Source organism: Mustela erminea, chromosome 4 (assembly GCF_009829155.1).
Source record: "Mustela erminea isolate mMusErm1 chromosome 4, mMusErm1.Pri, whole genome shotgun sequence".
Classification (NCBI taxonomy): domain Eukaryota; kingdom Metazoa; phylum Chordata; class Mammalia; order Carnivora; family Mustelidae; genus Mustela; species Mustela erminea.
This window is the reverse complement of record NC_045617.1, coordinates 93135172-93423529: the sequence shown is the minus strand read 5'-3', so window position 1 is coordinate 93423529 and position 288358 is coordinate 93135172. Positions and strand designations below refer to the sequence as shown.

The following is a 288358-nucleotide window of genomic DNA, read 5'->3' as shown; positions in this document are numbered from 1 at the left end:
TACTCTGTTGATTTTTAATTTTTTGAATGTAGTCTCAACCTAAAAATACTTTCTTTTTTTTTTTTTTTTAAAGATTTTATTTATTTATTTGACAGAGAGAGATCACAAGTAGTCAGAGAAGCAGGCAGAGAGAGAGAGAGGGAAGCAGGCTCCCTGCTGAGCAGAGAGCCCGATGCGGGACTCGATCCCAGGACCCTGAGATCATGACCTGAGCCGAAGGCAGCGGCTTAACCCACTGAGCCACCCAGGCACCCTAAAAATACTTTCAATAAAAAAGTAGGCTAAAAGGAGAAGATGGAGACTTTTGTATAGACAATCAATATTAACTGACATAGTATGAATTAATTTCTAATCAAACAAAAAAAAACAGTAAAAAGTTAAAGATAACTGTCTCCCAATGACGGGAATTTTATTTCTGACAGACAGTGGGTACAGCAATCTTTTAATTTGCCACAATTCTGATATAGCTGGAAGGTTTACCAATACTTTACCAATGCCACATCCCGTCAGTGCATTATTTTTTTTAACTTTTTCTAAACCTATGCACTTTATATAACATAACATCTATCTCTAAGAATGCATATTTATTATTATTATTAAAAAATAATAGTGCAGGGACGCCTGGGTGGCTCAGTGAGTTAAAGCCTCTGCCTTCCGCTCAGGTCATGATCCCAGGATCCTGGGATTGAGCCCCACATCGGCTCTCTCTCAGCAGGGAGCCTGCTTCCTCCTCTCTCTCTGCCTGCCTCTCTGCCAACTTGTGATCTCTGTCTGTCAAATGAATAAATAAAATCTTTTAAAAATAATAATAATAGTGCATCATAACTCCATCACTCAGAATAGTAGTGGCGTCAGAATTTTTGTGTTGGAGGAGCTTAAAAATGATGGATTGGTTGGAACTTGACAGCTAGGGAGGTGTGTTAAAGTTTTATTTGTGAAACATTTTCTTTAAATTGAGTCAGCATGAGTCTGATTCCATTCAGCTGATTCCATCCTCAGGCAAGTCACCCCCAGTTTTCAAGCTACCTCAGCTGATAGCATGGAGCACAAACTTTCTCAGAAAAACCTTGATCAAATTATAGATTTAAAAGAAATAAATGATTGCTGTTGTTTTCAGTAACTAAGTTTGGGGTGGTTTGTTACACAGGTCTTGGATCCCTTTTACCTAGCCAGTGTATCTATCCTGCAGCTGCTGTGAGTATGGACTGCTAACAGTTTTTCCAGAGAACTGTCCTGTCCTGACTGGGACAATGGCTGTCCAGCACCTTCATCCCAGGGCCAGCCTGTAGCCAATGACTAATAAGTAAAAAAGGTGGTCCCCTTGCCGTAAGGCAGGAATTGACTCTATGGTACAATTCACACTCCAGTGCATCCTATGGGATGAGACTAAAGTTCGATCCCCAGTGAAGCCACATCCTTGTCTAACTCCTTTCCCTGCCCTGTCCTCTTCTCTCTCTTACCCCTGAGAGCTCCTTCAATGTATTGCATGGCTATAATCCTTGTCTCAAGCTCTGCATCAAAGTTCCTGACTTGAAGCAGGCACTAATGAAAGTTTTAAGATGTGTAGGGGAAAAATCTTTCCTTTATTTTTTTTAAAGATTTTATTTATTTATATGACAGAGATCACAAGTAGGCAGAGAGGCAGGCAGAGAGAGAGGAAGGGAAGCAGACTCCCCAAGGAGCAGAGAGCCTGATGTGGGTCTCAATCCCAGGACCCTGGGGTCATGACCCGAGCCAAAGGCAGAGGATTTAACCCACTGAGCCATCCAGGTGCTCCAGGAGAAATCTTTCTAAGTCATCTCTTGGTGCCTCCACTGCGTAGAGATACCTTTGTTAACATTTTGGTGTACATGAAATTATCTAATAACTTGCAGAGTATTGTAGTACCTTCCCTGGCAAATAGTTAAGAACTCAATAAAAGCTAGCCATTATTATCATATTCCTCCAGTGCTTGTTCTGTATTTAATAATCATATCTATTTATTAAGCACATACCATATATCAGGTACCATTCTAACATAGTTCATGCATAACTCAATTAGCCTCACAGCAATCCTATCTAGTGATTACTATCATTTCAAATGAGGCCACTGAGCCTCAAAGAGTTCAAATAACTGATCCAAGGTTGTACAGTAAAAAAATGGCAGAGCTTGATGAGTTACATATGTTTGCATTATACTTTAATCATCATTTCACTGATAACCTCTTTGTGGCCAATTGCTTCAGTGTGGGACTGAATGTTTCTTTGTGTTAAAGAGCTGCAAGTGTGCGTAGTAATTCACTCCAGCTGTGACTATCTCCACCCTGTCCTGGGAACTGGCTTCCTCATGATCTCAAATGGTCTTTCTTCCTGGAACAACCACCAACCTTAAATAGTTACATTGAACTTTATCTTTTTTGTAGTTTGCCTTGGTTTCTGTTGTACTTGCTCATCTCTGCTTTAATGACCTCCTGCAGTTTTGCTGGATGCCCAAGTCATTTTGGTCCCTAACAATTTCCAGCCACCACAGGCCTTGGCACGTTCCTTTTTAATAGAGGTTATGTTTACTAACGGACCTGTTTCCATTCGCTAGGCTACAAGATTTTTGTTTGTTTGTTTGTTTGAAGATTTATTTATTTATTAGAAAGAGAAGTGGGAGACATGCAAAGAGAGAGGAAGAGAAGCTCAAACAGACTGAGCATGGACCCCAACATGGGGCTTGTTCTCATGACCCTGAGATCACGACCTGAACCAAAATCAAGAGTCTGATGCTTAACCAACTGAGGCACCCAGGCATCCCTAGACTATAAGCTTTTTAAGGACAGGATCAAGACTTATTTATTTGTTCTTTTTCTAGTATCTTGTACAGTGCTTGGCACAAAGTAGATTCTTAATAAAAGTCTGTTCATTGAGTAAATAAATCAACAAACTATTTCATGGGTGTGTGTGTTTCTTGTCTTTTTGTCAGGGTTGTAAGACTCCTCAGGCCTAGACCTGTTTTTCAGTTTCTTTTTTGACCTTTTTGTTTAGCAAATGGTAAGTCCAGGGCAGAAATTTCATAAAACTGAATTGGAATTGTCTTCCCTAAAGAATGGGTCCCACTTTGGTCTTGCTCTGGGAAAAGGCAGCTCTCTGTCAAAGGGAACCAGTCCCATGTAACATCCTACATGGAATCAGAGAAATATTTAATCTCTGAATTTGTTGCATGGCCAGCGCTACGTGTCCTCTTATTTCCATAACTCTGCATGTGACCAGATGTCCTTGACTTGACCTTGTGGGAAAATGTAAACCATGAGATTCAGAGAGGGAAGTTTGTGGGAGGAGGGGATCATGTGATGTGGAACAATCTTTATTTGCAATTCCCTGACTCAGGAGTGATTTTTGAGAAGTGGCAAGAGGTGACTCTACAGAGAGTCTTGCCGGCTTCTACAAACACGAGACTTTTTATGGGGATGGCACTCTGCCAGCCTGACAGGAAATAAAAAACAAACGGGCGCTGACTTCAGGTCCCATCCTGACCAGCACCAGCTTTCTCCAGGCTAGATTTTAGCATAAAACTAAACGAAACTCTCCTTCAAGAGTTGGAAGCTGAGCTAAAGGAATACTGGAATGTCCCTTTGTACCAGAAGACCAAATTCACTTATTTCTATAAGTAAAAACTGATTTTTAAAATGCATCAAAGAGCTTACAATTCAAAGTATCTCAATGCACACTTTTTCATCGAAAACTATCTGACCCTCCCCAAGTTTATCTATTCTATAACCATATGTGATCAATATTTGGATTTATTCAAAGATATATATATATATATATTTATTTATTTTTAAAGATTAGGAAAAAGGCAGTGAGGTACAGGGGGGTTAGGAAAGTTCCTTATGCTTTGGAGAATATTTCAAACTTGCTCTTCAAATGAGGTGCCCAGACAGCTTCATGTTCAACCTCAAGGTCATTACGTGTATGCATTGCTTTAAGCCAGAAAAGATGAAGCTTTTTGGGTTGGGGTCAGAGTTGGGATAGGGTAGGGAGAAATTCTGGGTATCCACAGCTGTAGGAAGTGCTTGTTCTCTGTTAATTTTGTTTACTTAAGAGGAGAAAAAGAAGTCCACATGTCTCTTTGAAGCCCTGTGGGACTGTTTTCACTGTGAGCACACAGAGAAAGCCCATGACTGTTCCTGGAATGCTGGTCTCACCATTTATTGTCCTTGGATTAAAGCCTGCTTTGCATTTGGGATAAAGATTCATTCATTCCTGTGCCAAGAAATAAAGAATTCTATTGTCTTCTTGCCCAAATTGTTCCAAGACAATCTTTTTTTCTGAGACCGACAAGCTCAGATAGCATCTTGCTTGGCTCCTTGATCTGGTCTCCAAAGGAGATGTAGTGCCCTTTTTTGTCAGAGCTTTTTCCACCACAATACCGTTACACAGAGCAGACCTGTTTCCTTCGGTACCAGGAGGCTTGCTCCTTTCATAAGGATCCTTGACAACCTCTGGGGATTGCCAAACCAGACTTAACTCTAATGCTCCACTGTAAGAACGGTTGTGTCCCTTGAACAGACAGAGTGATGATGAGCCCTTGGTGGCTGCTTACTTGATCCACAGGGAGAAAAGAGTGTAACTTTTTTGCATGCTGTGACACGTTTCATCCCAGAGTATTACTTGCTTATCCGCAAGAATAAAAGCCGATTTAATTAAAATGAACATAGATGTGTGAAAAATAAAGGGCAAAGAAATTCAAAATAAGTTGGTTATCTCTTCAGAGGAAAACCAACCCCAGGTGGGCCTAAACAAATTCCTTTTTCATGTCTCACAGAATGCTCTTGTTTATTTAGAGGGTTTAATTCCAATCATCATGACAGTGGTCATTTGTCACTTCCACATCTGCCGTCCTAAACCTTCCTCATCCCCCTGAAGCCTTTCTCTGCCAGCAGACTTACTGGTCCCTGACCTGTGAGAAAAGGTTGAGGCTGTCCTCCATTGCACACCTCTCTTGCTTCCTCCAGTTTCAGACAAAGGCAGCCTTTCCCCAGTGTATTGCTGATCCCTCTTCTTGTGCTCGTCATCCAAACGGTCTCCTCCAGGAGCTTGTTCCAAGTTATTTCTGCTCTGTACTGTCCTATCCTTTTCTCTATGAACTGGTCCATTCCTGTGACCCATGAAAATGCTCAGGTCTCTCTTATCTGAACCTGTGTCTTTCTCCCCTTCTTACTCCAATCCTTCCCTTTCTCTTCCCTTCCCTAGATAAGATTCTACAAAGGATCCTATATATTTGACATTTGTACTTCTAACCACATTTAGCTACTATACTTTTCATGACTGTGGTTTCTACTTTAAATCCCCAACCTCCCCTATGACAACTTTCCTTGGCCCAGCCCACAATTCCAATAAAATGGTCTAGTATAGAACACTCGACACTGTCTAATTGCTGGAGGCTAAGGACTCCTTTAACCTCACCTTGTTTGACTTTTATATAACAACTTGTCTCCATTAATCAATCACTCTTTTCCTAAGATTCTGCTCTCGTTATCCATGACACCAGCACCTTCTAATTCTTCTCTCTTCACTCTGACAATTCTCCTCCACCTCCACCCTCAAAAGCTGATGTCCCTTATGCTCCCTGGGTTTTGCCCCTTCTTAATCTTTTCTGGTAATTTCTTCCATGTCCATGGTTCCACCTTCTCCCTGTGTACTGAATACCCTCATATTTATATTCCCTGATATATTTATACCAGACTTTTCCCCTGTGTTCCAACTGCTTCCTTCAAGATCTCTTCCCCTAGATGTCACTCCCCTAGATGACAGCTCAAACTCACCATAGCCAAAATTGCACTTATGTTTCCTATAAAGCCGGTTCTACCTTCTCTACCCCCCACCCAGGAAATGATAGTACCATCCACCTATTTACTCAAGTTAGAATACTGTGTGTGGGAGAGGTCATCCTAGCTTCCTCTCTTTCTTTCATTCTCTTAGGCTAACCAACCAGTTGCCTGTCTTGTAGACTGGATCTCCTCAGCATTTGCTACATATATCTCTTGCTCTCCCTTGTCCCAGCTCCCGACTTCCCTGGATTATCAAAATGCTCTTGATTTCAGTTATTTGCTCTGGAGTTTATCTCCCACAAAGCATCTGAAGGGAACTTCCTTCAATAGATCCCTATTGCTTGGAGGATGAGGTCTGTAATCTTTAGTGGGCCCAATAAAGCCAGATGCCACATCACGCTAGGTTTCTGCTGGTTTGCCTCTCACCTATACCTCTTGTATTCCACTCCCCACACAGACACGTGCTATACCTACACTCTCTTTTCACCTGTCCAATGCTCTTTCTTCTCAAACTTTCCTTACTTATTTCCTTATCTGTCCATCCCGTCTCCCCTCAGTCACTTCAGTGCCACATTATCTACACAGCTGTTTTAAGACCCCATTCCAGGGTAATTCCACCTCTGAAAACTAGGAGGCTTTTCTTGACTGCATACCCATCTCCTACTCCAGGTACAATAGTTCTTCCTCTGAGTCTCATGGCGCTCTGTATATTTTTCATCTATGGAATCTCTAGCCCTTTATTACCAACTTTGCTCTGGCACTTACTACAGTGCCAGAACTGAATAAAGTTTCTTTGAATGAATGAATGAATAAACGACCTCTTACTATTTCTAGTTGGATAAGTGTAACCTACAAATCTCAAGTATTAACAACTGAGGAGTTTCTCCCTGGAGGAAAGATCTAAAATGAGAAAGGAAATAAAGCCCTTTGGTTTACCCAATATCTTTAACAATCGAGAATATGGATTTTCTCTTGGTTAGCATTTCTGAAGTGTTTACTAAGTGTTAGGTAGCAAAACATAACCTGTTACCAGTCAAAATTAAAACAGCTCTGTCAGGGTAAGTGCCTTTACTGTCCTTAAATATTTTAAAAATAAAATGTTTTTGGTTAGAGAACACTTTAGCAATTTGAATTTCAAAGTTTTGCAAATGGGTTTGTATTTGACTTTTCTGTACTAGCAACATAACTAATTTGAATGTGGACAGTGCTATTTTACTTTCTGCAAGCACAAGTTCACTCACTGATCACTGTGAGGAACATCCTTGGGTCTACTATGTAGAATATTTGCTTACAGGCGGCAGAGGAAAGACACATCATACCTACTATGAGTTGCTGAGCATTTACTCTGTAGTCGTCACCTTCTACCTATCATTTCATTTAATCTTTACAACCACTTCTGGGTTCATTTATAAAAGAGGAAACTGAGACTCTACATATACCATTTAGTGGAAGGATTCCTGCCCAGCAGTGGATCTTTATCAAAGGATTTTGGTGATGTCTTTGTACAGACATCTTTGCTAACAGTGGTTAGACATCTTTGTTAACAGACAAGCCCCTATGCTTGTCTGAGAATCCTTGCTAACCACTGGCCTCTAGTACCAGCCAGACATCCTGAGTCTTCCTCTCCCCTGAAACTTTCATCCTTCTCCAACCATCCAGCATAAAGACCCAGTTGTATCATTCTGCCATGATTCTTACATTACTAGTTTTCATTCTCCCTGACTACATAGGTGTCAGTTTGTTTCATTCTCTCAAATGCATCACCTCTGAAATCTTACTGGAGCCAGATGTTGTTTTCAAGATCAGATACCAACTTTTCAATCTTATAATCTGTCTTTCCCATTCATATTGAAAATTCAAAGTAAGTGTGTTCTTGAAACCATGTCATACTGTGCCAGTGTTTTTACGCCAAAGATGGGTCTTAGGTAAATTTCAAGGCATCAGGTGGGAAAGGGTCATGTCACAGCTGGCTTGAAGATATGCAATTTTAGGAAAGTAGGAGGCCTTGAGTTGGGAAAAAGCCTCAAATTAGCTAGAACAGTGCTTCCAGTAGAAATATAATGTTATCCCATAGTTACATATGTAATTTAAAACTTTCTAGGAGTCAAAGAATAAAAAGAAAGAGGTAAACTTAATTTGATTTAAAATACTGTCATTTCAATTCAACACATAATCAATATAAAAAGCATGAGATATTTTACAATTATTTAGTACCAAGGCTTTGAAATCTGGTGTGTATTTTACTTTCTGGACTAGCCACATTTCAAGTGCTCTGTAGCTGAAGGCTGTCCTATTGGATAACACAGCTCTAGAATCCCTGGATACAAAGAAAACCCCAAGTTATCAAATCCTTGAACTCTTTGAGAGCTGAAATCCATGGAGAGCATCGAGGCTAAGTGCTGCTCTGCCTGTAAGTGAGCACATATAGTAACAGACCTGCTTCCTACCATTGGGATGCTCTGACCTCTGGTAATCTTTTGCACTCTGATCTCGTAAGTTTAGAGAGAACAAACCTAATACCCCATTCACAGGAGAACCTTTCAACTACCTTTAGGAAAACCAATGTGACCCCTGAGTTTGTTCTTTTGGGAAGCTTTCCTAATGTTTTCAACTGTTGTCTGTGTGAAATGGAGGATTTCCAGAGTCAGATGGCATAGGACATGCTTATCTCGTAAGTGCTTTTCAGCTCAAATATTCTGTGTCTCTAAATATTTAGCTGCCAATACAGACTCTAAAGAGTCTGTATATAATAGAAGTGAAAAATTTCAAAGAAAGAAATAGGCCCAGTAAATTGATGAGTCATGTGCTCCTGTCCCCATGTTATGACACTTAGAACCAATTAAAGGGAAAATTGTGATGTTTCTGTCTAAGTCGTAGTTGCCCCTTGCAATAGCTCTTAACCCTCTGCGTGATGTACTTTTCTCTTCTGGATCGCAATAGCCCTTCACCTAGTCTACCATTTAATCTCTCCCTATGCCATCTACATATTAGAGCCCAATTCCAAAATGTCTCAGAAAATAATCATGAGCCGTGAGTAGTCATTCATTAGTGTGAATTCAAGCTAGTGAATTTATCTCTTAAGGATAATTGCAATTAAAACTTAATCTTTGGGAGAGGAGTCAAGATGGTGGAGAAGTAGCAGGCTGAGACAACATCAGGTAGCAGGAGATCAGCTAGATAGCTTATCTAACCATTGGGAACACCTACAAATCCAATGGAAAATTGAAAAGAAGAACAACAATTCTAGAAACAAAAAATCGATCACTTTCTGAAAGGTAGGACCTGCGGAGAAGTGAATCCAAAGTGATGGGAAGATAGACCACGGGGGGAGGGGCCGGCTCCTGGCAAGCGGCAGAGCAACAGAACACAAAATCAGGACTTTTAAAAGTCTGCTCCATGGAGGGACATCAGCATAAGCCCACATCCTGCAGGGTCACAGAAGGACTGGGGGTGTCTGAGTGTCACAGAGCTTGCAGGTATTAGAACGGGGAAGCTGGCTACAGCGACAAAGCCGAGGAGTGAGCTCTCAGCTCAGGGTTACCTTGAACTGGTCGCAGGCTGGGTGAACTCAGAGCGTGCCCGAGGCCACGGAGATGGAAGTGACCGGGCGCTTTTCTCCAAGTGCAACCAATTGAGGGCTTTCCTATAAGCAAGAACAGAGGCCAGGGAGACAGCGTTGGTTGGGCGCTTTTCTCTGAGGGCACACTGAGGAGCGGGACCCTGAGCTCTCAGCAACTCCAGGCCGGAAATTAGGAGGCCGCCATCTTCATTCCTGTCCTCCGGAACTCTACTACGGAAAGCACTCAGGTAACAAAAGCTCACAAAAGCAAACCTGAGAGGATTACTAGTAAGGGTGGTGCAATTTTGCCTGGGGCAAAGACACTTGAGAATCACTACAACAGGCCTCTCCCCCAGAAGATCAACAAGAAACCCAGCTAAAACCAACTTCACTCACCAAGGAGAACAGCGGAGTTCCAGAGGAGGAGAAAGCAAATCTTATCTGGACAAAATGACAAGGCAGAAAAACTCACAACAACAACAAAAAAGAACAAGAGGCAGTACTGAAGGCTGGGGGCCTAATCAATACAGACGTTGCTAATATGACAGATCTAGAGTTCAGAATGATGATTCTCAGGGTTCTAGTCGGTCTTGAAAAAGGCATAGAAGATATTAGAGAAACCTTCTCCGGAGAGATAAAAGCCCTTTCTGGAGAAATAAAAGAACTAAATCTAACCAAGTTGAAATCAAAAAAGCTATTAATGAGGTGTAATAAAAAATGGAGGCTCTTACTGCTAGGAAAAATGAGGCAAAAGAAAGAATTAGTGACATAGAAGACCAAATGACAGAGAAGAAGAAGAAGCTGAGCAAAAGAGAGACAAACAAATACTGGACCACGAGGAGAGAATTAGAGAGATAAGTGACACCATAAGACGACACAACATTAGAATAATTGGGATTCCAGAAGAAGAAGAAAGAGAGAGGGGAGCAGAAGGTATATTGGAGAGAATTATTGTGGAGAATCTCCCTGATATGACAAAAGGAACAAACATCAAAATCCAGGAGATGCTAAGAATGCCCCTCAAAATCAATAAAAATAAGTCTACACCTCGTCACCTGATAGTAAAATTTAAAAGTCTTAGTGACAAAGAGGAAATCCTGAAAGCAGCCCAGGAAAAGAAATCTGTCACATACAAAAACATTAGAATGGCAGCAGACCTATCCACAGAGACCTGGCAGGCCAGAAAGAACTGGCATGATATATTCAGAGCACTAAACGAGAAAAACGTGCAGCCAAGAATACTATATCCAGCTAGGCTATCATTGAAAATAGAAAGAGAGATAAAAAGCTTCCAGGACAAACAAAAACTGAAAGAATTTGCAAACACCAAACCAGCTCTACAGGAAATATTGAAAGGGGTCCTCTAAGCAAATAGAGACCCTAAGAGTAGTAGATTAGAAAGAAACAGAGACAATATACAGTAACAGTCACCTTACAGGCAATACAATGGCACTAAATTCATATCTCTCAATAGTTACCCTGAATGTTAATGGGCTAAATGCCCCAATCAAAAGACGCAGGGTATCAGAATGGTTAAAAAAACAAAACCCATCAATATGCTGCCTATAAGAAACTCATTCTAGACCCGAAGATTTAAAGTGAGGGCGTGGAAAACAATGTACCATGCTAATGGACATCAGAAGAAAGCTGGGGTGGCAATCCTTACATCAGATCAATTAGATTTTAAGCCAAAGACTATAATAAAAGATGAGGAAGGACACTATATCATAAAGGGTCTGTCCACAAGAAGACCTAACAAATTAAATATCTATGCCCCTAACATGGGAACAGCTAACTATATAAACCAATTAATAACAAAATCAAAGAAATACATCGACAATAATACAATAATAGTAGGGGACTTTAACACTCCCCTCACTGAAATGGACAGATCATCTAAGCAAAAGATCAACAAGGAAATAAAGGGCCTTAAATGACACACTGGACCAGATGGACATCACAGATATATTCAGAACATTCCATCCCAAAGCAACAGAATACACATTCTTCTCTAGTGCACATGGAACATTCTCCAGAATAGATCACATCCTGGGACACAAATCAGGTCTCAACTGGTATTAAAAGATTGGGATCATTCCCTGCATATTTTCAGACCACAATGCTCTGAAGCTAGAAATCAATCACAAGAGGAAATTTGGAAAGAACCCAAATACATAAGACTAAACAGCATCCTTCTAAAAAATGAATGGGTCAGCCAGGAAATTAAAGAAAAATTGAAAAAATTCATGGAAACAAACGATAATGAAAACACAATGGTTCAAAATCTGTGGGACACAGCAAAGGCAGACCTGAGAGGGAAGTATATAGCGGTACAAGCCTTTATCAAGAAACAAGAAAGGTCTCAAATACACAACCTAACCCTACACTTAAAGGAGCTGGAGAAAGAACAACAAAGAAAGCCTAAACCCAGCAGGAGAAGAGAAATCATAAAGATCAGAGCAGAAATCAATGAAATAAAAACTAAAAAAACAATAGAACAAACCAACAAAACTAGGAGCTGGTTCTTTGAAAGAATTAATAAGATTGACAAACTCTGGCCAGACTTATCAAAAAGAAAAGAGAAAGGACCCAAATAAATAAAATCATGAATGAAAGAGGAGAGATCACAACCAACACCAAAGAAATACAAACCATTATAAGAACATACTATGAGCAACACTATGCCAACAAATTCGACAATCTGGAAGAAATGGATACATTTCTAGAGACATATAAACTATGACAACTGAACCAGGAAGAAATAGAAAACCTGAACAGACCCATAACCAGTAAGGAGATTGAAACAGTCATCAAAAATCTCCAAACAAACAAAAGTCCAGGGCCAAATGGCTTCCCAGGGGAATTCTACCAAACATTTAAAGAAGAATTAATTCCTATTCTCCTGAAACTATTCCAAAAAATAGAAATGGAAGGAAAACTTCCAAACTCATTTTATGAGGCCAGCGTCACCTTGATCCCAAAACCAGACAAGGATCCCATCAAAAAAGAGAATTACAGACCAATATCCTTGATGACACAGATGTGAAAATTATCACCAAAATACTGGCCAGTAGGATCAAGCAGGATTATTCACCATGACCAAGTGGGATTTATTCCAGGGCTGCAAGGTTGGTTCAATATCCGCAAATCAATCAATGTGATACAATACATTAATAAAAGAAAGAATAAGAACTATATGATACTCTCAATAGATGCTGAAAAAGCATTTGACAAAATGCAGCATCCCTTCCTAATTAAAACTCTTCAAAGTGTAGGGATATAGGGCACATACCTCAATATTATCAAAGCCATCTATGAAAAACCCACTGCAAATATCATTCTCAATGGAGAAAAACTGAAAGCTTTTCCACTAAGGTCAGGAACGCGGCCAGGATGTCCATTATCACCACTGCTGTTCAACATAGTATTAGAAGTCCTAGCCTCAGCAATCAGACAACAAAAAGAAATTAGAGGCATCCAAATTGGCAAAGAAGAAGTCAAACTATTACTTTTGCAGATGATATGATACTATATGTGGAAAACCCAAAAGGCTCCACTCCAAAACTGCTAGAACTTGTACAGGAATTCAGTAAAGTGTCAGGATATAAAGTCAATGCACAGAAATCAGTTGCATTTCTTTACACTAACAACAAGACAGAATAAAGAGAAATTAAGGAGTTGATTCCATTTACAATTGCACCCCAAACCCTAAGATACCTAGGAATAAACCTAACCAAAGAGGCAAAGAATCTATACTCAGAAAACTATAAAGTACTCATGAAAGAAATTGAGGAAGACACAAAGAAATGGAAAAAAGTTCCATGCTCATGGGTTGGGAGAAGAAATATTGTGAAAATGTCTATTCTACCTAAAGCAATCTACACATTTAATGCAATCCCTATCAAACTATTATCAATTTTTTTCAAAGAAAAATTCTCTGGACTTCAAGCTCTATTACAAAGCTGTCATCATCAAGACAGTATGGTACCTGCACAAAAACAGACACATAGATCAATGGAACAGAATAGAAAGCCCAGAAATAGACTCTCAACACTATGGTCAACTAATCTTCGACAAAGCAGGAAGAAATGTCCAACGGAAAAAAGACAGCCTCTTCAACAAATGGTGCTGGGAAAATTGGACAGCCACATGCAGAAAAATGAAATTGGACTATTTCCTTACACCACACACAAAAATAGACTCAAAATGGATGAAGGACCTCAATGTCCAAAAGGAATCCATCAAAATCCTTGAGGAGAACACAGGCAGCAACCTCTTTGACCTCAACCACAGCAACTTCTTCCTGGGAACATCGCCAAAGACAACAGAAGCAAGGGCAAAAATGAACTATTGGGATTTCATCAAGATCAAAAGCTTTTGCACAGCAAAGGAAACAGTTAATAAAACCAAAGACAACTGATACAATGAGAGAAGATATTCACAAATGACATATCAGATTAAGGGCTAGTATCCAAAATCTATAAAGAGCATAGCAAACTCAACACCCCAAAGAACAAATAATCCAATCAAGAAATGGGCAGAGGACATGAACAGACATTTCTGCAAAGAAAGCATCCAGATGGCCAACAGACACATGAAAAAATGCTCCACATCACTCAGCATCAGGGACATACAAATCAAAACCACAATGAGATACCACCTCACACCAGTCAGAATGGCTAAAATTAACAAGTCAAGAAATGACAGATGCTGGCGAGGATGCGGAGAGAGGGGAACCCTCCTACACTGTTGGTGGGAATGCAAGCTGGTGCAACCACTCTGCAAAACTGTGTGGAGGTTCCTCAAAAAACTGAAAATAGAGCTACCCTATGACCCAGTGATTGCACTACTGGGTATATATCATAAAGATACAAATGTGATGCTCCAAAGGGGCACGTGCACCCAAATGTTTATAGCAGCAATGTCCACAATAGCCAAACTATGGAAAGAACCTAGATGTCCATCAATAGATGAATGGATAAAGAAGATGTGATACATATACACAATGGAATACTATGCAGCCATCAAAAGAAATGAAATCTTGCCATTTGCGACGACACGGATGGAGCTAGAGGGTATTATGCTTAGCGAAATAAATTAATGGGAGAAAGACAACTATCATATGATCTCCCTGATATGAAGAAGTGGAGATGCAATGTGGGGGGTTTAGGGGGTAGGAAAAGAAAAAATGAAAGAAGGTAGGATTGGGAGGGAGACAAACCATAAAAGACTCAATCTCAAAAAACAGACTAAGGGTTTCTGGGGGGAGGGGGGATGGGAGAGGGTGGTGGGGATATGGACATTGGGGAGGGTATGTGTTATGATGAGTGCTGTGAAATGTGTAAACCTGGAGATTCACAAACCTGTACCCCTGGGGATAAAAATACATTATATGTTTATTTAAAAAAATTTTTAATTATAAAAAACCTAATCTTTAATTCTAGGTATTGGAGAGGCAGGAAACTTTCTCGTTCATGAAATCATTGGTAGAGATTCAGCTATACCTTATTTTAAGCAATAGATCATATTTAGGTCTTTGGTTTATCTTGTAGATTGAACAAATTGCATGACTTAAGCAGAAGATACTTTCTTCCTTCACTTTATTTAGGATCTTATTTATTTATTCAATAGCTGGTAGAATATGAAAGGGTCACCACCACCAGCAACCCCCTCCCCCGCCACCGATTATGGTAAACCCTGCAGAAAAAAACTCAGGGAAGAACTTGGGATGGATTTGCCCAAATTCTTCATTGCCATTGGAAAAAAAATTCATATTATCATGGAGAACACAAAGATGGAGGGACCCTTAGAGTTGGAAACAGGAATCAAATGGTCCCTTAACATAAATGAAGTAGGGGCAAATTTTTGCCAAACACACAAAGGATATACTTTGTTTTTTGTTTTTTGTTTTGTTTTGTTTTGTAAAATTGATTAATTCAGGGCAATTTAACACATAAATCCAGGGAAGATGTATGAAAGCATTTTTTAAAGTTGATTATAAAATCTTTTCAATAATAGTCTCCTAAAGGACTTTAAGAGATAACTTGATTTACAAAACACAGTTTACCTTTTCAGAAAAACACTTTTTGAGCAAACTTAGACCTACCATTTGTACCTATTTGTATATGTTCTTAAATCCCAGAAGTAACATTCAGAAAACTCCAGCCAACCATGTCAGCATCAGGAAGTTTTTGAAAAACAGTCCAAGAAGGCAGAGATGTAAGTAAAGGGAGCTAGAGAACAGTTTTGAAAGAGAAGGGATATAACAAAAATAGGGCAAAAGGATTCACTCATTTATTCTCCAGCCCTTTTCCAGAGAAATGGTGGTAAAGAGCACTCTTGGATTGTGTTTTCCAAAGATGGCCTCCCATTCCACCTGCCTTTCTATAATGTGATCTTGTTATGCCCTCTTCAGTGGGTGGAGTCTAATTTCCCTGCGCCTGAATGTAGAATGGTGTTATGACTCATTTGGAACTCACAGAACTCGGGAGAAGTCAGTTTGCATGACTTTGATTTGTTGTTTGCTTTCTTCACAACTTAGCGGGTTCTCTATTTACTTTGCACTGCTGCATGATGGGTACATTTGATTTTTTTAAATTGACCTTTTTATTTTGATATAATTGTAGAATCACGTATTACAGGAAACAGTAGAGATTTCCAGTATACTGTTACTCTTAATGAAAACTGCAAACAAATTGCAAAACTGCAGTTCAGTATCACAGTTCAATACAGATATTGACATTGATACAGTCAAGGTACAGGATATTTCTATCACCACAAAGATCGCTAATGTTGCCTTTTATAGTCACATCTATTTCCTTCCCATCCACACAGCCTTCTTAAGCCCTGAAAACCACTCATCTGTTCTCCATTTCTATAATTGTGACGTTTCAAGGGTGTTATATAAATAGAATTATATGGTATATAATCTTTTAGGATTGGCTTTTTTTTTTTTTTTTCCTCAACATAATTCTCTGGAAATTCACTCAGAGGATATTGCAGTCTGGTTCATTTCTTTGCTGAGAAGTAGTTCATGGTAACATGCAATACAGTTGGTTTAACTATTCAGCTGTTGAAGGACATCTGAGATGTTTCCAGTCTGGGGCTCTTATGAATAAAGCTGCTGTGAACATTGATGTACAGCTTTTTGTGTGAACACAAGTTTACACAAATGCCCAAGAATGGGATTGCTAGTATATAGAAATACAGTTGATTTTACTTAGGGATTCTGCAAATTTGCAAATTTGTGTGTTTTTGTGTGTATGTGTGTGCTTGTGTGCCTTTTAGTTTCCTTGGGCTTTTCTATGTAGGCAATCATATTATCTACAAATAGGGACAGCTTTATTTCTTAATTTCTGGTCTGTATACCTTTTATTTCCTTTATTGTCTTTTTACATTGGCTAGAACTTCCAGCATCAATGCTAGCAAGAGTGATGAGAGTGGATATCCTTGTCCTGTTTCTGATTTTAGGATGAAAGCACAGTTTTTCCCTATTAAGCCTAATGTTAGCTGTAGGCATTTTGTAGATGTTCTTTACCAAATTGAGGAAATTCCTCTTTATTTCTAGTTTTCTAAGATTTTTTTTATTTATTGAATTTTAATGATTTTCTGCATCCATTGATATGACCATTTGATTTTTCTTTGTTCACTTGTTAATATAGTAGGTTACATTGATTTTTCAATATTGAACTAGTCTTGCATTGTTGGTATAAGCTTCACTTGATCATGGTATATAACTCATTTTATATACTGTTAAATTTTATTTGATAATATTTTGTTAAGGATTTTTGTCTGTATTCATCAGGGATACTGGTCTATACTTTTTTTTTTTTTTAAAGATTTTATTTATTTATCAGAGAGAGAGGGAGAGAGAGCTAGCAAAGGCAGACAGAATGGCAGGCAGAGGCTGAGGGAGAAGCAGGCTCCCTGCTGAGCAAGGAGCCCGATGTGGAACTCGATTCCAGGACACTGGGATCCAGGACACTGAGCCGAAGGCAGCTGCTTAACCAACTGAGCCACCCAGGCGTCCCTATACTTTTTTTTAAAAAAATTCTGTGTTTGTCTGGTTGTGGTATTTGTGTAATGCTATCTCTATTAAACAAATTGAGAAGTGTTCACTCCTCTTCCATTTCTTGGAGGGACTGTGTAGAATTTATCTTAATTCTTCTTTAAATATTTAGCAGAATTCTCCAGTGAAATCATCTAGATCTGGAGACATTTTTCAGTGGTAATGGGGATAGTTTATAGTTTTTTCCAATTTCCTTAATAGTTATTTAAATTGTCTGTTTCGAACTGAGTAATGATGATTTTTGAGAAATGGTCCATTTCTTCTAAGTTGTCAACTTTATGTGTATAGTGTTGTTTGTAGTGTTATATCATTATTCTTTTATTACTTTTATTATTCTTTTAATATCTGCAATGATATCTCCTGCTTCATTCCTAGTAATTTGTGGTGATTTCCTGGTAATTTGTGTCTTCTTTTATTTTTTAAATCAGTCTTCCTGCAGGTGTGTTTGTTTTCTAAATCTTATCAGAGAACCAGATTTTTATTTCATTGACATTATTATTTTTCTGTTTCTAGTTCCATTGACTTATACTCTTATCTTTATTATTTCCCTCCTTACAATTGCTTTGGTTTGTTTTGCTTTTCTTTTCCTAGATTGTTGAGATGGGAGCTTAGAATATCCATTTGTGATTTTTCCACTTTTCTGAGGTATGCATTTACTGCTCTAAAATTCTCCGCACTGCTTTCACTCTGTCCCACAAGTTTTGACATGTTATTCAGTTTAATGTATTCTTTTCATTCAGCTTAATGTATTCTTTTATTCCCTTAATAACTCCCTCTTTGAACCATGGACTGTTTCAAGATATATTGTTAGGTTACCAGGAGTTTGGAGATTTTCTTATAATTTTTCTGTTATTGGTTTCTAGTTTGATTACACTGTGGTTAGAGACCATTTTCTGTATGAGTTCCATTATTCTGAATTTTTTGTGATTTGTCCTGTTGTTCAGGATATGGGTTACTTATGTGTATGCTCTATGGGCATCTAAAATATATTTTTTTAATTTACTGTTGTGGAATGGAGTGCTCTATAAATTTTGATTACATCCTGTTGGTTGATAGTGTTGAGTTCTGTATCCTTGTTGTTTTTATCCAGTTGTCTTATCAGTTGCTAAGTAAAGGATGTTGAAATCTCCAACTAATTGTGGATTTGTCCATTTCTCCCTTCAGTTCTTGCTTCACCTACTTTGCAGTTCTGTTCTTTGGTTCCTGTGCATTTGAGATTGCTGTTTTATGGGCGGGTTAAACTTTTATCATCTTGTAACGCTCTTCTCTGCCCCTGATAATTTATTTTCTCTGAATTTTACTTTATCTAATATTAATGTAGACACTCCTGCTTTTTTTTTTTTGCTTAATATTTCTGTAATATACATTCTTTTACTTTCAACCTGCCTATACGATTATATTTTGAAGTCGGTTTCCTATAGATAGCACATAGTTGGGTCCTGATTGTTACTACATTCTACCAATCTCTGTTTTTTATTTCTGTTTTCAGACCATTTTTGTTTAAGTTAATATATTGATATGTTAGGGTTCAAACCTACCATTTTATTTTTGGTTTTCTGTTTATTCTCTGCCTTATCATTTCTCTGTTTTCTTTTTTTCTGTCTTCCTTTGTGTTACTTGAATATTTTTATAATTCTATTTTTAATTTTTTATGGTGTTTCTTTGTAGAGCTTTTTTTAGTAATTTTGTTAGGTGTATATATACACAACATATCTACTGTGCAATTATTTCACCAGTTAAAGTGTGGATCTACTGCTTTTTATGTCTTTTTACCCACTGCCATTTATAATTGTCTCAAATATTTCCTCTATATATATTTAGAAATGCATTAAGTAACAGTATAATTTTTGTTTCAACATTAAAATGCAGTTTAGAAAACTCAAAAGAAGAAAAGTCTATTGTATTTATGCATATTTTTGCTTACCATACTCTTTCTTCCCCTTTAATGCTTCAAAGTTCCTTCTTCAATTGTTTTCTTTCTATTTAGAGAATTTCTTTTAGCCATTCTTTTAGGGTAGACTGCTATTGATAAATTTTCTTAGTTTTTTTCCATCTGAGAATGTCTCGATTTACTTCATTCTTGAAGGATAATTTTCTTGGATATAGAATTCTTTTCTTTCAATACTTAAAAATGTTTCCTTCTAGTCTCAGTCTCTGATGAGAAGTCAATTGTCATTTGTTTTTCACTACAGGTAAAATATTTTTCTCTAATTGCTTTTAAGATTTTTCCTATGTCTTTAGTTTTCAGATATTTGAAATTGATTTGCCTTGGTGTGGGCTTCTCTGGACTTATGCTGTTTAAGATTTGCTCAACTTCTTTTTTTTTTTTTAATATTTTATTTATTTGACAGAGAGAGACACAGTGACAGAGGGAACACAAGCAGGGGGAGTGGGTGAGGAAGAAGCAGGCTTCCCACCTAGCAGGGAGCCCGATGAGGGGCTCGATCCCTGGACCCTGGGATCATGACTGAGCTGAAGGCAGACATTTAACTGACTGAGTCACCCAGGTGCCCCTCAACTTCTTTAAATTATAAATTTATATGATTTGTCAAATTTGGAAAGTTTTCTGTCATTAATTATTTTAAGTACTTTTTCAGTCCTGCCTGCTTTCTCCTTTCCTTCTGGGACTTCGACAACTTCAGTGAATGTTAAATCTTTTGTTATAATACTACAGGTCCCTGAGGCTCTGTTCATTGTCTTTCCAGTCAATTTTCTCTCTGCTGTTCAGATCAGATAATTTCTATTGTTCTATTTTCAAATTCATTGATTCTTTCCTCTGTGCCTTCTATTTTACTGTCGAACTCATACTTGGAGTTTTTCCCCCCAGTCTTATTAAAAATAATGGACATATATGACTGTATAAGTTTAAGGCATACAGCATGATAGTTTGATTTACATGTATTGTGAAATAATTACCTCAAAAAATTCACCTAGCATCCATTTTTTTATATAGGTGCAATAAAAAGAAAAAATAAAAAAAGGGAAAAAATTATTCAAGATGAGAACTCTTAGGGTTTATTCTCTTAACAACTTTTCTGTATTTCATACAGTAGTGTTAGCTGTAGTCCTCATGTAGTCCCTGCCTAGTAATTATTTATCTTATACATTGGGTTTTTATTTTGGTTATTTGACTTTTCCATTCTAAGATTTCCATTTGCTTCTTCTTTATATCTTCCAGTATTTTGCTCAGACTTTTAACTTTTTCATTTATTTTAAGCATGTTTATTGCTCATGGAAACATTATTATAGCTGCTCTAAAATATTTGTCAGATAATTCTAACATCTCTGTCATCTCAATGTTGGCATCTTTTGACTAGTTTCTTAAATTTACTTTGTGATCTCCCCAGTTCCTGGTATGACAAATAATTTACTACTGAAACCTGGACATTTTGAGCATTATATTAAGAGACAACAGAACTTATTTAAACCTTCTGTTTTAACTTCCCTTCTCTGACACTGTTCTAGCAGAAAAGAAGAGTTTGTCATTATTGCCCTGGAGTAGAAGTCCAGGTTCCCCACTTGGTTCTTGCTGACACTCAAGTAGGGGGTTCCTGTTATTCTGGCTCCACATTAAGCTACCACTGAAACCTCCATTGCTGACAAGAGTAGGATTGCCTTGTTCCTGCTTCCAATGTGGCCTCTACCAACACCATGGAGGGGGGTGGTCTCATTACAGTGGGGCACTGGTGAAAGTCCTGACTCTACATTATACTTCCTCTGACATCCCCCTACAAGAGAAGGTAAGCAATGCCTCATTACTGCCACACTACCTATGTGTCGCTACTGACACTAGTGGGAGAGGGAACAGGACTTACACTACCTAGCAGGAATGTCCCAGTTCCCTACTGTCAGCTTTCTCTGACACTTCCTTGACAGCAGGTCTTCGGTGCCTCATTACAGCCTGGTGACAGTGGAAGACTAGGCTCCCCATTCTGCCTTTGCTGACGTGGATTTGAGGTAAGACCAGATTTTCTGTTGTATTTGCCTGCAACAGAATGATTATTGTTTAAAGGTTTTCTGTCTTGCTAGTTTGCCCTTTTCCTGGGGCTTTCTTTCCTTGGGGCTTTTTGTGATTGCATCTGTTAGCATTCCTGGATTGTCAGCTTCTTTAACTCCATGTCTGGGATATATGAAACAAAAAGAAAGCAGAAGATAACTCACCAACATGTCACGTTTTGGGTCCAGAGGTCCCTAGTGTGTCTGCCTCCTTTTCTTCACCTGTCAGGGCCTACTAATGTTTGTGTTATGTATATCATCCAGAATTTTTAGCTGTGTAATGCTATAGACTGAATGTTGTATCCCTCCCTATCCATATGTTAAAACTCTAAGCCCCAGTGAGATGGTATTTGAAGATGGAGCCTTTAGAGGTAATTAGGTCATGAAGGTGAAGCTCTCATGAGTTCCACTCGAAGAGACACTGGAGATGCTTGCTTCTTCTCTCTTTCTACCAGGTGAGGATACAGTGGGGAAAAAAAGTGTCCATCTGCAAACCAGGAAGTGTGTTCTCACCAAGAACCAGATTGGGCAACACCTTGATCCGTGGACTTCCCAGATTAGAGACCTCTAAGAAATAAACGTCTGTGTTTAAGCCATCAAGTCTATGGTACTTTTTTAATAGATGCCCAAGCTGACCAAGACACATGACTTTTGAGGCAAAGTCTGAAAAGGTTGTGAATCTTCTGCCTGTCTATCTTAGGATGCTTGCTCCATCTACTCTGAGTCCACCATACTGGGAAGCCACATGTAGACACTCCAGTCAACCATCATAGCCAGGTTCCCAGCCAATAGACAGTATTAAATGTGAGCCAAAAAGTCAGCATTTTTGGCTATCCAGTCCAGACAAGCCTTCTGATAGAACTTTCAGCCATAGATAATAATATCTAATTGCAAGTGAATGAGAAATTACTCAGAATTACTCAGCTGCATTATTTCTGAAATACTTGCTCACAAATGCATGAGTAAAATAATTGCTTGTTTTTTTTTTTTAATGCCTCGAAGTTTTGGGGTAATTGAATGAGCAGCAATAATAACCAGAATACTATTTTCTAGAAGGAAAAATTGAAGTAATGGAGATTATTTGACTTTCTCAAAGGACTTTGGCAGTTTTTTCTATTACTGCTAAAACAAATTACTACAGATCTAATAATTTAACACTCATTTATTATCTCACAATTCTATAGGTTAAGGTCTGATATGGGTCTTACTGGGTTAAATACAAGGTGTTGACAGGGCCATATTCCTTAATGGAGGCTTTGGGTAAGAATTTACTTCCAAACTCATTTAGATTGTTGCCAGAATTGAGTTCCTTGTGGTTGTACGACTGAGGTTTACATTTCCTTGCTGGCTGTCAGCCAGGGGCTGGTCTTTGTTCCTAATGGCTGCCTAATCCCTTCTCATGCTTTCCACCATGAGGCCCCCTATAGTCCTTGCATTTGAGTCCCCACATCTCAGATTTAGCAGTGTTGTTTCAGCTCTTCTTGCCCTTCAAATCTCTCCCTCTCGCCCTTCTGCTGCATCTGTCTTGCTTTCTCTTCTGTTACATATCTCTTCTGCTTCTAGCTGGAGAAAATTCTCTGCTTTTAAGGGTTTATGTGATTTGATTGGACCCACCTTCATAATCCAGGATGCTTTCCCTATTTTAAGGTCAACTGCAAAGTTATGTTTGCAGAGTTTCTTTGGTCACTTAAGGTAGTATATTCACAGGTTCTGGGGATTAGGGCATGGATATGTCCAGAGTGAAAGGGGGACATTATTCTGCTTACCATAGCACAACTAGAAAGGAAAATAGAACTCAGGTATACTAGCTCTCACCATTTGTGTCTGTCCATTTCTGTAGGGCAGAGCTAAATAACCTCCCTAAGTCCCTTCTGGTCAACTTTCTTAAATCTACCCTCCTGATATTTTTTGCCATCTCCCAGAATGATCTGTGATTAAGCCCAAGGCCATAAATTAAAAAGAAACAAGGTTGTGTTCTGAATACAAAGACTTTAATTCCTGTGGCTCTGTTTCAGTCATACCTGTCCCCACCTTCCAGAGTGTTTAGAAAGGATCTGGTCATTCAGCATGTGACAATAGATTGGTAACAAGGAGAAGGAGAACTGGAGAGAGTAAAAAGGAGGGGATGGGGAAGACTAAAAGGAAAATGACTAGAGAAGAGGGAGGGAATAGAGGAAGAAGAAGGAGAAGAAGGGGGAGGAGAAGAAAGAGGAGAAGGAGAAGAGAAGGAGGAAGAGGAGGAGGAGGAGAAGAAGAAGAAGGAGGAGGAGGAGGAGGAGGAGTAAGGGGAAGAGGAGGAGGAGGGGTGGGAGGAGGAGGAGGAGGAGGAGGAAGAAGAAGAAGAAGAAGAAGAAGAAGAAGGAGGAGGAGGAGGAGGAGGAGGAGGAGGAGGAGGAGGAGGAGGAGGAGGAGGAGGAGGAGGAAGAAGAGGGGGAGGAGGAGGAGGAGGAAGAGGAGGAGGAGGAGGAGGAGGAGGAGGAGGAGGAGGAGGAGGAGGAAGAAGAGGGGGAGGAGGAGGAGGAGGAAGAGGGGGAGGAGAAGAAGGAGAAGACAAGGAAGAAGCAGGAGGAGGAGAAAGTGGGCCAGGGAGGAGGAGAAGGAGAGGGGGAAGAAAGTCATAGTATAGGGAGGTAGGGAGACGAGAGAACAGCCAGCTGATAAGATGCTATGGATCTTCTATCCACACATCTGCCCAACCTGGCTGATAAGAGGCACAGACACACTGAGTGGACATAAGACCAATGCTAGCCTTTACAGAGTCTGTGTGACAATCAGAAAAGGCAGCCTGTCTGGGCAGATGCAGCACATGATTTGGCAAGTGAAGACCAGGCTGAGTTTCAGCCCTGACTGTGCCAGGTGCCCTTGGGAAGACACAATCTACATAGCTGTATGTAGTGCTCTGATAATGGCCTCCACAGACAGCTGCCTGCCCACTGTGTGTGTGTGAGGTACAGCATTGGCATTAGGCTCCTGGCCACTCTCACCAGGAACCTTCTCCTGCAATGTCTAAGGAAGATCTAAAGGCAGACAGGTCTTGCCTGGTTACAGACTGGATCAGAACTCTTTGATCATAAATCACCTCCTCTCCAGCCAAAAGAAGTCCCCAGTCCCCTCTTGTGTTTGTCATTCTTCCTTGAGATTAGTCACCAGATCAGTATTAAAGAAAGTAGAGAATTAGAGAAGCTGGCTGTCTCTCCAGAATCCTCCACATTTACAAGAGGTTAAATGGCAGGGACAGTCCGGTCCTTGCTGGTTATTTCCTTTGAGACAGCAGCCAGAAGGAGGGGTGGCCGTCGAGGCAGGAAGGAAGAATAATGTTGTTGTTTAATACTGCCCAGCTCAGCAGATGAAAGCCTGCAGGCCTTTGGCTGAAGATAGCACAGAAAGGGACAAGCAGAGCCAAACTTCAATCATTTCTCATCAGTGTTTACATCAGTGAGCCCTGGGCACTGCCCTGCTGGCAGCCTGGGTTCTAGTAGCTGTTGGCTCATGGCCTGACTGAAGAGAGATTCCAGATTTTGGAGGGAGTGGAGGGAAGTAAGAACAACATGTCCTGTTCACCCAGAGGGTATGGAGGCCTCTAGAGAGGCCAGAGGTACAGGTCACCTGGCTTTGGGTTGATGTACCCTCCCAGATCCAGTGCACATGTGCCAGGACAATCTCAGATCAGAGATGAAAGAGGCCTTACAATTAGGATATGGTTCAGTTTTCTGATTTCAGCTAGGGAAAATGGGATCCTGTCCATTTTATAGGTAAGCAACCAAACCTGGCCTTACCTTGGGATATATGGCTAACAAATAGATTGAAGGGAAAGGAGGGTAAGGTAGAAATGCAGTCTTTTGTCCCCACTGGTCCCCTCTTGGTAACGCTCTGGCAACCTGTCCAACCTGAACCAGCATGAGCAGCACTCTGGAAATAATGCTTGTCTGTTTGCCCCTTATGTGTCCCAACTCCTTTGTGGGAACTGCCAGAATCTAGTAAGCCTATTATCCAAGGCTCAAGTGTGTGGTGTTGATTATTTAAGGGAAGTCATTCCTATTAAGAGCCAGAATAGCCAGGGAGAAAGTAGCCATGGAAAAGAGATTTAATTCTCTGTAGGACTTGATGAGATGGAGAAGAAGGAAATGGACATTCATTTGAGGAAGCCTCATTTTTTAAAAGCATTTATTCCATTTATTAAAGCATTTATTCCATCTATTCCAGTATAAATGCATACAGTGCATACAATGTATGTACTTACTATACGTACATTGTCCCATTTAATCTGCACAGCAACCCTCAGAGAGGCATGAATTGAGGTAGCTTTATGGATGAGTTTAGGGCATAAGCCTTATTTAGCATTGTTAGCCAATGAAGTGGAATTGGCTTCAAAACCAGCAGTTGTCCCCCTGAGTCCCTATTCTTAACCCCTACACTATCTGCTTCTCATGGCAGAATAGGAGAGATGAGAGTTCTGGGAAGAAATGGGAAGAGGATTTGATTGGCAGAATGGGTGAAATCTACATATATTTTCTGTGCTCAGACATGGGTTAGGTGCTCAGTACTTCTCTGGGCACCTACTGATCTAAAACTTAGATATTATACTAATTTTATAGAAAACCCAGCTGTAACAACATAAATGAGATCCCCCAAATTCAGTTTTGTATGATCTAGGGTGAGCTCATTGTGAGGTTTATGAAATGACCTGGATGAGTCTGCTCATCACCCATCAGCCCTATTACACTCAAATTCCTATTATGATGGGTGTGGTGGTTACACTATTATTGTTTATTTGTCCGTGTCCTTTATTAATTTGTATGTCTCCTGAGGGTAGGAATTGCTAGTATGTAGCTCCATAAAGTTCCTCAGTAATTAAACTGAGTAAACTCTCTCCAGTTCCCCAGTCCTCTCAAAAAGTTCTCAAGTTGAGTTAGTTAAATCAAATTATTTTGTGGTGATCATTTCACAATATAATATATATCAAGTCATCACACTGTACACTTTAATCTGACACAATATTTGTCAACAAAGCTGGAGAAGAGGGAAAAGAAAAAAACTTCATCCCAAAGCGTTTTTTTTAAATTACTTTTATTAACATATAATGTATTATTGGCCCCCGGGGTACAGGTCTGTGAATCATCAGACTTATACACTTCACAGCACTCACCATATCACATACCCTCCTCAATGTCCATAACCCAACCACACCACCCCTTTCCTCAGAAATCCTGTTTGTTTTGTGAGATTATGAGTCTCTTATGGTTTGTCTCCCTCCCAGTCCCATCTTGTTTCATTTTTTCCTTCCCTACTTCCCAAACCCCCTGCTCTGCCTCTCCAATTCCTCATATCAGGGAGATCATATGACAATTGTCTTTCTCTGATTGACTTATTTTGCTCAACATATGTTCCATCATTGTTGCAGTGTTAAGATTTCATTTCTTTTGATGGCTGCTTTATATATATATATATAAAACACCTTCTTTATCCACTTATCAGTTCATGGACATCTAGGTTCTTTCCATAGTTTGGCTATTATGGACATTTGGGTGCATGTGCCCCTTCAGATCACTACATTTGTATCTTTAGGGTAAATACCCAGTAGTGCGACTGCTGGGTTGTACGGTAGCTCTATCTTCAACTTTCTGAGGAAACTCCATGATGTTTTCCAGAGTGGCTGCACCCAGCTTGTATTCCCACCAGCAGTGTAAGAGGGTTCCCCTTTCTCTGCATCCTCTCTAACATCTGTCTTTCCTGACTTGTTAATTTTAGGTATTCTGACTGGTGTGTGGTGGTATCTCATTGTGTTTTGATTTGTATTTCCCTGACACTGAGTGATGTTGATTACTTTTTCATGTCTGTTGGCCATCTGGATGTCTTCTTTGTAGAAACGTCTGTTCATGTCCTCTGCCCATTTCTTGATTGGATTATTTGTTCTTTGGGTATTGAGTTTGATAAGTTCTTGATAGATTTTGGATACTGGCCCTTTATCTGATATGTCATTTGTGAATATCTTCTCCCATTCTGTCAGTTGTCTTTTGGTTTTGTTGATTGTTTCCTTTGCTGTGCAAAAGCTTTTGATCTTGATGAAGTCCCAAGAGTTCATTTTTGCCCTTGCTTCCCTTGCCTTTGGTGATGTTTCTAGGAAGAAATTGCTGCAGCTGAGGTTGAAGAAGTTGCTCCCTGTATTCTCCTCAAGGATTTTGATGGATTCCTGTCTTACATTGAAGTTTTCATCCATACATTGAGTCTATTTTTGTGTGTGGTGTAAGGAAATGGTCCAGTTGCATTCTTCTGCATGTGGCTGTCCAATTTTCCCAACACTGTGTGTTGAAGAGACTGTTCCCCCCCCCCCACTGGACATTCTTTCCTGCTTTGTTGAAGATTAGTTGACCATAGAGTTGGGGGTCTATTCCTGGGCTCTCTATTCTGTTCCATCGATCTATGTGTCTGTTTCTGTGCCAGTACCATACTGTCTTGATGATGACAGCTTTGTAATAGAGCTTGAAGTCTGGAATTGTGATGCCACCAACTTTGGCTTTCTTTTTCAACATTCCTCTGGCTACTTGGGGTATTTTCTGGTTCCATATAAATTTTAGGATTATTTGTTCCATTTCTTTGAAAAAAATGGTTGGGATTTTGATAGGGATCACATTAAATGTGTAGATTGCTTTAGATAGCATAGATATTTTCACAATATTTGTTCTTCCAATCCATGAGCTTGGAACATTTTTCCATTTCTTTGTGTCTTCCTCAATTTCTTTCATGAGTACCTTATAGTTTTTTGAGTATAGATTCTTTGCCCCTTTGGTTAGGTTTATTCCTAGGTATCTTATGGTTTTGGGTGCAATTGTAAATGGGACTGACTCTTTAATTTCTCTTTCTTCTGTCTTGTTGTTAGTGTAAAGAAATGCAACTGATTTCTGTGCATTGATTTTATATCCTGACACTTTACTGAATTCCTATGTGAGTTCTAGCAGTTTTGGCATAGAGTTTTTTGGGTTTTCCACATTAAGTATCATATCTTCTGCAAAGAGGGAGAATTTGAGTTCTTCTTTGCTGATTTGGATGCCTTTTATTTCTTTTTGTTGTCTGATTGTTGAGGCTAGGACTTCTAGTAGTATGTTGAATAGCAGTGGTGAATGGACATCCCTGCAGTGTTCCTGATCATAGCAGAAAAGCTCTCAGTTTTTCCCCCATCAAGAATGATATTCACTGTGGGCTTTTCATAGATGGCTTTAATGATATTGAGGTATGTACCCTCTATCCCTATGCTTTGAAGAGTTTTGACCAAGAAAGGATGCTTTTTCAGCATCTATTGAGAATATCATATGGTTCTTATTCTTTCTTTTATTATTGTATTGTATCACATTGATTGATTTGTGGATGTTGAACAAACCTTGCAGCCCAGGAATAAACCCCACTTTGTCGTGGTGAATAATCCTTTTAATGTACTCTTGGATCCTATTGGCTATTATTTTGGTGAGAATTTTCGCATCTGTGTTCATCAAGGATATTAGTCTGCAATTCTCCTTTTTGGTGGGGTCTTTGTCTGGTTTTGGCATCAAGGTAATGCTGGCCTCATCAGCCAAAAGAGTTTGAGTAAAGTTACAAAACATCTAGGCTCAAGGCTCCTATTGTCCCCTCAAATGGTTAAACTCCTTTTAAGAGTTTAAAGCAGTAATTTGAATTCATATTCTGGGACCCAGAGAAAATCTCTAAAGTGGCATTTCTTTCAACCAGTAGGTCCAGGAACATTTATGCATTGCAAAGATGGTAAAACTTCATCCTTTGAAATATCCCAAGACTGGTAAAGTTTGCTTTAAACCATATACTTAAAGTCTCATGATTTCTAAATTTGGCCAGAGAAGCATTAAGGCATGATTTAAAGATAAATAAGGAAAATCTCAGAAACCCAAGGTGGACAGACCTACTTTCCAGGGTCAGCTTTTCCACCGATTCTGTGACTTTGAATGAGCTGACTAACCTTTCAAAGTCTTAGTTTCATCATTATAAAATGGAAGAAAAATTAGAACACATCACAGGTGGTGGCTGTGAAATTTAATTGAGAAAATACATGCAAAGTATTTCCTGGAACAAGTGTGTCCCATAAACGTGAAATTAGGAGGTAAAATAAGCAGGATTGCTTTGGGTTTTTTCCATTCAAAGGCTATTTGTGTGTCCTAGGAAGAAGTAGGTGGCACAGTGGGTGGGTGGTTGGAGGAAGCACTGTGGTCTGTTTGCTGTGGGACAACCATAGGGAGAAGCTGTTTCAACAGGTTGCATGAGTCAGTGGGGGGAATTGCATAGGTATTGCTGTGCCTGAATGAAATTCACTGCTCCCCGTCCCACACCATTAAGGTGGAGCCTCACATTTTCTCTGATTAGCAGTTTTCCTTGTTTCTTAATATAGAAACCTGTTCTGTGAATCATTACACCACTTTATGAAAGACCTGAAATAGTCTACTCTCAGAAAAAAGCTTCTTTTCTTCCCCTTCAATTTTCTTTCTTGTATCTAGTAGGCAAGCCAATACTTTAAAGTGCTTTAATGTAGGGAAGGACTGACATTAATAATTCTCAGTGTATTCCACCTTCCCAAGTATTCACTCTGAAAAGATGTTGCCCTTGGAGACCTCTTGAAGTATTGGGTCATGGTAAACATAGGTTTGATGCTTGTTGAATGAACCTGAAGACTCCAGATGTTGTTCTAGCTAGTCAGTTGTTGGGGACATTTGGATTTAATATAAGGCTCTTCATATAAGTGTATCCAATTACCTGACATCTATCAAGGTCAAAGGAGTTATCTGTGGGATCAGGGTGGCTAAGGTGATCTTGATGAAGTGCCAGAAAATTTCCATATCCTTGACAAAGGATGGCAGCTCTTGATGTACTGATGGCTTTTGTGTAATGCCCAATATCTCATTGATTTTTATCTATTTGTGGTTGGTTAAGTAGATGAGTCTCAACAAAAATTTACAATATTTTAACTTTCAAAGAATGTGGTAGAAATCATGTAGAGGCCAATAAAAGTAGCATGAAAAATCCAGAACAACATGGGTTGGACCACCTATGTCTATGGGTAGTTAGCTTGTAGTGAGGATGAGGGTGTTTTTGGATGAGATTAACATTTGAACTGATAGACTGAATAGAGCAAATCACCTTCCATCATGAGAGTAGCCCTTATGCAATCAGTTGAAGGCCTGACTTGAACAAAAGTACTGGCTTCCCTGTGAAGAGAGAGAACGTTGCCACTTGATTGATTTAGTAGGGATATTGGTTTTTCCCAGCCCACAGACTTAGATTCTTCCTGGATCTTGGATATTGAATATGTTAGCTTTCACACTTGAACCCACGCAATTGGCTCTCCTGGTTCTTAAGGCTTTGGTTTTGGGACTGAAACTGCGCATCAGCTTGCTTGAGTCTCCAGCCTGCCCATGGCAGAACTTGGACTTCTCAGCCTCCGTAATCATGTGAGCCAATCCCTTATAGTAAATCTCTTTATAGATAAATCTATGTAGGTATATACATAGATTTATTTATACATATTTATACATATTTAGATTGTATATCTACAATCCCTTATAGTAAATCTATGTAGGTATATACTGATAGCCTATTGGTCCTATTTCTGTGGAGAGCCCTGACTAATAATACACTAGGTAAATTAAACATGATTAAACATGATTAAACATGTTTTTATTTATTCTGTTCAGGCATTTGATGAGCCATTTAAATTTGCTTTCCCACTTTAAGTAACTGCATCCCAAACTCTGGCCTGCTGCCTAACTGTGAGCTGCTATTACAAGAGGGAACTAGGAAAAAGAATATAGGTTTATAAAGATAAATTTATACTACCCCTTAAAATCCTCTACTTGAGGATTTATATGGATTTTTCTTTAAAAGTTTCTGTTAAAAAGTTTTGTATATGACAAATTATAAATTAGGTCTCCAGCCTGCAAAGTGTGAGTGTGAGAATGTGTTTGATCAAGTTTATGAATAAAGGCTTAGAGAGTACGTGAAAGAAGCATTAAATTTGAGAATTCGCCACATAAGAGTTGCTTTGAGGTCTGAAAATTAGAGTTAAGTCAAGTTAAAAGAAGTCTTTTAAGAGAGGTTGTCATTAATCAGTACCAATGCTTGCCTGGGCACCAAACACATATCTCAAAAGAAACGTTTTGGATTTCTTCTTCATCATTTGTAGTACCCTCCCCCACCATGCCTTGAGAGGCAGAGGGACTGCCAACATGAGGAAGAGATGGAAGGGAGAGGAGGAAAACAGGGGGGTAACAAAGAGAGACTGGTAATTAAGCATGCTTTGACCATGCTTACATTTCATCTGTGTACAGAAAAATAGAAGCTGTCTGCAAATGCACATCACATCCCAAGGGCATAAAGAAGGAGCAGCAACAACCATAAATAACCAGAGCAGCAGAAGTGAGTGTATTTTTTTTTTTTTTTTTTTTTGGCCACCCTGTCTTCTTTCCTCTCCCCAGCCACCCTTTCTTTATGAAAGAAATTTCTTTCTAAAGGTGTATCTTTTTTTTTTTCCACCTGTTTCTCCCAATAGCTCCTCTTTGCACTTTCATAGTAAACTGGCAATGGAACATTATTCTGAGTGAAACTATTTCTCAACATCACGTTAATTTTGTTTTGTATTTAAATGATACATGTGAGCATATGCACGTACCTCACAAGCCTTGGATGTAGTTCTCTTGTGTTCTTTAGTAAATTTGGAAAATTTCTTCATATTGATCTTGTATATTTGTTGGAATCATTCCTTACTATTTTATTTGAACAAATAGAAAATCAAGCAATATTCTTAATTATGGGAGCTTGACATTCAAAAGACATTAATTATGGGGCGCCTGGGTGGTTCAGTGGGTTAAGCCGCTGCCTTCCGCTCAGGTCATGATGTCAGGGTCCTGGGATGGAGTCCCACATCAGACTCTCTGCTCAGCAGGGAGCCTGCTTCCCTCCCTCCCTCTCTCTCTCTCTGCCTGCTTCTCTGCCTACTTGTAATCTCTCTCTGTCAAATAAATAAATAAAATCTTAAAAAAAGATATTAATTATGCTCAAGTTTACCTATACATTTAACATGATCTCAATAAATATATTAATAGATTTTGGGGGCACCTGGGTATCTCAGTCAGTTAAGTGTCTGCCTTTGGCTCAGGTCAGGATCTCAGGGTCCTGGAATAGAGCACTGCATCAGGCTCCCTGCTGAGAGGGGAGTCTGCATCTCCCTCTCCCTCTGTCCCTCCCCCTGCTCATGATCAATCTCTCTCAAATAAATAAATATGTAAAATCTTTAAAATAAATAGATTTTGAAGGAGGTAGTATCTGTTGAAGGGAGGGACTCACAAGCTGATTTTAAAGCCTAAATGGAAAATTATTCCAAAATTTCTATAAAAATTATTAAAAAATACAAAGAAAAAAAATTGAAAAGGAAGAATGATAAGGGAGAACTATTATATTGGATACAAAAATGTATCATGAAGCTACAGGAAAGTTGAGCTTGCTCTTGAGTAAACACAGATGAATGAAAAGAACAACAAAGTCCATAAATAGACCCAAGACACATAAGAATTTCATATTTAATGAAACTGACATCTCAAGACAATGAGGAAAAGATGGATTTTTCAAACCAGCGGTATTGGAACAAGTAGCTAGATAACTGGGGAAAAAAAACAAAACAGTTATTAGCATGATTTAGCCGCTACTGGCTCTCTTAGACTACATAGCCCAAGAAAACAATGATGAGTTCTCAAGCAGGAGTAAAATGGAGAAAAAATAAGAACAAAAATTCCAGACAGAAGGTGCAACTAATACCCACCTCTAACTAGTAAAATATACAACTGAGATAGACTTTTAGTGATTAGGACCAATTACAGCTAAACCTCCTGACAAGGAGCAAGTCAGCATATGGCCATCAAACCTGGTTGCTTAAACAACTAATTAAGGTTTTAAGTAAATCCTTTCAGTTATAAAAATTGCTCAGGGAAAAGAGGAGACCAAAGGTGTGGCTGTCTCCATGGAGCCTGAGTCCCTCAAGGTATCTTTTGGAGAAGAATGGGGGGCATAGCTATTGACACTAAGAGTTCTGTATCCAGTTCCAATGCATGTTGGGGGGGGGGGATGGGTTCCCCCACATGTCCAAGCAGTTTTTGGACACTGGCTGGGTGACCTACAATTTAACTCAATTCTGACATTGTCTATCTGGAGACAGCATCAGATTCCATAGGTTAAGAGCTAGTCCCACAAGACTGCCCCCACACCCCTCACTTCAGATGCCAGTTGTATAACTCCAGGTTGTTATCTGTACTTATAAAAGACTGGCTATAAATCAGAGGTTCCCATCATGACCTTCTTGGGGTTGTGCAATTTGCTAGAGTGGCTCATAGAACTCAGAGAAACATTTTATTTACTAGATTACCAATTTATTATAAAAGGATATTACTCAGGAACTGCCAGCTGGAACTGATGCATAAAGCGAGGTTTGGGAGAGAGCTGGAGCCCTCTCCTGGTGTGCCACTGTCCCCAATTCGCCACATGTTTGCCAACCTGGGAGCTCTCTGAAACCTGTCTTTTTGGATTTTTATGTAGGTTTCATTACACAGGCATGATTGATAAAATCATTGCCATTGGCCACTGATTCAACCTCCTGCACCTTATCCCTTCCAAGGAGGGGTGAGGTAAAACCTTCTAATCTTTCAATCACTCAGTTAGTTCTCCTGGCACCCAGTGCTCCCATCCTTGGGTGCTAAACAAAAATTATCTCCTTAACATAAGACAGTTTTACTGCATTCATTACTTAAAAAATTCAAAGGGTTTTAGGAGCTCTGTGCCAGAAACAGGGACAATGTTTCTTATTAGTCATAGTATCAGAGGCACATAGAGCTAATTGGAATAAAACAGATTAAAAGCCAACTATGTTTTTAAGAGAGCTGTACTGTCAGGAGAGCCTCTGTTATACTAGAAGGGATTCTAGCTTCATTGCCTAAAGACACAAGCTTGGTTAGCACCTCATCTGCCATCCAACTTCACACAAATGTTTCACTGTATCCCATCAACCACCTCTGTTCTTTTCCAATAAGTTTCCTTGCTTCCCATTTGCCAGACCAGAAGTAAATGCTACAGACTTTCAGATTTCTCTTAAGAAAGACTCTGTCCCACTCTTGGTACCTTTTTCTGTATTAACTTAAGCTAATTTACACTGTAGTAACAATTTCAGGATTTCAATTACTTAAAACAAAGAAAAAAGTTTATATTTTGGACACATAGCATATTTTAAGCAAATATTATCCACCACATCTATCGATGGACTTTTTTTTAAAAAAAGATTTTATTTATTTATTTATTTATTTATTTGAGAGAGAGAGAGAGATCACAAGGAGGCAGAGAGGCAGGCAGAGAGAGGAGGATGCAGGCTCCCCACCGAGGAGAGAGCCAGCAAAGGGCTTTATGCCAGGATTCTGAGACCAGGACCGGAGCAGAAGAGAGATGCTTAACCCACAAGCCATCCAGGCACCTCTATTGGTGGACTTTTATACAATTTTCACAAATTGCAAATAATTCTTCCCTGGATATATTTGTATAGATATTGTACTTGAAAAATATATTTGTATCACTTGGCACACCAGCAAGCATATTTGTAGGTTATATTTCTAGAAAGACAGGCATACGTTGGAGACACTGACAGTTTAGTTCCTTCCCACCACAATAAAGTGAATAGAGCAATAAAGCAAGTCAAATGAAATGAAATGAAAATTTTGGTTTCCCAGTGCATGTAAATTTATGTTTACACTACAGTCTACTAAGCATGCAATAACATTATGTCTAAAAATACAAGGTACATACGTTAATTAAAAGTACTTTATTGCTAAAAATTGCTAACCATCATCTGAGTTTCCAGCCAGTTGTAATTACTGATCACATATCACCATAACAAATACAATGGAAAAGTCTGAAATACTGTGAGAATTACCAAAATGTGACACAGAGACAAGAAACGAGCAAATGTTGCTGGAAAAATTGGCACTGGTAGATTTCCTTGATTCCTTGATTCAGAGTTGCCCCAAACCTTCAACTTGTAAAACATGCATTATCTGTGGAGCACAACAAAGGGAAGTGCAATAGAAGGATGGATACCTGTAGAATGGCTTGGCCAAAGGTTACATGCATTTTAAAATTTGATACAGAATTACTAGATTATAGGGGCGCCTGGGTGGCTCAGTGGGTTAAAGCCTCTGCCTTCGGCTCAGGTCATGATCCCTGGGTCCTGGGATGGAGCCCCACGTGGGGTTCTTTGCTCAGCGGGAAGCCTGCTTCCCTTCCTCTCTCTCTCTGTCTGCCTCTCTGCCTACTTGTGATCTCTGCCTGTCAAATAAATAAATAAAATCTTAAAAAAAATACTAGATTATACACCCATCAGCTGTATAGGAGACTCTCTGTTTCCCCCTAACTACAAAAATATTATCAATTCTTTTGATTTTTTTCTCATCTGAGGGGTAAAAACTAACTTTTCCCCATTTTTATATATCTTAGAACTATTCATATCCTTTTTTGGTTTATTCCTGTTTGCCCATTTGATTCTCTGGTTGCGTTCTCTTTCTTACTGATTTATAAGAACTAATTACATACTCAAGAGTCATTTATGATATAAATCAAGGATATTTTTCCTATTACTTACTTATATTTGGATGCTGTTCACTGTATGTTTTGCCATGAAGAATTTTCCCCCCTTTTTAGGTAGTCAAATACCAACCTGTGTGTGATGTCCAAGTGATGGTCTTTCTTTACAAAAGGTCTTTTTCATAAATGAACATATTATTTAAAGTATACAGTGGAAATAACTTTTTTTCTTCTAGTATTTGTAGTTTCATATGTTGTTTTAAAATTTGTAATACAGATAAAATTAATTTTGGGGTAAGGGAGGGATACATTCAATCTCTAACTGGTAATAATATTGAGGGTCTTTGTAGGTGATGATTTGGTGGTGGTGCAGCAAGGCATAGTGGAACCCAATTTTCCAATGAATATATTCTTGTAATTCTGACTTTTGCATCCCGTTTATATGAAATTTACTAAAATTTCACTGAAATAAGTAAATTCTTTGTTGTTAGGAAAAAAGGAACAGGGAAGTAAAGAGCCCCTACTCCAGCTTCAAGAACTCCAGTCAAATATCACCCTAGAGGGATATGGAAACAATGTTGTCAGATCTTCTGATTTTTCAAAAGAAGCTGAAATCTGGATTTCCATGTGAAATCCCTGATGTTTAAATGTTAGCAACTAATTCAGAGTTTTAAAAACACTGCATGGGCCAAGCAAAACACATCTGCAGGCCAGATGGGATGCACAGGGTGCCAGTTTGAGACCTGTGGTTTAGAGATTCTCACCCTTGGGGATACATTTAATTGCCTTTTCTATGGGCCACTACAATATAGAGTGGTCAGCTCTTATCACATGTATTTTAGCTGATTTTTGCTAGCCTAGTCTTTCTAGTAAGCTACAAGATCCTTGAAGGCACTATATACAGATTTTTGAGGTCCCCATGGCCTAGGAGCATCTTGTACCTAGTTGATATTTAACATAGGTTGTTTGTTGAATGAATAAATGGAGAAATGTTTGAACGCCACTGCACGCGGACTCCCTGCCAAGCATCTAAACAAAGTGACTCAGGGTCTCAGAGGTTACCTGATTCAGACCATTCCTTCTTTTTCCTCCCTTCTCACCTAATTCACCCTCATGGCAACTAAACCTCTGTACCCTACAGGGATTTTGTAAACAGGTGGCCTTGTCCACGGATGCGAGTCTTGGCCACTAGGTGTCTCCCTTTGCCTAAAGCACGTTCTGAAGCCCTGGGGTCAATTGTCGGTTTGCTAAACAGAAACACTTACGCAAAAAAAGAATGTCTTAATCTTAGGCCACGTCTTCAGATGTTTGTCCTCAGGAGGAAGTTGAGCACAGCCACAATGTCAAAGCAAAAATGCCCAGGCGTAGGATCAGATTTATTTTGTTCTGGGAGAGCTTCTCACGCACAGGAATTCTCCCCTGGAGGACTGAGTGACAATCTGTTGGGTTTCAGCCTCTAATTCTGCAGACCCTACGCTGGTCTTCTGGAGCCCCCTTTGGATTCCTTTTTTCTGCTGTTATCGGCCAACGGAGAAGTGCGTCTTACTGTTAAGGGTCTGGGGTTCTACAACTTGCATTGTAAAAGCAGGATTCTTCTAAACTGTGTCAGATCAAGCTTCACTGAGGCTTCCCTGATGCGCATGCGCATTTTCCCACATCTCCTGGCTGCAGGGGCACGTGTTCCCTTGCCTGCAGCAGTGCCTTCCTTGCAGCCCCAGGAAGGTACCCCCAGCTTAGACAGGAGGATGCTTGATACTGTGTAATTCTCATCTTAAAGACAGGTAGACGGAAGAAAAAAAAAAAAAAAAAAGCAAAATTAATTGCTTTTATTGTCCATGGCTTTCTCGGTGTTAGCTCTGGCATTCAGATACCCTACGCTCTGAACTGATGAAAGGCAATATTGGAATTTTGGCTGGTGCTGCTAAATTTGCCAGGCCTTGGATTTTAGTGACACTGGAAGCTTCCTTGTTGGACGAAATGGAGAGGTGGAATCTCTAGGGCTTTGGTGGCTCTGCAGTTTACTATGCAAGGTTCAGATAAGAATGGTTGTCTCATTAGCACCTAAAACATAATGTCACTTTTGCCTTTTCTTTGGTTATTTTGCATGGGTTGCATACTCCTGTTTGCATTTCTCATCTGTATTTGAGAAGTAGCAGAGTACAGACTTTAATATATCACAGACTTTGAAGGTGGGCTGGCTTGGTACCCTGGCCCATCATTTGCTTAGCCTCTCTTATACCTCCATTTCCTCACCTGTGAAATGCAATGATCGCTGTAGTGCCTCACAGGTTGCTGGGAGTATAAAAGCGCATGGACACTGCTCAGAACAGTTCTTGGAACATAGTAAGTGCTTAGTAAATGAGAGCTGTTACTAGGGGCTTGATCATTGATCCCTTCTCTGGTTTTCTGTCCAGGCCAGAGTTCATGTCTATAGATTGTTACACTCGTCTCTGATACCAATGGGAAAAGTTTTCCTACAGTTTTGTGAATTTTCCCTCTGTTTATTTGAATGTACTTTATTTTAAGGCTAAGTAGCATTACAATTATTATTAAATACCACCTCCCCCAAACAGTTTCTCATAAGTCCCTTCGACTAAGCTTTATCCTCAAATAGCTCAATAATTCCCCGTCCACCTCTTTTTATTTTAGTCCTAGTTCTGAGTGTTAAAAGACTATATCTTGCGGTGCCTGGGTGGCTCAGTCATTAACGTCTGCCTTCAGCTCAGCTCATGATCCCAGAGTTCTGGGATTGAGCCCCGTACTGGACTCCCTTCTCCACAGGGGACCTACTTCTTCCTCTCCCACTCCTTCTGGTGTCTTCCTTCTCTGGCTGTGTCTCTCTCTGTCAAATAAATAAATAAAATCTTAAAAAAAAAACCCTAAATCTATTATGATAAAATCTTATCATATTAGTTAAGAAAACTTTCTTGCTATAATTTATATTTTATATTCAATTCTTCTTCTTTCTACGGTTCCTTTTAGGGTTTAAAAAAATATATACCTGAAATATTTTCCTTTCCTTTCCTCTTTCTTTCTCTCTCTCTTTCTTTTTTTCTTTCTTTCTCTCTCTCTCTCGCTCTTTTTAGAGAAAGAGAGAGTAAGAATGAGTGGGGGAAGGGGCAGAGGGAGAGGGAGAGAGACTCTTAAGCAGGCTCCACACTGGGTGGAGGGCTTGACTTCACAACACTGAGATCATGACATGAACCAAAATCAGGAGCTGGATGTTTAACAGACTGAGCTACCCGGGCGCCCCATACCTGAAATATATTTTTTAAGATTTTATTTATTGATTTGAGAGGGAGCACCAGAGAGAGAGCAAGCGCAGGAGGAGGGAGGAGCAGAGGGAGATGGAGAAGCAGGCCCTCTGAGGAACAGGGAGCCCAATGCAGGGCTTAATTTCAGGGACCCTTGAGCTAAAGACAGACACTTAACCGACTGAGCCAATCAGGGGTCCCTAAATTTTTTTTTTTAAAGATTTTTATCTATTTAATTACATATTTGAGACAGAGAGAGTGAATGTGAGCCGGAGCAGGAGGGGGGAAGAGCAGAAGGAGAGGGACAAGCAGACTTGGCACTGAGCACAGAGCCTGATGTGGGGCTCGATCTCCTGATCCTGGGATCCTGACCTGAGCCGAAATCAAGAATCGGATGCTCAACCAACTGAACCACCCAGGCACCCCTCAGATACTTCTTACTGCACTGAATCATTTCATAATATGGAATGAAACACCTGAAACAGCTCAGGGCCCATCTCACTCTTGAGTCACCATATCATTCAAGGTGACCAACTGTGTCTGCAGCCCCGGATTAGACTGAGGCAGATAGAGGGATAGAGACTGCTGCTGGCTCCAGCCCCTTTGCATCCCTGGCTCCCCTTTGCTCCTGCTAAGGCCAAGAAAAGACCCAATAGCCGTCCCCTTTGGTTAGGATAAGATAACAAGTCTGAGCTCCTGCTGAGACAAGAGAAAAAGACCAGAAGCCTATCTGTTTGAATAAGAAAAGAAAAAGAAACGGTCCCCTGGGGTGGTTTAGCACTCTCCTGAGACCCCTCCGCAGAGATTATACTGCCACAGGAAGGGGCCTTTTGGCCTTGGGAGACCCTGAAAACTTTCCATTACCATCCCCCATCACCCATAACGATAAAAACTCACTCCTAACCCTGTCGGGTGCTCAGCTTTTGGGAGGGGATCCCACTGAGCCTGCTGGTGATAATAAAGCTTAAGTTTTCCCTGCTTTCCTGGGTGCCGCTTGAGTTTCCTCGGTCACTTCAGATTTTCCGCAACAAGATCTCTGAGACCAAGGGCACAGAATGCCTAGCATCTCCGATGGATATACACTGTTGTCCAGAATCCTCTTCGGGTTCACCTGCTGACCTCATTCAGATAGCACCTCCACCCAGTGATAAGATGAGATGAAATTTAGGAAATGAGTTCTAATACTATGATTCTGTTTGCCAGTTCCTTTCTTCAGGGTCTCAGGTTTGTTGCTGTTTATTCCTGTAACTCTTCTCTTTTGCTGGGAAACCAAGCGGTCGGACTGTTCGGGAAACCAACAGAAACAAACAGATGACATGGCAGGTCTTAACATGCTCCTGCAGCCTCTGGTTTTCCTCCTTGTTCTCTTGGGCATCTACAGGATGCCAGGCCCTGCCTAATCAAGGAAGCTCTGTGGTCAGGATTACCAGGGAAGAGATGTAAAGTAGACCAGATGGACCAAAACACATTTATTTACCTCCTTTTGTATGCTCAGGTTAATACCTTTTTCCAACTTCACAGGTGAGTGTGTGTGAGATTTCTTAGCAGAATTATACCAGAGGAGCAAGCCTTCCTCAACTCTGCCGTCACGGAAGGTCAGCTCTTCTTGGGCACAGAACAATGATATGTCGCAATAATGCCACAGTGCTCAAAATCCATGTTGCTTTCTTTTGGTCTCTGTCTTCTGCAGGGACGGGAGAGCCCCATAACCTGACCAGGAAGTATAGAGGAATTCAGCATCTCATATGTTAGTAGGTTATTAGGAGGAAACTAGAAGGGGTTACGTGGCTTACTGGTGAGTCATCAGTAATTCAAAAGCACACCTTAAACATTGAGCATACACTATCATCTTCTTCCATTAAATATGGAATCAACAAGCAATTAAATATATTCATTTCTTTGGATTCAGGTTTTCCCCCCAAATCGATGTGCTCAAGAAATTATTAACGTCTATTGGTTGCCTAATTTTCTACTACCTGCTAAAACGTTTTTGGTCTAATAAGACACTGTAGGGATCCCTTTGTTTCTTGGGCCATAGACCAGCCCTTAGGAAGTTACTGGGCTTTAGAATACAATGAACTGGAGGTCAGTAACAGACCTTCTACTTGAGGTTCAAGGTTTCCCCACTTGAAACTCCACAGTGACTGGCCATTTTGTCCGCCTTACCCCTTCCCTTTATCCTTGTCCAGTTCCACAGTCACTTTCCTCCCTAAGTCATTGGTAGATTATTAGTCCCATTTTATAAACACATTCCCACTAAGGTATCAGTCAGTGACTTCTGTGCTCCTACAGGCACTTAACGATTTAATATAGTTAATAGAAAAAGGCCAGCACTGAACTGAAAAGACAGCATCTAATCCTAGGACTTCAGACACTGGATCAACTGAGCGAAGTTCTTCCGGAAGCTCTCCATTCTCTGTGTTTGGTCTCCACATATAAAAAATGAAATCTGGTGGATCAGGAGAGAGGCAAAATCCTACAGAAAGAGCACAGAGGAGAAAGGAATTAATTTGATTAACTTATGAGATCAGCTTTATTCTACCCAGGTTGGTGGGAGACAAAGGCTGGTTGATGCCTTTGAACAGTTAGGGATGGTCATGTAGGCCTTGTTCTCTTGATAGCTTTTTCCTGGATTCCGACATGAGCATGAAAAACTGTGCTAAAAACCAAGTGGCTCAGCTGGAAACAAGAGGGTCACGTTGTGTTTGGGCCCTCTTAGCACAAAAGGTCTTCAACATGAAATTATGGGCTCCAATCTTATTTGGAGTATTGTTCACTCTATAAAAGATTTCTATTCCAGTTTAGTGCTCCGAGATCATTTTCTCCTTCCTAAGAAGATGAATGTTTCCTCTTTTGTGATAAGAACAATATACCTGATTAGCTTCCCCTTCTCTTTGAATGCTAGGAAGCTCTGCCCCTGAAGGGAAGTTTCACATTTATAAAATAGTGTAGATACCTCATAGGTTTTTATTCGCATTATTTTTCTTAATTGATGCTCTACTTTTATAGACTTTTTAAAATAGTTTGTGTAGTTTATATAGAAATTTTGTAGTTTGTGTTTCCTTATTTCTATTCTTTTTTTTAAGGATTTTATTTATTTATTTGACAGAGAGAGAGAAGAAGAGAGAGAGAGAGAGAAAAGCAGGAGGAGGGACAGAGACAAAGGGAGAAGCAGGCTCCAGAATGAGCAGGGGGTGGGTGGGGGACTAGATCCCAGTACTCTGGGATCTTGACCTGAGCCTAAGGCAGACTCTTAAAGGACTGAGCCCCCCAAGTGCCCTCCCTATTTCTATTCTAATATAATTTTTTTTTAGTGCACTGGCATTGTGAGCCATCCTAAGTCATTTGCAAAACAGGGAGTGGCTTAAGGCCACTTCAAGTCATTTGTAATACACACAATGTTAGTTTTCATACCAGATGGGTACTTAGGTAGGAAAGAAACATTTATTGAAAAGTTGAATATACAAAAAGCATTCACCTTCAGCATCTACACTGCTACTCTGTTTCGACAGTCCCGGTTCCATGTTATCCCACCAGCGGGTCTGAGCTTCCTTTGTCTGGGAAAGAACCAAGTTGGGGTTCTTCAGCTTTGAGAGCAAAAGCCAGAAAAGGAATAATAATATGGACCTCTCCTTTCACTCCACTAGTATTGCCCACCTCCCCCAACTGGAATGATACATGAAGGTCACATTCCTTCCGCTTTATGCAGGTGACGGGGTGGGGGGGTTGGAGGGGTGGGGGGTGGTGTCCTGACGCTGGACTCAAAAGCTTGACAGAGCAGCATTTTGCAGCAGACAGATTTAGGACAGAAGTGTTCCGCATTCCCCTAGAGCATTTTTCTCCCATTTTCCTTTTGTGGTTTCTGAAATCTGTTTGTGTCAGCGGCAAGAATCATTAGGTCTTGGGCTCAGAGCTCCTTCCTCTTACCGGCCTGGTATTGACTCCACGTGGGAGGGAGAGTCAGCAGAAAGGTATTTCTCTTTTCCTTCTGGAAGGGGGTGTGTCCTAGGCTTGTCTGCCTTCAAGGGCAGCCACAGGAACCAAGAGTGGCTTAGGTGTCAGTGGATCTGCAGGAGAGCCCAGGAGCAGCTGTTCAGATGTTAATTAGCGATGTCTTCCGAACATCATTAAGAAGTGATTGAACCCCAAGTACAGTGGAGGAAGGGCTTCCAGAGGCTGTGAGGAGAGGAGTCACCAGGTAAGCCCGACAGCGGTGATTTGATGCCTTAGAATGTGTATGACTATCACCAATATTATCTGTTACTTTGAGATACCCCCCCCCGCCCCCGCCCCAGGTAAAACTCTGATTTCAAGATCCCATTTCCGGAGGAAGGTTGAATAAAGGAATAGGGAAGGAGAAAGCAATGAGAAGGGAGACAAAAGAGTTAATCCTCGTGGTGACTGTATTAACTGAGGTGATTTGCTGGTTCTGACTACAGGTTTTCTGACTCAAAGCACACAGTTCTCTCTATGCCTTAGAACCGAGGACCTCCTGTTCCTCAGGTGTGTGAGGTAGATCTACTGGAATAAAGAAGGAGCCACCAAGGATACTTGTTAAAAACATCAATTTCACGACTGCTGCTGGTCAGTAATACATTAGCTTTAGCGAACTCTTAAAATAAAAATATGCTGGAGCAGATTCAGTTTATTTTTACTTTAGATGAATTCATAAAGCTTTGCTGAACCAGTATAAATTTGAGAAGTACTTTCCAACTTAGCTCCTACCTTGGACTCAGAAAAATCCCCAAATCGGCCCTTATAATCATTTCTCCTGTTCCTTCTCAGTAATAAATACAAAGTGATACCCTGTATTTTCTGACAGGCCTTGAAAATTGGCAACTTTTCCTTTTCCTTTTCTTTCCTTTTTTTAAAGAAAAATCCATTTGTGTAAACCCAATATCCTAGATGTTGGGAAATTACTGAAGAAAGTACACAAAGAAGATCAAAGTGGAAGAGATGCGGAGAAATAATGCCTGTGGCTTTTCCACAATGATATCCACTAAATGAATTCTGATAATAACACACATAGGTGGGAAATTACAGATAGAAAAGAAATAATAAAAATAGATAAACATATATTTTATAATTTATTCAAATATTAGCACAGCCTTTTATGTTCTTTCCCTGTAATAGAACCACTGCTAATTATCCAATCATAACCAAAATTCAAAACAGTATTACAAAATGGCTACAGAAATAACACTTTATTCAACTATTAGCAAGTAGAATGGTAGAATGTAGAATGTAGAATGTAGAATGGTGGCAATAAGCATCGAGATTTAAAGTAAGATCTAAATTAAGATTTGAAATGTGTGTATGCATACTGATGCTTCTCTGGCTGTCTTGCAGACCCTTCTATTTTGTGCACAGCCACACATTGATGGGAATTACTCTCTAAAAAGGTAGTAAATTTAATTTCTTTCTCAAGTAGGGATAGGGTTCCCATTATAGGATTTATCTCTTATTGTGCTGAAGGTAAGGGGGAACACCAGACTTGCACCCATACGCCCTCTGATGTCATTCATTCCACAATTAAATGAATGCAACTGTTCTCCTAGAAAAAAATAAATGAGCGCATTCATTTAAACTAGGGTATAAGCGACTAATTTTAGTACTTTGGTTCGGAGTGAGGGCAAGCTGGAAGCAGCAAGAGGGTCCAGGTTATTGAAGGTGAAATGCCCAAATTCCGAGACCCCCCCAAAGACGACCACCAGAGTCCAGAGTCAAAGCCAAACAGCAAGGGTCGTTTATTACAAGTTCGAACCCGGACCTCCACGCACTCGTTACCGGTGACACTAAGAGGTCCCTAGATCGGGATCACAACACCTTTTATACTTTATTTTTGGGGAGGCAGGGACTTAGCATACATCATAGTATCTTGTAACAAATCGCCACATACCGCGGGAAAATCATAAAGCAACTCTATAATATGACTGGCGTGCTACACAGCGGGAAAAGGCTGGGAACAGATTATTGGTTAGGTCAAAGGGCTGTCATTCTTCGAACTGCTTGGTTGGCGCTGCTAGGGTATGTGTCACCTCAGGATTGGTCGGGGTCTCCCTGTCAAGCCATGGGGCGCCAGATGGTTATTATCTCTTGCACCCAGAGCTGGTTGGGGGGTCCGGGAGCAGTTATGCTGTCACGTCCAATTCTGGGTGGGGGTTTCTCTGGCACCAGATGGCTTGTTATCTCCCGGCCCAGAGCCGGGTGGGGGTCCGGGAGCGGCCATTCTGTCAGGTTCAATTCTGGGAGGGGGATGTGTGGTTACAGAGTGTCTATAGAAAGTCTGCTGGTCTTTTTCCATCTCCTCATGGGTTAGCAAGCGAAGGTACAAAAGCAGAAATAGCGGTAATGGTCATGATTTTATTCCCTAAGCTTCTCAAAGGGTGTCACCAGTGGTAGGGGTGTGTCACGAGGGTGAAGAGCTCAGAAGATGGACAAGTGGCATCCTTGGGACAGTTTCGCTGAATTCTCAGTTTTGCTGAATGCCACTCCTTATGAAACCATGTTCCACCCAATCCAAACATGTATTTGCAGCTTTAACAATATTCTACCTTGTTCTCTTTCTAAAGTTCTTTGTCAGGAACTACCCATAGCTCCAGAAAAGGGGAAACCCTGTTCCCAAACATCGCGGAGTTTGAGTTGTGTGCGAGCAGGGAAGTGCTCACGGGATGTCCAGGTCTCCATGTCCAGTCTGAGACAAGCTAGAAACCTGATCTTAATAGTTGTGAAAATAATCTAGAAACTTGGGGGGATGGTGCAAAAGGTCTACAGCATCATGGACTGACACATCATCTCTCACATGCCCCACTGGTTCCAGCGTTGCTGAAATCTACAACCACAGTGTCCAAACCCATGGAAAAGGGAAGTTTTCCTCCCACACCCCTCCCCAGCAAGCCACAGAGAGTCTCAGAGGCTCCTGTCTGATGGCAGGTGGAAACCTGGAATTCTGCAATGTTGAGAATGAAAATCCATGAGAATTAATAAGTGGGAAAGTGCCCTGGCATTTCCTGGAGTTGGAGTAAATTCCCCGTGCACAGTTGGTTGGGTAAATGGTATGTAAAGAGGAAAACAATGGTGAGGTATGCAGCCCTCAGACTGTGCACACTGGAATTAAATCTTGTTGATGGGGCTTCTCAGGCCCCCGTGAGGTCTCCAGATCCTCAGTTCTAATGTCCAGTTTTGATCTCTGTGGCCTACAAACCTTGGAAACTCTAGTTTTTTCATTTTGTTTTAAATAAAGCCCTTTAAAATGAAGACTTTAAAGTCCAAGATAATTTCCTTGTTTGCTTTTTTTATCGTAAGATAACATTTAAAAAAGCTGATTGTAGAAGTTCCTTGATTGTTTAGGGATAAGCAGGCATTTACTATAAATTAGCGGTGTTAGGTAACTTGTCACAATGGAACAGATCCACACCTGCAAAATTTTGGGTAAAGAGACTTTGTATTAAGCGGATTATATTTTCCATGAAAACCCTGCATACTTGTGTTTGTAGTTTTGCTCAATTTTGCTTAAAGACTTCCCTGTGCTTAATGTCTTAGAAAATCAGGCTAATTGTTTCTCATAAGAAACTTAACGATATAGTTCTTAATCATATAACACTGTATGATGTTGTTGACCAAGGTACCAATTAAGTAAATAGGAGACAAAAAGATACAGCAGTAGAATTTATACATATTGAAGTCAGAACTTTATTATACAATGAAGGTGGCCTTTAAAACTGATAAAGAATTATCAAGTTATCTTGTTAAAGAATGGTTTAGTCAAGAAACGTAGTTGGGATAATTGGCTGTTCATTTGGAGGAAAATCAAAGTAAACACTTATTTCATACCAAAACCTAAAGTAACTCCAGGAGGATTAAAAGTTTAAATGCATTTTAAAGTTAAAGAAGGTTTAGAAGAAAATATATGTATATTTTTACAGTCCTTTTATAAAAAATTGTTTTGAGCATGATCCCTAGTTTAAAATACATAATGGAAAGGAGTGACAGATGTGATTTCATGAGCTCTTGTGCAGAACACATGAAGTTAAAAAATTTTTAACAGAATTTATAATGGAAGTGACAAAGAGCTAATATCCATGTTATATAAAAGTTCCAAAGAAGCAGTTCTTAAGAAAAAGGAAACATGCCAATAGAAAAACTTAGAATAGTGACTTAAAAAGTCAAGCCAGAAAAAAACAAAAACAAAAACAACAAATGACTGATAAACATCTGAAAAAAAAAAATGGCATACTCTTTGAGATAATCAGAGACATGGAAATTAAAACAATTAGACAAAAAGTTTGTCTTTTTGTCGGCAAACATTAAAAAAGGTACTGGGGACAGTGTGAAGACATTGGCATTTCTACGCCTCCCTGGAGTGTGTAGATGGGTACAAATGGGGAGGGCATTTGGCCATGCTGATCAAAATTTAAAAATGTGTGGACCTTTTGAAGCAGCACTTTACTCAAACCTGGAAAAAAATCCCAGGTTGCCCAGAATTAAGAACCCACAAGAAGAAGCTTAACAGGAGGAACATTTGAGGGCAGATTATAGGAGTCCAAATAACGAACCTGCCACCATAATGCGTGTGCTCTTTATCTGAACATAGTGTGGAGCCTGGAAGGCTTTGGAGTATGGACTGACATAATATTTGCAGGATAGGTGGAATGCCAGGAAACTGGTTCTCTGTCTAGTAGAATAATTTAGGGAATATGATTGGGAAACTTGCTTTTATTCATTAGGAAGCTATGATGAAAATACTGTTAATAGGCATAGGGAAACAAAGAATGAGTGTCTTTTAGTATACTTGAAATAGTTGAGATTTATCGGTCTAAGCCTTGAATGAAAGTTGGATATCAGTTTTACTCTTCTTTAGAAAGGTACCCAAGAGGAGCCTGTAGCATCTTCAATCTGACAATTAACATAGAAGATGCCACAAACGCTGTTCTCTGTTCTTTCCAATAGGCCTGATAAAGTGTGTTTTCATCCTTAGACACTGACGACACACATTTGCTAGGAGGATAGATTTGAAATGTATATTCTTCTTTTTCCTGAACAAAGAAGTTTTGTAAGGAACTCGGATGGACATTAGATAAACAATCAGGACCTTATTAAAAATCATATCCCAAGCAACAAAAGGCACTGGCTCAGAGTCCAAGAGAAATATTAGATTCTTCGGGGAGAGAAATTTAAAGAAATAGTTAATAAATTCTTTTTATTTAGAATTTAAAGTCTACCCTTCTCATTTTCGGCAAGCGTGAAATGGAAATAATCACTTTATTTACAAGATTGCCAAAATAACCAAATGGATACATATACGAACATTTAGTGAATTACAAAGAATTTTTCTTGTTTCTTATTATGTAACCTAACCATCACCTCCCTCAAGAGCGATTCAAGTACTTTTTCAAGGGAACAATCTAAGAGGAAGTTGAAATTCCATGGGTTTTTACCTGTTCTAAGTAAGCAGAGTCATGTGGGGAAGATGGGAAAGAAACCTGACCTGGGGATTCCCGGAAGGCTGGGTCCCCACTGCTAAGCGGAAGGATTGGCTGGAAGAAACAACTGGCACCTTCTCTGGAATGCCATTAATCGTCCTTTAAGAGCTTGGTACTAATGTTGGCTCTACTGAACCATGAATGACAGGAGAATATCTTCAGTTATAAGGGGTTGGAAAAGAGCCAGCCCCTGAGGCTGGCAGTCAGGCTCTTACAAAGGGATTGAACTGAACTTGTCTGTGGGAAATGAACTCTACCAGCGCATGGGAAGAAGTGTTGGGTGATGAGCTAAGAACAATAGATCATCCTGTATCTTTGCTGAGATATAAAGTACAGAACCTTTGTTAGTGGGGAGCACACAGCCATGCCAGGCTGACAGCACCAGCAATACGAGAAAGTTCTGTAGCCAAAGTTCCCACGAGTGAGAAAGGACACACAGACTTGTAAAAAATATTTCTCAATTTGGGGATCGAAGGGGATCCGGTGAAGATGTAGGGTCACACAATGACTCTGAAGGGAGATCCATTCAAGGAAATACGGCAGGGTTTAAAATAGGGAACAGGGGTGCCTGGGTGGCTTAGTGGGTTAAGCCTCTGCCTTCAGCTCAGGTCGTGATCTCGGAGTCTTGGGATCGAACCCCACATCGGGCACTCTGCTCCGCGGGGAGTCGCTTCCTCCTCTCTCTCTGCCTGCCTACTTGTGATCTTTCTCTCTCTCTTTATGAAATAAAATCTTTTAAAAATAAAATAAAATAGGGAACAAAGAGACCCCAGCCACCCAGCGGATGTCTTCAGAAGTGGGTCTGGAGAACAGCTTTTGGAGTTTCCCTTACTGGGCGGAGCTAGCGTGTGTGAACTGCCCTTGCTGTGAACTCCCCCATGTCTGGCACAGTGCCTGGGAAATTGGAGGCTCTCAATATCCAGTGATTGAACAAATTAGAGTTTAGCAGATTGGTAAGATTAGAATTTAGCATCCTGGGGAAGGAATGACAAGCTAGGTCCTTCCTTTTGTCTCATCCAGCCTTATGATTCTAAGATTTTTAAAAACCACACCTCTCCTCTCAACTCAAGGACTTTATTCTTAGTAGGTGCTCAGCGCATCTCAACAGATATTGCAGAATTATAATAACCAGTTTGAGGAGGAAACAGGTATAAACCCCAGGAAAACATATTACCCTTTCCCAGCTTAGATGTAATGGCTGACAGACACTAAAGAAAAGAATAATTAAATAACTAATACCCAAAGAGAAACTGGGAAATGGGCATAGAATCTGAATGTGAGTAGATCTGAGCTCAGCTTATACTATTGCTTATTTTATAGAAGAGAAAACTGAGTTCCAACATTTTTTTTTTCCCTTTAACTTTCATAAGTTCTGACCCATGGGAGACAAAACTGGGGCTAGGTTCTAATTCATCTAGCTCTTTTCTGTTACGTTGCTACAACAGAAGAAGAACACTAAAAACATGCTAAAATATAAAACATGTGCTTTAAATTGTACTACACACTCATATTTATATAGATACTCACAGATTTTCAGTAACTAAATTGTAGTTCTTCCAAAAGAAGGGTGTCTAGCTGAAGATTCACCAAACCTCCCAATATTTTTCCAGATGTGAATTGGTTGTCTTTTCTGTCCCCACCTACCTTTTCACCTGACTTCTACTAGATCTGTCCACTTAAAGGAGCATAAAGAAACTCTTCTCAAAGACAAAAGGCCCAAGGATTCCTCCACAAAGACAGAACCCAATGGAAGTGTTACCAAAACGTTATAAAATAAAACGTGAAATAAAACCAAGCTTTTATAGGTCATCTGTTGGTAAAAATGATCGGTTCTATTTGAGTCATGATGTCCTTCAGATCCTAATTGGAGATCTGCTGTTTCCATGACTGTGTACATGCATACGCTCGCATGTGTGTGTGTTATGCCCCTGTAAGTCCAAGACAGAGAGGAGGGAGACAACTATATTGGGAATTCTATTTATAGAGGAAGAAACAGTCCCATAAATATTAGTGCCAGGAAAGCGGCCCAAGTGTGCAACAGGGTCTAAGATTAGAATGTTGCTGCAAATGCTGGGAAGTGTAGGTGTGAGCAGTTCCAACTCAGCACCACTGTTGATAAGGTGACAACTGTTGACATGAATAAATAATATTTGGAGCCCATAAATACGTAACTGGAAGAATGGAGAGACAATGGACAGCCTTCTCTAGAGGCGTAGTAGCAAATCCTAATGATTGTTCTCTGCAAACTGAAGGACAGGGATTATCAAGAATGAATTCACTTGAATGAATTCAAGGAAGTGAGGGGGGGGTTCTACTGTGGCCAAGCCTTCCCACTGCAGCTGGTGCCAACACAGCTGTGGGTCAGGCATCATCGGCCCCCAGCTGCCACAGGGCGAGTGATATAAACACAGGTACTCTGATGTCAACAACAACTCCTCGTCTGCGGCAGGGGCACACAGATTCTGAGAAGGTTTTTAATAATCAGGACACTTTCCGCTTGGAAGGGAAGTGCTGAAAATACCCTGAGGATTGCCTCTAGTAAAGTCAAAGTTAGGTAGGATTTAAGATTACCCTAGGCACACACACACACAGACACACACACACACACACAGACACATTTCTTGATATCCACACTGTCCAGGACTCTCTTTTGAGTCAGATAATTCAGTTCCTGTAACAATGTATTTTTATTACCTTGTAACTGGGGTCCATCTTTCCATTTATATCGTGTTGGCCATTGACCTGGAAGCACCTTTTATTTGCTGAGCTAATCTGATTCACAACTGAAGTCAAATTCTGCACTATTCAATAAGTAATTATAAATAATAGTGATGAATTTAAAATTCAGTAATGCTAGTATGAATCGCTAACCATAATTGAGGCTTACCACCTACCAGACATTGTTTTAGGTATTGTACATGCAATAATGCATTCAAATCTCGGAATTAATACCATTTCCTCCATAAGACAGATTAGTAAACTGAGGTATGGAAAGCCTGAGAAAATGTCAGGGGACGCCCACTTGATCAATGTCAAAGCTGGTACCTGAGCCCTGGGCAATCCAGTCACAGTGCTTGGGTCCCATTCGTCTTGAAACACTATTTTCCCACCTTTGACTAGTTGTCAAATAGAGGATGCCCGTTTACAAGTTAAATTTGAATTTCAGAAATACGACAAATAATTCTGAGCAATGCATATGGTCTCAAATATTGTGTGGCACATACTGAACACTAAAAATAATTAGTCATTTACCTGAAATTGAGTCTTCCCACCTTACCCCAGAAGGAGGTGCATGTAACCAAGGAAGCAAAGAAAACATTTTGATTAGTTTGAGCTTTGGTTCCAAACGCCACAGTAGAATCCAAATCACAGGCTTGGCCTTGGAGCTGAACTCCTGTTTTCTATCCCAGAACCAGTCTAGAGTAACGATTCTTAAACTTGCCTAGAGGTCAGCATCCCTCGGTTGCTTTAATTATGCACATGGCTGGGCCTGGCCCGTAAGGCTTAGGGTGGAATGGGGGCACCTGTATTTTCTAATGAGCTTCCAAATATTTTCTTTTCTCTCCCTCCTCTTTCTTCCCCACACTCTCCCCACGCCCCCTTCCTCCTCCTCCTTTTTTACAGTCCAGCGATTCATGATTGGCCTAGAGAGCAGAGACCGGGAATCACTGGTCTGAAACCCTGACCGTAAGTAACAATTTGTCATTTCTAGCAAGTCCAAGGAGACCGCCCAGAATACACCCTCCACATGGGAGGCAGAGGGGATAAACAAACCAAGAGTATGAGGGAGCGTTTCCTCACAGTGCCCAGGCTGCCATCCAGGCCTCCTTGAGTTGGGTTTACTGTCTCAAGCCTAGACAACATGGGGGAGAAAGAAGATTTTTCAGAGAGAGAGGGACTGAGAGAAATGATTGAGAGAAAGAACCGTAAAAGGGCCAGGCCTCTCATTTGGAAGCCTCCCTTCTCCTCCCTGGCATGAGGAGAAGATAGGTCACACCCACATGCATGGGTGGGCTCCAGCACTAAAGACCATGGTCTAAACAGTGCTCAGTGTCAGGAACTTACATTAAAACGTTTTCCCTGAAGTAGAGAAAAGGTGAGAATGATATTTTTTTAACTAATTAATTAATTAATCATTCAAAGATTTTATTTATTTATTTATTTATTTATTTATTTATTTATTTATTTGACAAAGAAAGATCACAAGTAGGCAGAGCAGCAGGCAGAGAGAGGAAGGGAAGCAGGCTTCCCAGTGAGCAGAGAACCTGATGCGGGACTGGATCCCAGGACCCTGAGATCATGACCTGAGTTGAAGGCAGAGCCTTAAACCGCTGAGCCACCCAGGCACCCCTAAATTTATTTATTTTTATTATCTATGTTAGTCACTGTATAGTACATCATTAATTTTTGATGTAGCGTTCCGTGATTCTTTGTTTGCATTTAACACCCAGTGCTCCTTACAATCTGTGCCCTCCTTAATACACATCACCAGGCTAATACATCCCCCCACTCCTCTTCCTCTAAAACCCTCAGATTGTTTCTCAGAGTCTGTAATCTCTCATGGTTCCTCTCCCCCTCTGATTACCTCCCCTTCATTTTTCCCTTCCTTCTCCTAATGTCTTCCGTGCTATTCCTTACATAAATAAGTGAAACCATATGATAATTGATTTTCTCTGCTTGACTTATTCCACTCAGGATAATCTCTCCAGTCCTATCAATGTTGATGTAAAAGCTGGGTATTCATCCTTTCTGATGGCTGAGTAATATTCCATTGTATATATGGACCATATGTTATCCATTCTTCTTATGGATAAGATGAATGGATAAGAAGGGAACACTCTTCAATTTCATAAAATCCATTCTCAAATTTCATAAAATTCATTTGCTGAAGGGCATCTTGGCTCCTACCACAGTTTGGCTATTATGGACATTGGTGCTATGAACACTGGGGTACATATGACCCTTTTCCTCACTACATCTGTACCTTTGTAGTAAATATCTAGTAGTACAACTGCTGGGTCATAGGGAAGTTCTATTTTTAATTTTTTGAGACACCTTCACACTGTTTTCTAAAGTGGCTGCACCAAGTTGCATTCCCACCAACAGTGCAAGAGGTTTCCCCTTTCTCCACATCCTCTCCAACATTTGTTGTTTCTTGCCTTGTCAATTTTTGCCATTCTAACTGGTGTAAGGTAGTATCTCAATGTGGTTTTGATTTGAATTTCCCTGATGGCTAATGATGATGAACATTTTCTCATGTGTCTGTCAGCCATTTGTATGTCTTCTTTGGAGAAGTGTCTGCTCATGTCTTTTGCCCATTTTTTGACTTGATTATTTATTTTTGGGGTGTTGAGTTTGAGAAGTTCTTTATAGATCTTGAATATCAGCCCTTTGTCTATAGTGTCATTTGTAAATATCTTCTCCCATTCTGTGGGTTGCCTCTTTGTTTTGTTGACTGTTTCCTTTGCTGTGCAGAAGCTTTTTAACTTTAACTTCATTTAAGTTCATTTTAAATGAACTTTAAGTTCATTTTTGCTTTTGTTTCCCTTGCCTTTGGAGACATGTCTTGAAAGAAGTTGCTGTGGCCGATGTTGAAGCGGTTATTGACTATGTTCTCCTCTAGGTTTTTTATGGATTTGAGGTCTTTCATCCATTTTGAGTTTATATTTGTGTATGATCCAGTTTCATTCTTCTGAATATAGCTGTCCAATTTTCCCAGCACCATCTATTAAAGAGGTTGTCTTTTTTCCACTGGATATTTTTTCCTTCTTTGTCGAAGATTATCTGACCATAGAGTTGAGTGTCCATATCTGGGTTCACTATTCTGTTCCATTGGTCTATGTGTCTGTTTTTGTGCCTGTACCATGCTGTCTTGGTGATCGCAGCTTTGTAATATAGCTTGAAATCAGGTAACATGATACCCCCAGCTTTGTTTTCTTTTTCAACATTTCCTTGGTGATTTGGGATCTTTTCTGGTTCCATACAAAATTTAGGATTGTTGGTTCCAAAACTTTGAAAAATGCTGATCGTATTTTGATTGGGATGGCATTGAAAGTATAGATTGCTCTGGGCAGCATAGGCATTTTAACAATGTTTATTCTTCCAGTCCAAGAGCATTGAAGGTTTTTCCATCTTTTTGTGTCTTCTTTGATTTCTTTCATGAGTGTTCTGTAGTTTCTAGATTTTAGATCCTTTACCTCTTTGGTTAGGTTTATTTCAAGATCTTATGGCTTTTGGTGTTATTGTAAGTGAAATCGATTCTCTGATTTTTCTTTCTATAGTTACATTGTTAGTATATAAGAAAGCAACTGATTTCTGTGTATTGATTTTGTATCCTGCCACATTACTGAATTGCTGTATGAGTTCTAGTACTTTGGGGGTGGAGGCGTTTGGGTTTTCCACATTAAGGATCATGTCGTCTGTGAAGAGAGAGAGTTTGACTTCTTTGCCAATTTGAATATATTTTATTTCTTTTTGTTGACTGATTGCTGTTGCTGGGACTTCTAGTACTATGTTGAACAATAGTGGTGAGGGTGGGCATCCTTGTCATGTTCCTGATCTTAAGGGAAAGGCTCTCAGCTTTTCCCCATTGAGAATGATATTTGCTGTGGGTTTTTCATGTATGGATTTTATGAAATTGGAGAATGTTCCCTCTATCACTATACTCTGAAGAGTTTTAATCAGTAAAAGAGGCTGTATTTTGTCAATTGCTTTTTCTGCATCAATTGAGAGAACCATGCGGTTCTTGTCTCTTCTCTTACTTATGTGTTCTATCACATTGACTGATTTGCAAATGTTGAACCACCGTTACATCCCCCAGGGATAAATCCTTACCTGGTTGTGGTGGATAATCCTTTTAGTGTACTATTGGATCCTATTAGCTAGGATCTTGTTGGGAATTTTGGCATCCATGATCATCAGGGATATTGGTCTGAAATTCTCATTTTTGATGGGGTCTTTGCCTAGTTTGGGGATCAAGGTAATGCTAGCCTAATAATCTGGAAGTTTCCTTCTGCTTTGATTTTTTGAAACAGCTTGAGGAGAATAGGTATTATTTCTCTTTTGAATGTTTGGTAGAATTACCCAGGAAATCTATTAGGTCCTGGATTCTGTTTTTGAGAGGTTTTTGATCACTGTTTCTATCTCATTACTGGTTATTGGCCTATTCAGGTTGTCAATGTCTTCCTGTTTCAGTCTTGGTAGTTTATAGGTTTTCAGGAATGCATCCATTTCTTCTAGGTTGCTTAACTTACTGGCAATAGCTGTTGATAATAATTTCTGGTAATTTGTGTTAGTCATGATCTCTCCCTTTTCATTCATAATTTTATTAATTTGGGTCCTTTCTCTTTTCTTTTGGGTAAGTCTTACAATGGTTTATTGATCTTATTAATTCTTTCAAAGAAGCAGCTTCTAGTTTCATTGATGTGTTCTACTGTATGTCTGGTTTCTAATTCATTGATCGCTGCTCTAATTTTAATTATTTCCCTTCTTGTGCATGAGTTAGGCTTAATTTGTTGTTGATTCTCTAGTTCTTGAAGTTGTAAAAAATAGTTTGTGTATTTGGGATTTTTCTATTTTTTTGAATGAGGCTTGGATGACCATGTATTTCTCCCTTAGGACCGCCTTTGCCATATCCAATAGGTTTCGGACTGATGTGTTTTCATTCTCATTGATTTCCATGAATTGTTTAAGTTCTTCTTTGATTTCCTGGTTAACCCAAACATTCTTGAGCAGGATGGTCTTTAGCTTCCATGTGTTTGAATTTCTTCAAAACTTTTTCTTGTTTCAAAAAACAAAACAAAATAAAACAAAAACAAACTCTTCTTGAATTCCAGTTTCAAAACATTGTGGTCTGAGGATATGTAGGGAATAATCTCATTATTTGGTATGGGTTGAGACCGATTTGTGAACCAGATATGGTCTATTGAGGAGAAAGTTCCATGTGTGTTCAAGAAAAATGAGTATTCTGTTGTTTTAGGGTGGAATGCTCTCTCTCTCTCTCTCTCTCTCTCTATATATATATATATATATGAGGTCCATCTGGTCCAATGTGTCATTCAAAGTTCTGTTTCTTTGTTGATTTTGGGCTTAGATGATCTATTGCTGAGAATAGAGTGTTAAGGTCTCCTACAATTAATGTATTATTATCAATGTGTTTCTTTATTTTGGTTAACGGTTGGCATCTGTGGTTGGCTGCTCCCATGCTGGGGGCATAGATATTTACAATTGTTAGATCTAGTTCTTGGATATACCTTTAAGAATGATATAGTGTCCTTTGTATCTCTAACTACAGTCTTTAGCTTAAAATCTAATTTATCTGATATGCAAATTGCTACCACAGCTTTCTTTTGAGGTCCGTTGACATGAAAGATAGTTCTCCATCCCTTCAATTTCAATCTGGGTGTAACTTTAGGTTCAAAATGAGTCTCTTGTAGACAGCATATGGATGGGTCCTGTCTTTTTATCTGATCTGCAACCCTGTGACGTTTTATGGTAGCACTTAGGCTATTCATGTTGAGAGTGATTATTGAAACATATGATTTTATGGTCATCGTGTTGCCTGTGAGGTCATTGTTTCTATAGATTGTCTCTGTAAATTTCTGTTCTATATCACTCTTGGGGTCTTTCTCCTTTTATAGAATCTCCCTTAATATTTCTTGTGGGGCTGACTTAGTGGTCATATATTCTTTAAGTTTTTGCTAGTCTTGGAAGCTCTTTATCTCTTCATCCATTCTAAATGACAGCCTTGTCAGACAAAGTATTCTTGGCTGCATGTTCTTTTCATTTAATACCCTGAATGTCTTGTGAGTCCTTTCTGGCTTGCCAGGTCTCTATGGACAGGTTTGACATTATCTGATGTTCCTCCCTCTGTACATAGGAATCTCTTCCCCCAACTGCCCTTAAGATGGTTTCCTTGGTTTTAAGATTTGTGAGTTTTACTATTACATGTTGGGGCTTTGGTTTATTCTCCATGATCTTGGGAGGGGTTTCTCTCTGCCTCTAGGACACGAATGCTTGTTTCATTCCCCAGATTAGGGAAGTTTTCAGCTCGGATTTACTCAAATATATCCTCTACTTCTCTCTCTCTCTCTCTCTCTCTCTCCACCCCTTCAGGAATCCCAATAATTCTGACACTGAAACATTTCATAGCGTCATTTATTTCTCTAATTCTGTTTTCATGAATTCTAAGCTGTTTGTTGCAGGCTTCCTCTGGTTCTTTTCTTTCCTTTCCTTTCTGTTTGTTTTGTTCCTTCTTTTCTATCAGTTTGTCTTCTATATCACTAATACATTCTTCTGTTTCATTTACCCTAGCTTTTAGAGTACGTAGATTAGATTGGATCTCATTGATAGCATTTTTTTAAAAGATTTTCTATTTATTTACTTGACAGAAATCACAAGTAGGCAGAGAGGCAGGCAGAGAGAGAGGGAGAAGCAGGCTCCCCGCTAAGCAGAGAGCCCAATGTGGGGCTCGATCCCAGGACCCTGGATCATGACCTGAGCTGAAGGCAGAGGCTTTAACCCACTGAGCCACCCAGGTGCCCCTCGTTGATAGCATTTTTAAGTTCTGCCAGATAAGCTCTCATTTCTGCCCTTAGAAAATCTATTTTGCCATTAGTGGTTTTCTCCAACCTAGCCATTATCTGCATAACTGTTACCCTGAAGTCTATTTCCACCATCTTGCTTATATCCATATCCATTAGTTCTGTGACAGAAATCAGAGTCTCTGAATTTTTCCTGTGTTGAGGGTTCCTCTTCTTAGTCATTCTATTGAGGGGTGGTTGAGGGAATGTATAGAGTCCAAGTTATTGACCACAAACCAAGCAAGATGTGCCTGTTTTAAAGGGACCTTAGGGTTGTTCTTCTTGTTCTTCTAGCTTGTCTTCTGGGGGAGGGGCCTGCCGCACTATTACTCAGGCAATGCTATTTGGGCAGAGTTGACCTGCCCCCTTTTGGGGTGGGCAGTGAAAACTGGTTTGGGCTCAGTGAAAACTGGTTTGCGGGGGCTTTTGTTCTCGGTGACTTTCTTTGGTAGCTTTCTGACTCTCTTCCAAGAGTCAGAGCAGAAGTAACTGAGAGACCTCAGCCTGTTCTTCAGTAAGCACCGTAGGCCACACTGACATCATTTTTGTCTATACTGCTAAAAACCCCAGTGTACTAGCTTGTGTACCGTACAGCCACACTCCCAGCCTTCATTTCCAGGCTCAGGCACGTCTCTGCCCTTTGTGCTTCTAAAACTGCCAGCCACCCCCAGTTCACATGTGTGCCCCCACAGCTCTAGGTTTCATTCTGGGGGGCTGCCCCAAAGTCTGTAAGCAGTTCCCAGTGTGAGAGGATTTTGCCCTCTGGTGCAAGATCCCAGAGGATCCCTCCCCCTTCCATTTATCTTCTGATATCTGCCTGCAGAATCATCCCTCAATAGAATGGTTTCAGAGTAACAGTTATGCAGACAATGGCTATGTTGGAGAAAACCACTAGTGGAAAAATAGATTCTCTAAGGGCAGAAAAGAGAACTTATCTGGCAGAACTTAAAAATGCTATCAGTGAGATCCAATCTAATCTAGATACTCTCTAACAGCTAGGGTAAACGAAGCAGAAGAATGAATTAGTGATCTAGAAGTTACTGTACCCAAACCTCTGTCTCAGAACAGAGAGCGGTGTTCACCTAAGGGGAGATGGGAAACATAAAAGTTGTATGTGTTTCATTGCTTGCTTTTCATGCTTCCCTAGAAAGCCCTGGAAAGGCTCTCTGCTGACATGTATGCCATTTCTGTGGTACTCTTTATCCTGTCTCTATCATCTTTTTTATTTTCTTGTAGATCAGAGAGCAAAGTGTGGGGCAGTGCTTTCAGGCATGGCAGGGTTTTATGAGGGTTAAGGTATACCTGAGAAACAAGGGAAAGGCTGGAATGGAGGGTCCACCTTTGCATTTTCTGTGCTGCTAATCAAGGACACTTATTCTAGTGGTGGGTTAGTGAGTTTGGGAATTAGAGATTTTCATTTTTTCCCATGGAGATGTAAAAGAACGTGGAGAGGCCATAAGGATGCATTCCTTCATTTCTGTCAGTGCTGTCCAGTACAACTTTTCAAAATGGTATTAAAATGCCACACAACACAAATGTACCATCTTAACCATTTTTAAGTGTGCAGTGTCAGTAGTGTGAAGTATATTCATGTTGGGCATGATATCTCTGGAACTTTTTCACCTGATAACATTAAATAACAAGTCCCTGTTTTCCTCTCCTCCAAGCCCTTGGCAACAGCCATTCTACTTTCTATTTCTATGAGCTTGACTTCTTTAGATACTTCATAGAAGTGGAATCATACAGGATTTGTCTTTTTCCGATTGGTTTCTTTTTTAAATCTAATGCCCTTGAGGTTTATCCATGTTGTATCATGTGACAGGATTTCCTTCTATTTTAAGGCTAAATACTATTCCGTGACTAATACAACTTTTGGCAATAATGGAAGTGTTTTGGAGTGCCTGGGTGGTTCAGTCAGTTGACGTCTTGATTTCAGCTCAAGTCATGATCTCAGGGTCGTGGGATCAATCTCTGTGTCCCGATCTCCACTCAGTGTGGAGTCTGCTTGAAATTCTCTCCTCTCCCTCTGCCCCTCCCTTTGCCCTCCCCCTGTGCATGTCTTTCTCTCTCTCTAAATAGTCTATAAATAATCAATCTTTAAAAAAATAAAAATAATAAAAATATAAAATATTTAAAAATTTAAAAATAAAAAAAATCTTAAAAAATAGTGGAAGTGTTATGTGTCTACACTGCCTGACATTGGTGGCCACTAGCTACATGGCCACTAGCTATTGAGCCCTTGAAATGTGGACAGTGTGACTGAGAAATTTCATTTCATTTTGTTGTAATTAAAATTAAAATTTAGATTGTCATATGTAACTGTAGGCTAGCATATTGGACAGAACAGTTCCAACTTACCATGATTTTAAATTTTTGTTGACACCAAATAACCTGGGTATATGCAGTTAATTTTGTGACCATAACTATGTGTTGAATTTTGTCCAAATTATTCTGATAGAAGCATAAACAAGGATAATTTGTTTATAATTACATCAACTATAAAGAAAGAAATTTGCTGGATTTGTTCATTATTATTTTTATGCTTAAGCACTCTGATTCTATCCTTATATTCATGGTTCTAAGGATCTTTGGTTATTTTGATGCTTGTTTTTCCTGAGATGAAAAGAAAACCTTGAAATATATAAAGGCTGGATGTCAAATGCATTTGGTTGCAAAGTTAAGCAAGTCATGATTTTAAAATAGCCTGTGTTTAGTCAAATGTGATCTTCGAGAAGAGAGCTCTTGAGCAATTTTCTAGGCAGTTTGTAAAGATGGAAATTTACTACTTCTGCTACTGGAGTGGAAGTAATGGTCTCTCAGGCTACATACTTGAAGTAGAAAAATCATCAATCACTCAGGGCTTCTGATACACTCAGTTAGGCCCTACCACTGTACATTTTTAAGTTTTGGCTTGAATTACTTGTTTTTGTGCCTCAGCCTTGCATGGTACATCCGTTTTCTAGCCACAGACTGTGGCCCCAGTTGTTTATGCTGAGTCCAGGAGAAGGAGGGAGGCCAAATGAAGATGCAAGTCCACGTGCTCTGGTTCATCTCTTTCTTCACCCTCATTGAAGGCCAAGATGGCTTCCTGGGGGTGAGTTGGCATATGCCCTGTTTTCCCTCTCTACCACCTCTTCTTCTCCTCCTCTGTACTTTGAAAACCCATCAGGCTCTAGGCCACTGGAACTACATAATTTAATAGACTTGGCATCAGAAGCCTGGGTTCTTGTCTCAATGTGATCCACATTAGCTGCGTGTAACCTTAGATAAGCAGTTTCATCTCTCAGAATTTAGAGGACCTAACTACAAAATAAGGCACTCAGACTGAGCCATCTAGAGAGCTCCACTAGCTCATCACATTTCTTCCTATCGTTTATTTGACCAAGGAAAGACATAGAGATTGACATGGCCAATCCTTGGACTCTCTTTCCTAACTACACTCACATTCTTGACACTTTTATCTAGGATCATGGTTTTAATGTTCTTTATACCCTGATGGCTCCCAAATTTACATCTGCATCTCAACCTTCTCCCCTGAACTCTACATCCATGTATCTACTATCTCTGTGGTATCTCTAATTGGGTGTCCAATAGGCCCCTTAACTGAAGATGTCCAAAATTAAATTCTTAATTTATTTTTCTCCACCAAACCTGCTTCTCCTTTCCCATCTCAGCAAGTGGTATCATTGTCCTTCTGGATGGTTGGGCAAAAAAAATGATTTTCATGTTTGACTCTTTCCATAATCCATATCTAAACCATTGGCTCTTGTTTCGTTTTGCTTTGCTTTATCTTTAAAATACACCAATAATTCAAACATTTCTCACTCCCTCTATGGCTACCACCTTGATCCACACTTTCAGTATCTCTCACATGTGTTTTTCAATAACTCCTGAGATGCTCTCTCATTGCTTCTGTGCTTGTCTATTCTTAACATGGCTACAGGACTGAGCCTTCCAAAAAGTAAAGTAGAGCACTCTCACCTGTGTTCAGAACTTTCTGGTGGGTTCCTATCTCATTCAAATAAAAGCTAAACCATTGACCTATAAAAATCTACACAGCCTACCTCCTTGGAGATACTCTCTGACCTCACTTCCTGCCCCTCTCCTCTTACCCACTTCACAGAGCTACTCGGACCTTCTCACTCAGTCTTCAAATGCCAGGCATATTCTTAGCCCAGGGCCATTGCTGTTGCCTCTTCCAGGAAAGTTCTTTTTCTAGGGCTCCTCAATTCCCCACCTCCTTGAGAATTGTGCTCAAAAATTGTCTCAGGGAGGCCTTTCCTAGCCACCTCCCCATCATCTCTACCTTGGATTTAGATCCATAATTTCCATTCATCCAGGAGATCCAACAAGGCCTTAGAAAGCCCTGCCGTAATTACTCTTTTCTTTTAAACAGAGAAATGAAGGCATCAACACAAGAAGAGGACTCATTGTTGATAAGAAAAAGCATCCAGGTGAGCCTCCCTTAGAGAGTGTGGTACAGTAGACCCTAATGCCAAGGGACCAGGGTTTCAACCTTAGTGGTGTTTCTGACTGGTTGTATGATTTTTTTTAAATTTTATTTATTTGACAGAGAGAGAGAGAGATCACAAGTAGGCAGAGAGGCAGACAGAGAGAGAAGGGGAAGCAGGCTCCATGCTGAGCAGAGAGCCTGATGCGGGGCTCGAGCCCAGGATTCTAAGATCACAACCTGAGCTGAAAGCAGAGGCTTAACCCACTAAGCCACCCAGATCCCCTGGTCGTATGATCTTTAACACACTATGAAACACCTCAAATCTGGGAAATGAGACAATCCCTACTAGCAAAATATTTGTGAAGATTAAATAATACATAAAGGCATGGTATCCTGCTCCATACCTGGCAAGTAGCTATTCCATACCTTTACTTTCCTTCCTTATCTCAATCCTAACCATGTAATTAGTGGATACAACCCTCAGTGTACTAATAGGTTGTGTTCCTAATTTAATTTGTTTTTCTGATGTTTCAATCACTGAATGTATTTCTTCATGGAAAGTATGATGCGGACAGATGGTTGTTAGATTCCTGGGTCAGTCCAAAAAGCCTTTCTCCAGGGCAGGGATCTGTCATACGACAGTGTGCAAATAGTGTCATTGAACTTACCACCACACAAGGCTGCAGTTCTCCAGAAAATGAAATTAAAAATTCAATTTGGAATGCCATGAAAACATTTTCCCTGACAGTAAAAATATAGTTGGCATTTAGTGAGCTCTTCCTAGGTGCCAGGCACTATTTTAAGTGCATTACGTGGATTAAGTCATTACAATGACCCTCTGATTTAGGCACAATGGTCATCTTTATTTTAAAGATGGTGAAATTAAGACACAGAGCTAAGGAATTGGAGGAATAATTCAATTCTAGACAGTCTGGCTCCAGGACCAGGGCCATGCACCTCTGACACTGACCATTTCCCCACTTCTTACCTGCTTGGGCAGTGGGAGCAAGAGTCCCGTTAGCTTTCTCTACTTGGTGTGGCTCCCAAGACCTGGGACAGGTTCCAGCCTGCAAGGAGAGGGGAGAGGAAGAGAGGGGCTGAGATTCCATGAAGTGAGATGGTAGAAGTTATGGCAGACAGAAAGCTCTTGTCCATGTTATGAGACATGTCAGACTCAACAAACTTCCTGCGGCCCTCTTGACTGCCTTCTAAAAAGTCTAGGAACTGATCCATTAATTTCCTTCTCTATAAATTTCCCTTCTGCCTGGCTCCCTGGATCCCTAAGAACAGGGATGGTCTCAGAGAAGCTCCCCATCTCATTTGTCCCTGCAGAAAGCTTGGATGTCTTGAGAAGTCCGAGACTTCTAAGAGATTTCACCAGTGGAGACCCATGATAAAAGGATGTTCACCTTTTCCCCCTTTTTCTCTGAAGTCCTTACATTCCTAATCTGGAGTGCATAGATATGTTTGGGATGATCTGGAAATGCCATGAAATCTCACATTGTGTTTCATGCAAATGTGCCTAAATGAGTTCTGGGAGGGAGAATACTACTAGAATTCATGGTCTCCTGAGCCTAGAACACATAACAACAAAAAGTGCTGTTAGGGGGGCTCCTGGGTGGCTCAGTGGGTTGAGCTCCTGCCTTTGGCTCAGGTCATGATCTCAGGGTCCTGGGATCAAGTCCCGCATCGGGCTCTCTGCTCGGCAGGGAGCCTGCTTCCCTCTCTCTCTCTCTCTCTGCCTGCCTCTCCGTCTACTTGTGATCTCTCTCTGTCAAATAAATAAATAAAATCTTTAAAAAAAAAAAAAGTGCTGTTAGGGAAACAAAAGGTGCTGTTCAGGAGTGATAAGACTGAGATGGGGGTGCATAAAGTCTCAAGTAAGGTTTGGTTTGGTTTTGCTTTTGCATTTCATGAAAGGTACTCAAAGTTGGCTAATTACTGAAACCTCTTTACAGTAGAAAAAAGTGGCTCTTTGGAGAGGAAATTGTGAGACTGGAGGTTTTTTTGTTTTTGTTTTTGTTTTTTTGGTTTGTGTTTTTGTTTTGTTTTGTTTTTTAACATCCTTCAAGGAGGCTGGGAGAGCAAGAGGCAAGAGTGACTAGGATTTTCTCACCTCTTCTCCCTTGGGTCTTGATGCCTGAATCTTGACCTTGGATACATCCTGAGGAGCTGTGTAAGGTCAGGAGGGTGATTGATGCCAGGATGGGTCAGGGAGAGTGGGAGCCCCTGGCCTGTCAAATTGGGAGAATAAACATAGATCAGACACATATGAGGCTATCTGCAAGTTTTCCTCCAGATGCTCATTTTTACTTAATGATTGGAGGAGCAGAAGTCAGTAACAAGCACCATGGCAAAGCCCATGACCCCCAGATGACATGTGATGAACACTTCCTGGTGGCTTCCTTGGCAATATTTCTCTTCCAGACTGAAAAAAGAGGCTCTTGACTATCTTCCTCTCTTTAGGCCCAGTCCAGGAGTATGAGCTGCTGCTTCAGGTGGCCTATAGAGATTCCAAGGAGAAGAGAGACATGAAGAATTTTCTGAAGCTTCTGAAGCCTCCATCATTATGGTTACAGAAACAAGTGAAGATTATTAGAGCGAAGGCCACTACATGTAAATCTGCCCTCTGGGGACTGGGAGTGGAAGGGGGAAGGTGGGTAGTAAGGATAGGTTAGGTTATGCTATGGAGACAGTCATCCCCAGAATATCTGTGACTTGAAAGAACACACGTTTTATTTCTTCTTCACGCTCTATCTTTATTAAACCTTGGCAGTGGGGTTTTGTTGGTGTGGTCACTTGGGAATCCAGGCTAATGAATCACACGCTATCTCAAATATACCCAGTTGGAGTCAAGAAAGAATAGAACACTCACGGGTTTCACACTAGCAGTTGAATTCTCTAACTCAGAATTGACACACATTAATTCTGCTCACAACTTATTGACCCATGTTGGTTTCATGGCCCCACTCAACATCAGGGGGCCAGGATATGTAATTCTACTATGTGCCCAGAAAAGAGCAAGAAGTAATTGACAAACAGCACTAATAATTAGAACGCTCGGTTTCAGAGACGGTGAAAGATTGTCTAAAGCAGTAGTTCTCAATGTGTGGTGCCCTGATTAACAGCAGTAGTATCAGGGACCTTAATGGAAATGCAAATCCTTAGCCCCATCCCAGACTTACTGAATTAGACATTTTGGGGTGAAACCCTCCAGGTGATTCCCACACATGACAAAGCTTGAGAATCATTCACTATATATCATAATGCATATTTTTGCAAAGATGTCTGATGGCTTTGTCCCAATTTTTTTTTTTTTTTGTCCATTATAAAGGAAAGCCTTTGGATGGGTGTTTTAGGTCATTCAGTGGGAATGAGCATACAGATTTGACTGATGGAATTTTTCATCATCTCCTCAGTTTTGCCATCTTGCTTATGGGATCTACCTGAGAATGGTGGTAGGTGGGTAGGAGGAGCCTCCAATAAAATAGTGGAAAAATAATTTCTAGATCTCTCTTAAATAACTTTCAGGTTAGCACACCCTCTTCTGCTTCTCTTTCCCATTCCAAGGACTATCTACTGGTCATCCATCCTTCTTTTGGACTCTAGACCCAGCCACTTGATTTTACGTTTGGTATCAGGCTCAGAATCTATTAGGTTGGACATATCCTTACCTTAAACATACTGCCACCATAGTTTTATCCTTCTAGCTCTTGGTGAGACACACTTGGTTCAGATTCTAAGTCAAAGCCAAGGATGAGAACTCAGCGTGGGTCAGTTTATAAACAAGATCCTGTGAGACCAAGTTCTGTTTTTTTTGGTGCAGACTGTGGCAACCAGAATGGGGTTTTGCAGTGTGCCTGTGAGGATGGCTACACCTGGTTTCCACCCTCATGCCTTGATCCCCAGAAATGCTACCTTCACACAGCTGGAGGGCTCCAGAGCTGTCACTGTCATCTCAACAACCTCACCCACAGCATCAATTTCTGCGAAAGAACAAGTAAGGTTGGAAGGGTGCCAGGAGGAGAGCTCTGGTGTGGGGGAAGGAGGGAGGTGGTTCTCAGGCCCAACATGCCACAGGGAGGGAACTCTAGCTTCTCACCCACGTGTTAACTCTTTGTCTCCCTGAGCAGAGCTGGTGTTTGCAGGGTCACCACAGGGCAATAACAATATACCTCACTAGGCTTAGCAGGACACAGCAAGAAGTTCACAAGTATAGAAAATTCAGAAATGCGAATTGACGTTTGGGCATCAGTTCAACCTTCATCCAGCTCAGCTCTGTAATTCTATGATTTTATTGAGATGGAGGGGGATTCACAGAAATCTCAAGTAGGAGAAATGCTTGAATAAATACAATTTTTTCCCTGCCTTCTTTGCATTGCTTTTGCCAATATCGATTTCTAGAAAAGGAAAGTCTAGAGGTGTGAGAGCAGAGAGGAGCACATAATTATTATACTGAAATATATGTTCTAGATGGACAACAAGTATGTGTACTGAATGCATTACCAAAACAAAACAGAAGGTAAAGGTCTAGCTTAGGAAACCAGTGGAAGCTGAGGGAGCTAAGTCTCCTTCAGTTTATGTTCAGAGGATGAAAAAGTGAGCCAAATGACATGGGCTCCAGGGCTTGAAGAACTTTAGGAAGTTTCCTCGAGGACTACATCAGTTCTCTTGAAACTCTGAATTTTGGTAGAGCTGTGCAAAGAGAGGGAGAATGTGAAATAACTCAGCTTTCCTGGGCATTCCTGGTTCCCCTTCCCAGGACCATGCCAGTTCATGAAGGCCACACATATTTATTAGATGCCATCTTTACACCCAGATCTGAGGCAAATTATGGGAGGACACAATGAAGCATTTTTCTCTCTCTCTCTGAATTAGCAGCCCAGTTGGGGAGGATAGGCTATAATACAAAAAAGAAGACAGTGCAATTTCTTCAATAAATTTGAATGAAAGCCTACCTTTGAAAGAAGGTCTGTGTCTGATGCACCTTGAAGAGATAAAAAGATGGATCAGACAAGGATTACACTCACACTGTCTCCCCAAAGTGGAGTGGGTTCTTATAAACATGAGAAATGCTCATAAACAGGTATGTTGGTACAAGGGGTTGTAAAGAGGATATGAAAAGAGTACTGTAGGAATTTAGAGGTGGGAAGGGATCTTTGCATTTGGGGAACAGGAGAAGTCTTGCAGAGGAGGTCCATTTGCCTAGATCCTGAATGCAGGATAAACAGGGTTTGTCTATATGAAAATGAGCTACAATAGGTCCCAGCACAGAAAAACACCAGCAATGGGAAAGCAAGGGGTATACTGGAGTTAGCAAGTAGTGTTTACTGCTTTTTTCTTTTATTTTCAGATTTTTGATAGGGACAGTGTGTGAGTTCAATGCCTAGATGGGTGCACATTTCAGTGTTAAGTAACTGCCTTTCTTAACCACATGTGGTTGACCACACATTTACCTACTTAAAAGGTTGCCTTGATCACCAGCACCTTCTCATTATATTCCAAATCCACAATTTAAAAGTCTAGTTTTGTGTACACTTCCTATACTATTTTAGGTGAACATTCATTACAAGAAGAAATTGAAATACTGCTGTTGAATAGATGGGCTTCAAATGTACTGCTGTAATTTTATGCTGTGATAAATTCAAGTGACTAATTTTTATATCTGTAAATCTTTTTTATTTCCCATAGAGGTTTGGGGCACTTTCAAAATTAATGAAAGATTTGCCAAAGACCTTTTGAATTCATCTTCTCCTTCATACTCCAAATATGCCACTGGAATTGAAATTCAAGTAAGCACTTTCTACTTTCTACATAGGAAATTGTTGGCTAAACATGAGTTCAGATGTTTTCAATTCAGCATGTTTATTTAATACATATTCTTAATTATTCACGTTCATTGAGTTATTACAGAGCAGTTAATCACATTGCCCACAACTTACGTATGTTGAACATTTTCTTTCTGGGAGAGTTTTAGCCGTTGACTTCTTTCCATTTCTCTTGTGTTCACTTTTGCTCATTTATGTGAGTGATATTCTAGCAAGACTTCTTGGTTATTTTCTGTTTTTTATTTGTCAAAAGGAAATTTTTCATGCTCTAGGCCCAATTGTCAGCATTTTGGATTTGTTCCATAAAGCAGCCTCGCTTGTTAGGGGCTACACAGAGTTACTGAACAGAATTCTGGACTATGTAATGAAGTCACAGAAAAACTAAATCACTGTCTTTCTGTCTATAATGCTGATTCAGGTGTCATTTTCACTGAAGATATACACAAATACTTTCTAGATATTCAGTTTAAATTCATATGGAAATGTAGGGCTTATGTTTTTGAAGGAGAAAACAGATTTTGGAAAAATTTATATTATCTGGCACCCAATCCCTTATTCTAAGCAATTGGTTCTTCAATTCTAAGCAATTGGTTAGCATCTTTATTAGTCAACTCAAAAATAAATGACATGTGTGTGTATGTATACAATTGTCAACTGTCATTTGAACTGTGTTTGTATAATATGCCTTTACCTCCTGTGGTATCTCTTTCCTTTCTTCAGTAGTTCTGTTGGTTTATTTATTGTCTGCATCAATTTTTTTGCTAAAATATCTTCCTTGTATGGGGACAAAAATCAACATATTGCCCCTTTTTCTCTTTATAAGCTTAAAGAAACATTCAAAAGAATTCAAGATTTTGAGTCAGTTCATGTCACCCAATTTCGGTAAGTAACACAATGGCCTTAGAAGGACATCCCCAGAGGGGTGCCTGAGTGGCTTAGTCAGTTGAACACCTGCTTCTTGATTTCAGCTCAGGTCATGATCTCAGGGTCCTGAAATGGAGCCCTCTGTTGGGCTCCGAGCTCAGCAGGAAGTCTGCTTGAGATTCTCTCTCTCTCTCCTTCTGCCCTTCTTGTGCTCTCTCTCTCTCTCTTTCAAATAAACAAATAAATCTTAAAAAAGAAAAGGGCATCTCCAGAATTGTGCAGCCATCTTACAGAATGCCAGTGCTATTCCCAAATGACCTTGACAAACAAAAAAACAGGGAAGAACAGGTCTTTCTAGTAGGATTCTTACTAAAATTGGACAAAGTCTCTGATGCTTCTCAAAGTCAGAAGAGGAAACTTAAATACTGAATGGCATTCTCCAAAGTGTAGATCAGAGGCTGGAACTGCAACCCCATAGTTGCAGAACTTGGGATGAAGCAGATCATGGTATGCATATATGGGAATGGACGAGGGCTGGAGGTAAGGGCTGTGGGTGCAGAGGGGTGGCTCTTCTCTGTCCACAAGCACAGAGAGGTATGATACAAAGATACAAAGTTGTATAATTGGGAGCCAAGAGGGAAGCCTGGGGGAAACTATCATATTTTTGTATAGATACCATGTATGCACCATAGCTCAAAACCCAGTAGGCATTGTCTACAGCAAATAAAGAGATATTTAGTAAATTATCCTTTTGTTTATGCTTTCATTCCAAAAGTTATTTGGTTAGTTAGCCATGTGTGCATTGAGTACTATGAATAGTCTGCTTGATAGAGGAAGTGGCTTAGAGGTCAGAGAACTTGACTTCTTGTGTATATATATTTTTTCACGGTTAACTTATGGAACAGCTATAGGAAATTTTCAGCAGCATTGCTATAAATATACTGTCCTGGATATTATCCTTCCGGTTATCTCATGTTCTTATATAAAGGCCCATGTGTATAATTTTCTTTACATTTCAATGCTAGGAAAGACACTGCTGCTTTTTTCTTATACCAAGTTCTATTTAATGAATTGTATTTTCCTTTCTGACCTTGCAGTCACTGAATGCATAGACACACTTGAAACTCACAGTAATTTTTTATTCAATATTCATATTTTTCTTTACATTGGCCCTGGCTTCCTACTTATATTTCTAACACATATTTCATTTCCTATATCTTACGAGCTGACTCCAATATTTGTAAATAAAATTATAAAGTAGGCATAAATCTATGAGATGCAATTATTTAGGTTTTACTCTTTATGTTTATGATTTAAAGTAAATCTTAATCTCTTAGTGTCTCAATTTGCTTCTCTGACCCAAATATCCAACTGCCTATTAACATCTCCACCGGATTTTCTGGTAGGCATGTCAAACATAATGTGTCCAAAACAGAGGTCATCCCACTTTTCTCCTCAAACCTTTTTGTACCCCCTCAAAACCATCAAGCTACTTCCCCCACTGCTTCATCCATCCCAGGTACAGTGACACCCAGTGTCACCCAGAGTGGGTGTTGCACACACTCAGACCTGGAGTCATCCTCTGTCATCATTTTTTATTGAGGTATAACTGACATACGGCATATGGCAATAGCTCAGGCCTTATGCATACAGTTTCATAAGCTTTGACAAATGTTTTTACTAGCCGCCTTTTAAGGATACAGAACATTTTCATCACCCCAAAAGTTCCCTTGTGTTCCTCTCCAGCCAATTCTATGCCCACCCCTACCTCCCACCAGAAATCACCACCGCTTTTATTCGTATCATCGTAGGTCAGTTTTGTCTACCTAGAACTTCACATAAATGGAATCGCCCAGTGTGTCATTTTTGTGTATGTCTGGCTTTTTTCCCTCAGCATGTCTCTGAGCGTCATCCTTGTTTTTCGGAGTGTCAGGGGTTCTTTCCTTTTGCTACGGTTGTTTTTAAAGATTTATTTATTTTAGACAGGGAGAAGGAGAGAGAGAGAGGGAGGGAGAGGGAGACAGAGCGGGAGGCAGGGGGAGAAGGAGAGAGAGTCTTAAGCAGACTGCACAGTGAATGGGGAGCCCATCTTGGGACTCAATCTCATAATCCTGAGATCACGACCTGAGCTGAAACCAAGAGTCAACACTCAACCACCTGAACCACCCAGGTGCCCCTGGGGAGGGGGACAGGTGCTCCTTCCTTTTTATTGCCCAGTGCTATTCCTTTGTATGAATACACTGCAATTTGTTTTTCTATCCCTTACAGTCTTTTCTTGACTGGTTCCTTTCTCCATTCCCAGCATCCTTCACAATTCCTGTGGCTCAGTCTTCAAGTACAGCTTGACCACTTCTCCCCACGGGTACTGCCCCCAAATTCAAGTCACCATCACTTCTTTCCTGGTGGGTCCTCCTATTTCCCTGCTTGCCCCCTTCAGCCCATTCTATGCAGCAGCCAGAGTGACACTCTTAAGCAGTAAACATGAGCATGCCTCTGACTTTTCCTAAAGAAAGAAACCTTTTAATAAAAATAAAATTCAAACTCTAACGCCTTATCTGATCCACCTCCTGGCCACTTACCTAATATCATACCCTACCATTTCTCTCCTGCTCACTGAAACTTAGTTATGCTAAAATGAATTAATCAGTTTTTGTCTTCTAACTAAAACTGATTTTATTGAATTCAATAAACTGAATTCAATTTATTCTCCCTAGGAAAATTCAAACCCACTCTGAAGCCTTTCTGCATTGAGAAACTCTGGTTCTTGACCTGGCAGCAGGTCTTCAAATTTGTTTAACTCATAGGCATTTTCCTGCCTCAGGACCTTCACACATGCTGGCAAACTACATTGATGTTCGTTGTAACTGTAGCCTTTTCTTCGCATTGTTTAGGCCTCAGCTTTCACCCTCTGACCAGCTTTATTTAAAGCGGGCCAATAAAAAAAAAAAAGTCCCTCTGTAGAGCGGGCCTCATCCGGACACCTGGGTTTCTCAGTTGGTTACGCATCAGACTCTTGCTATTGGCTCAGGACATGAGCTCATGCATCTTGAGAGGAAGTCCTGCCTCAGTTTTCACACTCATCTGGGAGTCTGCCAGAGATTCTCTCCCACTGCCCCTCTCCCACTCATGCATGTGCATGCTCTCCCTTTCTCTCTCAAATAAATAAATAAATAAATAAATAAATAAATAAATAAATCTTTTTAAAAGTGGACCCCATCTCCACCTGCTATTCTGTTCTTATCACCACATCTGTCTCGAGTAATACTTAACTAAACACATAGAAATATTTTTTCTATACAATTATATAATTACTTATATATGATAATTACTGGCTTCTTGCTTGCCTTGTCTTCTCTGCTAGAGTGTAAGCTCTATGAAGGCAAGGACAATACCAGTTTGATGTCCTCCCATGGCCCCAGTGACATGCATACACACGGCAGGCCCCGAGTGACCGACTGAATGAATCTCATTTTTTTTTTTTTCACACAGTCATTCCAATGATGGACGCATCATTGTCGGGTTTGAAGTTGTGGGTTCCAGCAGCACATCTGAGCTGCTGTCAGCCATTGAACAAGTGGCCGAGAAGGTGAAGGCAGGACTTTACAAGCTGTTCCTGCTTGAAGATGGCTCTTTCAGAGTATTTGGAAAAGGTAATTCTGAATTCCCATCCCCCGCTTAGGTTACAGGAGTCCTCTACTTAGTAGCTCATTTGTGTCTTCAGGAAGTAGACTGGAAATCTTTATGATACAAAATTGTTCTAAGACTGACTGAGACATAGGCAGCGATTTTCTCCCCCCACCATGATGAAACTCCATTTCAGTCTCTGATTTCAGATCCTTGCTGACCAGCGATGTGTTCTCCAGCTCCCAGGGTAACACTGTGGAGCACTGAGCTCTCTGCAGGCCCTGATGGAACTCACTCAGCAATAGTCTACTGCAACACATGCTCCAAGAGCCCTGGGGCTGACATATTCCTAAATCATAATCCAAGGAACCAAAGAAAGAATGCATTTGTCTAGATCTTTAACACACACACACACACACTCTCCACAGACACACACAGACACATGACACTCTACTACTTTTCTTCAGATTTTTCCCTTTCTTTTTTACATTCAATCTTAAGCCTCATGCACCTGGATATGAGCCACTTTCAATAACATTTATTCAACAGTATTTACAAACTGTCTAGGCACTTAGGATGCAGTACTGGGAAAAACAAGCCTACCTCAGAATCCTGGAGGATCTTCCCTGCACAGTTTCCTTCTCCTGGTCCCAATCACAGTCAGAATATACTACCGAGGGCCAGCTGTGAGCGTAACTAGTGGCTGGTCACAACGTGAAAAGCTTTAACAAAGGGCAAAAAGTTGGGTATGTCACTCTAAAATGGCAGCTGTCCAATTTGTTACCATATCATTACTGCTATGTTCCATAGCTTCTTGCACATTTTCTGATTTTCTGACATTTCCTTACAGAATGAAGCTCTTTCCCAAGAGTGATCATACCCTGTCTTTTTTTCACCTGGTGCTTATTAGTTTATGGCTCACTAAAAGCAAGACTGTTGGCACAGTTCAGACAACTGGAGGGCAAGGGGCCGGCCTTCGGGAGGGCATCAGAAAGGAGAAAGGGTGTTGAGAGGGATGAAGCTGAGCATCAAGGACCAATTTCTACTCCTGAATTTTGTATGGGTTTTGTCTCTGGAAGCATGAATTCTACAGCACTGCCATATGCTTTGTACAAAGTGCCAGGATATTGACACATGTTTTCTTTTTGTTTCCATTTTTCCTCCCAGCCCAGTGTAACAGCATTGTCTTTGGATTTGGGTCCATGAATGATGAGTATATTCTTCCCTGTAGCAGTGGCTACACTGGGAACATTACAGCCAGGTGCCAGCCTTCTGGGTGGCAGATCCTCAGGGAGATGTGTGTGCATTCTCAGCTGGAGGAACTGAAGAAGGTAAAGCATCTGCGTCTTGTGTTCTTAGTTTCACCGTGGGCATCTCCCAGTGAGCATGGCTAGGTGGAGAATAATATATCAGTTTGTCTCATTGGTCAGTGCACAGAAGTCAAGGCTATTATCAGACCTGGTAATCATAGGCACTGTTGGAATGAGTAGCAGGGTCTAGGTAGAAGCCAAGAGAGACAGAAAAAGTCAGAGTTGATGGTTCCATTGGGGAGGGAGCTATAGAGGAATGAATCAGTGCCGAAGATGTCTATGATAGATGGTAAGACAGCAATTAAGCTGGTCTTAGAAGTCCAGAAAGCCTGGAAAACAAAGATCCAGGTAGAGATGTGAGTCAGCTCAGTACGAGTGAGGATGTACATATGTCAGAAATCTGGGCCGGGAGTGGCTCAGACAGAGGTGTACCAAATACAATGACAGAACTACAATGGATTTTAAGGGTCATCTGGCTTATCAACCTGTTTTTATAGATCAGGAAATGAAAGACTAAGAGGCTGATGGTCCCTCTGGTAGCAGTAGTGTTGAACTAGAAACATGGTCACTTGATTTCCAGTCCAGAACTATGACTTCCACATGACATTTTTCTTAGGAAGGTTCAAGTTCTTAAGGCAAGGCAGATATAAGGAAGGAAGGAAATGGTGAGGAATTCGAACTCAAGTCATGGAAAAGAGGGACTCTTGAGACTGTTTTGCAAATAGATGTCCATATTGAGCAGAACTCCTCTCCCAGCCAGGGACCCCACTATTGCAGATGAAACTTAGAATGGTATTTCCCAAGGGACTATAGAATGTTTACTGCTTCGTTCTGAGGTTTTTCCTCTGTAAACTGGGTGGGGAAGATTGGACCAGATGGCTTCTGGAGTCTATCCTTGTTCTTGCTTTCTTTGTGACAGTTCTGGACATGGACCATAGCTGGGACTTGTCCAGCCCAGGGTGTGAAGGCAGGCAAGTCCCACTTCAAAGTAGAGAACACAACTGTGAGCTGAGAAGAGCAAAAAGAAATACAGATGAGGGTTGCCTGTTTGGCTCTGTTGGTTAAGTGTTCAACTCTTGATTTTGGTTCAGGTCACGATCTCAGGGGTGTGAGTCTGAGCTCCTGTCAGGCTCTGCACTGAGCCTGGACCCTGCTTTAGACCCTCTCTCTCCCTCTCTCTCTGCCCCTCCCTGTCCCACTCATGCTCACACTCGTGCTCTCAAAAACAAACAAACAACCCCCCCAAAAAAACAAAAAACAAAAAACCAGATGGGATCTGGTTCTTGGGTTGACTTGTTTTGAATGGAAAAGACTGTCCCTTTTTTGGTGGCCTTCCAAGATAACTCAGTGTAGTGGAAACAGAGCGGAGCCTCAGAGAAGAAGCAAAACTCCAAGCCAATGACAAAGTGTAGTCAGATTTCCATGCATGTCCCTCTATATTCTCATCCTACAAGGATTTCTCAGCATAGCATAGTTGATAAAACAGAATTTAGTACCAGGAGACACTAACTTTCCACTTCCTAGCTGGGTACTGTTGGGAAAGTCACTGAATCTCACTGAATATATATTTCTGTATAATTAGGATAATAATTTATATGAAAAACAAATATCCCATTGTTCTCTAGAACTTAACCATTTTTATTCCTAGAATTTCAGTGTGATCACAGGCAATGCTACCGAGACAGCCGTGTCATCCTTGGTGCGAAATCTTTCTGTTGTGATTCAGCAAAACCCATCAACCACAGCCGGCAATCTGGCTTCAGTGGTGTCAATTCTGGACAACGTCTTGTCTCTGTCACTGGCGAGCCATTTCAAAGTGTCCAGTTCAACAATGGAGGTATGTTCTGTCTGCCTGTGTTTATAGAACTTGCTTTAGAGGCTCAGTCTTTCAGGAGGAATGACAAAAACCCAAGCTGAAATCTCACTAATGGAAAAGAGGCAAGGGGTCATAGGTCAGTTGTTGTATGAGACTTATTGTGTCCTTCACAGTGTACCAAAAATTCTTGAGATCAGTTATGTGAGTTCAAAGCAAGAAGGGGCTACCTCTAGGCAGGCTTAGAGGAAGGGGTGAGAATCTGCACCATATGCACTGTGTGACACCATATGATACCATATGACAACATATGACACGTGTTCACTGTTTAATGTCTTTGCAGTTGTCCTTCTTGTGGCTAAGAGCTCTGACTTCAGTAGTGTGTATTTTAAGAATACCCTCTTTTTGACTGGGGTATTCATGATTTAGTCTGGTATTTAAAAATTAGCTTAAATTTTATGCAAATAAAACTTGCTTACTAAGAAATGCAAATAGACCAAAAAAAAAAAAAAAAAAGGATATGTAATCTGGTCACCCTAGAATAGGTACTGCTTGCATTTTAGGTATCACCTCCAGTGCCTAGAAAATGAAAAGTAGTATATAGCAGGTACTCAATAAATATTATTAAATGAATGTCCTTCCAAATATTTTGGATGTGTGCATTTTATATGTTAAAGTATATTATATTTTTTAAAAATTATATTATCGAATTATACAGTTACATATCACACGATTATACTTTAGCTATATAAGGTGACATTATGTCAGAGATGACATTAAATATAAATAAGTTAAAACTCCGTGAACCAAAGAGAAGATGATCAAGTTTTTTTTTTAAGCCTGACTTTGTGTTGTTTACAAGAGACCAACTAAAACAAAATGACACAGAAAGTCTAAAAATAAAATGAAGGGCACAAACAGAGCAGGCAAACAAACCAAAAGAAGACAGAGGTTATAGGGCAGTAAAAGAAGCATGCTATGGGACTCGGGGCCAAAAGCTGCAGAGGGCTCATTTAGGGTAAGACTCTGTCAGAGTGATGATGACTCTGAGGAAGAATGCCTGGGAACCAGAGCCATAAGCCAGAGACAGGGTCCTGCTGGGGAAAGTGGCAGCTTTCAAGGTCTTGTTTGGAAAAGGAATCTCTTCAGCTGAGACTGACCCTTAAAACCCACAACAGTTCGATGCTTCTCAGTCACTTGTCCAGTGTTTGAGGATTTTTGCTTTTGTATTCTCTTTTACTTTATATTCTCTCCTATTAATTCATAAATTCAACTTGAATGTCCATGACATGAATTTAGAACTTCTGATGTTAGCAAAACAAACATAATGTTGGAAAGGAGTTCAATTTAATGTCTCACTCTCTGAGCCTCAGCTGGAGCAGTAAGGCAGCCATGTTTGTCATCGCTGTGGAAGGAAGTGAGCCTGATAGAGCACACACCACAGGATTCTTTCTCAGCCTTGCCAGAACCCCAGTGTGCATACAAATGTCCTGGGGAGATCACTCTGGAACTTATATGATTCTGCTGACCCTAGTTTCTTAACCCAAAACTTTCACTGCGCAACGACTAAACTGATTTTCACTGATACATTTGCTATGGTCTTCAACTGGGCCAACTCTTTGGGCAATTGTGCTATCCTTAATACTAATGACTCTCCCCTCCTAGTCCTCTTGAGCTGCTTATTCAAAACACAAACTGACTTTGATCCTTGTATTTCAGGATGTCATCAGTATAGCTGACCACATCCTGAATTCATCATCAGTAACCAACTGGACAGTGTTACTACAGGAAGAACAGCATGCCAGCTCGCGGTTACTGAAGACACTGGAAAACATCAGCAGCCTTGTACCTCCAACAGCTCTGCCTCTGAATTTTTCTCGGGAATTCATTAACTGGAAAGGAAGTCCAGTGTCCCCAAGCCAACTCAAGATGGGTTACACCTATCAGACTGAAATGTTCCCTCCAAATGCCTCCATTCCCATAAGAGGCCGTGTGTTAATTGAGTCAGACCAATTCCAGCGATCCCTTCCAGAAACCATCATCAGCATGGCCTCGTTGACCCTGGGGACTATCCTATCTGTTACCAAAAATGGAAATGCTCAGGTCAATGGCCCCGTGATATCCACGATTATTCAAAACTATTCCATAAATGAGGTTTTCCTGATTTTTTCCAAGATAGAGTCGAATCTGAGCCAGCCTCATTGTGTGTTTTGGGATTTCAGTCTTTTGCAATGGAACAATGCAGGCTGCCACCTGGTGAATGAAACTCCAGACATGGTGATGTGCCGATGTACTCACCTGACCTCCTTCTCGGTACTGATGTCCCCCTTTGTCCCCCCTGCCATCATCCCTGTGGTGAAATGGATCACCTTTGTGGGACTGGGCATCTCCATCGGAAGTCTCACCTTATGCCTGATGATTGAAGCTCTGTTTTGGAAGCAGGTCAAGAAAAACCAGACCTCCTACACACGTCATGTTTGCATGGTGAACATAGCCCTGTGCCTCCTGATTGCTGATGTTTGGTTCCTTGTCGCTGCCACTGGAGACTCCCCCGTAAACCTTTCCAGAGTCTGTATAGCTGCTGTGTTTTTCATGCACTTTTTCTACCTCTCCTTGTTCTTTTGGATGCTCACACTTGGCATCCTGCTGGCCTATCGGATCCTCCTCGTATTCCATCACATGGCCATGCCTTCGATGATAGCAATCGGCTTCTGCTTGGGCTACGGGTGCCCTCTCATCATATGTGCCATCACGATTGCTGTCACGCAGCCAAGCAATGGCTACACAAGGAAAGACATATGTTGGCTTAACTGGTCTGATAGGAGCAAACCCCTCTTAGCCTTTGCTGTTCCTGCACTGACTATTGTGGCTGTGAACTTGGTGGTGGTGCTATTGGTTCTCAGGAAGCTCTGGAGGCCCACTGTTGGAGAAAGACCCGGTCAGGAGAACAAGGCCACTATTGTCCGCATGGGGAAGAGCCTTCTCATCCTGACCCCTCTGCTGGGGCTCACCTGGGGCTTTGGCATAGGAACAATAGTAGACAACCAGAATCTGGCTTGGCATGTTGTTTTTGCATTACTCAATGCATTCCAGGTGAGAACAATAAGAATAACTTCTTCTTTTTCTTCTTCTTCTTCTTTTTTTTTTTTTTTTTAAGAATAACCTCTTACATCATCAGGTGACTGGGGGTAATTATAGAGAACTGAGGTTGGTAACACCACTCTGGATGCTAACTCATCTCCCACTGCCTGCAGCAGGTCTGTGAGCAACACTGCCAGGCAGCAGTGAATCCAAGAGAAACAAATAACAGAATCTGTATTTTCCAGCAGGTATTACTGAAGCAGAGTATTAGACTTGTTCAGGAATCCATCCCAGGATTTTAGATGTTTGAGTTTATAAACCTAATGTTAACCCCTTTTGCTGCCAGCTCAGCCCTCTTTCTCCTGGGCAGACCTCTGCAAAAGCACACAGGGAAAGGGAAAGGACTCAAAACCACTTGTTGACTCTGAATGGTTCACAGGATGTCTCCAGAGCACAACAGAGCAGGAGCTGACAAACTGTTACCAGTGCTGTTTTTGTCAATAAAGTTTTATTGGAGCACTGCCATGCCCATTTGTGTAGATATGGTCTGTGGCTGCTTTCTTTACCTTGGCAAAGTTGAACAGCTGCAACTGTACCTCCTGTGAAGCCTAAAACACGTCCTATCTGGCTCTTTGCAGAAGTTTGCCTACACCTGCTGAAGAGCATGGGTTTTACATTTCACAATCGAAGAGTGTTCAGAGAGTAGGCAGAAAAAGTAATCTTTTGGTTTCTGTGAGTCTGGAAGAGAGTCTTTGATCTTGGTTCAATGAATGTTTGCTGGTCACTTCTGCATGATGTCTCAAGGAAGGGGTGGTTAAAGGTTTGAGCTGTGGGGTTAAATAGGTCTGGGCTCAAATATGGCACATTGTCACCTGTGACCTCTGAGAAATATTTAATCTCTCTTTCAGTTCTCTCGTCTGTTAAGGAGAGATAATATTATTACCTATATCATAAAATAATTTACATGACATAATTTAGCTCTCAGCACTGTGCCTGGCATGTAGGAAGTGCTAATCCATCTTCTAAAAGCAACTGGTTCTCCACCTACTTTTAGCACACCAGCGAACGTTTCATTGGTAAGCACAAATGGCGAACCTTGAGAGCATATGCATAATGGTGGCAGGTGTAGGGAGCTTTTGCCGAGAGCAGCTCCATGGTGAGATGCTGTAGGAATAGGCACCCACTGGGGGTGCTCTGACTGGGAGAAGGATCTCATAGTCCAAGAAAGCCTTGGCCAAGGGTTCCACAAGGACTGGACTTGATAGCAAGGGTGCAGATAGAATAACCCTCTGCTTAGGGTTGGACCTCAGTGCCTGCAGTTGTCACAGATTCACGTGCACTCCATCAATGTTGATTTAATGCCCACTCTAAAGGAAGACTAAGCTATAGAATATATTTGTTTGGTGTTTAGGATGACACAAAAGGGAAAAGAATGTTCCATATACACTTAAAACCTTATTCACTCATTTATTTGTTTGTACCTTCAAGAAAAACATTTTTTTTTTTTGAGTGCTTTGTGTTATACCAGGCGTGGTGGAATCAGCCAGTGTCCTTGCCTTTGATGAGTCCACAGACTAGGAGAGAGACCAGCAAGAAAATAATGTTGGGTGATAGAATAGAATTACACAGCCATGTTTTCTTCTTTGGCGGAGAAAAGACCACACAGGTGATTTCTTTCTTTCTTTTTTTTTTTTTTTTTAAGGGTTTTTTCATCTTATGTTTTGGAATGCTCTTGGACAGTAAGGTAGGTGTATTCATTTCTCTCTTCATCTCTTTATTCTAATGCACGCATTAGAATCCTTCAGTTCTAGGCTCTTATTCACATATAAGAGGTGAGACCATGAGTACTCTTGTCATCAAATTCTATAATTTTATAAAAGTCAGTGAAAACACTCACTGTTGATAAGAAAATATATAGAACTAATCACCACATATAGAAGTGCTGATAAGAAAACAATATAGAACCAATCACAACGTATAATGTGAACATTATAGAAAAAAAGGGAAATTGTTCTTACTTTTCATTTTGCTACTTTAATCTATGGTTTGGCAATCATCAAAGAGCAAAAAGTACATCCTGCTGGGGTGATTCTCTTTTCCTCCTTTATTAAATGTAGCATTTACATAGAATATGCTGAAGGATGTATCTACTTCTACATTCTTATGGTAAATATAAATAACTTTTAACATTAAATAAAATCCCTAAGGAAGGATGGCCAATGTAGGGAAAATTATGGAAAAAAAAGTCTACATAAACTTGTTTCATTATTTTTCCCAAGGGTCGAGCAACTCTATTGAGAGAGGCAAAGAGAGAAAGTAAGCTAAGCGACAGAGACTTTGTTTTTAATAAGAAGATAAGAAGATTTTATAATTAGCACAATTGTAGCACGTACACAAAATCCCTGTTTACAAAGAAGCAATTTGCTGTTCTTGGTTGGACTAAATAATTCTCTCAATGGCCCCATTCACATGGTTAGGAAACTCTTTACTTCAGAGATAAATTTTAATTTAGCAATTATTGCCAATTACTATTGTCTAGAATCTGAATTATTATGGCTTTTGGTATTGTTGTTCTTTGTTTAATCCTAGGTCTGTTTATAGGTAAAGCAAACAAATATAAGAAATCTTTTCATCAGATAGCCATGCTGATGGTCTATTAAGGGCTTCCAGGAAATACCTCTATTAAGTAACAGTTCCAGTCTGCAATTTTGTTCTGCATTTGTCTAGTATGATTGTATATGTGCCTCTTCTCAGTATTTCTTTGTTGCCTTCTAGCTGCGACAATTGCTGTTCAGCAAATTGTCTCCTTTAAGCTCTTGGAAGCAAGCATCCAAGGTAATTATCTCCTGCTGCCACAGGTCCAACGCATGAAGTTCCGGTTTCGCACTTTTCTCTATATGCAGTCGCACGGCGAGCCCAGTTTTGTGTCATCCCCCTGAGCCTCTGTCGCCATTTTATTTCTGCTCCCTGGCATGGTGCCCAGCACAGGGTCACTACTCATAATGTTGAATGAGTGAGAAAATGAACAAGGGAATGAGTGAACGAGAAGCCACGGAAAAGTACAAAGATGCTCAGGCACTGAGGTCTGTGGGTGCTGTGGTGGGCAAACAACCTTTGGATGGTGTCATCTTCTTTAGTCAGATTTGCCTTTCAACATCTAGAGTCAGTGAGACCCTTTTCTCTGGCTGACTTTTGGGACCTCCTATAGATCATTTTGCCTTTGCAAAAGGAAAGTATGAAATCTTGGTCAACTTTTTTTTTTTAAAGATTTTATTTATTTATTTGAGAGAGAGAGAATAAGAGAGAGTGAGCATGAGAGGGGGAAGGTCAGAGGGAGAAGCAGACCCCCTGCTGAGTAGGGGACCCTTTCACCCCCACCCCCCAGTGTGGGACTCAATCCTGGGACTCCAGGATCATGAATTGAGCTGAACGCAGTCGCTCAAGCAACTGAGCTACCCAGGTGCCTGGAATTCTGGTCGACTTTTAATCTGTGAGATGTTCTCTGAGTTTTCCCTCTTCAGCTGGCATGGCATAACTGACTCAGTCCCTTGCAACTTGAGCACTTAAATCTACCAACTGAGACATTTGGATGGAGGCAGAGGATTCCTGGTTTGTTCTTTCCCATGAAAGTCCAGTCCATAGAAGGAGAGTAGAGTTAACAACAGACGCCCTTATGTTCAGATTTTGTATTTTTGAAGTTGGTTTAGATTTCTGCCCTTCGGCAAAACACTGAAGGCCTTTCAGAAGGAGCTCTAAGGCAAAGATTTCTGTGTCTGATAAAAAATCAGCTGACTTAAGTGCCTGAAGAGCTACGTGGGTGTTTAGAGATTTTTACAAGGGGCACTATAATCTTTTGAAATAGTAATTTTTAAAAATTGAGGAAATTAACCTTTGACCTTAAAAATTTTTCCAGGGTCTGCGTTTCCTCATATGGGCCTGTGCTGTGAATTAGGCAGCAGGGACCCCCTCGCCAGCTGACCTGCCCTGTTATTTCTGACTCAGTCAATGATTGGCTGAGTGATCTTAGGGAAGTCACACGGTACCGTTCAGTTTGGGGTTTTTTCCCAACTGTGGACATTAACTGTTGGACTCGTTAATTCAACGCAGAGGTTCTGACTTTCTGTAATTTTGAATTTATGTCTTGAAGAACTAAAATCTCTTGAACAGAGAATATGAAACTAATAAATCAGTCACTGTGCTTAAGAAAAGAAAGGAGCTACAGTCTATGTGTCTGCAGTATAGAAAAACCTGACCCTGATGGTGAGACAGGACACCCCCTGCCCTGCCAGGAAGTGAGCATTTTTCTCCTTTGAAAACCAAAGAAAGAAAAACACCCCAAAGTAAATTAAAATGAGAACAAAAGTAAGGACGCCCAGCAGTGTTTTTACTCCGTTTCTAATGTCAAGTGTTGACACGTTCCTTTGCATCTTCTACATTTGTACTCCCTTCCCCATGTCATTTTTAAATCAGATGATAAAAGTGGGACTTTGTTTTCAGGTTAGGTGGCTCATTTGGGTTAAAATAAATGCATATTTGGCAGAAGAGAAGATGGGTATTTGTAATTTTCTGAGGGAGTTTGAGTGTAAAACAGGAACCCAGATTATAGCAGTTGAGGAGAGAGAAGGCGAAGAAAAGATACCTCAGTAGGAATGTTCCTGTCAAGAGACTCGTGAGAGAAAAGAGAATGAGGGTGGAAACCAGACACAGACTCGGGACCAGCAGCGATGGTAGAGCTGAGTCACGAGGATGTGCAAAAGTCCATATGGTGGGAGGGATGAGCCAACAAAGAGAGTCTTAGAGAGTCTGAAGACAACTGGGGGTGGGGGTGGCTGAAGGAAGAGGATTCCTGGAAAGGCAGATGAAGTGAGTGGACTGAAGATGGAGGGATCAGCCTCTTCCCCGGACACAGGAAGCTTCAGTCTGATGCAGATGGGGCAACATGGGCACATTGGGTCACGGTGTGAGAGAATTCAGACCTGGACACCTTTTTGTTTTGTTTTGTTTTGTTTTTAAAGTAGAGGAGAAAAGGCTATGCACTAAGAGATGGGAAATGGATGGTAAAACAGGAGTCTTAAAAGCAGTGAAAATTTGAGTTGTTGGCTGAAAGGAATGAAAGAAGCCAATGATGTTCTCCGTAAGGACCATCCCTCAAGGCACCGTGACACTGTATGGACCCACAGTGTGGTTTCTCTCAAAATCCTCTCCCTGTTGGGGGCGCCGGACCCCTTCCTAGCCCTTCCATTGTCCCCGGCTAAGTTCTCTGTGACTCTTCTCTGAAAGATAGACACTGGTGACCCCTACAGATTCTCTCTCCAGAGAGAAGAGGTTTATTTGTTAATGGTTCCAATGACTTGGGTCCTGTTATTTGACCAAGAGCTTAGCCCCATGTCTGAAGAGGCTGCTTTTCCCCAGACTGTGTAGAGTCCCTGGGTGTCTTGTAATCTAAGATTCTTCTCTCCAAATGGGATGAGATTCAGTTTTAAATGCAATGATGATGACTACAGAATTTGTCTTTAGGACTACAGTATTATATGTTTACTGAGTCCAAACTTACAGAAAATCAATTATTTTGCTTTAGAATTTTTAGACATTTCTCGTTCCTGTCTCTGTGGTAATTCCCCCCACCACCCCAGGGCTCAATGTGGGATAGCCATTTATATATTTCAGTGAAAATTAGGAGTTATCATCAGGCTGCCCACTGCATATAACGAGAACTTATTTCTCCCATCTTGATTTAGCTTCCTTATGACATGGACTGTGGCAGGAAATGGAAGCTCATTCTTTCCAATATTCCTAGTGTCTAGCACATGGTGGTACTCAATAGGAGACATTAAATTAATGAATAAATCAATTATCGAATAGACAAAGACACAATTTTCTTAAACTTCCACCTTTCTCCAAAAGTATGATTTTTATTTAAATATTTTATTTCCATTAGAAAATTCAGTTTTCAAAATTTTGAACTCTGTTTAGCCTCTGCTCCAGTTACTAAAGGATTATTCACAAAGGGAATTGAATGCTAAGATGAGTGAGAATAAGGCAATTTATTTGAGACCATTTTTATAGAACTATTGTTTTTTCTCCATGGGTTCCTCTTCTAGAGATAAATGTGTGAACCAAATAAATTTAAGCATGGACGTACAAAAAGATAATGCCTTCCTTAAAACTATTTTCTAGTTTGTTGTTAAAAGTTGTGAGAATAAACCGGAACAAAAGATTCACTTAGAAATATGTTCTTAAGCATTTTAAATAGATTAAAGCCAGAGAAGGGGTAAGAAAGGAGTACTCTAATTTCTTGAAAAGAGAACAGGGCACCACATAAGTGAAGTAAAGAATCGCTAATGACATTAAGATGTCAGGAAATGCAGAGCGTGACTCAAAGAATACTATTAATGTACAAATGACTTGTTTTTCTTTGATGCAGCAAGACTCATCAGATGTGTCTGCCAAACCCAAATTCCCAAAAACTTTCAACCCATTGCAGCACAAAGGTGAGTTAACAGTAAGCCAAAGGTTAACAAAAAATAGAGGAGTGTGAATATATCATAGGAGGAAAACTGAAGGGCTACCTTTAAATTTTTTTTTAGTTATTTTTTATTATTTGAGAGAGAGTGTGTGAGAGAGAGAACAATGGGGGGAGGTAGGGGCAGAAGGAGAGGGAGAAGCAGACTCCTCGCTGAGCAGGGAGCCCAATATGGGGCTCAACCCCAGGACTCTGAGATCATAACCTGAGCTGAAGGCAGACACTTAACCAACTGAGCCACCCAGGCACCCCTGAAGGGCTACTTTTAACAGCCCCATGGGAGAAGTGCAGGTGTATCTGCTGGTCACGTTTCTGGAGCTCATCGGGATGGTGCTCAGGGCTAACAGAACATGGTGGGGAAGTTGATGCTCATGGAGACCACTATTGTCCCTTTTAATTTCATCACTTCCATTCCGTCACTTAGACATTCTATAAATCAGTGACATTGATCGTCGAGGTCATGGGGTGCGGGAGTGTGGTCAAATACCAATTGTGTTACTGGAGAGTGACCCTTCTTGTGCCACCTGCTGAGCAGTGGGCACGGGCTATGTGTTTGTGCTCCATCAAATGTACTCTCCTGCCTAAAATGTCCCCACCAAGGTGAAGCCATCACCTGCTATGGGTGAGAAAGCACTGTCCCTTCCACCTGGGACATGCATTGCTTTTATACTCACATATTGGATATTGCTAAAGTCAATGATATTCAGCTCCTGGAAGACTGTTATGTATGTAAGCATTGCAGATTGTTGTCCTATGCCTGGAGGAGAAGAGTAGAGCATGGGGGTGAGGAAAAGTCACTGCATACAAGTCAAGCTGAAGTCATCTTTTAGTGCCTGAGTTCCATTTCCTGTTAAATTATGTTAATATCTTTATTAAAGCAGGGAAATGGGACATTCATTTTAGATTGTAAGCAAAATTATTTGACTTCCAAAATAAAGTTCAAGGTTCTGAACTTGAAACAGCACTTCCCTCCCCAAATGTTCAGCATGCTCACCCAGAAGACTTGGGTCCCCTTATCACTGTCACCAACCAGTCTGAGTGCTTTTTACAAACCTCTTAACCTTTTGGATGCATGTCCCTCATCAGTAAAATGAAAAACGAAGAGATCATGAAGTTTCCTTCTAGCAATAACATTTTATGATCTCACATCTACTTTATCTCATTTTCCACAGCATCTGAAAGATGTGATGCTTCTCTTCTCAAATGAGAGATGTCTGACAAATGCACGTCTCTTTGGCATTAATGAAATACCGCCTGTCAACCAATTGCCTTCTGTAGCTTTCCCTGCCATCTTCCTGGAACTGGCCAGACTTGCAAGGATTTGCACAGGCTTATTTTCATTTTGGTCTCATGCTTGATTCCGACGTAGAAACGTAACTCTTATCCTCTTTTTCCTCTCATAGGCATTTATGCACTTTCTCATGCTGGAGAATCCTCAAACGACATCATGCTAACTCAGTTTTTATCAACTGAATAAGGCTGCGAACCATAAACTCAAGAAAAATTTTTGGGTCTAACATGACATTTAGAGCTAAATGTCAGTGAAAAAATTAGCTCAATCTTAAATGGAATTTTTTGGTTTAGGAGTCTGGAATAAAATAAGAAGCTTTCAGCAGCTTCATCACTGCTCTTTGTATCTTCAGTTAAATGGAACGATTTATTTCCATGTGGTTTGATTCAAAGGAATTGCATCATAAATGTAGAAAGTAGGTTTTATTGGAAATCACGTCAGTGGTACCAACTTTTCACTGCTACAACCTATGATTTCCTTTCTTATAAAATAGCATTATTCAAGTGACCTTTCCAGTTATCTGAATTGGAGTAAGAAAACTTCATGAAATCACCTTGGATAAACTGATGGGCCATGTGCACTTTCTATCAAAGAGTCATTGGTGCAAATTTCCTAGAGAAAGGGCATTTACCTCCCCAATTTTTCAGTTGAATTATATGCTTATTTTTGCCTTTTAGGTTTAGTTACTTAATTTTGAAATTTAATTAGAAATCAAATGAAAAATTCCATTTCAGACAGCCTTGTAGGAGTTAGTTGGGAAGTACAGTAATATTTCATAGGTAATACAACCTTTTTCAGTCTACAAGGTGCTTTCATCTGGTCCCCAGTCCAGTGAAGTGAGGTGTTCAGGCTGATCTAGAGCAGGGATGAGGAAACAGATGTTCAGACTGGCAGAGTGACATTTGAAGACTGGGAAGCCAGTAATGGGGCCCTAGGACTTTTAAGACCTGGGGTCCCTAGTCCAGTTCTATAGCCCATAACAGTTTTTGGAAATCACTTGCAACACTAACAGAATTTATAAGGTCAGATATTAGATTCAATACTGCCATAATTCTCTCTGTGTAAGAGGAAAACTGAAGGAGATTTTGGTTGTCTATGGAGCTACCCTAATACATCCCGGTTTTCATTGTATTTTGGGATTCCTTGAATCTATAGCCAATGCCACTGTTGGATGAAATATAATACAGCAGGTAGAAAGACACTATATGAAACAACATTTCCTTTCCACACTTTTACCCCTTGGGCTCACATGAGTTTCGACCCTGATTGCTGGACCAGAAGAAAGGAGCCTTTTAATTCAATCCTGTTTCCAGAAATCTTAGAAATCCTAGAAATCTGCACAGGTAGTGTTTCAAGTAAGTGTCCACTATTCTAAATGCCTTGCCTATAGTAATTCATTTAATCTTTATAATAAGTTTGTGAATAGAGAACATGAATGTCCCTGTTTGACAGCTGCAGAAAAAGAAGCCACGAAGAGGTTAAAGACTGTGAGCAGGGCAGCATGGATGGTGAACAGGCAGTGCCAGCACAGTAGCAGTGGATGTTGAATTATAATGGGAAGCAGGTTGTATAAGTCAGACTAGAAGGAAATGGCATTGTTTATGTACTTGTAACTAGGATCCTACACTCTTTGGTCTGTAGAATCCTCTAGTGGTCTTGCATCATCTAGTTACTATTTTTTGTGTAGCCCTGATGGCCTGAGTCTCAGCAGCCTGTGATTACAAGATGAAGTCATGTTCACTTTTAATGGTTCTCTACAGTATTAACTCAGACCACTGTAACAAAATACCACCAACTGGGTGGTTTAATCAACAGAAATTCTTTTTCTCACAGTTCTGGAGGTTAGGACATCCATGATCAAGCTGTCTTTAGGCTTATTTTCTGATGAGACCACTCTTCCTCTTAGACTGCCACCTTCTTGGTGGGTCATCACATGGTCTCTGTCCTCATAGAGGACAGAGGTTTCTGGTGTCTCTTCTTCTTATAAGAGCACCAAACCTATCAGATGAGGACCCCACCCTGATCGCCTCATTGAACCTTAAATGCCTCCTAAATCGCCTTATCTCCAAATACAGGCACATTGGAGATTAGGGCTTCAACTTATGAACTTTGCAGAAACACAGTTTGGTCCATAACGATATCTAGAGTTCTTATTTGTCTCTTTAATTGAAATTAGGATTTTTCAACATGTCCTCCTAGTCATTTCTTGAAGTCTCCAAGGGAATGATGAAGGACAACCTGACAGTTTCATCACACAGGGCTTCACAGGCTGTGTAGTGAAGAGGGTGCCCCTCTCCTGCCTGCACTATTAATGGTGCTACCGTAAGTGGTCTAGGCCATAATCTGCACGGTCATTTGTGATAAACCTGACTAGGCCCACCCAGTTTTGCCTCCCTTTCTTGTTCTGCCTTTCATACATTCACAGTTGCGGCTTACAGAATCTCTTTGGTGAAACCTCAGCCCCACATCTCTCTCTCTCATGGACATTCCAATGTCCCTCCCAAGAGTTCTGATCCTAGATGTCTCTAAGGCTCCTGATGCTCATGGTGTCAGAGTGACTCAGGGTAGCTTCCTCCCCATCTCTGCCTCAGTTTGCCTGGGTATATCGCCAGGCAGCAGTTCTGTCTTTCAGGCTAGAGAGGTCAGATGTGAGTACCAGCACTTAGTCAAGAGCAAACCCGTAAAGGTCAAACTCCAGACTGGACAGTCTCTCCCCACATTCTTTCACTCTTCTCCTCCTGACAAGAGAGGAGATGTAGATGCATTTTCATGGTGCCCATTTGGAGTCACTGATGGAGGACGGCAACAGAGTATGTGAATTTGTGGCAAACATTTGGTACTCAGGCCAGGCTCTTTATCAAAACATGTCCTACTCAGGGCAGTGCATCTTGAATTCAGTCCCATGGACACATTGAACATTCAGTAGGCATGTTCAAGTAGGGCAGAGAACAGATTTCTGAATGGGTCATTTTAAGAGTTATAAAGTCTGGGACGCCTGGGTGGCTCAGTTGGTTAAGCAGCTGCCTTCGGCTCAGGTCATGATCCCAGCGTCCTGGGATCAAGTCCCACATCGGGCTCCTTGCTCAGCGGGGAGCCTGCTTCTCCCTCTGCCTCTGCCTGCCATTCTGTCTGCCTGTGCTTGCTCTCTCCCCTTCTCTCTCTCTGATAAATAAATGCTCAGTGGGTTAAAGCCTCTGCCTTCGGCTCAGGTCATGATCCCAGGGTCCTGGGATCGAGCCCCGCATCGGGCTCTCTGCTCCGCGGGGAACCTGCTTTCTCCCCTCTCTCTGCCTGCCTCTCTGCCTACTTGTGATTTCTCTCTCTCTGTCAAATAAATAAAATCTTTAAAAAAAAAAAAAAGAGTTATAAAGTCTGAAGTATCTGTTAGTCTCCTGACATGAGTAGCCTTCATAATATTCAAATGGAAAGGAAGGAGGGATTTCTAGTTAATGGTGGTGGATGAAACAGGCATACATACAGCAAGCGAAAATGTAAGGTTCCCCGTGGCACCAAGATGCAACACACGTGAAATGCTAAAATGAGATAGTCAAAGGAAATGATGGGGGAACCAGTAGATGGTTTCATACTCTACAGAGATGAACAAATCAAAAGAAAAAAACTTTTTTTGAGAATTTCCTTGGAGAAAGCTGCTCCACGAACCTTCTCGTCTACTCCAAAAGGTGAGAGAAGAAGAGATGCTTGTCCCTTGACAAACTTAATGAAAGACTTCTCTACTCTCCCTTAGATCACATGGCTGACTGGGAGGAGGAAAAGAGGGTTCTGATGCTTGCCTGGAACTGTGGCCATAGCTCTTAGCAGTGGGATCCTGAATGGTCTCTGCATCGAAACCAGCCTCCACGCCTAGGCTTTGGCAGGTGAAGCGTGTCTGTGTGCTTCCCCTACATGTGGTGCATGGTGAGACCAGCAAGTAAGAGAGAGACAATATGGGTTTGTCTTGAGTACTGTGTGACATAGGGCCACTCAAAGTGGTGGAGCAGCAAGAAGGTAGAGATGAAGCCAGATTAGGGGACGAGGAAGGAGTCCCAAGTGAGCACACAGAGTACAGATGAATTTGCATGAGTTGAAGGAATTACATGTGAGAGAGGTCAGGGATCTGGAATTTCTGAAGAGCTCCCAAATGCACCTTCCCTTATTATCCAGAGAAACCTGACACTGTGTGAAGGCAGCCCAGTCTTGTAACAAGTCTTTCCTGAACTTGAGAGAAAGGAGGTCAGAAGCCTCAGTGCCCAAGATGGGGTAGAAGGAGCATAAGAAAATCTAAGCAAAAATGTCCATCAGCAAAGCTGTGCCAGTGCAAACAGTCAACCCAAAGCAGAACTCTGTTGGAGGAGAAGAGAAATTTAACACAACATTATTTGTATTTATTACTATTACATGAGATTGGACATCCACATCATCAAACTGAGAGCATGTTAGCTATTGAAAGTGACCACAGTGCTGCGTTGGGTAGAACACGTTGGAGTGATAACTGGAACGTACCGGGTGGGAAACAAAAGCTTTACCCACTCAATTAATTTTATAAGGATGATTTTTTTAAAAAGTGTGTTTGATCACATCATATGTCGTGTTTCTCTAACCCATTGATTACACACAATATTCACCTCAGCTCCTTCCCCAAATGCTACTAAAAACAATGAAAGAGTCCGAAAGAGTAAGACATTGCAATCGTTGCTATTGTGGAATTTAAAAATTGCTACAAGCTTACAAGCTTGAAACAACACATGTTTATTATCTCACAGGTTCCATGGACCAGGAGTCCAGGTGCAGCTAACTGGGTCCTCTGCTCAGGGTCTCACAGGACTGTAATCAGGGCTGCATTTTCAGCTGGAGGCTTGACTGGGAAACTCCAGCTCCATCAAGTTGTTGATACAATTCATTTGCTTGTAGTTGTGGGGATGAGAACCTTGAATTTTTGCTGACTGTTGCCCAGAGGACACCCTGAGACCCTAGAGGTCCTCTCTACTTCCCTGCCACATGGGATTCTCCTACATGGCTACTTATACCCTTATGCCTGCAAGAAGAGTCTCTTACTCCTGTCTGCTTTTAAAACAGAATATGGCATGAGGTAATCAAGGGAGTGACAGCACATACTTCTACCACATTCTATTGCTCAAAGTAAGTCACAGGTCCTGGCCACACTCAAGGAGGTGATAAGTGAAAATAGACCCAGGGTCTCTCAAGGGTTTGTGTGCCTCCATATTCATGTATTAATACCTAACCCCCAAGCTGATAGTAGTAGGAAGTGGGGCCTTTGGGAAGAATTTGGATCATGGTGGTGGAGACTTTGAAACGGGATTAGCACTCTTTTTAAAAAATATCTTATTTATTTGAGAGAGAGAGAGAAGGAGAGAGCACAAGCAGGAGGAGGGTTAGCAGACTTCCCACTGAGCAGGGAGCCTGACACAGGGCTTGATCCCAGGACCCTGGGATCATGACCTGAGCTGAAGGCAGACACTTAACCAACTGAGCCACCCAGGTGCCCTGGTACTAGTGCTCTTATGAAAGACTCCACAGAGATCCCTAGCCCCTTCCATCAAATGTGGACAAAACCCAAAGTTGGCAGTCTGCATCTCAGAAGAGGGCCTTTGCCAGACCTGACAATACTGGCATCCTGATCCTGGACTTAAAGCCTTCAGAACTATGGGGAATAAATATTGTTTATGAGGCACTCAATCTACGGTAATATCAGCCTGAACCAACTAAGACAACACCACTGTGAAATTTCAGGTCACAGAAGAGAAAAAGAAGATCCAAAGATTTTCATTGGGAAAAAAAAAAGGTTTTGTGTGAAAGATCAAAATCAGAATATTATCGAACTCTTCACAGTTCTATTGTGAGCTAAATAACAATGGAGAATGGTTTCAAAATATTGAGAAAAAATTATTGCAACCCAGAAGCAATTAAGTGCAAGGAAGAAATAAGATCTCTTCAGACACAGAAATTCTCCCTAAATTTTCCTGCAATTCTTCCTTTCCCAAAAGCTGTTGGGAAATAGACTATACCAAATGTGGCAATAAATCCAGAAAGAAAAAGATTGGGACTGCAGAAATGAAAGATGCAAAGATGTGTTAGAAGAGAGAGCAGAGAGCCTCCAGGGTGGGGATAAAATGACTTGCTACCTGGACAACCGCCTGGGGCAGATCCAGGTTGGATCTGCAGGAAGATCACTCAAGAAGATGAAAATAATAGGACACCTAATAGATCCAAGTGTTATTTAGAAGAGATTTACACACCTGGGGGGGTGTTGGGATGAATTTTTGATGAGAATACAGAAATCCAAACAAATGGGGAAAAAAATGTTACATCTTACAGAATCAAAATGTGCAGAAAAAAATAATTAAACATATCATCTAGCTCAGCTATGAATAGAATATACAGAATACCAATCATGTAAAGTGATTTTGTTTTAACCAACATAATAAAAATATAAGCATTTGGGAATAGGATGTCTAGCTGGGAAGATGGAAGAAGAGATCTAAATCTTCTTTCTTTGTGTTTGGAAATCAATTAAACTGAGAAAACAAGATGTAACACTATAATCATGAAACTTAGAAATATGGAAATAACCATCACAAGAATAAGATAAAATAATTAACAGATTTTCCCTGAGAAGCAGGAAATCACAGTTTTTTGAGTCCTGAAACCATATCCATGTAGCCATGGTTAAATATAAATAAATGTGGTGTGTGTGTGTGTGTGTGTGTGTGTGTGTGTCTAAATTGGGGAAGGCATGAGATATCTTAACGTTGGAAGTCCCCTTGATTCATTTCCTTGATCTCAGAGGCCCCAGGGCTGTCCAAACTCATGCTGGCCAGCTGCTTCAGGTCTTTGAGATGCCTACAAGACCTCCAATTTGAGATGTCAAGGTGGCTGCTGGGTTCACTAGTCTATTGGGCTAAAGATGGTGCTTAAAGCTATAGGACCCAATGAAATCACCTAGTGAGTACAGGGCAGAAGTGAGGAAGTTCAAGAACTGAGCCTGGGCATCATCATCTAGACATAAAGAGAGGAGGAAAATCCAGGAAAGGCAAATGAGAAGGAGCAGCTTGTGAAGTAGAAAGGAAATCAGGAGAACGGGGCTTCCAAACAATTTGAGAGAGATTTCAAGGATGCAAGAGTCAAGGAAGATAAAGACCTCGACGTGCTCATTCCAATCTTGTGTCAGGATATAAGAATATAACAGGCATGCAGAATAAGAAATCCTACTGTTGGAAGGTTTCACACTTAATATAGAATGGAATCGTGTTTAGACTTTGCCTGGTCGAACATTGGATTAGCTCTTCCAGATCTGTAACTAGAAATTTTGTAAAGATTAATTTTCTCCAAGTTGCTCTGTCTCTTTCAGAACAAATAAAGGGGCTGAGGAAGCACCTAGAAGGTCTCTCAGACTGATGCAGATTTTAGCAAGATTCCTAAATCTGTGTCCTTTCAAGTGATTCCATAGTGGAAAGAGAGTTTGTCTTTTATTGAGAAGGTAGCGGGCTGTGCTGTACTTACCTTTCTCAAACTTCAGGGGGCGGACTCTGACCAAGAAATAATCCTGGACAAATTGCTCAAAGCTTCCATACACCAGACATGCACTCTGGAACCTAGGGGGAATAAAAGGCGTTTTAATCCAACTACTCTAATTAGGAACAATTTGCAGTGTTTCTGCTGTGTTTTGTGCAGTAAAAGAGATTAGGGAGCTAAGAACATAATAGCTCTGTTTCCTGGGTTTATGCCCAAGGGTGCTGGTGAGGAGTGAAGGCTGCCTGTTTCTAAGCCAAGCAAGAATTAGCCACGGTTGGCCCGAGACTCCCACCTGCTAGAAAGGCAGTATTTTATTTAAATTTGAGCCACATCGACGGGATATCTTTGGGTGCTTTGGGCAAATTCAGAGTTAATTCAAGCACGTGGTACAAAATAGAGTTAAAATGTTCTGGGGTTTTTGGATGCATCTCTTCCTTCGGGAGGAAGTCGCTTAGCAAATCTTACAGTTTTGTCAGAGACTAGCGGCACACTCCATGACTGAGCTATCACTCTTTACAGATTCCATTCTGTACCTAAAGTCTTAGGGACAGAGGGAACAAAACAACACGAACAAACATCAAACTGGCTGTATTTAGAGCAGGTATTTACTCAGCCCTCAGAGCTTCCTCGGGAAGGATCAGGCCACTTGCAGGGCACTCCTCCGCCCTCACTTGAGCGCTCACCAGCGCTCATCTTAGCGCTCAGCGTGATATGAAGAAAGGGCGGAAGAGGAAGCAGAAACTAATGAGCCTTCTGTATTCCAGTTTCTGCACTAGACTCAGCATCGATGACCTCCCTTGTTCCTCAAAACAACATAGCAAATTATACATCAATTTCCTCTCTTTAGAAGGAGGTCGGGGCTCAGGGTCTGGGTAACCTGCCTGTGGTGAGAACCAACATGGAGGGAGGAGACTCCGCTCCAAGGTGTCCTACTCTGCCTCACGTCCCTTAGTCAGAAAGTCTCCCGGCCTCCATCCACACAAGGAACAATGGTGCCTGATGTTTTACCAACAGAGATTTACCCCTTTGGGATCATTATTGGGCCCCCGAGGCTGTCTTTTAAAAGTGTACCATGGCTGGGATACCAGGGTGGTTCCCACGGTTAAGTGTCTGCTGTCGGCTCAGGCCATGATCCCAGGATCCTGGGATCAAGTCCCGCATCAGGCTCCCTGCTCAGCGGAAAGTCTGTTTCTCCCTCTCCCTTTGCTTCTCCCTCTGCTTGTGCTCCCTCTCTCTCTCTCTCTCTCTCAAATGAATAAACAAAATATCTGAAAAAGTTTCAAAAAAATAAATAAAAGAGTACCATGGTACCAAGATATCATGATGTTACTTTTCCAGACACTTTATTCCAGATTCAGCGAGGTTGGGGGGAAGGGCTGGGGCTTGAGAAATAACCCAAACCATAAGCGATGGGGGAAGAGTGACCTGTTCATAGATGACAATGAGTTTCCCCAGAGTGGGTCTGCATTTCACCTTGCTTGATCCCAACCAACCGAGCTAGTTACGTTTCCTTGATGGTGTCCTTGGGCGGATGTAGAGGGTTGTCTTTGGAAAGGAGACTTCCTGAGGCCAAGTCTTCAGTTGCTGAGGGCATTTCTCCGAGCTTCAGTTCCCTTTCAGTAAAACTACAGAGCTGCATTCAGTAGATAAGCTCAGAAAACCCAGCCAGTCCTGCCTTTCTCTGATCCTGTGTCTCCTCTAGGTCACATGCTGAGAGAAGAGAAATTTATCACCAAAGAGTACCAGCCCGAGTGGGTTTGGCAGGACCTTATCTTGCTGGGTAGGAATCATAGATAAAGCATTGCCAATAGCTACATTTATGCCAACCAGATGGGAGGCAACACCCCTTTGGAATTCTGACCTGATGCTTGAAACCAGAGCAGAGGAGCGCCCCAGTGTGATGTGTTGCCAAGGGACACATTGGCTTTGTGGATAAGATTTCCTGGTTCTTAGATGTCAGCCATGTTCCCCAACTGGGCAGGAGCAAGGCAGCTGTGAATTCCATGACAATGTGCTGCTGGGCACTGCCAAGGACAACTCTTAGAGGCATGAGAGCTTTGCTGGCCCTGGCGATAATGTAGGTTTGTTTTCCTGAAGCTGCCTGGGTCCAGGAGCTAGTTCCACCTGTCCTCTGCCTCACCTGACTGTGGGGACCGTTATACGACCTCCCTCCCCATCGATTTTGAAAAGGAATAAAAACAAAGTCACATTTACAGAATCACTTCCAGAATTTACCTTGACAGTTGTTTACACGTGGAAGTCTGCCACAGCATGAGGTGCCCAAGCCCTGCTCTCTCTCAGACCAGAGTGATGATTCTTCAAGTGTGTTCCCAAACAGCAGTACCAGCATGACCAGGAGCTTGTGAAAAAGGTTGTGTCCCAACCTTAGGACAGGCTACCTTATCTTCCTTTGTTTGTAAAATGGGAAAGATCCAGGGGTCACCGGAAGGCTCAGATCAAGTCTGTAAAGCAGCTTGTTTCGTGCCTATGTACTATAGGTGTTAAATTTTCTCTTTCCTTCCTTCCCCAAATTTTTAAGAGTATGAAGGTCAGTGTGCCAGGGATTTAATCAACCAAAATATTCATACTGGGACACTCTATCTGGATGGCTTAGAAAATACTTATTTGGGGAAAGCACCTGGGTGCTCAGTCAGTTAAGTGTCTGCCTTCGGCTAGGGTCATGATCTCAGGATCCTGGGATTGAGCCCTGTGTCAGGCTCCTTGCTCAGCAGGCAGTTTGCTTCTCCCTCTCCCTCTGTCTGCTGCTCCCCCTGCTTGTGCTCTCTCTCTGTGTCAGATAAATAAAGTCTTAAAAAAATAAATAAATAAAAGGGAAAGGAAAGACCAGGGGAGGCCATGAAGGAGAGGAATCCATTATGTATATTTCTTTTTCTTATTCATTATCCTATAGAAAAATTTAATGACTCTTGATCTGTCAAAAGAAAAAAATCCCTAGGCAAAAGAAAGCTTTTAGAAAGAAGATTACTGAAGAGTTACAAACCAGAAGGAAGTTCGAATGATTTTATTTTGTTAATATAAAACAGACTACAAAAGTGTATCAAAGGGCATTACTATAACTTCTAGTTAGGATTCCAAATGTGCAGTGCTCTCAGTTTCCTAAATTACAGGATCTTTCTAGCTCATCTCTCTCTCTGCCTTTTGTTTTCTACTTTAAGGAAGACCAACCAGCAGCCTCAGATATCTTTTTCTGGGCTCTCTTGTTTTCTACCCCCACCCCCAACAGATAATGCATTGTCCTTACCCTGGCATGGCAGGTGCTGGGAAGGGTTTTGTAGCCCAGTAATACACATTTTTTTTTTAAGAGTTTATTTATTTATTTGACAGACAGAGATCACAAGTAGACAGAGAGGCAGGCAGAGAGAGAGAGGAGGAAGCAGGCTTCCCGCTGAGCAGAGAGCCGGATGTGGGGCTCTATCCCAGGACCTTGGGATCATGACCTGAGCCGAAGGCAGAGGCTTTAACCCACTGTGCAACCCTGGCGCCCCCCCCCCCCCCCCGTAATACACATTTGAGTGAGTGTTGAAATAAACCAAACTTTACATTCCAAGTATAAGCATGAGAAGGACTGGAGGTGTGACAATGAGGTAGCAAGACTGACTCTTTGTTCTTCAGAAAGGAATTTTAACTTGTATTGATTTGCTCAGTTGAGGACATTGACTATGGCGGCCAGAAGGACAGACTCTGAACTCCACATTTGCACTCACTGTCTTCTACTCAGCCACGTGTGCCTGGCAAACGATTCAGCTCCTGCAAGGCCTCATTTTCCTCGATGGTAAAATTGAGGCGGTGATGGTACCCGCTCGCAGGGTAATTAAAAGAATTAAATAAAATAGTGCGTGTAGCACAATTCCTGGAACATAGTATGCGTTCCGTATATGTTAGCTCTTCTTACTTTTAGCTTTTATTTTATTATAAATATAAAAAGTATATAAGATAGAAAGTAAAAAATCCTTTCCTTATTATACTTTTGCACCGCCCCCAATACCCCATCCTTCCGAGAAATAATCATTGTTAAACATTTGGGATGTATTTTTTAAAAACTATCCTTGCCCACAAAGGGGGCCCACTGTATGTATTCTCCCTTGTAAGCTTACATTTGATGTTTATTTCAAAAATTCACATAAAGGAAGTTTAGAAATTTTCTATGAGATTGAAATAGATATGAAATACAGAGGGAATAGATCTTGTAGGTTTAGAACTTTAGAGCTATACCTGATTTTTAAAATAAAGACTGCCTTGTTTTACATGGCTACTTATATCCATAAAAGTGGTCTGGATGAATTTCGTTTTCTCAAAACCTTCCCGCCCCTCTCAAAGCTGCTGATTTTGTCATCATAGCAGATATTCAGAAGATTGGGATGCTGACCTTGAAGCTAACTCCAACAGAAGTGTTAACTCCCCACCGCCTCACACACACACAGAAACACACACCCTACCTCCTCCCATCTCCATGCCAGACCCAGCAGGGCAATCAAGTCCCCATTCCATATATTAACTCTGGGACTCCCCCTCCAGTGCAGCTGATAAACCAGTTCACAAGCAAAAATACATGGTGAACATAGATGTAGGCAATGAGCAGCTTTTTTTTTTTTTTTTTTTGACAGACAGAGATCACAAGTAGGCAGAGAGGCAGGCAGAGAGAGAGAGGAGGAAGCAGGCTCCCTGCTGAGCAGAGAGCCTGATGCCTGGCTCAATCCCAGGACCCTGAGATCATGACCTGAGCCGAAGGCAGAGGCTTTAACCCACTGAGACACCCAGGAGCCCCTGCAATGAGCAGCTTTGATCAAGACCTGATATCCTCCACACCTTGGCAGGAGCCAGCAACTTAGACCGCCAAGAGGTCAGATTTCATTACTGCATCCCAACATTTTCTTTGCAAATGCTTCTTTTGGATGAACTAATGTACGGTATACGTGGCTCAGTTATCTTATGACATTTCCAGGAGGAGGAGGAGGATTAGTAACAGGGAGACCAGAATAAGGCATCAGACACACACACACACACACACACACACACACACACACACACCCCATTCTAAGACCTAGCTGTGCCTCCTGGTTGGACATGTGCCTAGGTACAGGTATATTTTCCTTGTGCTACCAATGACTGAATGTTCATGGTGATCATCTCTATCTTGTCCAGAAAGAGTCCACTCAAGTTGACTTACTAAAGATCAGCACCACATAGACTCAGCAAGCGTTCTATTACAAATCTTCTGAGTCCCATTTACATGACTTTACACAGAGAATGCCACTTACTCCTCCTTATAATTATCCTCTCAGCTCTATAGATGAGGGAACAGAGACAGAGTTTACCTAAAAAGTAACAACACAGAGTTTTAAACTCAGAAACTCTTGCTCCAATACCGTTTTTCTTTCTGCTCCCAAACTACTCAAGATCCGAGAATCGCTAAAACGCTGGTAAGAGAGAGATTACCAAAATGCCTTATGATAGTTATCGCATTATTCTACTTTGATTAATGTCTTTCTGTCAATTGTTGATTTAGCCCTAGTCAGAAATATCATCATTTTAACCACTGAAACACTGACCACAGAATTCGTAGTTGGTGGTCTTCTGCTGGGTCTACCTACATCCTTCACGGGATGTGTACCCACGCCAGATAGCACAGGATCCAATCTTTGCTTCCCCAACCTTACCTTCCACAGTCCGTGGACAGACGAGAATATCAAGAAGGCTGAATGTCCTCTGAGGAGCGTGAGGGCACACTCAAAGGCACCCAGGCTTCTAGGCTGAATATCCTGAATGGGAAGGTAATGTGGTTCTTCTTGCCTCAGGGGAGGAGTCAAAATGTGGGTCACCCAAGCCTCGGAAGTATTCCATGTTCATTCTCTGTCCTTTTCCCCAGATCCTGGGCACAGGGGCAACCTGCCAGCAAACAAAGGAAAAACAAACACATAAGTAAAAATCCTTCATTGGGTGTTGGAAAGCATGAAGGCATGAGCGGGAGAAAAAAAGCAAAAAGACAGAGAGGACAATGATTTATATTCTTACTGCTGCTGAGAGTATGTTGTGGAGAAATTACAAAGGGTTTCACATTCCTAGAAGAAAAAACGCAGATATCGAAGGTTACTGTATGGAGGGCATGAGCGTTTCCTGAAAGGCTTGCGAGACCACACAAGAAGAGGTCTGTATTTGGGAGAATCTCTTTATTTCCTTCTGTGTGTCAGAAGTTAAAGGTCTGGGTGGAAGAGGTGGAGAGCACGAGAAGATGAGGACAGCGTCATTTTCAGAAAACACAAATATCACAGTTACCCTTAGTTTTAGGATAAGGAATAAAACATGGTCTCCTTTTTATTCTCATCTTATGAATTGACACATCAACTCATTTCATGTTTTCTTAGGGCATTTCCTCCTCCTGAATATATCCTGTAAATCTTGGGACAGATCCTTTCTTTGCATTTAGTTGCAGCTAAATTCGGGAATTTGACTAGACTTGAAGCCATTATACACGACAACCTCTACCGCATATTCTCAATCCTCAGAGGGAACACGTGACACAGGAAAAATAAATAACCGACTCGTTTGTAAAGGGCTGAACACTTTTGTGACCTTTATTAACACTGGTAGTCATGAGAACTTTGGAATGAGGAATCAAACTTCATTCTTCTGGGCCTGAGTGGGGAGTAGGTCAGCTTAGCAAAGGACATTTACCTTCATGCACTTCTGAAGGGAAGAGAAAGAACACTCCTTGAGGTTTTTGTGGCGTTTTTTTTTTTCACCTTTACTCTAATGGAGAAGTGGTCTGTGTTTTCAGCAAACACAACTGAGCCTAGTCCATTCAGGAAAGCAAACATAACACTCACTCTGCAGGTTTCTAAACATGGTTCTGCTTGGAAGTACACAAACCTGAGACTCCCTTTGAGCCTTTCCAAGATTCATTCATTCACCTACTCCACAAAAATCTGCTGGGCTCATAGGATGGGTCAAGCACTGTGGTAGGTATTAGGGATCCAGTAGGGAGCAAGATGAACAAGGCAGGTGAGGTTCCCGTCCGTATGACATCTATGTGTTGCTCACCCTTCCTGCATTTCCACAGTCTGTCAGCCCATCACAAGTCTAGAGCTTTGCAGCTTGCCTGGTTAATTTCTTGCTGTCTCCTAACCTCTGCCATCTTGCAAGGTGTTATTTGTATGGATTTGGAACATGTAGTCCCCATCGATAAACAATGTAACCACTCACCATGTAATTTCACCCACCTAAAAGCCCACCCACTCTCTTCCACTGTAGCAAATCTCCCTGGTTCTTCAAGGTGCTCATGGCACCCACATCCAGTGGGAAGACATTCCTTCTGCTCCTTCCTCTGTCAGTTCCCCTCTCCTCTGAAACCTTGTAACACTCAACTAGGCTCCAAGATGTTCCGGGGGGTGGGTATTTACTGCATCCCTTTTCTATCATTTGCTGTTCTTCGTCTCCTCAAATGTCGTTTCACACGCTAGATGACACTCCTTCACAGCAAGGACTGTGCTTTATTCTTTGATGGTAGCTAGCTCATTGTGTCAGATTTGCATATGAATTCTATACACTTGAAATATACATTTCCATTTTCTCATTAAAATCTTTTAATAATTGAGTTATGTTCTGAATCATTTGCATATATATCCGTTTAACATAGTCTAAGTTCCTGTTATGTCCCAAATGATGTGGTGCTGTGGGGGCTAGGAAGGAAATTGACAACACAATGTATGCCCTTGAGAAGTCGTATTTTCCAAAATGAGTCAAGAAAGGCCAAGGAACGATTCAATGATTTTGAAATTAAAAATAATCCTGTGTCGTAATTCTTGATTCTGGTTATCAGAAGTTGCGCCCGTGTGTGTGTACATGTGTGAGTGTGCCTTCATGAGTGGGTGTGGTGTGCATTACACTTAGTTGATAAGAGGAAAGGCTAGCTTTAGCCCTATTTTGGTCAACTTTTATATTATGCTAAAATTGTCTACCAGAAAACCAGGCCATTGGATAAAAGCTAAAAATGATTCAGTTGATCATTAGATGTTGGAAATGTAGACAAGAATCCACTAGAAGACAGCCATATATTTTCTCAACACTGACCAATTAACCTGTGAGCTGGATTTAAGTAATTAGTCATTCACAGATATTTCTTTCTTCGTATAACTTGAAAAATGGGCACCACTCTGGTCAAAATGATTTTTCTTTCTCTATTGTTTATTTGTAAATCTGGTATAGGAAAAAAGTAGCTCTGTGTGTGGCAGAAAAAAATATGGTCAAGAAGATGAGGAAAGTGAGGTCCTTTCATTTAATGTGACTCTGTATCTACCTTAACACACCATGATCCAGAGCCCCTCACACCTCTCTGTTTTCCTTTTAAAACAGATGAAGGCTTCAAGCAGCTTTTTGGTTATTTTCCCATCATGATTCTCTCCACTGTTTGCCAAGCCCTCTGGACAAGCCAAAATGAAAAGTGTTTCCTTCTTGGTGGTTGGTTGGTATGTGGACCTGTGTTTGCGTGCACTTGTGTGTACACTGCCTGGCTTATACTAGGGATCTCAAAGCCCCTGGGCTTTGAATGGAACAGAAAGGTGGAACTTGTTTTTGAACTTAGCAATAACAATGTTGACTTTTGGAGTGCTTGAGAAAACCCCCAACACTACATGGAAACAACTGACTTAGATACTATACACAGCAACTGTGACAGTCACTAGGAATGTTGCCACAGACAACTTTGAAGGGTCCTAGAACCAAATCATATTTGGTTCTATTTCCTCAAATAGGATATGCTGATTATTTCTATAGTCTTTTTTCTGATATTACGGTGTTTTCCACTTTGCATCTTTGTGTTATACTTGTATTTATTAAAGAATATTTATCATTTACTCCTTCAGTCAGTCATTTTGGTCAATGAAAAGAAACATGTATTTTTATTTTGTTCTATTTTGTCATTATTGTGTTTTGCTTGTTTTCCTCTAAAACAAATCTTAAAGCCAGAAAAAAGGGTAAAGTACCATGAAATCACTGAGGCTGAAATATGGAAACCCTGCCATCAACTAAATATCTCCTGAAGATGTCTGTCCTGCTTTCCTCATGTCTTGGATAGCAATGTAATGTGCCTTTTGAACATGAGGATTGAAAGGAGATCATGTGGTCAAACTCCAAAGTAAATAGAAATCGGAATCAGATTCTGTGTCCATACGGTAACAGACGCTTGAGTCCCCATCCTCCTATTACATCCTGGGATCCGGGTGTGGCCTGGAAGCTACAGGATAAGATCCATGGAAGAAGCACGGTTCTATCGTAAACGCCTTACCTCGCACCGATTTTCTGAGTTTCTGGATTGGAACATGCTAGAGCAATTGGTTTTTTGTAGGGTGAGAAGACACCTTTGTCATTATGCAGTAGCTTCTCCTTTATATGTTTCTTTTGGGCACTAGATTCCCAGCCCATTGGATGTAGGTTGTATATATGGCTCACTCACCTATAAGCCCCTGGTCCTAACAAATTCTATTAGATTTGTTCTGTGAATGAAGGAATGAAAGATTAAATTTAATAGGCAGAGAAACAGAATTCTTACCAAGAAACTCTCTTCTTCGCTCGAGTGACTTTCCAAGGTAAATTTCCATCCTTTGACTTTAAACATTGACACGAGGCCGGGTATGGGGATAAAGGTAACAGGAAGGAAGGACACATCTCTGTTTTCCTGTAAGGAAATGCAAAACTTGAATGGGGGAATAAAAAATACGTTTCTTGGAAACTGAAGGTGACTGAAAAAAAAAAATCATTAATTCAGAAGAATATAAATATATCACAGTTGGGCGCCTGGGTGGCTCAGTGGGTTAAGCTGCTGCCTTCGGCTCAGGTCATGATCTCAGGGTCCTGGGATCGAGTCCCGCATTGGGTTCTCTGCTCCGCAGGGAGCCTGCTTCCTCCTCTCTCTCTCTCTGCCTGCCTCTCTGCCTACTTGTGATCTCTCTGTGTCAAATGAATAAATAAAATCTTTTAAAAAAAAAATATATATATATATCACAGTTGAGCTAAAAGACATCACACAGACACATGCACGCATACCCCCAATTTAGAAGACCTACATAAGACTATGCTCTGCAAATTTCCCCATGTCGTAAGTTTCAAAACATAATTTTAATGAGCTGCATGCTCTCCCATCACGTTGTTGTGCTGGATTTAATCATTTAACCAACCCCTCATTTGCAGGGCTCTGGAGTAAAGAATTAATCTTACCCCAAAAGAGGTTTGGCCTTTACTTTGGCTACTGGGAAATATTCTTTTGGCTTCTGGAATGTCCTGCCTGATAAGGGTGTCTTTGTTTACCTTAGGGATTTGTGCCACACTGTGCAGTCTAACAGTGTGATTTATGACGGAGGTTTTAGGGCCATGTGGCCTCGGTTTTCCCTCCAGAGGGGCTGAACACAAAGTGGGACATGCCACACTGTCACACAGGCAATCAATCATGTATTCGTGCCTGAGCCCCAATAAAAACTCCAGACATCCAAGAATCAGTTGGCCTTCTCAAGTTGGCAATACTTTGTCATATTGTCACACGTTGTTGCCAGGGGATTTCACGCTGACCATGATTCTACTGGAAGGAGACAAACAGAAGCTCCCCATTTGGAATTTTCTGGAACTCTGCCCTAGGCATATCCTCCCTTGGCTGACTTTCACCTGTACTCTTTCATTATAATAAATCATTACCATAAGTATAACAGTTTTTGGTGAATTCTGTGAATCCTGGTTTTGAATGATCAAACCTGAAGGTGGCCTTAAGAATCCCCAGACTCTGCAGTTGGCATCAGAAGCAAGGGTGATTTTGTGGACTGTGCTCCCTAATTCCCCAGAAGCACAATTTTAAGTTCCTAATTCCCTTTAAGTTGTCCATGATTTTTAAATGAAAGATGGTTTTAAAAGAGCATTTTTTAGAATAAAGGAAAAATTACATTAGGTATGTGTCATTTTTAATATGTATTAGAGAAGGGAAAAAAGTACAGCTCTTAGAATTAGGAAAATAAAACAAATTGTTTCAACTTTTGTAATGTAAATAATACAGTAATACATAGTATGCACATATGTTTGTATCTTTCACCTTTTCCTTTCCTCAGATTCATAAAAGTAGAATTAATGAAATAAAATGCCTGGGCATCAAACTTAGAAAAGTGGAAGCATTTGAATGTGTAGCATGAGAAGGGGAAAAGAGAAAAGGCAAACGCATGGAGGCAGGGAGGCATAAGATTGTTTTGAAAGTCAGTGAGGGAATGATCTCAGCTGCACAGATGAAAGCTTGAACAGGTGAGTATTTGAGAAAAAGGATTAAGAAGGTGACTCCATGATGACAGGCCTTCCAAGAGTCTAGCTGCCATGGAACCTCATTGCACAAAGGATTTGAGGGAGCTGAAAGCCCTATAAAAGGTTAAGCTTAAAAAAGTTGATTATTTCAGAACAACCAGAGGAGGTTGATAGCAAGCAGATTATATGTCATATGGGTAGAATCCAGACTCAGAGCCTAGCCTTTAAAGATTTTATTTATTTATTTGTTTATTTGAGAGAGAGAGAGAAAGAGAGAAAATGTAAGCGAGTGCAGGGGGGAGCAGAGGAAGAGGGAGACAAAGATAGAGAATCTGTCTTAGAATCTCAAGCAGACTCCTCACTGAGCACAGAGCCCAACACGGAGTTTGAGCCCAGACCCTGACACCATGACCTGAGCCGAAATCAAGAGTTGGAGGTTCAACTGACTGAGTCACACAGGCACCCCAGAGCCCTCTGAAGTATTTGATACTTAATATAAGGGTAACGACTAAGACCTCAAAAGTCTTATAGTCCTTAGGCACAATTTGAAATAATGCCAGTCTTTCTTCTGAAAATTAATTGTAAGAAAATCTAAGCTTTCCCATGAGAATGGATTAACACTTTTTTTGTTGTTGTTTATTTAGAGATGGAGAGAGAGTGACCAAGGGCATGGGGTGGTGGCAGTGCAGAGGGAGAAAGAGAGAATTTTAAAACATTTATTTGTTTATTTATTTAGATGGAGAGGGAGAGAGATAAACTCAAACTGACTCCCCACTGAACATGGAGATCAACACAGGACTTGATCTCACAACCCTGAGATCATGACCTGAGCCAAAAATCAAGGGTCAAATGCTTAACCAACTGAGCCACCCAGATGCCCTATACTAACACTTTTAATGAAAGCTTCTAACTAGTTCCCCAGCTCCCAGGATAGACTCTTGCACATAGCAGGTACTTGATAAATGTTATGTCAAGAAATTAACAGATGGACAGGTGGGTGGATGGGTAGATGGATGGATGGACATCATTATCCAAATTGTAAACCTCGGATCGGGGAGGATATACTTACTTTCCAAAAGTATGGTGTTCAAATATTGTGAGATTTCCTAATATTCTTTTCCAAACAATTTGAGAAGATTGATGGAAATTACTAAATTTAAGAGAAAATGCTCAATGGGTCTAGAAAGTGATAGGAAAAGATGTGTAGCTTCCCTGTGATTTCACTCATTTCTAAGGTTCACTACCAATGTAGCCCAGAAAACAGTTCTCCTCTCTAGGTACTCCCATCAGGGCCAGCTTCACAGGTGTGTGAACTGTGAGTTGCACAGAGTCCTACATTTTGAAGGGCCCACAAATGGATTAATGTTCTGCTATCACTGTCTTAGAATTCTTTGAACCAGGAGCCCACATTTTCACTTTGCACTGGGCTATGCAAATGATGCACCAGGGCCTGGCTCCTATTGCCAGGTGATTTCCCAAAGAGGAACTGAAAAGCTGTCAACAGTGGCTAATTGCTTAAAAACACCTCAAAGTTGGTGTAACCACCTGAAGAAACAAATAGCATCTTAACAAAACAGTTTTCTTTACTCACACTAACACTTCAATATTTACTAAAGAGGTTATTTTAATAGTGTTCTCCCTCTCTTATCTCTTCGTGTCTGAATGACTTTCACTCTGTGTTTCTCTAGTCTACCTTCTCAGATCATTAAGCCAGGCTTTTAAGCATGGTGCAGTGATTAGAGTTTCTGAGAAGTCCTTAAGGTCAAACCTATTATCAACATAGCATTAAAATATAATTTGCCTTTTTTACTCTCATTTTCTTGTATTCAATAATGAGACTTTCCAAAGACTGCATGACACATGATATAAACCACAGGTTGAATACAGAAATAAGTATGAGGATCCAGCTTTCTTCTGTTAAACATAAAGAGATTTGAAAAAATGTAAATCAATGCCACTCTTGTCACTCAATTTGTTCTTGCTTTGGAAAACATAATTATTTTTCATGAAAATGTTGTTTTTGTTAACATGTGATGCGTTGATTATTGCCATTTTAAATGATTTACCAAAAATGAAGAACAAAACTGGAGGTATCACAACCCTAGATTTCAAGATATACTACAAAACTGTAGTATTCAAAACAGTATGATACTGATACAAAAACAGACACATAGATCAATGGAACAGAATGAAGGCCCAGAAATAAACCCATGATTATATGGCTAACTAGTGTACAACAAAGGAGGCAAGAATATGCAATTGGAAAAAGACAGTCTCTTCAACAAGTGATGTTGGGAAAAACTGGACAGCTACATGCAAAAGAATGAAATTGGACCACTCTCTTTAAATCATACATAAAAGTAAACTTAAAATAGATTAAAGACCTAAATGTACTACTTGAAGCCATAAAAATCCCAGAAGAGAGCACAGACAGTAATTTCTCTAACATTGTATGTAGCAACATTTTTCTAGATAGGCCTCCCCAGGCAAAGGAAACAAAAGCAAAAGTAAAACATTGGGACTGTATCAAATTAAAAATCTTCTGCACAGCAAATAAAATAATCAACAAAACGATAAAACCATCTATTGAATGGGAGAAGATATTTGCAAATGACATACCCAATAAGGGATTAGTATCCAAAGTATATAAAGAACTTATATAACTTAATACCAAAAAATAATCCAATTTACAATCCAAAGTACAATAGGCAGAAGACATGAAGAGATATTTGTCCAAGGAAGACAAACAGATGACCAATAGACATATTAAAAGATGCTCACATCACCATTCATCAGGAAAATGCAAATAAAAACCATAGTGAGCTATCACCTCATACCTATCAAACAAGTATTGACAAGATAAGGAGAAAAGGGACCCTCATGCACACTAGAGAAGCTACTATGGAATACAGTTTGGAGCTGCCTCAAAAAATTAAAAATACAGTTACCATATGATCCAGTAATACTATTGCTGGGTATTTGCTTATTCAAAAAGGTACATGCATCCCTATGTTTATTGCAACACTGTTTACAATAGCCAAATTATGGAAGCAGCCCAAGTGTTCACCCATGGATGAATGGGTAAAGAATATGTGGCATACACACACACACACACACACACACACACACACACACACACACATGGGATTACATATAATGGACTATTACTCAGCCACAAAAGAGAATGAAATCTTACCATTTGCAACATGGATGTATCTAGAGAGTAAGATGTGAAGTGAAGTAAGTCAGTCAGAGAAAGACAAATACTGTATGATTTCACCCATATGTAGAATTTAACAAACTAAACAAATGAACAAAGAAAAAAGAAATAAGAAACAGATTTGTAAATACAGAAAATAAACTTGTGGTTACCAGAGGGGAAATGGGTTGGGGGATGGGGGAACAGATGAAGGAGATTAAGAGGACATTTATCATAATGAGCCCTGAGTAATGTATAGAACTGTAGAATCAGTATATTGTACACCTGGAGCTAATACTGTGCATTAATACTGAACATTAATTATAATACTGCACATTAATTATACTGGAATTTTTAAAAAATACAAAAATAAAATGAAAAAATAAAACAAGATGAATTATCAAATAATTTTTACATTTCTGATTTAATTCCCAATATGGTTAATATTGATAAACATTAAGAGTACAAGAACATCAGCACAAACAAAGGCTCTAATTTTTAACGTCAGGAGTTCCCAAGACTAGTGAGAGTAGCACTAGTTTTGACAAAAGAAAATGTTTCCAGAAAAACTTGCTAGGAGAAAATGTATGTCATCACAATGCTTCATTTGTACTGATAGACTTTTTTTTTTTTTTTTTTTTTTTGGACTGTTAGCGTTATGGGGGGGATGGAACTCATTCAATCGAGCTCTCTAGATGAGTGACTTATTAAATACTTCCTCACTTCATAGGCTAGAGAATAAAAATGTCATCAGCAGACTGTGCTTTTCCTGGAAGGTGGAAGCCTGAGAGCCAGGAAGAGACAGCCAGAACCACATTTGGAACCCAGGTCAAGTTTAAAGTGCTCCTACTTTGTGCTCCTAAGTAACCAGAGAGAAAATTCTCTTCTCACGAATTCGAGCCCCTTAACCCTAGACCTCTGTCTCAAGGGAAAGCTGTGTCTCCTCTTTTGTTTTCAGGCTCAGCTCTCTCTTGCTTTCTGAATATATTTCAAAGGGTTTGAGAAGTGACGGGTTTAAGGACTGCGTGAAGAATAGGAGGACTGCTTTGTATAAGAAAGTGATACAGCCTTGAGTTTCCCAATTTGCATAAGAGCAACAGCATGTCCAAATGCCGGCTGCATCACTTACTGGGATGGGAGACTGACTTTGGGCAAATGTTCAATTTTTTAGAGCCTCACTGAAAATGCACATCCACACCCATCTTGAAAAGTGGTAATAAGTGAGCAATAAGTAAGAAAATATGGTATACATGAAGTGCTTACCAGTGTCTGCTTTGCAATATATTATAACCATTCTAATTGTAATCATTTATATTAAAAGAATAGATAAAGCATTGTTCTTCATTTTATATCCAAAAACATGCTACTTCATGTTAAATAGACTTAGAGACCCGGTCTCTAAGTCTATTTAAAAGTGAGTAGCGGGGGCACCTGGATGGCTCAGTGGGTTAAACCTCTGCCTTCGGCTCAGGTCATGGTCTCAGGGTCCTGGGATCGAGCCCCGCATCAGGCTCTCTGCTCAATGGGGAGCCTGCTTCCTCCTCTCTCTCTCTCTCTCTCTCTCTCTCTCTCTTTCTCTGCCTGCCTCTCCACCTACTTGAGATTGAAATAAATAATATCTTAAAAAAAAAAAAGTAAGTAGGGGCACCTGGGTGGCTCAATTGGTTAAGTGTCTGACTCTTGATTTTGGCTCAGGTCATGATCTCAGGGTTATAAGATCAAGCCCCGAGTCAGGCTCTGTGCTTAGTATGGAGTCTGCTTCAGATCCTCTCTCCCTCCCTCTTCCTCTCATTCACTCTCTCTATTTCTCAAATAAATAAATAAAATCTTTTAAAAAAGTAAATGATAACTATAATGATAATTACAGTCAAAAGTATTGTATTGAGCACCTACTATGTGCTAGAAACGGATATAAGTACTTTTACATATATTAACTCATTTAATCTTCACAACAATTCCATTGAGAGATTTGCAGCACTTATCCCCATTTTATGTGTGAGGAAGCTGAGGTACAGAGCAGCTTAGAAACTTCCCCAATATCACACGTGCTGTAAATGGTAAAGGTAGGCTCCACTGATGGGCAGCCCTCTCCCTGCTGTGTACACGATTCAGCCCAAGGTCTAGTTTTTCACTCTTCCTAGGGGAAAAAAAAGAAAAACACCTTCCGAAGTCAGGACCTGTGCCTTACATGTCTCTTACCTCTTACAAAACTGAAGGCACTGTACACAATAACTGTTCTTGAATAATGGATCCTATTTTGATGTTATATTCAAATTTTAACTTGGGAGAAAAATCTGATTTTCAAAAAAATATGTTTATTAGCCTTAATAAGCAATTATCAAAACTAAACTTGGGAATCTTTAAGCTTCCCCCAACCCCGTACTTTGTCCATATATTTCTCACTCCTAACCGCCCTGGTTTATTCCACCTCTGAATTTTGCTCACCATCGTGATGCACATTCCTCTCTTTAAACATCTTTTTGTGTGTGTGGTCTCATTTCTTGCTAACTTTGTATTCTCTATACCTCTAGAACCAGATAATCAACAGCTCCCAAATAATAGCTGACATTTCTTCTGAAATAAAAGCATCAGAACCATCTTTCAGACAGAATAAAAACAGCCTTTATGTTTTCAGCAACGGACACCTACTTCTTTGAAAGCCTAGTTCTCTTTGAGTGTTTACCATCCTATCTTTTCAAACCTCCTTCGAAGAACTCAATTATTGGCCGTGTTGTCCTTCTTAAAGCAATGTTGTTTTTCCCAGTCTGTGAAAATCAGCCCTTACAGATTCAGTAACACTATCTTTCTCTTCAACAGCATGTTCCCAGGGGGCCTTGCTTCAAAGTGTCAGGATGAACCAGTTTCATCAGAAAGTGGCATGGCCTTCTCCTGAATTTCAAGGCACAGAAGCTGTAGTGCTGGGCTTAAGGTTGGTGCAAAGGCTCTTTTGTGACTTTTTATGGAACAACAGAGGATTCAATCCTCATAACAGGATTTTAGAACTTGAGTTTTTATTATATTTTCTTCCCCCTCTTTATATATAAAATTATTCATCCTATCCACAAAGCACCTGCTTGTCTGCCCCATCGATTCATCAGTTTTGAAGTGGGTAAGTGAGAGGGTTGATGTCAGTTGCCTTGGTCATTCTCAGCTGTCTTTAGGCTGGGAAAAGAATAAAATATCTAAATTATCCCACCCATTTTTTAAAAAATTTTTCTTCCAGTTAAAACCATCCCCAATTCATCGTAATTACAGTTTTTCCCTTCACCCTCTAATGAGTAGCCAAAGGGCTACTACCCTCAGCAAAATGCCTGGTGCTGGGGCATCTGGGTGGCTCAGTGGGTTAAAGCCTCTGCCTTCAGCTCAGGTCATGATCCCAGGGTCCTGGGATTGAACCCCACATTGCATCTGGCTCTCTGCTCAGCAGGGAGCCTGCTTCCTCCTCTCTCTCTCAGCCTGCTTCTCTGCCTACTTGTGATCTTTGTCTGTCAAATAAATAAATAAGATCTTAAAAAAAATAATGCCTGGTGCTCATTCAGTCAGCATGTATGTGTGAATAGAGTAAAATTTAAATACAGTCAAAATTAACTTTGAAAAATACCTTCATGAGGCATACACAGCTATCTAAAAGCCCATATTGACAGACAGGTCAGACTGGGACAAACACAACACAGTGTCACAGTGAATCCATCATGGCCTGTGATTTCTCAGGGTTAGAAATGATGGCTGTGTCCTACCTGGTATCGGGAGCAGTAGTTGACTTTCATTCAAGGACTTTGTGATACGAGCAATGTATATCTTAATCCTAAAAACGCAGACAGTGTGGCAAGAGTCACACTCACTGTCAGAGGAACATGGGCACTGAGCAACAGAGGAAGTGACCAGCCTAAATCTTCCTTCTCCAGACCCTCTCCTTGCTTTTTGTGACAACTGGGACAAGAATATAAATAGACGCTCACAGAACATATGTCCCTACATTTTTTGAAGTTATAAATCAAGCAAATAAACTGTCAAATAAAATGTATTTCATCTTTCTTCTTTGACCAGATGACTTTCATCATAATGGCCTAGAGGGAGGGAGGGGTGCAGGGGTGGCTCTGTCGATAACTGTCCCACTCTTGACTCTTGATTTTGGCTCAGATCATGATCTCAGGGTCTTGAGATCAAACCCTGTGTTCGGCTCCACACCTGGTATGGAGTTTGCTTGGGATTCCCCCTCTTCCCCTCCTTCTGCCCCTCCTCCACCCTGCTCACAGACACACTGTCTGCCTCTCTCTCTCTCTCTAAAAAAAAAAAGAAAAAAAAAGTGGCTGCATGGACAGGTTCAAATTGAGAAATTTTCAGACTCCTTAAAGTTTTGTGCCAATGTGAGGCAGTGAAGAGAGAGGTCATCCTCCAACCACACCTCTCCTTATAGGGCCAAAGGGCCAAACCTATCCAGAGCCCATGACCCATACTCTCTAGACTTCACCACAGCAATCCAGGACCCTGGAACTCCCTGCCAAACACCTCACCCTAGCTTTCTGGGCTTGTGTAGCCTTTGTTCCATGGATTGTACAACTGGTGTGCAGTACCCCACAGGGTGACCAAGCATGTGTGCTTAGAGTCTAGATGCGCTAACCTGGATATTCATACCCTTTTGTGTGAGGTCCCTTGTGGAGCAGGAAGGGGACAGGAGCGTGCGGTGGAGGAGGACACTCCTGCTCAGATCTGGGGGTCCTGTGCCCTTCTGACTTATTAGGAGGCCTCTGTCAATTGAGCGGGGTGGCAGCTAGAATCCCCTCAACTATTTAAGTTCTTTTTTTTTTTTTTTCTTTAAATTCCTCTGTGGTTGGTGTGTATTTGAATCAACCTAACTTTGTTAGATGTGCTACAGATCCCCATGAGACTGGGTTGAGGGGACAAAAGTGATGCCGGTGGAATCTGAGGTGTAGGGAACTTCCCACAGTCTGACTGGGACGGCTGAGGTGTCTCCTTAGATCCAGACTCTACATGAATGGCTTCTACTGCCATAGCTTAGGGAGGAATCTGGGATTCTTTCCTGATCTCAAACACCAAACTGCATCTTCCTTTCATATTCTCCTTCTCAGGAAATGTCTCCATCATTGGTCTCCTCAGTCCCTCTAACCACCTCAGGCCTGGTCTTCAGCACTTTCCATTTCCTCACCACACTCTCTTCCCACCAGTCTACTACCAAATCCTTCTTGCCACCCCAATTTTTCTCACATCCTGTCCCCTTCTCTTTAGTTCAAAGAAGGGCCCTGGAGATAAATGTACAAAGTCTGGCACCGTGTAAGCCCCAAGTGCTCCAAGTGAGCTCTGCGTCTTCCTGGCAGTCCCCAGTGTGGTCAAGGATTGAAGAACAGTTCAAGGTTGTAATGTTCTTGCTTTGTTCCATTGTTTTTTACAGGTGTGTTGTACTGTTATTTCTGTAAATATTTTGTATTGTGTGAGAACTGTGTGATAGGGTCCTGTGTAACTCACACAGATAACAACTGACTCTAGACAGTTAAGATTTTTCATTTTATATTTAACATTACAGGTCGTGCTGTCTCAGAGTTTCTTTCCTCAAACTAAGAATGTTACCTAAGTGAAAATAGCTTTCTTTTCCAAATTTTTACGTCCCCAATGTATCTGTGAATCTTCTCTTTCAAAACTTACTTTTCTGAGACTGATATGTATGCGGAAAATCAATTTTGTGTTGGTCACAGGTATATTTCCTGATGGCTTGGGTAAATATTTGCCTTCATGTTTCAGAGGGGTAGGAGCAAAGTGTTGAAATAAAGGTATCACTTGCCTTCAATGTGAATTGCCCTAGTAAATCTCAAAATGTTTACTTTCTTGACGCAGGGACTTCTCAGTTTGGTCAGGTGAATCACACTTTATCAGGAGGTGTCTGTACTTTGGGGGCAAATGAGAACGTTGGAGGAGGATGGTATTTAGGAGGAATGAATTAATTATCCTCCATTAACAACATGTCATATTTATGGCTTTGCAAGACAATTAGTTTTAGGGGAAAAGATCACTTCCACTTTTCCCAGGCTCGGGCTCTGTTCTTTCTTTTTCTCTTTCTAGAGGACAGAATGTCCCTCAACATGAAAACAAGCAGACCAGGTAGGCAAAATATCTTAGAATATTCTCATTTAAACAAACAGGAACAAACATCCTTAGGGAGGTTTTCTCTAGTTTGATGTTAGAGTTCCGGTTGAGATTTTTCAAACAGAAGTTTTGAAAACAAATATACTCCATAGTCTCTTACCCTTGAAAAGCTGTAGTCATTCCTTTTTCTGCAGGTGTTTTCATGCCCATGAAAAACTGAGATCTTTTCCTGAATCAGCAATTAGATTATTACCCTTGTGTGTGTTCTTTCGGATCGGTCTGCCTAAACTAGAGATGCTAGTAATCAGTAGTAACAGGCATAACTGTGTACGTGAATATAGACATGGAACGGGAGTAGACGTGAAACTTCTCTGTACATTCAAAATTCTGGATTCTAGTCCGGTTTCTGTCTTCAGGGAGCAATGTATCTTAAAACCAGTCATTCCAACTTTCTGAGGTCCAGGCTTCCCACCTGTACAACAAGAGAGGTGAGCTAGGTTAAGTTCATCAAACATACTGCACACATGTTGTCCTTTCTCCTCCTATGTCCTTGGCAGATACAGCTAACCCATCACTGATCTCTTTACAAACCACGTAGCCTTGACTTTGTAATACATTCCTTCTCAATTAAATGCTATAGGCAACTTCTACCAACTGACAAATTGGGTAGACTTGGTATGCTGAAGATGTGACCCATTCATTACTTCAAGGCTAGATATTATCTAACAGCTTTTTCGATCCAAGATCCTATTTTCTTGTGTTAACAGAAGAAATCTTGGGAAAAATTTTAGTATAGTTTGTGGAAATTTTAGTGTATTATTTAAACTTAAACAGTAGTATGCAGAGTGCAGGAAATTAAAAAAATGCTGGTTTAGTGGGTGGATGGATGGAATTCTCACTTTCCATTTACAAATCTACTTCACTCTTTCAAAATCAGCTTATTAATACCAGCTTGATTAACTTACAGATGCTCTGAGCATCATCTGTGTATGGAAATATTTTGGGATCTCTTTTTTTAAGTTTTTATTTTAAGTCCGGTTGGTAACATATAATGTTGTATTCGTTTCAAGTGTACAATATAGTGATTCAACACTTCCGTACATCATCCCTGGCCCATCGTGTCAAGCACATGCCTTGACCCACACCGTCTATTTCACCCATCTGCCAACCCACCCCCAACTCTGGTAACCCTCTCTTTGTTCTCTGTAGTTAAGAGTCTGTTTCCTGGTTTCTCTCTCTTCTTTCTTCCTTTTCTCTCTCTCTTTTTTTGTTTCCTAAACTGCTCATGTGAATGAAATCAGTATTTGTCTTTCTCTGACTTATTTCACTTAGCATAATACTCTTTAGCTCTATCTATGTCATTGCAAATGGCAAGATTGCATTCTTTTTTATGGCTGAACAATATTCTGTTTGTGTGTGTGTGTGTGTGTGTGTGTGTGTGTGTGTCCCCTTCCATATCTTGACTATTGTAAATAACTCTGCTATAAACATAGAGGTGAACATATCCCTTCAAATCAGTTTGTTTTTCTGTATTCTTTAGGTAAATACCCAGTAGTGTGATTGCTGGATTGTAGGGCTGCTTTATTTTTAACTTTTGGAGGACCCTCCGCACTGTTTTCTATAATGGCTGCACGAGTTTGCATCCCCGCCAACACCACCATGAGTGCTCCTTTTTCTCCATATCCATGGCAACACCTGTTGCTTCTTGTGTTGTTGATTTAAGCCATTCTGACAGATGTAAATGATAATTCATTGTAGTTTTGATGATTCTAAGTGATTATGAACATTTTTTTTATGTGTCTGTTAGCCCAACGATGTCTTCCTTGGAGAAATGTCTGTTCATGTCCTCTGTCCATTTTTAAAATGAATTATTTGTTTCTCTGGGTGTTAAGATTTGTAAGTTCTTTATATATTTTGGATCCTAATCCTTTATCTGATATACCATTTGCAAATACTGGGTCTCTTAAATGAGATAGAATTGTAAGGTATATCTGTTATCTTGCCTTCATATTTGGAGGACTGAGGAACCCTATTAAGGAGTTCCAGTAATATTTCATCTCCACTTCTCTTCCCTTTTTGTAATGCTGAAGGAAAGACAGCTCTAAGTCATTTTTGCTTACAATTTACAACTACACTAATACATTAGGCTAGAAAGTTTGTTCACAGATCTGGAATTTGAAGGATCCTCATATAATGGGGAGCTGTAAAGAAAGATTGCCTTTAATTCCTTAGGAGAAGTTCTATTAGACCACAAATTTCTGGATATTCCAGACAAAGAAAAATTTTTCATAAAAATTTAATCTGAATAAATATTAAAATGGGCTCCTTTAGAAGAGAAAGCTTCTATAAATCTCTGTATAATTTAGCAAATATTTAATGATGCTGTTAGTATATATAGTATCATGTCAAGGACACAGGGGAGATAAAGAATAGGAGGACCAAGAATTTGACCACAAGAATTTATAGTTTAGTAAGGGGAATAAGAGAAGTAATGAGACAACAACAAAGCAAGAAAAAATGTTCTTCCCAGAGGAGATTAGGGGATTCAAGAGGGAGTCATCCTCTGGTTGAAAGGATCAACTAAAGCTTCATGGAAGAAAAAACAACTGAATTTGATTTTAGAAAATGTATAGGATATCCACAAATGAAAATCAGGCTGAGATTTTGAAGAAAGAGTGTGGTACCAGTGCATGGTTTGACTTGAACAGGAGAGAGTCTGGGAGAAGTGTACCCAATTTGGGAAATAATGATGGCCCAAACTGGGGAAGAGTTAGTAAAGACCAGGAAACAGGGGACAGATAGGAAGGAAAAGGACTGCCAGAACGTGGAAACTGACATCCATCATGAGGTGAAAGAGAGGACTGGGTTAGAGACAGCCCCACGTGTCCAGTCCAGGGACTGGAGGAATAGCCACACTGTTAGCAGAAGGGCTAACCTCAGAGGAGATTGGCTTCATTAACACATTCGGAGTAGGCTGAAATGTTAGCATTATAGGCAAAATAATTTTAAAGGAGGACATTTTGTCTCTGCAAAGAAATAGAGCTACACTGCAAAAGCTTGTCACTTTTGCCTTAGTCCTTTTTGATAACTTAAGTGGTATGACACAGTGATTTTTGTCTTCGAAACATATTTCTTTACAGATATACATATTGGAATGGATGCTACTGCACTCAATGAGAGATGTCCTTTAAAATTTTAATTTATAGGGATGCATGGGTGGCTCAATCGGTTAAGCCACTGCCTTCGGCTCAGGTCATGATCTCAGCGTCCTGGGATCAAGTCCCACATCAAGCTCCTTGCTCAGAAGGGAGCCTGCTTCTCTCCCCACCTCTGCCTGCTTATGCGCTCTCTGTCTCTCTCTCTCTCTATGACAAATAAGTAAAATCTTTAAACAAAATTTTTTTAATTTATAGGTATTTTTGCATGAAATTTTCTGGGTATTTTAATAAAACTGAAATAGCCTTCTAGCTATCTAATTGGTTTTTATTATTTTTTAAAGATTTTATGTATGTATGTATGTATGTATGTATTTGAGAGAGAACACACTGGGGGAGTGCATAGAGGGAGGGGGAAAAGGGACAAAAGAGACAAAAGCTGGTCTGAGCATTGAGTCCAGCATGGGACTCAATCTCAGGATCCTGAGATCATGACCTGAGCGGAAATCAAGAGTCAAATGCTTAACTGACTGAGCCACCCAGTTACTCCTCTAATTAGTTTTTATAATGAAAATTCAAAACAAGAGTGTTTTGATACCACTGGTACATGTTGTGCAATCCATTTTCAAGGTCATCTTTGGCCAATGAAGATATCTGTGACTGGAAATTCTTAAGCTCTCAAAAAAAAGAACATAAACAATGCAAAACCCCCCCACCCCCGAAAGCAAATAGTAATCAGAGCTAAAAAAAATTTTTAAAGGTTGAATAAATGGAAAAAGATTGCTAATATTTAATCACTGAAATAGACCGTTAGGCAATAGGTGATATTATTAAAAGAATAATGGTGTATCCAGTATTCATCCAAGCATGATGATTGTTTTTGTGGCAATAATAGAATAATATTTACAGAAAACACTGGAAAACTTTTAGGTTAAGCAGGAATGATTTTGAAATTTGATGCTAAACTGGACAAACAGATAAAAACCCAGATAAAAAAAAATTAAACAAATGATCACTACCTAGAATGGAAAATTTGGGGGTTTAATTAATTAATTAATTAATTTTAAATTTTGTCCCTGCTCAGCTATATATTAATGTATAATGTATTATTTGTTTCATGGGTACAGGTCTGTGAAATCAGTCTTACACAATTCACAGCACTCACCATAGCACATACCCTCCCCAATGTCCATCATCCAGCCACCCCAACCCTCCTTCCCCTACCCCCTTCAGCAACCCTCAGTTTGTTTCCTGAGATTAAGAGTCTTATGGATTGTCTTCCTCCCCAGTCCCATCTTGCTTCATTTTTCCTCCCTTTTCCCAAATCTACCCTCCTCGAATTCCTTATATCAGTGAGATCATATAATTTTCTTTCTCTAATTGACTTATTTCCCTTAACATAATACCCTCTAGTTCCATCCACCTCATTGCAAATGGCAAGATTTCATTTTTTTAATGGCTGTATAGTATTCCATTGTGGGTACATACCACATCTTCTTTAACCATAGAATGGAAATTTTAAAAGGGATTGCTAATCATGAATAATAAAATAAGAATTTTTAATACATAAAATTTTAAAGTATGCATACTTCAGGTCAACTAGATTATATAATGACAAGGGTCTTCTTGTATCCCTACATTTATTGTATAATTTATGAAAGACCACTGGATGAAAAAAGAAAGAAGTCAAAATTTATAAGTGTTTTTACATCTTTTGTTGTAAGTGACAGTTCTGGGTTTTATAAAAAAGCTGAAAGAACCCATTTCAGTTTTAGGCATTGATTTAGAAGTTTGTTGAGGGGCACCTAGGTGGCTCAGTGAGGAGCAGCCATCTTGATTTTGTCCCAGGTCATTAACTCAGAGTTGCGGGATAGAGTCCCACATCAGGCTCCATGCTGCGCCTGGAGTATGCTTGGTATTCTCTCTCCCTCACTCCCTCTGCCCTTCCCCCTGCAAAAAAAAGTTTGTTGAGAATTATATTCAGGTAAAGAAAAACATATCATCAAGTATTCAGTGTAGTTTGAGTTTGTTACCAGAAGACAAAGCATTAACTTCTGGATAAAACTGGCATTCTATGGAACAACAAAAAAATTACATACACTATTGTCCAAATCCATTTCCAAAAGATGGAAAATGGAAGAAACCAATGTCAAATTTGGCCATGCACCCGTCCTTAGACACATCATGGCAATGCTGACTGAACGCTGTTGAACAGGAAGGTTTTATTTGGGAAAAATATCAGATGGCAAGATATCGGATGGTATATCAGATGATAGGGAAGTGAAACAACAAGATAACTTCAAATAAACTGCAAACATGGTCTTCAGCAAAAATACAGGTAATTTTGAATATGAACTGCACCCGTTATTTTATTATTTGGAATGAACTTTGTTGTCTCGGTATGAACATATGAAAGAGAAGATCAGAGTTGCACCATTTCACTTATAAGAGGGTCAAAGATGTTTTTTAGAAGTTTTAAAGAAAAAATGTTTCTGGGAATCAAAAGAAACTGCACATGACCTGTACAGCAAAGTGACCTTCCAATAAAATATGTTAATTAAACAAGAAAACAAAAATGTGTACATGAATATAAACATTTATGCAAAAATAATTCCAAAAGAAAGCCCTGTAAGGATGATTTTCTTGTCATCATGGATCAAGGTATGCTCCCTACCAAAGAGAGATTTGAACAAATATAGCAATGTGGGGATATTTTTAGTTTTCTTTACACTATGTCAGCTTTGAAACACTCGAAAGAAAATGAAATGTAAAAATATCATATGGATATAAATTCGGGTTTGTGAGATGGTTAAAATTGCAATATGTGATACAAAATTTATATGATAAAATTAAACTGTATTACAGTATTTTCTGTGATAACGCTAATTTCTTCTACATGATTATATCATAATATTTGAAAAAGACATGTGAAGTTCATGGTCATTTCCCAATCTAAAAATTTCTTTAAGACATTTTGTTATAATTCTAGCATTACCTCCGACACAGAGCAAAAACATTATTCAATCCAATAGCAATCTAAGTGTTTCCCTGGAGGTATTTTGTAGATATGATTTATACCTATAATCTGTTGATCGTAAGTACAGGAGATTATTATTGATAACCTAGGTGGGTCTGATTTTATCCACTGAAAGTCCTTTAGAACAGAATTGGGGTTTCCTGAGGTAGAAGAAATTCTGCTTAGGGAAGGAAAAATTCTGCCTGGGGACTGCAGGGTCAGAGTTTGACCTCTTCTCTCTGACCACCTGCCCTACAGTTCTCAGACTTATCTAGCCAGTTTCCACAATTGTATAAACCAAATTTTGCAGTAAATTTTTTAATACATGTCTCCATCTGCTTCTCTTTTGCTGTTGAGGTCCCGACAGATACAGTGAGCATAATTTATGATTTTTAGATATTGAAACCTAGAGGATGTAGCACTCCATGTGTACTCTTGCTCAGCCCTGCAAGCACGTGGCCCTTTTCCCCAAAATGGCTTCTCCAAATTTGACCTGAAATAGCTCCTTTTCCTCTTTTTTAATCATCTCTTCACTCTTTTTGATCTTTCTTGCCTGCCAGTTGGATTTTGACCATTGCATTGAAAATCTACATATTTTAAGCTCCTCTCTGACCTCCACCCCATCTAGCTTTCCCAGGACTCGGGTGAGCCCAGCAGCCAACGCTCCAGAGCTAAGGTTCCTCAGAGGTGAGTGATGAGTGGGCAGCAGATCATCTTGAAAGCTAATTCCATTGCTCACTTGTAAACTAGGTATGAACAGTTAGGCTCTTCTGTTTATTCATTACTTTGCAGCTTCTAATACTATTTTGCTTTCCTCTCTACCAATTCTTTTGCAAAGACACTTGAAGAATTGGTCCTTCTCCTTCTTTTGACATCAACAGCCTCAAGCTGGGGAACCTCAGACCACTTGCATTGGAACTGCAGGAGACAAGTAAAGGCTGTTAAAAGCTCCAAGGCCAATCTTCCCCAGGTGTGCAGGACTCAGTGGCTAGGGCTGCAGGCCTGTTCATTGTCTTGCCCACATGCTTTCTTAATTCAGGTGACTCTCTTGGAACTAGCCAGAACTGGAACTTGGCCAGACATTTGACCACTCATCAACCTCTATCCTCCTCATCAGTTTTTGAATGCTTGTTGGGCCTACTCTCCAGACCTATGACCTCATGGATCCTATTTTTTTCTTTTTATCAAACTGCCAGTCTGTGCCTGCCCTCCTCAGTGCAATGCCTCCAGCTCCCGAGTTTTGATTCTTCGTGGGCTCCCTGAGAGGTATGGTGAAGGGATTGAAGAAACCGGCAACTGCACTCCTGGGTATTTACCCCCAAAGATATAGATGTAGTGAAAAGAAGGCCATCTGTACCCCAATGTTCATAGCAGCAATGGCCACAGTCACCAAATGTGGAAAGACCCAAGATGCCCTTCAACGGATGAATGGATAAAGAAGATGTGGTCTGTATACACTATGGAGTATTATGCCTCCATCAGAAAGGATGAAGACCCAACTTTTGTATCAGCATGGATGGGACTGGAGTAGATTATGCTGAGTAAAATAAGTCAAGCAGAGAAAGCCAATTATCGTATGGTTTCACTTACTTGTGAAACATAAGGAATAACATGAAGGACATTAGAAGAAGGAAAGGAAAATTGAATTGGGGGAAATTGGAGGGGGAAATGAAGCATGAGAGCTTGTGGACTCTGAGAAACAAACTGAGGGTTTTGGAAGGGAGGGGGTAGTGGGATGGGTGAGCCTCGTGGTGGGGGTTAAGGAGGATGGGTGTTGTATGTAAACAATGAATCTTGGAACTCTACATCAAAAACTAACGATGTATGGTGATAACATAATACAATTTTTAAAAAAGAGTAGGTCAGATAAGCATAATCAGTAACATTAAAGAATTAATATCTCCTCCAAACCCACATATACCTAAGAAATCATCAGTACAATTCTTGATAACTTAAAGGAAATTTTGCTTGCCTTTCAGTCAGAATAATACATTTTTTAAAAAAATAGTTCTGTCATACTTTTTAAATAATAGAATTATCATTTCAACTACTAATGAATGTATTTGTTTATTTTTTTTGAGCTATAGCAAATATAGCTATATAATATTTTTGGAAATTTCTATACACTTCAAATGAAAGATTACTAAAGATGAGTATTTATGAACATATCGATGTCACTACTGGATGCAGAGGACTGGAGGAAGTGGGATAGCTGAGAATTTTGTTCCTATCCGGATTTGATGCAGAGTCTCTAATAATGACAAGGGATCATAAGATATAAAACGTGGAGTCACCGCCCTTGAGTTTCTGCCACCTGTAATTAGGGATGTTTTATTTTGTTCATTGTGACATCTAAAAGAAAACTTGTCACGATGGTAAAAATAAAAGTAGTGAAAAGAAATACTAGTAGCAAGGAAATGTAAAGCCAAGCTTTCCAAGCAAAATTTAAAGTAACGAGAATTATCTCTTCAAACAGTTCATCTCCCTCTCCTTTATTTGTACCAGTTCCTCTCGAACACCAGACTTCAATGTAAAAATCTGTTTTATCCCAAATTACTCATTTTCTGCACAATTTTATTATTAATATTATAATTATTCTTTTGTGCTTATTTTTCTTTGCATAAGAACAATTACGTAGGTAGTATGGGTCATTTCAGGAAGCCACTTGTTCACATACCTAGTCATTTTTTCCTTAATTTATTTATTCGATATTTATTATGAGAGCCAAAAAATAAACTACATTTTTAAAGCGCAGCTGAGTAACTATGAGTAAGTTACATAACCTCTCTGAACTTTAGTTTCCTATCAGAGACGGAAGTCTTCGTACCCACCTTTCAGAGTCGTTATTGGAATTAAGTGAAATATCATTCAACCTAGCATTACCTCTGGTACGTGATAAATATTCAACAAATGACAGCAACTATTTTTGTTATTTTAGGAATTTTGTTTTTTCTTAAAAATACATTCTGCATATCCAAATAAATGACTGTGTTTGGAACAGAACACTTTTTTGACTTCTAAACTGTCTTACCCACATTTCTATCCTATTTTCATCACATAAGGGACAATGGGGAGGACAATTGAGATAAGAGCAAATAGTTATTCTTTCCAGATTACGTGAAAGTTGTATTCAGACTCTCAATGAGGTTAAGGTTCTGAAGTTCAGGTGTTTCTAAACTTAAATAGTTACGAAATGATTTAATTGCTTCAACTGTGAGCCCCTCGAGTCTGAGTCTTCAGTGCTGAGAACAAAACCTGACATGGAGACTGGAATCGGACTGTCCTGTCTTTGATGGTGTCCACAGATTTTTCTCCCTTAATGAAGCTGGGGATGATTAGGAACTAAGTCTGTTAAATGCATATTCTTTGTGATTCTTAGAGAGTAATAAAGAACACTTTTTTAAAAAATAATTTCCAGTTGATTTGAAGAACTAATAGTTGGGGAATTTATTGTTTCTGTGAAAAGAAATGACAGTTTATTGAGGCAGGGAGAATGGGAGTCATTCCCCTGGGAATGACCTGAATGTTAGCTTTAGGGCCATGTCAACAATGATAAACCAAAGGAAGTGGTTCAACCAATTGCTGCCCACACCCTGACACGAGGGTTCAGTCCAGGGGGACCTTGGTGGTGGCTTATTTTTCCTACATTTCTCATTCCAGGAAAAAAAGGGGGGTTACTGAGGAAGAATGCCTCATGTCATTTTCTAAAATATTCAGTACTCAGAGAATACATTTTGTAATCTAGGCCAAGTAAAGAGGCAATGTATTCCGGACATCACAAGGAACTTTCAAGACCTCACTGAACTCTGTGCCCTATTCTGTTTTCCAGCTTTGGGTCATCTGCAACCATGAAAAAGAGGCATCTATGTTTTTCTGATCTTCGATAGAAATCAATCCTTCCTTCTCTTTATCCATCTTCAAAGGACCTCTGTCCTTATGCCTTCTATCATTCTCTGTCTTATTTATTTCTTCAATAAAGATGTGACACAATGAAGGATATGAAGCTGGTAAGATACAGTCAAGATGCTTACAATATAGTATAAAAGAAGATAAGCCATGCATATACTAGGAAGATAAGCTAGGCACAGGTGAGGAGGAAAAGAAAGTGTTGCTGTTTAAATCAATAAAAGTGTTGTTGCCTTCTAAGGGAGGGAGCAGTATAAAGATGAATGCTATTTTATTTTATTTTTTAAAATATTTATTTATTTATTTGAAGCGGGAAGGGGCAGAGGGAGAGGAATTGGGCAAGGATCCCGTTGTGGGGCTCTATCTCAGGACCCTGAGATCACCATCTGACTCAAAATCAAGAGTCAGATGCTTAACTGATTGCACCATCGAGGCTCCCCAAGATGGACACTCTCTTAGAAGATATCTTCCTTAGGTCAGTTTGGAAGTGAAAGCTGAACCCCCCAGGCATTTGGATGAGTGGGTGCAAAACTAAGAAGAGAGATAAGCTGTTCTCCAACATGGAAAGAGAAGAATGAGAACTTTTCCCAGCAGTGAGAGGAGAGGACCCAGGGGAAGGAGAAGAGGAAGCTGCCAGGAGGCTCCGGAACAGACGAAGAGTCTGAGCACATGATGTAGATAGAGGTTCCAGGAGAACATCGGCTAGAGAAATTCCCTGTGGGGTGGTGGCAGAGGGACTTTAGGACCCTGCCTCCAGTCATCAATGTAAGTTGTTTTCTGGGCTTTGATGTACTCACCCTCTCCCTTTCTTTAGATCTTCAAAAAATCTGACCCAAAGTCTTATGCTGATGGGGTTTGGGGAAATTAAGGACATGGGGTTCAAAGGCAAGAACCAAGAGCAATGTCTTGGCAGCAAATCATTTGGTGTGGTTTCCAGCTCAGCCTCCAGCCAGGATGGCTCAGAAGAACTCAACTGTCCCTCCCACACGTCTTCCTTGAAGATCCCAAAGGAATAAGCTGGGCTTTGGTGGATTTCCCATGTGATGTGGGAAAGAAAGCCCAGCCATTCTTTTGCTATCATTTGGAAAGAGCTGAAATCATCCCACAGAACTGTTTCTTGGGCGAATGAAATGGGTTAATCTGGCAATATGATAATATGTTCACTTAGCATATAAGAAACACTCAATGAGGTTTTGGTATTATTATTTCTATTATTTGAACAGCTCCTTGATGAAATCATAAATGGATAATATATAAGACAAAGAAGAGCACTTACAATGACACAGACAATATGTGTTCCAGGATTTTGGTGGCGGGAAAGATTACTTCTGGCCTCACTTATCAGAGAAAGTTTTGTGAGGGGGCTAGACATCATGATGGGCATGTGGACTTGTTTGAGACTAAGAGATGGCTTCAGCTGGAAGCCTAGCTCTCTGCAGAAAGGAGAGACAAAGGGGTCTGGAGCCAACACTTATGAGAAAAGTAAAGTTACACTGGAAAGGCAGAATGTGTATAGACTGGGAGGGTCTGGAATGACAGTCTACAGAGTAAAGCGTCTTGGAAGGCCGTGTGTGTATGTCGTGTGCCTACAGGTGTTATGGGAAGAATGGAGCATCAGAATCATTGCTTTAAGGGAATGAACCTGGGAGGAAGGAATCCAAGGAAGGAAAGACTGAGGAAAATTTTTCAGTAGCTCAGGCTGGAAAAGGTAAATACAAGCATGGAGAGATGGCAATGGACATGCAAAGAAAGAGGCATATGGGAAAGATGTGTCAATAAAGTAATAATCAGCAGGTTCTGGAAACTGACGGGTTCAGGGAAAGGATGGGAGCTAAGAAAAAGAAGGTAGAAGGAAAGCTAATTATCATACCCCGGATTTGAACCCAAAGATCTGGAAGATTGGTGGTGTGTATGGACAGAACACAGGGTGTGAAGTACTTGGGGGGGAAGACCCTTACTTAAAGAGGAATGAGGAAAGGCCAGACCAGGAGGGAGGGCATGGGAGGTCCGAGGATACAGCATTCAGGTGGTACAGAGGCAAGGGAAGAAGAGAGAGGAGTTTCCAGAAAGAATTGGTCGACATGTTAAAAGTTTCAAGATGAAAAAGATAAGACATGAGAAAAGCCCTCATTAGCCTAAAGACATGGGTGACTTTCAAGAGGGTGCTTGAGAGAGAGAGATGGCTTGTAGAGCTTCACAGAGAGGAAGAAGAGGCTGGGTGATTATCTATGAGTTTGGTCACAAGTTTGGGTGGAAATGGAAGGGAAGAGAAAGGATGGTGATTCAAGAGTAGGCAGAGCTAAGGTAAGGTTTGTTACTAAAGTGTTTGTGGAATAAGAAATATGGATGCATTTTCAGGCACAAGGATTAAGGAATAAGTACAAAGCAGGAGACTACATGTGCTGGAAGAGGGTATGAGGCAGGACACACCTTAAGAGCACAAGCAGGCTGAGTCTTGCAAATCTTTGCCAAGCAGCTCCGAGGGTCCAGCTAGGTCCCATAGTCAGTCACAGAGAGAGCAGAGAACATGGATATGTCAGTCCGCCCATCCCAGTGCACGATAGGATGTCACAAAAGAAAAATATAATGGAAAGTTGGCAAAGAAAGCATTTAAATAGCTATCTGTGGCCTCTCTCCCACCCTCTCTCTCTCCCTCCTCAAAAAAAAAAAAAAAAAAAGGAAAATAAAAATTTAAAAAGGGAGGTGCCTGGGGGGCTCAGTAGGTTAAACATCCAACTTTTGATTTAGATTTAGCCTCAGGATGAAGATCTCAGAGTCCTGAGATCAAGCCCCGCACTGAGCTCTGCCCTGGGCAAGGAGGCTACTTAATTAAGATTCTGTCTCTCCTTCTCCCTGTGCCCCTTCCCCTTGCTCTCTGTCTCTTAAATGAATGAATGAATAAATGAATGAATGAATGAATGAATGAATGAATAAATAGTTATCTATGGCATCTAAGTTTGATAGGAAATTAAGAGTAATTTGAAACAGGTGGAGACTAAGGATGGGGGGGGGTATAGAAGAACAGAGGCAGACACCCAGTGGAGTGAGGAAGAGGAGGTAAAAGGGTGTGTCATCGTGTCCCCCGCCATCCCCCCGCCAAATTCAGACTTAGAATCGTGTTTTGAAATCAGAGCGGTTCCAGATGTCAGCAACAGAGGGTGGCAGCTCTTACGGAAACACAGGATAGTTCCTAAGGAGCAGTGAACGTCATTGGCGTTGCCTGTGCAGGAGCTCCCAGGAAAGGAGAGGCCGGGGCCTTGAACGTGAGCATGCAGAAATCACAGGGACGGCTTGCAGTGTGGAGTGTGAGCCGAGTGCCGGCCTTCAGAGCGCAGCGGAGGAGCAGCAGTGACGGATGAGCATGGCAGGAGTGAAGGGATAACAGCGAGAGGGGAGGATTTGTGCCTGGGGGGCAGGCATGGTGACCAGGAGGACACCCAGAGAGAGAAGAAAGGGATCTTGAGAACGGAGGAGGCCTTTAACCCGAGCCAGGGCTGTGGGGAAACCAGCCTCGGGGTGCAGATCCGCGAGGGCTCGTGTCATTGCCAGGGACTGTGATGTCATCGCAGTCGTCTCCTGGCCCCCCAGGTGATTTCCCTCATCTTTAACGAGACCTGATCTCTGTTTGTTTATTCACTTTTCCATCCGAGATGTTGAATGGCAAGGTTGGGAGTGAGTCTGAAACAAGGACCACCCCTTACCTCACAGGAAACTCCGAGGGTAGAGAAATTTAGGTCATTTCCACAAAGCCATAATTGTCTCCACTATCCCTATAACGAGGAAAAAAAAAAAAAATTCCTCCATGTATTTTCAACTCACATCGGTTTGTTGCTAAAATTCCCCCAACCAAACCAACCAAACCAATAGGACTACAATAGGATTTGTAGTCACGTGAAGAATGCCTCAGTTTAACTTTTTAAAACAACGTCTGCTTTATATCATCCAAATAAAATAATTTTTTTTTCAGACTTCCTAAGATACATACATTTTTGAAGCCAGTTGTTAAGGGGAAGTTTTTAGGTAAATTCATTGAGGCTCCACGCTTTCGCTCATATGGAAGAGCATGCGCAGTAGAGGATGCTGACCTGTCAGTCAACACGCAGAACCCTGGAATACACGGCCCCTGAACGGACCCCGGAGAAGACAAGGTTTCATTTCACTTGGAAGAAGTGAGCAAATCTGACCTTGATCCAGGTATAGCAATGCCAGTTTTTGAGGAAAAAAAATAGATTTTATTTATTTATTAATGAGAGAAAGAGAGAGAGAGAGAGAGAGAGCCAGCACAAGCAGGGGGGCGGGGCAGAGAGAAGCAGAACAACTCAGGACCTGAGATCAGACCTGAGCAGAAGGCAGAGGCTTAAGGACTGAGCCTACCCAAGCAGTCCAGGCAATGTCATTTCATTAAAGACTAAGGATAATCATGATTTCCCCTAGAGTTCTTTCACTAATAACTTTTTTCCCCTACCTCAGTTGCAGGTGGAGGATGTGAAAAGAACATGCTTAATCTATGACTCAAATGTCACTTTTTAAAAAATATTATTTTAGTGACTTTAATTTCTTCGCTTTTTAAAAGACAAACTATAGAAAAAAATGATCATCTGTATTACATGCCATATAGAATCAAAGTACTGATATTTTGCTATTGTTTCTTTTTTTTTTATACTGAAGATAAAATAACATGAGAAATCTTGTTTATTCTCTTCTTAGTCCTAGTCCATACCTTCCTTTTCGTGGGCTACATTGTGTATTCTTTCATTATTTATCATTTGTACATATGTTTCTGCAACTGCCTTTTTGCACTCTGGATTTTTCTCCCCACTTTTAAAAATATTTATTCATCCATGTTGATACACATAGATCTAGGGCACTATTTCTATAATAATACTGATTTTTAAAATCCATTTCCCTGACTGATTACATAGATCTGTTTCTTTGGATTCTAACTCTTAATAATAAAGAGTGACATAATTGGATATGCTCATGTTTTCTGTTTGTATATACAGGCAAGGATTTTTCTAGAATGCATATAGTGAGCAGAATTTTGAACCCTCCTGGATACTGCCAAATTGCTCTCCAAAGTGATTTACCAAGTAACACTCAGCATCGTGAGAGTTCTTAATTCTCCACAAAACACTCCAGAGTGTATGAGAATTCCTAGTTTCCCTGAACACTTGGACTTGACATTTTTCTTACGATAGTAGTGTTACTTAAGGTGAGCTTCCCCCCCCCCCCAGAACAATCCTACTATGTTTCTTGTATATGCTCCCTCTTTTTTTTTTTTAAGATTTTTTTTATTTCTTTGTCAGAGAGAGAGAGGGAGAGAGAGAGAGCACAGGCAGACAGAATGGCAGGCAGAGACAGAGGAAGAAGCAGGCTCCCTGCCAAGCAAGAAGCCCAATGTGGGACTCGATCCCAGGACTCTGTGATCATGACCCGAGCCAAAGGCAGCTGCTTAACCAACCGAGCCACCCATATGCTCCCTCTTTGACAGGTTTGGTATAATGGAATACACCAATCCATTGGTGTTAGCTCTCTGTGAAATACAGGAGGTCACAGAACTCCTTACTAGTAGCCTCTTAGCACCCCATCTTCAATGACGAATGTGATGTTGGTAGTTGGCAAAGCGAGAAACACCTAATGGAACAAGACTAGCCTCACCTCTGAAGTAGCTGGAGCCAAAGCTGTCAGGACTGATTCCCCCTTCCAAAGACACTTAGAACTCCTGTAGAAAGAGCTGCATATTTGCAATAAGTGATCTCTGAGCATCTAACAGATCACATTTGTTATTTGTCTTGCCATGACTGTTAATACTTCTCATGATTCCTCCCAAATCAAGCATCATTCTTTTCAGAAAAACATCCATACTTCCACACTGGACTTTTAGGACTGTTATTTTTTCCCCTTCAAATAATGGAACCAATAACTTTCATTTAGGAAGTAAAAACCCAAAAAGCCTTTATGTTTCCGTGCTTATCGGACATCAAGAAATTTAAGCAGCAGACTGAACTGACCAGATCATCCCTTAAAGATAAATTATTTTTTGCCTTTGATATTACAAATCTATATGGCAATTTACAGCAGTTAAGAATTATAACAAATACTAAAATTAAAGAGAAACCAGATCACACAAATATATTGATACTTTCTGGTCTCTTCCTGGCCAAGTGCCACTGACCCCTTTGTTGAAGGATTTGCTATAGCTGATTGATAGTGAGATACTTCTGGATGGTTGTCTGTGCAGCTAGAATTTCTAAAAATTCTGGTTTTTTTTTTTTTTTAAAGATTTTGTTTATTTATTTGAGAGAGAGAGAGAACATGCACGGGGAGGAGAATCAGACTCCCCCCTGAGCAGGGAGTCTCACTCGGGTCCCAATCTCAGGACCCTGGGATCATGACCTGAGCTGAAGGCAGACGTTTAACTGCCTGAGCAACCGAGGCGCCCCCTGAAAATACTGTTTTAAAGAACTATCAAATATCTGAAATATATGCCTTTTGCTTATGAAGGTCTTCTCACCTCCAAAGTACTAGTTTCCAAGAGTCCAGACTTGTGAACCTGTGTCCAGCTATGGCTTCATACAGTCCCACTTGGGGCTTTTCCTATACTTCTGCCCTCGCTGAGATGCTGTACTCTCCTAATTGTTCTGCTGAAGCAGTTCTCTTATTTACTTTGACAGTCAACATGCTTCATTTATTCCCTGTTTATATTTTACATTGCAGGGAATATATACAACTAAGCAAAATATTGAGGGAAACAGAATTCTGCCACTGCAAATGCTCAATACAACTTACTGTATTCACTGATTGTCACCTGATTCCTGTTAAAAGATCATTTTCCAAAAGGTGAACTCATCACTCTCATACAATATAAAATGAACCTGAGGCAAAGATTTTTTTTAACTCATTAATTGATGAAGGGATGGTAAGATGTTAAAAGTGGATCAAAGAAAAATGTCAAAAGTAGCTATAGTTACAACATAGGCCATCAGGAATGCTAAACTGAATTTTCTAATAAATACAAAAATAATATCCTAGAGTGCTAAAATGTGATACTTGGGATAATCATTTCTACGGGGTGGAAATCAATGGTCTTTATTAGAGAAAATTAATTTTCATTTCTCTGACTGAGAATCATTTGCATTACTATGTATCTGAATCTTTCAGAATTATGAAGTAGCTGAGCAACTATAATGAAAGGTATAGACTATTACGGATTCAGTTCCTCCCAGAGGATCTGGTAGATGGCACTTGACATTCTGTGACAGTCATCTTTTCCACTTTAAATGAAGTCTCTATTTCCTTGACATTTCTTTTTTTCCCCCCCAAATTTTATTTATTTGTGTATTTGAGAGAGCGTATGCACAGGGGGAGGGGCAGGGGAAAGGGACAGAGGGAGGGAGAGAGTCCCAAGCTGACTCCCTGCTGAGCATGGAGCCTGGCTCAGGGCTGGATCCCAGAACCCTGAGATCATGACCTGAGCCTAAACCAGGAACTGGATGCTTACGTGACTAAGCCCCCCAGGTGCCCTGATAATTCTGTTTTTAATGGAAATAACACTCATCAGTTAGAAACAAAATTGAGGGTCTGTGAAGAAAATTCAAACTATTTGTGTGATAAATCTTTCCTTTCTTATAGATATATGTGTATATTAAATTTCAATTAATTGCCCCAAACTAGATATTCAAGATCCAGCATCTTTAGGTTATTTTTATAGACGTTAGATTATGGATCTGTGACCATAGTTTGCACTTTAATCAGAGGAGATCAACAGGGGCTTCTCAGACAAATGCAGCCCTTGGACATGCATGAAATGACTTGTTGGTTCAGAGGAATCACGAGAATGCACACTTGGCCATTCTAGTAGTAGCATTCTCGTACAAGTGTTCAAAACCATGACTAAAAATGTCTCCAAATCCAAACAACCCTCAGAACTTGATTTGTGTCATAATAGCAACCCTGTGGCATGTCCCTTGTCCCCCTTATGCCTTTTGATTTTGATTTTGACTTTTAGAAAACACAGTTTGATCGATGAGGGAGCTGAGAAAGTCACGGGCATCGGGAAGGTAGCGTGGAGCCCGCCTTGGGTGCTCTGCTTCTGGGTGAACTGCTGGCCCACCCTGTTATCTTTCCCGCTGTCCTCCTCCCGCATCGGTTTTCCAGCCTCTGCTGCATCCGTGGTCACCTCACCCGTACTTACTTGCCTCCCGTTCTTGCTCCCACGTTCCCCTCCTGTCCCCTCCCTCCTCTCCCTTTCCCGCATCAGCTTCTCTCCCTCTCTCTCCTCACCTCCAGCATCTTCCCATTTCCCTTCACCCCAGCTAACTTTGATCCTCCCGGCTGGCGGGTCGAAAGCTTCATTTTTTGGAATAGAAGTCATTTCCTCCCCACAGTACAGCCCAGTGAGAACGGGGAGGGACGTCACATGACAAACGGGCATCTTAATGAAGACTGAGCAAGAGCACTGTGATATCCCCTGTGGCACTGCTCCATTCTGCTGGGGTTTCAACTATAAAACCCTGATGATGATCTTCTTTTTTCCCCCGAGTCCTCTGTCTTTCCCTTTGCCTAAAAGGGAGCCAGCTCTCTCCTGCTAACACTACACTTGCACAAAGCCCACCCTCCTGGGCCCTGGGTCCAGGATGAAACAGACACAGTCCGTGACTTCGCAGAGTTTACAGCTTAGCTTTGGGCCAGTGATAGTGGGTGGATCTTCATCAGTTTGAGAGAAGCATGGTTTGCTGAGGAAGAAAAGCAAGGGGGACCTGGGAATCAGAAAAAAAATGTTACCGGAAGGATGAGAGATTTGAAAGACTGGGGGTCAGGGGGAGGGCGTTCTTCATAGAATGATTCCCAGCAGTGGGGAAAGGTGGGGGAGGAGGGAATGAGAAGGGGGCAAGGGTGGAGGTGGGCTTTGAGGTGAGGCAGGAGAGGTTGGCCAGCACCAGGTGCTGAAGGGGCTGGAAGCCTTGCAGAAGGACTTGGCCTTGGATCCTAGGCCACAGAGGGATTTTAAGCATTTTAAGCATGGATTTAAAATCCAGTGCAATCGCGAGGATTGCATTTGAGAGAAATTATTCTGACTGCAGAGAGGAGAACAGATTGGAGGTGAGCCAAATTCTGCAAGAACACCCCAGGTGTGATGTTTGTGGTCGTGCCTGCTCGCACCCCCCACGCAGCATTTTCTACCCCTCCCCCACACCAGCCTTTAGTGCACTGCGTTTGAGGGCTGACTGTCACTTCTCCGGGCAAAATGTCGATGGTCCCAGACTCTTGGTCAGCTGGACCACACACCCATAGTTCTAGCCTTCTTCCTAGAGCCTCCTGGATGTGCAAGATGTGGAGTTGCGTAGAGGCCATATCAAAAGGGTCCTCGGACTGGATTTCATGGTCTGCTGTCACCAACCTGAAATCCTTAGTTTGTGGGCGAGTGGCCTTGCATTTTTATTTTTTTGCACTGAGCCCCACAAATTATGCAGAGGGTTCTGCTCCCAGCAATCTGTGGATGGCAGCCTTCGGATCATTCTTTAAACCCTAAGGCCAAATGGCCAGAGAACTCCACCAGTTGTCCCAAGATGAGGCACAGAAGGTCACCAGAGTCTTTCCTTCTGATGGCAAACAGACTCTTCAGGCCTGCTCTGACCTTCCTCCCTTCGGAGGCTCTGTAACACAACATCTGGACTGTGGCCAGAAAATGCTTCAGCCCAGTGGGCGAGGACGAGGGCATTCTTGACTTTTGCGGAGTTAAACACTTGGAGAAATTTCAGGAAGAAAGCACTTGGTGAAAGGTAAAAGCTAGCTGGCCCGTCAGCCCCCTGCCTGCTGCTCCGCTCATTTGGATTTTCATGGGTCTTAGCGTGTTTATTCTTGTCTTTCCAGTGGCCAAAGGATAAGTTTAAATTTCTTATTTCCTCTAGGGAGCCCGGAAAAAGGCAACAGGCACCAAATACAGGAAATCATGTGGAGAGGATCTCTTATTTATTACGGTTCCCTTATTACTTCCCCTCCCCCAGCCTCCGCCCCCACCTCCAGCCACACTGTGTCTTCCAGCTTTTTCCTGCTGCAGAGAACAGAAGGCAGTTCACCTCTGCTCCCTGAGGTCTGTGTGAGCCCTGAGGCTCTGAAGTCTGGTCTTGGAAACCCCACCCTCCTGTGGCTGTGGGACTGAATGGGAGGCCCTTGAGTTTCACCTCACCTAAGAGGTTCTTGGGAAGATCTCCAGGACTGGGTCAAATTTTAGGAGGCTGCAAACCACAGAAGAGAAAGGTAGGTCCCTGAATTATTTTGTTCTGTCTTGCTGTGGATCGAGCTGCTCTGAAGTAGATGTGTGTGTCCATATGGCTTCTCCAGTTGGGTGTGGGGTTTCAACATGTGTGTCTTGTTGAGATTTACTGATACCTGGACTGTGAGAAAAAGTTGTGAGCAGGGAGGTGACATTTGGGTTTTTTGAATTTGAAGGTCTTTGGATAAAGAAGACTAACTAGCATGGTACGTGAAACATGAAGGTGATTCTTATTTTCTTCAGAGGGCAAATCTCATTAGAAGTTGCATGTTTTGGGTCTCTGCATAAGGGGAAAAAGCTTACTGCCTGCCTTTTCTTTTCAAAACAGACCCCTACCATGATTTTTTTTAAAAATTTCTTTCTAAGACGAGTTTCTTTTTTTGTTTTTATTTTTATTTAATTTTGATTTTTTTCGGAGTTAAAAATGTACCAGAGTTCACAAAGGATTTCTCACAGGAATAGAAATAGGTGTTTGTTTGTTTGTTTGTTTGTTTTAAGATTTTATTGTTTATTTTAGAGAGAGAGAGCATGAGAGAGGGAGAGAGAGATGGATCATCAATGGGGGGAGGGGTAGAGGGAGAAGCAGACTCCCTGCTGAGCAAGGAGCAGGACGTGGGACTCGATCGATCCCAGGACTCTGGGATCATGACCTGAGCCGATGGCAGACGCTTAACCAACTGAGCCACCCAGGCACCTGAAACAGGTGTTTCTAATTTAGAGTACCTATAAGTTATAAGTAAATGAACAAGCATTCTGTTCAGGATCTGGTGGACTTCCATGTTAATTTTCCATGTTTGAAAATATGAAACCATTGCTCTCTCTGCTATTTCCTGAAATCAGAAGTGTGTAGTGACAATGTCTATCAAGTGGTGGCTGGGAGGCTGATTTTATTTATCCTGCTGTGATAACTGATTGCCGGGATGGTGCTCACCCCTTGGCTGGTGGCTTTCATTGGTCACTATTGAGAGTCAAGATGATGTGTCAACCCAGACCTGGAGAGGGATCAAGCTTTATTCAAATAACAGGACATATTTCTCTGGATTATTTTTTTTGCCTTTCCTGTTTCTGTTGTTTCATTTTTGTCTTCACAACTGTGCCTTCTTCTGGAAGAAATATCTTCTGGTGGCGTCACAGAATATTAGCCAGTTTATAGTCATTTATTGAATACTGGCTATTCTTCCCAAGCTTACTCAGTTCAGATGCTTGTGATTTCTTGCCACTTACGAATTCTGCCTTAGCACAGTCTCTCTCCATTCCATCCTCCATCCTACTACAGGGTTCTTGGGAAAATGCAATTCTGATAATGTCATTCTCCTCAGTGAAATATTTCCTCTTCACCCCATTGCTTACATCCTTGCTACTTAAAGGGTAGACCGTTCTGAGAACAGCTGTATCACCCATCATTTGGAGCTTGTTAGGGATGCAAATTCTCCACTCCCTCCCCAGATTTAATGAATCTGTATTTTAACCAGGTCCCTGGGAGATTCATATGGACATTAAAGCTTGAGAAACTCCAACTTAAGAAAAGCAGACAAGACCTTCTAAGTTTGTTTGTTTTCATCCCATCCAGCCTTACCTCTCACCACCTGTCTTTCCTGCCATACTGAGCACCTTCTCTTTCCCCAGGATGTGAGAGCTTAATGCCTACCTACACCTTTGTGTGCTGTTCTCCCTGTCCAGGAGGTCACCATTCATCTTCATCTGCAGCCTGCTAGGTCCCCCTCCATCCCCTCACCCAGTCTGCCTCAGACCAAGTGTCTCCAGTCCATGCTTTATAGCACTTGGTGAAATGCTTCTGTCATAGCCCATAGCATGCTATATTATGACTGCTATGCTTATTTTCATCTGTGAGAGTTATGGGCTTTTATTTTTGAATCTAGAACTCTTGAAGCAATGTCAAGTGTTTACTGAATTCATGAAGAAATGAATGAATAACCGAATGGACATATTGACTGAAGAACCCAAATTAATTACCAGACTGAGATCTATAGTTTGAAGTTTTCCAAGGAGATTGCCAATCCCCGTAATATTTTCCCATGCTGCCTTTTATGACACTTTGTTGGATTTTCTTCACCAAGTATTTTGAGTACCCACTGTGTGCCATACCTTTCAGAATCTATTTTTTCTAGAGAGAAAGAGAACACATGTGAGTGGAGGTGGAGGGGGCAGAGGGAGAGGGAGATAGAAAATCTTAAGCAGACTCCATACTCAGTTTGGAGCCCAACATGGGCCTTGATCTTATGACCCTGAGATCATGACCTGAGCCAAAATCAAGAGTTGGATGCTTAACCAACTGGACCACCAGGCATCCCCAGAATCTTTTCTCTATGCCTCTATGGACAGCCTCTGCTATTAGGTGTTTCTCTACCAGTGCCCCTGTTGTCCACCACTCTACGTCAGAGACTTACTCATTTTTCAGCACATGACACCTACTGGACACTGTGCTGTGCGCTTGGGGTATGATGGCAAATGACACAGATGTGACTACTGCCTCCATGCAGCTCCCCTTGCAGAGAGCACATTCTTGATCATCCTCTACCCCACTTCTCCCTAAAAGACGTTAAGGAAAGCTGAAGTCTGATCTCTAATCCATATTGGCACATCCAGGGAAAGGCATTAGGCGCTGGAAGGCAGCGGGATTTAGGAGAAAGAAAGCTGGGTTGTGTTTTGGGACCCTGATTCAGTCCTGTACCTGGAACTCACTTGCCATGTGAATTAGGGTGGGGCCACACCCATTCTCTGAACTTTGATTTTTCTCTAGTGGTGAGCAAGATACAGAGCCATAAGAAGAGAAGCTCTTGCCTTTAAGGGCACATGGAGAAGATGATGTCCAGGGAGTCTCTGTGCTCACCCTCTCTCTTGCTGCATGTTGATTGAAAGCCAACGCTCTGTAGTACTCTGAGTCAAGTGGGCAAAGAATAGATCTTAAAGGAGTCGTGATGTTGTTCTGCTGTGTGCTCAGCCAGCAAGCACAGTGTGGCAGTGTTTCCTAAGGAGCAGTGCCCTGCAGCTTGAAGAAACCCACTTGACATTAGCTGTTGGGTACAGAGCTGGCTGAAGTAGGGCAACTAAGGAAGGAGACAGTGTCATCCTCAGGCAATCTCTGTCTTTGGAAAGCAGCCAGAAGGGAAGGATATAGCTTTACCAAGTAGTCCAGGATGAATCTAAGAGTTTCAAGACATCTAGCCAGTCCCTGACCCTCACTGTGGCAGAGCTACAAAGATTTCTTTTTTCTTTTTCCACCTAAAGATCTGTGTCTTAAGCAGATGTCACCTAGAACTCAAGGTTGGGCAGGACATAGTATACGTTGTCCCCATGCTTGGTGCTCCCATGGGGCACATGGTCACCCTGTCTTTGTTATCCAGACACAACCAGCAGCTTAGTCTATGGCAAACTGCTTGGGCAATCCAGATAATGACTCTTTCAGTCTTCAAGCCCACTTGTGTTGCTCCTGATTTTCTGGAGCTTCCAAAGGAAATGTCCCTAGATCTCCTGGATTCCTTCTTGCTACCTGTTACTCATGCATCTCTTTGCCTCCACCTTCCTGCACACCCGCCTTGTCTTTTTTCACCTTTCAGCAGCCAAAGTGTCTTCTGCTGGTCATTTCCTAACCATTCAAGTTAACATTAATCTCTATAATTAAGCACAAGTTGTAGCAACAAAAGGATGGTCAGCCTGCATAAGAGGTTTCTAATGGCCTCCCACCAATCTCACAATGTACCAGAGATCAACCTTGGCCATACCTGGTCAACACTTCTTTTTAAAATCAGAGGCAGACCTGGTTTTGAATCCCCCTTCTGTCACTTCCTTTCATAAGTAACTACATCTTGCCAAGTCTTAGTTTCATTTTTGGAAAAGCGGATAATCTTTTGCACACAAGGTCGTAGAGATCAATCAGTTTCAGTACCTAATGTGTTCCTCAAGGCACACATCAGATCTTAAAAGAGGAGGCTGGCGAACATGATAAAAATGAGGAAATTGTCATTTGCAGACTCTCTGAAGGAACGAGGTGATATTCAAAGTAAAAAGTTGGTCTCGTAGCATGTGGAGGTTGTCTTCAAATATTTAAAGATTGCTCCATGTGGGAAAAGAAGTCAACAGAAGATTGATGAGTGAAAATTATAGGTTAACAGGTTTTAGTTCAACGTGTGGAAGTATTTACCCACCGTCAAGACTGTCTAAAACCGGGTGAGCTGCCTTGCGGCGTGGTGAACGCCCTGTCCCAGGCAGTGTGCCAGCACCCTGTTAGCCCGTGGCCGGGGTGTTCCCGAAGGGATGCCCGCACTGGGTGGGGTCCGGGTGATGACCTCTAGGTCCTTCCCGCTCAAAGCTACCAGGACTCTTGTGATGTCAGGTTCCCAACACAAACCACCAAAGGAGGGTTACCAAAAAAAAAAAAAAGGCGTCAGGCTGTAGAGTGATCATAGCTGCATTTTTACTAGCTCACCCAACGTATCTGAAATGATCATTTCTAAATAGGGTCTTTGCCACAACAATAGAGGTACAATGGACTTCCAGGAAAAGCAAAAAAGAAATGAGAACAATGGAGTGGGAAAAGTTCACCCCAAACCACTCTTCTTCAGTTACTCTTTAACTAGATTGTGGGTTCCTCCTTGTGCTGCAAACACATTCTTATTTGATGGAAAATTGTCATATTTTGGTACATTTTCTACCAAACTAGTTTCAGGCAAGCAACAGCAAACTCATAGCTTTGTCTCTGATCTCTGCCATATCCAAGAAACAGAAGCACTACTCTATGGAGATGTATTCTTAGCTGTTCAGAAATCTAATTTTTATATCTTCTTTTTTTTTTAAGATTTTATTTATTTATTTGACAGAGAGAGAGATAGAGAGCGAGAGAGGGAACAAAAGACGGGGGAGTGGGAAGGGGAGAAGCAGGCTTCCCTCTGAGCAAGGACCCTAACACTGGGCTTGATCCCAGGACCCCCGCGATCATGACCCGAGCTAAAGGGAGACGCTTAACCAACTGAGCTACACAGGTGCCCCCAGAAACCTTATTTTTTTTTTTTTTATTTTCAGCATAACAGTATTCATTATTTTTGCACCACACCCAGTGCTCCATGCAATCCGTGCCCTCTATAATACCCACCACCTGGTACCCCGACCTCCTACCCCCCCGCCCCTTCAAAACCCTCAGATTGTTTTTCAGAAACCTTATTTTTGAAAGTGCTAAATAAATGGTGCTACTTTCCTCTAAATGGTAGGGACCATAAGCAGGATACATGACTCTTGTTGGGGAGAGGAGAACCAGGCTGTCTGCCTGCTCTAAGTTGAGGTCTTTGGTCATTGTTCCCACCCACCTTTCTTTTCTGCTGAATGAGCCACGTTGATCACAGCCTCTCTGCCAGTTAAGGACCTGGAGACTTAGAGTCAGGAGACTTTAGCTCAGGTGGGTCCCAGGTGCGTCCTGTATTGCTGAGCTACCCCAGTCTTCTTTGCTAGTACTTTAGCTTCGTGGACTCCAAAGAACTGGCTGACCAAGTGTTTTTGAAACCTCACATCTTCTGCAATTGGTTGGGGAACAAGTCAGTATGCCAGGCTCTTTTCAATCTTGTTTTAGGATCCCAGAGCAAAAGAGCAGTTGTCCTCGCCACAGAAATGGGTATCAGCAAATGCTCCGTTCTGTGAAAGCTAATCGAAACCGCGATATATTTTATTCTCCAGGTTTACCTAGGCTTGCTCTCTTAAAAACAAAGTTTAAAAAAAATCCCTTTGAAATATAAAGAACTGTGCATGGCAAAACCATAGACATCCATGCAGACCAGTGTGTTTATTTTTAGATGCACATCAGCCTGGCCAGCACAGCAAAGCAACTGTCTAATGTCCAAACTATGGCCCTGGGAATTTCCTCTAACAAGGCTGTGTTTCCGTGCATTGTTACAGTACAAAGGGCAGGAGGCCTGAGTGGAAGGCTCATGGTAACCCCGCCCAGCGAGAGATCTGGAACCTGTCATTCCCTCAATCTACATGGTCCTTAGTGCCGGGGTCAACATGGAGGTCGCCTGCCAGCTCTGGGCAGATGCAAATGAGTAGACATGTACGATTATTTCATCTAAAAATATCCCAGAGACCCGTGAGTCCATTTCAAAAATAAAGGCTCAGCTTTCTATCAACAGCCAAGAATCTAATCCTTACCCCGGTCATGAAGTGGATTCTGGTCTAGCCCAGAAACAGGGATGTCATTCAAAGGTTCTGCATTTGACTGCAGTTAATAAAGGGGTTGTCAAGCATATTGTAGTACAAAAGCATCTGTGCCGCATACTACAGCCACATACATACACACACACACACACACACACACACACACACACACACACACACGGAAAGCAGGTATCAGATAGTTATCTGAATCACCCTGATCTTTACTGCTCTCTTAGGCCAGTTTCTGTTCCTTAATTTATCTATCTATGAAATGGGTACAACAAACCTCATGTCCTATTAGTTTTGGGGAGAAATAAGGTACAGTATTACAAATCAACTGACTCAAACTAGACTTCTGCTAAAAGTTTTACATTTGGGGCCTAATATGCTTGGTGCACCTTACAAGAAATTACTGTCAGAATTTTGACCATCAAGGCTATGGGGGGGATTTGGTTGTTGCTGTTTTGAGGGTTGCTTTTTTGTTTTTGTTTGTTTGATCTTCTATTATTGTTATTGTTATTATTGTTATTATTATTTGCCACTATAAAGAAAGAAACCTAATCTGTGACTTCATTGGCAGACTTTGCTAGTCGAGTTGTCATGGCATTGCCAAGCTGTCCCTGCTGCAGGGGAAGGTCACTGCATTAGACTCAAGGTCGCAACACTCAGGGTTTTATCTGGGGGTCACTGCGGAAGATGAAGGGGTAGGTCTCAGGTCAGCGTGTAGCGGCCCCTGCCCACTCTCTGCAGGGTCTTCGACCTGCATTCCAGCAGCCTGTGTGGGGATGGGGCCCTGGTACCATCAAAGGCCAGAGGGGCAAGGGGACCACACTTACACAGGGCAGCCCTGAGCTGGGATTGTAGGACTCTGTTAGTAGGTGGATGTCCAAACCCCTTCAGGTCTGCAGATGCAGGAAAAGGTGTTGTAGCCCTTTGAAGAAAATGCAAGAATGTTGTTAAAAACGCCTTTATGGATTGTTTTGTTTGCAAGTGTTTATTATCAGACACCCCTCAGGGGTTCACAGGGCAGGTTGCAAATGTCCTAAGTGGGGCCTGGGAATTTCCTTCTACAAAGGCCCTGCTTCCTGTCTTTGTTAATCCTCAGAGAACAAGTGGAAGCATTACTAGAGATCCTGACTTAACCCCTTCTCCTGTCCACCGCGCCTGGGTCCCCACTTCACGGAACAATCAAACCTCCATCCTGTTGAGGAGCAGAGAGATCTCAGGGTGCATGGGTGTGCACTTGTAGGGGTGTGTGTGTGTGTGTGTGTGTGTGTTGGTGAGAAATAGATAATAAAGCACAAAGCATAGCATTTTAAAAGCTTTCATTCAGTATCATAACATGCACCCAATCATGGTTTAGACCAGGGAAAATTTCTACTTTCTTTACCATATATGCTTCTCTATGAAAAAGGCTGATCTAGTTCTAGTTTCCTGTCTCTGGAGCCACGACACTTCTAGAATGACAGTTGCTGTTCTCTTTTTGGGATCCACTTACTGCCTAACGAGGAACACCACGAATTGAAGATCTTCCAATCAACCCAGTGGTTTTATGCTAAGACCTAAATTCTACTGGGCACCAAGGAGAAGTAGACATTCTGCCTGCAAGAAATGTCAAAAATATGTAAATTTTACAGATATATATAGATCTGGCAAAGAAGCCAGATAACTGTAGAGTCTAAGTTTGGGGCGATCGGAAGAGATACATGAACCCTCACCCAGCTGAGATTCTAAATATCCCCAGAGACATTTTCAGTGTCTCCTTTGCTCACAAATCTCCAAACACCAGCATGAGTGAGTGCATGAGTACACATAGACACACATACGTGCATTCATGCACACCCACACACACACAAACACACACACACACGCACGCACATATCAGTCCCAGGAAATAACTTTGCCTTCCCAGAGGAAATAACTCCCTTGCTTTCTCACACCAACTCCATGAAAGGATCAGCTTCAACACCCACCTCTTCCTCCTCCTTTCCTGTCTCAAGAGATGACCTTTCCCAAATCCAGAGCTCTGCTCCCCTCCCCTTCCCATCCCCCCCACCATCCCCAATGGCCTCACTACTCTCCTCTCTGATTGGTTCTTTCCTATTATCCTCGAATTCTACACAGGTCCTTCTCATTTCAAAACGATAGGAACAGCAAATCTTCCACAACCCCATACTGCTCCTCCATCTTCCTTTTCTTTTGCCAAATATATATATATATATATATATATATATATATATTTTTTTTTTTTTTAAGTGTTTTGCCGGTTTCCAGTCCCTAGTTCTTGATTCTGAAATTTTAGTTCTGTAGCTCTTCTTTTGATTTAAAAAAAAAAAATTTTTTTTTCTTTATTTATCTGACAGAGATCACAAGTAGGCAGAGAGTCAGGCAGAGAGAGAGGAGGAAGCAGGCTCCCTGCAGAGCAGAAAGCCCGATGTGGGGCTCGATCCCAGGACCCTGGGATCATGACCTGAGCCAAAGGCAGAGGCTTAACCCACTGAGCCACCCAGGTGCCCCTGCCAAATATATTTTTGAAGAATTTTGGTTGTGTCCATCTTCATGTCATCACCAAGCACTCAGCCTGCAAACCACAGGGTTCTGCTCCCCGACCTGCGCTCCCCGGTACATGCTGGAGAATGCGCTTGCCCAGACTCTCTCTAACCTCCATGTCCCTGAACCCGTCGCAGTTCCTTGCCCATGACACCTGTTGTTGATTACGGCCTCCCCCAGTCTGGTCCCTGCTTGCTGGGACCCCACAGTCTCCCTCCTCCTTCTCTCGCTGAGCCTTCCCCGTTTTCTTTGTAGGTCCTTCCCTCCTGCTGTGCCCTCCCCTTCCTGATGGCTGTGATCTGGACCACCTTCTCTTCTCCACCTGCACCACCTCCCTGCCACACTCTGTTCCTCTGTCTAAAGTCCTCTTTTCTCCTTTCTCTGTCAACTAAACATGGGTCCTCCAGACCCCGTTTTAAATGTTACCCAGCGACTTGATTTGGGGCCCCCCCATCCATGTGCAGAACTCTCCTCTCTTCCAGCTGTTCGCACAGCACTTCCCCAAGCCTTTGCTAGAGGCCTTGTGTATTTGCATTCGCAGCAATTGTTCTCCTGCACGTTCTCCCAGGAGGCAGGGATGCCATCTTATTCATCTTTTTATTCCTGGCCCCTGGCATGGTACCTGGCACAGCAGGTTTTCAATCAATGTTTGATAGAAAATTGGGAAAGAAGTGTCCTTTCACAGACATTTTGGTATAAGCTTATCCCTGAGCTTGAATAACACCTGTACTGTTATGCGATGGCTGTATTAAGAAGCCTTGATATTTTAAAAAGATTTATTTGTTTATTTATTTATTTGACAGAGAGATCACAAGTAGGCAGAGCAGCAGGCAGAGAGAGAGAGAGAGAAGCAGGCTCCCTGCTGAGCAGAGAGGCCAATGCAGGGCTCATCTCAGGACCCCAAGATCATAACCTGAGATGAAAGCAGAGGCTTAACCCACTGAGCCACCCAGGTGCCCTCAAGAAGCTTTGATTTTAATATAATTTTTTAGAAGATTTATTTGAGAGAGCGAGAGAGGAGGGGAGGGGCCAAGGGAAAGGAAGAGAGATAATCTCCAGCAGGCTCCCCTTTGAGCATGGAGTCCAATGAGGGGCTCAATCCCAGGACCCCGAGATCATGACCTGAGCTGAAATTAAGAGTCGGACGTCCAACCGACTGAGCCACCCAGGCACCCCTCTTTTAATGTAATTTTTAAAACTAAGCTATGCACATTTAAGATACTAACAATACTTCACTTTTTCTCAAAACTGAAATCACAATTCTTAACACTTCTTATCTGAGGTTTTAATCCCTGTTTACATGACAACTTGGACTTCATGTTGAATTTAAATTTCCCCTTGGGGAGAGTTTCTGATTGTGTCATGAATGACAATGTATTTTCATTCACCTGAAGTGGGGTGGCCGTGTCAGAGCAGGACCAAGAGTTTGCCAAGGTCACCGCTGCTTCGCTGGGAAGCGGGTGTTGTGTAAACTGCACCTGCAGAAGCCAGAGATGGATTTGCACAGTTGTCTGCAGGAGGACTGGGGAGGCCCCAGGAGAATGAGGCTGAGCCCAGTCCGTGCAGAATCCAGCTGACCTGCAGTCTTCTGGCAGCTTGCAGGGCAGGTCAGCGCTTCAAGGACAGAGCCTGAGGTCGCCCAGCTCTGCAACCTCCCTGGGGCCAGGAGGAGAGAATAGGTGAACAGTTCTCTATTTTCAAGAATCTCAACCCTTTAAAAATCTCTGTATTGGGTTTTTGTGATAATGGGTGTAAAATATTAGCACGAGAGAACTAGCCATCACCCGCAGACAAACGGAACGGAGCACGGATCACAGTGCAGATTGCCGGGCCCCGCCCAGACCTATTCCCACCTGTGTGGGTAGGCAGGTGGGAACGGGGGCTGGGAAGGCGGCAGTCTGCAGAGTACGGGCTTTTCAAACAGCACATGAGAGGAGGCTTCCAAGGTCTGATGCACACTGAGCCGTGCATAAGTCACAATATTTAGAAAGTATCTGCCAGCTTGTGTTGAGAAAAGCGCTGACGCTGATGGCATAGGGGGCCCTCCCTGCATTCCTCTTGTAGGTTAATAGTTTTGTCATCTGGGCTCATCTTTGCAGGGACCGGCTTCCTGTCAAAGTTGTAACCCTTCTCTGAGCCGCAAGTTTGGAGGAGAATCCTACACGGCTTTGTACCATTGCTCATACCACCACGTGTTTAACTGGTGTGTTGATGTCGTGGCAGTTTGTTCAGGGCACAACGGAGTGCAGGGACAGGAGCCGGGTTTGGGGTTCAGATTCTGCCTCAAATTCTTCCATTTGTTTGCCCTCAAATCTGTATAGGGTTTTTTTTTTAAGATTTTATTCACTTACTTGACAGAGAAAGAGATCAGAAGTAGGCAGAGAGGCAGGCAAAGAGAGAGGAGGAAGCAGGCTCCCCAATGAACAGAGCGCCCGATGCGGGGCTTGATCCCAGGACCCTGTGATTATGACCTGAACCGAAGGCAGAGTCTTAACCCACTGAGCCACCCAGGCGCCCCTAAATCTGTATAGTTTTTAAACGAGGCTTGGCAAATTGTTGGACTGTTCTAAGCCTCCCTCTCTCAGATGGGAATAGCTAAGGAGTTCATAGAGTGTTGTGAAAATTAAATGACATCGTGCATGACCCATTTCTTTAAAGTGCTCAGCCCAGACCCTGTGGTGGAGTTGGTTCTCCCCCAGAGGCAGTGATTAATAATAAAAACAAAAGTATCATCGATGGACTCTGGCAACTGAGGAACAGAGAGATTACATAATTTACCCGAATTTACATAGCTAGTAAGTGGTAGAACTCGGACTTGAACCCAGGTACTCTGGTGCCAGATCCCACGCTCTTGACCTTTTAGAGCACCTCCAATTGTGCGCTCACCATTCGTAAGCACTGGCCTACTCTGTGCCCAATGCTATGCTAGGTGCCAGGCATTCCACAATAGACAGATGGGGTCCTGCCTTGGGGCTGAGAGTGAGGAAAACAGGGATCACACATAGACCATGCCAGGGCTCTGACAGAGGGCTGTGAGGGGCAGAGGTGTACACACAACTAGAGGGAGTCTGAGACAGCCTCTTGCACAGAATGACCTTGACTCGGACCTTGAAGGACAATGGGAGTTAGACAAGTGGACATGGAGGAAGGAGGCAGTTCTGGGCAGAGGCTGGAGAACACAGTGGTTGCAGGGCACTGAGGGGCTTCAAGGGGAGAGAAGAAGATGAGGGCAAAGTGGCAGAGGGAGGTAAAGCTGGATAGGTAGGCAGAAGCCCTACGGTTAAGGGTTTTAGCTGAAGGTAATTTGTCATTTGGAGAAAAGGAAAGACTCTCCATGAACTAAGCCAGCAGCTCCCCATCTGTCAATGTTTCTCTAAACAAACATGGAACTTTTGATTCAACAGGCCTCGGCCTGGGGACCAGGCAACAGTATTTTCCTCCAAAAAAAAAAAAAAAAAAATCATGTTCTATCTTAGTGCTTATTAAACTTTTGTGTACCTCAGAGTCACCTCGGAGAGCTTGTTTTAACGCTGATCACTGGGCCTACTTCCCAGGATTTTTGGAACCTGGAGGTCAGGGTAGTCTCAAGAATTGGCATTTCTAACAAATTCCCGAGTGGTGTTCGTGCTACTGGTTTGTGGTCCTGTAGAGCACAATCTCCAATCATATAGTCAAGAACTTAGGTTTAATTACTTATTTGTGTGATTCTTTTTTTTTTTTTTAATTAAATTCAATTTAGTTAACATATAGTGTTTCATTAGTTTCGGGGTAGAGTTTAATGATTCATTAGTTGCATATAACACGCAGTGTTCATTACATCATGTACCCACCCTAATGTCCATCACCCGGTCCCCCCATCCCCCCACCCCCACCCCTCCAGCAAACCCTCAGTTCCTTCTCTATAATTAAGAGTCTCTTAATGGTTTGCCTTCCTCTGTTTTCATCTTATTTTATTTTTCCTTCCCTTACTCTACGTTCATCTGTTTTGTGTGATTCTTTTCTTTTTTAAAGGAAAGGTTTTGTGTCGTTCAAAGATTTTATTCATTTATTTGTCAGAGAGAGAGAGCACAAGCAGGGGAGGAGGGAGAAGCAGGCTTTCCACTAAACAAGGAGCCCAAAGCAGGACTTGATTCCAGGACCTTGGGATTGAGATCTGAGCTGAAGGAAGATGCTTAACCAACTGAGCCAGCCAGTCATCTCTGTTTTGTGTGATTCTTCAGCTGTATTAAAATTTGAAAATTCCTGCAAGGAAGAATGACTAAATCTTTTACCTTCTTTTCTCTAATGTTTCTTTAACTTTTGAATATTTCTGTAGTTGAAGAAAATTTAATCCAAATATTCCTGAAATTCTGGTTGATTTTGATCGGTAAGTGCTCAAAATATGGTGACTTGCAGGTTTCATTGGAATTTCAAAAATCAACCTTTGACACTTCTGTTTGCAAAGCAGGAAGTCGCTTGTGGCCCAGAGCAAACACTTCAGGTGAAGGGTTTGCCCATTTGGAGGCCTTTAGAGTCTCAGCTTTTGAGCGTGTTTCTCTGCCTTTTTAAAACAGTGTGATTCTGGGGCGCTTGGGTGACTCAGTGGGTTAAAGCCTCTGCCTTCGGCTCAGATCATGATCCTAGGATCCTGGGATCAAGCCCGGCAGGGGTTCTCTGCTCAGCAGGGAGCCTGCTTCCCTTTCTCTCTCTCTGCCTGCCTCTCTGCCTGCTTGTGATCTCTGTCAAATAAAAAAAACAAAAAACAAACAAACAAACAAACAAAAAGACAGTGTGATTCTGAGTCTTTACAGAATGGGCTGTGGATGTGGAAATAGGCAATTGGTGTCTTTGAGTGTGACCAGCTGGCTAAGAGCAGCATATATCCCGATGGTTGTTATTTCCTTCTTGATAGATAAAGCAGGAAGAGGCTGGGAAACGCAAAGTCACCCCAGACAAGGGAGGAGTGAAAGGACGGATGGAGAAGAAAGGATCTTGGAAGTTTCATGTTTCTCTTCGCTTACCAAACCAAACCAAACCAAACCAAACCAAACCAAACCGAAAAACTTACCTTTTGAAATGTCATAGTCACAAACTAAATTTTCCACACCAAAGATTTGGAAGAAAAAGATAGATGTGAAAAATAGTAAGTGGCCTTAACCAGGCCTTAACCATGATTAACACGAGTGATGGATCCAAGTGAGAGTGCAGGAGCAGAAACAAATACAAGTCACAAAAAAACAAGTTTCTGTGAGGGTTTGATGACCTATCCAGTAGCTTAAATTCCTCTATCTGTAGTATTAAAATGCAAACACCATTCTGGATATCTGGGAACATCTGGACATCCTCATCCATCCAAAGCAGATTCAATTCCATTAACAGTCTCTGTTGCAGATAGAAGAAATGGGCTAAATGTGTATTTCAGGATTTTTTTCGATCCTACCCAATTTTGCTCCTTAGTTTATCAATGAAATACATTAACTCTGCCTTCCGTATCCTCCCAGCAAGATTCAACATTTAATGAAAGTCACCTTTGAGTTTTGAAATGATGAGTTCGAAGGGAACTTACTAAAATAATTGAAATTAACAGTAATTGTATAAAAAGGAAATAAGCAGAAATGACTTTCATTGAGCCCAAGAAGCAATGAATTTGTACTGATGTGCTCTTTCTCCTCATTTATTCAATTTCTACATAGGGATTTTAGTTGATGTCCCCCAGATTTATCAGTGTGGTTGTCTGCTCAGGTGCTCTGAGCTCCCCCCAAGCCCTTAGGGGAGCCAGTGCCTCCCATTTCCTGACATCCCCACCACACCTTTGTGCTACCTTGGTCCCAACCCCTGCCTGCACTCAACCCAGACAGGTGGACCTTGGCCAGTCAACATGCATGAAAGCAAGACTTCCACCCTTACAGGTAGAAAAGTTCACACACATACACATACATGCATACCTCATTGCCCTTACTCTGCTTTATGTTGCTACACAGCATTTTTGCACATCTGATATATAACTTATGTTTACTGTCTATATTACTGGCAGAAAAAAAAATGGCGGTGTCAAAGGCTAACTGGAAAACCATAGTCTGTTAAGTCAACAGAGCACGAGCAGGTATCATGAAGCCCTCGGTTGCCCCCCATAGGGCACAGAGAGGCAAGGAGGTTGATGCTGGGGTGTCAGAGAAGCCTGGCAAAACCTGTGGCTGAGGTAGAAGGAGTTCCCCAGAATTAAGCAGAGGGTGGAGGACCGTAGCCTGGCAAGGAAAGTAGGGAACAAATACCCGGCTCCCCTTTCTTTCCATCCTGCAGTCTCCTGCTGGGATCTCTCCCCTTCCCGTTCTTCTCATTGCCCTCCAAGATGACAAGGCACTGCAGGATGTGGGGTTGGCCTCCTGGGCACAAAGCAGGGGAGAGAAAGGTGGAGGGGGGCACCTGGAAGCTTGTCAGCACTCTTGGCCAACTAGATCATAAGCTCCTACAGGACCCCTGTTTTATTTATGGCTTATCTCCAGCGGGTGAGTCTGGCGCATTGGTATTTGCTGAATGAATGAATGAATGAATGAATGATGCATGGGTTTAGAAGAAGCAGCATGCGCAAGGAGGATCTGAGTAACACGGAGTGTGTGAGGCGAATCCACGCACCGTCGCTATTACCATATTTAAATCCATCCTTGCTCATAGTGCTTTCATGGGAAGGGATAATTTGAAGGGCAGGCAAACCTGGAAGAAAAGAACGAGAGGATACCTGGCATCTGATTGTATGCATATTATACTAAGAAGTTATTTGAAAGTTCACTTTATACATTTCTAAAATCTTGCTCGCCGCGCAGCCAGGTTTGACAAACGAGAGATGGCCCCCTGTACTGTCCATCCAGCAGCACAACAACCATGATCTGAAGGTGATGCTCTGGGATCCACAGACGCTGGAGTCCTGAGCGCAGTTCAGCCCCGGCCAATCCCACCCCAGGCAGGACACGGGGCCTCAGACATGAAGCAGTTCTGTGTTCCATCCTCTCCAAATCAACTCTAAGACAGAGTTTTGTTCTCCCCCCTCTTTTTTAAAATATAAATTCAATTAGCCAACTTACAGTACATCATTAGTTTCAGATGTAGTGTTCAATAATTTACCAGTTGCGTAAATACTCAGTGCTTATTACATCACTAAATACCATCGCTCAGTTACACCATCCCTCCAACCCCCTTTTATTTGATTCCTATGGTTAAGAATCTCTTATGGTTTCTCTCTCTCTCTCTCTGATTTCTTCCCATTCAGTTTTTCCTCCCTTCCCCTATGATCCTCTGTGCTGTTCCTTAATATCCCACGTATGAGTGAAAGCATGTGCTAATTGTCTTTTTCTGCTTGGCTTATTTGGCTCAGCATAATAGCTTCCAGTTCCATCCATGTCAATGTAAATGGCAAGAGGGCATCCTTTTTCATGGCTGAGTAATATTCCATTGTGTATATGAACCACATGAGATGGAGTTTCTAGTCTGTAACATGGGACAACAATTGCTCCTCCCTCACAGAGTTTTGGGGCTTTCTCAGGGCTTGACCCTCACTGCCTGACAGGGTATAAACAGTAGTAACCAGAACGATCATTTCTTGTGCAAGATGCAGTCTTTAATCTCAGAAGTGGAAACTAGAAGGCAGTGCAGAGGCTCGGCTTTCTGTGCTGGAGCCATTCCTGAATGTTCTTGATTAGAGAGGGGGTCAGGAGGTAAGAGGACGGCTGGCCCTAGAGGATGGCTTCACCCCTGGCCCCGAGCAGGACTTCCTGCTTCCTTCCTTCAAGTCAAGTGAAGTTGAAGCTGGTTTCCCTTCTGACCCCTGGTCAGAGTAGCACACCGCCCTTTTTTTTCAGGTGGTCTAGGGAGGGTGGGGGGTGCTCAGAACTGTGCTGAGAAAGTGTGTGGCTCTTCCTTCCTCTGTCCGGAGAGCAGCCTCCAAATGGAGCTGAAGTGAGAAGCAGGTGAGGACCTCGGGGAAGGGGAAAGGCGAGGTCAGCTTCCCCTGGAGGAGATGGGAAATGCCTTAGTGAGTCTTGGGATTCACATGGGCTTCCTTCTCCGGCTCTCCCCCACTTTTCTTTGCCAGTGGCTTCCTCCACCTCCTTTGGGGTCTGTACCCCTAAAAGCACTGCTCCAGGTTAAAGAGATGAGGCTTGTGAATAAAGAGAGAAGGAGCGACCCTCAGACTCCCAAGTTCTCCCAGGGTTCTGTGAGGACCTTGCAAGAGACCCCCTGAAACTGGGGGCCCCCGAGGGTGGCATGTGGGGAGAGGATCCCCTAGTTGCCGTCAATAAGGTGGTGTGAAATCTGTAGAGAATTTATTTATTTATTTATTTATTTATTTATTTATTTTAAAGATTTTATTTATTTGTCAGAGAGAGGGAAAGAGAGTGAGCACAGGCAGACAGAATGGCAGGCAGAGGCAGAGGGAGAAGCAGGCTCCCTGCCAAGCAAGGAGCCCGATGTGGGACTCGATCCCAGGACGTTGGGATCATGACCTGAGCTGAAGGCAGCTGCCCAACCAACTGAGCCACCCAGGCGTCCCTGTAGAGAATTTAAAAACCAACTAAAAGACTTTGAAAATATTATCACTGCATGGTAGCAATTCCAAACGCTGTCAGTGACAAAATACTCTTCCTAGAAAATCTTTTGTTGGTCTAACTTCTAGACAAGGGCTGCCATCACTGGTGAATTTCAGCAATATAAACTCCTGATAATCAGACTTCTATTTCTTATTTTTAAATAAAGATTGTATCCTACACAGAAGTGAACCTGCTAAGGGCACTTGGGTGGCTCAGTGGATTTAATCCAATCACTTGGATTAAAGCCTCTGCCTTCAGCTTGGGTCATGATCCCAGAGTCCTGGGATGGAGCCCTGCATAGGGCTTTCTGCTCAGCAGGGAGCCTGCTTCCCCACCCCCCTGCCTGCTTGTGATCTCTCTTTTCCTCTCTGTCAAATAAATAAAATCCTTAAAGAAAGATAAGTTAGAATAAGCTTTTTTTAAAAATAAAAAATAAATAAACAAGGTTAGCATGGTGGTTGTATAGACCAAGAAGCGGAACAGAAGCTGATTCAACTCTGTTATTTTTTGGAACCACCTGAAGTTTTTATTTGCTTTGCATTTAAAATTTTAAATGGTGAAGGGCTTGCCTGGGTGGCTCAGTCAGTTAAGCATCCAACTCTTCAGCTCAGGGCATGATCTCAGGGTCCTGGGACTGAGTCCCACGTAGGGCTCTGAGCTCAGTGAGCTGTCTACTTGGGATTAGCTCCCTTTCCCTACTTAGGTGTGCGTGCTCACTCTCTCTCTCTCTCTCGTAATAATATCTTTAAAATTTTTTAAAAATAAATAAATAAAAAGATTAAAACCATGAAGTAGAATACAACCCACAAATTACACTCTTTTTCATTTGGCAGGTACAAAACTTACCTCCCCCTTACATGTTTTATTGAATTTTAATGTTTTAGAGTGAAATGTTTTCTTTTCTAGCCATTCTAAATCTGAATAATTTCATCAAGAAAATAAGGATTATTACTGAAAATAATGTTTTCATGTACAAGAGGGAGGAGTTAGTAAGAGATCTGGTGGAGATGTCAACTATACTAGATGCCTCCATGGTCCAGAATTCCCAGCACTGACTGCCACTTTCTTCATTCTGCTTTAGCAAAGCAGAGAAGTGGCGGGACGGAGGTGGGGGAGAGAGAGAGAGAGAGAGAGAGAGTATGTGTGTGTGTGTGTTAGCAGGTTTAGGAATCCACTTCTCTCTTTTCTTGGTTCCTGGAAATTTTCATTTTAAACATAGGTCTCTGCTCAAATATTGTTCCTGTTAGTGCACATAAATAATCCCTGGTATCCTGGGCAGGTACCTGATGTAGAAGGTGACTCTAGAACTTGTGAAGGGGCAATATCGGAGCACTTCTAACTGACTAGCAAGTGATCCGTGGGCCAGAGGTCATTCATAAGAGTGCCCATATTTAGCAAGAGCTCAGCAGGTTCAAATAAACAGCCCCAGACAGAAGAGCACCTGAAGTGTGTACACGTATTGTCCCGTAAAGCACAAAGCCAGATCTTGATGGCCCGGATGAAAATGGAAAGTTGAATAGCGTTAGAGGAATTCAGGAAAAGACTAAAAATAATACGTGGTTTTTCCCTCTGTTAATGTTCCAGGTCAAATGAGGCAAATTTAAGGGGTGTGGGCCTGGAATAATCATGTAATTGTTGATATGTAGCTGTGTTCTGTGTGCTATGTATCAGGACTAAAAATAATTTAGTGGTCCCTAGAGGCAGATTTTAATTTGTAGAAGGCAATGTAGTTAGGAGAGGTTTTGAACTTGGAAACTTGGACCCCTCGTTGTCTGGAATGGGCCATTGGAGTTGTGGGGGGATGGGCAACTTCCACGAAACAGGGTGACTGTGTGCCCGACAGTAGTCCATTTCAAAAGGCAGTAACAACCACCATGAGCACCTTTCCCCTAATCTCTTACCCATCTCTTCCTGAAAAACTCAAAAAGTACAGGCTAGACCCCAGGGCACCCTGCCTTTGGGTTCACCCAACTCAACTACCAGGCCTACTAGAAGCTTGGACAGACTCTGAGTTTGGCATAGTGGTGTGGGAAATGGGAACAGATCGGTGAGTAAACAGGGTGCCAAAGTGGTGCCGTATCCACAGCTTAGATTTGAGGAGACAGGAAGTTGATAAATCCACGCATAAGCCACTCAAAGTAAACAACTAAGGCTTTTCCCCAACACTAAAACAAACAAGTTTTTTGAACATGAGCCATTTTCCTGAGTAATACGCACTATCTGGGAATTATGAGCCCTTAACATTTTCTTTAAAAGTAATTTACTACAGGGGCGTGTGGGCGGCGTAGTTGGTTAGGCATCTGACTCTTGATTTCAGCTCAGGTCATGAGCTCAGGGTCCTGGGATCGAGCCCCACGTCGGGCTCCCTGCTCAGCACTGCGTCTGTTTGTCTCCCTCCCCCTCAGCTCCTCCCCTCGGTTAGTCTCTATCTCTTTCAAATAAATAAAGAAAATCTAAAAAAAAAAAAAAAAAAAAGTAATTCACTACAGGTCATTTAAAATGTGGTGTCCTCGGTCTAACCAGACATTGCTAAGCGTGGAGTATCTGGGTTCCCCAAAGCTCAGTCATGAGTTCTGTTGTTTTCTCAGCATTCCACATCTATGTGCTTTTCAAAGGCACATTCTTCCTTTCCCCAGGGAGTTGAACTTAAGTTTTGATTAATTTTCATTTGTGCTTCATTTTCCATTCTCATCACCGCTACCCCCAATTTTATGCTTCTCCTCAGCGGGGCTGAATTTCAGAGGCTTTGTTGTTCTTCATAGACATAGGCGTCAGCCAGTCTTTCTGATTTCTTTCTCAAGCAAACACTGTCATTGTGCCTGGCATATTATGTATTCTTGAAAGGACATTTAAAAAGAATGCATTATTCTTTTGTAGATTTGGGAGAAGTGTTAGTCCAGGGACATAACTGTTGGATGTGATGTAGAGCCAGGAGTGGTGACTCTGGATGAGAGGTGAGATGTACACTTGTGTGGGGGGTGAGTATTACCACAAAGTGGCCTTCTGTGGCTGACCAGAGCTGGTATTGTCCTGTTGGTGCTACCTCCATATTGCAGGTCTTGGCAATTTTACTGAGCACCAGTTATGTGCCAGGGATTTCCAGCTCTACTTCAGAAATTACTTCCACTCTTAGGCCAAGATGGTAGAGTTCCTTCCCGTCCATTAGGGGGACTTCTGTAACCCTATTAACAAGCAGGACATCATGCAGTGGGGGCATTATTGTGCACAGTATTAGCAAAACCATGCTGGGACTTTGCTTTTGGAAGTACTAGATTCCCCTGACGGTGTGTATCTAGACCATCATGGTGCCATTGACTGTACTTTTGGTTTATCTACATTCCAACATGTTAGAAAGAATTGCTTAACTTTCTCCCATGAAAGAGTATAGGTATTGGAAAAATTGGTCTACTTTATGATTTAGGGCATCATTTCAAGCACTAATTAAGTTGTGAACCGAGCATGATAAAGAAAAGTCTACAAGTTTAACTCAAGTATAATATCGTCTCTTTCTCTACTCAGAAATCACCACTAATGCCCTACCTGTACGATGCACTTGTTCCAATTTAGAAGTAGGAGGAGAAGGATCTGCACAGTATCCAGTGGGGGTGAGGTGAGGACACGCCCCAGGACAAGTTGGTGAAAATTCTGCATGGGAAGATAGAGGGTCTAAATTCCAGTTCTGGCTCTGACACTGATGGGTGTTGTCACCTTCGTCACCTCCCAATGTTCCTCTGCCACTAGATAGTTGGGATGAATGATCAGTGGGCCCCCACAGTATAACATTCTTTGATTCTTACTTTTCTCCTAGCACGTGTGACTCCTTCACTCATATTTCTCTAGTGGTTTTGGCACCATGGCTGTTCACCAGTCAACTTCAGAAGAAGTGTGGCCCTGAAAACAGTAGAGAGCGATGGCAACTGGATGGGAGTTGCCCTTACAGGGACAGGGTTTTGCAAATCTAAACTCGGGGCTGTCACATATTTGCAGAGGACACTCTCTGCTACCTGAGGTACCTGATATCTGCTGATGCAGATCAGAGACACAAGAAAGGAGCAGAGGTTAGAACAGGAGTGAATGCGCAGTGTGCATGGACAGAAGAAGATGTGCACTGTAGAAGAAATGCAGCTTCCTTCTAAATAGATTTCTGCCAAGACCAAGATAGGAAGGGATACACATGTCCTCAAATAGCCTGCTCTTCACCATGATGCCTACAGAAGTGGTGGGCAGAGCAGAGAGGCCTGAAGGAGGAGGAATCCATGATGAATTTAGTCAATCGATGACTGACCTCCTGTCCATCACAGCTGGATGTGTGGGTGACGTATGTCATAGTGGGGGCGTATGTCATAGTGGGGGCATCAGCAAGCACTTCCTGTTATATGAATAGCATGTCTGTGTGAACTGAGGGTGAACCTGAAGGCGAACCTGAAGGCTGGGGATGACTCCCAGGCCATTGATGTCAACCCTCCCCAAGGAAAGGTCAATAAAGGTCAAAAGAGAGCTGTTGATGACACCTCTATGGAGCCTGGTCCTGAATCTGCCTCCATTTCCCCATGTGCTGTCCTTCCTTCTTCTGGGAAAATGTAGGAGAGGTAATGCTGGATGTGGAGTCCAAAACAGGGTTCCATATGGGGTGTGCTTTGGATTTCTGAGAGAAGCCAGAGCCATCTCTGGGAGCCTATAAAGGAAGGTACAATGAGGCTGTCAACTGTATCTAATTGGTTCAAAAGATGGAAGTTTGGAATCTTCCATAGCAATGTAATATCACTCTCTGGAAATTATGTGCACAGAGAAGGTGTAATAACTCTGTTTATCTGTCTGTTGGTGGAATGAGCTCAGGAACAGTAAAGTGCAAATTAAACCTGAGAGGCTCTAGCTGAGTGCAAATATGACCAACTCCAATTATCAGAGACTCTGCCAAGATATACACACAAAAGATAAGAATAAGACCATTTGTATACTATAAAACTGCCCAATTATTTGTTGGTTCCTTCCTTGCATAAGGACAGGTCAGTGCCGGAGGGGAATTTTCCTGGCCTTGATATAGAAACACCAAAAGAGAGCTGACCCTGGGCCGCAGGGGGTCAAAAGGGTTACCCACATCTGGTTGTAGATTAAAAAAAAAACAGGGCTTATCCTGCCAAGAGGTGGAGGTGGGAGGGTTTTGTAAATTGAACCGTTGCGCACTTTTTTTTTTTTTAAAGATTTTATTTATTTATCAGAGAGAGAGAGGGGGAGAGAGCGAGCACAGGCAGACAGAATGGCAGGCAGAGGCAGAGGGAGAAGCAGGCTCCCCGCCGAGCAAGGATCCCGATGTGGGACTCGATCCCAGGATGCTGGGATCATGGCCTGAGTTGAAGGCAGCTGCCCAACCAACTGAGCCACCCAGGCGTCCCCGTTGCGCACTTTTGTATATAATTCTGCTGTGTATGTGCTAACGCTGTAGCATACACGACTTTGTATGTTACACTTTCAAATACTGTTGTTTAGTGAACAAACTAGGCGTCTCTGCCCTCCAGGAGCTTTCATGCTAGTGAAGTAGATGGAAGGTGGAAACAGACAATAAACAAAACAAATAAGTACATTATAGGATATGTGAGGTCATATGCAATATGGGAAAAAAATAGGGAAGGAGGATTGGGAAATATGAAATAGGGCAGTTAGCAAAGCCCTCAGTAAGAAAGCGTTGTTTGGACAAAGGTGAGAATGAGGTGAGGGAGGAAGGCACAAGGATATCTGGGCAAAGAACATTCCAAGTAGAGAGCACAGCAAGTGCAAAGACTGTGAGTTGGAACTGTGCTCGCAAGGAGGCCAGCATGGCTGGAGGGTTGTGAGTGAGGGGACAGAACTAGGAGAGGAATCAAGGGAAGAAACAGTGGGAGGAGCAGAGGCACAGGGTTGGAGGCAGATGTTACAGGCCACTGAAGGGCCTTGGACTTGGACTGTGTGAGGTGAGTATAGGTTAACCTCACACAGTGTACCTTTTATGAAGACCATTCTAACTCTGGTCTTGCACAGAGACCAATTAGAAGCCATAATAATAATGCAGCCAAGGGATAATGATGGCTTGATGAGAATGATGTTAATGGAAGGGGTAAGAAATGCCCAGTCATGCACATATTTGGAAGGTAGAGATGATGGGATTTGATGACAGGGAGAGCTCAAGGATGACCCTCAGAGCTGTGGTCTGGGCAACCTGGAAGGATGGCCATGCCCTTTACTAAGATGGGAGAGATGGTTAGAAGAGCTAGTTTGGGAGGGCAGATCAGGACCTTAGTTTTGGTCACATTCAATTTGAGATCTTACTGAATATCCAAGCAGGCAGATATCAAGTAGGCAGTTGGATATGGGTCAGGAATTCAGGAGAGAGGTCCATGATAGAGACGTACATTTGGAAGTTACCAACACAAAGTTTGAAACCATGTTGGAACTCACCTGGTAAATTAGTATCAACAAAGTAGAGTTGCAAAGACTGAGCCAATTAGGACACTGGGACATTGGGACACACCAATGTTAAGAGAGGGAACCAGCAATGGATGAGATGGAGCACTTTCATTTTCTTTTTGCTTTTATTGATCACCTACTATATGTCAGCAAGATACTAGTTGCTAAGCATACAATAAATAAGACTAGTCCCTGCCCTCAAGGTGTTTACAGTCAATGCATTAAAATAATCATTTGGATGCGTGTGGTAACTGCAAAAAAAAAAAAAAAAAAAGACATGGACCTGGAATTATGGGTCCAGGGAGAAGGAAAGCTTGTCCCAGACTGGGAGGGATAGGAGGGTCCTTGGAAGAATTAACACCTATAACTTAAAAGGAGACTACAAGTTACCAAGGTGAGCAAGAGGGAAGGGCTGGGCAGTGAAGCAGTCTGGAACATGCTGGAAATACATGTTAATTTGGTGCCAACATTTCTGCCTGAGAAAACAGCTCTGTGTGGAATGAGGGGATATGCTCAAGTCCTAAGAGACAGGTCGCGCCTACAAACACATATAACATGACTGGTGCATTAGTTCGTCTGAAGGCACCACCACAGTCTGGTCGAAGAAGCTTGGGTTTGATGTGCCACTGACTCCAACATCTTAGAATTCAGGAGAAGTGCCTCTGACACAGCCATTGGAAGCCTCAGCCATGACAGGGCAAAGTCTCCCCATCAGCAGCTAATTCTGGGTTGCAGCCGAGACCATATGGTGGTTCCATTTTTTATTTGTCTTTGTTTTCATTGTAAAGTGAGTGGGACCAGCACAGAGTGTTCCTAGCAACAAGCGGGACTGTGGGTGAGAGAGGAATTGCTCTTCAGGGAAGCGAAGGGACAGCCACCTTGACAACGCCCGGTTCCATGTCCGAGAGCCAGCTGTGCCCACAGCCCACCCCCAACTCAACCCAAGCAGGAAATCTCAGAGCAGTGAGTCCTGGAGCTCACTCTGACCTGGGGTATTTCTTCAGGCAAGACCTTGGTATTTACAAAAAGAAGAACAAAAAGACTTGGATATCAAGCTCCCTGACATTGTTACTCTTTTTTAAGTACCAAGGTCTGAGAACTTCTCTTTCTCCTCCAGTGCCTTCTAACTGGCTATGGGGCATTTAGTTCTATCCTACAATTTCTTTTCCAAAGAGGTCTTCCCCCCAAATTCTTTTAGTGTTCTTTACTACCACATTAATGTCCAGTGACCTCCTGGTTTTTCTTCATTCCTCTCCCACACAGCCGGTGTGATTTATCTACATTTATCCTAATCCACGCAAGTTATCCCCAAAGGAACCAATCTCATGCCAAAGATAAGACATATTTCACAGGCATCTTCAAAGGGCCAATCTCTGCTGAACTAGAGGCAAACCTGGCAGAAAGCAAATCCATACAGGCAGCCGTATTATAACTGCAAAAATTTCCTTTCCATGGAGGTAACAATAACCAACACCTACACACGCTCCCTGTGTGCCAGGCACTGTTACAAGCATTTTAATCTTCACAGGGACCCTGAGGTAAGTACTATTCTTACTCTAATTTTACCAATGAGGAAACTGAGGCATAGAAAGATTAAGTAACATGTTGAAGTTCCCCGGAGCTACTGGTGGGCAGATCCAGGGTCCATACTCTCAACCCCCGGCTCCTCAAGGTTTTCAAGACTTGGGGGCTTTTCCACTATTTATATTTAATATTGTAGATTTTTTAAAAGGATTTTATTTATTTATTTGACAGAGAGAAAGAAAGAGATCACAAGTAGGCAGAGAGGCAGGCAGAGAGAGAGGAGGAAGCAGGCTCCCCGATGAGCAGACAGCCCGATGCAGGGCTTGATCCCAGGACCCTGAGATCATGACCTGAGCCTAAGGCAGAGGCTTAACCCACTGAGCCACCCAGGAGCCCCTAATATTGTAGATTTTTTTTTTTTTTAAAGATCTTACTTATTTACTTGAGAAAGAGAGTGAGAGAGAGAGCATGAGAAGGGAGAGGTCAGAAGCAGACTCCCTGCCGAGCAAGGAGCCCGTTGTAGTACTCGATCCCAGGACTCCAGGATCATAACCTGAGCTGAAGGCAGTCGCTTAACCAACTGAGCCACCCAGATGCCCCAATATTGTATATTTTTAATGTAAAAAAGAATCTGGGGTATCTTTGTCCATTTCCTATAGAAAAATAAGTTAATATCTCCAATATCTAGCATGGGAAATTATTTTGGAGTATTTCAGAATGCGATTTAAGCCATCTGGCTCTGTGTGTATGTGTTTTAATGCTCTTCCTCGTATTTTTTGCGGGGGGGGGCAAGAGTAGTATTTTATATAGACTCAAAAGATTTATTCTTCATTGTGATTCACCACGTTACTATTTTTAGCTTTTAGCTACAAACAACAGAAACCCCCACTGGAACTGGATTATATAATAAGGACTTTTACTGTGCCCTGAAAGGTAAATCCGGAGGTAGTGAGCCACCACAGTCGGCCTCACGTCCAAGCACAGGCCGCTGCCCGGCAAGGAGAAGGAGATGAGTGTGTTTTAGACCAATCATGATGCCCTCAGAACCTAGGGAGCAGGCTGCCTTCCGTGGGTTCCCCAGCCAGACTGTGGGCAGGCAGCAAGGAGGAAGTGAGGAATCAGCAGGGTGGGCAAATACCACATCTCCCGGTGACAATATGGTAGGATTTCTCTGCCTTCAGTGCCCATGGGTCTTGGTCACGCCGCTGTGAAGAAAGAAGAGGCAGACCAGACGAAGAGTGGTGGGCAGCAAAGCAGAGTTCATTGAGTAAGAGCACAAGCTCCTGGAGAGGAAGGGGGGCCCCAGAGGGCTACCCCTGGAGTTTCTAAGTTTACAGGTTTTTATGAGCTCTTTTGCAGAACTGTCTTAAGCAATCAGGGCGTGCTGAGTCGTGCCAGTCAGGGCTTTGGCCACGTATCTGTTTAACTGTTAGGTTCCTGTCAACATGCTGATGGTCTTTTTTGCTGACAGCTGGTGGCTTGGGTCTTCACTGCCCCAGGCCCGTGATATTGACCAATGCCTTGTGGTTAACTGTCTTATTTTAGGCCATTTTGCAGAAGTCATTTCTGCAAAGGCTGCAAAGCAAAATGCTAGTGCGCTCCTGTCTGAGTGGCAAACGGGTTGTCAGTGCTGTTTGATCTTAGCTGTCCTGGCTCTCTGTTTTCTTTCTGGGGACCCTGGCCCTGACTGCCTAACCGTCCAACCAAGTCCTAACCAGGACATGGAATGAACTAGAGAGTGCAGTTAAGAATCAGCCCCAGAAGTTCAAATGACATTGTGAAGGGTCACCCTCTTTTTTCTCTCTCTCAAGCCTGAGTACCACTGGCAGTTGTCAATATGCCTAAGGGTGAGAGTTTTGACCGAATGGAAAGGTGGGCTAAAAGGAGAGAGAGGTGGTGTGAAACAGGACAAGAGTATGAGCTTGTAGGATTAGAGCCCAGGTCCCCAGAGAGTCACAAAGAGTTCTTGAGCTCCTCCTCTCTGCCAGGATCCCACTGGAACCTGTAAACTCAGCAGGACGGGTATCCACTCTCCACTCTCACACAAAATAAACCAAGTCTCAGGGAAGCGTTGTAATGTGTAAAAGGCCTCATAAATAGAAACCTGTGGGGCTACAGTTTGAATCCCCGTAGTCTGACACTGGAGTCCTTGCTCTAACGTTTCAGGGGTTTCTCTAAACACAGTCTGGGGACTGCCCGCATCAGACCCACCTGAACCCCTTACTTGCAAGGCAGATTCGTCAACTTCCCCGTGGGGCCAGGGTCCGGAGTAGGAAACTGACCGTTGCCCACACTAACATGTAAGAACGAGTAGATGATACTCTATTCCTTCTCATCTGTGTTCTGACCTGGGGCAATCACCGTTTTTCCTTGGATCCAAGTTTCCTGACATGCAAAATGAGGATGGGTAGGTCACCTCCAGCTAAAAATCTCTGATTACAATTCATCTTTAAACCCATCAATCTGATTGCAGTCTGCCAACCGGCCCTTTTCCGTGTTTCTTCTTACCTTGAAATATTAGTGTTGTTATTAAGATGATGTTTTAAGCATCACAGCATTTGAAGCATTAATATCCATAGAGTTTTCCCAGAAATCTGAGAGAACCAGCCATCCCCTTCATGTGGCAGATTTGAAGGGCAGCTCTCTCTAAAGCCCAGGGCTAGGACTAATGACAGTTCTAGGTCTTCTCATACTCTGCTGGGGATTTTTTTTTTTTTTTAATTTTCTGACTTCTTGACTCTGCCAGAGACAAGGACTCATCATTGTTTTCCTCCCACTCTGAAAACATAATCCAATTTAGTGAACATCTCAGAAGGTCTAAACAAGGCATCCTACACCACCCCCTTAGCCCTGACCCATTTGGGGTTTGCTTTGGTTTCATTTTCCTCATTTTTTTCTTTGGTAAAAGGAAAGCAAGGACCAGGGGCATTGGCCAAACAAGTCTGGCCACTCATTGGAGAGGTTTCCAGATAAGAAGGATCTGAAGGACTTCCCATGGGCGTAAGGGAAATCGCACACGCCATCCGGGGAAGAGGACCAGGAAATCACTTCTTGTTTTTCAAACAGCAGCGAGCCTCTCACGGATGGCGCTGTGAGGCTCGGAGGACCACAGCAGGGGAGGCGCGGGAGAGCGGTGAGGCTGAGCTCGGCACGGAGCTGCCAGTCCTGCCTGAGCCCTCACAATGAATCCTGCTCGGCTTTGCCTTCAACGGGCATAGGTTTTCTTGGAGACCGCGGGGCAGATGGCCTCATAGGGGAAATCTGGATGGTTTTAGGCGTCTGATCAGAGCAGAAGCCAGCCTGGGGACTGCGGTGGCGGACAGGTAACATGTCTTCTGCTGTGGTTCACCTCCCTCTATAGCAAGACCTCAGGGGCACCTCAGTCACTTCCACACTTCTTTTAAGACGTCGCCCAGTTCTGATCCTCTTTGCCTGATTTCCTTCTGTGTGGCTGTGACATGGATGTTGCCTGCGTAAAGCATATAAAGCATATTTGGTCAAGAGTGTTTGCAGGCTGTTGGCCAAGTTGATGAGATTGTGTTTAGGAAGACTAGGTATCATGTAACCAATTGGCATCTTTTAAGGGTTTCCGCTATAATAAAGAGCTTTCTTTGTCTTCCCTTTTCTTTCTTACTTTCTTTCCTTCTTTTCTTTTCTTTTCCTCATTCTTTCCCTTTTTTGTTTTTATTTTTTTGTTCAATGAATTTTCTCATCCCTGAGCCAGAAAATACCATAAAGACAAGAGCATTCATGAATGCTGCCCTGAGTGTGTCCATGGCCAGGCAGCCATGTTGTGGTTGTACTGACAAAGCAAGAGGCTACACCGTGAACTCTGTCAGCTCCCAGGCAGTCACCGGGACAAGGGGTGATCTCCGAAGTGTTCAGCAGTCCCTTCTCACCCATGATGGAGGGGAAGAGTTTACGGTCAGTGCTAGGAAGGAAGATAAGAAAAATGCTGGCTTTGGGAGATGGGCAGACTTGTCTTGAGCATTCTAGAAGGAGGAGAGTCTCTCTGAAGTGTGGCTTGCTTAAACCATGTTTTCTTATGCTTTGTAGAAAGCCAGCCCATGCCACTTCACTGGCACTCAGTTTTTCCTTTCATGAAGGGCTCGGGTTTTTGGTCTTTCATGTTCGGATGATACCAGTAGCACATGAATATATTCCTGCTGTAACAATGTCTCATGCTCTCTAGTACCCACTCTTGGTGCTCCTGGGTGGCTCAGTGGATTAAAGCCTCTGCCTTCAGCTTTACGCTTCTTCTCCCCACAAATACCCCATCAATAGTGTGTCGTGCATCTTCCCAGTTATTTCTGTCTTCTCAGCTCCCAGGACAAGCCAGGGCACAGAGTACAATCAATTCCCACTGTCAGATTCATTTACCTCTCTTTAACAGCACCTTCTCTCACTCAAAGATCAAATGACAAAGGGAGGTGCAAACAGCACTTTCAGCACTTAGACGGGTCTGAAAGAGTTGTACTCATTTTTATCATTATTACTTTTGTGTTGATTTTGGCCTCGTCAAGTAATATTAATAATAGTTCCCCATGGATTAAACTCTAGATTTTCCAACTGGAGGTTTGGTCCTCTCTTGAAGGCCATCAAAGGCAGCCTTGTTTTGGAAATGAAAGATGAAAAAGAAAGGAAAGGAAGGGAAAGGGAGGGGAAGAGAGGAGAGAAAAGAAAAGGAGAGGAAAGTGAGTTAGGTAGATGGATGAACGGGTAGCTCGGTAGCTAACTAGGAGCTACTGAGGTTAAGTGGTTCATCCAGGGAAGATAGGATAGGATGGGAGAGATTTCCCTTTTTATATAATTGATGATAACTTTTTTTTTCAAAATTTTTTTTTTAATTTACTTATTTGACAGACAGAGATCACAAGTAGGCAGAGAGGCAGGCAGAGAGAGAGAGAGAGAGGGAAGCAGGCTCCCCGCCAAACAGAGAGCCCGATGCGGGACTCGATCCCAGAACCCTGAGACCATGACCCGAGCGGAAGGCAGAGGCTTTAACCCACTGAACCACCCAGGCGCCCCAATAACTTTTTTTTTTTTTTAACAGATAAGTTCACTTTCTACCTCTTCTAGCCTTCTATACAAAAGGGACCTTTCATTTTTTTCCCCCATACAATGTTATGAGACAAGTGAAGAATTAAAAATCACTATGAACAAGTTGGTGTGGGTCATGGAGAGAGAAGGTTTGGAAAGAAGTTACATATAGGCACTGTCAAATTGAAGAGTAGTTACAAAATACTTTCAGTTGTTGTTTGGTAATTTCTTGGCCTTCTCAAGGTTTCGGTAACCCAAAAAAGATGGCCTCTTGGCCCTGCCGAATTTGGACATTCTGTAGTGCTTCGTCAGCCTCCTGTTAAATTTGTCTGCCGGAACTTCTCTCCCAGGCCTGGCTAATCCAATTAACGTCTTCACTGTATGCCAGGGCACCAGCCCCGGCAGAGACCAGCCCCTTCTTTCACTCCACCACAGGGGAAGCAGTTGTCCTATCTCATTTTATGGAACACAAAAATAAAAGGTTCAGAAACCAAGTGGTTTGCCCAGCATCACACAATGGATCTTTTGGGGGCACCAAGATAAGGAAAAAAATCCAGGTCTCTGGCTTTCCAACCCCATTGTTGGGTAGTAATGTAAGGATAGGAAGCATGTTTAATAGAGAATTAACTGATCGGCTGGATCCTGTCAGCTCTGGAGCAACATGGATTCCCAGGTTTGCTGGAATTCTGTAGATAATTCTGTAGGTAAATCTATTGCCTGGACCAGATCTTTGTGGATTCCAACACTTGCTGTCCATTAGTATCACCCCAGAAATTAACAAGAAAAGAAGAATGCCTAGGCACATCCCTGGAACAACAAAATCAGAATCTCTGGGCATTGTATATATTTTTTAATCTCTGAAGTAATTCTCTCCTATAGCTAGATGTAAGAGATAAAGGGGCTAATTGGAGAAACAGAAGGCACCCTTCTTCGTGTGCCCAAGAAGCTGGGCCCAGGAGTGCCCACGCTGTGAGCACATGTGCAACGTGTATTAGGATTCTGGCTGCTGCTGCCTACGGCAGAAGCAGACCCATCTCACACTCACACATGAGAATGCAGAGTTTTCCAGCTCGCCGACAAGGGTGATGCCACACCCCTGACTTCACTGCAAATAGACTGGTCCTTGCGGATTTTTCAAAACCCAGATTAAATGTTCTAGGTAAACAGGATGTGCTCGTCTAGTGCCAAATGATTATGGGGCCATCCACTTTATTCCATGTGACTTTAACACGAGTGTCCCAATCCGCAGAAAGAGAAGAAAGACTGAAATACTAAATATCCTTTGTGTGATCCACCACTTTCTGGACTGATCTACACATGGATAGACAATAAATCAGGGTTGTTTTTAAACCATAAAACGTGCCCCTAGAACCTTCTCTCCTCCCCACCAACATCTCTCAATATAGTTCAAGCTAGTGTGGGTCCTTGCTGTCATGTTTGTGTCCCGTGTAGAGAGCGCTGGGAAGGGCTCTCTCAGCTTAGGTCCATGTCCCCGGGGCCTGTGAGTTTTGGCACATAGTAGATGCCTCAGGAAGGCTTGTCGACCAAAATACCTGTGTGGGCTGTAGGTACACTTTGAATTCACAAGTTATTTACCCCCTTGGCGTTTCAACTCACATTGCATGATTCTGGTCCTGAAGGTTCGATAACTGACATCTTGCCAATTTCCTAAAAGTCATCGCCTAAGTGAAAACTTAAGAGGCAGAGTTTGGAGGAAACATTTGTGCTGGATAGACTGGCTAAGTGCTAGGGAATTACGAGGCAGAGAATCCTTTCCTTTAGTTAACGTACACATTTTTGTTTTGTTTTGTTTTGTTTTGTTTTTTGGTTGTTGTTTGTTTGTTTTTTAAGATTTTATTTATTTAAGAGAGAGAGAGAGAGAGAGAGAGCATGAACTAGGGGGAAAGGCCGAGGTTCAGACTCGCCTGGTAAGCAGAGAGCCCGATGTAGGGCTCCATCCCAGGACCCTGGGATCATGATCCGAGCCAAAGGCAGACGCTTAACCTACTGAGCCACCCAGGTGCCCCAGTTAGCTCACACTCATAGCAGGAGGCAACACACAGGCATTGGGAATTTTAATAATAACTGGTAATATTTGCTGAGCATTTACTATGTGCCATGCTGCTCAGTGCTTTACAAAGACTGTTAACTCAGTTAGTTAGTTGTTCAATAACCTATACAGCAGGGGCTATTATAGTAGCAATCTTATTGATGAAGGGACACGCGGTTGTAAGTTGCCTGAGACACGCAAAAGCAGCAACTAGTGTGGTCGAGACTGCAGCTCAGACAGTCTGACCTGAGTCATGCCTAATGACGATGTTATGCTATGACACTCACAAGAGCACTGCAGAAGGACGTGCACAGCAGAGACTTGCAGGGCGGTCGGGAGAGAGTCGCGTCTCTGGAGGAGACGAGCACAGCGGCAGTGTGCTCTAAAGATCAAGAGTTCAGACTTTGGCAACAGAATTACCTATTTTACTGTGTGACCTGGGGTGTGTTATTTAATTTACTCATGCCTCAGCTCCTTCACCTGTAAAGTGGGGACCACGGTAGTTTTACCAATATAGAATTTGAGGATTAAATGAGCCAAGTGCTCGCAGAGTGCTTAGTCTAATGCCTGGCATGTAGCAAGAACTTGATAAATGACAGCAACTGTCGCTGTTACTAAGGAAATAGCATGATCTGGAAGGAGTAAAGCTCAGAAAGGAGGAATGGGACATTTCAGTGGCCAAGGATGGTTTGAGGAGCAATCTATTCGACCAACATTTATGGTTAACATTTATGACGCCTTTTGCAAAAGAAGGCACAATGAAAGCTTGTGAGTGGTCTATCTGCTCTGTATCCAAGTGTGGTGGAAGAAAAATGTGGCAGAGCTGGGTTCACATTGGGGTTGTGGCGATCATGCTCGCCAGGTAAAGGAGCTCAAATATTCCTCGGTCACTTGAGAAAGTTTGAAGAATTTGAATGCAGTAGACAGCAATCTATGGAAAATAGCGTTCCATGCAAATGCATCTGCTGATGGTGTGTTGGGTTATTGAGCAGGTGGAGGCAGGAGTGAGGAAGCCCATCCAGATGGCTGCAATCAGCCAGGTGTGGGATAATCACGTCCAAACCAGGGTGGTGACCAGGGTGTAGCAGGCAGCAGCAGAGGCCAGGACACAACTCAGAGGCTGGTTGAGTTGCTGCTTTTTCTCCTGCTCACTACCTGTGGCGTGGTGCATCCGGGAACCTGGAGAGTGAGTGAGTCCAGCCATTGGCAGATCTGGGAAGAGATAGGTTAGGAGGTCGCAGTGGGAGAGAAAAATGACATTCAGTCTCGGGTGAGCTGAATTTTGACCAAGGTGTGTGATATGTAGCAAAGAGATCAGCGTGGAAATAAAGCTTTGGGAATTCTCATGTAACTTGATAACTAAGACTACAGAAATGGGCAAGCTCCCTAAGAGAGAGGGTGTCAAGGGAGGTGAACCAAGGACCCAGGTCAGGTTTTGACGGACTAATGGTGGAGCAGTTGCAGATGGTGAGGAGGAGGGAAGGGAGGACAGAGGAGAGAAGGGAGCAAAAGCTGCAGTGATAAGAGACTGGGGTGGGGTGGGGGGAGGTGCTGCAAAGGAAGAGGCGCTAAGTGACTTCAGAAACCAAGAACCCAAGGAGGACAGGGACTCGTGAAGAATGGCATTGATGATTAGAGAAATCTTGGAATGTTCATGATTTCTCAGGGTACTGTATTTTTGGGGGAAAAAATAATAGTCTTTTCATCTTGAATCATATGCATACTTTATTCTTGAAGTCTAACAGAATCCCTAGAGGGAAAAATGAAAATTTCAGAGAAATGAAATCATTGGCCAAGGACAGCAATGCCTTGTCTCAGGAGACAGAGGGAGTAAGGGCTCCTGAAAGCAGGAGACACAGAGAGCTAAGGTGGTCCTGCCAATTCTTAAGATGTTGGAATATTTTAAGTTATGTTGTAAATGGCTGCCTTGAGCCCCTGGAATGCCCAGTGTGGTTCCTGCTCACATCCACCTCAGCCACCCAGCCCTCAGACCCTCCCACGGACCTCCCCACTCTCCAGAATAATGGCCTCCAAGCCTCTGCTCCTGCAGAGTGACCAGAGACTGCTCCATTTGGTCCATTATTATTATGAGTATTACTCCAGTATTCTTTTGCATCAACTTGCTGAAGGGTAGAACCACAGAACTGGAAGGTTTGCACCCATACCCAAGCCCTCTGATGCTCTATCCAGCCCAACAGCCAACCACAGGGCTACCCTCCCTCGCCCCTGGAATGCACCCCTGGCATTGTTTTCCCGGGGCTTAGGGAAACCCCTCCACATGGCAAATGAGAGTAGCAAGATAGATGAGATAAGAGCCGAGTTAGGAACTTCGTGTTTTCATCAAGATGGCAATCTCTTGCTTAAAGGTTAAAACCCTCCAGGGATTTACAACAAGGGAAGAAGTATAAAAGGTTATCAACGCGGCACACATGTGCAGTGTGTTTTGGAAAACTTGACCCCATTGTGTACAAACAAATGTTCCTCTGTAATCTGAGAGTCCTGAGCCACCCAACACAATGCTGCTGCAGGACCTTAGTTCAAGGCAAGGGAAAATTAAATAGAAAAAAAGGTTTCAAGGCAGTCCTTTAATTGGCATTGTGATTCGTGTTCGTGTTAAATAAATATTTAGCTTCTCGTTCTGCATGTGCCAGGGATGAATCATCTAATTAAATAATGTCAGCAAAGATAAGTCTTATCGCCTCTGCAGTTGAAAATACAGATCTGCGAGGGCAGCTCTTAAAGTTATACTTGAGGATTTTTAATCTGTATTTCTGCAGTTCGGGACAGAGGTTACTGATGGTACCCTGTGCCTCATGGGATAAACCAAGAGCAATAATCCCAGAAAAACTCGCGACTCCTCTGAAATTTGGTATTACCATTTTGCACGTACCGTCAAAAGGAATCTGCTTTGAATTATCCTCCAGTCGTAGAATGATGTATGTTTATATGTAATTTCAGTCTCTCGCCTACTATTTTGATCAGAAGTATATGTTTAAAACAATAACTATATAACCATGTAGTCTGTACCCCAGAATGGGCAAAGCAGGGAAGAGGGAAACACACCAGGGGCTTCTTTCCAAGGGGACAGTAGCTTGTCTTGTTAGCCAGTCACAGGCCATGTGTTAGTAGGAGGCATGACTCCCCTTGGTAGAGTACCTCGCGTGCAATGCAATTAGCTCCTTTCTTAAAAAGAAAGTCACAACTATAACATCACTACTGTGTGTGACGGGAGAGCCAAGCTGGTTACATATGGGAAAAATCTCCACTCTCTCTTCCACCTTGCAACCAAATTTCTTAAGGTCTACACACTCACTGACTCTATGCCTTCATCTCCCACTCACTGTACAACTGCCCTCATTGTGGTTTCCTCCCTACTCACTCCAAGGAGAGGCCCTTTGCTGAGAAGACATCGTGTGTCCAAATCCAATAGGCAATCATATCCCCTTTGTATGCTCCTTTCAGCACCAATGGACGTAATTGACCACACTCTGCTACTTAAAACCTGACTCTCCCTGGTTCCAGACCCTCTTCTAGACCTGGTTCCTTCCTGCCTCCTGGTCTCTCATTCCCAAACATCTTGGCTCAATCACTTTCTTTGACAAGACCTATGGTTGTTGGAATTCTGTGGGCCTCAGTTCTAGGCTGTCATTTCTACTTTCTCTATGGTCTTCCTAATCAATCATACTACTCTTGTGGCTGCAATTATCCTGCCTTCCCTGGGTTCTGCTCACCTCAGAAGCCCTCCCATAACCATCCCCTCCTTCCTTTTGGTTTTCCAGACACTCTGGCCCATTCACAGCTCCTTGAATGTGCCATGCATTTTTCTACCTCAGGCCCTTTGCACAAGATCTTCCTTCTGCCTGGAACCCTCTTCCTCCTCTCCCTCTGACCTCTCTTTTGTTTTCAGCTAATTCCAACTCACAATTCACATTTCAACCCCCTTAAATACTTTCTCCAGGATGCTGACCACAGATCCCCAGAACTAGGTCAAGTCCCTGTGTTAATAAGCTTTATTAGACATTTGAGCACGGTGGTTAAAAGGGGCTCTGCAGTAACATTTCTCTGGTTCACGTTCTGGCTCTGTCACTTACTAGCTGTGTGATTTGGGGCAAAATACTTAACCATTCTGTGGCACAGTTCATTTCATATCATACTGTTCATTAGCTACCATACTACGCCCCTTGCACTGGAATTGCTGTGAGAATAAAAAGATTTAATATAGTCAATGCTTAGCTTGGTGCCTGGCACATAATAGGTTCTCAACAATGGACTAGTGTTCTGATTGCTCTCCTTGGTCACACTTTCACGATCATAGTGAAACAATGAATTGTGTCACTGCTTCCACAACGATGCTTATCTCTTCCATTAGACTCTTAGCTCCACAGAGACAGGGAACAGTCCCTTGTTTTCTGTTGCTTCCTCTGCACTTAGCAGAGTGCCTGCACTTAACAGGGCTAAATCAATGTTTGTGCAGTGAATGAATACAGAAAAGGATACACGAATAAGGGAATAAATAGAATTGCTCCATGATATACTTAGAACAATAAATAGAATACAAGGAGGATGGTTAGGGCCTAGATTAAGAGCAGGTGTTAGGAGGAAGTAGAGACTATTTATAGCTGAAGAGTTCAAGGAACCTTCAGCCAGGAGGATAGAAGTTGAATATGCAGTGATTTTCCTGAGTTTTAGAGGCAGAGAAAGTTGGAAATTACCAAACCAAGTAAATGGCAGGATTATTTTGGTTTTGCCAAACACTGAAAAGTAGTTTGACAATAAGACCTGACCCTCCCCACTGCCAGGATTAATTCTCAAAGATCCATTTCTGCATTTCCACATATGTAAGGACACTGGAAATCCCTTACACTCTTTTCAATTATGAAAAATCAGCCCCCTTCAGTGGTGAAAATCTGATCGATGCTTATTAACTATGCCTGCTCTGAAATATAAAATCCAGGTCCTGGAAGGTCTTGAGCATCAATGAAAGCAATTGCTTCTGGGGAGCTGAACAGGGAACATGCGAGAAGAGCACTTTTGGGAGATTAATCCTGTATCCATGTAGACGATGGAGGGAAAGAACGGAAGCCGTTGCAGTGGTGCAGGTGAGGGGCGGTGAAGACCTGAACTGTATCGTAAGTCAGCGGTGGGTGGGATAAATCCAAGAGAGAGTTATGTTTAGGCTCAGAAGTCTAAGTGAGGTTACCTTGCTTTTGCAATAAACATGAGAGATTTTACACTCTTTGAACAGTAATGGGACCTCAGAGGCCAACTCCCATTCCACGGTACAGTCAACTCTCTTGTCTTTGCTGATAACACAGTTGAGACCCTGAGAGATGAAGGGACCTGCCCCAGATCACACAACTGGTTAGTGGCAGAGCGAGGCTAGAACTTGTAGTTCCAGTTGCCTGATCCAGTGTCCATTCAGAGAAAGTTTTCCATTTATTCCTCTTGATATCCCACCAGGAAGGCCTTGCAACCCAAAGGGTGACCTGTGAGATGGACTGCTTAGCTTATAATTTTGTCACTACTGTGTGTCAACTGTGTGGCCTTGGTGAGTTACTCTTCCTTCTAACTTTTCATTTCTACCTCTGAAAAGTGGAGAGGATCGAGTGGTACCACAGAATCATTGAGAGGGTTACGTGACATGATCCTTGGAGGGAGCTCAGCATCCCTGATAGAGCAAACACCTCATAAATTACAAGGATTGACTTACGTACTTCTCAGCATCATCTTTGATGACAATTACTGTCCATAATTGTATCAGAAATGGCTTGTCCGACTCTAGGACACTATTATTGTCTAGAATTTTAAGAATGCTCAGCTGACCTCCTGAGTCCTGACTTTGAGGCTGAGAGCCTTTGCAAGGCCACAGCTTCCTCGTCTGAAAAACTAAGGGGTGTGGGAGGCTGGGGGCAGTGCTGAAAATAGAGATGAACTCTAATTTGTCTCCCATTTTGGACAGCGTGTGTTTATGCTCTGTTCAGATAAACCAATAGTTCAGTTTTCAGTTTTCATAAAAACATACTCAGAATAAGCGCTCAATAAATGTTGAGCAGCAGACCAGAAGTCACACTCACCCTTTCTAAATAAAAAATAGGGGTGTATCATGTTTATTGAATTCTAATTAGATTTCCAGAGCTGCCATAACAAAGTCCCACAGACTAGACGGTATAAACAACAGAAATTTATTTCCTCACAGACCTGGAGCTTAAATTCAGAGACGAACAGGTCAGCAGGGGTGACCTCTTCAGAGGCCTCCCTCCTGGGCTGGTAGATCGTCCTCACCCTCAGAGATCTTCCCATGCACCTTCCTCTGTATCTGCGTGCTAGTTTCTTCTTCTTATAAGGTCAATGGTCATATGAGATGAGGGCCCACTGTAACGACCCCATTTTAACTTAATTACCTTTTTTAAGACCCTATCTTCAAATCAGGTCACATTCTGAGGTACTGGGGGTTAGACTTCAGCATACCAATTTTGGAGGGACACAGCTCAGCCCACAACAAATTACAATGATGACCAGGCCCTTTTGTCCTTCGTGGATATGATCCCCAATGTCCACATCGATGCTGCAGTGTGAATGCTTAGATCCTTGTCATTCCTGCCAGAAGACTGGGGCTTTGTGGCGCCAAGTGTCTCACCCATCATTAAGGCTGGAGCTCGAATCAGAACACAAGCCTGTTTCGCTTTGAAGTTGGTCCTCTTTCCACTCCAGTCTCCTACGGGAAGGAGGGAATCACCCAAGCCCTGATGCCACCAAATTCTCTTTCCAGATCACAGCAGAAATAACTCTGCCTTCTTTGGGGCCAGTCATTGTTTGGGAGAACAATGCCCTCCTGGGGACCATGGCTGGGCCTACGTCACTGTCACCTTGGTTGGGCAGGCCGCTCAAGGGAACTCCCAGGAGGCGCACAGGGGACTGCTAAACCTCACCCTTTGGGCTTTTTTTGTTCCTCTGCTGATGCTGTTGTCTTACGCTTGAGGTTCTCTTTCCTTTCTTCATTACACATGAAAGCATCACCCATCCTTCAGAGTCTGGCCACGGACCCTAGGCACTCCCAAACTCACCCCACTTTCCCCCAGTCCTCAGCTCTAGCCATGCTTATCACTTGCATACTGTGGCTCACTCGGGAGACAACTTGGGGACGGATCTGTCTCTGTTCCTTACTAGCTGCGTGTCCTAGGTGAATTCCACTGGGCCCTCGTTTGCTCATCTATGAATTAGGATAAAAATACCTACATCACGGGATCATTGTGAGAGGCAGGCGAAGCAAGTTAACCCATTGACTGCACCGAGCACTGTGCCTGGTATACAGCGCATACTCAGTACATAGTGGTTTTTATGTTGATGTTTTTCAGTCTATGTTTGGCTCCTTCCCGATGAGACTGAGAGCTTCTTGGGGGCAAGGACTATGACTCGTTTCAGTTTGTGATGCAGAGCACAATTGGGGGCTGCAGAAAACACTGTGTTTGTCAGTGCCTAAGTGTGCAACATATTTGATACTAAATGAGACATAAAATACAATCTCACTATTGGATTGTATCAGAAACTATTGAGTAGGGAGCACCTGGGGGGCTCAGTCTCTTAAGCGTTTTGATTTTGGTTCAGGCCATGGATCAGGTCATGATCTCAGGGTCCTAAGACTGAGCCCCACGTGGGGCTTTGTGCAGAGTGTGGAGCCTGCTTAAGGTACTCTTTTGTTCTCCCTCTGCCCCTCCTCACTCGAGCTCTCTCTCTCTCTCAAAACAAACAAGCAAACAAACAAAATGTTATTAAGAAGATCACCTCATAACCCACACTTCCATTCATTCATTCATTCATTCACTCACCATTGACTGATTGCTTCCTAAATAAATCCCGTCAAGCTTCTTTTCTATATGCTTTCTTTAGTAGAGAGAGCTATAGGCTGGTGATGGAAGGTACTAGAATGCAGGGGAATGTAGACTGCTGCATTAGATTGCTGAGGATACAGATCTGCAGATCTGCAGACCTCAGACCTCTCTATGCACCAGAAACAGCTTGGCTGGATACAGAATTTTGGCTCCCATCCCCCAGATGTTTTAGTTCAATGGGTCCAGGGTGATTTTAAAACAACAACCAAGCAAATGGAAAAAGAAAAACACGAAACTCCCCAGGTGATGGTTCTGGAGTGCAGCCAGGGCTAAGAACCACTGGAGGAGATGAGGCACAAATACCCCAGGGAACTTTTTCACCCAGGCAATGCTAAGGGGAGAAATTGCTTGCCAGGCTGAAGTGGGGAGCAGAGCCCTGGGCTGGAGGCAGGAGGAGGCACCTGCTCAGAGATTGAGCCAATGTGGATTCACATTGTCTCCTCTCCTTCCTGCTCCCCAGGAGGAGCCAGGAGACTATCCAGGCTAAAGTTCCCAGGCAAGAGGGGCTAAGGATATCAGAGGGCATGAAAAGGCAGAGCTGTGTAGAGCTTAGGAAATAAGTCATTTCCAGAATGAGTCCCACTATTGCCCTACTTACATGGAGCTGGAAGTCACAACTTGATGATGACATTGGGGCACCAGACCTCCAGACGTGGCCATTGTGTGAACATGCTTCTAACCTTGCAAAGGCACGTGAGCTCATTTGCTCCTCTTCACCACTCAGCACCCCCACCCCCACCCCTGCTTCCTTGCCAATAAAGTCTGGGCAGGTCAGTGCTGATGAAGGGTTTCCAGGAGAGCAGTTGATTTGGAGCACTGGTGGTACCTAAGATCTGGGAGAACCGTTCCCTGGGCTGTTTCAGGTCATTTTCACAATGGCGGTTCCTGATGTGTAATCACTCCGCAAGAGAATGTCTTCAAGGAAGATGAACCCCCACCCTACAAATGTGGTGCTGCTGGGAATCCTGAGGACTTATTCCTGGCATATGACGTCAGGACACTTGATTTCCCTCTCCCTGTCTTCTAACTTCGCAGACAGGAAAATAGGGCCAGAGAAGATGGGAAGTTGCTCATCACCCCGGAGTTTGTACTGAGCATGAGATCATAGTTCCCAGCTTTTTCTAATAAGCATAAGAAGCATATGCTTCTAAGAAGCATAAGCTGGCTCATTCATGTTGGTAAGTTTTAGTAGAGACTATCCAGGATTTACAATTTAAAAAGAGAAGGAAATTGAGAACAACGTCAGATCATTTTCTTACTTCTTTGTCTGTTTGTCTCTGCGTTTCTCGTTTCTTGGAGGTTGTCTGCCATTTAATCCAGGAATATAGCATGAATAGGAACTTCGAGAGGATTTACAATTAAAGGGACCCTACTGAAGATATATTGTCTTCAATATATCTATTCTACTAGATATATTAGGATCTACTCCCTGCTTTTAATTGGGTGAACTGGGAATTTTTTTTTTTCACCATTAGCCAAATTAAACTGTCCATTGGCTCCTCATGGATGAGAACAGCTGTGAGCTGAGGGTTAATGAAAGATTGTTGATATAGGTAAGGGAAGTTTGTCTTCAGATATCTCCCAAAACCTAGGAACCCTAAAAGCTGAGCTGATCTTCAGCTGATATCACTGTTCTGATTGGGCAGGCCAGTGGTATGACCAAACAAACTGGTTGTCAAGTATTTTTAATATTACCGTTCCATCAACATGGTGACATCCTTCTACAAGTAGAGAACTCCCCCCTCACCATTACTGTGGAAGCAATCCCTATTCTCCTTCTCCTGCATCCAGAGAACATTCCCTTCCCCATAGTGGGATCTCTATTGACTTGTCCTACATTTCTATTGACTTGTGAGTTTGTTGTCACTAAATAGGTCAACAGAGAGATGAGTGTTAATTTCATCAAAAACTGTCCCTAGGGAAGCTGCGGGAACATGGGGACGGTGGGTAGTATTGGCCAGTAGCCTATACAAAAGGACTAGATGTGGCCATCTGGGGACAGTATAATTCCTGCTAATTCTGACCCCAAGGCCGCCACTGGGAAACGGTGGAGAGGATATACAGTTCATCTAACACCTGGGTCCCTCCCTGACTATCAGAGGTCAAGGGAGGCTCCTTAACCCTTCAGTTACTGTATCTCATTCCCTCAATTAACTGCCTCTATCTGGAAGCAGCTAGTTTAGCGCACTAAGGTGGGGCCTGAAAAGGTTCAATTGCCTCCTAAGTATCCAGTTCATCCCAAGAGCAGTTGTTATCACCAGGCTGGGTCCGCTCAATACCCACAAAAGCCTGTTCCCTTCTAACAAAGACCCAGATGCATCTGGTTGAGATTCATCTATTCTCGTAACCTAAATTGCAAAGCATTTTCCAAAAGCCATTGAGTTGCAGAATTTTAAAAATATATTTTGATTGCCAGATCTGCAGACTGGGTCAGTTTTCCAGGGCCTTATGCTTCCCTCTTTTCCACTGGGGAAGAGGAAAAGGAGGCAGCCAGCAGCCGGTGATTGAAAGGTGATTGAAACGCAATTCTCCCTGGCCTGTAAGTCTCGGCTCCCATCTGTGCGTTATCCTGGCCACGGCCCCCGGCACGTGCTGCAATGCCTGGGCCAAGGCCTGCCCTTCCTGATGGCTGCCTTCTGGACTCTACCAATGACCAGCGTGAAACCACTGCAGCTTTGCACCTCTGTGGCCCTTCACGGTCTTTAATCATTTGAGCCTCAGGAAAGTCTGTGAGAAAATAGGAGGTAGAACTGTCCCCATTTTGTAGATGAGGAATATTGGGCTCGGTGAAGATAAGTGACTTACCCAAGGATATGTAGTTCATGGTGGTCTTAGATCTTAATCTGTATCTTCTGTCTCTTGATTTCCTGCTCTTTTCACAAAAGAACATGGCTGTAAAAAAAAAAAAAACAAAACAAAACTCAACAAGGAAAGAAATCTATACGAAGTAGATTGTCTGAGTCCCCAGACCCGCGAGGGTTGGAATGATGCAAACTGATACTCGACTTTTTTTTTTTTTTTAAAGATTTTATTTATTTATTTGACAGAGAGAGACACAGCAAAGAGAGGGAACACAAGCAGGGGGTGTGGGAGAGGGAGAAGCAGGCTTCCTGCTGAGCAGAGAGCCCGACGCGGGGCTCCATCCCAGGACCCTGGGATCGTGACCTGAGCTAAAGGCAGATGCTTAACAACTGAGCCACCCAGGAGCCCCCGATACTCAACTTTTTTTTTTTTTTTTTAAAGATTTTATTCATTTGACACAGAGAGAGAGATCACAAGTAGGCAGAGAGGCAGGCAGAGAGAGACGGGAGGGAAGCAGGCTCCCCGCTGAGCAGAGAGCCCGATGCGGGGCTCGATCCCAGGATCCTGAGATCATGACCTGAGCTGAAGGCAGCGGCTCAATCCCCTGAGCCACCCAGGCGCCCTGATACTCAACTTTTTAAATGCAGTAATGATCAATCTAGTCACCAAAAAATGTCATCTTAATCACCAGCATTATACAGAAGTAGCTATCAAAAATCAGTGCATAAGATGGGACCCGCGATATGAATATTCTATGTTGTGTACCATATTACTATAAAGGACTATAAAACACAACTTATATTTTTATGATGGAGTCTAGGATTTTTCATACTAATGAGTCGTAGTCCATTAATATGCATCATGAGGTCAATTTTAATGGTTGCTATCAGAATTTGAAGGGAAAATAGGGTAAGATAAGATAGGCTTGAATTGAAAATATCAGAGTGTGAGGCATGTAGCAAAGGTAAGTATTGTACTCTGGGTCCTTTTGTCCAGTTACTGTGTATACTGGATCATGACGTTTGAAGTATTTCTTGCTCAGTAGTCTTTCTTCCTGCTCTGCCCCCTCCATCTTTCTCCTTTCTCTTTTATTCCCTCTCTCCTTCTCTATGCACATAGGAAAAGTACCCAAACATTGATACCTTTGTCCTCGGTACACAGCCATCCACAATCCCCACCCTTCCCGACCCGACCATTTCCTCAGCCCCGGGTCTGGAGCAGAGGCTGTTTTCTCCAGTTGATTCCGTCATGTTCCTTCCATTCTCCTCTTTTCGTCTTGTGACCTTCGAAACAGGGTTTGCTTGTTCTCCCTCTGTTTGATAAACAAATTCTTCTATCTCTAAACTCTCATATTTACATTTCAGGCAAAGCAACTCAATCCTAAAGAAATGAAATCCCCAAGGAGAACCACATTGTGCTTCATGATTGTTGTGATTTATTTTTCCCAAGCTACGCTGAACTTGAATTTAGAGTCTATTGTTCATCCCTTGGTGAGTACACCCATGTCTGCTCTATTTTTCCTTGTCAAATTTTTCTGATTTCCTGGGAATGTCACAGATGGAAATTGCTTTAAAAAAAAAACTTTTTTTAGGGCTTTTGAGGAAATGTTGCAAATGTGGGGGAGGGAGTGAACATAAATGGATGTCAGTGTGTCTACTGGGCTACCACTTAGCACACTCTGATATCAGTAGTGCTCAAGGGAACGTCGCCCATCCTCCCTCCTCAACTAAATGCCACCTTTAAGCCTGAAAGTCCACTCTGAAACTGACGACAATGACTCTAAGACAGGTTAGAAGGATGTGCAGGACACACATGCTCAAAGGAGTCATTTAAACTTGAGCATCAGACTAGAACACATTTCAGAAGGAGTATGTGTGTGTATGAGTGTGTGTGTCACAATCACAAAATGATAAAGATGATGGGGCCATGGATGTCATTTAACTTTTTGCTGAGAGATTATCCAGGTGGTTTTGTTTGGGCTATGGGAAGTCCATGGGAGATTAGCTTAATGAAAGAGGGTGATAAATACTCCTTTACTCCTTATAGGAATTATTACTTACTCCTTTCTGAGGCCATCTCAGGTCCCAGAGACAGGTCATGTTATGAAATTTTGAGAAACTGGTGGAATTCCGTGTCTCCGCTTCTTCACCTGTAGAGTGATGATAATAGTACTGATTTCCTGCTTGCTAGAGAATTAGATCTGTTAATATTTGTGAGACGCTGTAGAACAGGGCCTGGCACACAAGTTTTTTGCTTTTTTTATTTATTTGTCCCATGTAGTGGCATCTTTTGCCACTTGTTAGATAAGATATCTAAGTGCTATTTTACTCAGTCTGTCACTATTGTTAGAGCCTCACTGGTACTTTCTGGCATTATAGAATGTCACTTTTTGCTTTGCTTTGTACTTTTTAATTTTAATTCTTTGTCATATATTCCAATGACCAATCCTGGTTTTGTTTTTTTTTTGTTTGTTTTTTGAGGGGTTTTTTGGTAAGGTATTTCTCTCTCTCTCTCTCTCTCTATTTATTTAGAGAGAGCATAAGCAGAGGAGGAATAGAGGGAGAGGGAGAGAGAGCCTCAAGCAGACTCTGCCCTCAGTCCCTACTCAGAGCTCAATCTCATGACCCTGACCGACATCATGACCTGAGCCAAAACCAAGAGTCCGATGCTTAATGGACTGAATCACTCAGACACCCCCAATCCTGTTTTTATATTTATGTTTGCCTGATCTTTGTTCTTTGTTTAGCCTTTACCATAGCACTTTGTGTTAATGGTTCTCTTTTAACCACATGTGCTTGAAGTTTTTTTTTCTTCTAAACCCAACCCGAGTAAATCTGACTTTGATTAGGGGAGCACGAATTTATTCACATTTCATGCCATGCCATATATAAGATGCTTGATCTTACTTTCAAGATTTTCTTTTCTAACTTTCTATACATCCTTCCTCCTTCCTGCTTTCATGTCTTTCACTTGACCTCGGTTTTCTTCATCTTTTTCACTATTTCTCTCATGACTTGGAGCTAGATACGGTGTCTCTCTCCTCCCAGACTCCTATGTGGGCTTCCCCTTGTGTGATTCGATGAGGCAGCTGGCTCAGATAAATAGGAGAGAAACCCTTACACGTCCTGTGAACCCACAGGGTCAGTGTAGAGCTCGCGTTACTCAGGTCTGTGAGGAGAAAGTCCAAGCATGAGGTGATCTCAGCAGTGGGGTCAGCTGTACCTCTGTTCCAGACTTTCCTAGCATTCATGGCCACAGCTGTGCCCTACCGCTCTGCCAGGTTGGTCCTCACTGCGGTGACCCTAACAAAGCCCTTCTATCTGCCCTGGGGGCAGAGGCTGGTCAGGGGATAAGCCAGTGACCCCCAAAACTACCGGTGGAGTTCAGACTCCCATCTTCTGGGAAACTCCCACTGCCACTCCAGAGGGCCCCACTTTCCCTCTTTAGATCTGCCTTTGAGATATAATATCTTCGTACAACCCAAAGGCCAAAGACCCCCTCATTGGAGAGATGAACTCCAACCTCCCTCATCAGCTTATCGTCCCCTAAGCTGCCACTCAGTTCCCAAGGCTGACCTTCTACCATTTTAAATGCAACATGTAGTGATGAGCTTTTAAAAACATGTCTATGGTAAACGTGTACACAATTTACCATCCTAACTGCATTTAAGTGAATAGTTCAGTAGTCTTAAATAGATCCACATTCCCATGCAACCTATCTGCAGAACTTTTTCACCCTGCAAAACGGAAAATCAGGGTGTCTGGGTGGCTCAATCAGTTGAACCTTTGCCTTCAGCTCAGGTCATGATCTCAGGGTCCTGGGATCGAGCCCCACATTGGGCTCCCTGCTCAGCGGGGAACCTGCTTCTCCCTCTCCTCCTTGCTTGTGCTCTCTCTTGCTGTCTCTGTCGCTATCTCTCTCTCTCTCAAATAAATAAAGAAAATCTTTTTTAAAAACCCTGAAAATCACTCCCTATTAAACAACAACTTCCCATTTCCCCTTTCCCCCAGCTCCTGGCAACTGCTATCGTACTTCCTCCCTATGACTTCGAGTACTTTCAGTCCCTTGTGTGAGTGGAATCATACAGTATTTGCCCTTACGTGACTAACTGATTTCACTTCGCAGAATGTCCTAAAAATTTACCTCTGTGGTAATAGGCATGAGAATTTCCTTCCTTTCTTAAGTCTGAATAATGACCCATTGTACGTATATCCCACATTTGTTTACCCATTATCCATTCATGGACACTTGGGTTGCTTTCTAGGCTATCCTGAATGATGAGGGGGCTCTGGGTTTGTGCGCGCAAATATGGGGTGACGGGCTTTGAAAGTGCGATAATGTAGTTTCTCCGACTTCCGTGTGTGCATTAACCCATTTGCACACCCTATTAAGATGAAGAATTCAACTCAGGAAGTCTGCGGTGGGACCTGGATGTGGCCTTTCTGACAGGTTGCCCTTGATCCTGCTCGCATGATGGCCCTTTGAGCAGCTGTGGGCCTTCAACCTCAGTATTACAGCTGAGTTTGAAGCCCGGCTCTGTCAGCTTTGGAAATTTCTTCATCCAGTTTCTTCATCTTCCTGAACCTGCCTCCTCTGCACACAGTGAGAGTAAATAGTATCTCTTCACTGATTTGTCATGAGGATTAGATATTCTCATACAAAAACGTACGCCTGGGCACAGTGACTGGCGCAGAACAAGAATTTCAGACTTGGGGGTCACTTCTCCTATGCTAGTACAAATCAACCCATGTTAGTATGCCTCTGTGAGGAGACATCCTGCTGAGAGCTTGGCTGAGACAATTATCTAACCAGAGGCAAAGATGGTATATGGGGGATTCCAAGAAAAAGAGGAGCGAGTGACAGGGCCTTGGTGAGGAGGACTGAGATCTGGCCACCTCCGGAGACCTTGTTTGTCATCCTGTTCCCTGGGATAATGTTTTCTACCCATAAAATGCCACCTCTTCATTCCTGACAGATTGTCCATGCCCACTTCAGGCTCCTCTCTCTCCCCCACACACAATTATTTGAAAGTTATGTCCAAAAGGTGGGGCATTTCCTGGAATTGGTGACCTTGTGTCTTCCGGCTGAGACTTGGCCATAAGGAAATCCCCTTTGCACAGAGGTGGCCATTGTCCTCAGCTACTCATCCGGGTACCTCCATGTGGACAAGCAGAGGGAGGCCCCCTGGACGTTCTGTTTTCTTGTCCAAAGTAAATACTTCATCTGGCAAGATCTATGCTCCCTGGAAAGTTCTTCTCAGCACCCAATGTTTAAGAAAAAAGACAAGTGCCAGAGTCACAGATGCCCCCCAGGGTCACATGAGGACTCAGGAGGGCAAGGATGGCCCCTGGCGAGCCTCAAGCTGGCTGGACACATGCCACTGCCAGAAACTGCCCAAGCCTCTGGTGTGCCTCAGAACAGAGCCTTCCATAGCATAAGACACTGAGCCTTAGAGAAAGTGAATGACTTTTCCAGCTACGAAGGAGAGGAGGCTCTGGGATTCCAGAGCGGGTGGGACTGTTGCATTTGCCTTTGTTGAAATCCAGGCCCCAAGACTGGGCAGCCCCTCTCTTTGTACCTTCTCAAATCTGGGAGGGCCAAGGGTATGCACCATCATCACCACCACTAGGGGTCTCCTCAGACACTTGATCACTTTTAGTTTTTTCCTCCATTTTCCCCAAAGACTGCAGGGCTTAAAGTAAGCAAGTAGGTTATTCTCACAAGAAGCTGTGCCTCCTCACTGGACAAAAGAGGCCATAGGTGACGAAGCTGCGGGAACCCACTTTGCGGAGATGTCCCTTGATGCTTCCAGTTAATCACCATCAGGATGTGGAGAAGAAAGAGCAAAAAAGTAACATTTCTCAAAAGATGGCCTCATGTTCAAAAGGCGGCTTTTGTCACCATACCCCAGCCCTGCTCAACTGGATTGGGGAGCGGAAGGAAGGGATCCTCGCGGCTGCAGATTGAAATGCTGTGTACCAGGGAAAGGACTGCACCTTGATCTTTTTTAACCTCAATTCTTTAGTCCCCCCAGAGATTGGAGAAGATGAAATCAAGACATTGGCAAGCTTCCCAAAGGTGACCGCCAGTGGTCACCTTCTCCTGGGCTGAGTCCCTCAAATCACAGCCCATGAAGAGTGCACTGAGAGGTCTTCCTGGTGGCTCCCCCCTCCTTGTCCGCAGGCCCCAGGGAGGATGGACACAGGAATGCAGCGGAAGATCCTTTCCTTCTGCCTGGGAGCAGAGCCAAAGCAGGCTCCAGGGGAAGCTGGACAGGAACCAGCCCTATGCATTGATTTTGCTCCCTCTTGGTTCCTGTGCATTTAAATATGGCTAAAAAAAAAAAAAACCCATTACAAACGAGATAGCAACTGGGCTTTGTAAATTCCAATCATCTTGCATCATTCCTCTCTTTGTTGCTCCAAGGACATTTGTGAACTGTCGGGTATGTGGCCCCTCTACAGATCATGGATGTTAATACTGTCATTGAAAAGCAGGAGGGAATAGGAGGAGGCAACAGAGAAAGGATAAGGTTCTGAGACAGACCCACAGGGGTGTCTCCTGATAGATCACTCATTGCCTGTATGGACAAATGTAGACTCTGGAGCCAGACTAGGTGAGTTTGAGTCTTGGTTCTGCCCTTAAAGTCTGTGTGTGCTTAAGTGACTCATTTGACCTCTGCCACTGTGCTTTCTCATCTGTGTATGTGGATAATAATAGTATCAGTGTCTTAGATTGTCGTGAGGATTAAATAGCTCAGCACACATCAACTTAACAGTGCCTGGCGCAGGGGTGTTGAATACATCTGAAAAATTATTATTTTGGGGGCCCTTGAGTGGCTCAGTCAGTTAAGCATCTACCTTCGGCTCGGGTCATGATACCCTGGTATCAAGCCCCAAGTCAGGCTTCCTGCTCAGTGGGGAGTCTGCTTCTCCCTCTCCCTCTGCCGTTCCTGCTGTTTGTGCTCTCTCTCTCTCTCTCAAATAAATAAATAAAATCTTTTTAAAAAAGAATTATTTATTATTATTATTATTTATCATGATAATTATTATTATCATTGTCATTATGATGAGAGACAACTAGGAACTAATGGTAGACATCACAGATGCTAGAACGAGCTCTGCCCTGGGGGTGTTCATAGGTATGTGGAGTTTGTGGTAAAGGACACACCCCAAAGGGTAGGGGCTATCTGGCTCTTCTATTGAGCCTTGAAGGGAGTTCGTATTAGGAGCACATCCTAGCAGGGATAAACTAGGAAGGCATGGTTGGGTCAAGGTGTGGTTACCTGCTGCAGAATTGGCACAGATCCCAATAGCAAAGCCAGTCAGTCAGTTCTTTGACTTTGACAAAGAATCTGCATGACACCAGGAGAAGAACTTTCTAGAGACAAAGTAAATGGCAGTGTGTGTGAAGGGGTCCATGTGAACGGTGCCCCCAGAAGAGTGTGAAGTGGTCCCAGAATAGCACTTAGGAGGTCTTCCTAATATTCTCAGTGCTTTACAACCTCGTGAGGTAGACTGTTCCTCTCGCTATATTATAGATGAGTGCTGAAGCACAGAGAGGTTAAATAACTTGCCCACTGTCACACAGCCATTTTATGGCACAGCTAGGATTTGAACTCAATGTCTGCAGAGTCCTTGCTCTTAATGATTCTATTGTATGATACAATTCAACATGACTAGAGGCTAACTATGTGTCACATGGCAGTTCATTTAATTCTCATAAGCGTCCTATGAGTGCACTAATTTTATTATTCTATTTTGCTGAAAAGAAAACTGAGGCTCAGAAAGAAGTTCCTTGAGGTCTCAGATATGGTGATTTGGGGTTCGTCTCTTGCATCTGGAGAACGGTCTCTAAAATGAACACCAGCTCACATTACAGAACACCTGCCATTCACAGGACACAAGTTTCTTCCTGGGATCCTCAGCCCTCCGCTCAGCTCTGACATTTCAGGCCATGTGAGCAGAAAGTCATGAAGAAAAGATACCTCTGACATTAACTGACAGTTTCCTAAAATGTTCTTTCAGATTCTCCATGAACATGAACCAGCAGGGAAGGACTCACTTAGGCAAAAACGAGCAGGTATGTAACCTCTTTGCTTGGCAGTTTCTTCTAGTAAGTCTGACCAAATGACATTCTACTGTGACTTTCCCAACCCTGTCATCCACATAATTCAGTCTGCAAGTGCATCATGGTTCAATTTCTAGAAGTAATTAGAAGGAACTCCATTCCCTACTCTACCCTAATGACATTCAGTGGATCTCAGCAACACATTATAAGCCCCTCATTTCCTCCCTCACTGCTCTCCTGAAATCCTGAAGAGTCTGTTTCCAATGGCTCTTTCCTCAGCTCCTAACTTCCTCATGGTAACCTTTCAAAAGCTCCAATCTGATTCCACTATTTTCCTGCACAAAATCTTTGATGAGCTCCCAGTTGCCTTGGAGAGAAAATCCAGTCACCTGTGAGCCTTGCCAGACATCACGTGACCTTCCCACTTGTTCTCCTTCTGTTTCCTTTCACATGGTCACTGCCCCGCCCGCCACCTACTTTGTTGTCTGGGGGACTCCAAGCCGAGTCTCCATTCACACGGTCTCCTGCCACGTAAGGCTTTCCACTGATGCTCCAGACAGGGAGGGGCTGTTTCTCTGGATTCCCACTGCCCTTGTTACATTCCCAGAGCACAAGATCTGTCCCAGGGCATTGTAATTATTTTACTTCCTGTGTGTCATTCCCAGGAGACAGGCATTCTCTTGAGCCCTCTTCATCACTGTAACCTGGCATTGAGCCCAGTTTCTCAGTAACTGAGTTAACAAATGAAGAGAGTGTGTGTCCTTGTCACAGCTGCTCCTTTGTAAGTTGAGGACACGTTCCTATCGCTAAAAGTCCGCTGTCTTAATGTTGGTACTAACTCTGGAGAAGGTAGAACTTCTTAACTTTTAGGATTATGACTGATTCAAGTCCAGGTGTGCTGTGGCTTGGTCTGTTCAGTCTTGTGGTCCACAACAGTCAAGAAGCTGCCAAAGAGAGTTGGCTTACCCTGAGGCTGGGATAAAGGTGTCCCTTAGAGCCTTCCAGAACAGCAGCCAGCTCCAACTTGGCTCCATTGCTTGAAATGACAATGTAATCATATTTTATTGAGGTCTCAAAATGTTCACTGGAAGGTCACACCTTCATTTTTTCTTCTTTTGCCTTTCTTTCTTTCTGCTTTAACTCTGTGTTATATCCACACACCTTTGCTCTCCCACTCCCCTCCTTCCCTAAAGCGATCTGAAGCACACAGACCACACTTTCCCTGCTTTAAACAAACAACAGGACATGGACTCCAGTCCCTGAGTCCCCCTTGCAGTCTGTGACATCACACAGAGCTGGAGATGTCTCCATTTGGTATTCTGAAAGACTTTTCTTTTAAGATCAGACTGTTTGTGGATGAGTTCTAGCCCCAGGCTTCTACCAGGCTCTTGCGGGCCTCAGGCTGCCAGCTTCCTGGGGGATAGTTGGTGACTGTTGAGTTGTAAAAGGAATGTCTTCCTGTCCTTCCTGGCCCTGCTATTTATGACTGTGGTGACATCCTGAGAGGTTAGCCTTTGGGGGAGGAAGCCACTTCTACGTCTAAGGATTTTGACATACCAAAATTTTCCAGATGTGCTTTCATTAAAAACAATCATCATGATGATAAATTACCATAAAAACCAGTTTTCTCTTTATTGGACATGATCCTCTGTGCTCTTTGGCCTCTGGAGTCATTATAGAAGTGTTAATGGCTCAAGGCATTGTCTGCGGGAGATGAGTTGGCTTTGGTACTTTTACAAAATCTCCAAAGAAATGGCCATGGAAAGACCCAGGCGTTAGACCACACAGAGCTGGGGTGGGAGTTGAAAAAGAGGGCACCGCTGTCCTGGAAAACCATGAAAGAAACCAGCAGAAGGATTACAGTTAGCAGATGCCTCACGGAGGTGTCTGTGTTCTACTTGTTGTATTAGCTCAGTGAGGCGAGAGGATTGAGCTCTGATTTTCAGGGTGATATCCCCTTTCACATATAAACTCATCCTCCCCTTCTGGGACTTAAGGCCAGAAAGGGACAAACAAAGATTCCAAGAGAAAGAGGATCCTCAAAAGGATTGTCCTTTTGAGGCACTGGATCAGACCCTTAGGGTTTGGGATCAAATCATCCTGAGAAGTAGGATCAACCCTCCCATTTATGCTCAGAGCCCTTTAGACTGCTTTCTAAGTTACTCTGGTTAGCTGTGTAACTTCAGGGTCCCTTGATACACACACATGAGTATATATGTGTATTATGTATATGTCATATACATATTACACACATAAACCCAGACATACGTATGCATACAAATATATATGAGTGATTATTTTACAGGGTTGTTGATATTGGATAATATTATGTGCTTACTATTTAAATGTTACTAGGGTTATCTAGGGGTTTGCTTGATTTGGGGATTTTTTAAAAATATAAACACAGGGGCTCCTGGGTGGCTCAGATGGTTGGGTTACTGCATTCTACTCAGGTCATGGTCCCGGGATCCTGGGATCGAGTCCTGCGTCAGGCTCCCTGCTCAGTGGGGAGCCTGCTTCTCCCTCTCTCTGTCTCTCATGAATAAATAAATAAAATCTTAAAAAACCATAATTTGATAAGAGAAAATTTTTTTAAAAACTAGAAACAGATTTATTTATAAAAATAGTATTGAATCTGAAGGAGCCTGAAATATCCCAGGTACAGAGAAAGTCCCATATAACCACTGAAGGCAGGAGGAGGAATGCCGGGAGATACAAGTTAGTGTTTTTGGAAAAGTATTTCAGAACTCGGTTGGGGAAGAGAAGTCTGCACAAAAACGCAGAGGCCAGAGGCCAGAAGAACGGGTGGACCGGCCAGTTAGAGCAGAGAGGCCTCAGGGGAGCAGAGGGAAATAAGAATGGGACACAGCATCCTGTCATGTCCCCATGATACTAGGAGGTATATTCTGGATCAGCTAAAAGGGTGGCACAGAGGAGGGACTGATGGAAACCCTCTGAAGTGAAAAGTAGCCAGATGGTTGTGGCTGAATGAATTACATGAGGAAGTCAGCACTTGAGAGCCCAGTGAGAAGGCTTATCCCTGGCCCAGGGCTGGAAGACCATCCCTGGCCCTGGCCCCTCGAGGGAAACAGGAAAGGAGAAAGGGGAACGCTTGTGAAGGATATTATGACAAGTGGATCAAAAGGACTTGGAGACAGCTTTGACATGGGGTGATGGGTAGCAGTGATCCATGTGACATTCCGGGAGCGCACAGACCTGAACATCTGGGGTATGTGGAGACCTGAGGTAGAATCCGGTGTTGGAATGGAGATCTCATCTTGGAGGTTTGTCGGTCAGCTCCCAGTTGAGTCTTACCGGTATTCTTCCTAGGGGAGCAAGAGCAGAAGTTTCCTCTTGGTTAGCAGTAACACAAGTGTGTTCTCTAGGTGCCTTTGTGACGTTCTCCATGCCAGGTTTCCAAGCTTTGTTGGGAATGTTCTTGGGTCCTGGGCAGAAAAGCCCTCATGGGTTTTTCTTTGGCTTCAAAAGGAATGGCTGACAGCAGACCCATTTTCGAGAAAGGGAGGAAGAGATGTCCTATCCTCATGCTGGAGGTTCTTCATGCTCATACCTGCCTAGTGAGAGAATTGGGTGGTTGGCTGCCAGGGTGGGAATCGTGATCTTTCTGCAGACCTGGCAGCCCCAGCCTGTGCTGGCCCTTCTTCATCTGGGTCCATGAAATGCTGTGCATTTTCCAGTTAAGGAACACATCTGGGGGGTTTGTGGCCTTCATCTTCCTTAGGATAGCATGTGGTATTTTGTACACTGAACCCAGAGAAGGATGACAAGGCTAAGAAGCCCCCACCCTCGGTGGTTTGAGGGTTGACCCTCCATGTGCTGGGAATCCTTCTTTCTTTTAATTTCTGATTAGTGTGGTGTGTCTGCTTACCCATCTCAAAGGTGAGACCCGACTAGAATAGCATTAGCTCTTCTTGTCCTACCAGCAGACATCTGCGTGTCATATGGCCATCACATTTATTATTATTTATATTCTTATTTCTACCTGCTGTTTCAGACTGATTACTATATGCCATACAACTGGCTAGGGGTCTCCATTCCAACTTCTTAGCATCAACTCTGCAAAGAATATATTATCCCTGTTTGACACATGGCCAAGAGTGGCTCACGGAGGTTTAATGGCCCAGGAAAGAAGACACTTGACCCCATCTCACTCTGACTCCAAAGTCCATGCTTGCAAGGCAGACTTAAGAGTTTTCAACATGGGTTTCTGGCTCTTGTCCGCGAGATTCCAGGCCATGATTATGAGAGCAGCTTTGTAGGGGAAGGAGGAAGGAGCACTGTCTTCATCTTCGTAGGAAAAGAATTTTACACAGGACTGACTTTGATGACTCGGGTATATGACAAACTGGGAGAATGGATTACTTTCTCCATTACAGCCCGATGTTCTATGACACACTGTGCTGCCTATGCTCTCCTCCATCGACACCTGCCAGCGAGCCCAGCCTGGGGGTTCTGGTAGTTTTCCCGTGCATGAACAAACCTTTCTAATGCCTAAAGGGAGGACATGATCCTCGGACTCTCTCCTGACAACGGTACAATAGGATACAGGTGTTCCTGCCAAATTGCTCCCTACTAGAACATACTAAGAAACAAGCAGAAGAACAGGCACCTTTTAATATTTACTCACTATGAGACTAAGGGTGAGAACAACAGGGCCAGATCTTCAGTGATAAAGAAGCATTGTCTCTTTGGGTCAACAGAAAAAAATCACACCAACCTCATTTCTCTTGTGTGAAGTCAGCAGTCTTCATTCTTTTGCAGGTGGGAGATTAATTTACACATAGACTTAGGCTCCAACTTCTGAGAAGCTGTAATTCCCATTAGAGTGGCCAAACAAAAATACGATTGTTTGCTTAAACAGCTGTGATTAAGACCCAGAACTACTTGTCACAGTTTGGGGCCAACTTTCCAGAAATGTGTCTTTAAGATAAGTGCTGTGTGGCGGGCAGCAGTTTCTGGGAAAGGAGAGGGGAAATCCTGGCTGGTCTGTGTCTCGGGGCCTGCCAATAGGCTCTGTTTGTGACACCGATGACACCTGGAATGTGCTACCTTCACTTGGGGCACCGGTGGGTCAGAAAAGTTCAGGCAAACAGCATCAGACCATAAGAGCCTGAGAAAAAGCAAACATGTTAAACTCTCTGGAATCAGATGCTCCAGGAGGAGGAGCACAGAAGGACCTCTGAAGGACAGGTTCACCCAGAGGTGGGAAAACCATCCTCTGTTCTTCCCGAGTCCCTTAGTAGCCTGGAGCAGCGCCCAGAACATCACTCTCCCCAGCTCTGAAGTCCTCAGATTTGGGAGACACCAGGCCAGCGGGATGTGGCATTTTTTTAATCCCAAACTATGGGCCTACCTTGGGGGCTGTGAGCGGAGTGTGCCTCCGGGCCCATCCCCAGGGAGGTCACACTGACACCTGAGCAGCTGAGCTACTTTCCTTGAAGTCAGACACTGGCCATGTGACCTTACAGGGGCAAGAGGCCCGGTGGCAGCTCCATGTGTCTTGCCCGTGGGGCTGTGACACTGGAGACCACCTGGATGGGGAGGGACAGCTTGCTGCTCCTCAGATGAGCTGAGGAAATCACTGTCCCGGGGTTTTTGTGCTTACTTGCGCTTCCTGGGGACATAGTCCCCAAATAACCCCAAGGCAGCTTGATTCATCTGCATCTTTGGCCAGAATTTACTGCTCTAGAAAGGTCTTATCTAACCTTTTTTTTTTTTTAAAGATTTTATTTATTTATTTATTTATTTATTTATTTAACAGAGAGGGAGAGAGAGAGAGAGAGAGAGAGAGAGAAAACACAAGCAAGGGGAGGGAGAAGCAGGCTTCCCTTCAAGCAGGGGGCCCTGGGCGGGGCTCGATCCCAGCACCCTGGGATCAGGACCTGATCGGAAGGCCGGCGCTTAATGACTGAGGCTTAATGACTGAGCCACCCAGGTGTCCCTTGTCTAAGCATTCTACAAAAAAATCCCACTCTACCCTCATTGTGCCTGCCGCTCTGTTTTCTTACCCTGCTTTATTGTCTCCATGCCCTTCAGAACTGCCCGACACTGAAGTTTCAACTTACTTTTACCTCCTTTCAACCTTACTTTTACATGAGAATGGAAGATCCAGGGAAGGAGAGATTTGCCTCTTTTATTTACCCCATGCACCCAGGATCTAGCACAGTGCCTGGGAAGCAGGCACTCAATAAACAGTCAAGTTACTATGACTCAATATATCAATAAATTAAAGCACAAGTGCATAAACCTAGCAAGACTTCATGTCAAAATTCATGAGTGCCAATGGCAATGAGTCACTGCCTTCTTCCTCAGTGTGGATTTCTAAGACATTGGTGATGCTGAAACAAAAAGATCAAAATTTTAGGTAATTCTTCCATTTATTATGAATAGTTTTGCCTTTGAGTATGCTGTTAATTTAAAATTCACTTTGAGAATTGTGCACTAGTTCTAAAGATACGTTTAATAATAATGCCTTACTTTTTTTTTCTGTTTATAGTACAGAGGTTTATAAGGGGTTTACAAAGCGATCACTTTCATTATCTTCTTCCATTGGAACTGTGGCAGGGAATGGTTAAAACAAAATGGACTTTAGAGTCAGAAAGATGTGGTTTCAAATCCCAGTTTTTAAGGTTTGTTATTCATGGAGCTTCATGAATAACATTAAACCTCAGATTTACCATCTGCAAAATGGGTACACATGCACTCTCCTCATGACCCCAGAACCTACTGGGCAGTGAATACATGGCAGCTGCTGTTATGATTATTACTTTTATTATGAGTACTTTTGATCCATCTGGTATGACGGAAGAAAGAGGTGAACACATATGCTTGGAGACCATGTTGTTTATCCCCATAGAAGCAGCAGCAGGAGGCATCTAGGGGAAAATAAAAAGGCAAAGCAAAAGTAAAAACAAACCGAACAGACAATAAAACACACACACACACACAACAGAAACAAGTTTAGGTGCTAATATTGACTCTCCAGGACTACCTTACCTTCTTGGTTTCCTCATTTGGATTAAAATATTAAATCCCAACCTTGTCTGATCACCAGAATCACCAGTGGGAATTGGGGGGAAAAATTACAGATTTCTGGGCCTCATTCATTAAGATATTTACTTTGGCTTGGGGTGCCTGGGTGGCTCAGTGGGTTAAAGCCTCTGCCTTCAGCTCGGGTCATGATCCCCGGGTCCTGGGATTGAGCCCCGCATCGGGCTCTCTGCTCAGCAGGGAGCCTGTTTACCCCTCCCCTCTCTCTCTGCCTGCCTCTCTGCCTACTTGTGATCTCTGTCAGTCAAAAATAAATAAAATCTTAAAAAAAAAAAAAAAAGATTTTACTTTGGCTCACCTGGCTTGAGGTTCCAAAGTATGCATGTGTGTTGCACTCCCTAGGTGTGCATAATCGTCAGTCAAGTGTACTGATGACTGAAATAGATGACTTCCAAGGGCAAGCCTGTAGTCTTCTGAGTTACTATGGTGGCATAGAGTCTGTTTTGAAGAACTGACTATTTCATGCTGAAGACTGTTCCTTCTCTAGTGGAGTTCCCCATCCTTGCCTGTCTCTAGGGGGCAGTGTCGCTTAGGTGGAAGGTTCCTCTGAAACTCCTACAGAAGTTGAAGACCATAAAAGGTAGCCAAGGGGAAGAGGTTCTTGGAGGCTGCTTCTTTCATTAGAATTGCACAAATCCCCTAGAAGAGAATTTGCTCAAGTCACAGGAACTGTCCTCTTAGTATGTTAAGCTTTTGGCTAAGCTCCTTGTAAGGTCGCACCGGAAGGACTGCCTTGGTTTCTGTGGGGAGTGAGGATATGGGTGATTCACCCTGGGCTTTCCAGGCACAGGTTTGTTCTGCGATTACGTCTGAAAAGAATGCCAAGAGGTGGGCTCGTGGATGAGCATAGGAATGGCGCTCGGGCCGGGGCTGACGCCATGCTGGGGTCAGACCCTGGGACGCAACCACACAGGTGGTGAAGTGGGGGATGTGGGATTGTTATTGACTTCACTCTTCCAGAAAGCCCTACCGTCTAGGATATCCTGTTTACATTCCGGGAGGAGATAGACTGCCTAGGGCAAAGAGACTCTTGGAGCCGAATCTGCTGCAGGGTATAAACATTACTGCCTTACTTTTCAGGAAAAAGAATGTGTTCCAAGGCAGACCTTGTAAATATGCCACCACCCCTCCTCACACGTATTCCCAGCAGGCAACATACCATGTCTAGAGTTAAGATCACATGAATTAAGATTAACGGTTCTTCCATAAGTTTGTTTTCATCACAGAACCATTGAATCAGAAAGAAAACAGGAAATTTGAGACATGGCCATGGTATCATGACAGACTGTGCTTCTGTACTGGGTTTTAAAAGTCACTTTGTTCTACTTGTAATTATATTTTTGTGAGCAGGAAATATACCTTAAGATATATTCTTTATTCTGAAAAAGTTCGCAAAGACTTTTTAATTTTTTGTATATTTTTGTATTTTTTTAAATTTTATTTTATTTTTTCAGTGTTCCAGAATTCATTGTTTATGCACCATACCCAGTGCTCCATGCAATACGTGCCCTCCATAATACCCACTACTAGGCTCACCCATCTCTCCCATCCCCCTCCCCTCCAAAACCCTCAGTTTGTTTCTCAGAGTCCACAGTCTCTCGTGCTTTTTCACAGTTTGAATTAATTACAGCAAGTTGAATGATGCATGTCAAAATGAAATAATTCTCAGAAAGATTGATGAATAAAACCAACCTCTAAGACATAGTTTATCCCTATAAGTAAACAGATATAAGAGCTTTCCACAACAAAAATGTATTCATTGGCATTTCCCATAACAAACTTACTCTATTTTAGTGCTTCTCATCAATATTTCTAGGGAAATTTTAAATAAATCTGGCAATATTGTGGGAAAATTCTTTGCCCTTTTAGAAAACAGACCTAGAATTTTAATTTATGGCAAAATATACATCACACTTCCAGATTTGACTTAAATTTTAAAGTAATAGTTTTGCAAGTATTCACTGAACGTTTCCTTATTTTGGCTGACAAGAGAGAATAAGCCGCAACTTTTCTTCTTAATTCATCTGTGTAAAAAAATTCTCCTAAACTTTGAAGGTTCATCATGAACTATGAAACTAGCCCTTGGCTTCTGCTCCTGTTATGTATTTCAGCCAAGAATGAGCCAAAGATTCTGGCAGGGACAGAGAGGTGAGTGCGTGGCTCTCTCAAGAGGGTCATAATTTTAACAAGAACTGGTTGGGCACACATTTATTACGTGGTGAGCTCCATGCCAGATGGAGTAAAGCCAGGAGAACTGAGAGAAATAGTTCCTGCCCTTGAGAAGCTTACAACTAGTGAATCAGACATGATGTAATACAGGAAACTATGAAAGAACATTCTTGTATGTATATTGTCTGGCTTGCCTGGGGTGGGTATGTGTTGGACATCAAATGTGTCTAGGACACCAGTCAATCAACCTGGAGACAATTTGGAAAGGCAGTGAAGAGCAGGAGATCTTTTATTTTACATTCTGATTTGTGAATTTTGCTTTCATTGAGTGCCTATCCTGTTCTGGACACCACAGAGATACACAGTAAGAAGTAAGAGCTCAGGCTGTGTGCATAGGCAAAGAGCAAAGGGAATTAACCGGATGACTTTTCCCAGAGGTCGGTCTTCAAGCCATGCATAGTCCAGGTCTCAAAATGCATACATGTCAAATGAATGGTGTAGAAAACATGCTGACTCATTCTTCTGAGTCAGGATCATGGCTTTATTGTCTAAACTGTTGCCTAGGTTCCCCTGCTAGATCTCCCTCCTTCTATTCTGGCCATTTCCGGTCAAGTTTCAACACAGCAATCCTTGACCTTGGACACCAAGGAGGGTGAGAGATTGGAGAGGAAGGACAAGTTCTGAACTTAGCCTGTAAATTTCTCAAATGGCCAGAGACCACTACACTGAGACCAGACAAATCAGTTGCCTTCCTCCAGTAAATAGTAAAATCATGGGGCACCTGAGTGGCGCAGTGGGATAAGCATCTGACTCTTGGTCTCAGCTCAGCTCCTGAGATCAGGGTGGTGAGATTGAGCCCTGAATCAGCTCTGCACTCAGCTCAGAGTTTGCTTAAGACTCTCTCTCTCTCCCTTTCTCTTTGCCACCTTCCCCCACCTCCACTTTCTCTCTCTCTCAAATAAATAAATCTTAATAAATAACTAAGTACATAAATATAAAATCATAGAGAGGGAACACCACGAAGGGGATATTTGATGGTGTAAATTGACAAACTTCTTTTCCTCTAGGAAGGTTCATTACAAATCTCTCAAGGCTGACATGTCCAGCATCCACATAGTCCTATTACTGCCTTTAAATGTTGACCTGTCCACCATGCTCCCTCTTGGCCACCCATGCTGAGTTCTCACAGCTTCCTCTGCTTTCCTTTCAGTCGCCTCAAGCAGCCCAACAGCTGAAGAGTACACCGTTGATGTGGAGATCAGTTTTGAAAATGCCTCCTTCCTGGAGTCAATCAAAGCTTCCTTGTACAGCCTCAGTTTCCCAATTCAAGGGAACAGCACTGACCAAGCCACCACCATTTTAAGCATTGAGGTGACAACAGGTGAGTCAAAGACCTGTTGCTTCAGAACAGAGGGTCGGACATACCAGGAGGAAGGCTGTCTGCACTCCTTACTATTAGAGCAGATTGTACTTCGTAAGCAAGTGAGATGACCCAAAAAGGCCTGAGGTATGATTTATGACTCCACAGACTTCCAGAATGAAGCCCCTACTGGCAAACCCTGCAGCCAGTTTCCTTATTTCAAATGGTGGCCAAATGTTTGCTTGGTGGTTTGTGTATCACTTGTCACAAAATATGTCCCAAGATACTGCCAGGTCCTTCATGACAAACTGCTGGTCCCCATTCCTCTGGGTAATCAATGGGTATAGCAAGGACCGGTTCATGTATTAGTAAGTGGCAAGTTCCTTTCATTCTGGCATCATAGGTCAGGAAATAGGAACCAGGCACACTCCTGGGTTGGAAGCAAGACATAACACAGAAACCCCCAGGCTATGGGATTGGACATTCTGATCACTGCCTCCCTTTTGAGGCGACGCTGGGTGTCCTACCTCTCAGGCACCATCACCTGGGAAGCTATGATAGGGGACTCCCCTTTGTCCTAAACAAAGTTACTGTCTTGTAAGCACTAACAGATGTTGGATTTTATGATTCTAAAATGGAGGCAAGCATAAAGTTCTTATTTTTCAAATTTCTTTTGGAATTCTTATATTTCAAATAGTCCATCAATATCATCTATGCATTCCAATTTTTTATTCTTAATATATGCTAGCGGAACCTTAGGGATTGCTTCATAGCTCCCTTTGGGTGCCCCTTCCCACCAGTGTTGAAGCACAGAACTGTACCAGTGTTCATAGATTCCTTGGAGTTTGGGTGTCCCTCCTATTTCAGGAACAATGATCTGATGGCTCTCCTTTGGGTAGTCACTCTGTGCCTTTTTCTAGGAGCTGATTCTTAGAATAGACAATTCCCAGTGATACGGCTTTGATTGAATTTTAGAAATAAATTCAAAGTACTCTGCTTTCAGAGCATTTGCCAATGTCCCCACTTGGGTTAGAAACCGTATTGCATGGAGCACTGGGTGTGGTGCATAAACAATGAATTTTGGAACACTGAAAAAAAATTAAATAAAATAAAATTTTAAAAAAGAAAAAGATAAAAAGAAACCGTTTTGGTTGTTCACATTGGATTAGAAACATAAAAGGCACAATTGCATTTGTACTTGGTATTCGTTATCTGTTGCCATTTAACACATTAGCTCAAAACTTAGCATCTTAAAGCAACAAACATGTATTGTATCCCATAGTTTCCAAGAGCCAGATTTGGGAGGAGCTTGCCTGGATGGCTCTGGCTCAGGTCTTATGAGGTTGTAGTCAAGCTGTCAGCCAGAAGGGTAGTCCTCTGAAGGCTTGACCAGGGCTGGAAAATCCACTTTGAAGCCCGCTCCTGTGGTTGTTGGCAGGGCCCAGCTCCTCTCTAGCTGTTGGCTGGAGGCTTTTGTTCCTCACCATGTCAGCCTCTCCATGACATGTCCTCAAGCAGTGGCAGCTGACTACCCCCATAGCAAACAATAAAAGAAAGAGGAGAGAGGGAGAGAGAGAGATCACAGAGGAAAGTCACAGTACCTTTTATATCCTAATCTCAGAGACGATATATCATTACTTGCACAGACCAAGCCTAGTACACTATGAAAGGGAGTCACAAGAGGGTGTCAGTACTCAGAAACAGGGGTGGAAAGGAACAATGCTGGGAACTGGCTCCCATACGCTTCATGTCCAAGAACCTGTTCATCATGGTGTCATTGTAGGCATCCCCTGAGATAGTCAAAGCCGTCACCCTTGAGGTGGCCATGCCTGACGGCATGGTGATGCATAATGGGAATCATGTGAATCTCATGTAATACTATTGAACTTCCCAGAGAGCCATATGCAGTCAAGTTAGGATTTTCTACAAGTATAAATACTTACAGTCTATAAATGTAAAGGTGGTGACCACCTTCTCTCTCCTCACTGTTCTACATAATGCTAGTCTGCAGACCTACTGGAAATGAAATCTGGTGCTCCTGTGAGACAGGCTACAGGTGGCCCCGGGAACACTGTCTCCAGAACCTCACTTGTCAAGAGCGTGACAGCGTCCCTGCAGGGCATCAGTGCAGTTGCCTTAAAGGACTACCTCCCAAGGGACCTTTTTGCCAGCTCCAGGGAGGTAAGTAACTGTTCATTAAATGTTTCTTTGTTGAGTGGCTATTTGATAGAAATTCAAGCAAATGTTTCTCTGTCCTGTGTGTATTCATTTGTTAACATGTTATTTTAAAATATTGTCCTGGTTTTTTTTTTTTTTTTTTAGCAGATGTTACCCTGAGAATGTCGGTCAGACTCAATGTGGGCTTTCAAGAAGACCTCAAGAATACTTCCTCTGCTCTCTATAGGTCCTACAAGACTGACTTGGAAACAGCGGTAGGTTTTGGCCCTGGGAACCTCTTAAGCAATAAGTTCTTCAGGCTGAACTGAATCTGTTGCATTTACAGTGATAATTTGCTTAGAGCTGTCAGAATTTATGGATGTGGGGATCAGAATTATTCCTCCAAGTGTGGGATGATGAATTAAGAAGTGCTCAAGTCAAATAATGTTCATGATGCTTTGATATCATCTTGACCTAGGTGGAATTTTTCCCAGGGTAGGATTGATTCAGAGGTGATCTGGTGGCATCAGCTCACCAGATCCTAAGCAGAGGTCCTAGAACCTGGTCTAGAAGTGCCTGATAGTGCGTTTCTGCTTGTCTTCACACACCGCCTAAATGAAGCCCCTAGCATCTTTCGGGCAGATCAACCTAAGGCTGGTACCGGGGGTTTCAAAACATTCTATTTTAGAGGTACCAAGGCATTGTCCCTTGTGACAGATTTAAATTTATTCATATAAAAATAACGAGTATTCCCTGAGTGCTAACTGTGTGCCAAACACTATTCTAAATCCTTTACATTGGATTAATTCATCTGAACCTAAATGCTTTGCTTGAATTAACTCATTTGGAGTAGAGCTTCCCAGTTGGAGTGCTACAAATTATTATAGGTGGGGTGAGATAATGACTTCCCTTAGTCCTCTGGGCAGCCAAGCCCCTGCGTCAGGCCAGGAGCGCCTCCACTTACCCTTCTATATCACAGAAATTATTTTCATTTTCCATGGGCGCCATGCTGAAATGCTAGAGAACTCCTGGACATCTGATTTGCATATCTGGCATGTAATATTTCTGCACAACATGAAAAGCTTCCACACACACACACACACACACACACACACACACACACTGCACACTCAATTACATGCGTTGGAGGGAAGAGAGAGTGGCATATTCATCTTTGATCCCACCAACCCATGTACCTGGCATAGTGCTTGGCACTCACCATGCTTTGTGTGTAACATCTACCTGCAGAGGAGACTTGAATGGAGATGAATCTCCTGTGGGTTGGCATTCAGAGAAACCTCCCCATTTTCTTTGCTAGGCATTTCCCGGAGTAAAAATTTTGCCCATGTAACTGGTGCTTGGTTCTTGGAGAACCCAGCCTGACAAAGGCAGATAGGAATTACTTCTTCAAAGATCTGCCTGTCCCAGCACTATTAAAATAGACGGGAGAAAGGTTTACCCGGGGTGATAAAGAATATGTGCTTTTTACTTGGCTTTAAATCCTTTGGCTTATCTCTTGCTGGACCTTGATATGATGACACTTGTCTCACTTTGTTTTCCAGTTTTGGAAAGGTTACAGCATTTTACCAGGCTTCAAATTGGTGACTGTGACAGGATTCAGGTAAGAAGCTATAATCAGGTCATTTCTAGTAGCAGAGACCAACACATTAGCAAAGGAGAAAAAGCCCATTGGGGGGCCGTCATGTGGGCACACAACAAGAGTACTTTGGTAGAGAGGAATACAGTGTCGAGTGGCTGTGGCTTAAAGAGGGAGGCAATGCTGAGAACAAAAACTTGCTCCCTAGAGATGTACCTACTTAGATGGAAAGGGAGCAAAAACCTTGTGTTTATTCTGTACATGCAAGAGTTTTGCAAACAGATACAGGATAAGTTTGCTGTCTGGCGAGTTCCAAGATACAACAATGAAATAATGTCACCCATGATGCCTTTATTCAAGAAAAGCCATCCGCCAGCCACAAGCCCACAGTTGCACACAGCTGTGTGAATTTTTCCTCCTGGAGTTGGGCACCATGGCAGCCCTGAGCGGGTTAGCAGGGGGTTTCAGAGAGTTCGTTGCCGATTTTAAAAATAAAGAACGCTCACAAAAGCATTCAGGAATTTGGCTTCACTTGACATTCAGCATATCTGGTATCTGACATTCAGCGGAGGGAGGGTCAATAATGCTACCCCTGGGAGCAGCATGGCCGTGTGACGGGTCTCTGAGTTGTACCTGCCCCCTGCCATGACCAGCTCCTGTGATTCACTCCGCTTGTTCCTATCTGGCTGTTTCATTCAGTCATGTCACCTGTCTGCAGACATATGAGAAGCCAGAGTGTGTGCCTCAGGCTTCCGACTAAAGTTTAATGACAGCTTGATTTGAGTGAACCTTTGAAAACTGAAGTACCCAGGCTGTTCCTGCCATTTTGTTTCTCCCGCGCAATGCAAATCAACCGTAAGCATCTAGACTCTTCCAGGTCAGTTACCGCCTTACTGAACCGAGTGGTCTCCATCCAGGCCCGGAAGTGTGGTTGTGACATATGAGGTCCAGACGACGACACCATCCCCCGACTTAATGCGTAAAGCAAATGAGCAAGTAATGCAGAACCTTAATCAGACCTACAAAATGGACTATGGCTCCTTTCAAGCAGTTACTAGCAGTAAGTAGGACATCTCCACATTTCCCTATACATGGATTTTGTTTAGATATAGTAAGGGTGTTTATAGTATGCTTAAAACTAGGTTTATGTGCCCACCCCTTCTCCCATCTGAGGTGCTGGTGCAGAGCCTCCCAACCAGGCCAATGTCACTGCAGTTGGAAGGGGGGATTGCAGGGGAGAGAGATTTGACCAAAGAGTCACAGAGCCATCTGGGTTTATGGATTTTTTAATAAAAAATTAGAAGACCCCAAACATCCCAAAACTGACATTACTTTGGGGGTCGGGATATTCATGAAATGCACTGATATTGAACAATTGATACTGTTATTTTGGAGCAGGAGTTCTTGAAGCTGGGCCCCCAGACCCAACAACATCAGCACTGCCTGGGAACTTGTTAGAAATACAGGGCACCCCAGACTAACCAGGGTGATCGGCATTTCAACAAGCCCTTCAGGTGATTCTGATGCATAGGGAAGTTTGAGAACCCTGGCTCAGGATCATGTAGAGCAGGGATAAAATCCTGGAGTGTTAGATGCTCTTCCCCGTTTACAAATGGGTACAGAGTTGTGTTCTGTTGTGTGATTAGGTGGGTGGACCTATTATTCCTTGGGAAATAGAGAGGAGAGCCAGCTGGGCAGAGAATTGGAGGGTAAGAATTTGCTGGCGGAAGTCCTAACTAACTCCGGTCCCTGGTTCCGGGCTCAAGGTGATTCCCTTTTTGGAGGGGCACTGTCTCCCAGTGGGGAGGGCTCTGAAAGGACTGTTGCAGGCACACCTGGGAGAAAGGCACCCCTTCTCAGGGGTTAAGATATCCTCACAATAGGTTTATAAGTTTTGTCTTTACATTTTCTGATATTGTTGAATGCCAGATCATTTTTAAAAACAAAATACCAAATGATAACAACACATATATAATGGTAAGAAGGTGTTACAACGTAAACAAGAAAAAAAGCAAAATAAAAGTTCAGAATACATAAGACAGCAACAACACAGGTGGAAACTGGAAAATTAAAGGAAGTGGCCTAAAAGTATGGGCTCCCATGGAAGGCACCCAGCAATGCCACCCCCTTGTGACCCCTAACACCACCCCCAACCAACCCATGTTTTACCTCCCCAAATTCCTTAAGTTTGTGGTTCTGAGGGCATAGGTGAACATCAGGCTCTGGCCTAGGTAATCCTCGGTTATGATTACTCCCCCCAAATTTCCTTTGTGTTGAGGATAATCAACCATTTAAAGGAGTTGGTAACCAGCAGTGTTACCGATCAGTGGCTGACTGTTGGTCAGTGAAGGAGCAGGAGGCTGGCTGAGGACAAAGCAAAGGCTGGCGCCTTGCACCACCCCCCTTCACCCGCTCCCCTCCATATGTGTAGCATTCCTCAGGCACCCCTGACTGCCATAAAATGATAAATAGTTAACTTGCAGAGATCACAGTCCTGCAAGGTAGGAGTCTCCCTTGGTTTGCAAATGTCCTTGAGAAACATGGTGCTGACAGTATGGTTCCCCAAAGCGCTTTGGAGATTGTGGCTTATTCTTCCAAAGAGCCATAAAGTCATTGTGAATGGCACTCAGCACCACTTCTGGAGAGCGTCTGCAACCATCTCTGCCCTCCTTGGGAGAGCAGAAATAACTCTGTGATATGCACAGTTTCCGAACGATAAACAGGAACGTAGGTCACGTGCATTTCCACGGGAAAGCTCCCCCATCGACCTGCTCTCTATAGCGTCGGTGCTATTTACCTAGAGTATACATATCCAAAAGGTCAAGAGACCGGATTTTGTTTTGTTTTAATTATAATTATATTGGGGGGGGGGCAGAGGAGAGGAAGAGAATAAGAAAGAAAAAAAGCTGCATGCATGATTTGGTATCAGAAAGTTATTTCAAATCTTTATGAAATACCAAGGGCACAGAATGTTCAGAATATCTCCATTTATTTGGTCGTATATTTATCCTCAGAATAATTAATGTTGGATTAATTAGCAGGGGCTCTTAACCAGAATGCCCTTTCTTTAATCACTGCCCACAAATTCATGGTCAATTCCATATAACCCCTTGATACCAGTGGTCTTACTAAGCCTTATTGTTAGCCACAGTGATGTTGAAAAGAGACTCATTGTTACTGTATCTTTTCTCTGTTTAGCCTGGCGTGTTACACAAATTGTGTACTTGTATATCCCGTGAGATGGGTACTGTTTTCTCCACTTTACAGGGGAGGAACTAGAAGCAGAGGGAGGGTGAATAATGTGCCCAAGAACACAGAGGAAGTAACATAAGTCTGTATGACTTCTGAGTCTGGTGGCTACATTAACTACTCCCAGGAGGCCTTGTTTCTTAACTGTTGGGTGTGATATTTTAAAATCTTCTATTCAGGAGTCTAAAAAATGTGATAAATATTTAGATCCCTTGATACTTTGACTAGAACATCCTAGCTCCCAAAATTAATTTTATGGTATTGTGCTCCCGTGATCACAGTATGGAGAGGGACTGGGCGGAGTATAAAGCCCTCTTAGAGCTTCCTTATCCGGCACCTCTGATCTTTTCAACACATGGAATTCCTGCAAGTTGTAGAATGAGAAACACAGCTTAAAGGGGGAAAAAGCACATGTTGTGTAAACAAAGGACAACAATAAACACACACCCACACCCACAGAAATAGCAAATGTCTGTGAAATGACTTGATGCTATGGTTCTCCAGATTTGTATTATGAAAACAATAATCGCTGCTATTGCCCCAAATCACCTCCACCATAGCTCTTACAGCTCCTGTTTTCCAGACAATTGAGCTGAGGCTCAGAGAGGCTGAGTAAATTGTCTAGGGCCACACAGCTAGATGTGGCACAGAACCGGGATTCAAATCTGGACCTGTGTGTCTATAAAGTTCTCCTTCTTAAAGGGACCATGGGTATGAAATCTCTTTAAAAATTCTAAATTCTCAAGAGACTTTATTACAAGACATTATTTTTCCCCATTTATACTTCATCAAAGCCATACAACAGAGCTTTCAGAAGTATAAGATACCGGTTATTCGCAAGAGGCAGTTGATAATATTGAGTCAGTAGCAAAGAAACTTGAGGTTTAAATGAGCTGGTGTGGCTTTTTTATAAGCAACTGAGCATTTTCTACCAGACTATGCAAAATATTAAGAATAGCTTTGGAATCCCCGTCACCACTGATGAGGCCAATTAAGTATGCACAGACTCCAAACTTGAAACCCTGTTCCCAGTGTCTGGCAGGTGGCAACTCTCTGGGCTTCAAAGACCAGCTGTTAGGGGATGGAATGAGGAAGACATGTTGCTTCCTTCTGGAAGCACCATCACCCCATGTAGTGGAGGTGTCCGGTGGGCAGTCTCAATTCCGTTCATTTGCTTTGGGGTCTTAATACCTTTTCTTTGGGTTCCCAGATGAAACGAAGTTCACCATCATACCAGAAATCATTTTTGAAGGAGACACAGTAAATTTGGTGTGTGAAAACGAAGTTTTGTCCTCTAACGTGTCCTGGCACCATGTTGAAAGGCGCTTTGACATCCAGAACAGCAGCAGATTCTTGGTTTACACCACCGTGCTCAACAACATGACCTCCATATCGCGCCTCACGATTTACAACATCACTCAGGGTGATGCAGGTGGGTTTCTGTCTAAGAACTGGTGCAGAGAAAGGAGCAAAGGGCTTGTAAAGAAGCAAGCCATGGAATATATGTGAATGTGTGTGTGTACATAATTTTTTTATATATATAGATATAAAATAAATAAAAATATAAATAAATAATATATAAATAAAATTTATAAAAATTTTTATTAAAATTTATAAAAATATTTAATATGTATAAGTAAATAAAATAAGTGAAATATATATAAAATAAATAAAATATAAATAAATAAAAATAAATATTATACATGTGTGTATATGTGTGTGTATATAGATATACGCACAGTGTTTTCCTCTTTTTGAAAAGAAGTCACCAGTCTCAATTTTTCAAAATTAAAAATGAATCCCATGGTATATAAGTAAGAACTACATCCTTGGAGACAAAAACAGATTTCTACATTTACCAAGGCTTATGAGTTGGAAACAGAGACAAAAATATGACTTTTGTTTTTAATCTTCAAAAAATTTTCAACAGGTTTGTTGGGATATAATTGACATATAATGAGCTGTACCTATTTAAAGGGTACAGTTTAATATGTTTTGACATATGTGTACACCTATAAAACTATGCCCCGCCTCAGGAGAGTGAACGTAACCGTTACCCTCTGCCCAGTTTTCTTGGATTCCATTGTAATCTCTCCCATCTCCCACTCTCCTTCCCCAACACCCCCAGAAACAGAAGTTTTAAACCTGACACTCCAGAATTTAATAACCCCATTGTAACCCAGATACCAGCAGGGGAATCTCTTTTTCCCTGGCAGAGAAGTTGGGTTGCAAACCACGGGCCCTATTACATCTTTGTGGATTCTGATTTTGCCACAGAGTGAAATACAACGCCAAAATCATCCACAACCTTCTAATTCTCTGAGGTTTTCCAATTTTTCCTTTCTACCGCTTCCATCCTCACACCTTTTATCTCGTCAACAAAGACTGAGATTTCTGCTCCTTCCTTAGAACATCTCTCTACTCATTAACCCGTAGCATGAGAAATGATCTGCATTGAACTTCGACACTTCCTGAATGTTTCTTTAGAGTTGTCTAGAGCTTGGATGATTTTGAAAACGATGCTTCAGGAAGTATTGTCACAACACATGAGATGAGACTATTGTTCTTCTAAGGAATTCCACATATGTAATAATAAAAAAACACGATTGTAAGGGGAGCTGGGCGGCACAGTCGTTTGAGCTGGTTGACTCTCAATTTTGGCTCCGGTCATGATCTCAGGGTCTTGAGATGGAGCCCTGTGTCAGACTCTGCCCTCAGTGAAAAGTCTGCTGGGAATTCTGTTTCCCTCTCCCTCTGCCCCCTCACCCCGCTCGCTTGCGCACACTCTCTCTCTCAAATAAAAAAACAAATCTTAAAAAAATACATGTGTGTATTCTATGCAGGTGAATATATTTGCAAGCTGACATTGGATATCTTTGAATATGAGTCCAGAAAAAAAATAGATGTCACACCCATCCGAATTGTGGCAACTGAAGAAATGAAGGTGACATGTGACAACAATCCTGTATCCTTGAACTGCTGCAGTGAGATTAATGTAAATTGGAGCGCGATAGAATGGAAACAGGAGGGGAAAATAAACATTCCAGGTGAGAATGTTAGATGCCCTTTCACATATACGTTTTTGCCTCTTGGCCAAGTAAAAGTGGGAGATGGACTGGGTGGGAGAGGAAATGTTAGGTGACTGTTTTTTCCCAAACTTCAGACTATTAAAATGGAACTAGGCTTGATGCCAGCTCCAGCTTAGCTATTCTAGAACAACTTTCCAAAAATATATGCATACAGAGGTCATGCTTGGGTTGTGGACAAGATCTTGGCTGAGAAGACCTGATGACTTGCGTCCACAATAACTCTCGCCTGTAGAAGAGCTGGCCCCCCATCTTCCCTCCCTCTTCATCTTCAGCGAAGAGCTAAGGATGAGGTCATTGACTTTGCTTTGGAGTCTGGTTCTGAACTTCTCTTTTCTGTGTGTCTTCTCCTGGTCTCTGTCCTTCTCACGTCTCTGCCTCTGTCCCACATCTTTCTGTATCTTTCTGTATTACCTAACTCTGTCTTTGTGTTTTGGTTTTTTTTTTTCCAATTTTTCTGTATAGACCCATTTGTCTCTCAATTGTTCCATGTCAATTTCTGATCCTACGTGGCTCCTTTCAGATCTGAGATATTACTGGAAGTTCTCCACCCTCCCGTTTATACTCATGAATGATAATAATAATATATTAAAAGAGCAACTCTGACCCTGTTTTGTGTAACAGCTTATGATTAATCAATGTTTTAAAAATATGTTATCACTTTTGATCATATTCAACCCTGATCGCAAGTTTGAAGCTGGTATTTTTTTGCCTCCAATTTGCAGATAAGGAAATTGAGGGCGACACAGACTTATCCAAGGTTGTCAGAAAGGAAAAGAAAGACTCACCTCAGGTCTGATTTCCCAAGACCAGTGTTTGCCTTGGCAAAAGTATGTTAGCCATGCCTGAAGAGCCAGGGCTGGGGCGGGCTGATCTGGAAGAGTTTGCTCTGGAGCAGGAGACTTTTTTGTCTGGAGACTTCACATAACAAGACCCAATCCTTCCCTTAAGAAATGACAGCTTTATGTGTTCATCTTACACAAAAAATCATTTAAGTAAAATGTGGCTTTACTCGTGAAATTCATCAGTGCTATAAAGTTTAACAGTACAGACTCTTTGCCAGCAGATTATATTAAGTTATAAAAAAATAAAATAATGATTAATTTACATGCAAATCATCCTGAGCCCATCTATTTACAAAGCACATTTCACCTGCTGCTTCTGTATTTTACTTTAAATCCCCCATGAAGGGGAAAAGCATCTGGTTACTGTTGAAAATGTTGACACAGGAGATGTTTAGTCGCTTCCTTGATTTTTCAGGAAGAGGAGGTTGTAGGCACCCTGGAGGAGCGGCCAGATGGGAGAAAAATCTTGCAAAGTTCCCTCGGTACTAACTTCATACACTTACAGCCCCGAGAGGTGAAAGCCTCGCCCTCTGGCAGAGGAACCAGGAAGTCTGCAGTACAAATGGTCAGGGAACTCTCCGTGGTCACCACTGTTTCAGACATTCCTAATGCCCAGTGTGGGAGACAGAACAATGGATTTCCTGCCATGGGGCTGGCCGCCTGGGGACTCACACTGTCCATTCTCTGATGAATTTAACCTTTGCCCTCGGCACCTGGCCTTCTTCCTCCCCTCGTAGCCTCCACTCTGAAGTGCATGCTCTCTCTCTCTCTCTCTCTCTCTCTCTCTCTCTGTGTGTGTCTCCAAATTCCACGAGCTCTTTAGCACCCATTCTTCCAGGTCAATGGGAGACAATCTAGCAAAATAACTCACTCCAAAGCACGAGGAACTGAATGACCTACCTCATTTCAAAAACAGGTGCATTTCATTTTCAAAATACAAGGGATAAGACAGAAGGAAGGTAATCAGCAGTGGCAGAATTTCTAACATGAAAAGGGTGGTCTTTTTTGAATGAGGGGGTGCTTCCTGGAGTTTTTCAACTCATCGGGCAGCAACTAATAATATAAATGGTAATGGTACAGAAGTAATAGTATCAGTAGTAGTAATAGTGGACGTGGTAATAGTTACTGTTATTGGTGCAGCATCTCGCCTGCTTCACCTGCACAGAAATGGATGGACAAACTGGGGGAAATTAACAGCAGCAGAGTTTGTAGTCTCGCTGCAGCTGTTATGTGGTATGATGATAAAAACTAACGGAGCCTTAACTCCCTCCTTGCACACAAGTTAGAGCAGTTCCAAAAGAGTTCATTAACTTTTCATGGCCCTGCCTACCATACTCCAGTGGCTATTGATCAGTGGAGTATTCATAAAACAACTGAATATTTACAGGAGGGTGTGACCTTGACTGTGGCCTTGGGGGACATGAGAGGGAAGAGCTTAGAGCTCCACTGTCCCCTTTCTTGCATCTTTTCTTCTGGATTGCCCCACTGCAATATTTAAGCCCATGTTACCCTGTGTGCCTGCAGTCCATCTCAGATGGATCTGGTTTGGTTTGGTTTGGGGTTTTTTTGCAGCCAGACAAGACATCAGTCAGTTATAAAGAAGGGAGACTGGCTGTTTTTCTTTCCTAGTAGAAATCAGTCTGTGGTTTTGGAGTCCCTTGATGAAGTGGCCCTAGAGGTAGGCTGGCTTCAGGGTCTGAGGTGAGCCCAAGTAGAGAAGCAGCAGGAAGTGGTCCCTAGCACCCTGGGAGGCGGTGTTCTCCTTCCTGGCTGCACGTGAGGGTCTCCCCAGGGGGTTATTAGACAGACCAGCTGTCAGGGCTCTACCCCAGAGCAGCCAACATCAGGATCTCTGGGTTTGGGCTCCAGGTGATGTGGTTTGTAGTGGCATCCATGAGCCAACCACCAAGAAAGTAATTGAGTCATTTTTGGTGCTCAGAGGCGGTTTTACTAAAGTGGGGACAGGACTCCTGGGCAGGAATCACCGCACTGGAGTAATAAGGAGGACTTAAGTATATTTTTGGAGTTAGGGGAAATAAAGCCCAAGGAAGTTTCCAAATTGGATTTTCATATGTTGAAAAAGACGCACACACACTCTCTCTCTCTCTCTTAATTTTTAATTTTTCCTACCCCAGCGACCATCACTAATGGTCTGTGTGAGGGGCAGGCCCCGACTGGGCGCTGTTCTAAGTGTCGCTGTATCTTTTTTTTTTTTTTTTTAACTTTTTTTTTTTTTTAAGATTTTTTATTTATTTATTTGACAGAGAGATATCACAGGTAGGTAGAGAGGCTGGCAGAGAGAGAGAGAGAGAGAGCGAGAGGGAAGCAGGCTCCCTGCTGAGCAGAGAGCCCGATGTGGGACTCGATCCCAGGACCCTGAGATCATGACCTGAGCCGAAGGCAGCGGCTTAACCCACTGAGCCACCCAGGCGCCCCTAAGTGTCTCTGTATCTTAACTCATTTGACCTGACTACGCAATCCGAGGCGGTAGCTATGATTTTTGGTCCCCATTTTCCACCTGGAGAAACTGAAGCACAGAGCAGTTGGGTGACTTTTCCAACCATAGCCTGCTAGTAAGTGGGGATTTGGGATCTGCAGCCAGACTGCCCGGTCCCAAGTCTGCAGACCTAACCACCGCACAGTCCTCCCTCTCTAAAGAGAAGAAACTGGATTTAAATAATAATTCCTTTTCCCGGATTGGGCCTCTTTGCTCCTACATGGAAGAGTCAGCCAACTGTGTGACAGTGAAGGAACTGCTTCTGTCTCTGCAGGCAACCCAGAAACTGACCTAGAGTCCGGCTGCAGCAGATACACCTTCAGGGCAGATGGGACTCAGTGTCCCAGCGGGTCCGCTGGAACGACAGTCATCTATGTGTGCGAGTTCCTCAGCATCCACGGAGCCAGAGGCAGTAAGAACATAGAAGTGACATTCACCTCCGTGGGTAAGAACTCTTTGCCTCCAGCCAAGGGCTGTCAACCCCCGGGAATATCTCTGAGCTAGCTGGAGTGTGGTTGGGGTAAATCACAAGCGGGAGACAGAGGGGGGTGTCCCTCTCTCCCATCTGAATTTAGATAAGGTCTTTAGAAGACAGAAAGATGGGGGGAGCCCAGGGCTGCAGGGGAGGAAAGGTCTGCCTGGCACTGAGAAGGCAGGCAGGGACCGGAAAGGACAGTTTCACACTCGGGTTAGTTCTGTTTAAGTCATTGAGTTCATGACGAAGGTGGTGCCCCAGATTTTCCCTTTTCCTTCCGTGAGCCCATCCTCCTTCCCTTGGAGGCCGGTAGTAGTAGCCAGGCTCAGGGCCCACCGCCAGCAGGCGAAGACACGCTCTGTCCTCTCTCGCCTCCCGCTCTACCTATTCCAGCCAGAACCTTGCCGGAAGCTTTAATAATTTGAGACTTTACGATCATTTTACAGTTATCCTGAGTGTGTGTTAGTCTTTGACTAAAGGCTTTCAACTGAGTTGGTCCTTTTTTAAAAAAGTGTCATTTCTCCTCATGTAATAAAACATCCTAACTTCACCCCTGTTTGCAAAAATGGGGCAGTCACACTTGTTTTTCTCCCCATTTTGCAAAAACTGAACCACTTCGATCAATCACCAGACCACTTTGAACAATTTGGAGGAAGGACTAACACCAACACGACTGATCGTCCTCGTTTCCCCTTGCTACTCTCTTGACTTGGGGTTTTTTACGAAGATCAAGATGGCGCTTATCTGAAAACATGATGGCCATAGAAGAGCTTGTGGGTCTTCTGGGCAATTTCATTTCAGTTTTCTGTAGTGAGAGCGGGTGGACGCTTCAAGTTTCAACTCAGAGTTGTATTGATTAGGTGGGATTTGGATTGTCACAGAAACCTACTGAGATTTCACTGAAAACCACTGGTCTGGTGGTTTGGACGTTTTCTGAGAATCAAGAGAACCAGATTCATGGTTCCATGAGCCTCTCCCTTTTCACTCCCAGAAGCTGCCGAGCCATCAAAAGGCAGCGCCACACCAGATCCCGACAGCCAGTAAGGCCCATGGGAGGGACACAGCAATCCATGCTTGTGTGATTGGGGACTCTATCTGCACGTTGGGATCCCCGCTTCTAAAGGGCACTGTGGGCAGGCCTGATTTCTTTTTATTGTGATGAAGGGCAAGATTTTACACTGGTGGGGAAAGCTGGCCGGCATCAGTGGGTTCCAGGCGTGAAACCATTCACCTCTAGGAGATAAAAGTGAATGGCATTTTGAAATGTCAGTGACATGCTCAAAGAGGGGTGGAAAGATAGAAGCAGAGACCCCAAAAAGTAGACTGTCCATATAAGCCTTTACCGTTGTAAGGGTCTTGTTAACATTTTTGAGGAATAATTCCTCATGAATTTATGAGGACATTCTCATAAGGAGGAGTAAATGTAGAGAGACTTAGAGTTAAGGTGTCTCTCCCTCCCAGTTTGCCTGAGATGGTCCTGGTTTAATTATTGGGGCAGTACATTCTAGGATGCCTGTACCTCAAATGTTGTTCCAGAAATCACTCTTTGGCTTAGTAAGTGTTGGATGTATACTATAGCCAGTGGTAAGCCCTGGGGGATGCAAAGACATAGAAAAGAGAGCCCTGCTCTTAAGGGGTTCACACTTTTATCAAGAAGAGATACAGAAAGAGAAATTAAAATGCAACACGGTGTTATTTAAAACATGTTTTAAAAGGGTAGAGAATGGCGTTGTTACAAGAACAGAGCCATTGGGCATGGAAAAGGTTGAGGGGAGCTTGGATTATGTCAACAGCCCTAAGTTTGCAACCTTTTGCCCTGCCGATCATCAGGAGATAATTCCAGCCACAACAGGGAAGTGCACCAGCTCCCAAGGCAGGAGATGGAAATGAGTACAGTTGAGAGCACCACCGGGAACAGCCTAGAAACAAAGAAAGCCCAGGAGCCGCAAGGTACCCATCCCGCAATGACACCAGTGGAGTCAGGACGGCCCATGCTCTCTGCCTCTGTCTTAAATTTCACTCGTGTGTCGATGTCACCAGAAAGACTAAATCTTGTGCTTGTTGTTGGTTTTTCTTTTGTCCGTTCTGTGTGCGTTCTTTCAGCCAACCTAACAATAACCCCGGACCCAATTTCTGTTTCTGAGGGACAAAACTTTTCCATAAAGTGCATCAGCGATGTGAGTAACTATGATGAGGTATACTGGAACACTTCTGCTGGAATTAAAATATACCAAAAGTTTTATACCGCCAGGAGGTCTGCTGCTGGAGCAGAGTCGGTGCTGACCGTGGAGACGGCGACCCGGGAGTGGAACGGTGGGTGCGAGACCCCAGACCCTTTCTGTTGCCATGCTGCCCGGGGCCCCTGGGAACACCCTGAAAGTGGGACCAGACCTGGAGGGGCTGTCCTGAGATGTGCCTGCACCCCTGCACTCCATGCAAGAGCTCTGCAGGGGAAGATGTCCCAAATCTCCATTGTATAGATGTGGAAACAGAGGCTCAGAGAGAATAACACACGCACCTGGGCTCCTCCTTCTCACGGTGCAGAGTCAGGACTGGAACTGGGATCTCCAATTCAGGAGCCTGTGCTGCTGCCATGAAATTAAGAGGATTGTTTTGCTGCTTATGTTTAAAGATGTATTTGTTTATTTTCGGGAGAAAGGGAGTACAGGCGGGAGGGGCAGGGAAAGGGAGAGAGAATCCCAAGAAGATTCCCTGCTGAGTGCAGAGCCCCATGCCGGGTTCAATGTCACGACCTGAGCCGAAACAGAGCCAGATGCTTAACTGACTGAGGCGCCCAGGTGCCCCAAGAGGATTGTTTTTAACAGTAGTTTTACCAGAATTTTAGGAGTTTTTCACCCAATCATGATTAAAAAAAAAAAAAAAAAAACTAGGTCAAGGATTTATATGCCTGGTTCCAAAGAAAGGAATATTTGCATTTTGTATTTATCTCTACATGTTACTCATGTTGGAAAGAAATGCAGAGACTTGGAGGGTGGAAAATTATTTGCTATAATTGCTGCAATAAAAGTTGACATGTATTGAGCCCTTCATTCTGTGATACACACCATGCTAAGTGCTTGAGTGGATTAGTTCATTTACAACATAAACTTAGAGGATGCCTGTGTGGCTCTGTTGATTAAGCATCTGCCTTTGGCTCAGGCTCAGGTCATTCTCCCAGGATCCTGGGATCTAGTCCCACATTGGTGGTCCTTGCTTAGTGGAGAACCCTGCTTCTCTTTCTGTCTGCCACCCCCCCCACACTTCTGCTCTCTCTCCCTCTCTAAAAATAAATAAATAAAAATAAATTTTTACAAACCCAGTAAACCTAGAGGACAGTGTTATTAGTATCCTCATTTTACAGATGAAGAAACTGAGGCCCAGTGAGGCTAAGTAAAATATCTGAGGTTATACATCTGGAAAATGGCAGAGCCAGGGTGAAATGGAGATTGTCTGGCCAACCCTGGACCACTTCCCTCTGAATGCTTTCATTAGTTATAAGTTTAATCAGTCCAGGTCCTACAAGTCCCAGGTCTTTAGTTGCTTGTGTAAGGCCTAGGTATCATTGTAGAAATAACTGGTCACTGTGGCCAGCCTTGGTAGAATATAGTCAGGAGACAGAGTAGTGTTCCCCTGTGCTGAGCTTAACCTACACTGTCCAGTTGCTCTTCCCCCTGAGGAGTCATAACTGAGGAGGAGACATGGCTTTTCCAGGAACGTAAACTATTTGACTGTCCCATACTTGGGATAGTCAAAATCCCGTTCTCATCTAAATTAACTATACCTTCATTTCATATCAGCTTTATATTTCCCTCCCTCCCAGCAGAAACAGAAGGGGGTTTGTTCTCTGTTCTTGTTCTCCCTGTTTTCCCTCTAGCTAGGTCATGGCTCTAGTTCCTCCAGAGTTGGGTCAAAGAGAAGGAATGCTAAGAAAGTAAAAGGGTCTTACTCAACTGTAGGTGCTGTTACCATCTTCCTGCCCTTTCCCCATGATGGCTGTTCAGGTCATGCCTCATCTTGTGATGGACCCTGGTATAAAGACCACTGGGATAGGGTCCTCTCTAGAAGGTCAACCCCAGGACCATGCTCAGCCCCGTCTACCTCACCAAGCACAGCCTACTTTTGCTGTAGCCTTCCCTTAGTCCTCCAGAAAGATCTCTCATCCTTAGACTTTCCTAGATGGGAGTCAGACATCAGACATCTAACCCTAGGGTCCACAGGGGAAGCTCCCTCAAGAATTTCAGCCTAACCCCTTCCACACACTTTGATGGTGTCGTGGTGCTGGCATGCCTACTCACTCACAGATGGGACAAGGGACACCATGCCACCACGGAGCTCTAGCTCGCTGACAACTGTCTTTGAAGAACTCCTCAGCCCTGCACACACCCAAATTCCCATGTTTCTCCCTGAGTTAAGGAAAGAGACTTGGAGTAGGTAATGGGAACTTGGTTTGAATTCCAAGGGCATCTGGCTCACTCAGTTGGTAGAGCATGCAACAATTGATCTCCGAGTCCCAAGTTCGAGCTCCACATAGGAGGTAGAGATTACTTGAATAAATAAATCTTTTAAAAAAAGAAAAAGAAAAAGAAATGCAATTCCACACCTAATAGGCTGTATAACTTTAGATAAGCCACTTAATTTTATTTAAAAGGAAATGACTATTTAGGCAATGGGTTAGTCCTTCAAATACATCGAGAACCCAGGAGGAGAGCTGATCAAACATTTTCTCATCCAGTGTCTAGGAAGGTGTGACGTGCTCTTGCCCATGCTTGACAGGAAAAACTAAACTTCATCTTAACCTTCCCAGCCAATGCATTTTTGGAGCAGTGATCACATTCCATCTCATTTTTGCTTCCTTCCACACAGGAACCTATCACTGCATATTTAGATACAAGAAATCGTACAGTGTCGCGACGAAAGATGTGATGGTTCACCCCCTGCCTCTAGAGCCGGACATCATGGTGGACCCTCTGGAGGCTACGGTTCCATGCAAAGGTTCCCGTCACTTCAGGTGCTGCATTGAGGAGGACGAAGACTACAAAGTAACTTTCCAAGTGGACTCCTTATTCTTTCTTGCAGGTAAGACACGCATTGCTGCATTGTGGGATCTCAAAATTTCCTCTGAAAATAGAGGTAAAGAGACATAAGGATTGCCTCAGAGAAAGAATGTAACAGAGGGTACCTCATGAACTTTATTACCTTCTGTTGTGCTGTGTGGCCCATGGCTTGTTGGTTTTGGGCAGGAGTATATCCAGTACTCTGGTGGTCCCTCTCTCCATGCTATGCATCAGTGTGTTATAAAAGCACCACAGAAATCCTTTCAGATGCACAGCTGAGGATCCAAGAAAGTGAAATAACCAAGGGCCAAAAACAGAAAAAGAAAAATAGAAATGCTTTAGCTTCTGGTGGGGCTTCTCTGAGACTATCAGTCAGTATGAGAAACCCAGAAACCTGGGGTTGTGTGTCCCAAAGATTTTATTTATTTATTTGAAAGAGAGAGAGAGCACACAAGCAGGGGTGTGTCAGAGGGAGAGGGAGAAGCAGACTCCCAGTTGAGCAGGGAGTGTGACATGGGGCTCAATCCCAGGACCCTGAGATCATGACCTGAGCAAAAGTCACATGTTTAACCGACTGAGCCAGTCAGGTGCCCCAGAACCTTGGGTTTGAAGGCTCTGAAGGGCATGGAAGAAAGGCTTTGCTCCCTATGCAATGACTAAGGGGGCCTGTGTCACAAGCACAATGTCAAGACTCTCAAAGGGTGACATGTTCACTCAGAAGAGGATAAGCAAAAAAACAAAATTTGTCCACCAGAGTTCAGAGCTTGGCCTCCTTTCCAGGTGGGCACCAGTTTCCCCTGAGAATTACAACCGTCCTGCTCTCAAGCTGCAGAGTAATTAATGTAAAGTGGTCCATGGGTAGCACCCAATGGTACCTGGCGCGCGCACACACACACACATACACACACACACAAATCAAATCCTCTAAGGTAGAAGGTACCCTCAACCCAGAGACATCAGGGTTCCTACAGATTAGGGTGAACCTAGTATGAGCTCGCAACCCCAAATCTCACAACAGACACCTTCATGAAGGATTTGCAAGCTCATTCATTCTTTGAACAACTATTCGTGGTGACATGCTCAATGCAAAACACCACAGGAAGCAATGAAAAGGGGACGTGAGAGTTGGGGCACATGTGTTACTAACTAGCTGGAAGGGTTCTTGTCCTAAAGGACGATCCATATAACGTTAAATTTCCAAAATGAACACTGCAGATCAAAAGAACCCTGATGTTCAGAAAAGCAGGACCCAGTAGAGACAAGGACTTAGAGAAGGTGTGTGATAGGAGGCTATAGACTCCCTCTGGGTACTGGAGTACTGAAGCATTTCACCATCCCGTGTTTAACATGCATGTATTTGGTGCTCTCTAGGGGCCAAATACTGAGCTAGGCACTGGGAGATGCAGTGATAAATAAGACCAGGTACCTTCTCTCCAAGACTTGATCAATCTAAAGGAGGAGACAGACCCATAAAGAAGGGACACTAAACCAACGTGGAAAGGCAGGACAGGAGAAGTACACAGGGCATGACAGGATGTGGAAGAGAGGGATGCTGAGAGGCATTCTGATTGTCCAAACTGTACAGGCACAGATTTGGAATCATGAGTCGTGGAGGTAGGGGTTAGGGGAGCACCATGTAGGGGCGGGCTGACTGACTTACTTGTAGACTGGGGGCATTTTAAAAACCACATCAGAAATGAATGTGGCACATGCCTTGGAAAAGTTTAGACACATTATCCATATTGGATCATTTCAATAAAATGTGTGCTTTGGGGTCTCATCTTGTGACTTAGTTCTTCCAATAATTCTATCTCAGAAAAAGAAGTTAATGGAAAGCAAGTGTGTTACAAACACAGTTTCTCAGCAAGCTCAGTTTCCTGGTGTCCAAAGAAGCTGGACATTTTTTGTCACTTTACCAATGCTGCTAACAATTCAGTCCGGAGCTCAGCTATGAAGATTAACCTGGTTCCAGGTAAGAGCATTTGAAATTTTTTAAAAATGTGGTAGTCATGAGCAGGGATTCATTTATTCATTTGCTCCCTCATTCATCCATTCAATAAATGGATATTGTGCACCTGCGTGTGGCAAGCCTTGGGCTAAGGGTGGAGGGTCTGGAAGAAACAACCACAACCACAGCAACAACTAAGCCATGGGGACTAATCTCAGGTGTAGGGGAAAGATGTGTGTAATGACATCTAATGTGGTAAGGGCTGAATTAGAGATCATGCGGGAGACCAAGGAGGCTGCCAGGTTTCATTCTACTGGTGAGAGTCAGGAGGAAGTGATCAAGAAGGTCTTGTGTATGAAGCTCTATTTCAGCAGTGTCTGGGAGGCAAAGCACTGGACTGGGCGGTGCCTAGTGTCTTTGCGGGACTGAGACCCCTTTGAGGTTTCAGCAAAGGAAGGGTGTCACCACTAGACAGGGCTACATGAAAATATCAATCTAAATAATAGGCAACCATCTTTCCCATCCTTTGTCATCACCAAGCCTATATCCCCCCCCTCGCATAATATTTTCAAGGTAGAAGGTCATGGTTTATGGCTATTTCTGTAATAGCCTATGACCAAGAACTCTCCTCAGGAGCAGCAAAGAGGCAAGTGAATAAAGCATGGTCCAGGGCTTCCACTAGAAACAGTCCTCTTCCCCAGAAATCTTGTCTGTACCAGGACCTCTGATATCCAAAGGATTCATGACTCTATCACCAGCCATGTTTGGTTTACTGAGTGATCTGTGGTAATTCTCATGAATTGGTAACTGAGCTCTGGACACCAAAGTGGGAAGCAATTTAGAGTTCCCTGTCTCCCTGAGTCACTGTTCCCTGACCCTACCAAGCACACCTCTTCCAGGGGCAGCCAAGACCCCTTCTTCACCGCCCCCCGTGCTGCCATCTTCCCCCCGGCACAGACACGTTTTATTCGTTTATGTTTGTTCTTCTCTTCCCTCATACCAGGTCTGATTCCTCTTCCTTTTCCCAGTAGAAATTGCTTACATATTTCAAGATTTTATACAATGACTGAGAGCTCAGTGGATGTTAAATTTGTAAGTTGGTGAGAAAGGATCTTATCATCGGAGAATCAAAGTCCCTTGGAGATCAGAGATTCTGCAACAAATGTCATTTTCTCATTCCAATCTGGTCTTGAGTTGACATGAAATAGATTCGAACTCTAAGGGCAGCCAGAGGAACAAATGTTTACAAATATTGCTTAGAATATTCAGGTCATGGGTACCTGGAATTCCCACTATTAATTATATATGTGAATTAAGGCAGTGCTTCTCAACCTTGGCTGCATGCTAGAATCACAGGGGAAAGTTAGAAAATAGCCAATGCTTAAATCTCAGCCCCAAGGGGTTCTTATCTATTTGGGCTGAGTGAACCAGGACATTGGTATTTTCCTAGCTCCCCAGGTGATTCGAATATGCCAGAGTTGAGAATCCCTTGGACTAAGGCGTATTGTCCCTGAGATTCCTGGAAACCTGATTATCTCTTATCAGAATGAGCACACATTAAGCTCTCGTGATTTTTCCATGGCTTAGATTTAACAGACAGCAGAGAGAAGATTCCCAGGGATCGGAGGCAGGGACGAGGCATACAGGAAATAAATTGTTAGAAAAGCAAATGCATGTGAAAGATTTGTGTCAGAAGCACTAAAAGGGGCTTTGGAAGATCAGGAACAAAATAAAGAAAGTGGGTAACTCTGAAAAGGTTGCCGAAAACTAAAGAGAAAAATGAATTCAAACAGCAACATTCTAGCTAGGCCTGACCTTCTTTTGACTATCCTTTTTCCTCCTTTCAAATTGTCCTTTTTATTTCCGTTTCCAATGCAGGAGAGAAGATCATGTGCCGAGATCCCACAATAGGTGTTGGGGAACCAGGGAAAGTCATCCAGAAACTATGCCAGTTCTCAGATGTACCCAGCAGCCCTGCAGGTCCCACTGGCGGGACAGTGACTTACAAATGTGTAGGCTCCCACTGGGAGGTGAAGAAAAATGACTGCATCTCTGCCCCAATACATAGTCTGCTCCAGCTGGCCAAGGTGATCTTTACACCTCTTTGACTTTGAGCTCTTGGTGGGGAGATTCGTCTAGCTTATCATATTTCTTAGCAAATGGGCCTTGGCCTGGTTGGTGTTGCTCCCAAAGCTACTTTTATTTATTTATTTAAAAAGAAGAGGCAATCCTAGAAATGCTTTACGTTTTTCTTAAGTACAAATATGGAGACCACAAAAATATGTATTCTGCTCTGGGACCAGCTGCGTACCTTCACCTTAACTTCTCAGTGCCTTATTTCTATTACCTCTAAAGTGCAGGTGGAGTTATCTTCTCTTACCACTCTCCTTTGAGTAATCTTGATTACCAAGCAAGTAGCTCTCATCTTTTCAGAAGGAGGAGATACATTAAAAAAATAAGGTTCATCGGTGTAAAATATATATATATATATACATATATATATATGTATATATATATATGCATATGCTTGGGCTTTCTGCTTTTATACGTCTGAGATTTCTTCCACCCTTAGAGGTAACCTTTAGTTATGAAAGATGGAACTAACCTGCCTCTCTTACCTAGAAGAGAGGTTCCTGCCACGTGGTAGGGGGAAGTTTCCTTTCATCAGAATAAATAAATGTTACCCCATACTGAAGTTGTCAAGAGTAGAGACCTCTAAAATGCCTTGAGTCACACGAAACAAATACTGACGAGGCCACTAGTGGAGTTCTACTGAATGACATTGTTAGACAAGCCGTTCCAAACACTCTCACTGTTGGAAGAAGAATTAAGGAAAAGGAGTGGTACTGATTTGTGTCTCATCTAATTATCTTCTGCTCTCCTCTTGTCTTGTACTAAATTCACTAAAATACTTACTAGGTGCAAAGCATTATTGCAGGTGCTCTCAGGGTAAGGCCACCAAACCAGAATTCAGTTTCTGATTTGCTAGAGGATGTAATCCTGTTGGGTAGTTCAATACACATTAATTTTGCTTAGGATAATCAGGAAGCTCTGCTTGAAGAACTTGGCCTCTGAGTTGGACCTTGATGAGGATGCACCAGTGATATGAATTTCCCTAATTGAGAAAGATAGGAATATTTAATTTGAATTCAATGTTGGGCCCTGGTCCCAATTCTAGATACTTAGATATATTTTCAGTGGAAAGGTTGGCCTGTTAGCCTCTCAGATCTATCCATTCAACGTATATTTATTGGATACCTACTATGTGCCAATTTATGACTTATACTATATCAGGCATTATAGCATATCAGACAGAATATAACATGTTTCAAATTGCTAAGGAGCTTATAATTTAATTGGAGAGATATTGAAAATCAAACACAAGATGACATTGGTAGAAATGTCACAAATGGGGGCATCTGGGTGGTGTAGTCCATTAAGCATCTAACTCTTGGTTTCGGTTCAGACATTGATCTCAGGGTCGTGAGATTGAGCCCCACATTGGGCTCCATGCTGAGCACGGAGTCTGCTTGAGATTCTCTCTCCTTCTGCCCCTCCCACTCATGCTCTCTCTCTCTAAGATAAATAAATAAATCTTTTTTACAAAATAACAAATACTTAGGAAGTCAGAGGAGGAAACTCCCCTGGGTTGGAATACTCATCAAAGTTCTTTATGGATGAGGTCGAATTGGAGTTCATCCTTTAATTGTAAATAAGGGCTCTGGAAGTAATTGGGTAAGTAATTAGGAAACAGAAGTAGGGGTGACCATATAATTTACCATCCAAACCAGGACACATTTTTAAAATAAAAGAAAGTGCTAGTAATAATTACACTGGGTCAGCAGATATAAAACAGAACTGTCCCGGGAAAATTGGGATGGAGGGTCACCCCTCTAATGGTCAGCAAAGTAAATGACGAGAAAAAGCAGAGTAGCAAATGTGTTTCTGTACAGACCATCAAGGGATAATTTTACTCAATTTTAATCTAACTCTCTAGGAATCAGATCCCCTTTCCTTTTTCTTTACCTAGTAGTCATTGGGTTGACATGTGTTTTACTCTTCCCCTTCTGTGTGTGAGGTCTTATTTTATTCTGACTAGAACACAGATTAAGAGATAAGTTATTTTATAGGGTATATTTAAAGGAATGGAGAAAAAAAAGAAATCATTAATATAAGAGATTTTCATCATGGGTAGATCAGCAGGATTTGTTGACAGGACTGACTGGTAAGGTTTTTGAGTGTCTGTTTGTGTTGGCTTTTGTTTTACTAGGCTTTGATCAAGAGTCCCTGTCAGGATACGAAACTCCCAACATACCTGAAGGATCTTTCTGTCAGCACAGGCAAGGTGAAACATGAAGTCAGCTCATTTCCTGGGAGCCTGGGAGCCATCATTAACATCCTCGATCTGCTCTCAACAGTTCCAACCCAAGTGAACTCAGAAATGATGACGGTAAGTTGGTTGAGACCTTATAGGAGTTTGGGGTCCCCTCTTCACCCCTTGGGACTTCTGGTCAAGAAACGTAACTTGTCGACATTACAGCTCCTTCTTTGTCTTCTCCAGAACAATACTCTGGATTTTAGGGTCACAGAGTATGCTTTGTGTTTTGTCAGCTATGGTTTTTAGGGTCATGGGGGGGGTGGGGAGGTGTTTCTAGTATTCATTTGGAGATCAAAAGATTTCTTTAGTGAATCTCCATCTCAGTTTCCTCATTAAAATAGAATGGATACTTATCTGCTTTCTAAGAAAACCAGGAGGGAAAGGTTTTCAGAATATGTACAATGGAATGGTTGGAATGGATGGAATTCTCAGTGGTCTAGAACTAAACATGAACTTGCGGCAATCAGGGTTCTGAGAGGAGTCACCCAGAATTCAAAGGAAGAGTTCAAATGATGAGACTTTAACGAAAGGATACTTTCAGAGGTCAATCTGGGGATTAAAAAAAAAAAAAATAGAAACCAGTACTACCCTGAGGCCTAATGGGGAAAGGAGAGGAAATAGTGCACCTAAAGTGGAGGAGGAGGGATCACTAGTGGGAGCAACAGAACTATCACCAAAGATGTGCAGAAGACAGTATGTGTGTAGAGGGGAGAAGGGGTGACTACGGTGGGTCGTAGGAAAATATATTTCAACTTCTTCCTTCTCCTATCTTCCCATCTCCTGCCAGTGCTTCCCAGTGGCCAAACACAGCCAGAAGTACCTGGCAAGAGCTTGGGGAGCAAGGGTCCAAAGAGTTGATGTGGACCTCCTATGGCAAGGGTAAAGGAGTGCCACCCACTGGGTGGCTTACCATGACAGGAACTTATTCTGTCATAGTTCTCAAAGCTAAAAGTCTGAAATCAAGGTGTCTGCCAGGCCACGTTCCTTCCCAAGACTCCAGGAAGACTTTCTCTGTCTCTTCCAGTTCTGTGTAGCTCTAGCACTCTTTGGCTTGTAGCTGCCTCAGTCCATCCTCTCTGTCTTCATGGGACCTCCTCGTCTCCATTTATCTTCTCCTCTTCTGTCCCTCATAAGAATTCTTGACATTGGAATTAGAGCCCACCTAGGTAATCTGGGATGATTTCCTCTCAAGATCCTTAATTTAATCACATCTACAAAGACCCTTTCCCCAAATAAGGTCACATCCACAGGGTCTGGGTATTAGGACATGTTCTTTTGGGCACCAACATCCAACACACTACAAGGCTCATAGTTTCAGATTGAACAGAACAAGGCAAAGGGGGGCAAAGAAATTATATTGAGAGATTGAGAGAAAGCCCAAATGGAAAATGACAAGCCCAAGTTTATGGGAGAAAAGATAAAAATTATTTAGCAAAAAAAAAAGGGGGGGGGAATGATGCCTTTGCCAGCAGTTTGGCATTCAGCTTTGGAGAGGGTCTTTTGAAACAACTTCACCCTTATTGAGAAAATATCACTCTCTACAGGCTTGAGATTTAAGATAATATAAAACAGTGAATACATATCTCTACCAGTCTGCTGAATTGGCCTTAGTGGGTAATGGGGGGTGGTACTTGGTAAATGATTAAAGAGGTCTCCCAGCCTTGGGGATGCATCCTCTGCTAATTCCCTGCCATAAGAAGGAGGGACACATGGGCACCTGGGTGGCTCAGTGGGTTAAAGCCTCTGCCTTCAGCTCAGGTCATGATTTCAGGGTCCTGGGATTGAGCCCCACATCAGGCTCTCTGCTCAGCGGGGAGCCTGCTTCTCTTCCTCTCTCTCTACCTGCCTCTCTGACTACTTGTAATCTCTGTCTGTCAAAGAAATAAATAAAATCTTTAAAAAAAAAAAAAAGAAGAAGAAGAAGGAGGGACACAGAGCCCCATTGCCTGTGATGCCTCATTTTTCTCTTCTTTTCCTCTCACCTGTTATCACACAACCAGCTTCCAGGGAGATGTTATTTTTTCTCTTTTGTGATTGAAAGAATTTGGTTGGTTTGACCCCATGTCATGTCAATTACAGAACATTCTCTCTACGGTTAACACCATCCTCAGCAAGCCCATGTTGAGTACCTGGAAGGTGTCCCAACATCAACCGACCAACCAGAGCTCACAGCTTCTGGATTCAGTAGAAAGATTTTCCCGAGCATTATGGTCTGAAGATAGCACTTTTTTGTCCATCAACCAAACGAATGTGCAGATGAGGAGCATAATAATAAAACCTGGCCATCCAAAACCCGGCCATCCAAAACCCTACAAACAGAGCTTTGTTTTCTCAGACTCAGACCTCTGGGGCAACGTGGCCATCGAAAAGTGTGAGCTAGGAAGCCTGCCGTGGGGTTCGTCTATTGTCACTGTGGCTTTCCCAACTCTCAAAACCATCCTCACCCAGGACAGCCAAGGAAAGAATATTGCAAACAGCTTAGTGATGACAACCACAGTTAGCCACAATATAACCATGCCATTCCAGATTTCAATGACTTTTAAGAACATCAACCCTTCAGGTGGGGAACCACAATGTGTCTTCTGGAATTTCAGCCTCGCCAACCACACAGGGGGGTGGGATAGTAGTGGGTGTGAAGTGAGACGAGTTGATGGGGACAGTGTTTCCTGCATCTGTGACCACCTGACGTCATTCTCCATCCTCATGTCCCCCGACTCTCCATACCCTGGTTCCCTCCTGGAAATACTACTGGATATCATCTCCTACATTGGGTTGTGCTTTTCCATCTTGAGCTTAGCAGCATGTCTAGTGGTGGAAGCCGTGGTGTGGAAATCAGTGACCAAGAATCGGACATCCTATATGCGCCACATCTGCATCGTGAACATTGCTGCCTCCCTTCTGGTGGCCGACATCTGGTTCATTGTGGCCGCTGCCATCCACGATCATTTTTATCCTCTCAACAACACAGCCTGTGTGGCCGCCACCTTCTTCATCCACTTCTTCTACCTCAGTGTCTTTTTCTGGATGCTGACTCTGGGCCTCATGCTCTTCTACCGTCTGGTTTTCATCCTGCATGACACAAGCAAGTCCATTCAGAAGACTATTGCGTTTTCTCTTGGCTATGGCTGCCCTCTTGTCATCTCAGTCATCACGGTGGGGGCTACCCAGCCCCAAGAAGTCTACACCAGGAAGAATGCCTGCTGGCTCAACTGGGAGGATACCAAGGCCCTGCTGGCCTTTGTCATCCCAGCGCTGATCATCGTGGTAGTGAACATGACCATCACAGTTGTGGTCATCTCCAAAATCCTGAGACCTTCCATTGGAGACAAGCCAAGCAAGCAGGAGAAGAGTAGCCTGTTTCAGATCAGCAAGAGCATCGGGGTCCTCACACCACTCTTGGGGCTCACCTGGGGTTTTGGTCTTGCCACTGTGTTCCAAGGAAGCAATGCTGTGTTCCATATTATATTTACGCTCCTCAATGCCTTTCAGGTAAGTTCTGCAGGGCAGGGCTCTCAGGAAGTATCTGAACTGGTGGGACAAATTAATGATAGAAACACAAACAGGGGTAGGAATGGGGAAGGATTTTAGTCCAGAGGAGGCCCTAGCCCTAACGAGGGGGAATTACAAGAACCCAGTGAGATAGAAGGGACCCATTCCTCTGCTCCCATGGAACCTTATACCTCTTATCACCTGCATTATAATTTAGCCGTACGCATGACTTACTTTGAAAAGCCCTAATAAACAAGTAGGAGGAAAGTCCCTTCCCTACACAGGATTTTTCTATTTACCCAACATTATCACCATGCCACTTATTATCTCCTAAATGAAAATGCCACTATTAAACCAAGTCATTTCTCCACTTAATTTCCACAAGCATTAAATGAGCACTATCTTTGTGAAGTCAGGGATAGCATCTGTCTTCCTTATCACCTTATCCCTAATATTACCTAGTGGTGCAGTGTAGGTGCTCGATAACCGTCTGGCAAATAAAATGAATGTCATGTGCCACATAGTATGTTCTCTAGAAACATTTGCTGAAGAATGAGAGAACGAATGCCCCGCGTAAGGTAGACATTCTGCTCTATTATGCTAAAATGAAAAAGACACACCCTTTGCTCTCTTGCAGTACATAACAAACTGTATACAAGCCACATTGTTAGAAGAGCTTTAGCAAAGGTACAGGCAGCAAGGAAGGAATGCTTAACTGTGATTCAACCACCAGGTGGCGGGTAAGCGTGGGCTCCCATGAGCTGGTGAGGAGGCGAAACAGACATGGTCCCAGATGCTCTTGCCAAAGCCGCACAAGACCTAACCTTTGCTCCTAGGTCTGGCTTCAAACTCTAAGGCTCATGTCTAGTGAAGTGTACAGCATGGCCTGACTAGAAGGGACTGGTTATTTTACCCGAGGCCCCAGGTCCGCATCACAATGATGTGAACACTACTGCCAATGGAAGAGGTGTTTTCAGCTGCCCAAACAGCAAGCCCTCCAGTCCACAAGGAGGCAGGGATAAGGAAATAGAATAATATCCTTCTCACACGATAACATTTAAGGTCCCCTGGTGTGGACCTACTACATCCCTTTTAACATTACTATCCACTGGATTCATTCCATAAATACAGCTGTGGAAAGAGGTAGTAGAGATTCAATGCCAGGCTAACAATACTTCCTATTTTGCTGGACAATAGGCTATGATTAAAATATCCTTCTTCCCAATTTTTTTTTTTCAGGGATTATTCATTTTACTCTTTGGATGCCTCTGGGATCAGAAGGTAAGAACTATAACCGTTTCATGCTTCTAGAAAAGTCAAAGTACTTGTGGCATATTGAACTCACGATGGCTTCTTTTAAACAATGGTAGGTCCAGGAAACTTTGTTAAAGAAGTTTTCACAGTCAAGATGGTCTTCACAGCACTCAAAGGTCAGTCTTTCCTTTGAGAGATTTTTGAAAACATCTTTCTCCACACCCAGGTTTAGCATAGATTATTACGCTGTTTTTGCTTTGGACTTGATTCTGCCTATTCAAGTCAACCACAGAACTACCATTAGGATACTTCCTGTCCCACATCTTTTAGTAGGAATCGGATAGCACAGATAATACCAACTGGAGGTTGAAAATCAAAATTCACTGAGAAATAAGAAATCTTCTGGGGAAATTTAAGGCACCAGAGAACACAACGTAAAGAATAATGATGAGTATATTTTCCGTAATTCATCTTGGAAAGTAACCATTGCACTCAAACGTATTTGACTGTCGTCACATGTCAGAGGATACCAAACCCTATCAAACAGCAAAACATGCATTTGAAAGTTATTTTCCTAAATCTGATGAGAGTCCAGTATTTCCAAGTGGTTTTTCTGCTTGATTTGTTTGAAGTAGAAATTCAACGTTTGTCCAGGCTTTTTCATGGGAATGAGAGATGCAGACAATGACCACTAGTGGGCAGCAAATGAAACATCCTAGAGATAAAGCAGAGCTTTGGTTTAACATTTGCTTTGTAACTGTCTTTCTTCTCTTTTTTAGTCAACATCCCTAGGTTCATCAACACCAGTATTTTCTATGAGTTCTCCCATATCAAGAAGATTTAACAATTTGTTTGGTAAAACAGGTATGTAGTGACCTCTAGGTCTCTCCCTAGAGCACTTACTTACTCTGGGTTGACTCAAACAAATTTGCCCTGATGGGGAATCTCACACCCCTACCCCTACCTTCCCACTCCCCACTTTATGACAATCACCAACAATAGCCTCATTTGGGCGCAGAGGTTAAATACAGGAACTTGCTTACATTTTCCCAAACCACCAGGAGGCTGGTACAGAGGGCAGCTAATAATAACTTAAGGATAACTTCAGTGGGCAGCTAATAATAACTTGAGGATAAAATTTGGAGAATCTTGACATGCCTGTGGAGAGCTGTCTGTCAAAACTCCATCAACTACAAAAATGAGAACTGTAAATTGCTGGCTTTGTCAAACATGGAGTTCTTTGTTATTCATGCCTTTTTTTTTTTAAGATTTTATTTATTTATTTTTGCAAGAGACAGAGAAAAAGAAAGAGAGTGTACAAGAAGAGGGGAAGGCGGGGCAGGAAGAGGTGGTGCAGAGGGAGAAGCAGGCTTCCCGCTGAGCAGGGAGCCAGATGCAGGACCCTGGGATCATGACCTAAGCCAAAGGCAGACGCTTAACCGACTGAGCCACCCAGGCACCCTCTTTGCTATTCCTGTTAAATAGAAATAGGAAGGTCATGTTTATGGACCCGGGTGTAGCAAAAAATAGATTTAAAAAGGTCTACTATAGGATCACATGCTGTGGGCTTCTTTCCCCCTTTTTGTTTTCCTTTCCTTTTTCTTTCTTTCTTTCTTTCTTTCTTTCTTTCTTTCTTTCTTTCTTTCTTTTTTCTTTTTTGGAGTGTGCTTGTTGTACACATTGATGTTTACAAAACTGTGCATAAATGCAGGAGGAATCACCCAAGTTGTAGTCACTCCTATTAGGAACATGCACAGCTCAATCCCTACCTTGGCCGTATAAAATCAATAATGTTAATGACTTTGGGCAATGGGTCTCAGCTATGCTGGGAAATTGAAACTTCTGTCCACCATTCCCCTACCTCCAGGAAACTAAGTACCAGAATTGCTTCCAGCTTCTTGAAAATGAACTGGTCTCATAAAGGCAGGACCCAGAAATGTGTCTATATTCCAGACTAAGGCTTTTCCTGTAAAATCAAATTCGGGGGCACCCGGGTGGCTCAGTGGGTTAATAAGCCTGACCCAGAAATGTGTCTATATTCCAGACTAAGGCTTTTCCTGTAAAATCAAATTCGGGGGCACCCAGGTGGCTCAGTGGGTTAATAAGCCTCTGCCTTTATCTCAGGTCATGATTTTAGGGTCCTGGGATTGAGCCCTGCATCAGGGTCTCTGCTCAGCGGGGAGCCTGCTTCCCCCTCTCTCTCTGCCTGCCTCTCCGCCTACTTGTGATCCTTCTCTCTCTGCCAAATAAATGAATAAAATCTTAAAAAAAAAAATCAAATTCAGAAAATGCCTATCAATTGCTAGAACTCCAGAGGACTTGGTGTTTGGGGCTTCGGTTTGATACATTACTCATGAGAGTGGAGAGGCTTTCCTTTTGATGTTGAACATCAGTGATTAGGCCTGCTGTGAAATGATCCGACCTTCAAGGGTAGAGGACCATCATGGCACTTGGCCGACACTGTCACTGGAACATGCCGACCATTTACATCCAAGTGGAAACCCTACAGAATGAGTTTACTGAATCAGAATTATGCAATCTGAGGCCCCCCAAAATGTGTTCTTTTTTTCTGAATCGGTCTGATCAAAGTTGGAGTTCAGGCTGTGTTCCTGAAGTCCCAGGGCCTGAGATTCCCAGTCTCTGTCATTGGACGTCCTCTCCAGGGTCATTCATGCAGCTCCGTGTTGGCCTGCTTGAGGATCCCATAATCACTGTAACTTTGGTTTATGTTGTCAGCAGCCCCAAGGGGCCCCCCAGGCAGTGATGGAAACCTTGTTAGCAGTGGCAGCTCACCAATCTGATGGTAGGGTGGGCACCGTGTCCCTTCCTCACCCAGCACCCCGACCCCACTTGGCCATGCTCAGTCCCTGCCTCCTGCTGATGCCAGCCCATGTGTGATTGCTCCATGGCTGCCCCCACCACCCCGCTGCACTTTTGTTAGCAGCCCCTGACCTCCACTTCTTTCCTGGTCCTGCTTTTTCTTCTCCTTTAATTTGCTACTTTCTTTCCTTTTCTGCCTTTCCTCCCCTCCCCTTCCCCTCACCTTCCAGCTCAGCCCTTGGACCCCTCCCAGGAGCCTCCCCAAGTCATGCCCACCCAAGGGGACCAGGGAGCTTCCCTCACTTGATGTTCCCAGGCCCGTGCATGTGGTGGCATGTGGAGGGCTGCCCATGTTCACATTCTCCCTGTCCTGTAGAAACCTGGCTGCTGGTTTGATCGGAAGTAGTTAGTGCTTGTCTTGTCGGCTGCCACGCATGCTTGAGAACGACGGCTGTTTGTTCTCTGGCCCTTCTGGGTCCTGGGAAGGGGGTGGACATGGGTTTGTTTCCAGGTATGGCAGAGCCTACCTGGCTCTCGAGCGAGAGCTCCCCTCGGGCCACATCGGGAAAGGCGCATGCCACCGTGATCATGAAGTCTTGCACTTAAGCCTGAGCTGCTGCTCTGTTTTTCAGGAACATACAATGTTTCCACCCCAGAGACAAGCAGCTCATCCCTGGAAAACACATCCAGTGCTTACTCCTTGCTCAACTAAGAACAGGAAAATCGACCCATGTGTGACTTCTTTAAAGGACAGTGGATATGCTCAGGAAAAAAAAAGAAAAATCTTTTCAAAGCCATGGGTAAAATGTTTCCTCCCCAGGCTTTCTGGAGCAGATGCTGAAGAGACTCTCTCATTAGGGAAAAGAAGCTTTCTTTTCTAAAGACAGACTAAATGTAATTGTTACGTTTATTTGCTGCCCTACCCCCACCACTTGTGTGATACTAAATGTGTACAGTATTTAAGTGAGACTCAAAACCCCTGAGGTCCAACTTCCCTGTATTGTAAAATAGAATTTCAAAGAGACATTTTTCCTTGTCATACGTTGGGCACAAAAATAAGCTTTGATTCAAATAATAAGCACAAGGCTAGTACCTAGGAAATACTTCCGTGAACTCTCAGAAGGAAGGAAGGAAAGAAGGACACAGGAAAAAAGAAAAAATAGAGAAAAAGAATAAGAACCACATTTTTTAAAATTTCCATGTTAACATAATCATTCTGATACTGCAACATGGAGAATACAAAAATGGCTCAAAAACAGAAACTGAAATAAATCATGGAGAAAGTTTGGTATTTTCTTGATATTTTCTTAGCTACATGAGAAAAAAAAAATTTTAAAGGCAGTGGGAAGAGATTGGGAGGAAATTGTAACATCAGCATGCTTGCAAGTGGATAATAATATTGACAAGAAATGCATGGAAGAAGATGTAATTCTCCTGATGTTAAACGCACACAGACATATGCTGGTGCATGTGAAGGTTGGAGCTCAGGACAGGGAGCAAGCAGAGGAAATGGGATAGCCACACTTCACCAGATCCAAGCAGATCCAACTGCTAGTTACATTTTCTACCATTTATCAGAAAAGCCTTACCTTTTGGTTTGTTCCACTTTCTGAAGGCAAAAAATACATATATTTTTATATCCATCACTTGCCAAATGTGACATATGGTGATCTAAATGTGATATATTGCACTGGAAACAGATCGCAACTGTTGTATATTGCATTTAACAGCTTTAACCAGGTACTTCTCTGTGCATCATAGGATAGATTTTCATAATCTTATGGCATTGTTTATCATTGTTGTTGCTACTGTGGATTTAGAGGCCCTTGGTGTGTGGTCTAGCCCCCCATGTATTAGCTCTTTCAGTCCTTAAGTTCCAAGACCAATATACGGTAAGAGTTTTGTATTGTCTAATTTGTGTTCATTCCAACCACTTGGAAATCCTCTGAAATGAAATGTTACAGTTGGCTACTCTAGGCTCCCAATGACACTGACCTTGATGAGTAGATGGTGGAGCTTTCCCTGAGGATTTGGCTGTCTGTGAATTACGTGCAAGTGTGTGTATGTGTTGCTGGTGGTGTGTACATTTCATAAAAATACAAATATTTATTAAAATTGTACCCATATTAAAGTTAAGCATGTGCTGTAGCCGCGCAACCATACATTCCAAATTGAAGTCTGATCCCAGAGACACAGTGAAATGGAATAAAAATATGGGGCTACTCGGGGAATGTGGGCCCTGTGGTCTTCGTAAGGACTGAGAACCAGCAGGGATCCAGCCATCAGGAAGGTGGACAGAAGAGGCTGGGATGTAGCAACCTTTTTTTCATTGAGTTTTAAAGGAGTTTTCTTGTAACATTTTAATTCTTTAACATTTCTTCTTTTTATTTCTTATTTTAAATTCTACTTCTGCCTCTCTTTTCCTCACGGAGAGAAGCAGGTGGGGCAGATAGAAGTCTTAATAGTGTTTCAAGTAAATGAGCTGCTCGTTTCAACACATTCACCAATGATGTAGACAACTACTCCCACGTTTGCCTGGAAATTGTCACAAAGGAAATGATGAAGCTATAAAATTCTCCAGGGATGGTCAGCTTGGGGCAGAAATCAGTACTGAGCTGACAGAGCCGGAGGCTAGGTTGGAGGATCAATGGGATGAGAATTAGAGGTTTGAGAGAATGGCTTTGACCAATATGGTTCCTGGAGTGATCTCAAGGATAACGGAGGCAAGGTTATGTAGTACAGTGTGTGAGCCTGGCCATCGTGACACGATAGGCCAAAGAAAGCGGAGCCTTCAGGAGGAGCTCCAAGATGACAATGGGACAAGAAGCACTGACCTTCCAGCCACGACAGTAGGATCCTTTGGGAATCATTGTGTTGTGAAGGAACCTCTAATGGCAGGAACCTTCGCAGCATTCATAGGATGTGGGTTTGGCCCTTTGCCCACGTCCATTTACCGAGGCACGTTTCCTTACCCCCAGCACACGTGCGTGCACAAACACACACATATGTGCATGTGGTTTCTAGCTTTCAAGCCACCACACCAGATCGAAATTCCAGAAAACCCATGAAAACAAAAACTTAGAGATGTACTTGCTTAACTGCAAGATATTTAACCACTGCTGTTGGCCAAGAATATCCTAAAAGAAACAATAGAATTCAATATTGTGGAAAGAGAGCCATCCGTGAGTCTGTGAGGTCCGTGAAAGCAGGAGCCCTGCCTGGTCCTGTGTTCACAAGTTCTCCATCAACAATGACTGCAAGGATTTTAGCAGCAGATTTCTGAGGAAGAGGAGGAAGGAATGTCAGCTCTGATGGGGGTACAAAGTGAGATATATGGTCTGCCCTGCTTGCAAAGTGCTCAGGGCTTCCCCATGTGCCTGACCTGTCAGTGGCCAAAACTTAACTTGCATTAAAGGGCCTTCTATTACGTCAGTTTCTTGCAAAGGGGTCTGTGCTAATGCTTCAGAGGATGTGAGGTGAGAGCATTCACAAAGGAGCAACTAATCTGAGCTATAGAAATATTCTCTGGGAATATTGTTAAGTCCAGTGTGACACATCATGTCTTGAAGGAGTCGTGTCTGCCATCCTCTTCCCCTTTTCTTATAGATGGAAAAAGAGATAAATAAGACCCATGGGGTTTTCAGAATATAAGTTGCTAAGGCCAGAAATTAAGAAACACTGGAAAATTCTAGTCTTTTGTCATTTGTGGAGAGAACTTCAGAAAGATCAGTGTAAGGAAGGTAAAAAAATAATAAGTGACATGGGGATGAGAAAGAGCATAGTGACTGTCAGTGTAGACCCAGGGGAGGGAGTTATTCTGAGGTGAGAGAAGAAAGTCACAACCATTGGAGAAGACGAAACAAGCACGGTCCCAGAAATCCCGTGTAGAGGGAAAGCATTTGATCTGTGGCACATGAAGGTGATGTCAGACAGAAATTGTGCACCCCAAAGAGAGCCATGACCCAAGCCAATGGAAGTCTGTTTCCCTGAGTGCCCAAAATAAAGGAGGGGCTTACAATGGATGTTCTCTTTCTTATGTATTTTTTTTTTTTAATGTCTACGAAAATAGTGTCTCATCATTTGACAGATGTTAGCTTTGGAATGAGAAGCTATAGATTTCTAAAAGTGTGACTTGAGATATGAAATCATGTCATCATAGTACGCCAGCGTACAGCTATGTGTCCTGTCCATGCTTATAACAATAAAATATCTAGTGAGATCTCATGAAGCTTTCTTTATATAAATTGTCTGCTCTGTAACTAGGCCGGTGCTGCTGTTTCAGGCTTCCCTACCAGAAATCCAACCAGCATTTGACTGCATTCTTTAAACAGTGAATGGCAGCTTCCATTCTCCAGGCATATTGGGGGGTGGGGGAGGGCAGGGGAACCAGAAGCTTCCAGCTGAGCTCACTTGGTTGACAGCGCCAATATCTTTCCTCCCGCCATCCACACTCCCGTGCACCATGTGAAGCCTGGAAGGTTACAGAGGGTTGAAAGGAGGGAACTTGAAGCAACACTTTCAGGACCTAACTGTCTGGGAAACAAATAAACAGATATGTGTTCTAACATTTGTGTATGGCTTGGTTGGAATTTTCATGGACGGCTGAAAACAGAGCCCTGTGAGCTCTGCTAGCCACAGATTCTTTCTGCAACGTGGGTCCATATTTCCTGTTTTCATATTGTATTGCTGCGTAACATGTTTCCACAAAACTTAGAGGCGTAAAACAGCACCCATTTATGATTGCATGGTTTCTGGGGGATCAGAAGTCTGTGCATGGCTTCACTGGGTCCTCTGCTCAGGGTGTGGCAAGGTGGAACTCAGGCTGGCAGTTGTGGATTCATCTGAAAGCTGAGATCCCCATCCGAGCTCATTGGTTGTCGGGCAAAAGTCCATTCTTTGGAGGTAGAGGACAGAGGTGCTCAGCATCTGGAGGCCATCCCCTGCCATCCCCTGCCATGTGGCCTTCTCTACAATGTTGTTCTTTGCTTTTATAGATTCAGCAGCAGAAATTCTGTGCTGCTTTGAATCTCTGACTTCTTCAGTTTCTTATCCTAAACTTTCTTTTAAAGGACTCACCTGATTGGGTCAGGCCCACCCAGGGTAATCACCCTGTATGATTCAGGTGATTCAGGGGCCTTGATTACATCAGCAGATTCCTTCACCTTTGCCATATAATATATTCTAGTCCTGGAAGTGACATGGTTGCAGGTCCTGTCCACCGTGAATCAGAGAGGACTAGACAGGATATTTCTACAGATTGTTTAAACAAACAACATTAAGGACACAATGCTGCTCTGCAGATTCTGTCTGAGATGTTCGCTGTGACTTTGTGACCTGTAAACATTTCTTTATTCACAGCACTCATCACATGGAGAAGGGGCTCTCCGGCTGTACCACGAATAAACCCCGTGTGATGCAAATACTGTAGCCTTGAATCTGTCTACTGACTGCAAATGGGAAAGAAGTCCCCTTTCCGAGGGGACGGCATCCAGCTCTGTGGGGATTCGGGGAAGGGGTACTGTTTGGAGAAACCTAATTTGTTCAGCTGAAAAGAGGCCCCCCAATGCCAGGGCCAAGGACCTTGCCCAGCCAGTGGACCTTGCCCAGTGGTGTGTGTCTGGACTGCAGGGGGTAGTCAGTCCAGGAGCTGATGTTCCCTGGATGCTCAGGCCAACAGATCAGAGACCGAAGGAGACAGGTGCCAGCCGGTCCTCTACACATTGTACCTCTGACCACCCCCTCCTTAAAAATAAGGTCAAAATGCTGGCTTCCCATGAAATGCTGCCACCGGCAGCCCACAGGTCATGCCCGGTGCTGGGAAGGTTCCTCCCTAACAGACCCACACACCCTTCCTATGCTCACCTGGGTTGCAGTCCAGTCTTTGTCTGGACTAGTCTGCTCTTTTGCGCTCTTTTTGTTTTTGTTTTTTTCTTTGTAAGATAACATATACATCATTCAGAAGGAAGAGGTTTATTTTTGTATTTTGAAGACTTCCCCCTACCCAGGCCTCATGAAGTTTATACTTTCTTCATATAAACAGGAAGAAAAGCATGCTTCCCATGAATACTTTCTGTAACATGAGTGCAGCTTTCTTTGAACTATTCAGTGACTCCGTAGAAGCTGCATGGTCTAGAGGAACAAAAACGTGGGTCACAAGCTTTTAAATTTTGAGTTAGCCACATTAAAAAAAAGTAAATTGGTAAAACCAATTGCCATAATAATTCTATGTAACCAAGTATATCCAAAATATTATCATTTCCAGATGTAACTAATGTAAGCTTGCTAAAGAGACATTGTACACTCTTTCCATTTTTTTTTGGTACTAAGGGTTGGAATTTCAGTGTGTAGTTTACACTGACCAGACATCTCCATTTTCCAGCCACATTTCAAATGTTCAGTAGCCACAGGTATCTAAAGGCTACTGCATTGCACAACAGAGCTTTAAAGATTGTATTTATTTTTTTGTTGGAGAAAGAGAGCACAAAAGGGGAGTGGCAGGCAGAGAGAGAAGCAGGCTCCCCACTGAGCAAGGAGCCCGATGCAGGACTCGATCCCTAGATCATGGGATCGTGCCCTGAGCGGAAGGCAGATGCTTAACTGACTGAGGCACCCAGGTGCTGCCCATCAGAGCTTTAATGTAACCATCAGAGGGAAATGCCTTCTGCCATTCTGCCTTCTGTGTACTGACAACAGCGTTGGAGAATGAATTTAAAACAAGGCCTATACCACTCCATCCTAGCTGGTCTGTGCAGAGACCCTACACATACTGGGGGGTGGGGAGAGGGAGTTGTGGGTAGAAATCCATAAGGCCCCAAATACCTCTCTTCCATATGACGCCCGCCAGCACCGTTCCCCCCCAGCTGGCCTGAAAGCCACACTATTCAAAACTCTCCTCTGAGATTTCTGACAAGCATGGGGCATGAAATCACAGTCCCACATCTTCTCGAGGAAGGAGGAAGTGTCTGGAATCACCGTTAGCCTTCTTTCTTGGAGAATGAGCTTACAGTCTCATCAGAGCAGTATGGCAGAAAGAACATGGCTCCTGGAACAGAAAGACACGTTTCCTCACTCACCTGAGCCTTTCCCTACACACTCTGGTCTTTGCTCACCTAAAGAACAGGGATCATTCAAATTCCCACTCAAGGCAGTTGTCAGGCTCAAAAAGCACAGTTTACATCAATGGGTTTCTCACACTGTCACATATTATGCAAACAAAAGACTATTTCCAATCTCTCTTTGAAAGGCAGATAGAGGCTAACCACAGATAGCCCTGTGGGGCATTAAGCTCTGGTGACTCCAGTGGGATTCCAGGGGTCTTGTAAAGCCCTGGGCATCGAGGTGGTCATCAGGAGGACCCTGGATCAGGAAGGGGAGGACACAGTTCATCAGGCATCTATGAGGAAATGGAGCAGTCCTAAACAACTTACCGACCCTGCAGATGTCCTTCAAGACAATCTTGTAACAATATGATTTCTTTTACCAGGCCCCAAGCACATCTGCAGACAGGCCTCCACATAGACCCTCTGTGCTTCCTGCAACAGTCCAACCCTCAGAATCTGGGTCACAGGTCACGACTCAGCCCCTCACGCACACAGCCCAGATGGGGCACAGGGGATCCCTGCTGTCGCATAAGTATAGGAAGACCAAGACCAGTCCCAGAACCCCAGGGGCCTTCAGAAGCCCTCGAGGGCAGGGACGCCCCTGCAGGTCAACTTCCGGCTGCAAAGCCTTCCAGGCCCTTTGAGCTCCAGCCTGGAGACCAGATGGTCCTGGAGGATGACAGTTTGGGGAAGCAGGAAAATTTCGCAAGTGTGATTAGAGCGTTCCCAGGGGAGCCCTGCTCTGAGGAAGGCTTTCCTGGCATCACATGGGTCTGCGTGGCAGAGTTCCAGGTGTCCCTTTCTTCGAAGTGACACCTAGACACAGCTCTGCCCCTGCAGACACTCAGGGGAAAGTACCCCTCATGACAGCAGGTGCCAAGCCAGTGGGCTTTGAGAGAGTGGACCCAGCCCCCTGGGCCAGGCCTATCATGTACCCACCCCCTCTCTCCATTCCCTTCAGTCATTCTGCAAGGGTGCAGCAGTCAGAAAGCTCCTGATTCATTCCCATTTACCAACCTCAGGGCTTAGGGCTCCATCCACTACCCCTCCACCCCACCCCACACACACTATCTTATGTACTGATAGATGGATACTGAAGTTTATCCTCTAGCACATTCCTAAAGAGGGAACCACTTTTCCTAAATTTTCTGGGCTCAGTGACTATGAGCTCACAGTACAAGAAGGGAGGGGAGGTGGACGATCACTGATCACTGAGACGTGTCCTGTGCCAGATCCCTGTTCTTTCTCTGCAAATACCATTTTCCTGTGGGGGGGCCACGACTCAGCTGAAGTCGCCTTGCTGCTTTCTAGACACCCCTTCCTAAACTATTCCCTTTAAACTTTGAGGGGAGGAGTCACAAGGTCCCCCGCGTTCCCTCTGCACACACGGGCTGTGGGTCTGGGAGACGTGCAACCCTTCACACCCCGCGGTTTTCCTTCTTTCATGCAGAGCCAAGTCCCAAGGAGGAGGTATGCTGGCGACTGTTAGAAACGGAACAGAAGCAACCCAGGAGCCCGGGGCGGGTGGGGGGTGGGGGGGAAGGCTTCTCAGCATGAAAATCAACAGGAACTGATTGGGCAAGTCGTGGGAGGACGGCTTGTTGCAGCCCACTTCCTTCGCAGGGCAGCGCGATCCAAGAGCGACTGTGGGCCCTGCCTCCTGGGAAGCGATGGTAATTGGTCCCATCTTGTGTCCTCCATCCCGCCGGCCAGCCTCGCCCGCCCCCGGGCGCGGTGGAAGGAGGTGTTCGATTTGGAATCCCCGGGGAAGAATCGCACATCCACTCACTGTTTTTCTGGAACAGCGAGCTGTTCCCAGGCCCCGAGGAGCTCTCTCGCAGCTGTCCCAAGTCAAAGCGGAACCGACAGCAATCTCCAGCTGGGCCCCTGAGCGACCGGGGGCAGCCCGCGCGGGGCTTTCCTCGTCCGCTCCCCGGGCCTCTCCTGAGGCTCGATCGCCACCTTGTGGTCATCTGGGGGAGCGCTGCTGCCGGGTCCCACCTTCAAGGAGGCAGGAGCTGATAGGCCGCTCATGTGCCTGGAGGGCGACGTGCAGGGAAGTAATTTGGTGCGAAGGTGGGATGGAGGCCTGCTAGATGACAGACACCAGGAATGCAAGGATCACCCTCACTCCCTACCTCCTGACACGTTTTAGGCTATGGTCCTTGCAGGAGATGAGGAAGCCAGAAAGCTTTGAGGAGATAAAGGGAGAGTGGACATGGCAGTCACAGAGTTCAAGTGTGCCTGATGGATTTGCAGACAGGTGTACCTTTCTGAGAGAAACTTGCCAGGATAGCTCCCTCCTTCTGTTTCTTTCCTCCCTACTGACCGAATCTTATTTATGGAACCAAAGGCATGTTAAAGGCAGCCCCGTGCCATCACCTGGTTTCCCCATTCCAGAAGGGAGGTAGTTTGAGGAAACAAAACAGGTGCCTTCCATGTGTCCCAGGGCCTTAAACATTTTCCCCATCAATGCACCTTCAAAAGGATGAACTAGGATGAACCCCTTCCATATTCTAATTCATCCATAGGGAACTATTCCTGCGAATCTGGGTTTTTGTTTTTAGTTCACGCTGGACCCGCAGCTGCCCCAGGGCTGTCTGATACACCAGCCCATCCTGAGGCCACCTGGGAAGTTTCTAGTTGAGGCTCTGGACACACACTCAAGAAGACCTGCTGGCTTTGCCAGCCAAAGTGTGATCCAGAGAGACCCAGAAGAAGTAAACAGTACCCACAGCCAAGAAGGCTGATCCTTGGAGCAGAGGGACGTGCTGACCTGCATTATGTCATGGCCACACAGCTTCTGAACATCCGAGAATATCATATGCTTTGAGATACTGCTCCCCCCCCCGCCCACCAAAAAAAAAAAAAAATAGCTCTCTCCCCTTCTCCCTTATATTGGACATCCATTTAATAGGAAACCAAATCTCAAGGGGAGATGAGGTTTACCATGCAAAAACTTCTGGGAGAGAGGTGCACAGCAAAGGAAATAAAATTCACCCTCCAGTGAAAACGGCTGATGGCTATGTCACTAGGCCAACCTTTATTATTGAGCTGTTTACCATGTATCTGATGCCTGTCCTAAACTTCTTCATGCATATAATCTCCTTTAAGATTATATTTTAAGATTATGTCAACCCAGGCTTGAGGAGATGCTCTTTTTTATTTTGCAGATGAATAAACCAAGCACAGAGAAGTTAACAACTTGCCCAGGGTCATGTAGCTCAGGAATGGTCAAGCCAGGTGCCGAGTGCAGACAGTCTGACCTGGAATATGGGCATGTCCCCACCTCACTTTGTCCCCCTTCATGCAGCCTGATGCAGGTATCCTCCGATGGCTCGGGGCAGGGGGCAGTTCTGGGTACCCAGATTGAGAGAGGGAGAACACAGCCATGGGAAGGGTAGACAAGGTAAACTGTCTCCACCCTTAGTGTCACTTTATGATGGCACATAGGGGCAACCCAGAACACAGTGGCCGGTCCTCTGGGCCCTCTTGGGGGTTGGCCTCTTCCCTCTTCAGTCTCTGATGGAGCATTTCGGACTCCCACCGTGTTGCTTGAGTGAAAGTAGATCTCACATTAGCCGCCTACTTGACCCCCAAATGGGGCAGCCTGATGGCACCTGCCATTTTTATCTTTCATCTTCATTCAAATGAGTTTTCACGAGTTTCCCATCACCCGTGGATGTACTTTTCCTCTTGCTAGGAGTCTACCGAGCATTCTCACAGTGTTGGATGTCACTAAAACATGCACGAGAAAACTAGGAGTTCTCTGAAACGACGCATGTGTCTAACGTGGTGTTTAAGCACAACTGAGGCATTGAGGCATTCGTCCTACGCCGCTTGGCTACGTGGTAATGGCTGTGGTGAGTGCAGACAGTCGAGCAGCTGATCTACTAAGAGAGTTATCTGGGCGTTTTGCTTCCTTCTGCACGGGCCAGAGCATGGTGCGGTCTCCGGCACTGACTGACAGCCAGCTGAGGGAGTAGAGAGGGGTGAGCCCACTTTTCTATTTTCCTTTAACTCTCTTGACCAGACAGAAATCTTGAAATGTTACTGATGATTTCCACTGAGCTGTCGAGTCATGCTTGGGTCAAACTGACATATCTGTCTAGGCCTGAGGGAATCTGTGTCCCACATGAGGCCACGTCTCAGTCCATGCTAGGGCTGCAGAACCAGCTCTGGGCCAAATTGTGAAAGGTGGAGAGAAGTGGGCCTGGTCTACACTATCTTTCTGACCTTTAGGTCTATCTCGTACATACAGCAATATGCACATACGTGCGCCTGCGCACACACAGACACACACACAGACACACACGCATACTCATACCCAGGAACCAGGTTAAGCTGCCTCGTCCATGTCAAATCTCTTCTGTTGTTTCTTTTTTTATTTTTATTTTTATTTAAAACCAATTAATAGAGAGCATGTTATTAATTTCAGAGGCAGATTTCAGCGACTCATCAGTTGCGTATAACACCGAGTGCTCCTGCCATTATGCGCTCTCCTAAATACTTGTCCTCCAGTAACCCATCCTCCCACCTCCTTCCCCTCCAGCAACCCTCAGCTTATTTCCTGTGATTAAGACTCTCTTGGGACAGCTGGGTGACTCAGTCCCTTACGCAACTGCCTTCTGCTCAGGTTATGATCCCCAGGTCCTGGGATTGAGCGCCGCGTCAGGCTCCCTGCTCAGTGGGGAGCCTGCTTCTCCCTCTCCCTCTGATGCTCCACCTGCTTGTGCTCTCTCTCGTTCACTCTCTCTCTCTGACAAAGAAATAAAATCTTATAAAAATAAATAATAATAACAAAAAAAGAGTCTCTTATGGTTTGCCTCCCTCTCTGATTTCATCTTATTTTATTTTTCCTTCCCTTCCCCATGTTCATCTGTTTTGTTTCATAAATTCCACATATGAATGAAATCATATAATATCTCTTTCTCTGATTGACTTATTTTGCTTAGCATAATACCCTCTATTTCCATCCACATTGTCATAAATGGTAAGATTTCATTCTTTTTGATGGCTGAGTAGTACTCCATTGTATGTATATAACACATCTTCTTTTTTTTAAGATTTTATTTATTTGACAGATAGAGATCACAAGTAGGCAGAGAGGCAGGCAGAGAGAGAGGAGGAAGCAGGCTCCCTGCTGAGCAGAAAGCCCAATGTGGGGCTCGATCCCAGGACCCTGGGATCATGACCTGAGCCGAAGGCAGAGGCTTTAACCCACTGAGCCACCCAGGCGCCCTAACACATCTTCTTTATCCATTCATCCATCAAAGGACATCTGGGCTCTTTCCATAGTTTGGCTATTGTGGACACTGCTGCTGTAAACATTGGGATGCATGTGTCTCTTTGAATCACTATGTTTGTATCCTTTGGATTAATACCTAGTAGTGCAATTGCTGGGTGGTAGGGTAGCTCTATTTTTAACATCTTGTGGAATCTCCATACTGTATTCCAGAGTGGCTGTACCAGCTTGCATTCCCACCAACAGTGTAAGAGGGTTCCCGTTTCTCCACATCTTTGCCAGCAATTGTCATTTCCTGTCTTGTTAATGTTAGCCATTCTGACAGGTGTGAGGTGCTATCTCGTTGTGGTTTTGCTTTGTATTTCCCTGTCTTCTGTCATTGCTTCTGCATCAGTACTTATCAGAGATTGCTACCACCCCATCTTAGCATCTCCCATCCCCCGCCCATTAGAGTTTGTGATGGTTTGTGAACAGTACTCATAGCTAAACACAACACCTATCTTTGAGAACTAATTTTGCTTGAAGATTTTGGTAAAAAATATTATGTTTATATAAATAACATGGGAAAGCCATTTTAGCCATATTTATAAATATGTGGAAATGTGAGTAGATGGCCAATTAGACGTCAAATGATATTTGTAATAAAGAAAACCAAGCAAAAAAGATCTTCCCATCACATTCGATGTCCCACCCCCCAAACCACTCACTGGTCTTAGTAAACCTCCCTGGTAGCCAAAAGGGGATAATAGAGTCTCCTTCTAATGGACCTTGGAGCTGACTGAAGCACTCAGTCTCTCTAGAATATGCTCACTTTACTCAAATATCTGAGTAGAACTTCTGGATCCCCAGGTCTGCCTCAAGCCATGAGATGAATGACGTAATGCATCAGGAAGAAAGACCAGGAGAAGAGAAGGTGTTCGACTGGCTGTAATTTGCTTGCAGAGATGCATCAGTATCATACTACACTCGATACGGTATCCAGGTCCACCGTAATGCAGAGCTGGAGGAGGTTAGATGCTTGTCAAAGGAGTCGGCAACGTTCCCACGGTCCTCAGTACTGAGGCACCCTAAATATCCAAAGTAAAAACTTTTCAACATTACTATCCCGGGAAATCCTGGGGGGCTCAGTTGGCTGAGCGACTGCCTTCGGCTCAGGTCATGTTCATGGAGTCCTGGGATCGAGTCCTGCTTCGGGCTCCCTGCTCTGCAGGGCGTCTGCTTCTCCGTCTGAGCCTTCTCCTCTCATGCTCTCATTCTCTCTCTCTCAAATACATTAATAAAATCTTAAAAAGTATATATTGCCATCCCACACCACAGCAGAGGGTTTTCCTTAGTTTAAAGGCTGCTAGAAACCATCTTCGCATTAGTAACCTGGGATTCTCAAACAGCTCTGGTACAGGGCGCCAGCAGGCCCAGTGAACTAACTTTGCAGTGGAATCTTGGATTACAGCTCAATTTGGTTCTCACCTCCCTCACTTGCTAGAACATTCCATCGGCTGATCCAGTTGGGCAGGTGGTTCTCAATCAGGATGACTTCACTTCCCCCGCCCAGGGACATTTGGCAACATCTAGAGACGTTTTTCGTTTTTGTAATCAGGGAGGTGGCACTGCTGACATTTCGTGGGCAGAGGCCAGGATGCTGCTAACATCCTACAGGTACAGCACAGTGATCATGAAAAAGAATATCTCGTTCAAAATGTCAGTAATGCCCAGGATGAGAGACCCTGGGGTAGCTGATTGTCTCTTCCTGGCTGCCAGATTATTCGGTTGCACATGACTAGAGTGAACATTTAATCCAAGATGTTTGTTGGAAAGCGAAATCACGGAGCAGAGAGTGTCTTACATTTACAAAATAGGTTTGGTGACTTTTATGGGGCTTGATAGATAATAAATATGTTCAATGTTCACTGTGGCCTTCGGGGTAGGGGTAGGGGTCCTACCCACTTCTACTATCACAGGCTCCAGATAGTACCAAAGAACTTGACATTAAAGAATGGCCAGATTGGCTCAGGCCAGTTCACAGAAGGAAACAAGACAGAGGAGGAAACGGGGGGAAAGATAAGGGATGGGGTGGGGAGAAACGTGAGATATTTTTCAGACTTTCAAACTACTCTGACTCCTTCCCACTATGTTGACCCACTATGTTGACCAAGGAACCAAGCACCCAGATGCAGAGAAAATTTCTTCCTTTTTCACATCACTCATCTAAATCTTAAATACCACAATGTCTAGAGATGATGTAATGGGTATTTCTCTATCTCTCTCCCAACAAGAACGCCTACTTTTCCATCACCACCCCAACACCTCAAAAGAGAAAAGTATCTGCTAATTCTCCTGGAATGACTGAGAACTTTGGGCTCAAAGAAAAGATGAGTGCAATGTCCCATCTATGATGTGATGGGTTCTTAATCAGTCAATCAACAGAAATGCCCACTAGTCATCAACAGAGTTGCACGTGAGTAGTGGGTGTGTTGCTGGATCTGAGAACCTGCAGAGAAATAACAAAATATTTGGCCCTCAGTCTGGTACTTCCTTATCATTGTTTTGACTTGCTGTTTTAATTTAGAGTACTAGATCAAAATCCTAGATTACCCTTGATATTTGAGCTTCTGCTGCTTCCAGAGAGAACTCATGTGTACAAGCAGTGTTGTCTTTGGCTTGGAAGGGGGCTTCTCCCTTTGAACTAGACCACATCTAAGTCAGGCATAGCCCAGAGCACATTTCTTTCTAGTAAAACTAAGGAAAACAACAATAGTATTTATAGCCCGGAGCCTTCCACAGTGAGACAGTGCGAGATTGTGGAGGCCACAACTTTCTCCAGGCCTAGCTGGGAAGGCAGTGTGGGCTTACAGACTGTGAGGCCCATGAAGAAAAAGCAGTCTATTTTCAATTTGGTCTTGGAAGACAGAAGTCTAGCCTGGGGCCTGGATAGTGTCTCGTGTAGTCTGAAAATTGAACAGTAACATTTGCATGCTCAAAAATATGTTCTTACCCACTACCCCATTTTATTACTCTGCAACTCCGGACGTGTTAAAGTGGGGTGGGAGGAGGTGGCTAACTATTACTTCCATTTGACAGATTAGAGAACTATGACCAAGAGCTTATGTGATTTTACAAAAATTGCTCAGTTGGTTGGATGTGACTTTCTGGCCTACTTGACTTCCAAATTCATTTTCCATTGGAGCAGGTGGTGCCCTCAACCAGCCCTCCAGGGGATACCAGTGACCTCAGGCTGGAGAGTTGGGCCCCGAGGAGTGCTGGTTGCACCTGTTACAAACTCTCCTCACAACGGAGTCTTCTTAACCCATCATGTTATTTCCAGAATGGCCATAAAGTGTGTACTTGGGAAGCTGGTACCCTTAAGCCTGAGGCTACTCAGGCTCCTTGAAACATTTTCTTTTATTTATTTTTTATTTAGGGGCGCCTGGGTGGCTCAGTGGGTTAAGCCTCTGCCTTCGGCTCAGGTCATGATCCCCGCGTCCTGGGATCAAGCCCCACATCGGGCTCTCTGCTCAGCAGGGAGCCTGCTTCCTCCTCTCTCTCTGCCTGCCTCTCTGCTTACTTGTAATCTCTGTCTGTCAAATAAATAAATAAAATCTTTTAAAAAAAAAGATTTTATTTATTTATTTGACACAGAGAGAGATCACAAGTAGGCAGAGTGGCAGGCAGAGGGGGAGGGGGAAGCAGGCTCCCTGCTGAGCAGAGAGCCCGATGCGGGGTTTGATCCCAGGACCCTGAGATCATGACCTGAGCTGAAGGCAGAGGCTTAACCCACTGAGCCACCCAGGTGCCCTGAAACCTTTTCTTTTATTAAACATCCAGAGCCTTCTCTCTGTGGAGCTTGTACTGACCAGATTTCCTTTGACTTGATCTATCTTAGAAACTTCTTGCCCCAAATAGTTTTATCTCCTTAGGATCTGTGGAAAGAAAGTGTGCTAAAGCTACTTCTTTGAAATTTTCTTCTACTAGCTCCTGTCAGTTTGCTAATATAATAATTTTCTACCTGAATAGTATGTAAAATATGTTTTAGACTTAAAAAGATCTGAGGAAGAGCTTTGGAGAGCTCTCCCTCTACACACACACACACACACACACACACACACACACAATGCTGGAACACAGAAGGTACCGACTAAATATTTATTGAATTTATAAATATTTGAAGACCTATTTTTAGAATCAGAGGAGAAGGAGATCAAATGTCTGAAAGTGCAGCTGTAAGTAGGAGTCTTTCCTCTAACACATAAGCCCTTAAAGAATACTATCATGGGGACGCCTGGTTGGCTCAGTGGGTTAAACCTCTGTTTTCTGCCCAGGTCATGATACCAGGATCCTGGGATGGAGCCCCGCATCGGACTCTCTGCTCGGCGGGGAGCCTGCTTCCTCCTCTCTCTCTGCCTGCCTCTCTGCCTGCTTGTGATCTCTGTCTGTCAAATGAATAAATAAAATCTTAAAAAAAAAAAAAAGAACAATACTATCATGTCTGACGCAAAAGAAGTATTTGATTTTAATATAAACAACATGCAGGTTTCATCACATTTATTTTATTTGCAGTGGAAAGGAGAGTTTCTATAACTTAGTTCTTCATTCATTATCAGTTCATTCATTCACATTTTTTTGAGTTCTCACGATGGGCCCGCCAGGCACATGTCCGGGCATTAGAGCAAACATGGTAAATTCAGGCCCACCCACATGGAGTTTACAGTCGTTGGGAAAGATGGTCGATTAAACAAGGGATTGACAATAAAGTGTAATGAGGACTGTCCCAGGCCACATGAGCTACATTTGGAGCACAGAGCAGGGTAACAGAACCATGTGAGGATGGGCGGGCGGTGGGGTGGGCAGAATAAACAGAATGATCACCCAGGAGGCTGGAGGCCACGGTCCTTGGAGGCCTATTCAAAGCAGAGTTGACGAAAACCGCCCCAGTCTGCACTCAGGCCCAGAAAGGAATGTCTGAGTAGAGAAGGTGCTTCTGTGATCTGGATGAAGTCAGCAGGCAGGTCACTGCCTTGCCCTTTGGGAAAGCATGGAGATGATGGCGAAGGTCAGGAAGATCACACCGGCCGTGCCCCCGATCAGCAGGCCCAGGACGCTGCCGTGCACTTGCATGGCCTGGCAGCGCTCCCCCGTGTAGAAGAAGGCATGACTGGAGACACACCTGGGGGAACAGGACACAAGAGGAGTGTGGGACACACCTGAGCCTCGAGCGCTCTGTAGCAGCCAGCACCGACGGCCACAGTGGCAGGGGACATGGAGTCTGTGGCCCCATATGCCTGGCCCCTTTCCAAAGGCTTTGTATGAGTCAATTCAATATTGCAACAGCCCGAGGAGGGGGTGCTTATTACCCTTCTCATATCCTCATTTTGCAGAGAGGTTAAATCACATGCTCAAGGTCACAGGGTTACACTTGACGTCTAATCCCTGGAAGCCTGTCTCCAGACCAGGTGCCCTGGCCTGAGTGCGAGGCTCAGGAGGAAGGTTTGGAGCATTTAAAGAATGTGTGGCCCCCACCGCTTCAGACTGTAAGTTACAAGGGAAATTCTCCAGAGAAGAGTCTGACCCTGAGCATCCTTTGGAGCTTGAGAACTTCCAGACGGTATCAGTTAAAATGTTGCCGTAAGGTGAGGATCCTGCCGTCCATCTCCAAGGCCACCCCGACATCTGTGAGCTCCTGAGCACACTGTCTCCTGCCCTGGTTGGTACACAGACCCACAGAGGCCACACCTTGGGTTTGCTTGTTTGTGTTTTAATGTCATCTGGTCTCCACGACAACTAATAAGATCAACTAATATCAGACCCAAGGCATGGAGGGTGATGTTTCCTCACTTCTGGGGCAATGGCAGCCTTTGCTTCAAACAACATTCTCATCACAAAGTCTAGCCACTGAGCCAAATGTGACAGAATTAAAAAAGTTACTCCTTTTACTCACTCTGGCACTATTTTACCTCCCTCATCACTAGCCTAGACATCAGCTTCTTAAAAGTCAGTGTGTAATAGGGGCTCCTGGGTGGCTTGATCAGTTAAACATCTGTGTTCCACTCAGGTCCTGATCCCAGGGTCCTCGGATCAATTCCTGCATTGGGTCCCCTGCACAGTGGGGGGTCTGCTTCTCCCTATCCCTCTGCTGCCCCCATCCCAGCTGTGCATGTGCTCGCTCTTTCTCTCTCTCTCTCTCTTTTTCTGTCAAATGAATCAACAAAATCTTTTTTTTAAAAAATCAGCGCATAATAACAAGTTTGTTCAATTTTTCTCTGGCCTAGTCCCCTCCAAAACACAGTTTAATGATATTCTCGAGGATTCCCTTAGAGGAGCTTATCCCGCACGCTGCAGGTTCGTGGAAAAGGCATGATTTGGCTGAGTAGAGGGTGATACACAAGTAGGAACCACGGCCTTCCTGACTCTGAGGGTAAAGCCAGCTGGGACACATACGGAAATCTAGTTTCCAGGGCCCCATCAGCTGAGAGGCACAGACCCACCGCTGTGGAACCCTCAAGAAACAACGAGGGCATTCTCCGATAAAAGAAACAAACACTGTTTGGAAAAGTGGTTTATTCCTGGGACATGGAAAACAAAAGATAAGCCTAGAGTATTCTGTGATGCCAGAAAGTAAGACTGTTCACAAAACAGGGAGCGGGTGCTGAGACAGCACAGGAGCCAATCTAGAAGAGCCGCCAAAGGTTAAGGCCGGGACGCCATGAGCAGCAAAGGCAAGACTGGCATTACGGAACTATGGCCCGGGGAAGAAAGTAAACATTTATGCGCCCTTCGTGATATAAATAACGAGTTGCATGAATCAATGAATCGGGAGGAGCGGACCCTTGTTCTTTCCAGCAGAACTTCACTTACTGAACACAGAGGGAGTGGGGGAGATGGAAAATCGCCACTGGACTATTTCAAGGCGATCGTGGCAATAGGTCCACCAATGGACGATGACATAAGCAGATGAGGATTCTAGAAAAAGCAGGATGCCTGCATGGTCTCTGAATGTCTCTCCCAAGACATGTCTTAACAGCAGAGTGGGGAATGGACACCCCGTTGCCCGGGAATCAAGGTCACAATCACCAGTCGTAACTCCTTGGACATCACGTGCCCCTCATATGGCCCACCGAGAAGGGGTGTACCTCATCTTTGCTCTTCTTGCCAAAAATGTACGATCTCAATATAATCATGAGAAAACATTTGACACACCCAAACGGAGGAGCAATTTACAAAATAATTGAGCAGGACTCTTCAAAAGTGTCAAGGTAGTGAAAGAGGGGGGAAGACTGAGGGGTTGTCCCAGCGTGAAGGAGGTTAAGGAGACGTGAAACCAAATATAACAAGGGGCCCTGAATTAGATCCCAGAACAAAAACAGGACTTTGGCAAAAAGAGTGGAGAGATCTGAATGAGGTCTGTGGTTTAGCAAATGCTATTGCTAATTGCATTCAGTTGCATTATTGCTCATTTCTCGGCTTTGCTAATTTTGCTAAGGTTGTGTCAGATGTGAACATTTGTGAATGGGAAGGTCCGCAGTGTTTTTGCAAATGTACCTGTAAATCTAAAATCATTTCAACATGAAGCCTAAAAAAGAAGAAACAAAGTGTAGATCGAAAAGGACACTGAAGAAACCTAGGTCTTGTGAGCCAAGAAGCCAGTCGCTACCTCTGCCATTATTTTGCCACATGAAACTGATGCTTTCAATATGTGTATCCTTTTATGAAATATTTTATGCAAACAACAAACATTATGAAAAGAAATATTAAATCTAGCAAACTGTGCAGACAGACACGGATGCAAGTCTCAGCTCTGGTATTTGCCATCTGGGAAATGTTAGTCTTATTATTTAGCCTCTCTAAGCTTCAACTTCTTTATGTGCCAAATGGGGAGAACAAGGGTCCTTATGTCACAAGGTGGTCGTGAGGAATAACTTGGATCATGCATGTGTACTGTTCAGGGAAGCACATGACCTATATAGCAAGCTGTCAAAAACTATCAGATATTCATATTACTACTATTGAAAACATAACTATAATCATAGTACAACAGAACAAATAGACAATAGAAATAATAATTAATCATAATTAACAAAAACACTGGCAGTCAGTAAAGATTTAAGCTTGGTCTTCATTTCCACTGAGGCAGGTCATGCTGTTGCTGGGCTAAAAGCTCTGGAACATTTGTGACCGCTGCAGGGGAGTTCAAAATCCCAACAACATTCAAGATGTTGTTGACCACATCCTAGAGGTGGGCAAGAGATGAAAGCCAAGAGTTGGGAGATTTAGGACCCCTCTGCCCTGGCAGGACCCCGGCTATGCTCTGACAGCACAAGCCCACTGATTCAGAGCACAGCTTTGTGGGGTCAAAGTGACCCTCTGATGTAGTCATTGACCTAACCTGAGAACAGTGTCTTTTCCCAGGTGAGGCAAATGTTTGGCTCACCTCTGCTGACCCACTCACTACCTCCCCACCGGCCACAGAGCCTACCTGCAGCTCGCCATCCCCTTCACGTTCACACAGATGCCTTCATTTTGGCAAGGGTTCGGGTCACATGGATCTCTGAAGTACTGTGGCCAGTTGTGGTCTTCCAGAGGGCCTGTGTTCTCCACTGATCGCTTCTGTCGGCCTGGCTGTTCCTGGTCCAGGCTGCTGGGAAGTGCATTCTCTAATAAGACCTTTCCGGAATATTCTTCTGAGATCTGCTGCTCCTGATCCTGGAGAACAAGGCCTTGGGGAGACAGCCTTGTGCCTTGAGCTGGAACCTCAGTCTGGTTAAGGTAGGTGATATCTTGAGGAAATAGAGGGCGGTGAGGAAGAAAGGCAATTAACATCTGATTAGATTAATTTTCACTTCTGGAGAAATTTCCCTGGGCCACCTCCATCCCTCATGGAAGCCACCTTCAGTGACATGGAAAGGTGGTTGGAATCCAGCTGATTCTCATGCTAGCTATTTTTATTTTCAAAGTAATCCATTCACATTTTTATTTGTTATAACTTGGAAAAGGAAGCACAAAGCTAGCACAGCTAGAGTGATCAAAACTAAATTGAAGTCAGCAAGCTATCATATTTGATAAATTATCAAAAAGATGACACCAAAGTTTTAGCTTCTCCCAAGAACAGTTAAAGATGTGAATCCTTGAGCAATAGCTCTCCTAGAGGCCATCTTTTTTTTTTTTAACCTGGTCCTCAAAAAAAAAAAAAAAAAAAAATTTCCCCACCCTCCCTGAGATGCTCAAAAATCGGTGCAAAATCAGTAAAAGTCCCAAAACATAGGATTAGTTATTCAGGAAGATCTGCAAAAGTACCTTCAAAGTCCACAAAAAGTATAAGGTCATCATTTTTAAGGAAACTCTTCCTTTTTAGCATTTGGTGGGAGATGACATTACTCCAGCCCCAGTCGATGCTTCTAAAACAACCACAGTCGTTATCGTAGTTTCCCACAATGGATGGCCTGTCCCAGATGACGGAGCCATTTATTGCTGCAAAGTTATAAGTAACATAACATCACATTATCTCTTTACACTTCATTCTCCAACTGCCCTTTAATGAGTAGATAAGTTTTGTTAGAAAAAAAATATGTTGGAAAAATATCGGATTATTTATATTTTCCAGGAAAATTAAAACTCAGAAGGGTAAGGGGGGAGGGCAAAGAACCAGAGCTCTGAAGGGTCAAATTGTCCATTACCAAGTTACTTCCTCAGTGAAGACAAAGGGACAATGAGTGCTCTTCCTTTTAAGGCTTAAGACTTTTCATGTGAAAAATTTAAAAATCTGCCCATTTCTTTTTTTAATTTTTTAAAATTATATTTATTAATATGTAATGTATTCTTTGCCCCAGGAGTATGGGTCTGTGAATCATCAGGTTTACACATTTCACAGCACACACCATAGCACATACCCTCCTGCTCATTTCTTTTTGATATGAGTTTATCCCATTAACATACTGATGATCACTGCTATTTTAGGAGTCAGTGCATTAGTTCTGCATGGAGGCTAGCAAATTCTGAGCAATTGCTAAGAGACAAGCAGTATCTATCTTCTCATGTAGACTGCGTTCGAGGAAGCAGGAACTGCCTGGTTGGCTTATATTTTAGGTACTGGCACTGAGTTTGGTAGAGTGAAAGCCCTTAACAAATGCTTGATAAGTGAATTTGGAAAAGAGAAGGGAGATAAGATAATGTTGAAAATGTGACTTAATATTCCAGCATGACTATGATGCTGATGTACCCAAAAAGGAAATGCAAGAGGAATGTTCATCTCTTGTATCCACATGGGAATCACATCCACTGGCCCTTTCCAGTGGAGCAGCAGATTTTAGAGCACCTACCTGAAGATGTATGGGACCTGGAGGTAGTGAACACCATGCTCGAGGACATTCTATTTCTAGCATCAGGTTCCTGGTCGAGGATGGTCATTACCACCTGTCTGTTTTCCACTGGCCACTCCAGGATAGCATCATTCTCCCCACTGTACAGGTGAAAAGTAAGTCCTAGGTAGCCAGGGCTACTGGAGTTGAGTCTGCCATTGGGGTATAAGGTCAACCCAAAACCATATCCCTCTGAGTTGTAGAATCGAGGGCTCCGGAGCATCTGCCCTGGAACCGTGTTCTGAAGGACCTGGGAGATATTCCGTATGGTCCAAATGCCTGCAGGACATGGGGTTTCTGTCAGAGTGATATCATCCAGGTAAATTCCCCCATTCGAGTTCTGGGGGTCGCCTTTTGTGCCCTGGAATAGATAGCGAAACTTCTTTTCTTCTCTGAGCGTCACATGGGCAATTTTCCAATTTTGGTCCAAATCTCCTGAGGACAGAGGAGAAGGTTGGTGACAACTGTGTTCAACATTTAAGTGTAGCCTATAAGCCTGCTAGCACACCAAGTGCTTTAAAGATTTTATTTATTTATTTATGTGAGAGAGAAAGAGAGTGAGAGAGAGAGCTGGGGCGGGGGCAGCAGAGGGAGAGGGACAAGCACACTCTGCACTGAGTAAGACCATGAGATCATAACCTAAACTGAAATCAAGTGTCAGACACCTAACTGACTGAGCCACCCAGACGCCCTGCATGCCAACTGCTTTATATGAAGTATCTAATTTAATCCTCACAATATCCCTATGAGACAGGTACAACATGTTATAAACTGGTTGAGAAACTTTTCCCTATGGTTTATTTTAATATTCAGATTTAAATCTTTTTTTAAGATTTTATTTATTTATTTGACAGACAGCGAGAGCAGCAGGAACACAAGCAGGAGAAGCGGGAGAGGGAAAGCAGGCTTCCCACTGAGCAGGGAGCCCAATGTGGGGCTCGATCCTGGGACCCTCGGATCATGAATTGAGCCAAAGGCAAACGCCCAAGGACTGAGCCATCCAGGCACCCCTCATATTCAAATCTTAATCAGAATTTGTTTTCCATTATCATTCAATTCCAGAGGTTCAGTGTTTCCCCCTGGGCTTCATAGTATAAATGCACCCCATCCCCTAATGTTTGCACTGAATACCCAAGTAATAGGCTGAACCATAAAAATAGCCATTTTGTAAGCTCAAAGTCAAATAATGGTGATTTCATATGGTCCAACCCATGACTTGATGCCAGAGAAATATATGGTATGTTCTGGAGTGAATATTCACATACAGGACAAATTGGATCTCCCCTACGCAAGACCAACTCACCCACTAACATCCAATTTTTTCTCTTTGTATTATCTGAAATCCCACCAAGTAGGGGATCCATACTTTAAAAAAAATAATAATAATAATACAAAAAAAGTTTCCACTATCCAGATAGTCACATTCTAGTGAAAATTAGGTCTACTGGATTTTTTTGTTTGTTTTTTCCTGAGACTGAGCTGGAAGTGAGAATTTTGAATAAAGGCCCAAGGTAAGAAGTTGAGAAGGCTGTTCTTGAACATGGGTTCCTGTTGCTCAGCATAAGAAACCAGAAAGGAGCTTGAAGGTCTAGGCAGAGGAAACCTCCAGGCCACAGCAACTCAGAATTGGTTAAGGATTTGCCCCTACTTTGGCAGTCAGACAGTGTGCCTTAGCCCTGGACTCGGAAAGGAAAAGAAAAATGCTAGATCCCAAGTGGGGATCCTGTTGGCTAAAATGAATTTCAACAGATGAATTTAAACAGATGAGTGTTACAGAAGTTTAGTCTGAAATGCAATTGGCCAGAGGGCTTCGGAAGTATTTTTCCTCCTTCTGTATGTTATAGCCAGAAATCTACGTACAGAGCTCTGCTCTCACCAGACTGAAGAATGCCTTTAACTCCCTTTGTTGTCAGTCACTCTCTCTAAGGATGACTTCAAGAGACAGGTCTAACATTCTGTTTTCTGGAGTGGAGCTGGTTATGGCCTGTGTGATTAGGTTACCTGCACACAGAGGAGAAGGCTTGGGAGGGCACACTGACCACATCTATAACCTATAGACAGATGTAAGTACCATCTCCTGGGGACAGGACTGCAGTCACATGGAGAATGCATGGATCTGAGAAGTAATGGGTGTAGGATGTCTGGAATAAGGACAGACATACAAGATTTTTACAATTTACTCAACAGGGTTAAACCATCTTCATATGGATTGTCACCCTGAGATTGAAATGTGGGAACATGGTACTAGAAGGAAGACCCAAGGGCCCATTACCATGTAGGCAGAGACTCGACTGTAAAGTCTTTAAGAATGCTTCCTTTCCATGCTTCCACAGAGCTGCTGAATCAGGCAGATGATAAGTAATACTAAGATTATTTGGGACACAAATCTCATCCTTGTTTGTTCCAATTTGTCACCTCTAAGGGTATCCTAGCTTCAGTAAAAACAGAAATGTGTGCCTACATACACATATCTGTATGCAAACATCTTGCATTTAAGATCACACATAAACATCGATACGTGTATATACATGGAGAGAGGGAGACACATTTTTATGTAAGTATTTCGGTGAAAAAATATGACTTGCTAAAGTGAAGAGCTATTCAAAACAAGCCATAAATGACTCTTAATGATAGAGAACAAACTGAGGGTTGCTAGAGGCAGGTGGGCGGGGGAGGGCCTAGAAGGATGATGAACATTAAGCACAGCACTTGTGATGAGCACTGGGTGTTCATGTAAGTGATGTAAGTGATGAATCCCTGAATTCTACTCCAGAAACCAACATTGCACTGCATGGTAACTAACAAAATTTAAATTTAAAGAAATAAAACAAATAAAAACCTGGAAAAAATATAAATAAAGAAATAAAGTCTCCATATATTTAAAATTTTAAAAAGTTGTAACTATCTTAAGTTGAATACCACACAAACATTAAATGATATTCAACTAATATTTTAGAAAAGCTTCATTTACAAGTCAGGATCAGAATGAGCTATTTTAGAAATCCACTCCTGTGGCGCTCTTAGGAAACTCTGAACAGAGACACACTTTGAAGTCAATGGAACTCAACGCAGAGCAGTGTCAGGATATAAGTGAAGTGTGAGAAGGTTGTTTGGTTGATTCTGTGCTTACGAAGCTGACACTGTCAGCTTTATATAGAAGTGAGCCATAATAGATCCCATCAGGATTACTGAGATTTTAATTCACTGTCTCATTAAAAAAGTACAATCTTTGGGGCGCCTGGGTGGCTCAGTGGGTTAAACCTCTGCCTTTTGGCTCAGGTCATGATCTCAGGGTCCTGGGATCGAGTCCCACATCGGGCTCTCTGCTCAGCAGGGAGCCTGCTTCCTCCTCTCTCTCTGCCTGCCTCTCTGTCTACTTGTGACCTCTCTCTGTCAAATAAATAAATAAAATCTTTAAAAAAAAATTAAAATTAAAATTAAAAAAAAAAAAAAGTACAATCTTTGGTAACATAGCAAATTCCCAACTCTTGAAGAGCACCTAGCTGTCATCCCTCCATTTGATAGAGATGCTCTGTACATTTCAGCCAGAAAAGAGAACCCTCCAAACCATTATCTGTTGCACTCCCAGGTAGCCTATGGAGGGCCTGGGTAGAAGTCACTCAGACACCTGTTCTCTGGAGTGACCTCTAAGGAAGCTTTCAGGCTTCAAGAGCAGCAGCTTCTTCTGGAAGTACTCAAATGATGCTTGGTCTGTAGGGACTCCTTTTATTTTATTTTATTTTATTTTATTTTATTTTTTAAAGATTTATTTATATATTTGACAGACAGAGATTACAAGTAGGCAGAGAGGCAGGCAGAGAGAGGAGGAAACAGGCTCGCCGCTGAGCAGAGAGGCCGATGCGGGGCTCCATCGAAAGACCCTGGGATCATGACCTAAGCGGAAAGCAGAGGCTTTAACCCACTGAACCACTCAGGCGCCCCTGTCGGGACTCATTTTAATGGAGAACTTCTTCATTGAATGGAGATGAATGTGTGTTTCTTCTGGTTGCAATGAACCCCCCACCACAAAAGAATGTAAAAATGAATCTCTATAACCCTGGATCTTGATTTACACCCAGATTAACCTCAAATCCAACGATCTCCCTTAGTATTTTAAGGTTTTCATGCCGACCCTCTTGTAGAGATACATAAAATTATCCTTAGGAGTATAGAAACGATATAATTAAGTTAATATTTACACACATCCTGTTTCCCTCCAACTTCACAAGTAGGCTTCACATTAGTCCAGTGTATTAAATAACCGTACTCGATGTTGGCTAATTGAACCTAATAAAATATAATAAATAACTAAATAAATGAAACAGGTGAAGAAACACTTTTGTCAACTACCAAACCATTCTCTCTAGCAGCACCATCTCCCGCTTCCCTTTTATTTCCAGCTCTACGCCCAAATCACCCATTTTCTCTGCCCTGGCTGTCTCCAGAGCTGTGGTGGAAATCCGATTTCTGTATTCTGATTGGCCTCTGTCAAAAGTATATTTCAGCCTCGCCCGAATTTCCAATGTGGTTTCTGATTTCTGAGGGCTTAAAATATTCTTGGAGGGCTTAAAACATACCAGTTATTATAGGGGGCCCTTAGATAAGGAAGAGGGGGCTGGAAGAAAAGGAGGAAAAAGGGGGAGAGGTGGAGGAAGAGGAGAAGAAGGCACGAAGAGAGGGGAGGAAGGGAGCAAAGGAAGGGGAAAGGGAAGGAGAAGACAGAGTAGGATTCCAGACTTAAGCCGAACCAGCCCCTGCATGAATGTCTCCAGGTACCTTGGAAGGTCTGCAGCTTCACCAGCTTGCGAACATTGCCTGTGCTGTCATCCCTCTTGACCCAGATGACGAGTCGATCTGAAGGGCTTCCCGTCATTTTATAGAAAAACTGCAGGCACTGCTGCTTCCTCTTTGGGTAAAGAATCCGGGACTCGAGGAGGGCTGCCTCTTCTGCCATCCCCGAGCTGGTGCTGAAGTGCATGAAGTAGCCAGCGCCTGTTGGGAGGAGCAGCCCAGTGAGCCATCTCCAGTGGCCCCCACCCCAGGGCACCCTGGGCCCCTGTAAAGTGAATCAGTGAGCAACAGCCATTACCCAGGCAACAAAGCCAGAACCCTTCTGAAGAAAACTAAAAGAAATGAAAAGAAAGTGGTGTGTTTTCTTTCTGCCTCCATGGACAGACTCCCTGGTGAAAGCCCCAGCTCCCCATTGCCTTTGTCCCCAAGCTCATGAAATGTTCTCCTCTGACTTAATGAGATATGGACTTCAAGCAAAGCTTGATAGAATTTAGTGTCTTTGAGCTGAATACTATTTTCCTTATCTGTTTTCTTGTTTAGAGATCCATTCCAGGGAAAAGAGCCAATTTCCTAGCTGTAGAAAGACAATGGGATTCCAATGTTTAGGGACTGGAATTGAAATATTTGCAATGATAAGGGTTCTGTCTCTCCTGTTTCTAGCCTTAATTGGATGCATTATCGGTGGCAAAGTCATCTTTACCATGAGGTAAGAAGGGCATTCAAGGCTTATTCCGGGACTAGTTGAGGATTTGTCCTTAACATAAAGAAAGCTTTGAAAGAACACTGAAAAGGAGGGTGAGAAGTGTCTGGTTTTATAACCAACCTGAGGTCTGCTCAACTCCTATATCTTAGAGCTCTCTTCCTGCAAAATGGCAGGCAGCTAAAGGAATACATCATTTGGAAAATCGGCACATCACAGGGAAACACAAAGAATGATTCTTGCATATAAAGAAGTCCTTTAAATTGTACTCCAGAATTCAGCTTCTTACCAAAGTATCCACTCAAAATATCTCATAAAGTAAAAACAAAGTGAGCACCTAAGACAGTTTTAGGTACTTTGGCCCTGTGGCTCTCCACTTCGTCCTGCCTCATATGTGGGGCATTGTACCTTCCATGATGGCAACAAGCATCACTGTTTGAATGGGCTCTCTACAAAGCTTTAAAAATATCTAATGGCTTTAATATTATATTAGGAAAAATTATACTTTCTTGCATGTCATTCTCGATACTTGAGCTTACTAGCCTGAGCTCTCGGCATTGTGAATTACTGAGTGCTTCAGTTAAATAAAACCAGTGCCTGGGTTAGCTCACATGGCTAAGAAGGTCTCCAGATGGTCCTTTCTGAGGAATTCCACTCGGGTGTACTGAGGGATAGGAAATGAGAGCCTAATAACCCAGGTTTGGGTGCTGGGAGACCTGAATTCTTGCCCACCCAGGGCCACTAATTCGAAGGTGTCCATTCATCTCTCATGGTTTCAAATGGGAGGTGGCTTCTATCCCAAGGACCCTTCATGCTCTTTGAGTCTCTACATCTACCGCAATGCCACCAGTGGTCTCTAGCTGCCCAAGTTCACCTGGTAAAACATTTCTAGATATTTCTCCCGGAGTGTAGTCCCTTCCTTTCCTATTAAGGTGCTGGAACACTGTTCTAACACATTTCCCTCATAGGACGGTCACTCTTCTGTTCAGCTGGAAATTGTATAGTAGCCTAGCAAAAGTCTGCAGGAGAGATTGGATGAGATACTATGATGGAAATTTAGAGGGAACTTCAGACTGAGATCACCCTTTGGACACCGGAGATTATGTGTTTCATAATATGATGGGTGGCATAGACTTTTACCCATTGCCATGACCGGAGGAAGAGCAGCCATTGTTTGTGACCTCTTACCCCAGTGGCCTGGCTTCTGGGTGACCAGCTGGGTCCCTTCTGTGAAGGAAATCCAATTGACAGACACAGGCAGAGACTGAGGGACTTTGTAACAGCCTAATCTTAAAAAACTGATTATGATCTGTAGGGCCAAGGTTATATCTGAGACGGGCACAACATAAAAGGATGTTAAAATAGAAATAAAAAAATAAATGTAACCTCTAGACAGAAAGGGAAGATGGGAAAAAAATGGAGAGGGAAGTTGCTGGTCTGCAGCTGGAGGTTTTCTATACGTTAGCTTCTTCTATCTTTGCTGGTAAGTATCAATATCCTGGACCAGTTAGAGAGATTTACAAAAGTGAAGACTTAAAAAAGGACACCAACAAAAACAACTACCCACGGTTAGAATTAGCAAGGGGTAGAGCCAGGTTTCGAATCCAGGTCCATCTGATTTTGTGGTCTTTCCACTACACAAACCACTCATAAGAACTATCTGAAGCCAGGCCATCCAATAGGGGGCTACCCAACATATGTGGCCACTGAGCCCTTGAGTGGTGGCCAGTCCAAAATGACATGTGCTATAATACCGAGTATAAAAAATGTAGAGTAGCTCATTAATAACTTTACTATTAATTACATATCAAAATGCTAATATTTTGAATATATTGGGTTAAATAAAATGTTTGGTTAAAAAGAATTTCTCTTGTTTCTTTTTTATGTGGCTCCTAGAAATTTCACATTGCATATGTGGCTTGCCTTAAAGCTGTATTGTAGGGTACTGCTGTAGAGACGTTACCTTTATTTACAAAACCATGTCTTATCAACCATATGTCTATACTAGTTTTATCATCACTTAAAGGCATCTTTCTTTTGCATGCCCAGAAACTACATACCTTTTATTGAGTTGATAATTAAGATATGAGAAATGTTCTTTGTGCTTGCCTGGATTTCCAAGTTTGATAACTAACATTGCATTTGAGGCAAAACCTGCCTGTTGTCATTCCCTAATTGAACCTGATGAACCACTCAGTGTGCTTAATTTCCACCTTCACTTACCTCTGCATTGTCCCACCAAGGTGTGATCCACTTGTCCAGACTGAGTGCCGTCCTCATGGACCCAGTCAGCATCATCTCTGGTACCTTGAATCATCCCACAGATGTTTGCTTTCTCAAAAGCACAATGGTCCAAAAGAGTGTGAGTTGTAGCTGCAAATGATATTTTTGTCCCTTGGTTAAAAATTTAAGTCATATTATTTCACAGACCTAATGTCTTAAGCTAAAAAGACCTCATTGTTTAGACACAGCACATTTTCTTGACTTTTCCTTAATGCAAATCCTGCTGTCACCCATTACATCTTAAAACATCCAACATAGCTGCAGCCCTACTCACCTCCCAGAGTCAAAGGATAAAAAGGCCTGTCGTTGTGCTTTGCTGTAAATGTCAACCAAGACCTCCTTTAGGTCAAGAAGGAGGTACCTGGTAGATCTTTGTATTTAGTACATCTTCTGTCCATGCATACTGAACAGAATTTAAAAATGTGTCCTGGAGTGGGTGCCTGGGTGGCTCAGTGGGTTAAAGCCTCTGTCTTCAGTTCAGGTCATAATCCCAGGGTCCTGGGATCAAGCCCCCTCCCCCCCAATGGGACTCTCTGCTCTGCAGGGAGCCTGCTTCCTCCTCTCTCTCTGCCTGCCTCTCTGCCTACTTGTGATCTCTGTCTGTCAAATAAATACATAAAATCTTAAAAAAAAAAAAAAAGTCTCTGAAGACTAAAGGGCCATTTTAGAAAACAACCCATCTCTGAGCACTAGATGACTCTAGAACAACTAACTTAGGTAAGAACTTTTCAGGATAAAAGATACTTTCAAGACCCCTATCCTGAGCTTTACACAAGGATACGCCCTTCAAAAGGACACTGAAGAAGCTGGACAATTACAGCCCCTTACATCATCGGTCCAATACTTTTACTTTGTAAAATACGACCACATAATTTTCATAACCCTCCTGTAACAAGGCAGGTGTTACAATTTTTTTCTACTCCAGAGATAAACTAAGGTTATGTGGTTTGTCCATTTTCCTTAACTAGAACAGGAAGGAACAGTGAAGGGAAATGTAGGGGAAACTGAAGGGCTGGGCGGAAACTCTGTTGAGGTCTGTTTACCTACTTCTCAGACCCAGCGGTACTCACTGCAATTGTACATTCGGTTCAGCCTCTCTAAATCGGTGGCACTGAAATCCAGACGCTGCCCAATGATGCTGTTGAACTCAGGGATCTTGGCCGTGATGGTAGGAGCACTGTCGTTCTTGTTAAATGAGAAAGGCTCATAGTGCATCAAAGATTCATAGTCATAGGGTGTATTGAGGTCTGTGATGAAGGTGTCATCGTAGGTGTTAAAGTTGTGCTCAAAACCTAACAGAGAGAGAAGCCACAGGTCCCGTTCAATTACTTTGTTTCTTCTGTCCTACCCTCTTTAACTAGATTTTAAGCAGAGACCCAGTGACCCAAAAAAAGAAAGAAAAGAAGAGAAAATGAATGAATAGTTGATTTAAATATATATACATATTTAACATGTTTTATAATTAGCTTGAGGTACATGAAATTAACACATTATTAATAGTAACAAATAATATGATGATACTAAATTCTATAATAGTATATACACTTATAAAAATTAAAACTATATTAAAATAAAAAGACATGTTATAATTAATGGAAAAATTTTACATACAAATTATTAAATATATGTATATACATATATTTTTAAATTTTTATTTATTTTTTAAATTTCTTTTCAGTGTTCCAGAATTCATTGTTTATGCACCACACCCAGTGCTCCATGCAATACGTGCCCTACACAATACCCACCACCAGGCTCATCCAACCTCCCACCCACCGCAAGTAGATGTATATGTTTAAATCAAAGATTCATTTTACAAATAAACAAATAAATGAATAAATGTGTGTGTATGTATATGTATAAGGTTTTAAGGAAGAGAGGATAAAATGTCAAAGTGATGGTATGTATTCCCAACAGGAGGAAAAGGAATTTCTGAATTCAGGAAAATACTCAGGATTGATACATCTTGCTAACAGGCAAGTACCTCACCCACCAAGAGCTGTACCTGGCCAGCTCTTCCCTGGGTTAGAAAAAGGAAATCCAAGGGGCAGAGGGAAAGGAAAACAGCTGTCAAGAAAGGGGTATCTTGGCAATCAAGGTTCACACACTTTTTCAGAAACAGCCTCTTACAGAGAAAAATAAAATAGGAAGAATAAAACTGACTTTCCTTTCAAAATAGAAAAGGAAAATACTTTTAGGGGATCAGCCCAAGGTAATATATGCTGCCATGTGGAACGCTGAAATGAGAAACGGGTCAGATGTTCTTTTAATCCATGAGCCATCAGGACTTTACTGTTTCAGTTGCAATAATGGGAAGTTCACAGATTTTTAATTTCCTTCTTAGGGAGTGACAGGAAATCTTAGTGAGATGTTTCGACTCCCCCATCATGACTTCCCATCTTCAGGGTCTTCTTTTCTAGCTTCCCATCCAGCTGTTTGTAATAATTAAAGGGAAGAACATGTAACCACCATGGAAAGACATCAACGCAGGTGCATTTAGGACTGAAGATGATCCACACAATGTGGGCCAGCAAGTGCTAGAGAGGGAGTCTCTAAATGCTTTTGGAAAAGCCAAAGAACCCTGCTGATCAACACTTGAGCTGTAAAATGAGAATACCAGTGCTTCATCCTCCTAAATCATGGGATTTCATGGAGACTGCCTTTGGAAGGGATCAAAGCATATTCAAAGTTGGCACAGGACTGTAATAAATAAATGACCCAAACAGAGAAGGGAGAAGCATTTGGTCCTAGGTTGTCCTACCCTAAGGGATAAAACCATAAGGAATATCTGACCAGCGTGAGGACCAGGGCTTGGTCTGGGCTCTGCTTGTGACTCCTGGTGAGATCTTAAAACAGCACATTCGAATTCGCTGGATAGTTTTTCCTTAACTTTCACTAAAGTCATCAGGTTAAGGGCACCTGGGTGGCTCAGTGGGTTAAGCCACTGCCTTCAGCTCAGGTCATGATCTCAGGGTCCTGGGATCGAGTCCCACATTGGGACTCAGCAGGGAGCCTGCTTCCCTCTCTCTCTCTCTGCCTGCCTCTCTGCCTACTTGTGATCTGTCTCTGTCAAATAAATAAATAAAATCTTAAAAAAATAATAAAAAAATAAAGTGATCATTCCATTTTTTAAAAAATAAATAAATAAAATCATCAGGTTAGAATGGATCCTTTTATTCTTTATTATTCAAGGATTCTTATCCGAAAGCTTTACCAAATACATGTTTTGAATAATTTGTTAAGATGTTAGGCAACACCTTTTTGCTGTGCCTACTGTCTACATACTGGGAGCTGTGCTCAGTGGTGGTGGCCCCTGGCAGCAACAGGACAGGCGAGGTCCTGTTTTCAGGGAACTCGAAGCTGAGAGCCTTGAAGAGGAAGTGACATTATAAACCGGAGGCCAGTCGGCAAATCCTTTGTATAAAGGAAAATATTTTTGACTTTGCAAGTCATGTGGTCTCTGTCACGCTACTCAACTCTTGTCACTGTAGCACAAAAGCAGCCATGGAATTATGTAAATACATGGGCATGGCTGTGTTCCCATGAAACTTTATTTACAAAAAAGCAAGAGAATATGAACCATGGGCTGTAGTTTGCGTACTCCTGCTGGATCCTAGAAATTGAAGTCTTTCCTTGGTTGAAGAGAACAGATCCAAAAAACACAATTCTGGCTTAAGAGATGGAGATATAGTTGGGGAGAGAACTACGTTGCCAACACTGTATCCTCTTCGGTTGAAGGGTAATATTGTCATCAACAGAAAACAAGAGGCAGTAAACGTTTTACGTTACCCTGAGCAATAATACTGCCCGTGCTTACCATCTTAATAGTCTGACATCTCATTGGAGAACAGTTCTCCAGGGATAGCAGGAAATTTAGATATATGGAATTATACCTGATGAAAATATAGGTAAGAGATAAGCAATATATGTTGAGTAACTCATGCTCAACCAAGAACTGAGCAAGTCTGAAAATTACCTGGGCAAATGTGCTGGTTCCCTCTGAGAAAGGGAAACTCATTTGGCTGAAAATCATTCTAAAAGCACTAATCATTGGGTTCTTCAAAGCTTAAAAGTGTGAGTGTTCTCTACATCATTACTTAATGCTCAGCAGAACCAAGTTTTTGTAAAGGAGGGTAAGAAATCCAAGCCTCTAGGCAAATAGAGACAAAATCTAATAGTGCCCTGAGTCTTACAAGGGGATATTAGATCCTATCACCAATGACCCCACTCTCCTTCTCCACCTGCACAGACACAGTTATAACACAATTACATCCAGGAGACAGCTACATTATATTTGATATATTGTCTCAAGTAAGAAGAATATTACTTGATCTCTAGCTCAGTGTCGCGTGGTAGGACGGGTGAAAGTGTGTGCAGGGGTGGAGGTTCAATCAGGTTGTATTAGGTTGTATTAGGTTTTTACAAATGATACGACTTTCCTCCTTGCCCCACCACTTTACATTCATAGACATATCAGAACATGAGGGACCCGGATCAAGAAACCTCTGAGGTGATTTTGACCCACCATACTTCAAAATGAGCTATTCTGGCAGAAGTCCTTTGGAGATTTGTATTTAATTTTAATGTACGACAAGATCTTACGAGTCCCTAAAAGTAAAATTATTATAGACGCGTTGTTATATATGAACCCATATATGAAACTGGAATCTTAATAAAACAGATAATCACTCGCCTCATGAAAGTCACATATGGTAATAGTTAAGGCATTTTAATACGTCAAGGTTTTATTAATCTATTGCTACCAAAAAGAATGTTTTTCTATTTCCTCAACCAATTCCTAATTAAAATCTAGGTGTTTTCAGAAATACAGTATTGATTTTTTTTTTTCCCTAGCACATTGGGAAACTGTTCAATAAAATTGTTTTAGTCTCCCTTCCCCACAAAAATATTAAATAAAATCTTTAGAAAGGAGGGAGATGGGGGTGCCTGGGTGACTCAGTTGGTTTAAAGTCTGTCTTGGGCTCAGGTCATGATCTCAGGGTCCTGGGATCAGCCCCAAGGCATTGGGCTCCCTACAAATCCGGGAATCTGTTTCTCCCTCTGTGCCTCCCCCTACTCATGTGCTCTCCCTCTCTCTCTCTCTCAAATAAATAAGTAAAATCTTTCAAAAAGAAATGTGTTAGTATACTCAAAAGCTATCTACTTATTTGTCTCAAACAACTAGGAAAGGTGGTGTCCAAGGAAGTCTAAAGAAGCTAAAGAACATAGAAATTGTTAGAATAACACCCCTGCATAACAGTAGGTAAAATAAGACTGTGCTATCCTTTGCATAATATGGCTGGAGGCAGAAGGATAGAGGTACTTACAAAGGAGGACGGAAGAAGACTGGAGGAAGAAAGGCAGGCAAATTTTGATTAACTAGAACTCAGACTACCAGTCAGAATGAACATAATTGGGGTGACAATTTCAGATAAAAGAATTCATTTTTGTTGTCTTTTTATTTTGTTTTTAAACACCTGTCATTGATTTGGCAAAGCACCGAAAAGGTTCTTGAGTATATATTAGGGTGATCATATGTTCAGCTAAACTCCATGCAGACTCCTAGGCCTACATGTGATCTCACATCCAGTAAAATGACTATGACATCCTCAGGGGATGTCAGGTGACTACGACAGGAAAATAGCATTTTAGGCAGATTTTCAACAAAATCACTGAAACAAAGCAAAGGCTTCTGATCAACTTCCAATTGACATTGAGTTAGCCAATATATACCATTCTCTAAAGCCCTTATCTGGGGTTAGTTATGATCAGATGAGCACAGGTCCCAGGAAACGCCAACAAATCATACCCTTTTCCTATTCTGTGTTCCCAGCTGAGGTTTCTATCCACAAACAGATGCTGTCCAGACATCCCAGGGTCGGTCCCAGCAAGTGATAAATGTAACAGCAAATCCCATCCAAGTTCCTTGGGTTTCTACCCACCTGGAAGAATTTCATCCCACCAGATGTTCACATAGTCATCTCGGTCAGTTCTTGACTGCTCATGGTAAAATCCCAAAGCATGGAGGATCTCGTGCTCAATGATGGCCTTATAGTCACATCCCTGGCCAATGGAAAGGTTCTGTCCCACGTGATGATCACCAACCTCAGACCAGCACCTTCAAAGAAGAGAGGAGGGAAATTTTCTCCTCATGAACTCTCAAGTGGCTGTAATTCACAGGATTCCAGAGCACAAATTTGAAGGAAGTTAGGTTTGATTAGAAAAAGAAATTATCAATAGCATTCTCATAAGCTGACAGTTCAAAATAAGGGACTGGTTAAATGAACAACATTTCCTAAAGGGAATAATAAGTAGAATTTAAAAGTGGTGGTCCATGGGTCCATGGGTGGCTCAGTGGGTTAAAGCCTCTGCCTTCAGCTCAGGTCATGATCTCAGGGTCCTGGGATCAAGTCCTGCCTTGGGCTCTCTGCTCAGCAAGAAGCCTGCTTCCTCCTCTCTCTCTGCCTGCCTCTCTGCCTACTTGTGATCTCTCTGTCAAATAAATAAATAAAATCTTAAAAAAAAAAAAAGTGGTGGTCCATTATAGAAATAATAATATACTCCAAGGCAAATCAATCCTAATACTGCACCAAGTAGAAAGATGTAAAAATTGGCATTCCTTCTCACCTTCACAAGCCCAAAGGGCGTTCTACAGAATAACATATTGTTTTGTACCACAATATTAAGTTGTCTCTGGGTGGTGGCTATGGTTGATTTAAATTTTCTCCTTTATACTGAAATGAATTTCCAAATTTCCTACAGTGAACACGTGTAAGGTTTATGATCATGAAAAAGAACCTCATTAAAGAAGCAAGTCCATTTCTTTGGCTATTAGCCGATGCGCAGCATTCTGAAAGCACAGAGCTGGCCACCTATCATTTCTGAAAGGCTCGGGACAAAAGGACCCATCACTTCCCGCAAAAGACAGTAGACTCAGGAGCTCCTGGCAGATTCTCCATCTTCCTCATAGTGCAGCCTCTTGTCCCCTTTATTTCCCAACTATTTTTTGTCTCTTTTCATGAATCCAACTTTCCTCCTCCGTTAAGCGAATCTGAAGCTTCCCACGAATTGATTTCTCATCTGCTTTAAGTTGTGGAAGAGGATCCGTTCTCGAACCAGTGCTCAACAGAATCAGAGATTGGCCCATACTTTTAAATGTGACCGATGGATTCCAAGTTCTTTGGAATTGTCTTACCTGTCTTTTCTTACCTGTCACATTGTCTTACCTGCGTTTTCCCGGAGATTACTAATATCATATGCCTTTAAATGCTAATGGATCTGACTTTTACTCAAAGGCATATCTTAATTATCTTCTAACAACATTTTGAGGGGTAATTTATATACCATGAAATTCAGCAATTTTAAGAATACAATCAATGATCTTTTGAAACTTCACTGAGCTAAGCAAACATCACAGCCAACAATTTGCCTCTCTGGCAGCGGCATTTCATTACCAAATCGGTCGACTCTGAGATAGCCAAAGTCCAGAGGAAGCATTTACTATTTATCTTTTTTTAAAAAGCATCCCTCCTCCAAAGGAAACATGTAAGTTGTAAAAACGCCACAACTCTGCAGCTCTCAGTCTTTTCCCTGGACTTTCTAAAAGAGCCCCGTTAACTTACCACTTCCAGCGACCTTAGCCCTGAAGAGTTTGGGGCCAGTTTAGGGCAGTTTATTGCCCCAGACCATCTTCCTCCCTTTCCCTTCTCCTAACTTACATGTAACAGAGACACCTCCTGGCCATGGGCAGTAAGAATCTCCCAGACTCAGGGTTTCCAGCCAACGTCCCTCAAAGCTGACCTACCCATTCATCAAGTACTTGGGGATTAAGTTACAAACTATAAAGAAGCCCTGAGAATTTTACTAGGAAAAAGAGAACTTTTAGAGAGTTATCTCATTAGCCTTGTTTAGTTTTTAAGAGAAAAAGAAAAGAAAAGAAAAAATGGTAGCTAAAAATGGAAACAAAAATGTTAAGAAAATGAAGGGTTTTTTTTCCTGAAATCTTAAATAAATAATTAAAGGCTTTGGTACTTTCTAGAAGCACAAAGGTTGCCAAGGAACAAGATGAAAAGGTCAAAAACAGAGAAACTCTAAAATCAGTGCACTTGGCAAGGCCCAAGGTATAGCTTACATGATTTTCCTTCACATAAAAAGAAACTGTGCAAATACTATTGGTTATCTTCACTTATGTAAGCCACAAGAACCTCAGCACATGACCGGAAATACATTCACTATCTTACTCCCAAAGTGGTTCTCCTGGCAACATTCCCAAACTCAGCGAATAAAGTTACCCCTCGCCCATCACTGAATCAAAAATCAGAGACTTCTTTGATTCCGCTTTCTTCTTAACCCCTCATGTAGACAGGCAGACAGCTTTTGAGAAGTCTCCCTGTTTTCATAGTTCTGAAATCCATTCACTCCTCTTCATTTCAATTGCCTCTTCTTTCATGTGGGTCCCCTTTTCTTTCTGTCCTGGACAACTGAGACATTCTTTCATTGGTCTCCTGCCACCACTCGTGCCCATACAGCAATTCTGTTTCCACTGTTGCTAGAGTAATCTTTCTAAAATGGAAAACTGAACAATAAGGAGTCATGCCCTAAACGGTGGATTCCCTCACACGTGGTTGGTCTTTTAGACTCCTGTTTATCATCCTGGTCCCGTGGCTCACCCCTCTGCCCCTTACACACTCAGAACCGAATGAGTTCTCCAAGTAAGCCAGATTCGTGTTTAGGTTTGTTTTTCCCTTCTGTCGCTCTCTTCCTTTTTTTCTTCCTTCTTCTTCCTTCCCCTTTCTTTCTTCTTCCGCTCTCTTCCCATCCCCCATTCCCCCATCCCCCTTCCCTTTCCTCTGCCTCCCTGTCCTCTTACAGCCCATGCACTCCCTTCAGTGTGTGGAACTATTTACTCATTGTTGCTCCACCACTCCCAGGTGCCTACTCTAAACCTTGTGAGGTCTAAGACCGTCTCTTGCTTCTTTGTATCCAGAGATGGGCACACTTCCTGGCACTTAATAACTGTACAAAAATTTCATTTGTAATAAGAGTCGGAGCCAAGAAAGCAATTACTCAAGTAAGTAAAGGTACTTGACCTTTATCTAAGTGATCATCACAACTTAACTTTTGTTACTGCTATTTTTGGCATTTTTTTTTCTTAAGAGGCTAAATCATGTGCTAAGTTCCTTCCTCCTCTGTGTCATCCATCCACGATGAACAAAAATGCTGACAGAACTAGACAACCAAATCCAGGCAACTTCTAGAGGCAGTGTGGGGAACTGCAGCAGGAAGAAATGTCCCCAGGTGGGCCTTAAAGACACACACATTTGCAGTCACAGCTGGTGGTCACTTGGCTTCCCAACCTCATCTAGCCCAGATTCGTTTACATAAATATCACTGAAAAAAAAAAAGAACTTCTTTCTTGATATACCCTTTATTTCTCCTGGGAAATAAATAACTACGCACTACATCTAGAGCTTTTCAAAGAGGTCCAGCCAACAATGCACCGTAATTTAAACGAGTACCATAAAAAAGGCTGTATAATTTATACTTTAATACACCTGACTTAGAAGAAAAAGTACTATAATTTAAAACATGATCTAAACCCAGGAAAAAAATTGAAATGAATCTTCCTAGGCCCAGAGGTATCGAAAAAAAAAAAAAACCCTCATTTTCCATCTAGATCATTAAAAACATTACAGACTTTAAAAACTCACAGAAAAAGATTCGATTTTGCTTTTAGCTTCTTTCCAGTTTCTTCTTTTGAAAGGCATGTATCACTTTTATAAACAAAAAGAGGTATAACTACACACTTCATAAAATTTCATCCTTACCCTTCAAACTTCTGAAATATGATATATGAGCTTTCTCCTTCATAGGGCTTGAAATCCACACAGGACTTGAGGCGGAACATTTCAAAGGCATAAAGAATGGCTCCTTTAGCATTCAGCCCTGCAGAAATCAGTAAAAATATCAACGAGCATTACTTAGATCTTAGATAATATACATAACATAGTTGGAGAAAATCTTGCCGGCACATGAAATCCACAGTGGTCTATGATATATTTTTTGGTAGTAAGCAGATTCCTTGGAAACTAAAACTATAAAACTAGTCACTTACATAAACATTATTTATGACCTTTAAATACACAATGTTAATATACTAACAAAGTAAAAATATACTCGTGTGTGTAGCTGAACAAAATTATGAACTCACTTCCTCATTTCCTCTCTTCCCCTTCCCAACTCACGGGGAGATCCTGAGGGCACTGCCCCAGCAGAGTTAAGCCACAGAGCAGAAGACAGAAGGGACTGCAAGCCATTTCTCTCTCCTGAGTGAATAAAGCATCCAGAGAGAAGCAGTGAGAATGGTGTGTACACCAGCCTAAAAAGATACACCCTCCTGGGGGTGGAAGAGAGCAGAGATTAGAGAGGTGTACGGGGTCTGAAGGCACATGGAGCACAGATGGTATGTCACCCTGTTTCCCTGTGAGACCCCTGGGGAGATGGCAAGACTACACAGGTAGCCCTGAAAACAACCTTGGAAAAGATTTTTATGACTCCGTCTTGGATCCAAAGCAGCAGAAGCCTAACGGATCTGAAGTAGCTAGAACGGTAGATGCTTACCAGTAACCTGTAAGTTAGGACCAGTGACCAAATATCAAATGTCTTTCTTTCCCATAACATGCATGTGCTGTGGCATTGCACAAGACAAGCGTGGGGTGGGGAGGAAAGATACTCCAGAGGAACAGAGATTACGTTTCACTTAGTATGTGGTTTTGGTGTGTTTTTTTCCCCCTCCCATCAACTCACTGAAGGTGGAGCTCTAAGTTAAAATTTAAGCTCAGTTATATAAAGTTAAATTGTATTTGTTGTATGTTTGATTTTGTGCACTCTCTCGAAGAGTTTATAATTCTTGGCAGTTTACCAAGTACTTACTTTATGTTTTCCTGGCCCTTATTTCATTTAATAAACCATGAAATTGGAGATTCCATAGTTCAGATGTCATAGAATTATACTAAGGTCATTAAATAAATCAGTGGAATGATCAGTAAATGACTTGTGGACACAACATGGGTAACAATAAGAGTATGCCTTAGGCCTACTGAAAGACTTTTATGAAATTTTACCTATTCTTTGTGGCATCTAGAATATAAATATTTATACCCAAGACAGATTAATTGTCACAAAAGTTTAAGAAAAAAGACCAGAAACAATGTAACTGGGGCAAAATATTTGAAAAATACAAATCTGACAAAAGACTTGTGTCTAGAATATATAAAGAACTACAACTCAAAGGAAAATAGACAAATAAATTTTTTAAATGGTCAAACTGTTTGAACAGATATTTCACAAAGGAAGACATACAAATGACCAATAAGCAAACAAAAAAAAAAAAGTGAAACAACAATAAGTAAACTAAAACAACCATTAAATACCACTACATGTCCACCAACATGGCTAAAATTGAAAAGATTAACAACAACGAATATTGGCAAAGATGTGTAATAAATGAACTTTCATTCATCATTCATGGAAGTTTGTAAAATGGTACAAGCACTTTGAAAGAGATCCAACACTAAACCTACCTCTATATTATAACCCAGCAATTTCACTTTAAATGTTTACACCAGAGACATAAAAACATATATTCAAAACGGAAATGTACAGGAATGTTAATAGTAGCTTTAGCCAAATAACTCAAGCACAGAATCAACCCAAGTGGCTATCAATAGGGGATCAGTTGAACATGCTGTGATATTCTGTATTCAAGCAATGGAATACCACTCAATAATAAGAAGGAACAAATTACTGATGTCCACAACACTGGTGAATCTCGAAAACATTTTACTGAATAATCAAAAAAGGAATAAAAAATGATTCTATTTGTATGAAATTCTAGAACAGGCAAGACTCACCTATGATTAAAACAATGAAAAAGTTATTTCTGGAAGGGTGAGAGTACTATGAAAGTAGGTGGGAGAAATTTGTGGGATAATAAAAGGGCTCCATATCTTAATAGGAGTTGTATGAATATTTTTACATTGTATAAGTGTAATGTATAAATTATAAGGTGTCTAAATATTTTAAAACTCATTGAACTGTATACTTAAGACTCCATGCATTTTACTGTATGTATATTTTACATTAAGAAGAACCATAAACAAACATTAAACTTTAGTTAAAGATACATATGCTGCAGTGTTTGGGGTAAGGCACACTGGTCCATGAAATTTACTTTGAAATATGTCAGGAACAGAATGTATTGATAGAAGGATACAAGGATGGACAGGATGTTTCCATAAGATAGAGCAAATGTAGCAGAATGATGTTTGTATAATGTAGGCTGATGAGTACACGAGTGTTCACTGCACAGTTGTTTTATATATTTAAATTTTTTCATAATAAAATGTGGAAAGGAAAAGGACAATAATTACAAACTTTAAAGAAGGGGAAAATACCTGTTAAATTCTATTTCCAGTGGGGGGAAAATTGCCCTTCGAAATGAAGGCAATAAAGAAGTTATTTTGGAGAAAGAAGAGAATTTGTCACCAACAGTTTTAATCTATAAGAAATGCTAAAGGAAGGAGAAGCTGGGTGGCTCAGTCAGTTAATCTAGCTCAGGGCTTGATCTCAGGGTTGTAAGTTCAAGCCCCATGTTGGTCTCCATGCTGGTTATGTAGCCTACTTAAAAAGAAAAAATATATATTGCTAAATGAAGTTCTTTAGGCTAAAGAGAAATGACACCACATAGAAACTTAAATCTCTAGGAAGAGTGAACAACACCAGAAATTCCAAGTATAAAAGTAAATATAAAGACGACTTTTCTTCATTAATTACATTAAGTGACAACTGATTAAAGCAAAAAAAATGATAACACTATTATGAGGTTTATAAAATATATAGTTGAAAAGTATAAGCCAACAATAGTACAAAAGAAAGGGGTATAAATGGAATTATAGTGGTGTAAAATGCTTACATTTTATGCAAAATGGCATAATATTAAGTCTAAGTACACTGTCACATGTTAAGGTTACAAATTGTAATCCCTACAGCAAAACCTTTCAAAATGATACAAAGGGATTGAGCTAAAAAGCCACTACAAGAACCAAATGAAATATTAAATTGTTGGATCTAACCAAAAGAAGCCAGAAAGAAGAACAAATAAAAGAAAAATAGAAGGCAAATAATAACTGATAGTTCTAAATCAAACTTTATCAATTATTACATTAAATATAAATAAGGGAAGAGAGGAAAAAGTAAAACAGGACGAAACCAGAGAGGGAGACAAACCATAAGAAACTCATAATCTTAGGAAACAAACTGAGGGTTGCTGGAGTGGAGGGGGGTGGGGGGGATGGGCGTAACTGGGTGATGGACACTGGGGAGGGTATGTGCTGTAATAAGCACTGGCTATGATATAAGACTGATGAATCACAGACCTGTACCCCTGAAACAAATAGTACATTATATGTTAATTAATTGAATTCATATTAAAAAATAAATAGAAAAAATTAAAACTTAAAAAAACAGAAAAAAAGTAAATAGACCAAATGTTTCAATTGAAATTCAGAAGTTGATACACTGGAAAAAATGTGGGACCCAGGGACGCCTGAGTGGCTCAGTGGGTTAAAGCCTCTGCCTTTGGCTCAGGTCATGATCCAGGGTCCTGGGATCAAGCCTGCTCTCTGCTCAGCTGTGAGCCTGCTTCCTCCTCTCTCTGTGCCTGCCTCTCTGCCTACTTGTGATCTCTGTCTGTCAAATAAATAAATAAATAATCTTAAAAAAGAAAAAAATGTGGGACCCAGATATATACTGCCTAAAAAAGAGACATTTTAAATATAAAGATGATAGGTTAGGAATAAAAAACTAAAAAAGATACACAGTGAAAACAGTAAGTTAAAAAAAACAAACAAACTGGTGTAGCTATATTTAAATTAGACAAAGTAGACTTCAAAATAAAGAGGATTACCAGACATAAAGAGAAATTTCCCTGAACAATAGGTCAGTTTAGCAAGATGATAGACTAATGTACTTGTCCAAAAGAGCAGTTTCATGAAAATGCTAAAATAATAAATAAACACACAATTATAGTTATTAACAACTCTCTCTCAGTAGCAGATAAAACTATCCAAAACTCCTTGCAGATAAAAATATTTGAACAACACAATCACCTTGACCTATTTGACTTGGGTAAAATAATACACCCACACCAGCCAAATATAAGTTCTTTTCCAGCACACATGGATCAGTCACAAAGATAAGCCATAAAATATGTCTCAGTAAATTTCAAAAGACCAAAATCTTATAGAATATGTTCTCTGACCTCAACAAAATTAAACAAGAAATCAATAATACAATATCTAGAAGCGCTATAGACACTTGTAAATTTAAAAAACACACTTCTAATTGACCATGGATTTCAAAAAAAATGCAACAGGTATTAGAACATATCTAAACTTTAGTGAAGATACAACCATATCAAAATTTGTGAAGAACAGTTAAAGCAGAACTTCAAATAAAATTTACAGCTTTATATGCCATATTATAACATTAAAATTTAGAAAAATGAAAGTTTAAAATCAGTGATATAAATTTCCACCTTTAATCCAAAAAAGAAGAGCAAAATAAACTGGAATTAAGTAGAAGAAAGGAAATAATAAAGACAAACAAAAAGCAACCAAATAGAAAGCAGAGAAAAAAGGGAAAATTAGCAAGTCAAAAGTTACTTCTTTGAAAAGATTAATAAACAAATACACTGCCTAAAAAACAAAAACAAAACAACAAACAAAAAGGAAAGTCACAGACTGAGAGAAATTATTCAAGATATCTATCTACCTATCTCTGACAAAAGACTTCATCCATAGTATATGAAGTTCTTCTACAAATAATGAAAAGACAAACAATACAATAAAAAAAGCATAATAAGAGTTGAACAGACATTCTGTAAAAGAACATACACAAATGACCAACAGCACATGAAAATGTGGGAAATACCATTAGTCACATTAGGGAAATGTAAATTAAAATCACAGTGAAATTCCATTTTGTAACCACCAGAATGTCTACAGTTAAAAAAGATTAATTCCACCTATGCTATTGAAAATGTGGAGCAAATGGGACATAGCTACATTGCTTGTGAGAGTGAAAAATGGTATAGCCACTTTGGAAAACTGCTTGGCATTTTTTACTAAGGTTAAACATAAACTTGCCGTATAATCAAGTAATTCTATTTCTAGACATTTGCTCAAGATAAATAATATATATATATATATATATATATATATATATATGTAACTTGGCACAACCCAATATCCATCAACTGAAAAATGGATGAACAATTGCCCTATTACCGAGTAGTTAAAAAAAAAAAAAAATTAACTACTGATTTACAATGATATGGAAAAACATAAAAAACATGTTACACAAAAGAATCCAGATACAAAAGAGTAAACACTGAAGGATTCTATTTACCTATAAATCACGTAACACTAATTGATAGGGAGAAAAATTAGAATGGTAGGGTCTTGGAGAGGAGGGTAGGGATTGGCTGGAAACAAGCACATGGAAATTTCTGGAGTGACGGGAGATTGGGTCACATACGTATGTGCATTTATCAAAAGCCATTGACTTTTACACTGAGTTGTGTATTTTACTCTGAGTAAGTTTAATTTTAATTTAAAAATTGTATACAAATATGAAACTCTGCTATGTCTGCTTTCTACAATGGTATAGACTTGGGCATCTGCCCTTATTTTAACACTAAAGGTGATTCTCATGTGGTGCTGAGAACCACCGCTGTGTCCTTACCGTATTTCAGGCCACCTGTCTTCCATCTTTCTCCCTTCCTCGTCACCAGCTACAGCTAAAGACACCTGCTACTCAAGCTGGGCCCAGCCGACTGAAAGCATCAGCATCACCTAGGGGATTGTCCAGAATCCCAGACCCCAACCCTGATCTACTCCACAGTTTCAGAAGATCCTCACGGGAGCCTTATGCACACAAAAGTCTGAGAGGCACAGACCTAACGCCTCACAGAGGCCTGGTGAAGCCTCAACCAAATATTAGGTGAAGGCACATGTCCGGCATATACTGGTGTGCCTATGTCTTGATGGAAGGGGGGCTGGCGTAGGTGGGACAGGCAGGGAGAAAAATTGTCGTGGGGGAAGTACCCTTGCGAAAGTTGAGCTTTCTTAAATCACCTTCCAGTGAATATGGGTGTCTGTGAATTTGCAAAAGTGTGGGCAATCCTGGGGAATGGGAATAAAACCTCAAATTTCCAAAAGATTCACTGAGAACAACAGCATTTGCATATATCTAGCTGTCCTCCAGAAAAGGGACCAGCGCTACTAACAGTGATGGAAAATACTGACACATGAGCTGTGTCTCCTGAGGGCGCAGCCTCGCAGTGCCTTGAGATCGAGCGGGCTTGTCCCAGCTTCCCCTCTCCTCTGATCCTCCTGCCTCCGTGTGAGTTGGGCTTCGAGGGCATTGCCTCATCTGGCTGCCCAGCTATCAGTCACCAGCTTGGGGTCAGTCAGTGTCCACGCGTGGCTTTGAATAGTCATTTATTTCTCCCGAGTACTATTCCCAACAATGAGTAAACTATGACTTAACCAGTCCTTCATCTTGAGAGAGAAAAGAATTGAAATTATTAATACTGAGGAACAAGGGCTCCTAGCATGGGAAATATAGACTTTTCTAGCTCTCAAAAGTGTGGAATGTTTGTCTCCTAACAAAAGGGGATGAAATCAGGATGCTAAAAATCTACGTAGATTCACCCAAATGAACTATTACTTAAAGCGTAAATTTGTTGTGGTTGTGAAGCTAAATTATATTTCATTGCATTTTTGTTCTTTGGGGGCGCTTTTGGTTATATTCAAACATTAATGTGTTCTGTACTTTTAAACTTATTATTTGATATTCTGTAACTTTTAAAATTACTATCCAATGCGCTGTATCTCAGACTCGTTAAGTAGCACTGGGTCAATATAAGGTCATGCCTTTCATCCCATGGGATAAAGAATTATCAGGGCTTGGAAACCCCCATATGCATTGGTGTTACTCCCAATCTGAAACCTATGAACTGGGGGAGTGCAGGGGTAGAAGAACAAAGCCCAAAATTCCTAATTAAAACAATTAATATTACCCAGATTGTCAGCCAGAATGTAAGGAATGGGGAACTTCCACCTGGTGCTAGGGTCTCTCAGGCCATTTCTGGAGTTCTGTGGAAAAAGACAAAGATGACTGGGAAGGTGAGTCCTCTAGGCCCCCTGGCTTCTGTCTTCGCTAAACTTTCACACCACAAACAACCTATCATACAATTCAAACAATAGCATTTGTATTCTGATTGTACAACAATACAAGTTCATCACAGACAATTTGGAAACTTCAGAGAAATCATTAAGAATAAAACTTCAAAGATCCGCAATCTCCAAACACTGAGATTGCCACTTTAAACATATTGGTGCATTTCCTTCTCTCGTTCTTCACTTGCTAGGAAAATTGGGTGAACAAGTAATGTGATAATTATAGATTCTTTGTACTGTTTGCTAATTTTCCATCTGTTTTTGTCATCATCAACCAAAGTGGAAGCCCTTGTGGGCACAGATGATAGATTAGGTTCTTTCATGTCCTCCACAGTGTCTAGCCCAGGGTGGACACAGCGGAGTCTCCCAGTCATAAAAAACAGCCAGTCCTGAGGAATATTAATTGTGTCCTTGAGAGATACTCACCTGCAGGAGGATGTCTCCTTGAAAGAGGTCCAAGCCCGCAGCTAGACACAGTTTGAAAAAAAAAAAGAAAGAGAAAGAAAGAAAGAAAGAAAGAAAGATTTGAACGAGTATTACTAAATGCATTTCTCATAATAAAATTAATATTTTCCATTTCCAAACTTTGCATTGTTAATCTTTGGTCAACATCTTTTCCAAACAATGCTAAATTCCCTCTGAGTAAATGTAAATAGCCCATCAATATCATGTATTTTCACATCCTCTGTTTTCATTTTGGAACAAGAAAACTCGTCCAAGAATCTTAAAAGTAAGAAGTGAGTTAGGAGGGATCTTTTTGATCATCGACTCCAAACCTCTTGTACTTTAGGGGGCGCAAGGGAGTCTTGAGACAAGAAGTAATGCACGGGGTCATCAGCCGGTGAGTGGGCTTGAGAACTCCTGACCTCCTATCCAGTGCCTTTCTGCAATCATTCCGTCCTTCTTCGTGACTCTAGGTAAATGGGTTGGTTTTGCTCTGTCTCGTGAAAAAACATTGGTACCCTCTAAAAGCCAAGTTCGAGATAATGCCCTTGCAATAAAGACCAGGCAAATATGGATGGATCCACTCAAACTGTATCTCCAGATACCTGCTATCAGGAGCTTAGCATGATAAACTTCCTCCCTTATGCTATTCCTTGATTCCGGGCCTCGTAGTGTTTTGCAAATAGAAGTCTTAAAAGGAAAAATCTTTGTGGGAAAAATTTATGAGCATTTAAAAGAATGTCTCTTTTTATGACATCCCTCATGTTTGACAAACAGCCTTCTCTGTAAATCACAAAATACTTCAAACAAGGTCAGGGGATTGTACTTAATTCTGAGAACAGCACCTGATTTACAGCTGGGGAATCTAGCTAAAGAATTATCACCACGGGGGCGCCTGGGTGGCTCAGTGGGTTAAACCTCTGCCTTTTGGCTCAGGTCATGATCTCAGGGTCCTGGGATCGAGCCCCGCATCGGGCTCTCTGCTTGGCGGGGAGCCTGCTTCCTCCTTTCTCTCTGCCTGCCTCTCTGCCTACTTGTGATCTCTCTTTGTCAAATAAATAAATAAAATCTTTAAAAGAAAAAAAAAAAAAGAATTATCACCACGGCCTCACATGGTAACAGAGTTACCGTTTGGCCAAATTGATGGCTCGTTCATGGTAAATGACATCATTGGGGTTTTAGGTATTAGGAGAAGTCATGGTTTCCCTTGCTAATGACTAACTACGGTATCACGATCCCTTTCCCCATGCCCTTATTTCTTAAGCTCCATAAACCTCACCTATGTACTTGAAAATGGAACAATTAAACAAAAACAAATAGCACTGATACCCTGCCCCATGGACATTAGGACCCAGGTTTTGAATTGCCTTTTCAGTAGGAGTAATATATACTAGTCTATCCATACTCAGGCTCAGGCTTACCATGAACAAACACATGCATTTTCTGACACAGGCCTGGTTTACAGATGGAGGTGAGAGCTGGGCTCTTCTAGAGTGACATGAACAAGCTCATTTAGACCTTGGCCCCCAGGTTGGTCAGTGTAGATGGGGTCATGGAGGGGTAAGGGAGTGCAGCAGTTGTGGGGGAGGGGGGAAGCACATCCCAAAGAAGCAAAAATCCACTAAAAATAAGCCTCAGGAGGGGTGCCTGTGTGGCTCAGTCAGTTAGTTGGGCATCTGACTCTTGATTTCGGCTCAGGTCATGATCTCAGAATTGTGGGATAGAACCCCTGTCCCTGGACCCTGCTCTCTCTCCCTCTGCCCACCCCATCCCCCAGTTCACCTGCAAGAGTACATATGCTCTTTCTAAAGAATTAAAAAAAAAATTTTTTTTAATATTTTATTTATTTATTTGACAGAGATCACAAGTAGGCAGAGAAGCAGGCAGAGAGAGAGGAGGAAGCAGGCTCATCGCTGAGTAGAGAGCCCAATGCGGGGCTGAATCCCAGGACCCTGGGATCATGACCTGAGCTGAAAGCAGAGGCTTTAACCCACTGAGCCACCCAGGTGCCCCTAAAGAATAAAAATTAAAAAAAAAAAAATAAATAAGCCTCAGGAGAATCACTAACCAGTTTGCTCAGGTAACATATACTTATTAAGCTCCTACTGTGTGCTAGACTTTGGTCTCCATGCTAGGGATATAGCAGAGAATAAAACAAAGCCTTCACAAGGTGACATTCTTGACTGGAGAGGGAGGAGAGAGAAATAAATAAATATTAAGTAGCAGATGGTGTAACAAGCAATAATAATTTAAAAAAAGAACAGTAGGGGAGAAAAGTGGTGAGAGTTAGGGAGTTTGATATTTTATAAAGGATGGTCAGGGAAGTTCCCTGGAGAAGGTGGCGTTAAAGCAGAAATGGGATGGAGTGGGGACTAAAGGAAGAGTATGGAGGGCAAAGGCAACAGCAAATCAAAATGAGGCAGGGGGCCCCTGAGGGGCTCATTCCTTTAAGTGACTGCCTTTGGCTCAGGTCATGATCCCAGAGCCCTGGAATCCAGCTCAGCAGGGAGTCTGTTTCTCCCTCTCCCTCTTGCTTTGTGCCTTCTCTCTCTCTCCCTTCCTCAAATAAATAAAATCTAAAAAAGAAGTGGGGGGAGGGGAAGGGGGAGGGGAGGAGGGGGGAGAAAAGAAATGAGGCAGGAAAGCCTTACAGCAACATTCCAAACTTTAGCATAAGAATCTCCTGAGAGCTTGTTAAACCCCGACTGCTGACCCCCACCTTCAGGGTTTTTCAAGTCAGCAAGTCTGGCCCTTCACTTCTAACCAGTCTCCGTGATGCTGATGCTTCCAGTGGGGAGGGGAGAGGGACACACTGAGAACCACCTTTGTAGAGGAACAGCTAGGAGATCGGGGTGGCTGGAGAGTCCAAGTAAAGAGGGGAGAGAGCAGTAAGAAGTGAGATCAGACGGCTGGCCGGGGTCAGCTCATGTCAAACTTGAATGTACAGGGAATCAGCTGGGGTCCATCAACATGAAGGTGCTGAGATGAGACCAAAGATTCTGTATGTCTAGGAAACCCTTGAGTGGTACAGGGGAAACTGACCTGTGGAACACACCTTGGGAATTAAGTTCTAGGGCCTTTGTTCTGCACTGGAAGAGATGTCGGTCAGCACCGGCCAGTGATGGAAGACTGGAAGATTGGATAAGAGAAGTGACATGACCTGAATCCTATCAGAAGAGCTCTGCCTACTCTGAGCCATAGCCTGAGTGGGGTGAGGGCAGAAAGGCAAGACCAGTTACGAGGTTGCAAGAACGTAGCCAGACCAGATGGCTTGGACAGGAATAGGAAAAAAGAAAGTGCTGAGCAGTCACAACCCATGATATAATCTGATGTTAGATCGATTATCAGTGGCTGATAGATGGCGTGTACCTTGAGAGGAAGATAAGACTCAGAAGTTCTGAGCCTCTGGATCTAGAAGGGAGAATTGCTTTTACTGAAATGAAGACTGAAAGCCACAATCCTTGGCTAGAGGCTAAATTGTGAGGCATGAAGAGAAGACAGGGGAAAAGGTAACAATTCCCTCTCTTTGACTTTCCCTGAACAGATTTTATGATACAGGAACTGGCTATATGGCCAACCCTAACAATTGCGGAAGCTGGATTGGAATGACCTAAAAAAGAGAAAAAAAACCCACATAGTAAAATTTCTTCATTAGAGTCACAATTCAGAAGAAGCATTAACAATGGCTCTAAGGTTAAAAAAATTATTTGGTCTAGACAAATAAGGATGAGATCAGGAAAACTCTAGTCCCAACCCAGTTTTAAACTCTCAGATCCTCTCGAATCCATATATACCTTAATTGCTTGACACTAAAAACAGATCATTTGAAGCCTGGCCGAAGTCTTGGGGCCCATTCACCCATTTACCTTACCAAACTATTTCTTTAAAACCATTTCAAGATTTTCCAGTTATGTATCATGGAGCCTGCGTTCCCTGTAAATGGGACAAAGTCAAAGAAATTCTACCCTTAGGTATGGATTTTTTCAGTTTTGTAGTTTTCCAATAGCACTGAGTTGAATCAGAAGACCTGAAGTGAGCCCCATCACTGCCATCTGTGATCTGGGCAGATCACCTGAACCGCAAGGAAATTCCTATCCCTTCCTGCAGAATGAAAACAACCCTTACTCTACGGTAGTATTTGACAAATAAACATGCAATTGATAATAAAACTTTTGTAGACCTTATGATGTTTAAGATCATGACTATGTTTGCAGCTTGCTAATCCTTACCAAAGATACCCAGAATGTAAAGTCTTCTCCCTCATTTTAGAAACAGGATGAGAGAGAAAAGAGAGGATAACCCAGCTTCTCTCTCCTCAGTAATGGAGCAGGTCGATGGAATTCTTCAAGAAAAATATTTGTAGACAAGACATTGAAATGGAAACACCTTTACAGCCTTCCCTAAGTCCTGAGCAAACAGGTGTTAATGAATATGATGTAGCAGTAGAGAAGCTAGGGCTTCCACCCACTAAATATAACCTTAGCATATACTACACATGTATACATACATACATATGCATGTGTATATGTAGAAAGTGATATAATCACCCACTTTTGTTTTTTCAAAATAGAAACAGGAAAATCAACATTGTTTTTTCTGAGTAGTCTTTTTTTTTTTTTAATTTATTTGACACAGAGAGAGAGAGACAAATCACAAGCAAACAGAGAGGCAGGCAGGGGCAGGCAGAGAAGCAAGCAGAAAGAGGGGGAAGCAGGCTCCCTGATAAGCAGAGAGCCCAATGCAGGGCTCGATCCCAGGACGCTGAGATCATGACCTGAACGGAGGCAGAGGCTTAACCCACTGAGCCACGCAGGCGCCCCGAAAATCAACATTTTTATAAACAAAAATCATGTGATGCATTTCTAGATCCATGGAACACTCACCAGTTCCTCTAGAAAATTTGGTCTAACCATCATTCTCTTTCCACATTTCCATTTTTCAGAAACTGCAAAATTCTAATGAAGTACCAATAGATATTTCTCCCTTAAAGTTACCCAATACTCTATCATGAAGGTAAGAGCTTTACAGCAATTGTAGCACAAGATTTAAAAGTATTTCAAAGCATTAGTAAGGCAAAAATTGAACCCACCTAAGTTGATTTCTGAAATATCCTTCTGTTCATGAAACTCTTCATCATGTTCTGTTAAAAGTAGGAAACAAATTGTTATTAATCTTGATGAATGAAAGAAAGTTCAGAAAACACTCTATGCATTTCAGTTGATTCTTACCATTTCCTTTAGAGAGATGATTAATCTGGAAGAAAATGAACATACAGAAAATATGTAACATATACTTGAATTAATATTTCTAAATATCCAGAAAAGCAGAACTCTACTTACTGATACAGCTGCTATGTGGGCTACAAACAAGATGAAAGAGAGAACACAAGTGAATTTCATCCAAACCATTGTTGCGAATGAACAGACTCACCAAAGACAAAGACACCTTGTGATAAATGCTTTTTGGACCTTGCCCTGGCAGTCATCTTAGAAACTTTGACCCTCCCATATGTACTGTGGCATTACAAAAAGTAACCAAAGAAAATGTCATTGACCCTTTTAAGGACAGATATCAAGTTTAACATAAAATCTCAAGCTCCCCAGACTGGGAAAGTTTTGTAAAGGTTAATGCTGAGATGAGCATATAAAATCAGTAACGTTTCTGTACACCAGCAATAACATTCCTTGACAGCATCAAAAACTGCTCGTATAACAGATAAAACATACATTTCACAATAGAAATAAAAATAATCTATAAAATAACCATAAAGTATTTAAGTCCAATAAAGAATGAATAAACAATTTATGGGAATATTTTAAGGGGATTATCAAAGGACATAAAAAAGAAAAAATGTCAGTTCAAATGCAAATGAAGTGCTACCTCAAACTCAGATTGGCATAAATGAAGAAGGCTGGCCATACCAAGTGTCAACAAGAATGGGGGGGGGACAGGAAATCTTACATACTGCTGGTAGACCAGCCATCTGATGCTATCCTGTAAATTGAAATGTGCGTAGTTTAAGAGTTAAAAAGTTGACTTCCAGATATATACCCTAAAGAAATACACACATATGTATATAAAGTACTATATAACATATTCATCGTGTTATTTTTTGTAATAGTAAAGAACTAGAAAAATGTATTCATACTGGAAGAAAAGAACGGGGTATACTCAGCCATGCACAGATAAATGTTCAACAATCAGTTCTCAGGGGGAACAAGACCTTATATGTAGTGTTTGCTGATTTCCAGGGTGTAAAGGCCTCCACTGTGGTCAATTTCAAGCTACCAATGTCATGTTACTGAATGCGGGCTGGAAAGAGGTGTGCACAATGGGCCCTACCTGCCCAGCATGATACTGTGTGTACTTATACACCCTCCTACTCTTGCATACAAGAGGTATGAGAGTCTGCAGTATAAGGGCAATCTTCAAGGTCCAGGCCCTGCCTATCTCCACCTCAGACCTACTGTGTTGCCAGAGATGGGCCAGTCCTGTGGTCAGAAGAGCACTTTCTGTCAGAAAAGCATTTCCCAAGGCAGAACGTGGGGCTTCCTGAGCTGTAAAATAGGAGGCATGACAGCCAGAGGCTCACCTCGAATGGGCTGAGGAGATCTGTGATGGCTTTCTTTCCACTATAGCCACAAACCGTGAGGTTGTAAGAGGGTGTAGAGAGACATCTCCCACGATCTCCAACCATGGGAAGCCACCAGGGTTCATCAAAAGAATCTGAACTTGCCCAACAGCTAACAGGGCATATGTCAGCAAATACAATCTTAATGATTAAAAAATGGTTGGGGATGGACCTGATGAACATCAACTTCATGAGAATAATGGCTCTAGGTATATGGGAGGAACACCCAGGAGACTTTTAGTTCTTAAATGTAATTGAAAGAATGGATATCCAGGAAGCAGGGGTTTAGGACTTTGCTGTTTTGTTTTCTAAAGAAAAGGGCAACACTCTTGCCTTGGTACCTTTCTGCTTAATCTCAGACTTTAGTTCTTCAAACAGGCAGTCGAGGGGCTGTTGAATTCTCTTCACCTTTTCCTGCCCTCTGATACGCTTTTATCTTTCCTTTCCTTCTCAAACTTACCTAAATGATATACTATAGCAAAAGCTTTGGAGTCAGATGGACAGGAATTTAAATCCCACTTCTGCTGCTCACCAGAAGGGCGGTTTTGAGCACCTGCTTTCCTTATGTAAATTGGGTAGTGGTGCCTATTTAATGGGATTAGTATAAGGATTCAGCAAGATAACCTATGGAAAACACAGGTGCAAGAAACAGAGGAAGGTTTGGGCAACTATAGCTCTTTCTGTCCATGCACGCTGTCTTCTGGTAAAAGACAGGCAAGAAGAACACCATGCTCAGCACACTTCTTACTCAGCCAAACGTCCACTAATGGGATCATAGGTCTTCAACAAACATAACCTGCCCCAGGTGATTTTCATTTATGATCTTGACTCTGGGTGTTAATTAGTTACCAGTGATTTGCAATCCTAGGCACTTTATGTCCCAGGGTGTCCAATGAGCAAGGCTGGAGTCTTAAGTCCTGGGTTTGAAGAGTTTATGGCTTTGCAGTTCAAAGATAGATTAGGGACTCCATGGGGCAAGGGCCAGGTTTTATTTTCTGTACCTGCCCCAGGGTCAAGCACACAGTGGGCACTTACTAATCATGCTGGATGAAATACAGTAAAATATCATTTTCTTTGAAGCTATTGGATGTGGTGGTTTGCTCTGATCTCAGTGAGGATATTTTAGAAACTGACCAGTTGAGGAAGTGATATGAAGTTTGGAAGAGAGAAGCCATTGGTAGGTGGAAAAGGAACGCCCTCTCTTGTTGTCAGATAGGCTCCAGCCTCATAAAAGCTGAGGCCAGGACCCCCTTGAGACTGGCCAAGTCCTATCCCTCCAGGCTCTTCTCAGGGATGTCCTCTGCCCTCTGCTTCATCCACCTGCTGCTTTCTGCTTCACTCACAGGGCTCGCCCTGAACAGACTATCAGACTATCAGTTAACCTCTGACACAACCGCCGTTGCTGTTCCTTTGGGTGATCAACATTTAAGAGGGGCTCAAAGGCATTTAGAGGAAGAGTTGGTAAGCTTTTTCTGAAGGGGATCAAAGACTAAATATTTTAAACTTTGTAGGTCATGTGGTCCTTGTGGCAACCATTTAACTCTACTGTTGCAGCAGGAGAGCAGCCATAGATGATAACATAAAGGAATGAGCATGGCTGCGTTCCAATAAAACTTTATTTACAAAAACAGATCAAGGGCCAACAGGTAAATCACCCATGATTCCTGGGTTTTAGAGGACAGACACCCTAGGCAGTGGAGAACGGAATAATAATTATAACAGACATAGGAGCAGGAGCAACGGATGTGTACATAGTTTTTCCTGTGGGCTGGACACTATTGAGAAGATTTAAAGCGTATTATACATTTAGTCCTCACAACAATTCTATGAAGCAGGCACTGCTACTATGCCTGTTTTAACGGTTAAAAAACTGACACAGAAAGATTGAGAAACCTCCCCAAAGCCACACAGCTCCTGGCAATGTTTCAAGAATACCACCTGAGAGGCAGCTCTCTGCCTACAGCTGGCTGGAGGAGCCCAGGGGTGAGGCCTTCGCCACCAAGCTTCAACATGCAGGCCCCATGTTCCATATCATCCATCTCCACCATTTACTAAAAAGACTCAGCCCAGTGGTAAACAGTTCTCAAGCTATAGGGTCTTTCAAACTCCCCAGGAAAGTACGTTAAATCACAGAATACTGGGCCTGGAATTTGCAAATTCCAATTCAGGTTAGGGCTGAGAGCTAGGAATCTGCATATTCAATAAACACTCTCATGATTCCCATCCAGACCATCTCTGGAATTTCCTGTGATAAACAGGGCTCTAGCAAGTCGATGTTAACCAGATGCTTCCACTCTGATTGCGCTTAGCACTTAGCTTACCTCCAATTTCTGTTTTATAGGAAAACCAAAAGATCATAGCAGCCCTCAATTCCTAGTGGGGATATGAAAGACATTAAGAATTAGAAAGATCTTCAGTGCAGAAATCCACTACAAAACATCTCTAGAAACATCCTCTCTGGGACGTAGCTTGAAAACTCACTTTTTGACAAGCATGAAGGTGAACCCTATGTGGGAAATGGAGACCCACTCACCTTTGCAGGCAACTCCATTTTGCACTGCACCAAGACCAATTCCAGCGGCCTATCCTGGAGAGCCAAGCAGAGACTTCCTAAGGTCCTGGGCACCGAGGTCCCTGATGAGCTCCTCTCCGTGCCCAGGTGGGCATTCAGTGGATTTGGCTTCAGCTTTTCCTCCTTTATGGGACCTAAAGAGCATGTGGTCACCCATATTTCATGCTTCAGGGAAGAATCAGACAGGAGGCTTACTTCACTGTTTGCCAATTCTTTTCCCACTTACTGAGCCCTCGTAGAGTACTTGCCATCAAAACAGACTCAGTGGAGAGCTACAGGATTGCATCCTGATTTTAGAAAAAGTCTATAACCTCTGCTAATTACAAGGGTCATCACTGCCCAAGTTTGATGATGGCATCTGGGAGAAAGACCAAACACATGGGAACTTTGAGTAAAGGGAAGCCACAGTTGGGAATGGGCTTTCCTTTGAAAGGAAATGCTATTCTAAAGAGAAAGAGGTCCAACTGTTTTCTACTGTGAAATGCCAAAACCAAAACAATTGAGCAATAAATTTGACATCTTTTATTCAAAGGAAAACGGTCCACAGATTGGGGGAGCACTGTGTCTCATAAGCAGTGGAATGCTATTCCCAATAGATTTGGGGACAGGAACAAGTTTTACAAAGCATTAGAAGCGGCAACACAGAAACAGGGCATGATCAGCTGGGGTGGCGTATCTGGCCTTATTTAGAAAGATCAAGGCACAAGGAAAAAAGTATAGAGCCCAGAGTTGGCTTGGGCTTTGGGGATTGGCTAACTGGCTACACTGCATTTCTGGTCAAGTGAGACACTTACGGATCACAGAAG

General features: G+C 42.4%; 3 protein-coding genes and 1 long non-coding RNA gene across 18 annotated transcripts in view; 2 read left to right on the top strand and 2 right to left on the bottom strand.

The window, feature by feature from the left end:
• The window catches only part of ADGRF1 (adhesion G protein-coupled receptor F1), a 112561-nt gene extending 24802 nt beyond the window's left edge, over positions 1-87759 (top strand). The window contains exons 4-20 of one of the 9 annotated variants that reach the window (XM_032340194.1): positions 21323-21379; positions 31741-31828; positions 52386-52448; positions 61280-61436; positions 62739-62796; positions 65262-65411; positions 66622-66795; positions 68487-68587; positions 69447-69505; positions 72977-73137; positions 74279-74442; positions 76070-76258; positions 77954-79327; positions 81018-81059; positions 82091-82150; positions 85740-85806; positions 87242-87759. In XM_032340194.1, coding sequence (XP_032196085.1) covers positions 61362-61436; positions 62739-62796; positions 65262-65411; positions 66622-66795; positions 68487-68587; positions 69447-69505; positions 72977-73137; positions 74279-74442; positions 76070-76258; positions 77954-79327; positions 81018-81059; positions 82091-82150; positions 85740-85806; positions 87242-87315 — 2748 coding nt within the window. In that variant the 5' untranslated portion in view covers positions 21323-21379; positions 31741-31828; positions 52386-52448; positions 61280-61361 and the 3' untranslated portion in view covers positions 87316-87759. Of the gene's footprint in view, positions 1-21322; positions 21380-31740; positions 31829-43299; positions 43478-43817; positions 43864-52385; positions 52449-61279; positions 61437-62738; positions 62797-65261; positions 65412-66621; positions 66796-68486; positions 68588-69446; positions 69506-72976; positions 73138-74278; positions 74443-76069; positions 76259-77953; positions 79328-81017; positions 81060-82090; positions 82151-85739; positions 85807-87241 lie in introns of those variants that run through there. The other 8 variants (XM_032340199.1, XM_032340198.1, XM_032340201.1 and 5 more) reach the window with 8 other exon arrangements.
• LOC116588717 lies at positions 73720-104303 on the bottom strand. Its single transcript, XR_004285053.1, has 4 exons — positions 104225-104303; positions 100338-100566; positions 94648-94739; positions 73720-73833 (listed from the first exon to the last, which is right to left on the bottom strand). It is a non-coding gene; the product is annotated as an uncharacterized LOC116588717 (long non-coding RNA).
• Positions 104304-135359: 31056 nt separating this feature from the next.
• On the top strand, positions 135360-233886 carry ADGRF5 (adhesion G protein-coupled receptor F5). 7 transcript variants are annotated; one of them, XM_032340190.1, is made up of 23 exons: positions 163775-164160; positions 179983-180108; positions 186646-186700; positions 197139-197309; positions 199293-199469; positions 199611-199720; positions 201008-201066; positions 201960-202102; positions 205502-205723; positions 207135-207338; positions 210994-211164; positions 213025-213144; positions 213298-213507; positions 216058-216270; positions 218065-218220; positions 220075-220283; positions 222467-222646; positions 224654-226063; positions 227303-227344; positions 227434-227493; positions 228097-228181; positions 230054-230120; positions 230770-233886. In XM_032340190.1, the coding sequence occupies exons 2-22, from the start codon at positions 180007-180009 to the stop codon at positions 230116-230118; spliced, it is 4164 nt and encodes a 1387-aa protein (XP_032196081.1). In that variant the 5' UTR covers positions 163775-164160; positions 179983-180006; the 3' UTR covers positions 230119-230120; positions 230770-233886. The 7 variants fall into 7 exon arrangements, with proteins under 7 accessions (XP_032196078.1, XP_032196081.1, XP_032196079.1 ...); XM_032340188.1 differs by lacking the exon at positions 230054-230120 and adding an exon at positions 173388-173475; XM_032340187.1 differs by lacking the exons at positions 163775-164160; positions 230054-230120 and adding an exon at positions 135360-135583.
• A 13086-nt stretch (positions 233887-246972) lies between these two features.
• On the bottom strand, positions 246973-283759 carry MEP1A (meprin A subunit alpha). Its single transcript, XM_032340184.1, has 15 exons — positions 283689-283759; positions 283578-283602; positions 283439-283489; positions 278332-278372; positions 277746-277821; positions 270430-270547; positions 266545-266720; positions 261673-261894; positions 260543-260692; positions 257605-257820; positions 252790-253263; positions 251768-251941; positions 250950-251250; positions 247474-247643; positions 246973-247443 (listed from the first exon to the last, which is right to left on the bottom strand). The coding sequence occupies exons 1-14, from the start codon at positions 283755-283757 to the stop codon at positions 247487-247489; spliced, it is 2250 nt and encodes a 749-aa protein (XP_032196075.1). The 5' UTR covers positions 283758-283759; the 3' UTR covers positions 246973-247443; positions 247474-247486.
• Between the last annotated feature and the right edge of the window lie 4599 nt (positions 283760-288358).

Excerpts from the sequence above, each read along its gene's own strand:
- ADGRF5 (XM_032340187.1), top strand. The coding sequence starts at position 180,007 with ATGAAATCCCCAAGGAGAACCACATTGTGCTTCATGATTGTTGTGATT. Across the intron at positions 180,109-186,645 it reads AGTCTATTGTTCATCCCTTG|ATTCTCCATGAACATGAACC; the intron begins GTGAGTACACCC and ends ATGTTCTTTCAG. Across the intron at positions 228,182-230,769 it reads CAATTTGTTTGGTAAAACAG|GAACATACAATGTTTCCACC; the intron begins GTATGTAGTGAC and ends TCTGTTTTTCAG.
- MEP1A (XM_032340184.1), bottom strand. The coding sequence starts at position 283,757 with ATGGTTTGGATGAAATTCACTTGTGTTCTCTCTTTCATCTTGTTTGTA. Across the intron at positions 278,373-283,438 it reads TATTTCAGAAATCAACTTAG|CTGCGGGCTTGGACCTCTTT; the intron begins GTGGGTTCAATT and ends AACTGTGTCTAG. Across the intron at positions 257,821-260,542 it reads CTTGGTGGGACAATGCAGAG|GCGCTGGCTACTTCATGCAC; the intron begins GTAAGTGAAGGT and ends TCCTCCCAACAG.